We start from the raw sequence: 242,938 nt of genomic DNA, 5'->3' as shown, positions 1-242,938 counted from the left end.
CATTTTTAAATAGTCAATCTATCAAAATTTTCTTCACGGTTTCTGGTTTTGGTGTTAATCTACAAAAGACCTCCTTAGCCCAAAATAACACTAATATTCATCCATATTTTAGCAGTTTTTAACAACATGAGTTATTTAAATCTTTATTTCATCCAGAATTTATTTCAATACAAAATGTGAAGTAGGAATTTAACTTTTCAAAAGGCTATCTGCCATAATAAAATTTGTTAAACAATCTGTGCTTTCCCTACTGATTTCCCAGCATGTATGCCATGTATTAAATTATTACATATACTTGGATCTATTTCCGTTCTTTTTCTTCTATTCATTGATCAGTCAAGTTATTCTGGAACAAAAACCATTCCATTTTTATTGCAGTTTTATAATATATTTCAATGTGTCATAGGGCAAGTCCCTCCTGTTCCTTTATCGGAATTTTCTACCTCTACATGAATATTTATTCTTCCAGATAAAAGCAAAAAAAAAAAAAAAACCCTTTGCATTGAATCGGTTCTGACGCATAGCAACCCTAGGCATAGCAACCCTAGACGACAGAGTAGAACTGCCCCATAGGGTTTCCAAGGGGGTGGCTGGTGTATTTGAACTGCCAGCCTTTTGGTTAGCAGCTCTATAACTTAACCACTGTGCCACCAAGGCTCCATTCTTCCAGATAACTTTAGAAAATTTTTCAATTTCAATTTCACTAAATGTGTCTTATACAATTTTTGCTACTGGAATGGATTATTTCTTTTCCTTTATATTTTCTAAATGGCTAATGCTGCTATATAGGAAAGCAATTGATGTGCTTTGTTAAATTTTTAACTGACTTCCTCACTGAACTTTCTTAATTTTCTTTCAGCTTATTCATTCAGATTTACCTGGCAGACAATTATATTACTTATACATATAATGACCATTTTGCCCCTTTCTTTGCAATACTTATTAGGCCAATAATGAAGTAGCACTTCCAGACTGATGTTAAATAATAGTGTTGATAGCCAACTTTCTTGCCTTATTCCTGACTTTAATAGGAATGCCTTCAGTGGATTTTTTTTGTTAGGTTAAGAAACATGTTCCTATTTTTATTTTACTTACAGCGTGCTTCCATTTGTATTTTACTTAGTGTTTAGCAACATGAATGGTTATTTCATTAAATGCCTTGCCACACGAGTCTCTGGAGGGAAGAAGCTAATAAAGCTAGGTAAGAGTTCTCTAAGGTTCACTACCCTAAGGTTATTGTGAGAGAATTGAAAACTATATAACCTTGTATGTTGGGGAAGGAATTTGAGAAACATAGCTAAATAAAAGTTGTGCAAAACCTGTCCCATCTAAAGCATCTATGTTACTCTGCATCTGTCTATGATTGCAGGACCAGAGCTAGAAAAAGAGATAATTTATTCAGCCATTACACACACACACACACACACACACACACACACACACGGCCTACTCTGAGCTACGTATTGTTATAATCATTGTGGATATAGTGGTAAACCAAGCTGATAAGGTCCCTGTTCTCGTGGAGCCTACTTTATAGTGGGAGAAGACAATTAACAAACAGAAAATATTAACTAATAAAAAATATTATGCAGAAAATTAAACAGCAGTAAAGAAATTGAAAATGCAAGAATAGTTATTTTAGAGGGGATGTCAATGGAGGACTCCCTGAGGAGTTGAGATTTAAGCTGAAAACTGAATAAAAAGAAAGGAACCCGCATGCTAAGATAAAAGAGAAGAACATTCTAGGACTAGGAAATCACAATAGCAAAGGCCCTGAGAGCAGACTTACCTTGGCATATTCAGTAATAAAGGCAACATGGCTGGAGCAGAGTATGCAAGAGGAGAAATCATAGGCAATGTCTTACTGTACATGTTATCTACAACGGAATTATATGTTTATAAATACACAAGCATTTCTTTGAAACACTGAGGAAGAAAAATCCTTAAAGTTTCTAGCAAGCATGGAAAACAAAATGAAAATTTAAAATATGTAAAGGATAATTAAGGAGCCTTGGTTGTGAAGGAAACCCTGGTGGTAATGGTTAATAGCTAGGCTGCTAACCAAAAGTTTGGCAGTTTGAATCCACTAGGCACTCCTCGGAAGCCCTACAGGGCAGTTGTACTCTGTCAGATAGGGTTTCTCTGAGTCAGAATCAACTCAATGGCAAAGGGTTGGTGGTGAAACAAGTGAGCCTTGGTGGTTTAGTGGTTAAAGCGTTCAGCTGCTAGCCAAAAGATCTGCAGTTCAAATCCACCAGCAGCTCTTTGGGAGAAACATGTGGCAGTCTGCTTCTGTAAAGATTTACAGCCTTGGAAACCCTATGGGGCAGTTCTACTGTGTCCTATGGGGTAACTATGAGTCAGAATTGACTCGACAGCAGAGTGTTTAGTTTGGGGCAGCAGTGTGTTCACAGGCAGTTCACCTGTGAACTGAAAGGTTGTTAGTTCAAACACACCAGACCTGGTGACCTGCTCCCATAAAGATTACAGCCTAGAAAATCCTATGGAGCAGTTCTACTCTGTCACATAGGGTCACTATGAGTAGAAATCTACTCTACAGCATTCAACAACAACAAAGGGTCATTGATCTATCCTTCATTTAGTGTTTCTTTTCCCATAACATGTTCAACCCTTTTTTCCCCTGTAAAATCTTAAATTCTTTAACCATTCTCCAACCTCAGGAGATTTCCAGGGCCAAAACTGCCAAGCCAAGCCACTCACAAATTGCTAAGCAACAAAAGCTGTGAGAGACAATGTTTGTCATTGTTTCAAGTCACTAAGTTTTGGGTAATTTGTTAGGCAGCAACAGATCCTTTAATACATGGGGTTGAGAGTACAGGCAGCAGCAGTAGTTTCCTGATCCCTGGAGCAGAGCTAAAGCAGAGTTTTCTGGAAGCCAACCTATGTACATAAATTTGTCAGTTGGAGCATCATAAGATAGTGTCTGATAGATTAGGATAAATTGTCAGCTGAGGGTTAGGAGGAGAAAACCAAAAACCAAACCCGTTGCCGTCAGTAGATTCAGACTCATAGCAACCCTATAGGACAGAGTAGAACTGCCCCGTAGGGTTTCCAGGGAGCACCTGGTGGATTTGAACTGCCAGTCTTTTGTTTAGCAGCTGTAGCTCTTAACCGCTATGCCACTAGGGTTTCCATGAGGAAGAGAGGAGGAATTAAATTGGAGGACTTAGAGGGAGGCCTGGGGTACAGTGGTTAAGTATTTGGCTGCTAACCAAAAGGTTGGCAGTTTGAATCCACCAGCCACTACTTGGAAAACCTATGGAGCTGTCCTACTCTGTCCTATAAGGTCACTATGAGTCAGAATTGACCTGATGACAAAGGGTTTTGGAGTCATGAAAATACGGAAAAACTGTTGAAGGGGATGAAGAGGGGCTGACCAAATATGCTGGGGATCCAGCTGGTCTTTGAGACTATGTCATTTAGTGCTCAACAGCAGGAAACAGAAACCAATCCAACTGTTTTAAGCAGAAAGGAATTTAATACAGAGAATTAAGTGCTTACAAAGTCATTGGAAGGACTGGAGGAGGAATTCACATTAGCCTGGGCGATAAAAAATGCCTCCCGGTACAATGTGACCAGACAGAGCAATAGGAAGATGCTATCTCTGCCTCAATTGGGAAAGTGGTAAAACAGAAAGCTGGAATGTTGGCTTCAAGAACCCTCAGCTTTAGCTGTGATCCAGGGATCAGGAAGCTACTGCTGCTGCCAAAACTCTCAACCCCGTGTATTAACTACCTATTGCTACATAACAAATTACCCAAAACATAGTGGCTCGAAACAACAATAAACATTATCTCTCACTGTCAGTCAGCAATTTGTGAGTGGCTTGGCTAGGCAATTTTGGCTCTGGAAATCTCATGGGGTTTATTCAGATGTCTGCTGGGGCTGCAGTTATCTGAAGGCTTGATTAGCGATAGAGGATCTACTTCTAAGGTTGCTCACTCCATTGACTGACAAGTTGGTCCTGAGGGGAGGCCTCAATTCCCCCCTCCCATAGGATTCTCTATAGGACTATGTACTATATGGTGGCTGGCTTCCCCTAGAGTGAGTGATCCAAGAGACCAAGGAAGAAGCAGCAATATATTTTATGACCTAGTCTCAGAAGTGACATACCTTCACTTCTGCAGCATTCTACTGGTTACACAAATCAGTCCTTATCACTGTGGGAGGGGACTACTCAAGGATGTGAGTTCTGGAGGTGGGAATCACTGGGAGCTATCTTGGGGGCTGGCTACCACATGCCATAACACTAGCGACTGAACTAAGAGAGCTTTTGCAGAAAAATCTAATGCCTCGAAGAATGTGTTAGGCAGCAACTGGCCAAATCAAAGGGGAAGAGCCTCCTGCCCCATTTGTACTTTCCAAATACAGCTGCAAAGGAGTCTGGGAAATAGAGTTTGCCTTTGTATTTCTTTTGTTTCAGCTTTTCAGTTTCTGCAATATAGGAAATCACCTTAAAAGGGAGATTGAAATGAGTGATAAATACCAATCTATCAGATCCTCCCCAAAGACCATGAATTCATGTTACTCCAGCACTAATACCTAAGTTTACTGGGTTTTCTATATCAGAGAATTTGAGCAGAAATGGTAGAGAATGCAGCTGAATCAGGGTCGGGGTTCTGCTAAGTGGATGCAGCAGAAGAACAAATATGCTACAGAGGTGAGAGTGCTCATTTGAATGTAGTTTGCCTCTCCATCAATGAAGTATACTCTGGAAGGGCAGGGAGTGAGACCATGAGGGGATTTTACAACTGGATGAAAACTGAAGAATTAAGGGATTTGCTGTGTTTTAGGAGCCCTGGTGGTGCTGTGGTGAAGAGTTCATCTGCTAACCAAAAGATGGCAGTTCAAATTCACTAGCACTCCTTGGAAAGTCTTTACCAAGCATGATGTCCTTCTCCAGGGACTGATCACCCCTGATAACAGGCCCAAAGTATGTAAGACGTAGTCTCACCATTTTTGCTTCTAATGAGCATTCTAGTTGTACTTCTTCCAAGACAGATTTGTTTATTCTTTTGGCAGTCCATGGTAAATTCAATATTCTTCTCCAAAACCACAATTCAAAGGAGTCAATTCTTCTTCAGTCTTCCTTATTCATTGTTTAGCTTTCTCATGTAGATGATGCAAATGAAAATATCAAGGCTTGGGTCAGGCTCACCTTTGACGTCAGGCCCTGCAGCTATGTGAGTCAGAAGAAGCCTCCAGCCTGACTCACAGACTTAAGACTTTCCAGCTTCTACACATTACTCATTTCCACATTGAAGGTATCTGTTAGAGCAACGGAGCCCTGGTGCCATAGTGGTTAAGAGCTTGGCTGCTAAACAAATGGTTGGCAGTTTGAAGCTACCAGCTGCTCCTTTGAAACCCTATGAGGCAGTTCTACTCTATCCTATAGGGTCACTATGAATCAAAATCAACTCAACGGCAACAGGGTTAGAGCAGTACCCCATTCCAGATACCAATTTTCTGTCTTAGTTATCTAGTGCTGCTATAACAAAAACACCACAAGTCGATGGCTTTAACAAAAAGAAATTTATTTTCTTACAGTTAGGAGGCTAGAAGTCGGAATAGACATCTTTGGTTTTCAACACCATAAAGAGGTCTTTCACAGCAGAATTGCCCAATGCAATTCGTCTTTTGATTTCTTGACTGCTGCTTCCACGGGTGTTGATTGTAGATTCAAGTAAAACGAAATCCGTGACAACTTCAATCTTTTCTCTGTTTATCATGATGTTGCTTATTGGTCCAGTTGTGAGGATTTTTGTTTTCCTTATGTTGAGGGGTAATCCATACTGAAGGCTGTGGTCTTTGATCTTCATCAGTAAGTGCTTGGAAACCCGAAGGGGCAGTTATACTCTGTCCTACAGAGTCGCTATGATTTGGAATAGACTCAATGGCAATGGGCTGGAAACCCTAGCAGCGTAGTATTTAAGTGCTACAGCTGCTAACCAAAAGGTTGGCAATTTGAATCCAGCAGGCTCTTCTTGGAGACTCTGTGGGGCAGTTCTACTTTGTCCTGTAGTGTCGCTATCAGCCAGAAATTGGGTTTGGTTTTGATTTAGGGCACTTTTGGATTATTTTTACAAGCACTGCATATTTGCATGGATTATGTGTAACTCCTAGTGTGCAAGCGTATTTCTATTCCTTTATCTCCCTCTCAAGAAAGCATTTCTCAGTGCAAATAAATGAGAACTGCACTATTATGGACTAATCTGGAATCTGATTTATTTTAAAAGGATCAACATTGTTTACCAACTAAAATAGTAAAAAATTGCTTGTATTTCCACCAACGAATTAAGCCCCACAGTTGCTGCCTCTGAAATTCACAACTGCTGCTTTGGTGGGAGAAGGGAAAGCAGATATAGAGGTTTGGGCATGAGAGCTTTGGAAGGGTAGGAGCAGAGCTTTTCAAGTTCTGATAGCAACAACTCCTCTCAAATGGAGTTGTTTTGTCTCTCTTCCCCAGCACCTCAGGCCAAGAACATGGCTGACATGTTCTTGCTTACCATGGCCAATTCCAAACAGTCTTTCCCCTCTTTCCTTCAAAATCCCCAGCCTTTTTTGGTTTTAAACATAGAAAATTTAAATATTGAGAAATTTCAATCACCCACAGAAGTAGAGACAATAGTATAATGAATCCCTATATACACCCAGATTAAACAATTATCAAGATTTGTCACACTTGTTTTAGCTGATGTGTTTTAAAAGTAAAATCTAGACATCATGTCATTACATTCCTGTTATGGATTGAATTGTGTCCCCTAAAAATAGGTATCAATTGACTAGGCCATGATTCCCAGTAACCTGTGGTTGTCCTCCATTTTGTGATCTGATGTGATTGTTCTATGTGTTGTAAATCCTAACCTCTATGATGCTAATGAGGCAGGACTAGAGGCAGTTATGTTAATGAGGCAAGACTCAATCTACAGGATTAGGTTGCATTTTGAGTCAATCTCTTTTGAGATATAAAAGAATCAAGTGGAGAGAGAGGGTACCTCATTATCACCAAGCAAGAAGAGCCAGGAGTGGAGCACATCCTTTGGATCCGTGGTTCCTGCACTGAGAAGCTCTTAGCCTAGGCGAAGATTGATAACAAGGACATTCCTCCCAAGCAGACAGAGAAAGCATTCACTGGAGTTGGCACCGCAATTTCGACTTCTAGCCTCCTAAACTGTGAGAGAATAAATTTCTTTTTGTTAAAGCCATCCACCTGTGGTATTTTTGTTACAGCAGCACTAGATAACTGAGACAGAGCTGGTATCCAGAACGGGATACTGCTCTAACCCCATTGCCATTGCATTGATTTTGATTCATAGTGACCCTATAGGATAGAGTAGAACTGCCTCATAGGGTTTCAAAGGAGCAGCTGGTAGCTTCAAACTGCAAACCATTTGTTTAGCAGCCAAGCTCTTAACCACTATGGCACCAGGGCTCTGTTGCTCTAACAGATACCTTCAATGTGGAATTGGTTTTGGAATTGAATAACGTGTGGAGGATGGAAAGTCTTAAGTCTGTGAGTCAGGATGGAGGCTTCCCCTGACTCACGTAGCTGCAGGGCCTGACAAACTCAAGATCGCCAGGTAAATTGACAGGGCACTGGCTCACAGGCTACGGGGGCTGATGAATCCCAGATTGGCAGGTAAGCCGCTAGCTGAAGTCCCAAGAATCAGAGGTCAGATAACGAGCCAGATTCCAGAGGAAGCAAAAGCCAGCCAGCTTTGCCAGAAAGTCCACATGTATCTGATGCAGGCCACACCCCCAAGGAAGTTCCCTTTCAACTGGTTGGTGTCTTATAGCAGATCTCATCATGGTGGTGATTACATTATGTCAGACCCCATTATGGAGGAGATTACATCATTACATAGCTGCCAGACTACATCTTAACTGTCAAACCATTGAGAATCACGGCCCAAGCAAGTTGACACAAAACCTTAACCATCATAATCCCTATACCTATCAGTATGCACCTTTAATTATAAGGTCATTTTTTTCTATAACCACAATGCCATGATTGCACCTAATAAAATTATTATGGGTTTCTTGGTGTCATTTAAAATCCAGTCCACATTCAATGGTCTCAAAAATGTCTATCTACACATGGCTTATTTCAGTTAGCATCCAAACAAGCTCTATAAATTCCATTTGGCTGTTATGTCTCATAAATTTCTTTGAATCTAAGCATTCCTCCCCCTTTTCTTCCCCAGTGCCACTGATGTGTTGAAGAAACCAGGTCACTTGTCCTGTTGAATGTTCCATATTCTAGATTTGTCTGTTTGCTTTCTTGTGGTGTCATTTTACTTTTCCCACTAACCCCCATATTTCCTGTAAACCCAAAGTTAGTTCTTATTGCTTAGTTATATTAAGGTTCAACATTTTTAGGAAGAAGAATTCCAGGAGGTGCCTCGATTCGTGCTGTATCACATCAGGAGGCACCTAATGTCTAGCTGTGCTGTTTAGTGATGCTAAGATGGAGCAATGTTTTCAAGTGGTGACAGTCTAATTCCTCCACTGAAAAATTCTCCGTTAACTCTTCTCCCAGTGGTTTATCTAATGATGATGAGAGCCTGGATAAATTATTTCACTTGGGGTTACAAAATGATAATTTTTTTAATTCTCTCATTCCTTTTATTATCCGGAATTTTCCTGTAAAGAATAACTTTATTTCATCACTTAAGGGTCATTTTATTACCCTGAAGTACAAGGAACTGGAAAAGTATGATAAATGTGCAATTAATTCCTTTTGATATCCAATTATAGGAGTAAGGAGTTAATGACCGTTGAGTTTGCTTGTTGTTTTCGCTATTGCCCTTGTTGGGCTTTTTCTTTTTTGGTGCATCATAATGAACTCATAGATTTTAATATATTCAGCATGCTTCACTCAGTTGCAATTATTATTTTTGATACTCAAATTACTCATCCTTGGCTATTCAGAGCTCCTCCAATTTGGCTGTCATATCTTTTGACAGAACTCCCTTAGTCTTTAATAGCTTATTTGCTTTCTCACACAGCTAGATGTATCAGACTCAGCTTGTATAGTTCTTATTCCAGATCTGGGATCAGTCATTTCTTCAAGGAGCCCTTCTTCAGTTTAGTGGAAAATAGTTTTTGGAGATCACAAATAGGGCCTTAGGGATGCTCATTCCTACTGGATTGTCAATACTCTTCAGCCTTTCAGTTGACAAGAGTGAAGAAATACGTATTGTTTTCTAAAAAAAAAAAAAATTATCATGGGTTTGTATTGAGATTTTCAATTCATATTTAGCCTTAAACAATTTTTATTTGACTTTTTAATACCTGCATTTATACACTGAAAATTTTGTTTCTAGCAATATTAACAGGATTCATGTTTTGCTTTACCTCAATATCCAAACAGTTTTAAAATCATGCCAGTATGACAACTAACAATAAAATTAGCAAATGAAATTTACTAAGATTTCTCTGCAGTTCTATGTATCCTTGAAATACATTACATTAAGGATATTTACTTAAAATATTGTTTTCTAAAGTCATTTCGGTAACTTCTTCCTCTGTTTGGTTATGCCAATATAAAATCCAAGCCATGTCCTGGTCATATCTCTCACTCACTGATGATTTTAGCTCTTTGGCTTCCTCCTTACCCTCTCCCTGTTAACATCCTCAGTGACTTTATCATAATCCTATAGTTAACACTGGGTATTGACTTATAGGTATTATCTCAGTTAAAATAGCCACATGAAAGGGACACAATTTTAAATATTCATATGGATAAGAAAATGAGGCACAGAGAGATCAAGTAACTTGTTTAAGGTCACCAGAGAGTCAGGACTTGAACGCAGGCAGTCTGATATCAACATGCTCTCTTACTTCACAAATACCAAGGCCAGTTTGCTGATCTTATGTCTGGATTTCTAAAGGGCATAGTGAAAGGGTTTGGGCAGGGATAGTATGGGGAGAAAAGATATAGTCAGATTAGAAGGCTCAGACTTCTGACAGAGACTGAGATAAATATGAATGTGAGCATAATAGAATTAATTGGGCCAGAGTCTTTATACTAGTGTCTACTGCAACTGCTTATTCTGCAGCCCTGGATGGTGTGGCTGTTGGGAAAGGTGGTTTTCTTACCAGGAATAGAGGTACTGCGAAGGCTTCTGAGCTACTGTGTCCTCATGTTTCTCTCACCTTTACTCTTAGAAATTCTTACACATTCTATAGGCTTTAACTTAAATGCCACTTCTAGAGAAGTTTTCCCTAGCCTTTCCTACACTAGGCTGGGGGACTTCGCCATTTCATCCTGTCAGCATTTTTCTCACACACTAGGAAGTAAATTTAATGAGGATAAGGCTTTTATTTTGTTTGCATTGTATCCCAGCTTTTAGGACAGTGCCTGGCCAATGCTAAGCTCTGTCAGTTTTTCGTACTGTGGGGGCTTGCGTGTTGCTGTGATGCTGGAAGCTGTGCCACCGGTATTCAGATACCAGCAGGGTCACCCATGGGGGACAGGTTTCAGCTGAGCTTCCAGACTAAGACAGACTAAGAAGAAGGACCCGGCAGTCTACTTCTGAAAAGCATTAGCTAGTGAAAACCTTATGAAGAGCAGCGGAACATTGTCTGATATAGTGCTGGAAGATGAACCCCCCAGGTTGGAAGGCACTCAAAAGATGATTCGGGAAGAGCTGCCTCCTCAAAGTCGGGTCAACCTTAATGACGTGGATGTAGTAAAGCTCTTGGGACCTTCATTTGCTGATGTGGCACGACTCAAAATGAGAAGAAACAGCTGCAAACATCCATTAATAATCGGAACCTGGAATGTAGGAAGTATGAATCTAGAAAAATTGGAAATCGTCAAAAATGAAATGGAACGCATAAACATTGATATCCTAGGCATTAGTGAGCTGAAATGGACTGGTATTGGCCATTTTGAATTGGAAAATCATATAGTCTACTATGCTGGGAATGACAACTTGAAGAGGAATGGTGTTGCATTCATCGTCAAAAAGAACATTTCAAGATCTATCCTGAAGTACAACGCTGTCAGTGATAGGATAATATCCATACGCCTACAAGGAAGACCAGTTAATACAACTATTATTCAAAGTTAGGCACCAACCACTAGGGCCAAAGATGAAGAAATAGAAGATTTTTATCAGCTCCTGCAGTCTGAAATTGATCGAACATGCAATCAAGATGCATTGATAATTACTGGCGATTGGAATGCAAAAGTTGGAAACAAAGAAGAAGGATCAGTAGTTGGAAAATATGGCCTTGGTGATAGAAACAATGCCAGAGATCGAATGATAGAATTTTGCAAGACCAACGACTTCTTCATTGCAAATGCCTTCTTTCACCAACATAAATGGTGACTATACACATGGACCTCGCCAGACGGAACACACAGAAATCAAATTGACTACATCTGTGGAAAGAGATGATGGAAAAGCTCAATACCATCAGTCAGAACAAGGCCAGGGGTGACAGTGGAACAGACCATCAATTGCTCATATGCAAGTTCAAGCTGAAACTGAAGAAAATCAGAGCAAGTCCACAAGAGCCAAAATATGACCTTGTGTATACCCCACCTGAATTTAGAGATCATCTCAAGAATAGATTTGACTCATTGAACACTAGTGACAGAAGACCAGACGAGTGTGGAATGACATCAAGGACATCATCCATGAAGAAAGCAAGAGGTCATTGAAAAGACAGGAAAGAAAGAAAAGACCAAGGTGGATGTCAGAGGAGACTCTGAAACTTGCTCTTGAGCGTCGAGCAGCTAAAGCAAAAGGAAGAATTCATGAAGTAAAAGAACTGAACAGAAGATTTCAAAGGGCCTCTCGAGAAGACAAAATATTGTAATGACATGTGCCAAGAGCTGGAGATAGAAAACCAAAAGGGAAGAACGTGCTCAGCGTTTCTCAAGCTGAAAGAACTGAAGAAAAAAATTCAAGCCTCGAGTTGCAATAGTAAAGGATTCCATGGGGAAAATATTAAATGATGCAGGGAGCATTAAAAGAAGATGGAATGAATACACAGAGTCATTATACCAAAAAGAATTAGTCAATATTCAACCATTTCAAGAGGTGGCATATGATCAGGAACCGACGGTACTGAAGGAAGAAGTCCAAGCTGCTCTGAAGGCATTGGCGAAAAACAAGGCTCCAGGAATTGATAGAATATCAATTGGAATGTTTCAACAAACAGATGCAGTGGTGGAGGTGCTCACTCGTCTATGCCAAGAAATATGGAAGACAGCTTCCTGGTCAACTGATTGGAAGAGATCCGTATTTATGCCTATTCCCAAGAAAGGTGATCCAACTGAATGTGGAAATTATAGAACAATATCATTAGTATCACACGCAAGCAAAATTTTGCTGAAGATCATTCAAAAACGGCTGCAGCAGTATATTGACAGGGAACTGCCAGAAATTCAGGCCAGTTTCAGAAGAGGATGTGGAACCAGGGATATCATTGCTGATGTCAGATGGATCGTGGCTGAAAGCAGAGAACACAAGAAGGATGTTCACCTGTGTTTTATTGACTATGCAAAGGCATTCGACTGTGTGGATCATAACAAACTATGGATAACACTGTGAAGAATGGGAATTCCAGAACACTTAATTGTGCTCATGAGGAACCTTTACATAGACCAAGAGGCAGTTATTCGGACAGAACAAGGGGATACTGATTGGTTTAAAGTCGGGAAAGGTGTGCGTCAGGGTTGTATTCTTTCACCATACCTATGTAATCTGTATGCTGAACAAATAATCCGAGAAGCTGGACTATATGAAGAAGAATGGGGCATCAAGATTGGAGGAAGACTCATTAACAACCTGCATTATGCAGATGACACAACCTTGCTTGCTGAAAGTAAAGAGGACTTGAAGCACTTACTAATGAAGATCAAAGACCACAGCCTTCAGTATGGATTACCCCTCAATATAAAGAAAACAAAAATCCTCACAACTGGACCAATGAGCAACATCACGATAAACGGAGAAAAGATAGAAGTTGTCAAGGATTTCGTTTTACTTGGATCCACAATCCACAGCCATGGAAACAGCAGTCCAGAATTCAAAAGACGCATTGCATTGGGCAAATCTGCTGCAAAGGACCTCTTCATAGTGTTGAAGAGCAAAGATGTCACCCTGAAGACTAAGGTGCCCCTGACCCAAGCTACGGTATTTTCAATAACATCATATGCATGTGAAAGCTGGACAACGAATAAGGAAGACCAAAGAAGAGTTGACGCCTTTGAACTGTGGTGTTGGTGAAGAATATTGAATGTACCATGGACTGCCAAAAGAACGAACAAATCTGTCTTAGAAGAAGTACAACCAGAATGCTCCTTAGAAGCAAGGATGGCAAGACTGCTTCTTACATACTTTGGACATGTTGTCGGGAGGGATCAGTCCCTGGAGAAGGGCATCATGCTTGGCAGAGTACAGGGTCAGCGGAAAAGAGGAAGACCCTCAACGAGGTGGACTGACACAGTGGCTGCAACAATGAGCTCAAGCATAACAACGATTATAAGGATGGCGCAGGACCAGGCAGTGCTTCGTTCTGTTGTTCATCGTGTCGCTATGAGTCGGAACCGACTCGACGGCACCTAACAACAACAACAACAATGTTTTTGTTTTGTTCGCATTGTATCCCAGCATTTAGGACAGTGCCTGGCCAATGCTAAGCTCTTAATAAATATTATTTAAATTAATGCAATTAATTCATTTGAATGAATTAATAATTAACAGGGACCAGAATGGCTTGGCTTGCCCTTAATACTACCAACATTTGTCACTTAGTACAAAACCAAAAATCACCACTCAAAGCCTCAAAGCTTGAATGGATGAGAAAACACTTTCTAAAAAATGTAAAAATTAGGTTTCATATCTGAAAACACGCAAGATAAGCTAGCACATGCAAGTCTTTAAATTAGGAGAGAAATATCATCAGAGAACACCCTTCAGGGTCGAAAAAGATGTTATTAGGTGCATGTGGTTGAACATTTGTGAATGCAGCAGCTGCCAGCTAAATAGCCTGACCCAGATTTGTCAGGCCTTATTTGGCTCTAACTGAAATATATCATGCCTACCCAGTTCCTGGAGAAAGAAGAATCTGCAGGCTTTTTGAGTCACATCACTTATTTACACAGAAACCGGGCTTACTGGGAAGACAAACAGGTATGAAGAAGACTCTATTTTTGGTTTTAGTTGTGTTTATCTTTTTGAATAGGTAATATATTGACATAATTCAAAAGTCCAAGTATATATAGTGGTATACATTGTTTCCGTGCCACCCCTGCTCCTATCCCCTACCATCTCATTCCCCACACCCTCTCACCCCACTAATACCCACTTTTATTAGTATTTTTTCCTTTCAGTGTTTGTTTATGCAGATGGGAATAAATATGTTCCTTATTCCTCCCTCCTCTGCCTGCTTACACAAGTGGTAGCATATGACATATATCTCTCTGTACCCTGCTTTTTTTTTTTTCCCACATATATGCTGGAGATATTTCTGTATCAGTACATAAAGACCTCTTTCTTTTGTTTACAGTCGCATTGTATTCCAGCGTGTGTAGGACCCATAGTTCATTTAACCAGTTCCTTATTAATGTTACATAGACTATTTCTAATCTTTTGATATCACAAAAATGCTATAATGGATATCCTTAAACATGAAAGGGAAAATTACTTTAGACTTGTAAAAATGAGAGTGGATCAGAGCATTAAACAGGAAGAGCCTGAAGATGTTTGGTTGAGGTATTTGCATATGACCCAATTTTGGCCCATGAGACTGGAGAATGAGTCTGTTTGGGGGGGTTTTGGAAAAACAGTTTGAGTTGTGGGCCTCTTTTTGAATTCGCATGCCAAGAATTGGTATCTTAAATGTCTGCCCAGTTCTCCTAGTCTTGCCATAGTTGGGAGCAGAGAGCCATCCCTCCTCTGAGCCAGCCACAGCTACTTCATAGCAGGCACCTGAGCACGTAGTCCTTCAAACAATGTTCTTTCAATATTTGTTTAATTTTTATATAGTGGAGATGGGAAGAAACAGATTTTCTATTAATACACTTTGTTTACTAAAACCCTAATTCATTCCCACTAGCTGAAGCAGAGTCAGTATTGTGATAACATCAGCCAAATGGTTCACTTTTCCTGTAGTTCTTGTTCTCTTTTCAACCTCTCCTTCATAATTTTTTTTTTTTAAATCAGACAAATTCTTTAGAGGTAAATTGAGGGGCTTATAATTTAGGTAACACAAAAGATCACACTTATCAGCTAAACAGCACTATTGACAGATTATTTGATTTTAGAATGTTGGTTCTGCTGCCTTTCATTTTAGGGCCACTGCTTGTGGGTATTGCAGAAAAACTCACTGGGGATAGGCCTACTTTGTTGTTTTGTGTGCTGTGTTTTTGCTGTTGTTTTGTTTTTTTAATTTCCCCTCAAGGTCGGTAGTTTGGAGGACCAATTTCCATTTTGTCAGTTTCTTCCAATGATGGTATCACCCGGATCAGTGCCCTACAACAGCTAAATTGGCTGCTGATCTTCCTAATGTGGTTCTGGGTCACAAATTAAATACAAGATAAGCACTGAGAGAGTGGAATACAAAGTGCTGTGGAGCACAGAGGAAAAAACAATGTCGTTTTGTGGTAGTTTGTATAGTGGGAGAAAGCATGAGTTTTAGAGCCAGAAAACAGACCCAGCTATATAACTGGAGAAGACCTGCACAAATAGAATGGGTCCCTGGATGGCACAAATAGTTTGCAATTGCCTCCTAACCTAAAGGTTGGTGGTTCACACCCACCCAGGACACCCCCTCACCCTGAAGAAAAACATGACAGCCGAGAAAACCCTATGGAGCAGTTCTGCTGTGTAACACATGGGCTCACCATGAGTCAGAATTAACTCAACAGTAACAGGTTTTGGGTTTTGCACAAAATGGAAATGCATGGCCCTTGCTAAAAAAAAATTATGAAGAATTTCAAGACAATAACAGCAGTGCATTAAACCAAGTGGGGTCCCTCTACACCTACAGATTTCATACCCATGGATCCCGCCCTGCCAAAGAAGCTTGGGTTCAAATCTTGCCCCTGCCACTCCAAACCTCCATGCCACTGGGCAAGTCACTTATCTCTGACTCTCACTTTTTTCATCTGTAAAAGAGTGGTAACTGAACCTCCCTTGAAGAATTGATATGACGGGGAAATGAAAAGCACTTGACATATCGCCAGCACACAGTCCTCTTATTTCTTGATCTATGTTGTGGACTCTTTTTCTTCAGTTTTTCTTTAGGAGTCTGTCTTTAACCTTCTATCCTTATTACTCAGTTTCCTTTTTGTAATCTTTCAAAAGTGTACACTTTTGAAATTGGTCATACCCATTTGTGACCTATATAATGACAATTTTATGTGGTTGTGAGACAGGGAAGAGATTGGGCTGGCTGAATTAAAAAAAGGCTACTTTTCAAGGCCCTGTATGCTCAACCAGCTGTAATAAAGTCTAAACCTAAGTGCAGACCACCATATAACTTTTACTGCTGGCACCCGAGAACTACTTCTAATTAACAAACTAGGTGCTTAGACAAGATAAGGGGCTACATTTCAAGGCCCTGTGTGCTTGAGCAGCTATAAATTACTGATAATTTTCCTGAGCTGTTTTTCAAGGCCTCATCAGGTGCAGAGCATGTGCAGTAAAGATCAACGTGGCCTATGAATGACCTTCCACATGAGATAAACATGAACAGGGACCCCTCCCGGGAGCTTGAACCAAGATCCAGAGGCATCACTCATGCACAACATCCCAGAATAAGTCCTGTTCAACATCCTGACAGCCTTTGTGACAGACTCCATCTTGGTTCCAGCAACCTCTGCGAGGAAGTCTATCTTGAATTCTAACTGCATGTGCATTTGATTTTCATAATCCCTCCCCTTCTCCTGGAAATCTCCACCCAACTAATAAAGATACCGCCCCCCCCCCCCCAACCTAAGAAATTTTATAAGTCCTAGGAAATCCTTTGTTCAGGGAGATACTAGAGGCTAGCATAAGGGGAAACACCTCTCCCTCTCTCCTTCGCAAGCCTTTTACATTCTTTCTGTCCCTAATACACCTTTGTTCGTGGGGAACCTCTGAGACTGTCCTGGTCATTCTTGGTCAGAAGGAGCTAAGAACCCAGGCAGGGCTTAGTCCTTAGCTGGGAAGCCTTGCCCTGTAACAGTTCAAGCGAACACAAACTCAGCATGGCTTTGAACAGTACCATCCTTAGACCCAGCAACTGGGACCCAGGTTTTAGGGCACAGGTGCCCCTGCCTCCACCTTCTCCACGCCTCCCCCCTCCTCCTGCCGCATCCTTCACCAAACAAGGAGTCTTCGGCCCAAGTCCCGTTCTAGCCCACACACTTGTACCTGGGACTCCAGCATTCCCTTCCCAAACAACCCTCAGCCTGCTTCCAGGACCCTCAGGTCTCTGCCCAGAGGCCTCCTCCCTGCAGCCAGTGCGTAAAACTGGAGCCCCAGGCCCACCACCCTGCAGCTGTTGTGGCAGGTGGGCGCCGGACGGTCAAAACCACGCATGCGCAACTGTCACCGCACAGAGCCGATCTAGGTTAGAACTGAAGTCTGTGGCCCCTGTTTGAGCTCTTGCCCTTCTGCAAATGCAAGGTCTGTCTTTCAAGGCCGATTACACCTCCGGCCTCAGCCTGCTCTTCCGGTTTTTTGTGAAGCCACGCCTCTCCTCGCCTCCCCCAACTACTTGATTTCCCCTAATATTCTGGGCATTAAAAAAAAAAAAAAACTATGCCTTTCTACATTATGCAGTCTCAAACCCTTCTAACTTTTTTCCACTTGATGAATTTCTACTAATTCTTTAAGAACCCATTTATATGTCAATTTCTATACTGTCATCCTTGGCATTCCTCCCCACCATCCCAGTCCTCATCCCCAGGCAGAGTTAGATGCTGTTGTTTCTTTTCCCAAGATCTCATAACACCCACTGAAGACACACCACACTGCATTGTAATTGTTTGTTTGTTTCCCCTAGACTAGGCTGTGTGGAGGCTTTTCCGGGGCAGAAAACGTACTTCTTCATGCTTATTCACAGTGCCTGGCCCAACACCTGGCACCCAGTACAGAATCAATAAATCTTTAAGTGTCATGTTCCCATTGCCATCCAGTTGATTCTGACTTACAGCGACACTATAGGACAGAGTAGAGCTGCACCATAGGGCTTCCAAGAAGCAGTTGGTGGATTCCAACTGCCGACCTTTTGGTTAGCAGTCCACCCCTTAAACCACTGCACCAGCAGGGCTCCTGAGTGTTGTGTAGTCATCAAAATTCCTGCTACCCTAGTGATTAAGTTGGCTTGACCAAGTTACTGAATTTCAGTTTCCTCTTCTTTAAAATAGGAACATTATACCTTCTTGAATAGCCCTAAGGATTAAATAAAACAACCCAACCGAAGCTCTTCAGTGCAATGATATATAGCCTGGGCTCAATAAAGGAGAGCCAGGATTGAACTAGCTGCTATATTCTGATTCTTGGTAACCTGTAAGAGGAAGTATATAGTCCTCTGAAATCAGCAACATGGTTTCTATTTTGATAAGAAAAAATGTAGTATTTAACAGCAAAATCTTAACAGAAATGTGAGAAACTAGACTTAAAAATTGGCTGAAGTTAGATTACACTTGCTTGGAAATCATTTATTAAAAAGGTACCAAGTAATATTTTTTAATAAACTCAAATTATTATGTAACTCTTGGCACCCCTGGACCTAAATGGGTGAAAAAAACACTATATTACAATCTATTTTGAGAGGTATTCATAATAATGTCTATATATCAATAACTAAAAATTGGGAAATAAAGTAGTATAAAGTATATTTTTATAACTACCTCTTTTAGAACATTATATAAATATACAAAAACAACGTGTTTTTATAACTACATATTTAGGTATGCCTAGAAAAATGTAAGTATACATTTTTGTAAGTATACATGTATGTATTCAGCTTATTTTTTAAAAAAGGAAAAAAATAATTGCAAGAAAAATGCCAATAAAAACAGAAAACAATTGCTATGAGCTGCTGGATGGATCTTGCCCAGTCTGCTATAACTTGTCACCCTGAGTTGGAGTCTTTTGTCTATTAGCATATTACACAATATTAAATGAACCTACTGATTATTTACATTATTGCTCATCTAAACCTTGGCTTTATTAAAGAGAAAACCAAGAAAATGGAATGTGAGTTAAACATGCAGGACAAATAAAAATTGGCTGATTTCACTTATTTGAATCTTATTGCTCATATAGAATAACTATAATAAAGTTTGTTTACTTTGGTAAAGGACTAAATGATCGAAAACTTTGTTTATCAACCTGGAAAATAAAATACTTCTGCAAGGCAGCTGAAGCAAGCAATTGTTTAGGCAGTTGCAAAATTACTTATTTCTGCAAAGTATTCCATTTATTATTATGCTGTTATCTGTTATAATATACATTCTCAGCTATGGGACATTATAAACCTACCTACCTTCAAAGGTCAGTTGTACTTTTTTTTTTCCACAACAGTGCATCTCATTGCACATTTAAGATTTACTTAAATCATAGAAGCTACTAATTGAAAATCTTAGAATATATGAGAATATTTGAGGTTGAGAATAAACAAGCTATGGGGACAGGAAGCTACTGACATAAAAGGGAGATTTCAAAGGCACAGAAGGAAATCTGGTAAGTTTTGTGTATTCTAGGTTGTAGAACTGAACATTAGTGTTAGCCTTAAAATAGCAACAATAATCTCATAGTAAGGTAGCTTTTGAGTTGCCTTTTGTGCTTAAAATTATAATAAATGGAATATCATTTTTACTCTTGACATAAGGCTAAGGTGCAAATATTTGCATTCTAAATCAGAGGCCAGAGGAAGCAGAAGCTTTCTTATGGAAAGAGATGGCGGAGTTTGGCGTTGAGCTCTCTCTCCTTGCTTAAAAGATCCAGGCTGTGCTTTTTAAAGGCTTCAGATTGCAGCCTGAGTTCATCATAGGCTTTCTGGATCCCATCCACCCTGCGCTGAAGCTCTCGGACTCTCAAGTTGCTGTCCACGGCCACAGCCTCTTGTTGAAACCGCTCTAGGGCATGCCTCCTGGCCGTATCTGCTATCTCCAGCTTCTCCTCAAGCTGTCGGATCTCTGCCTGTTTGTTCTGAAGCACCTTGCCCCTCTCCATGGACAGCTGCAGCAGCTCCTCTTTCTCACGGGTGACTGTCTGCAGCTTGGTCTGCAGCTCCTGGCTCAGGCTGCTGTGTGCCTCCTCAGCCTTTGCCATCTGCTGCACAGCTTGCTGATACTGCTCCTTGAGGCTCTGCAGCTGGCTGTGCAGCTGCTCTGTCTCTTTGGTGTGGATGCAGGCCTGCTGGCTCTGCAGCTCCAGCAGCTCCTTCTCTCGGGCCTGTGCCTGGCTGGCATCCTGAATACACCTCTGTTTCAGGGTCTCCAGCTCCTTGGCGAGGATCTCGCTTCGGGTGGTGAGTTGCAATACTTTGGCCTCCTGGTCCTTTAAAGCCTGGCTGAAGAGGTTGTTGTTCTCCAGTCTCAGCTTCTCATTCTCCTCCCTCAGCTTGACATTCTGCTGCTTATGCTCGTCCTTGAAGCGGATCATCAACTCGTGGTTGGCTGCCAGAGTCATAAAGCGTTCCTCCAGCTTTCGGGCCTGCTCACTCTGGGCCTTCAGCTTCTCAGCCTCCTCCATCCTCTTCTCCTCCAGCTCTGTGTTGAGCAGCTCCAGGATCTGGCAGCGCTCCAGGGCTTCATCTGACCTCCTCTTCAGGATGCAGATGAGTTGGGACTGCTCTTGGATGCGGGAGCGAAGCATTGCCTTCTCACTCTTCTCTTCCTCCGACAGTCCCCGGAGGTTTGCCAAGGCTTCCTTCAGACCGTCCAGTTCCTTAAACTCCAGCTCCTCTTCCTGGTTTTGCAATTTGTCATCTTTCTTATCTAAGGGTTCTTCAGTGGACTGGAAAGAGGTGTCCATCCTGAGAGCCTGCTCTTCCTGATGAATAGGCACTTTCCTCCACTAATGGCCGACTACACAGTCTTTCTCCCTCAGATTTCAAAAGCTGCAGGGTGTTGCTAGGGACTCCTGGCACTCTCCAGCAGTTGGCTTTTTTCAGTAAGGAGCCTTGTGATTGGTGGACAGGTCTTCAGAATGCTGTGAAGTAACAACAGAGAGACCTGGGTGAGCCCAGAGCCAATCTGGTCAGGCTGTGCTTGGCTTTCTAATCAATCACCGCTCTCAGCTCACAGCCTAGTGTCTGGCCTATATGGTACAGAGAGGCCAACCCCACTCCATTTCCAGCCCGCATCAGGGGAAGAAACTGGGTTCCAGTTAACTTCTGGCAGTAGTAAACAAATCAGACTGGTGGTGACATACTCCTCCTTTCTCGCCCTCCTTCAGTTGTCACGAGAATAACTGTCTGTGGAAATACAGTTGGCTCATCAAAAATGTGTAATCTATGAACACAAAGCAGCAGTGGTGCCCTGAGAGCCAGGAGCCTAAATAGCTGTGAGTCTGCACCTGTGACATTTGGCACAGCTCAGTTTGTTTAGCTCAACTCTATTGTCTCACAGTTCTGGAGGCTAGACACCTGAAATCAAGGTGTCAGCGGGGCCGTGCTCTTTCTGAAGGCTTTAGGGGAAGATTTTCTCTTGCCCCTTCCTAGTTTCTGGGGGTTTATGGGAATCCTTGACGGTCCTTGGCTTGTAGATGCATCGCTCCAATCTGGCACACTCCATTTTGCATTTAAATATTGAAACAGACAGCAAACCAATGAAACATCTTTTGTTTCCCCTAGCATTGTCCCCATCTGAGAATAGTCTGTATTAGATATTTGACAATCCGTTTTTATCCATTAGCAAAATAAGGCTATCCTACAAAGAGGCTTACTGAACAACATAGATGCAGTAAACATTAAAAAAAAATTCAAGAGGCTTACTATATAGTATACCAAAGAAGGACTAAATAGTTGAAGGTAAAGAATAAAATGAAATATAAGTATTAAAAATAAAAACTAGAAGAAAATAAAGGTAAGCATCAAATCTCTGGGCCAAGGACTTATCTTAAAAATATGTATGAGATCAGAAAGGAAAAACTTGAATCAATTTGACTTAACAGGAAATCTAAAGTTACGTATAATTTAAAAAGTTATATGGCCTCTGAGATCTCTCTAGCCTCTTCTCCCTGTGAACCTACCTGGCAATTTACTCCTTAGCCAAACCCAACTGTTGAAGTTCTCCCAACCAAGCAGCTCTCTGGCTCTGTCTATGGATGTTCTCTCTGCTTGGAATGCCTTTTCCCACCTTGTCCCTTGTTACTCTACCAATTTACTCATCTTTTTTTTTTTTTAAATAATTTTTATTGTGCTTTAAGCGAAAGTTTACAAATCAAGTCAGTCTGTCACATATAAGCTTATATACACCTTACTACATACTCCCACTTACTCTCCCCCTAATGAGTCAGCCCGATCCCTCCTTCCAGTCTCTCCTTTCATGACAATTTTGCCAGTTTCTAACCCTCTCTACCCTCCTATCTCCCCTCCAGACAGGAGATGCCAACACAGTCTCAAGCGTCCACCTGATACAAGTAGCTCACTCTTCGTCAGCATCTCTCTCCAACCCATTGTCCAGTCCCTTCCATGTCCGATGAGTTGTCTTCGGAATGGTTCCTGTCCTGGGCCAACAGAAGGTTTGGGGACCATGATCGCCGGGATTCCTCTAGTCTCAGTCAGACCATTAAGTCTGGTCTTTTTATGAGAATTTGGGGTCTGCATCCCACTGATCTCCTGCTCCCTCAGGGGTTCTCTGTTGTGCTCCCTGTCAGGGCAGTCATCGGTTGTGGCCGGGCACCGTCTAGTTCTTCTGGTCTCAGGATGATGGAAGTCTCTGGTTCATGTGGCCCTTTCTGTCTCTTGGGCTCATAGTTACCGTGTGACCTGGGTATTCTTCATTCTCCTTTGATCCAGGTGGGTTGAGACCAATTGATACATTTTAGATGGCCACTTGTTAGCATTTAAGACCCCAGATGCCACATTTCAAAGTGGGATGCAGAATGTTTTCATAATAGAATTATTTTGCCAATTGACTTAGAAGTCCCCTTAAGCCATAGTCCCCAAACCCCCGCCCTTGCTCTGCTGACCTTTGAAGCATTCAGTTTATCCCGGAAACTTCATTGCTTTTGGTCCAGTCCAGTTGACCTTCCGTGTATTGAGTATTGTCCTTCCCTTCACCTAAAGTAGTTCTTATCTACTAACTAATCAGTAAGTAACCCTCTCCCACCTTCCCTCCCTCCCCCCCCAACCACAAAAGTATGTGTTCTTCTCAGTTTATACTATTTCTCAAGATCTTATAATAGTGGTCTTATACAATATTTGTCCTTTTGTCTCTGACTAATTTCACTCAGCATAATGCCTTCCAGGTTCCTCCATGTTATGAAACGTTTCAGAGATTCGTCACTGTTCTTTATCGATGCGTAGTATTCCATTGTGTGAATATACCACAATTTATTTACCCATTCATCCGTTGATGGACACCTTGGTTGCTTCCAGCTTTTTGCTATTGTAAACAGAGCTGCAATAAACATGGGTGTGCATATATCTGTTCGTTTACTCATCTTTTTATACTCAGTTAAGAATCATCTCCTCTGTAAAACCTTTTATGACCCCTATATGTAGAACCCGAAACCCTGGTAGTGCGGTGGTTAAGTGGTATGGCTGCTAACCAAAAGGCCGGCAGTTCAAATCTACCAGGTGCTCCTTGAGAACTCTACGGGGCAGTTCTACTCTGTCCTATAGGGTTGCTATGAGTCAGAATTGACTTGATGGCAACAGGTATGGCTTTTGGTTTTATATGTAGAAGTGACTACTACTTTTAGTTCGTCCAGCATAGCTTATTCATACTTCTAGTGTAGCAAGTGAAAGTTTTATTGCATTCATTTGTTTACCTGGCTGCCTCCCCTTTTATACTATGAGATCATTAAGGGCGGGAACTATGTCTGTTTCATCCTTGATGATTAGACCAATGGTCAGCACATTGGAGAGACTCACATAAATGTGTGTGGACTGAATGCTGAAGGCAAACATCAAACTGAGAAAAATATTCACAATAAATATGACAGACAATGGATTTATATTTTTATAGAGTCCACAGAAATGAAGAAAACACTTAATATCTCAAAACAGAAATGAACAAATACACAAAACAGGGAACAGAAATGACAAAGAATTGAACCTCACCAGTGATTCAATAAATACAAGTTAAAAGAAGATATCCTTTCATGTATTAAATTAGTCAAGGTTTCCCCCCTACCTTCCCCTTTTTAAGACTACCCAGACCTGGTAAAGATATAAGGAATAAGGAGGTCTTTGAACTGATTCCTCCCAGTTCAATCATGGCCAAGTAAGTGACACCAGAAGAGACCCGAATTTTTTTTTTTTTAATAATTTTTATTGTGCTTTAAGTGAAAGTTTACAAATCAAGTCAGCCTCTCACACAAAAACCCATACACACCTTGCTAAAAACAACCTTGCTACACACTCCCAATTACTCTCCCCCTAATGAGACAGCCCACTCTCTCCCTCCACTCTCTTTTCGTGCCCATTCCGCCAGCTTCTAACCCCCTCCACCTTCTCATCTCCCCTCCAGGCAGGAGATGCCAACATAGTCTCAAGTGTCCACCTGATCCAAGAAGCTCACTCCTCACCAGCATCCCTCTCCAACCCATTGTCCGGTCCAATCCATGTCTGAAGAGTTGGCTTCGGGAATGGTTCCTGTCCTGGGCCAACAGAAGGTCTGGGGGCTATGACCACTGGGGTCCTTCTAGTCTCAGTCAGACCATTGAGTCTGGAGGCCCAAATTTTAAAACTTGGGTAAACCGGAACCATAACCACAACAGGAAAAAAAATTCAGGTCAAAGCCCTGCTAGAAACTTAATTTCCCTCTTAGAAAACAAGGGCAGCGTACGTGTTGCATAGCAACCAAATCTCTTGCCGGTTGAATTTTGTGCAGTTGGAAATAGCAGTGCCCTGCTCAAAGTTGCCAATGGCGCGGCTTTGAATGTGTGCCGCCCTGGCAATAATCCAATCTCTTGCATCTGGCTCCTGAAGGGGCTTACTATGCCTCTTCTGAGCGTCCCATTCTAGGGCTTCAGTCTGTAGCTTTTCAGTCTGTAGTTTTTCTCATTTGGGTTACGTTCTAGATCACTCAAATTTAAAAAATTTGGTTCTGTTCCAGTTTTGCTTCATTGGCCGCGACTGAACCAGTTCGAACTGGCTTGAAGCCCTGGACATAGGCAGACAGGCACTCTCTTATACAGTTGGTTAGAGTTACTTGACAGGATATACTGAAAACCTATGTCTTTTGAACTAGTAATTGCCCTCTGTGGGAATCTTTGCTCAGGAAATAATCTGAAAGAAAAAGTTTTGCCCAAAGCTTTTTATTGCAGTGAGGTTTATAAAAAATAAAAGTTGGAAACGTTAATGTCCAAAATAGGGAGAATATTAAGATTATGATATGTCCATATGATAGAATATAAAATTATCATGTCTATAATTTTTAATGGCATGCACACTGTTTCTGTTAGAAAGATAACTGGAAAAGATAACACATAAAATTAAAAATCCAGAATGGCCTTAATGAGCAAGGAGCTGGCTGTGCCTGAGATCACGGTTTCTGGTGGGCAGGCTTTCCTTCTCCCAAGTCATGATGGTAAGGAAAAAGCCTGGGATATCATTACACACTTTGGATGGATTTTCAGTGTTTCAGATTTCACTGGGAGCAGAAGAGATCTGAAAGAAGAGTTTCAGATTTTCCCTAAAGTCTCAAAGACCAGGGTTTCATCTCCCAAATCTTGACTCTATTGCCCATATAGGAAAAAACAAGGCTGAAAACTGGTGAAATTATTTGAACCAAAACTTTAACATTTTCAAAAAAGTTCACTTAAAAGATGGGATATTAAGGTTTTGTGAAAGTGAAATCCAAAGACTTAAAAAATATGAATTAAGCTTATTCTGTAACTTTTCCTCATTTCTCTTCATTTTTCCTTAAACTGCAAGTTTCGGATGGAACTTCTAAAGTCAAGGCAAATGACTAGAGAATTAGAATGGTCCTCTTGATGTAAATAAAAAGGACATACATATATTAAAACTTTTATTTACTGATTACCATATTTCGTTGTCTGCTGTAATAGAGTGAATTCGTAGACTATATTTCCTATGAAAGGAAAAAGACACCAAAAAACACCCAAAATATTAATAGCAGTTGTTTCTTTGTTTATGTAGGTTATATCTATTGATATTTACCATACTAGAAATTAAGACTGAGAAATTTTTGTTTATGTTGTTGTTGCAGAGTGGAACTGTGCAGCAGTTGTTTCTTGAAGATGAGATTATGGATGCTTCCCCTCCCTCCTTTCTTCCTTCCTTTCTAAGTCCTCCTTAGTGTAGAGTGGATACTCAATGATATTTGTTGATCAGATAAAGTGATTTTCCACATTAAAAAAAAGTTTGTACTTCTCTTACATTAAAAATTATTTAAACTAACATTGAATCTATAGATTACTTACCAAGGCTGAGAATTTCACAAAATCCTAAACACAACTCATTAATTACTTTATTCAAATATTTGCAAGATACAGTGCTAGAGGCTAAATACATGCTAACAAATTAGACACCATCACTCTCCTCAAAAAACTTACAGTTTAGTAATCACTTTTGGCTCCTCTCTACCTTTGTCATTTTCTTGGTTCAACCATATTTTTTTCCAGCTACCTTTGATCCTGAAAGTATCCAGTGTATTCTCTTCCTAGCAGTCTAAGGCATACAACCTGGTCATTGTCTTCTCTAGAGGTGACCAATGAGTCCCCTCCACTTTCCTTCGTTCAGTCTTTCAATGCCTCATTTCGTTTATAAGCTATTTACAGAGCCCTGGACAGCAGGAGCAATGATCTGAAACCTGAGCCCACATCCTGACTGAGGTACTGCGTGTGGGAGGAGAGGGAACAGCGTGCTTTTCATAAGGCTGAAGGAGAGCCAGTTCTGTTGGAACAAGTCAACCAAAGAAGTGGGGGAAATGTTCTCTGACTGGGTCAAGTATGTGGAAGCATTTGTTTTCTAAAACAAATTAGTAAAATTAGTGAATAAGCCTGGGAGGGAGTGGGGATAGAGGAGGGGATGAGAGAGTAATCCCAGAGCAAAATGGGAATGAGAATAGAGGAGAAGGCAGGTGGATGATCAGGAGGCTTTTTACTTGCGTCCTAAATATGGATGGCAGGGATGGGTAAAGAAATCCAAGCAAATATCCTGGCAAACACAGCTGAGGAGCAGGGTGCTAGGTCTCTCTGGAAGAAGTTAGCCATGGCTAATAGTAATCATGCTGTTGGTGGACTCCCAGGCCACGTGAGCAGGCCATGCATGGCAATCTACCAGAATCTCACCAGCTACTTAGAAGCAGCACCAGTTATGGTGGATGGGAATGGGGTGGGGTTTAGGCCTCTTTGGAAATATTATTTCATTTTTCAAATAATGGAATTTTGAAAATTTTTCATTTGTGGGAGATACAAGTAGCGTGGCTGCCCAGCTCCTGATTTTTCCAGTATCTATGTCTATAATCAACTTGACGGCACTGGTGGTATGTCTATAAAACACCCCATTCTTCTGATAATGGACCACCTCTCCCTGGCCACAGAGGGGTGCACATAATCCAGGCTGGGTCAATCAGAAGATCTTACCTCACCTATTCATGGTCACATAAATAATGCAAGGGTTGATGTGACCCAAGCTTTGCCAGTTTCACTCAGATTTCTCAAGGTGAAACTAGGAAAGAGAAGTGCTTTAGCTGAGAGCTGCCTGTGGTGTTATATCCTACTCCTCAATGAAGATGAGAGATTTAGGGAATGGTACAGCATTTGAGTTCTTGGTTCCAGTCTACGAATCTCCAGAGTAATCTATGTTCCTACAGCACTTCTTCAACTCTGTGAGACAACTTCCTATATTTCCAATAAATTCCCTTTTTGGCTTATTTCCAGTTGCGTGTCTATCATTGGCAACTGAAAGAAAGTGCTAACACTTACAATTCAAGGAAATGCCTCCAGTTTAAGAAAATATGCTTTTAAATTTTAGCAGGACCTTTGCCTAAAAGTCCCACTGGCTCAAAAACCTGTGAACCTGAGTTCACTAAAGAATTCAGGTTGCCTACATTTTATAATGTGTGATGGTCACACTGAGTTACACCCAGATGAGATTAAATCTACAGTTTGCATTTTCTTTTTCAGCAAAAAATGTGACATATAATCTCCTTGGGCTTTCTGAGGCAGCTTGCTTCACAAGGAATTAGGGCACTTGGGAAGCACTATGGATAACCTTTCTTACAAATGCAGATGCAGGGAGGGTGGTTCTATTGTCCACTGTGTTTTGATGGTGAGGGATCTGAGGATGGAAGGAGGCAGGAAGTCTTCGTTCTGGGTGGAAGATATCAGAACCTATGGCATTAATGCTCCAGAACTGAGAGGATGCTGGGAGGTGGCTGAGCAGGTAGATGACAGTAAGACTTAGAAAGTAGCTTGTACTGTTACCTGGCATGAGCTGGACAGGGTTCAGGCTTCTGCTACTGTGTTCCAGGCCGACCTTGGAGGTGGGCCTCTACTCAGCTGATCTTGCCCCTCCCTGCCGTCAGAGAAGAGAGAACAGAGACAGACTGAACATTCCCTAAGGGACCTTGGGAAACCAGGGCAAGGGCATTGTTCTGGGTTCATCCCTGTTACTGCCAACTGGGTAGGGGGCTCTAGCAGCTCTCTGGGGGAGGAGATAATGCTTTCCATGACATTTATAAGATGCTTGTTGTAAAGATGTGTTCCCCCACCATCCAGGCTTCCCCTAACCTCCATTAAATCAGTGCTTGTTTGGAGAAAGGCAAGCTAGTTAGGACCTAAGAGAAGTGACATTTTATAAGATGAAATAACCTAAAAAATCTCCATGGAAAACCTTTCAGTTTACCTTTCTTTACAGATTTTCAATTACTTCTTAAAAAATTATAATTCTACTCTTAGTAATTTAGCCAAAGCTGTCCTCTAAGGAGAAACGATGTACAGAGTCGTAGTAAAGATTCTCAAGAAATAGCAGTCCAGAGGAATTTCTCCAGGCTTGATAGAGAATTTATATTTTATGATTTCTAACATAAAATAAAAAGGAGCCCTGGTGGCACAGTGGTTAAAGCGCTTGGCTGATAACTAAAAGCTCAGCAGTTCGAACCCACCAGCCACTCCATGGGAGAAAGATGAGGCAGTCTGCTTCAGTAAAGATTTATAGCCTTGGAAACACTACGGGGCATTAAAAATAATGAGTCAGGCAAATTTCTCAATTTAAATCATATAATAATTTATTCTAAGGGTTTTTACAAAATACTTTATGAAAATTATACATACATAAGTACAGTATAATTTAGCGATTTACATTCTAATTAAAACTTCGTGGCAAAGCATGTCTGTGCCTACTCTTACGCTGCTTTCATAAAGTTACAAGAAAAACAATCATATCTGACTTTTTAAAAAACATATTCTATTATAAAATACAGGCTTGAGACCCATTTTAGGGCAGAATTAAGCCAAAACAAGCCAAGAACTGAATTCCATCTGTGGCCAGTAGGTGGCACCAAAGCACACCTGAGACTTGGGAACACTTGGGAATAGGGAAAGCAGTTTTTCAAGGCAGAAATAAATGCAGTAAATTCAGTCTCATAGCCTTAACACAGAATTTAATATCTTAATAGACATTACAGAGTAAATAGTTTTCTTAAGGCCAAACTCTTTACCGTCAGTGATGTTCTGCCTTTTTTTTTTTTTTTTTTCTTAAGACTATCTTCTGTCACTCTTTTCCACAACCTACTTATTTACAAGTCCTGCAAGTGTTTTCAGTGACCCAGTGGTGGGGCCTTCTCACTGTGCACAAGGTTGTGGTGTGAAACACATGGGGACAAATTAGAAAATTTTGCTTGTTAACAACACCCCACATTCAATATTTCTGGCAGCAGAAACAGTCTGATTTTCCTAATTGGATCATATATCTTTAATGTTGGAATTACAAATACGTTACATTTAAATTTGTCATTATTTAAATTCCTTGGGCCTTGTAACCAAAAAAGCACATGCGGGTTGATTTTAACATGCTATGTAATATTCTTTAGTAGGTGGAGGGTATCTCTGCATAGATTTTTAAGACCAGTTTCCACCTGTCTAGATGTTTTCAGTGGAGGAGCCAGTGGACTTTGGGCTCATTTGGAAATCTTGGCAATCAGCAGCATCCTGAGGGGCAGTGTTGCTTCAACCCAAGTATTGGGGGAATCTACCATCTTCTCCCACAGAGCAACTTCCTCTGAAGTAGAGTCCATCCAGTCTACTTCAGTACCGTAGCTTTTACCTGAAAAAAGAAAGTTTTTGCATAGGGGAGGGGGGAGGTATCATCTCAAAGTATAATTGTCAGTGGAAGACAACTAGGCAGAGTTTCTACACCACCAGGAGGGAAACCTGGGACTCAATATAAGAAAGTGGTTCAGAGCTCGGCTGCTAACCAAAAGGTCAGCAGTTCAAATCCACCAGCCGCTCCTTAGAAACCCTATGAGGCAATTCTACTCTGTCCTACAGGGTTGCTATGAGTCCAAATCATCTCAACAGCAACAAGTTTGCTGACAGTGTCCAATAATGGGGAATCTCTTTATTGGGATTACTTTCATTACTCCCAGAGTAACGGCTTCTCCATATTAATGGAAAGGCTAGATGACAATCCATCAGGGCTATGGGAGAGTGATATCTGAGGAAGCACGGTTAAAGATTTAGTGTTTAAAAGACTCAAGTTCTAATCTTGGCTCTGCCACTTACTAACTCTGTTACTTAATTTCTTGGAACACCAGTTTCTCTTCTGTAAAAAACGAATAACATTCATTAGTAACTACCTCATAAAGTGGTGGCGAGGACTGAATGAAATAATGCAAATACAGCACTTAGCACCATGCCTAGAACATAGCAAGTGATCCATAAATTATTATTCAAAGTGCAATTTTAGCCTTGAAGTGCCATAATTTTTTGCGGGGTGTCGGGGGGTTCAGGGAGTAGTGATGAATGGTTTTCCATTTCCCCTCACAATAACATCAGCTCTGTTGGATAAAAAAAAAAAAAAAAGGATAGAACCCTGTTTATCTTCATATCTAAAGTCCTTGGTAGACAGCCTGACGTTCCTTCACTTACTCATTTCATTACATTTAACAGAGATAGGACTTCTGTTCTCATTAGGAAGAAGGAAAGCAACAAACATTACCTGTTCCAAAGCCAATCCGAAGACCTCCCAAAAACTGGTTGGTTAATTTGTAATGATCCCAGACAGTGAGCTCAACACAGGCTTCGGTCAGATCTTCAGGCCTGAACCCATCATACACCATGGTGTGGTTGAAGACAGGATTGGTGGTTTTCCCTACAGCTCTCGTCTTCTGGCGACTTTTCCTACTCGTATCTGGAAGGATGGTACTACAAAAAGAAGCACTGTTGTGAGAGCATTCTAGTGAGACAGTGAACATTTATGCTTTCAATGTACTTCACACAGCTAGTGAGGACTGGCAAAGAGTGTGGACAGAGTGTGGGAGCATCCTGCTGGGAAGACTCTGGGCAGAGAACTGGCCAGACTTGGTTTGAATCCCGATTCTGCCAATCACTGGCTGCATATTCTAGGATGAGTTACTTAACCTCTCAGATACTCAACTTCTTTAACTATAAAGTGGAACGGTGATGTCTACTTCATAAAGTTGATATCAGAATTAAACAACACATGCGAAACACTTAGTTCAGTGCCTGTATTTAGTAAGTGCATCTAGGAAATGGTACCAATTGCTTGAAGATTGCTTTATAATTTGGAAACACAGTCTATTTCTGATTATTTGTGATAGGCTAAGGAATTAGTATTGTGTAGAACTGAAAAAAGAAGAGAAACCTCTCTAATCCATTAGATTTGACTTTGGAATAAATTATATATTTTTTCCAATTATTTACATTTCATTTTTGGTAACTGAATGAACTTTAATCTAGCACCTCTTATAAAGTAAGAAAGTCAGAGAAAAGTGTTAGAATGGGAGGCTGACATGAGCTGAAAAAATCTTACTAGCTGACATCTATGAAGAGTACATATAAGGAAAACCATAAAGAACATAATATATACTTATATAGCTGCAAACAGTCTTCTGGTGGTAGAATCTATATAGATAAAAATAGTCAGAGAGACCTAGGTGAGGACATTCAATTCTATTAGTTACTATTTTACTATGTATCAAACACTTTATATGTATAACAGAAAAAATTGTCATTTAAAAATCCCAACTCTCTTAAGCTCTTATGAGCTAACCCTTCATAGGGGTTTGTTTAGCAAATCATTTGCCAAATATCTGCCAAGTCCCTTTGCAAATGGGCCACAAAAAAGGTCGGGTAAAGATGAGAGGAAAAAAAATCTTCCTACTCCACCAAGGAGGCAAGGGGTATGACATCCCACCATCAGAAATTTGATAAACTCTTTTGTACTGAACATTGTCCTTACCAGCTGATGTACCCCTAGAAGACCTTAGGTAACTGAGTATGAACTTTCTGCTTTCATTCATATATATGTCCTCTTACTTTAATGCTTTTAAAACTAAATTGAGCTTTGGGGGTTCATGTCACGGATCCCTCTAGTTCTTGTCTCCATTGCCTCAAGTAAATTCATTTCAACTACGAGCAATGGGTTTCAGCATCACAGATTTAGGTAACTGAAACCAGCTAGTAAAGACCAGGTTATAGTAGAAGGGAAGGAGGCAGAATTATTAATGCTGTTACCATTTAACAAAAGAATTTAGATGGCTGCCCCTTAGCAGTGGCAGATCAAAGCATTCCTTAACCCAGATGTGTACTTCTCCGGTTGTAGGAAGCTTTTTACCTGTAACAGAAAATGCAGAGAAAATACATTTTACTGCCATCTCCTTCTTGACAATAATGCACCCAAAGATGTCAGTCTAAAAAATGTTTGGCACAATGATACTAGCTAGTGCTTGATAGTATTATCTTAATTGGTTAAATCTATACATTCTTAACCATGTCTTTCATGTTTTAGCTATACTGAGCTCAGAGAGCTTTATGAAAATACTGTATATTGACTGATTCCAAATACAGAGTGAATCATCCATTTACAGTTATATTCAAATTATCTCTATGAAATACATATACTCTTCAAATACTAATAACAATATCAACTGGTACTTATGGGAGGCATTTTAAACATATTTGAGTCTAAAGTAACCAAAAGAGGTACTGGATAAGTTACGACCACTCTGTTAAACGTGGTTACACATTTTACAGGGATACATAACAGGGCATAGGAAATTACTGAGAAGCTGCCTTGGTCTGGAATTGTTGTCTAGGTTAGGTACTGTGTGGGGTCAATGTGTTTTGCATGTGGGAAGCACATGAATTTTTGGAAGTCAAAGGGTAGAATGTTATGGATTGAATTGTGTACCCCCAAAATATGTGTTGTAAATCCTAACCTCTATGCCTGTGGGTGTACACCCACTCCTCACTTATTGATGTGGTTAGGTTCCAAAGACCAGGTTGTTATGTGAAAATCAGTGTTACGTGAAAATGGAAGATGACCACATCAGATCACAAAATGGAGTATGGCTACATCATTACATAACTTCTAAATTACATCATTACATAGCTGCCAAATCACTGAGACTCGTGGCTCAGCCAAGTTGACACATAACCTTAACCATCATAGCTAGTGTTACTCTCACCTCACACCGGCATTTTTTACTACCAGACATACATCATTAATGCACAAAGTACAGAGCAGATTTTTTATTATTGTTGTAAATGCGAAATGTCAGATAGCGTGAAGAGTAGGAGTAATTCCATTTGGGAATGGGTTGTCTTTGTTATGTTAATAAGGCAGGATTAGTATATGTCTTGAGTCAATCTCTTACAAGATACAAAATGAGCAGATCAAGCAAGCGGAGATGGGGAAAGAGAGATGCTAAACCACATGAAGACTGTCCAGAAGCAGAAGCTTAGAAGAAACAAAGACATTCCTCAGAGCTGACAGAGAAAGGCTTCCCCTATAGCCAGCGCCCTGAATGCAAACTTCTAGCCTCCTAAACTGTAAGAAAATTAATTTCTGTTTGTTAAAGCCATCCACTTGTGGTATTTCTGTTACAGCAGTACTAGATAACTAACACAGGTGCACATGGATAGAAGAACACTACCAGATTTTTCTCTGGATGGGTTAGCACAATTAGTCATCCAATCAGTATTTAATGAGCATTTATTCTGTACTCTGCCCTAGGCTAGGAATGTTACTGAATATACAAGGAATACAAGAAATAATATATATCCTTGGGAAACATTAACAGTTAAGCTGGAGAGAGTAATTCAGACAAAACCAATACAACGTAATATGGAATTAAATGCCCACATTATTACCATTATGTTTTAGAAGAAAAAGGTGATCAGTGAGAGCCACTATAATTAGGAAAAGCTTTATGGAGGAGACTGGACTTCAGCTGAGACTTGGATAGGTTGAGAACAGGAAGCCATTTCAGGGAAAAGGAACAAGAGGAGCAAAAAACTCAGAGGAGGTGGAACCTATCACAATGCACAACACAACACACAACTCACCTATCACAACTCTATGCCTAACACCAAGAAAAGACAGTGGGGACAATGAAAAAATGGCTTGGCACAATTTCTATGCCTGTTGATCGTAAGTTGTCGTAGTTGTTAGGTGCTGTTGAGTCAACTTTCCACTCATAGTGACCCCATGTGACAGGGTAGAACTACCCCACAGAGTTTTCTAGGCTGTTATCCTTATGGCAACAGATGGCCAGGTTATTCTCCCATAGAGCCGTGAGGTGGGTTCCAATGGCCAACCTTTAGGTTAGCAGCTAGAGGGCTTAACTGTTTTAACACTTACTCCTTTGATTGTGAGCACTGTCGGTGTTGTGTGCCATCGAGTCAGTTCTGAGTCAGAGTGACCCTATAGGATAGAGTAGAACTGCCTTACAGGGTTTCCAATGCTGAAATCTTTATGGGAGGAGATTGCCAGGTCTTTTCTCCTGCAGACTCACTACTACGTTGAACCGCTGACCTCTCAGTTAGCAGCTGAGCACTTAACCATTGCACCACCAGGGGTACTTTTGATCATAAGTAAAAAAAAAAAAGTAGTGGGATGAAAATTACATGCAAAAGAATCTACTTTTTAGGTGGATCCAAAAGTCACATGATGGTAATCCGGCTGAAAATTTGGCCTAAAGATATATTTTACTTGCCCTCCAATTAGAATGCCTTTCTCTAGTTCAAGGAGTCCTCATGGCACAGTGGTTAAGCACTCAGCAGCTAACCAAAAGGTCAACACTTCAAACCCCACCAGCCTCTCCACAGGAGAAATATGTGGCAGTCTGCTTCCATAAAGATTTACAACCTTGGAAACCCTCTGGGTCAGTTCTACTCTGTCCTATTCGGTCACTATGAGTCGGAATCGACTCGACAACAGTGGGTTCTATGGTTCAGTCACTGCCCTCAACATCCATTATTTCTTCCATCCCACTAGCCTTACTGTCTAGTTCCTGAAAGTATCTGAGTTTGTAATCCCAGATATTAGCCACTGCATTCTTACAAATGTTTAAGAGTAACTTGGAGAACTTGGCTTGGGAAATGAAAGAGGAGCTAGCATTCATTTCTTGCCAGTCTCCTACTCATTGACTGGACTGAAAAGACCAGACACCCTAATGTCCCTAATGTCAAGGATGGAATTAGTAATCCTGAAGAATTAGGCGTTATCTCCTAGTGAGATCCTGAGAATGCAGGACTAATGAGCACTAATTTATTAGGGGCTTTCTATGAATAATTAATTTAAGTCGTCAAGGATTTCATTTTACTTGGATCCACAATCAACACCCATGGAAGCAGCAGTCAAGAACTCAAAAGATACATTGCACTGGGCAAATCCGCTGCAAAAGACTTCTATAAAGTGTTGAAAAGCAAAGATGTCACCCTGAGGACTAAGGTGCACCTGACCCAAGTCAGGGTATTTTCAATCACCTCATATGCATGTGAAAACTGGACAATTAATAAGGAAGACTGAAGAAGAATTAACGCCTTTGAACTCTGTTGTTGTTGAAGAATACTGAATATATCATGTAGTGCCAAAAGAATGAACATATCCATCTTGGAAGAAGTACAACCAGAATGGTCCTTAGAAGTAAGAATGGCGAGACTATGTCTCACATACTTTGGACATGTTATCAGGAAGCTCAGTCTCTAGAGAAAGACATCATGCTTGGTAAAGTAGGGGGGCAAAAAGAGGAAGACCCTCAACAAGGTAGAGTGACACAGTGACTGTAACGATAGGCTCAAGCATAGCAACGACTGTGAGGATGGTCGGCAGTGTTTCATTCTGTTGTACACAGGATCGCTATGAGTTGGAACTGACTCGATGGCACCTAACAACAACAACAATAACATGAATTCTTCTAATTCCCACCTGTGAAAAGGAACAGTCAGGTGCCATTCTCATGACAGCATTATCAAAAGGTCCAAATTCTGAACATAGCAAAGGCCATTCACATTGTGCAGATACAAATTTTTTGGAGAGTGAAGTGAAAGTTAAACTTAAAAATATAGAATTTTCTAGTTTACAACTGTGAATGGACTCATTTGATCTCTACAATTACTAAGTTAGAAGTTTGTTTGGGACTTCATCTTCGGAAATACAATAAAACCTGAGAAAGCTGGGACCTATGTAAAGCAAAAGCCTGTCAGAAAGGGAAAACTCAAATATTTTCCACTAATAATGATAGAAAAGTGGTAAGACTGCACCCTGACAAAGGCAGGAAACTTGAGAGACCTGGAAAAACAAAGCAGTCACAGCAAGTTCCGGCTTTCACAGGTTTCACTGTACAATAGAATCCAGAGAAATCCCTGGAGGAGGGAGAGAGAAGGAAAGGCCATGAATCTGGACAGAAAATCTTTACATACCAGGGCTTGGTTCTGGAACATACTGGAGGGCTAACTTCATTTCACCTCTGTTTTCTGCCTCGACGGCAACTGGTGCAGTCTGAAAAATGAATGAAAGTTAGCAAGTACGAGGTGCTAACTAGTCACCCTCTTGGTACTCTGTTGGAGCGCTCTGGATGAATAGACTGTTGCTGCTTAGATCTGAGAAGGCAATGCTGTGCATCTTGGAAAACCTTGCAGGGTACCCAGAAAACACTGCAAGGTCTTTAGTCTCAAAGCTGATGAAGAAGTCAGAATGGCTTTTTTTGGAGATGGGAGAAGTATCCTGGGATGCTTTAGTCTTTACAAAAACACATATGTTTGGTTAGTCATTCTGTTATCTGGCATGCGAGTACATAAGACAGTTTCTATTACTCACTGGTTTTTAAGCAAGGTTCCGCGTATTTGATTTTTTTCTGCGCTATTCTTGTTTTTGATTTCTGCTTTTATGGCATTGCGATCAGATAAAATGCTTTGTATTATTTCAATGTTTTGGATTTTGTTGAGGCTTGTTTTGTGGCCTAAAATGTGGTCTATTCTGGAAAACATTCAGTGAGTTGGGAAAGAATGTATATTTTGCTGCTGTTGGGTGGAGTGTTTTGTGTATGTCTACGAGGTCAAGTTAGCTGATTGTGGCATTTAGATCTTCTGTATCTTTGTTGAGTTTGTTTCTAGATTTTCTGTCCTTCACCAAAAGTGGTGTGTTAAAGTCCCCTACTATTATTGTGGAACCATCTCTTTTCAATGCTGCTAGAGTTTGTTTTATATATTTTAGAGCCCTGCATATATATTTATTATGGTTATGTCCTCTTAGTATAAAAAAAAAAAATTGACCTTTTAATCATTGTATAGTGTCCTTCCTTATCCTTTATGGGTTCCTTATCCTTTATGACACCTAAAAACAATTTATGTTTATTCTCTCTCTTTGAAGGAGTAAGAATAGTATAGGATGGTATGAAACAAAAAAGTCAAATCTCATATTTTCAAAGCTGTATTAATCTGATTATTTTAGACCAAAGAATAGAATTGTGCAAGAATAAAAGAGCTGAACAGTAATTTTAAAATGTGTATCTGTTATTTCCAAGTATAAGAGAGATGGTTTTATTTTCAAATTCTGGTCCTTTAGGTCCTTATTTCTGAAACATGGTAATGCATAAAAACATATAAGGGGAGCTACTTAAAAACAAGACAGTTCGGCATCTTCAGAGGAATTCATATTCACCAAGTCATGGGTAGGGCTAGAAATAAAGGCCTCAAGTGATTGTGATGCAATGTTGAACCATTTATTTTTAGTGGAAATGTTGATTGTAGATGCTAAATAATAGTTTGAGTTTATTTTTCGTATTTATCACTTTCATCTATAATGGACTAGCTTGGATCACACCAACCTTAACTTCACACTAAGAACAATAACAAAAGACGGATTAAAAAATCTACTTGAGGTGTTAAAGAATTACCAAGACAGACAGAACTTAAATGGACAAGATCCTGGAGCTTGACATTTTGTACTTTTCATTCCAAGGCATTAACGGATTTGTAACTAGTGCCAAACTGAGAGTATGAAAAGCCTAGCAGAAAGAGTCTGAGAAGGTAAGCAGAGCTCTGGCAGTCTCATGGGGCTGGGGAGACAAAAACGAGGCTAGGATCTGTCAAGGAAGACTGGCCTTGGAAAATAACCCTAGACCAGTGGTTTTCAAAGTGTGGTCCCTAAGCCAGCAGCGTCACCATTAACTAAGAATTTGTTAAAAATGCAATTTCTTGGGCCCATACCTTACTGAATCAGAACCTTTGGGGACAGGGCCTAGCAATCTGTGTTTTAACAAATCCTTCAGGTGATCTGGATGTGTACTAAAATTTGAGAACTACTTACCTAGGCTTTCCACTGGAACCCCTGAAAGGCACAGCCTAGGAATATAGGCAAGCAAGAACTAGGCCAGACAACATGAAAATTAAACCCCAGCATTAAATCAGCTCATTCCCAGAGTAGATTAAGGTGGTCTGTCCCTACTCTGTCTGTCAGAAACAAAAGCAAACTTCCTCAAGTGATCCCTAAAACTTTTCATATGTAATGTTCAGTGTACAATAGAAAATGACGATATCAAATGACCAAACTAAGATTAAAAAAAATAGATGAGACACTAACAGGTGTTTAAGATATTGGAGTTTTCAGCTATCCACTTTAAATAACTTTGATTAATACATTCATTAAGATAGTGTTAAGATGGAGGCAGGGTCAAGATGGCAGAATAGATAGACACTTCCAGCAAGCCCTCTTGTAACAAAGACCCGAAAAAACAAGTGAAACGAGTAGATTTATGACAAGCTAGGAGCCCTGAACATCAAGGGCAAGGTGAGAAAATGAACTGAGGGCCAGGGGGAGGAAGAGACGGTTCAGAAGCAGAGAGGAGTTACTGGACCTGAATCACCAGAAGCCATCAGGCACCATTCCTGGGAGTGACTGCGGTGTGCTGACAGGGCTGATACTAGCATTCTACCACAGTTTCCTCAGGGAGAAGCATTCAGACACACAGCCTGCATACCTCCAGAACCAGAGAAGAATGGCGCTCTCAGCAAAAGCTAAGTACTGCATACGCCCACCACTCCCAAGCCGGCTTCAGCAGCTATTGATTTCCCTGGGCCTGAGACAGGCCCTGTTGAGTGCCTACAGCCATCCTTCAGGCCCTAGAGAAGGAAAAAATTCTCAATTGGGGGGAAGAGAATTTGCCAGCTCCACTAACTGGGGGAGGTCAGGACAGAAGTGGCTCCCTATCCAGGCATAAACAGTCCATGGACTTTGAGTACCTTTCCCCTCTGCGTGGACCTGTGTGGGTCTGTTTCAGGAGAATAGGCCCTTGTTGACTGACTACAACTGCTTCAGCTGTGCGGTGGAGAGGTGGGTGTTTGATGTTTGACACCACTTTGCCTATTAAACAGGGGCCTCACCTACCCACATCAGGGGCCTAAGGACTGGTGGCTCCACCCAGGTCACCCAGCCACCTGCAACAGGGGTCCAAGGATAACTGATACCTCTCAGTCCTTACAACCAAAAACACTGGGTACCCATGGGCCGTCTGCAGAACCCACCCACCTGTACGCTCTAGGGAAGAGAGACACGCCTTCCTCAGAGACACTTGGGAGACGATTCTCAGCTCCCTGCCTTGTTCAGAGTGTGACCCCCTGTTGCAACCAGATACTGGTACCTACACCAATCACCCCTGCCCCTCTAAGACTGTAGGACAGAGCCTATACCACACGCTTGATGATCAGCTACCTGTACAAGAAAAGTGAATGGACTCCTAGACTGATATACCTGATAACAACTCTAGACATCTGGGAACAGGACATCAAAGCTCTAAAGGTGAAAATAATCAAGCTAGCTCACTCAAGCAACCCGTTTGGGCATACCAAAACAAAGCAAGAAGCTACGATACAGTAAGCAAACATGAAATAAACTAAAACAATACCTTATAGATGGCTCAGAGACAAGAGTCAATATCAAGTCACATAAAGAAAAAGACCATGATCACCTCAATAAGCTCTCAAAACAAAGAATCAAGGGATCTTCTAGACGAAAGTGCCTTCCTGGACTTACTGGAGGCAGAACACAAAAGATTAATATACAGAACCCTTCAAGACATCAGGAAGGAAACCAGGCAATATGCAGAACAAGCCAAGGAACACACAGATAAATCAGTTGAAGAAATTAAAAAGGTTACTCAGGAACATAATGAAAAATTTAATAGGCTGGAACAAGCCAAAGACAGATAGCAATCAGAAATTCAGAAGATTAACAATAAAATTACAGAATTAGACAACTCAATAGAAAGTCAGAGGAGCAGAATTGAGCAAGTAGAAGGCAGAATTGGTGAACTTGAAAATAAATCACTTAGTACCAATATATTTGAAGAAATTAAGGATGGAATACAGAAATTCATAGAATCAAATGAGAATGAAAACACTTCCTACCAGAACCTTTGAGACACAGCAAAAGCAGTGCTCAGAGGTCAATTTATCCATAAATGCACACATACAAAAAGAAGAAAGGGCCAAAATCAAAGAATTATTCCTACAACTTGAACAAATAGAAAGGGAGCAACAAAAGAAGCCCTCAGGCACCAGAAGAAGGCAAATAATAAAAATTAGAGCAGAACTAAATGAAACAGAAAACGGAAAAACAACTGAAAGAATTAACTAGACCAAAAGCTGATTCTTTGAAAAAAATCAACAAAATTGATAAACCATTGGCCAAACTGACAAAAGAAAAACAGGAGAGGAAGCAAATAACCCAAATAAGAAATGAGATGGACGATATTACAATTGACCCAACTGAAATTAAAAGAATCATAGCAGATTGCTATGAAAAATTGTACTCTAACAAAATTGAAAGCCTAGAAGAAATGGATGAATTCCTAGAAACACACTGCCTACCTAAACTAACACAAACAGAGGTAAAACAACTAAATAGACCCATAACAACAGAAGAGATTGAAAAGGTAATCAAAAAACTCCCCCCACAAAAAAAGCCCTGGCCTGGACGGCTTCACCGCAGAGCTCTACCAGACTTTCAGAGAAGAGTTAACACCACTACTACTAAAGGTATTTCAGAGCGTAGAAAAGGACGGAATACTCCCAAACTCGTTATAAGAAGCCAGCATATCCCTGATACCAAAACCAGGTAAAAAAAAAAAAAAGACACCACAAAAAAAGAAAATTATAGACCTATATCCCTCATGAACTTAGATGCAAAAATCCTCAACAAAATTCTAGCCAATAGAATTCAACAACATATCAAAAAAATCATTCACCATGACCAAGTGGGATTCACACCAGGTGTGCAGAGATGGTTCAACATTAGAAAAACAATTAATGTAATCCATCATACAAATAAAACAAAAGATAAGAATCACATGATATCATCAATTGATGCAGAAAAGGCATTTGACAAAGTTCAACACCCATTCATGATAAAAACTCTCAGCAAAATAGGAATAGAAGGAAAATTCCTCAACATAATCAAGGGCATTTATACAATGCCAATAGCCAACAACATCCTAAAAGGAGAGAGCTTGAAAGCATTCCCATTGAGATCGGTATACCAGACAAGGATGCCCTTTATCATAGCTCTTATTCTACATTCTGCTGGAGGTCTTAGCCAGAGCAATTAGGCTAGATAAAGAAATAAAGGGCATCCAGATTGACAAGGAAGAAGTTAAAGTATCTCTATTTGCAGATGACATGATCTTATACACAGAAAACCCTAAGGAATCCTCAAGAAAACTACTGAAACTAATAGAAAAGTTCAGCAGAGTATCAGGATACAAGATAAACATATAAAAATCAGTTGGATTCCTCTACACCAACAAAAAGAACATCAAAAAGAAAATCACCAAATCAACACCATTTACAGTAGCCCCCAAGAAGATAAAACACTTAGGAATAAATCTTACCAGAGACGTAAAAGACTTATACAAAGAAAACTACAAAACAGTTCTGCAAGAAACCAAAAGAGACTTACATAAGTGGAAAAACATACCTTGCTCATGGATAGGAAGACTTAACATTGTAAAAATGTCTGTTCTACCAAAAGCAATCTATAGATTTAATGCAATTCTGATCCAAATTCCAACGACATTTTTTAATGAGTTGGAGAAACAAATCACCAACTTCATATGGAAGGGAAAGAGGCCCCGGATAAGTAAAAAAAAAAAAAGAAGAACAAAGTGGGAGGCCTCACTCTACCTGATTTTAGAACCTATTATACTGCCACAGTAGTCAAAACAGCCTGGTACTTGTACAACAGATACATAGATCAATGGAACAGAATTGAGAATCCAGACATAAATCCATCCACATATGAGCAGTTAATATTTAACAAAGCTCCAAATCAGTTAAACGGGCAAAAGACAGTCTTGTTAACAAATGGTGCTGGCATAACTGGATATCTATTTGCAAAAAATGAAACAAGACCCATACCTCACACCATGCACAAAAATGAACTCAAAATGGATCAAAGACCTAAATATAAAATCTAAAACGATAAAGATTATGGAAGAAAAAATAGGGACAGGATTAGGAGCCCTAATACCTGGCATAAACAGTATACAAAACATTACTAACAATGCAGAAGAAAAACTAGATAACTGGGAGCTCCTAAAAGTCAAACATCTATGCTCATCCAAAGACTTCACCAAGAGTAAAAAGATTACCTACAGGCTGGGAAAAAGTTTTTAGCTATGACATTTCCAATCAGCGTCTGATCTCTAAAATCTACATGACACTGCAAAAACTCAACTACAAAAAAGACAAAGAACCCAATTAAAAAATGGGCAAAAGATACGAACAGACACATCACTAAAGAAGACATTCAGGTAGCTAACAGATACATGAAGAAATGCTCACAATCATTAGCCATTAGGAAAATGCAAATTAAAACTACAATGAGATTTCATCTCACTCCAACAAGGCTGGCATTAATCCAAAAGACTCAAAATAATAAATGTTGGAGAGGTTGTGGAGAGGCTGGAAAACTTATACACTGCTTGTCAGAATGTAAAATGGTACAGCCACTTTGGAAATGGATTTGGCGCTTCCTTAAAAAGCCAGAAATAGAACTACCATACAATCCAGCAATCCCACTCCTTGGAATATATCCTAGAGAAATAAGAGCCTTTACACGAACAGATATATGCACACCCATGTTTATGGCAGCACTGTTTACAATAGCAAAAATATGGAAGCAACCAAGGTGTCCATCAATGGATGAATGGATAAATAAATTATAGTATATTCACACAATGGAATATTATGCATCGATAAAGAACAGTGATGCATCTGTGAAACATTTCATAACATGGAGGAACCTGGAAGGCATTATGCTGAGTGAAATTAGTCAGTTGCAAAAGGACAAATATTGTATAAGACCACTACTATAAGAACTCAAGAAATAGTTTAAACAGAGAAGAAAACATTCTTTGATGGTTATGAGAGGGGGGAGGGAGGGAAGGAGGGAGGGGGTATTCACTAATTAGATAGTAGATTAAGAACTACTTTAGGTGAAGGGAAAGACAACACACAATACAGGGGAGATCAGCACAACTGGACTTAAACCAAAAGCAATGAAGTTTCCTGAATAAACTGAATGCTTCGAAGGCCCGTGTAGCAGGGGTGGGTGTTGGGGGCCATGGTTTCAGGAGACAACTAAGTCAATTGGCATAATAAAATCTATTAAGAAAACATTCTGCATCCCACTTTGTAGAGGGGTGTCTGGGGTCTTAAACGCTAGCAAGTGGCCGTCTAAGGTGCATCAATTGGTCTCAACCCACCTGGAGAAAAGGAGAATGAAGAACACCAAGGACACAAGGTAATTACAAGCCCAAGAGACAGAAAGGGCCACATAAACCAGAGACTACATCAGCCTGAGACCAGAAGAACTAGATGGAGCCTGGCTACAACTGATGACTGCCCTGACAGGGAACACAACAGAGAACCCCTGAGGGAGCAGGAGAGTAGTGGGATGCAGACTCCAAATTCTCGTAAAAAGACCAGACTTAATGGTCTGAATGAGTCTAGAAGGACCCCGGTGGTCATGGCCTCCAGACCTTCTGTTGGCCCAGGACAGGAACCATTCCTGAAGCCAACTCTTCAGACAGGGATTGGACCAGACAATGGAATAGAAAAAGATGCTGGGGAAGAACAAGCTTCTTGGAGCAAGGAGACACTTGAGACTATGTTGGCATCTCCTATCTGGAAAGGAAATGAGAAGGCAGAGCTGAAGGTATGGACACAAAAACAGAGAGTGGAGGGAAGGAGCGAGCTGTCTCATTATGGGGAGAACAACTAGGAGTATATAAATTTTTGTATGAGAAACTGACTTTACTTGTAAACTTTCACTTAAAGCACAATGAAAATTAAAAAAAGGATAATGTTAAGATGGAAAATTTTAGCAGAGAAATGGAATCTATAAAGAAGATTCAAATGAAAATTGAAATCCAAAAAAAATACAATAATTGAGAACCTGTAAAGAGTTTAGCGGCAGATTAGACAAAACTGATACGAAAATTATTGAAATAAAAGATAGGTTTGTGAGGGAAAAAAAAAAAAGCCAGACTGAAGTATACATAGGTGAAAAAAACCCAGAAAATACAGAATAGAGCATAAGAGACATATAGGACAGGGTGAAAAGGTAGAACATACATATAACTGGAAAGTCCAGGTGAGAAGAGAAAAACAGTGGGGGCAAAAGCAATACTTGAAGAAATAATTGCCAAAGAATTTTCCAAGTTGATTAAACACACCAAGACACAGGTTCAAGAAGCTCCCTGAACCCCAAACAGGATGCGTACTATGAAAAACTAATCAGTCATAGGTTCGTTACTGGAAAAGCTGCTGAAAATTGAAGACCAGAAACAAATTCTAAAATCTGAGAAAAAGTCATATAAACTTCAAAGGCACAAAAATAAGGTAAAAAGTTGACTTACCAACAGAAATAATAAAAATCTGAATATAATAGAACATTTTCAAAATGTTGAAAGAAATAATTGCCAACCTAGCAGCGTAGCAAAAAGTCCTTTAAAAAATGAAGGTTAAAAGAGATGTTATGATACCAAGAAAACCTGAGAAAATTTGTTGCCAGCAGATATGCATGAAAACTAGAGAAAGGCATTCAAGCAGAAGAAATAACTCCATATATATGGGAAATAATTAAGAGCAACAGAAAGATAAATAGGTAGTTAAACCTAAATAAACACTGATTGTATAAAACAGTAATAATGATGTCTTTACTTAAAATATATGTGCAATTAAAATACATTACTAACAATAGCACAAAAGGTGGGAGGAGGGGCAAACGAAGTTAAAATGCTTTGGATTCCTTTTATTGTCTCGGAAGTAGTAAAAGTTCTAATTTATATTACACTTATAAATCAAGGATGCATTTGTAATCTCTAGGGTAATCACTAAAGGAAAAAGAAACTAAAAATGACATATTAATAGAGGGAAAAATGAAATAATAAAGTATCTGATTAATCTCAAGAGATAATTATGAAAATTGGACAAATATTAAGATGGCAGTTTTAAACTCAAATATGTCAATAATTATATTAAATATAAATGGAATAAATAACCCAATGAAAAGACAAGACTGGAAAAAAATCTGAACTGTTACGTACATGAAACATACCTTAACTTTTTAAAAGATTGAATATCAAAGGATAGAAACAAAATTCTAACCAAAAGGAAGCTGATAGAGGTATACTACTAATACAGGCAAAGTAGACTTTAAAGCAAAAAGCATTACTAGAGATAAAAAGGGATGTTTCAAAATGTTAAAATGGTCAATCCATCAGGAAAATATAGCAATTCTAAATTTCTATATACTTAATTACACCCATTGAACCAAACCCATTGCTGTCGAGTCAATTAAGACTCATAATGACCCTATAGGTCAGGGTAGAACTGTCCCATAGAGTTTCCAAGGAGCACCTGGTGGATTTGAACTGCTGACCTTTTGGTTAGCAGCCGTAGCACTTAACCACTACACCGCCAGGGTTTCCATATACTTAATTAGGCAACCTCAAAATAAAAAATAAAGCAAAAATAACAAAACCAAAAGGAGAAAAAGACAAATCCCACAATCATACCTCTTTTAATAAGTATACACAGACATAAAATTAATAAGGATACAGAAGACTTAAGCAAAATTATTCACCAACTTGACTTAGTTGATATAGAACACTGCATCCAACTACCACAAAATACACTTTCTTTTCAAATGACACATGTAACGTTTGTCAAAATATGACCATTTACTGAGCTAAAAGTAAGTCTCAAATTTCAACGTATTTAATCCTTTAAATGATCTTTCTGAGGTCTCTGAAACATCTGCGTTAAATGATGTAATCTCTTTCAGCCTTTCTTTAGTAAATGAATAAGGTAAATAAGTCCAACCCTAGTTAAAAATGATCCCAATCCATGAATCAGCACTCTGAGTTAAAATGCAATCTTATAGTAGCTTTTACACACGAGGCCCCAAAGCAACCATCCAACCAACCAATCACCAGCCAACACACTCAGAGCTTACCTTCCGTCTCAGAGGGTACCACTTCAACTGTTTATTCTGTTTGTTGTCCCAGTCCCAGGCTTCCAAATCAAGTTCCACCTCCCCTAGGAAACTATTGCGTTTAAATGTATCCCGATGCCAAACAGATATGTTCAGTTTCTGTGTCTTTAAGATTTGCTTTTCAATTTTGTACTGCAGTTCAAAGAAGAAAATTAAAATGATGAATACTTTTACTTCATGCCAGAGTTATGACATAGAGATGAAAGAGAAAAATCATCTGTGTAGATCAGATTTTCTCATCTGCTAGGCTTCAAGTCTGAAAAAGACTGCAAAGTCATCTTATTCTGCAAGTACATTGTTTCAAAGAGCTGAAACCCATCTTTCACAAAAGCTGATTTCCTTTCCTTCTCTGGAAAAGCAAACCATAGCTCAAATATCATAGTTGGTAATAGCTCTCTAAAAGCAAAAAACAATTACTCAATTTTTCCTGAATGTTTTCAGTTCTAATTATATATAAAAACAATTAAATTCAGTCTAAAAATACAAGTTTAACCCAATGCTCTGTTTTCAACTTAAGGATAAGTTTCTTTCTCAAAAACCACATACTTGTTTTTCCTGCTTTATATGGTCAAGTGGAAAAGATTTGGCATCCTAACCATTTTTCATCTAAAATGTGGTCAATCCTTGATTATATATAATCATGGAAGGGATAATAGTACTTCTGATCTAAAAATAATCTCTATTTGGCTTTACAGGAGCCCTAGTTGTACAGCGATTAAAGCACACTCAGTTGCTAACCAGTCAGTGGTTCAAACCCACCAGCTGCTCCGTGGGAGAAAGATGTGGCAGTCTGCTTCTGTAAAGATTTACAGCCTTGGAAACCCTATGGGGTAGTTCTACTCTGTCCTACACAGTTGCAATGAGTTGGAATTAACTCAACGTCAATGGGTTTGTTTTTTTTGGTATTTCGCTTTAAAATGTTCTATATGAATGCCCTTTTTGGTTATAGCTGACTTGCCTTTCTCTGAGTTTACCATTTAGCTGGCTTTTCCTAAGTATAGGGTTGAAGTAGCTGACCTAGAAATAGTAGGGTGCTGGGGTATGTAACAGTCAAACTGCGATTCAAAACTTACTACAGAAATTTCACATGATGGTTAATTCATCCATGGATAACAAAGAGCTAATTTAACTGTTTCTTCCTTTCCCAGAGGATAATCAAATACTTGGACAGAATTCTTAGAAAGAGGGAATGAACAGTACTTTTTAATACTGTTAGTTTTGTATGGTATGTTACTTGTGACTAAAGTAGTAGGATGCCATTTGGTGGCAGGTGAGGGGGTTGGGAGGGGAAGAAAATGGGTATTTGAGTCAGGTATAGTTTCCATTCACCTGTCCATCCATTCAACCCTCCAATGAACATTTTGTGAGTACCTATATTTTTATGGGGCAGTTCTACTCTGTCCTTTAGGGTCGCTATGAGTCGGAATCGACTCGACGGCACTGGGTTTTTGGGTTATGATATTTCAGACACTACTAAGAATCAGGATTACAACAATAATAGCTAATAGCCAACACTTATTAAACGTTTAATGTGCGCTAACCACTTCACATATATTAACTCCTTTTATCGTTTAATCAGGTCTGTGTCGTAGTTAAGTCATTTGCTCAAAGCCGCACAGTTTATAAGCAACCCAGAGCTGGTGCCTGCCTTCACGGAATTTACAGTTTAGTGGGAAGGCAGACAATTAAACCAGAACTTTAAAGTGCTGAGTGTTAACAGGGCCTAGTACAAAACAAGGTTATTGAGGCAGCAGATAGCAAGGGAATTTAGGGAATAAGGACAAACTCTCATAGGAAGAGGCATTTAAGGCTGTGTAGGAGGTGCTGTGGGGAAGAATATGCCAACCTAACGGACTAGAAGGTCCTAGTAGTGTGAGAAAATATAATTCCTCCAAAGAACTGAAAGGAATACAGTGTGCCTTGAATACAAGGGAGAAATGAGGCTGAAGCTCAGGTCGTGAAGGGATTGATATGCCTGTTAAGGAGGACAGACTTGATCCTAAGAGTAAGGGAAATTCCAAAAGGTTTTACACAAAGAAATGCGATGAACTGTGCTTTTAGAGGATCATTCTGGTTGCAGTGCTCAACTTGATCATGTGCGCGTCCTTGGGCAAGCTGCCCTAAACTTCACCTGCCTCATCTGTAAGAAGCAGATAATAATGCCTGCCTGGCAGGGTTATTTATGGAGAGAAAATGAGATAATGTGTACAACATACATAGTACATTGCCTCATACAAAGGAGAGTCTCAGAATTTTTTATTACTTTCCTTCTCCTCTCTTGGTAACTGACCTTATCTGTAAAGACACTATCTAAGAACACATGGCTATTTAAATGTATATGTCACCATTTCTGATTTTCCTATACAGAGAATTCATAGATACCCGCAGAATCTCATTATATACAGGATTCAAGGTTTTCTTCACTACGACTGTTTTCTTCTTGCCCATTTTGCCTTTGTCTGGTAACAAATAGGTCTTTACATATCTGAAAAGAGAAGTGAACAGATAAGAAGGTCAGGGGAGATAAAAGTGATGTTTCTACCTCTACTTTAAAAATGCATCAAAAACAATTATTTCATGACACTGAAAAAGGCAGTAAGTAATAAATGTTTCCATCATTTAAAGGGGTTTCAGCAGAGTTGATCATTTGATATTCCTTCAAAGAATTTTAAAAGACATTTTCCAAATTCCTCTTTTCCTTTGGTTTTACCAAATGTGAGTTGGAAACAACTGGACAGCTACCAACAATCAACAGCATACCTAACGTGTGTGTGTGTGCTTGTCTGTGTGTTTGGTGGGGGAGGGGGTGGTTAGGGGAAAGACTTCTAACCTAGCACTTAATTCTGTTGGTTTATTCACTATTACCAAAAGGCTTCGGTGCCTGCAGATTTTTTAATTTTATTTTACATTTTTGTTGCTGTCTTTTGAAAAAAAAAATTAATCTTACCATAATTTTTTATATCTAATCAAGCCATAAAACCGAAACAAACCAAACCCAGTGCCGTCGAGTCGATTCCGACTCATAGCGACCCTATAGGACAGAGTAGCACTGCCCCATAGAGTTTCCAAGGAGCGCCTGGTGGATTCCAACTGCCAATCCTTTGGTTAGTAGCCGTAGCACTTAACCACTATGCCACCAGGGTTTCCATCAAGCCACAGTCAATTAAGCCCAGTTGTATTTATAATAAGAATAACAGAAAAAGGATTGGACTGATCCCAGCAAATAATTAAGAATCAGATTTCCACACGGGCTTCAGTGGGAAATATTATTCAACTTTTGCAAATAGACTGAAATGCAATCGAGCCTATGATTTAAAAGATGAACTAGTAATTCTCCCTAAAAGTCCTCTGTAGGATGTAATTTAAATATAGAAACTACCTCATTCTAGAATCGAAATTATTTCTACAGTACTAAACATTATGACTTATGCCTCCCAAAAGAAAAAAAAAACGAAATCTGTTGCTATCAAGTCAATTCCGACTCATAACACCCCTATAAGACAAAGTAGAATTGCCCCACAGGGGTTTCCAAGGCTGTAATCTTTATGAAAGCCAATTGCCACATCTTTCTCACAGAGTGGCTAGAGAATTCAAACCGCCGACTTTTGGTTAGCAGCCAAATGCTTAACCACTGTGCCACAGGGCTCCTTACTTAAGCTCCATATGTCCCTAATTTTAGAGAAAGTGTGACAGTGTTGCGAAAAGAGACATGGGTTCAAGCCCTCATTCCTCATTCTTCCTCTGATTATGTGAAGTTAGGCAAATAGGCCACTGGCTCTTGTTTCCTTATCTGTAAAACAAAGGAATCTAGACAAGATGACCTCAAGTGTCCTGTCTGACTTGAAACATTCTGTTCTTCTCTGATTTTTATAATAAGTTTGCATATGAATTTATAAAATAAATAAAACAGCATTTCCCCCAACTTTTCTTTTTCAAACATTCCTTTTAACAGTCACACACCTTCCCTTTGATTACTTTCTTCCCTTCCAATTCTTACAAGATTAATAGTTTGAGAACTAAGAGAAAGTACGTGACTCTAAAAGGTACTTACGGATCCGAACGCTGTTTTCTCGCATCCGCTGCTGCTAAATCCTTACACTGGGCCACAAAAACATGCAACTCCTTCAATGAGTCCACATAGTCGATGGCAAACTGAATATTCCCTTTAACTTCCAGATTGCCAAAGTCTCCACTATAAACACTCATCATACTGCCACTCACCTGAAAGCATCAGAAACACACAGAGTTCGTCGCTGTCTCATTCTTGAACCCAACACAAGGATCATGGATAAAATCCTTGCTTGCCATTACTTCTCTACCTTGCATATTAAAGCTATTAATTTAATATGGCATAAAGACATATCCACCAGTTGCTCCTTGGAAACCTTATGGGGCAGTTCTACTTTGTCCTGTAGGGTCCCTATGAGTCGGAATCAACTTGAGGACAACTAACAGCAGGAAACGCGTATCACCCCAAACAACCTGACATGATATACATGACCAGTGTTTAAGAAAAAAAAAAAATTTTTTTTTGCCTTTAGAAGAGATGAAAAGTGAAATGCCAAGTTATTTAGGTGATTTGATGCGAGGTGGCATTCAGATCCTCATTTTTAGGCATGGATTGTATTTCAAAGTCAAAGACAGAGGATGTGAGAAACCCCAGGACCACAGACCACAGTGACACATTGTTCTATCAAACTTCCAAGGCACTAAAAAGGAATTTTACTAAGTTACCCATCCACTGAAAAGGCTTACCGAGCCATGTGCTTTTATAGGTTAGAAAGGGTAGAAAATGGATGATTGATGAAGCAGGTTTAAAGCCTTCCCAAGGGCAGACACTAGATTGTTATCAGCAGAAACTCAGTTTAATTAAAGATTCTAAAACAAATAGTTGGATAAATGCCAAGCCTGTAAGAATTTAAGCACAGCTTTATCATTTGATTAGCATACCTGGTAAGATTAAAAAAAAAAGAAACCAAACTGGATTCCAAGTCACAGCAACCCTATAGGACGGAGTAGAACTCTCCCATTGAGTTTCCAAGGAGCACCTGGTGGATTTGAACTGCGACATGTTGGTTAGCAGCTGTAGCACTTAACCACTACACCACCATGGTTTCCGCAGAGTATGTATTATATGTATTATCCGAGAAATATCTGGATAAGTGTATGTAGGTATATTTACATATGTGTGTATGTATATGTAGGGTCGCTATGATAGAGTCGCTATGAGTCAGAATCGACTCGATGGCACTGGGTTTGGTTTTGGTTTGGTATGTGTATGCATATGTATATACAAACACACTACATGCACACTCAACTACCTTATTTTATGCAAGAAGTTCTATGTAAGTCCAATTTTCTTAAGTCTGAGCAATTATGTTTAGAAAGCTTTCCTTTTAAAACCTTATTCTAAATCCTTCTATAAGGAAAAGAATCATCTCGCCTGTTCTTTTAGGAAAACTGGTATTTTTTATTCATCAGGGTTGCTAAAGAGAGGTACAATTTTATGTGTAAACAGTATATAAAAATATATCTAATATAAGCAGACTTTACTATAAACTGAAACCCGGTGCCATCAAGTCAATTCTGACCCATAGTGACCCAATAGGATAGAGTAGAACTGCCCCATAAGGTTTCCAAGGAGCGGCTGGTAGATTCAAACTGCCAACTGTTTGGTTAGCAGCCAGGCTCTTAACCACTGCACTGCCAGGATTTTACTATAGTTACCCCATTTGTTGCATAGAAAAATTGAGTGGTTCACCTTGTTGGCAGTTTAGGTTTATTTCTGAAATACAGTTAAAAAAAAAACCACACATTTATAATGGATATGACCCCTTCTACACACACACAAAAGAAAAAAAAAAAGAGAAAGAGAGAAGAAGAGAAAAAAGGAAGAGTTAGCTAGCTAGAAGCTAACTGTGGATTAGAGAAGAAGCCCATGCCCTTGGAATCCAGGAAATAGCAGGTCATTTTACAGCGAGCAGGAGCATGGCAGAGCAAGGTTCACAAAAGCAGAGAGAGATTAACACGAAGCGCTTATTTACATACAGAAGACAAGGATGTCATGCCAGAGGAACTGCTAAGATTGGTTAAAGAGCTTGGGCTCTTCTTGTGTCTGCTGAGCTGGTAACTGCTTTCTGATGCTGTATCTGTTTCTCTGTCATCACTCTACAAAACATCACATAATACAGACAGTATTTAAATTCCGAATGAGTCAAGGTCAGAATCTCTGTTTAGGCAAAGATGTTATCTTGGTATCCCACTGATCTCTGATATTTCCCAAGGTCAATGGACACTAGCGATAATTGCCAGCGAATGGGATACAGGATGGGGTGGATGGTGTGCCTTTGCCTCGGACCTGACCTAAGGAGGATAGTGGCTAGCTACCAAAATAACAGCTATTTTTTCACCAAAAGGTGCTACAGATGGCCAGCACTATTGCAAGCCTTCTTATCACTCTCTTAATATTATATCTTTATGTTTCTTGGAAAAATTTCATAACATATATGAGATTAACTTTACTCAGACAATAAAAGGTCTAAGATTCACTGTCAAAAAAGTCATGCCAAATTCCTCTCATTAACATAGCCTTAAAAAAATAGCCTTAACTTCCTTAAAAATCAAATCTTTTCCTTGAGATGCTATTACACAAAAAATTACACTAGGAAAAAGAAATTCTAGTCTGATCTGTTTCAACTAAAGGTTATGTTTTTGTTTATTTTAAGCCACCCCTTAGATATTTCTGTAGTGGTATTGTTCTTATCTTATGTTGTTATGGGAAAGTATATAAAATAATTAAGTAGTCTACCCATGTCAGATTTTCACACATTCCAAAAAAAAAAGCATTAAGATACATATTTTAAATATGTCTCAGGAAATACTTACCTGAGACAAGAAAGGAAGTGGCAATAACAAATTTTATTGTATTTGATCTAAAGTTTATTGGATAGTAGTTTTAAAACATTTATGATTCAGAATGAGCTTCTTTTGGTTTGGAGGGCTTATGGGGTAGTTCGGTGGCTACTGTGGTTAAGGGAACACCTTCATGTAGTAGTTAGTTCATGCCAACATATCCCAGGGCCATGCAATTATGCATCAATACAATGGATGCCGATTCTAACGCAGATTAAGAAAAAGGGTTAAAGAGTAACAAAATTAATCACTTACATGGATGAGAAAATAATCCCCCCTCGAAGATTAAAAAAAGTGTACATTTTTAACGTGTTTCTGTTTCACTCTCTCCCTACATGCTTACAGTCCGTTTTCCTCTATTACAGCATGTACTACATTTTACCTAGTATTATCAGTCTCATTAGTGAACTACTAAAAGAACAGGAACCTGTTTTGTCAACCTGGAATAATGCTTTTCACATAGTTGGCAATCAAGTATAACCAATGCTAAGCTGCGCAGGGACAGTGAACAAAGGAAAAAGGCCTGATTTAATCTCTACTTCCTTTTAATACCCATTTCAACCTTATGTACTTCGAAAGGTAAAACGATATGGCTTAATTTTGACATCTGTGATGCATAAACCCAAACGATCTGGACTCTTATTTTGTGTGGAGCTATGAGACAGTGGGTTAAAACTGAAGGGAGTGGAAAAAAACAAAAACCAGGAACTGCTGTCATTTGCTTCTCAAATTATTGTATGGTTCATTCATATGACCACCCAAATCCTGCTGTATTGGGAGACCAAAGGTGATTTACAAAGGTATAAAACCACAGGAACTCCATGGGGTGCCTGCCACTGCGTTCCTGCTAATGAGTTAGTTTCAAAGGATGAGTGACTCTTTCCACATCAAACTGTAATGTGGGCTCTTAAGCACATGCAAGAGCTGAACGTTTGCAGATACGGCTCATCAATGTCCAAGAATGGACAGAGGGGTGTAACTTATTTGGTGCTCAGGAAGCGGGGGAGCATAACATATTTGCTGTTCACAGCTTTCCTGACATTCTACCTACCAAGAGAATACAGATGAAGCCTTTTACTTCACCACCAGAAATCAGACCAAAACTGCAAATAGTTAACAGCTAACATTTATTGAGTACTCACTATGTGCCAGGCACTGTGCTATAATGCTTTCCCTGCACTATCCCACGGACTCATAACCTTACAAGGTAGGTACTAGGAAACCGGGCTCAGAGAGGTTAAGGACCTTGTCCATGATTACACAGCAAATAAGTAGCACAGTCAGAACTGGGAACGTCTGACTCAAAGTTCAGGCTTCTAACGAACTATCTGACTGCAAGAACATGAGATTAAGTCAAAAGACCTGAGTCCCAGGTCCCCTTTTTAGTAGCTGGCGGATTTGGGGAAAGTTACTTAACCTCTCTCAGGCTCTTTCCTTTTTTATAAAATGGAGAAAACAGTATCTATCATGTTCAGTTAGTGAAGGTTGGATTTTAGAATTAATATTAAGTACCTGGTACACGCTAGATACTCAACAAATAGTAATTAATAGTCATGTTCTTATTCAAGATGTTATAGTGGTAGGGTCTGGAGTCAGATCTGGGTTCCAGACCTAATTCATCTCCTTTCTAGCTAAGTGAGATTACTTCACGTCTCCAAATCCCAGTTTCCACACCTGTCGTATCTGGGGATAATGACAGGGCCTACATCCCAGTGCTGTAGGGGGATTAAATGAGATAACGGATGTAAAGGGCCTAGCACCTAAAAAATATAAATTTTATTTACTAGAGACTATTTCAAGTTTGCTATTGTCATCGCTATTTTTACTAGCTTTTAGCTAGTTTTTTTTAACTAGCTTTTTACAAATCTACTCTAATTACAGAGGAGTAGTTAGTTCGTGCCAACATATTTCTGCCTCCATATTTACTTTGTACTCACTTTGAAACAAAAGTCACATTCCTAAGTCTACGCAATTTGACTTCACTGACCAAAAACAGTGTTTGAGTCAGATGAAACATGCTTGCCTTGTTCCAGGATTAACAATACTACCTCTATTGACTTGGAAGGCAAGGGTCAGTCCTGCTGACTTCTTTGATCTCTGCCACAGTGGAATACAAACACACCAACCTTGGCAAGGCAAATCCACCTGTCTGGCTCCATTTTTCTGAAGATACAAAAGACAAACTTGCCTCATCTTGGAGAAACGCTGGAACAGACTTGCTCATCCTTTTGAGTTTGTCGGGGTGGGAAAACTGATTACCAGGTTGTGAAGGCACTGTGGAAACTAAAGAGCAGCATTTCCATTTCAAAATCATTCTTACAATTGTCAGACATTAGGCATAAGTTGAAAACATTCTTTTCTTTCATCTATGAACAGAGATGTTTTGGTGAAAAGGTTAGAGATACAGTAGTTCACATGCACAAGACCATATGGTAAGCAACATGCAGACAGAGAACTAGCAAGGAGTTGAACCAAATACAAAATAAAAATTAACTGTCTTTAGTTTTTACTGAATTTCAGCTGGACTTAAACTATACAAAAAAAAAAAAAAATACTGTCAATGTAACATATTTTTATCACATCAGAATGTCTAACCACTAGATCTAAGCTGTAATTTATTGGTTCATCTCCTCAAGACACATTATATTTCTAACATGCTGCAGACTGAAAACTATTTCATCTGGACAGTAAGGATCTTTGTACGCAACTTCACAGACAACACAAAAAGTTTCCTAGCTACTGAGTGTCTAAGAGATGGTTTGTTTATTTAGTGTTTATGGGGATGACTTTTCTGATAGTGTTTCACTCAGAATTATGAAAATGGTACAATTCAAAACTAATTTTTTGAAAATAGAAATTATTTAGATACCTGTCAACTCAGAGAATGATCAGTAGAGATATCCCAAGGACAAAGACAAATGATTCAGGTTAGAATACTGTAAGAATTTAACATGAAAGTGTAGTATATGGATTCTTTCTGATACAGTGAGTACCTGTATGGAAGGTGCAATAAAACGATAAGTTCTATTCCTAATCTGCATAGCGCTGGCCAGAAAACTATTTTCCTCTATGTCTAAGAATCATGCCTAAGTTTTTCTTATGGTGAACCATAGCTTTTATATGAAATGAGTTAGTGTTCTTCAAAGTACTTAGAACAGTGCCTAGCACATAGTAGACCCTATATAAGTATTTGTTAAACACTGATACTATTTATCTGATATTAAATTATCTGTTGAACATGATACACATGTATTAGCTTAGCTTTGTCTTTTAAATGGATACTAGTAAAACAGACAAAAATCAAATTGTATTTCTAAATATAACTCAAAGGAAGGAGCCCTGGTGGTGCACTGGTTAAGTGCTTAGCTGTTAAATGAAAGGTCAGTGGTTCGAATCCACTAGCAGCGATTTGGAAGAAAAGACCTGGTGAGATCTACTTCTGTAGAGACTATTGCCTAGGAAACCCTACAGAGCAGTTCTACTCTGTCCTATAGGGTTGCTATGAGTCGGAATCACTTGACCACATACAACAATGTAACTCAAAAGGCTCAAACTGGCCGCTAGGCATTGGCTAAATTAATTTTTAGCTAAAAGAAATCTAATGAAAGAACAACTGAAAATTAGAACTACACATATTAAGTATATGCTTGCTTACACAGTAGTTCTCATTTAGCCTTAGGATCATAAAGGTAAATGTACATCAAAATACATTCACAGTATTTCACAGAATGATGTCTGCTTTAATCACTTCCAATTAAGCAAGAATGTGTGTGCGTATACTGGGACGACTTATACGAGCAGCAGTGTTAGATTAGAGCCCAGGAGGCCAGAGTAGGGCCCACTGAGTACGCAAAAAATTTTTTATTGCAACAGTACTCTCTACTATTTTTCAATTATGTTGTTAGATAATGACATCTAGGCCAAAATCAATTTTATACACTACTCAGATGTAGTTAATTTTTTATTTATGAGCTCTACTTATGTTTTGATCATGTGTTTAATTTTTTGTCTTGGGTAAGAATACACTCTTCACCTAGAGAAAAGGAATAATCTCACTAAGCACTAAGGGTCATTTTGGAAAATATCATAAAATAGGGAAAAATTAATTCACCCAGGGTTCGGCACACAATTATCTCACTTGCCTTGCCCAATAACTAAGCAAATTAGGAGGTCATGAATAAAAATACATATGTACAACTGGTCTCTACTCAACTGGAGTAACAGAAGAAGAAGGAGAGTCAAGAATAGGAAGATATGAAATGTGTGGCTAATTGCCTCCATGAACAACTGTCTCTTTTGCCATGAGACCAGGAGAACTGGATGGTACTTGGCTATTACTGAACATTTTGATCAAAGATTCCATAGAAGAATCCTGATCAAAGGGGAGAAAATGTAGAACAGAATTTCAAATTCTCAAGGACTCTAGGCTCTCTGGAGGGTGGATGAACCCTGAGATAATCTTTAAATCTTAAACTAAAAATAGCCTCTGAAGTCATCTTAAATCCAAACAATAGTTTAGCTTAACTATTAAAAAAGGTCTGCCTTGAGCATTATGCTCTTTCAAGAACTGTCTATATGGGATCAAACTGACAACAGTAACTGGAAAGATCAGAAGGGAACCCTAGAGGACAGTGAGTTTAGGTTAATGAGGGAGGAACAATTCAGAAAAGGAGGGTGAGAATGGTTTCACAACTCAAAGAATTTATCCAATGTCACTAAACTGTTAAAAAAAAGATACATATGTATAGGCATATGTGTCTATATACATTTTGTTTTCACTCCTCAGAATAAATGCTGAATAAAACATAGCAAGATAAAATAAGATGCCCAAACTTCAAACATCTGGCAATCCAAAAGCAACTAACTGGAAAGCCCCCTTACCCAACACCCCTCTATGGGCAGAAGTCTTGCATCCGCTGCAGCAACTAAAGAGAGAGAGGGCATACGTGCAAGGGCCAGAGCCTTGTTTTCTTTCCTAGGCAGTTCTTAGGTATTTGTCAAGTCATGCGTCAAACTTCAGAGAAGGACCTCATGAGCAAAGTTTCAGATCTAATACTAGATGTCACTGACTTCTAGTACCATCAATATATTGTAAAGGCTTCTTCATTTAGCTGCTCTTCTCATTAAGGCCTCTTAGCACATCCAAAGACTGCTGGGAATTGTTATTTAAAATATTGAGTACTTTTGAAAGCAGGCACATATATCATTATCTTCATATTTCCAGTGACTATGTTTTTTTATGTTTAGGAAACTGACTGAAAGTGGGAACCTAAGACAACATACACGCACTCTGATATTGCTTTGCTAGGTTCTACAAACAACTTTTTAATGTGCTATTTGTCCTTATGAGAGTAGTCTTAGCTAAGCAGAGTAATTTTAAGACTGAATAGAAAAGGGAAAACAAAAGATTACCTTTGTCTGGTTGTGGATATTAATTAATTGATAAACGTTTGTCACCACAAGCATACATTTATTTTTTAGATTCAGATCGGTTTTGAGCTTCAGAGTTTAAATCTTGTACACAATAAAATTTGTGTATATAGGCATCTAAAAACATACACAACCAAACCATATATTAATTGTAAAAGTGCGATTCTTTCTCAGGTCTAAATAAGGTCCAAATTGCTTCGTGTCTACAGTCTTGTATAGAAACCATAGGAGATCCAGTACTCAAGACCAACATAAAAGCCAATTAGAAGGTGCCAATTTGATTTAAGCAAAGCCTCAACGAGCAAAGAGACTGCAAAACAGAATAATACTCAGCAATAACATATAAGATATATGTTAAGTAAGATATATGTAATATATAAACATATATATAAATATCTTCTAATATATAACTCTTTCTTGGTGAACCACGAATCAGCATTTTTCAACATAGACAGTAATAAAGCGTTTTTAATAAAACCCCTGTCAGAATGAAATAGTTTTGTAAGCTGCAGGAGTTTAGTACCAATAATAAATGCTGCATTATTTATGAATGAGGTTAGTTATTTCAGTATATTTAACACCATGTAGAGTGGCAAAGTTTAGTCATTTGTGAAAAAGATCCTGCTACTCACTTCCTGGTACGTATTCATTTGTATCTGGTTCCTGATCTGCTTTTTGATCTACTCAGAAGAGCAACATTGAGAATAAATACCATTTTAACAGAAGGAATAATGAGACATGAAAGTAAAGCTCAAATGTCAGTTTCACAACTGAGACTGCAGAATACAGCTGACAGGTTTTCAACTTGCTTTCATCCATTCCCCAGTGTGACTCTTCATTAGCTTCTTTAAGGTCTCCTGTTCAACTAAAAATCCAAGATCCAGATAAGAGATGTTTAGCATCTTTCCTTTAATTAATTCACTAAGCCACGGCATGGAAAATGGGAAAGCGCAATGGACTAGGACTTATGAAGCTGAGATTCCATTCCTGGCCTTCCCACTATCTGCCTACCTATGGAATTTAGACAATGCACCTAATAGCTCTGAGCTTTCCTTATCTGTAAAACGAAGATAAAAATCCCTGCCCCTTAATGAGGATGTTGTAAATATAATATGAAAAAGACAAAATTATTACATAAAAGGAGTTGATTCATGACCTTTGAGAAGCTCTGTTCCATTTTATATGGAAAAGCTCAATGAATATACATTTTCATGGATATAGTGAAGGCAATTTAGCAAAAACAGAAAAAGAAAATGCAAAAAACCCAGCAGTAACAGCATACAAATATGAATTACACATTTGCATAAATGCTGAACTATAAAAATCAGATCTATTTTCATATCTCCCCCCACCAAGGAACAATTATTCTGATCATTTCATAACTGAACAAAGTAATACTTGATTCACTGACAAGCTTGCAGATCTTCTGACTCCTTAATAGTCACAAATAATTTCACCCTGGGTTTATACTTAGTATTTGCTAAGAGCTGAGGCAGGATGCCCACCCTTGTTCTGGGACCCTTTCCTCTGAACTTAAGGGTTTACCAGTTGTGCTCACAGAATCTAATTGCTGAGAATTAAGAACCAAATATAAGAATAACTTAACCCAGGAACTCACTCTACTTTTCTGCCTCTGCAAGGAGTTCTGCAAGTCGGAGTAGCAAGTATCAGCTCATACCCATAGAAATACAATTTTCTATTTATAGAAACCCTTGCTTCCCAAGGGTCTCTGGTGAGATCCTCACAAGCTATCACCAGCAGTAGCCTTAAGAATACAAACAGTATAAAACGCACCAAGTCAGAGCCGTTTTATAATAATAACTTAAGCACCATTCACTACATAGTGGCAAATGACGTCCTATTTATCCAACAGCTGCATCCCGGTGGCTGCCCAAATCACCCCAGAACCTAATACACAGACAGACATGCAAATATATAAAGATATTTACCATCTTCAGCACTACGTACTAATTCTTCTGGCAGATTATCTACTTTTGCTTGATCTGTTCAGGAGAAATTAACAAACGGTTAACACGGCTGACCCTGGGAAAGAAAGAACAATGAGACTGTCCCTGGAAGCCCCCGGAGTTGGAAGCAGTTAGTCAAGATGCAGTAAGGGGTGCAACCAAGATGTCTTCCCCAAAATACTTTCTCTGTAGATTAGCTACTTGAGCCAGTGCCATACATAGCGGGAGCTCCCATTTCAGCTCGATGCAGCTTACATCAGCACACTGCTGCACACTGACTCCCAAGGGTTAGAGGGTTAGCTCAGAGCAAGCAATCGGCCAGCCGGTCGGCAGCAAAAAGCAGCACGGGCTGCAACAGCCTCTCTATTCTTCTGGGAAGGGTAAAACGCTAGCCATGACTAAAACCTTCCCAAACCCTTGGTCTATTAGCAAATATTTGTGTGTGTGCATCATCATTTGCATATGCCTCTGGGAGGCTTGCTTGGGAAGTCAACTGAAGAGATGTAACTGGGGACCAGCTGCTAAGTGGAATCTTGGCAGGCTAGTGTGAGAGTGGGCATCGGTATTTGGAATGGTGCATGCAGGAATACCCATCAGCTGATAGCGATTTTTTTTTTTTAACCCTACACATTCCTGAGTACTTTAATGCTGCACCATGGAAATAGTCCCACGCTTCCCAGGCAAGAGGTTTGCTAAATGGGGCAATTGTTGCTGAGCTTTTTTTTTTTTTTCCTCAGGGCCCATCAACAACACACAGAAGAACAATCAGGGCTGTCCAACAAAGGACTGGACTCGCCTTCTCTGGAAGCATTCAGAAGGATGTGGGGGTTGGCCACCTGTTGAGGAGGCTTTAGAGGGAATTCCTGCATTGGGGGGAGGTTGGAATGGGTGACCTTCAAAGTCCCTTCCAATCCAGAGATTCCTAGATCTTTGGGAGGGTTAGGACTACATTCCAAATCAGGAATACTGTCTTCAGAAACCTAGTTATCTCTGGACTGAAGGAACTGTTCAGTGTGGTGGCCTTTTCTTTTCCTTTTTAAACTCCGACTTTTTAGTCTCAATTGCAGATTCATTTAAAAACATGACATATAACTCCACAACGTCAATTATCCATCACATGAGTTTGACAGAGGTTAACTGTCACTCAATAAATTTTCTCATGATCTTCTCTGTAATCCCAAAGGTACAATATAGTTTAAAAACTGTTAACAATGAAACCCCTAGATGTCATGATTTTTAAGTCCACTTGCCTGGCACACACACACACAAAAAAAACAAGTTCCTATATAATTATGCTTTCTGTTAGTTCTCAAGAAATCCTTCACCAGTTAAAGCAGCAGCCAGTGAGGAACAGTGTGCCAAAAGTGCTCCATATCAGGCAGTATTTGGGCTTATAGTTCCAGGATCCAAAAGAAATGTGTCCATTGGAAAGAAGAGATAAAAGAGAAAAGAAAGTCCTCTGAAGCCAGGGACTAATTCATCTCCATATCCTGCAAAATTCACTGATATTCAACACCGTCATATATAACACTGTCACTTTGCTAATGCTCTTGATAGTAGTCTGTTGTGTGACATTAAGCAAGTTACTTTACCTCTCTGAGTTTCATTTCCTCATCTGTGAGATAGGGTAATAATTCATCTTTCAAAGGGTTCTTGTGAGGATTAAATGAGATAATGTATGTAAGACACTTAGCCAAGTACCTGGCACATATACCTGACACATAAAAAAAAAACATAGTGCTCAATAAATGTTATCTATTACTAGTAGAATTACTAGTCTCACAATCCTTTAAAACTCAGTGGTCTTGAGTAAACACCCAAACTGGGATTCTTTGATTCAAAGAAACCCAGTGTTCCAGTAATCAAATATCGTGTTACTTTAAAATCAAAGTTCCACCCACTTCAGGGCAAGCCTCTTCAGCTTACTTGGGAAAGGTTATTCTCATCTGCTAACCGCCCCGCCACCCCTTTCAGGAGTCTCAGTGCACAACAACAGCACGCAGTGAGGCTACAGAAGAGTAAGCATCTTTAAGCTTAGACGGGCATGAACAGTGGGGCAACTTATATTCTCACTTGATGAATCTGATGAAATGTCTTCTAGACTTTTGGAAGGCATTTTCCTAGCATCACTCCTTTCCATAGTTTTCAAAACAGGACTGGGTTCTTCTTCTGAACCTGTTACAAGACAAAACCGATGAATGCTGCACAATACAAAAAAGAAAACCTCTTAACAGCCAATGGACAGTGAAATTGCAGGTTGAAAGGTGACATCACGCCATAAAACCAAAAAGCCTGTTGCCGTTGAGTTGACTCCAACTCACAGTGACCCTACAGGACAGAGTAGAACTGCCCGTTAGGGTTTCCAAGAAGCAGTTGGTAGATTCAAACTGCTGACCTTTTCGTTAGCAGCCAAGTTCCTAACTACTATGTCGCCAGGGCTATTTTTATCTACCGTAAGAAGTATTTACTTCATAGGAGAAAATAAAATTTCTCCACTATTACTATGTTCTTCAAAAAAAAAAAGAAAAAAGAGAGACTATTTTCCAGGTCAAGAAATATTTGTAAACATGAATCATATAGAAATAAGATTACCACATTAATAGAAATGTGATTTCTTCGATGTCTGTAAGTCTATTTTAAGCACATCATTTCTTCTGTGCCAGACTTAAAATCTTCCCACTTAACATCCTAGCTTTAGAAGACAGCAGTCATGAAACAATTTTAGGGGCATTAAAAAAAATTAGCTGAAAACCATGGAAGAAAAATTCAGATGTTTAACATCTGTGTATAATTGAGTATAGAGGGTTCCCCAGATCAACAGATGTAGTCTTTTTGGGTTTCATGACCTAATAAAATTTCCAACAAATGTGCTGAGAAATGACACGTGGTAGGCCTTTTAAAAAATCTTAAACCAAAATATCCCCTCAAGTCATCTTAAAACTGAGCAATAGTTTAGCTTAAGGAGTAAAAAATGTCTGCTTTGAGCATTATGCTCTTTTAAGAACTATCTATGTGGGATCAAAGTGACAACAGCAACTTGATAGATAGGAACCTTATGGAGCGGTGAATTTATGTCAATGGGGGAGGGGCAACTCAGAAAAGGAGGGTGAGAATAGGTGCACATTTGAAGGATGTAATGAATGTCACTGAATTGTACACGTAGAAACTGTTGAATTTGTGTATGTTTTGCTGTGTATACTCTCAACAATGACAAAATAAAAAAATTTTTTAAAAGAGGAGAAAAATCCTTCATCTACTAATGCCTTTATTTTATCAAAGTAAAGGCATTTTAGAACCAAAAAAAAGGAAGAGGAAGGGAATGCATTTTCTGTGGTCAAGTTTAAGAGATTTCTTACTGCAGACCTTCTCAGAGACCTTAATATGCTAATAAAGGTACATTATCTCCCAGCATTTCCAAAACTAGTGGACCATGGAATCTTTTTTTTTTTTTTTTAAGGAGTTCATTTAGTATTGGCTGGTTAAGAGCTCGGCCACAAGTTAGACATGTCAGCTTGTTCCCCAAAATTATGGTTCCTTCCCTGCCTTTACCCACTCCTCCCCCTTGTTTTAAACTAATACAGGTTAAAAAACACACTGCTGTTTCAGCCAACTCCAACTCACAGGAACCCTATAGGACAGAGGAGAACTGCCCCCTAGGGTTTCCAAGGCTATGATCCTTTATGGAAGCAGGCTGCCACATCCGTCTGCCGCAGAGGGGCTGGTGGGTACAAACTGCCGACCTTCTGGTTATCAGCCAAGCGCTTTAGCTACTGTGCCACCAGGGCAGTTAGAGGATTTAAAAATCATGACTATACCATTTTATACCTCTTACTTGGCTTATAATTTTAAAATCCTTTCTTTGGCTCCATCTGAGTGGTTATTTAGTATTATTTCCTTTTTAGATAGGCTTTTTGTTGTTCAATCAATTATGCTCCTATACTATAAATATGGCCATAGAAAACAGGCAATATTCTCCAAAGTAACTATAAATTTGCAAACCCTCCCCCTCTTATGGGTCAGTTTACTTTAGTAACTCAGGGGGTGGTTAAGAAGAGTCTACCTCAACAAGCTTAACATGCTAGCTTGTACTTTTGGGTAGTCTGATTTCAGAGACGAGAAATGGTATTTCATTTTTCTTACCAGCAACATTTGTTAAAAAAGGTTCAACTTGATTGAGATTAAAGGTTGATACTTTAGTCAGTTTTCAAGAATAAGGCCTAGCAGCTATTTGCAAGGGAACTCAAACCTCAGAAATCAGCCACTCAGTAAAGCATATCTGTTCTCACTGAAACCAAAGGAAGCTAGAAAATGACAAACTCTATTCAACAATAAGGAAGGTGATCAACACTAGTAGTTGCACAACTTTGATTAAAATGTCCTGGTCAGAGAGCATCCTCTATCATTTCATCATTCTAATCAGTTAACTTCTCATTTCTATTTGATCCCGGTTTCTCTAATAAAATGCCCAACTGTTGATCGGAATAGCAAACAGACCGGTTCTGTTTTATAGCCTGGCTGAAACCAGCTCCCCAAGTTCACTTAGGTGAATGTGATGAATCAAATAAGGTCTCCATCAGCCTCGTCAAGGGTGTAGCCAAACACTGGAGCAAGTCAGGCAATGCCCTTAGGTGGAATCAGATGAAGTCATCTGACCAGAGTCATACTGTAGAAGGAAAAGATTCTGCAGATAGCTAAGGGTATGTAATTACTTAAAATGAGAGGGAGGCAATGGCAACAAAAACAACACAGCACAAGATATGAGGAAAAGTTTCAGTCCTCAACTTTGTCCTTAGCATTTAACCATCAATGGTTGCTATGAGTCGGAATTGACTCGATGGCAACAGGTTTGTTTTGTTTTGTTTTGTGGGAAAATATTGCTCCTAAAAGGGAAATTTTTGACCATTTGTAGCACTTTTTTGTGCCACAAATCTTACTGAAGGCTTCTATGTGGGTTGCCAATTAAGAAAGAAATTCTCATTATTTCTAGGAGGAAAACTAGCTTGAATGTTTTAAAAAAGTGCTTTCTAATCCCAAAAAGTCTTTAAAAATATTTTTGAAAATTCTATCAGTAGATTAATAAATAAGGTCAGACTCTAAAACACAGCATTGCAGTAAAGCTGTCTCCGTTACTCATTTGATTAAAGAATACAAAACAAAATGTACTTTTTTTAATCAAGAAAGGCTCAGAAGAAGTGATGTGGTAAGAATTTAGCAACATTAGGGAATGTCAAATCGATCCCAATTTAAAAACGTATTAATCTTTCATTAGCATTCCACAAAGTAGACCCATTAATCAATGGATTAAAAATTTCAAAATGCTCACTGGAGGTATTTCTCCAGCTTTCTGCATTAGAACTGATGTTTCCACCTGAAAAATCAGAGTCAGAGAAAACTTCTTTCTCTTGTCTCTTACATGGTGATGCCAGAAACAGTTCAGCTTTACTTGCTTTTGTAGAGTTTTCTTGGTTCATCAGGAGAGGGATGGGTTGCCTATTTTTTGACACATTAATTGTTTCAGGAGCCTCTTGGAAGCCAGGCTCCTGACAATGTCCTTCTCTCCCTGTAACCTCACTTTCCCTGTCTCCTTCCCCTGGGAAGTATACAGTTTCAAAGGACCCTATTTCATGGTCCATTTTTTATAACATTGTGGGGTTCCAAAGCTCTCAACCCCACTTTCAGGACCACAGAGATCTACTGACAAATCAGTCATGGCTTTATCTCCTCCCAACTCTTTATCACAGTGGTTGACTTTAGATTTCAAAACATTACTCTTAACCTTCATTTCAGAGGCCTCTGAGGCTATCCAGTAAAAATGGGGCACTATATCCAAGAACTTGGCCTCCTCTGCCTGTGAGGGCTCCTTTTCGGGGGTTTCTTCCTTCACTGACATCTGGAAATGATAAGGAGCTTCAGATATTTCCATAATGAGTTTCTCTAAACCAATATCAAAAGCACTCTCAGTTACTGATGGAGCCTCAGATTTTTCTGTTTCTTTTACGTCCTTAGGATGAAATTCAGAAGCAGCTTGCCTGGGCTCCTCAGTACTACCTAATTAATTTTGATGGAGAAAGAGTCCCTGTATTGCTTTCCTATTTTGAGGGGGTGTTTCCAATTATTTCCTCCAGCAGTTTTTCTAAGCCAGCACTGAATTCGAGGAGTTGTGAATTGGGTTGAATAATTGTTTCCCTAACAATTTCTGCTACTTCCTGAGGTGGCTCTTTGCTATACAAAGCCAACAGTGGAACCCGATGAGCTAAGGCTCTCTTCTGATGGAGACATTTGGGCCACTCTGTCTGTTGGCTCATAAGATTCAATTTCATGGGTTTTGTTAGGAACTAAACTGAAGGTATAAAAATCCCTTCTGTCTAGAACTATAGTTGTAGCTGCTGGCGTGATAACTCCTAGAGAAATCTGGGGGCTACCTGCTGCTTGTATTCCTTCAGGAAATTCTACTTTCACTTCTCCAGGGGCTATTTCCCTCCCAGCTGAATAATTCAACTGAGCTTCTCTAAGAGCCTCTGCGATGCAGCATTTATAGTATTCAATGCAGTTTGGGGAGGAGGAATGACTTTTTCTATAGTTTCTGAAATTTCCCTTTGAAAAGGCAGTGCCCTATCCTGGGGAACAAAATGAGCATCCTGGGAAAAAGGCACATCTTGGGGAGAGGTGGCCTCAACACCAAAAGAACCCTTTCTCTGAAGATGGTAAGAAGCTTCCGCAGCCATTTGAAGCAAGTTCTCTGAGTTTAGCTGGCACTCACCGCTTTGAACTTTCTGAGGGACAACTGCTTTTCCCGAAGACTCTTCCTCCTCTGGGAAAGGCGCTATTATCTTTCTCTCGTCTTTTTCAAAAAACCTACTCTCCTCAGGCATAGAGCTGGTTCCGGTGGTATCAGGTTCCAGCTTGGTTTGCAAGGGAGAGAGTGGAATTTCAGATGCTTCCTTCAGGAGTTTGTCTAGACTAGCAATCAAAGTGTTATGTTCAACCTTTGGAGGAACTACTGTTTTATCTACGTGCTCACTAATGATCTCTTTAGGTTGTTTGGCTTCTTCCTCAGCATCGGCCAAATCTGTCTCTTGAGGCCGTGTTCCATTTTCAGAAAAACCTGGTTCAAGCTCTTGTTTTACATGAACTTTTCCACCAGAAGTCTGGATTGCTGGTGACGCAGCTTCTGCAAGCAGCTTCTGTAGGCTGTCATTAAAAGTGTCTTTGTAATCTTTAGACAAAACACTGGTTTTCACTATGGGCTCTTCGATCTCTTGGTCTGAGTCACCTTTTTCTTTCTTGATTACTGGAGTAACAAACCATTCTGTATTCTTTTCCACGTTTTCCTCTGATGACTCACTTCCTGGCAACTGATGAATGGATGTTCCGGGTGGTCTCCATAGACGTGTGGTTTCAGCTGGTGGCACCTGGGGTATGCACTTTGAATTTAATGTCTTCATTTCCTCTTTTCCCGTAACTTTTTTACAGCTTAGAAGTCCCTCTACTTCATGGGTATTTTCCCCAGATGATTTAATGCCATTGGATTCCTTGTGTTTCTGGCTATTAAATGGCAGAGAATTTTTATGGCTTGCTGTGGTACTTTTCTTCTCAACATTAGACTCACTGCTTGAATTAGCTCCCAAGTCCCAAAACTTTCTCAAATTTTCAAATTGAGAGTGATTATAGACTTGTTCTGTGTTGGTTTCATCCATGCTTTCTTTTAGGGACAAAACTTTAAAGTTGGGTTTTGATTCACCAATGAGAAAACTACCATTCTCCAAAGGAGTATGTATTTCATTGCTATCATTTAAGGAATGTTGCGAAGCCAGTAAAGGAATCTCCCTTCCAGACTGCAAACTGTCTGCCACTGGCAATTTTTTTATAGGCTCATTTATGTTGGATGCTCCTGATTTTGGTGACCTGGTCTCTTTAGGTTTATTTGAGGAATAAAAACTGGAAAGATGGGATGCTTGACCATCCTCATCTAGGACCACTTGTTTGGCAGTGACTTGATTATACTCAGTCTGGCTTGTAGATAAATTGTTAGTGGACGCACCTAGTAACTTCCCAAGCTGACAGGCTTTAGCAGAAGATTGTCCCTGGCTGCATGAAGATGAGGGTTCTCTGTAAACTGACTTGGCAGTAGCTTTTTCTCTTTCCCAAAAGGATATTCTGTCACTCACTCTTTTGTATTTCTCTCTTTGTACTTGGTTCTTGGGAAGCTTATTAGCTTCTTGTAGTTCAACCTCAGGATAGTCACTGTTGGCAGTCCCAGGTGGCAACTTGATATTCTCTGTCTCTAAGGAAGCTTTCAGAATGTTGTTATTTCCTTCTTTGCTCTTTCTCTCTGCTTTCATGTTGTCTTTCAAACTTGGTTGTTTGACAATTGCTGAAGAGTTAAAATTCACTTTTGAGTTTCCTCTATTTTTTTCACGGACATAAAGCTTGGGCTCTTCTTCATTCAAGATGCCAACATCCTTAATGTTGCATGGAACTTGGTCTTCTATGCTGGATCCTTTCAGCGCACTGTATGAATAGTTGCTGGTTGGAGGAGATATCCTAGTTCCTTCGCCTGTACTTTTTGAACTTAGGCTATAGTCCATATTTTTACTTCCTTGACTTGTACCATAGCTTTCAAATGGCTGCAATATGCCTAGGCTTTCCTTCGGGGTGCCTTGTTGGGACAAATTGATATTCACATCATCATCTTGGTAATTTCTAGCAGGTAACAGATCTCCCTCTACCTGGGATGTTGAATCAGATCCCACAGGCTTCATTTCAACTTGGGTGGAAGATAGGGCCTTTGAGCCATTTTCTTTAAGACTTGTGTCATCTGTCACCAAAGCAACAGCAGTTTGTGATTTTAAGTCTGTTTTTACTTTGGGCTCTATTCCTTCGGAATGTCTGAGAGATGAACTATTGTCATCTGAATGAGAACTTCGATTAAACCAGTCTAGGACTTTAGATATGGAATCATCAGTTGTCTTCATTATCTCACTGGCATATGGACCAGAGCGTGAGGAAGCCTTAGCTTTCAGGGCAGTGAGAAAAGGAGGCTTACCTTGCTGATGGTCTCTAGAACTGCGATCTGGCACCTGAGATCGCTCAGGCTCAACACAATGAGACAGCTCATCTGCAACATAGAAATGCTTTTCTAAATAAGAAAAGAGAACGCTCAAAGAATTATTATTCGATCGCTCAAATTATCTTTAAAAAAAAGTATATTTTATTTGTACTTTCCGTATCACTAGCTGTTTATATCACCATTTCTCAGCAACGGGTACGGGTAATTAAGGTATTCTACTAAAGGTGCCCTTTCACAGTAAACAACAGTAAATACGGATCTCTGGAAGTGTGGGATGTTGGCCTAAATGAGAAACTGCTTTGAAGTTCGTGGTTTATTTTGAAAATTCATATGAATTTTACATTATGATTCATGTTACATCTTAAAATATTCACTTTAATCTGCTCTCAAATTTCTGAGTAAAACTGACAATTCATGAAGATATACCATGTTGATTTTATGAATTCACCCACCCCTCGGCACATTGTCATAAACCCCAAAGTGGACATATACCCAAATTTGAGAAGCACAGACTTAAGTTATTCAGAAATTGGAAAAATGACTTTCAAGGATGACTAAACAAGGCATTCTCTCCAGAAATCTGAGTGGGGTAGTTAGGATATTTATATTCCTGGGCCTTACTCCTGATATACTAAATCATAATCTATGAAGACAGAGCCCAGGAATCTGGATTATCCCAGTGATTGTTTTGCACACTGGAATTTGAGAACCATGACTTCCATAGGCCCCTCCATCAAACCCCTTCCTTTTCTACAATTCTTAAGTTATAAGTTGTTTCTGTGAGCCAAATTCAAATCAAAATGAGGACTGATAGGTAAGTAATAGCTAACTATTAGCTGTCCCCTAATAGCTAACTAATGGCTAGGAGGCTAGAAAAAGATATTTAAGTTCTTTCTAAGCTATCAAGGAATCAGAGAGAGAGTCCTTTCTGAGCTTTAATCACAGGACACATAATACACCACTCCAGATCAGGGAAGTAAGAGGTATTCCTCTCCTTTAGTTAAGACTCAGGTATTTCAGTATCTCTCTCTCTTCCTTATAAATGCTAAGCTATGCAAGACAGGTACAGAAATATTCCTGAAAACTGTGTGCGCTGAATTTTTATGAAATCAGCCATATTTCAAATGCACTAGGGGACATGTCAGCTAATAAAACTCTATCTTTCATTTTAATCAGCAACTCTGGTTAAATGTGAGAACAGCAAAAGTTTATACAAGGCTTGGCACATAGTACATACCGGTTTCCTTTCTTAACTGCACATTGTACTATTAGATACATACCAACAGTTGTGAAGTACCTTTCAGAAATTTTTAAGAATTTGCATGTTAGTTTATTTAAAGAGGAAACCCTGGTGGCGCAGTGGTTAAGTGCTACGGCTGCTAACCAAGAGGTGAAATCTGCCAGGCGCTCCTTGGAAACTCTATGGAGCAGTTCTACTCTGTCCTATAGGTTCGCTGTGAGTCAGAATTGACTCAACAGCAGTGGGTTTGGTTTGGGTTGGTTTTATTTAAGGAATATGATGGAATAAAATATTTGTGATACACAGTTAGTGAAAAAAGAAGCCTGGGAAGTATAAGCACAATTTAAAAAATAAATTTATGCTTAAAAATTATTGGAAGGCTCTACCACTCAATGTTAGTAATAGTTAATGATGGTGATGACACCACAGATGGTTTTTGGTTTATTCTATGTGTGTTTCTTCCTTTAAAATGTTTTACAATGAAAGTGTATTTTTCTTAAAATAAGAACAATGTTATTTTAAAAATTCACGGCCAGGTAATGTTTTCTTTCCTATGAGGAATTCTTGTCTGTGTGTGTGCAAGTGCACACGAGGCGGGGGTGGAGGGCACTGTTTCCACTCTGATAATGAGTAGGATATTGGCTGTCCTGAAGTTCAGAGCAGAAGTCATACCCGTATGATTCACACATTTATCATGTCTTTGGTTATGGTTTTCCATCTATGTTCCATTGTATAATTGCATATATTTTGTGGCAAGCAGCAAAAAAAGTGGGGCATGAATGAAAAAAGCAAAATTTCATTTATGAACACTCTGAGATAGGTAGGGCTGTCAGTCAATCAGAATGGATTTAGCTAATGCCTACCTCCCAAATTTAATGGTGAGGTTGGGATTTAAAAAACCAAAAAACACAAGTAAGTAGTTAATACAAAATTATAAAGAGGGAAATCAGGTGCAGTTTGAAAAACAGGAAAGGTTTACCAATTTTTTTCTATTGATTAGGGAAAAATATCACCAAAGAAAAACAGTTTTCATCTTTTGAAGAAATGTTTACATAAACATCATCCAATCATTGGCTACCATTTACTCACACTTCAGTAATTTTCTTTAATATGACTTGCTTACTTCTTGAAGAAGAATCTTCTACTTTATTTTAAAAAATGTTTTGTAGGGTTCAAATGATTTAAAATGCCTGGAGGCATGGGGGGTGGTCCAAGATGGCAGACTAGTCAAATGCTTTGTAAAGTTTCTCTAACAACAAAGACCCCCAAAAACAAGTGAATCAGATATATATAACAATTCAGGAACCCTAAGCATCAAAGACAAGGCTGAATAATTGGACTGAGTGATAGGTGGAAGGAGAGACAATTTAAAAACAGCAGAAACAGAGAATTACAGATTGCTGGTGTCCTGCTAGTTGAACCTGCATAGTGTGGACATGTTGAGACAAGCCAGCAGCATTCCCAACCAACACCCACCCCAATTGGTGCAGGTAAGCAAGAACAACTCTGCACGTACCTCCAGAGCAAGCCAGGAGTACTTCTGGCCCTGTGAAAGTTAAATGCCTGCACCCTACCCACCATGTGCACCCCAGCCCCAGGTGCCAGAGCTCCGTGGGCCTAAGGGGCACTCCCACCCTCCTCACCCATCCTCTCTCACCACTTGTCACTCTACTCCAGCAGCCTTCAACACCACCATGCCCCCTAAGCTGGGAGCTCACGCCACATCTGGAAGCATCCATCCCTGCACTCAGCCACTAGTGCTTGGATTCACAGGTTTGCAGCGTCTTCCACCCACTCCGATCACCTATGCCAGCACCTGGCTGGCTGAACCGGCATAGCATGGCCATACTGGGTCAAGACAGGAAGCATTCCCAGCTGAAGCCCACTTCACCTGCTGCAGCTAAGCGGGAGCAACTCTGTACGCAAGACACGGATCAGACAGGAAGGCTTCTAGCCCTGCAAAAGTTAAGTATGGGCACGCCACATACTATGCACACACCAGCCCCCTGTGCCAGAGGTCCAGGCATGGGAGGCACTCCCACCCTCCTTGCACATTGCCTTTCCCCACTCACAGCTGCAGCCCTGTGACATTTGACACCGCCCCACACCCTAAGCCAGGAACTATCTGCCTGGTCTGGAGGCACCCCCCCCTTCACCCAGCCATCGGTGTAAGGGGTCCACAGTCTTGCAGTGCCTTCTGCCCCTTCCTGTTACCTGTACCTGTGCCCTGCTAGCCAAACCTGTACAGTGCACCCACACTGAGCAAGGTAAGTAGCATTCTCAGCTGAAATCCATTTCAGCTAGTGCAGAAAAGCAGGAGTAACTCTATACTAATGGCCAGGTCAGGCAAGAGGACTTCATGCCCTGCAAAAGTTAACTGCACCCACTCCACTCACCAAGCACAACCCACCCCTGTGCCAGAGGGCCTGGCAGGCACTCCAATCTGCTTTACCTATCCCCCCTCCCCGTTCATGACTGCAGCCTGGCAGCATTCATCACTGCCCTGCCCCCGAGATGGGAGCTCAACCACCCAGTCCAGGGGCCTGAGGGCCAGCAGAACTTCCCATTCCATCCAACTGCCTGTGCCAGGGGCCTGAGAACTAGTGGCTCCCACCAGTCCTTCCAGCTAATGACAATGGGAGCCCAAGGACTGGGTATACAACCTCCCTCACAACGCACTCTATCAGACAGGGTCATACCCTCCAACCCAGCACCCAGGGGCAGGAGACATCCCCCCTGCCTTGCTCCCTGCTATGCCCCACCATCCAACCAGAGGCTTATGCCCACTCTGAACACCACTGCGTCCAGACCACCCACTTGGTAGCCAGTGACCCAGGCACCTTCGCCCTGACCAACTGGCAAGTGGCAGAGCTCACACACAACACCTAAACCAATGAACAGGGAGAATACCCCCAGCACCCACGACCAGGTGACCATCAGGACAGATAAATCACCTCACCAAAAATACCACCTAAATCCTCAGCAGCTCCGCAAGACCAGCAAACAGGGACCTGTGCCCACACACCTAGTCACTGCTCCACCCGCCCAGAGACAGGAGCTGAGAGCCTCAAAGTGGATAGATTAGTAACCAGACTAGCACACATGCCCAGCCTACTCAGATACATCTAAACAAAATGAAGCAAAAATTCGGGATGCAGCAAACGTACAATAAATAAATATAATAACTCCTTAATGCCTCGGAGACAACAGACAATACCAAATCACATAAAGAAGCAGGACAAGATGGCTCCAACAAGTGACTAAAATAAAGAACCAGAAAACCTTCCAGAGGAAGATAAGACAATGGAACTACCTGATTAAGAATTCAAAAGCTCTCTAAAAGACCAAGAAAGAGACAGGGAAAACACAGACAAAACCAAAGAACACAGAGACAAAGCAATAGAAGTATCATGGATTGAATTGTGTCCCCTAAAAACAAATGTATCAATTTGGCTGGGCCATGATTCCCAGTATTGTGTGATTGTCCACCATTTTGTCACCTGATATGATTTTCCCATGTGTTATAAATCCTACCTCTAAGATGCTAAGGAGGTGGGATAGGTGGCAGTTATTTTAATGATGCAGGATTGAATCTACAAGATTGGATTGTGTCTTGAGCCAATCTCTTTTGAGATATAAAAGACAGAAGCGAGCAGACAGGGGGGACCTCACGCCACCAAGAAAGCAGCGTTGGGAGCAGAGCGCATTCTTTGCACCCAGAGTTCCTCTGCAGAGAACCTCCTAGTTCAGGGGAAGACTGATGGCAGTGAACTTCTTCCACAGCCAACAGAGAAAGCTTTCCCCTTGAATTGATGCCCTGAATTTGGACTTCTAGCCTACTAGACGGTAAGAGAATAAACTTCTGTTTGGTAAATCCATCCACCTGTGATATTTCTGTTACAGCAGCACTAGATGACTAAGACAAGAAGCATTTAGGAAAACAATACAAAAAAAAAAAATGACAGAATAAATAGACTACTAGAAACCACACAAAAACAGCAACTAGAAATCCAAAAGACTGACAATAAAATTTCAGAATTAGACAACTCAACAGAAAGACACAGGAGCAAAACTGAGACAATGAAAGACAGAGTAAGTGAGATTAGAGACAAATTCCATGACGCCAATTTGTTTGAGAAAAATTCAGAAAAAATAATGAAGAAAACCTAAGAATTATGTGGACAGTATCAAGAGGAAAAACTTAAATGTGATCAGTTTCAGAAAAGGTAGAGGAAGTGGGGAGACAATTGAAAAAAGAGAGAGAATTGTTGAAGATTTGCTGGCAATAAACTTCCCAAATATGAAAGATGAGAAGATATCTATCCAAGAAGTTCAACAAACTCAATAAAGGATAGACCCCCAAAAAAAGTCACCAAGACATATCGTAATCAAACTTGCCAAAACCAAAGACAAAGACAGAATCCTGAGAGCAGCTAGGGAAGACAAAAAGTCATCTACAAAGGAGAACCAGTGAGATTAAATTCTGATTACTCAGTAGCAATCATGCAGGGATGACATATATAAAGCCTTGAAAGAAAAAAAATTGCCAACCAAGAATTAAATAACCAGCAAAACTGTCTCTCAAATACAATGGCAAAATGAGAACATTTTCAGATAAACAGAAATTAAGGGAATTTGTAGAAATTAGACCAAACTTATAATATTAAAGGGAGTCATCAGGTTAGAGAACCAACAACATAAAATAACATTCCAAGATTAGGACACAGGAACAGATCAACTAGATACCAACAGAGATAAGAAATTCTTAAAAAATAAAACAAAATTAAAGACTGAAAATAGGGAACCAGAGAAATCACTATGTAAATGATGAAAAGGTCAAAAAATAAAGAGAGAGAGAACAAACAGTAAAGTTATAGAACTTCCACATGGAGAGGAACTTAAGGTGATATCAAGGAATAAAAAACCGGTTTAAACTTAGGAAAATAAAGGTAAATTTCAAGGTAACCACAAAGTAAGCTAAAAAACCTACTCATCAAAATAAAAAAAAAGAAAAACAAAAAGACACAGTAAACATAAAATCAACTGCAACTAAACAAATGAAAGGAAAATCCATGAACAAAAATAACTCAGCACAGAAAATTAAATGGAACAAAGAAACCGTCAATGCCACAGAAAAAAGTACAATATGACAGCAGTAAACTCATAAAAAAAAAAAAAAACTCGTACCTATCAAGAATTACACTGAATGTAAATGGCTTAAATGCACCAGTAAAGAGACAGAGAGTAGCAGAAAGGTTAAAAAACACAATCCATCTATATGCTGTCTACAAGAGACGTAGTTTAGGCACAAAGAGATAAACAAACAAAACTCAAAGGATGGAAAAAATATATATCAAGAAAACCACCACCAAAAAAGAGCAGGAGCGGCAATAGTAATCTCCGATAAAATAGACTTTAAAGCAAAATTCACCATAAAGGTTAAGTACGGACAGACACTATATAATGATTAAAGGGTCAATACATAGGAGGACATAACCATAATAAATATACACACATCCAATGACAGGGCTCCAAAATACATAAAATAAACTAACAGCTTTGAAAAGAGAAACAGGCAGTTCCATGATAATACTAGGAAACTTCAACACACAACTTTCAGTGAAGGACAGAACATCTAGAAAGAAACCCCATAAAAAGATACAGAAGATCTAAATGCCACGATCAACCAACTTGATGTCATAAACATATGCAGAACACTCCACCCAACAACAACAAAGTATACATTCCTTTCCAAAGCACATGGAACATTCCCTAGCATAGATAACATTTTAGGCCACAAAACAAGCCTCGACAAAATCCAAAACATTGAAATAATACAAACCATCTTCCCTGATCATAATACCATAAAAGTAGAAATCAAAAACAGGAATATCAAAGAAAAAAAAAATCAAACACATGGAAACTGAATAATGCCTTGCTTAAAAAAAAAAAAAAAATTTTTTTTTTTCTTTAAAAACCACTAGGTAATAAATCAGGGGTGGAATAAAAAAATTCTTAGAATGAAATGATAATGAAAACATCTTATAAAAAACCTTTGGGATATGGCAAAAGCAGTGCTTAGAGGTCAATAGCAATATATGTACACATAAAAAAAAAATGACCAAAATAAAAACATTAAACCTCAACTCGAACAAATAGAGAGTAGCAAAAGAAGCTCACAGTCACCAGAAGAAAGGAAATAATAACGATTAGAGCAGAAATAAATGAGAACAAAAAAACAAGAAAAAGAATTAACGAGATCAGAAGTTGGTTCTTTGAAAGGATCAACAAAATAGACAAGCTATTCCACATTGACAAAAGGAAGAGGGAGAAGAAGTAAATAGTCCGAATAAGAAAAAAGACGGGTGATATCAAAATAGAACCAACTGAACAGAATCGTATGAACAACCGTACTGCAAGTTTGAAAACCTACAGAAAATGGACAAATTCCTGGAAACACACCCCTTACGTAAACTAACACAAACTGAGGTAGAAAATCTAGACAGACACATAACAAAAGAAGAGATTGAAGAGGTAATAAAAATATTCCTGACCAAAAAAAAAAAAAAAAGTGCTGGCCTGGAGGGCTTCACTGGAGAATTCTACCAAACATTTAGAGAACAGCTTGCACCAATACTACTCCAACTATTTCAGAGCAAGAAAATAAAGGAATACTCCTGAATTCATACTATGAAGCCAGCATAACCCTGATATCAAAGCCAGTCAGACACCACAAAAAAAAAAGAAAACCACACATCAATATCCCTTACAAATATAGATGCAATAATTCTCAACAAAATTCTAGCCAATAGAATTCAACAGCATATCAAAGAAAGAAAAATCACGACCAAGTGGGATTCACAACCACTATGCACGGATGGCTCAACATTAGAAAATCAATCAACATAATCCACCACATAAATAAAACAAAAGAATCACATGATCATCTGAATTGATGCAGAAAAGGCATTTGACAAAGTCTAACACCCATTTCTGATATAAACTCTCAGCAAAATAGGAATAGAAGGAAAATTTCTTGACATAATAAAGGGCATTTAAACAAAACCAAGAGCCAACATTATTCTCAACAGAGACTGAAAGCATTCCCCTTGAGAACAAGAACCAGACAGGAGTGCCCTTTATCACCACTCTTATTCAACATCATGCTGGAAGTCCTACCTAGAGCAATAAGGCAAGAAAAAGAAATAAAGGGCACCCAAATTGGTAAAGAAGAGGTAAAACTATCCCTATTTGCAGATGATATGATCCTATACATAGAAAACCCCCCAAAATCCATAAGAAAACTATTGGAACGAATAGACAATTTCAGCAATGTTGCTGGATACAAGATTAACATACAACCACCAGTGGGATTCCTCTACATTAACAAAAAGAACTTTGAAAGGGAAATCAGAAAATCAATACCATTCACAATAGCCCCCTAAAAGATAAAATACTTAAGAATAAATCTAACCAGGGACATAAAAGACCTATACAAAGAAAACTACAAAACACTACTGCAAGTATCCAAAAATGACCAACATAAATAGAAAAACATACCATGCTCATGGATAGGAAGACTCAACATTGTGAAAAATCAATACTACCCAAACCGATCTAAGATGTAATGCAATCCTGATCCAAATTCCAAAAGCATTCGTTAATGAGATGGAGAAACTAATCACCAACTTTATATGGAAATGGAAGAGGCCCCAGTTAAGTAAAGCATTATTGAAGAACAACAACAAAATGGGAGGCCTCACACTACCTGATTTTAGAACCTATTACATTGACATGGTAATCAAAACAGCCTGATACTGGCACAACAACTGACACATAGACCAATGGAACACATTTGAGAACCCAGATGTCAATCTAGCCACCTATTGGCAGCTGATATTTGACAAAGGGCCTGTAATGGATTGAACTGTGTCCCTGAAAAATGTGCGCCAACTTGGCTAGGCCATGATCCCCAGTCATGTGTGACTGTCCACCATTTTGTCATCTGATGTGATTTTCCTATGTGTTATAAATCCTATCTCTATGATGTTAATGAGACAGTATTACAGGCAGTTATGTTAATGAGGCAGGACTCAATCTACAAGATTAGGTTGTATCTTAAATCAATCTCTTTTGAGATACAAAAAAGAGAAGAAAGCGGAGAGACAGAGTGACCTCTTGCCACCAAGAAAGCAGAGCTGAGAGCAAGCATGTCCTTTGGGCCAGGGATCCTTGCACTGAGAAGCTCCTAGACCAGAGGAAGACTGATGACAAGGACCTTCCCCCAGAGTTGACAGAGAAAACATTCCCCTGGAGCTGGTACACTGAATTCATACTTCTAGCTTCCTAAAATGTAAAAGAATAAATTTCTCTTTGTTAAGGCCATCCACTTCTGGTATTTCTGTTATAGCAGCACTAGATAATGAAGATGGGGCCAAGGCAGTCTCTTTAACAAATGATGCTGGCATAAATGGATGTCCATCTGCAAAAAAATGAAACAGGACCTATACCCTACACCATACACAAAAACTAACTCAAAATGGATGAGACCTAAATACAAAATTTTAAATGATAAAAATCATGGAAGAAAAAATAGAGACAACATTAGGGGCCCCAATACATGGCATAAATAGTATATAAACCATAACTAACAATGCATGAACACCAGGAGATAAACTTGAAAAATTAAACACCTATACTCATCAAAAGACTTCACCGAAAGAGTAAAAAGAGAACCTGGGAAAATTTTTTTGCTATGATATATCCAAGGGTCTAATCTCTAAAATCTACAAAATACTTCAACATCTCAACAACAAAAGGACAGATAATCCAATTAAAAAATGGGCAAAGGATATCAGCAGACACTTCACCAAAGAAGACATTCAGGTGACTAAGACACATGAGGAAATGGTCACAATCATTAGCCATTAGAGAAATGCAAATCAAAACTACAAATAAGATACCATCTCACCCTGACAATACTGGCACTAATCAAAAGAACAGAAAATAAAAAACACTGAAGAGGTTGCGGAGAGCTTGAAATTCTTAGGTACTGCTGGTGGGAATGTAAAACGGCACAACCACCATGGAAAACCACGGTCTATGCTTCCTTAAAAAGTTAGAAATACCATATGATCCAGCAATACCACCCCAAGGAATTTATCCTAGAGAAACAGGAGCTGTCACACAAATAGACATATGCGCATCCATGTTCACTGCAGCATTATTTACAAGAGCAAAAAGTTGGAAACAACCCAAGTACCCATCAACAGATAAATGGATAAACAAATCATGGTACATACACACAACAGAATACTACACAATGATAACGAACAATGATGAATCTGTGAAACATCTCACAACATGGATGAATCTGGAGGGCATTATGCTGAGTGAAACAAGTCAATCACAAAAGGACAAATATTGTATGAGACCACTATTATAAAAACCCAAGAAAAGGTTTACACACAGAGAAAAAACATTTATGGGTATGAGGGAAGAGACAGATGGGGAGGAGAAATCACTAACTAGATAGTAGACAAGTGTCAGCTTTGGTAAAGAGAAAGACAACACACAATATAGGGAAAGTCAGCAAAACTTGACCAAGGCAACGTCACAGAAGCTTCCTAGACACATCCAAATACCTTGAGTTACTGGGGCTGAGGGCTGGGGACCATGGTCTAGGGGGACATCTAAGTCAATTGGCATAATATAGTTCATAAAGAAAATGTTCTAAATTCTACTTTGGTGAGTAGCATCTGGGGTCTTAAAAGCTTGGATACATCTATTGGTCTCATCCCGTCCAATGCCAGGGAGAATGAAGAAAACTAAAGCTACAAGGAAAATATTAAATCAAAGGACTAAAGGACCACATGAACTACAGCCTCCACCAGCCTGAGCCCAGAAGAACTAGATGGTGCCCGGCTACCACCACCAAATGCTCTGACAGGGATCCCAATAGTGGGTGCTGGACAGAATGGGAGATAAATGTAGAACAAAGTTCAAATTTACAAAAAAAGACCAGACTTACTGATCTGACAGAGACTGAAGGAACCCCCAAGACTATGACCCTTGGACACTCTAACTCAGAAGTGAAGCCACTCCCAAAGCCCACTTTTCGGTCAAAGATTAACAGACCTATAAAACAAACAGTAACATACCGTGAGGAACATCCCTCTTAGTTCAATCAAGTATAGGAGCTCAAATGGGCAACTCCTGCCCATAGGCAAAGACTGCTCTACTAGTGGTTCTCAGAATTGGTCCCTAACCAGTAACATTAGCATCGCCTGAGAACTTGTTAGAAATGCAAATTTTCAGCAGGGGTTTAAACTGGAACAAACCAGTTGGAAGCCCTGTTTTAAACTCTAAGAATAAAAGGCTGGTGGCTCTAGGCAGGCCAAAGTCTGAGGGTTTTTCATAGTAAGTACTTAGTTTCCCTTCTTTCGAGGCTAAGAAAGTGAAGATCCTTCTGAGATTAAAAGAGAAATCAAAGTTTGGTCAAATGATAGTTGATAAATTTTCATTAAGTGAATAATAAGGTATTTACTCCATATAAAGGTATTAGTATTTCTTTAGTTCTTACTCTCTACATCTATCTTGATTTAATTTAAAACATTGTAATTTGTTTAGCTAAATAATTGATACGGTTTTATTTTTTAAGATAAACCATAAATGAGCCAGAAAGTGTTCTATCCTGGTACTTTTAGTTATTGGTAACCAAGGACAATCTTCAAATCCATTAAGTATAATCATTCCCCAGTAACAACTGCCTGAATTCTAAGAATTCCTGAATGCTGGAATGCCTAGCAGGCAAAACTGCGCTTCCACAGGGCTTGCTGGTCTGACCCTTTTCAAGCCCACTGTGTCGTTTTTACAACATAGTAATGACTCTTACCAGCAGGGCTTTTGGACAACTCTGACTTCAGCCCTGGTAATTCTGATGATTTAGCTTTATATTCATTGATGGTGGGCGAATTCTCAAAGGACTGTGGTCTCTCAGTTAAAACTTCTGAGTGAGAAGAGGGCCCATTGATTGGAAGACAAACAGAAGTTGTTGGCAGCTGTGTTTCATTCTTTGATGCACTAGGGCTTGAGGCTGGCTGATAAAATGGCAAAGGCTTTCTGTATCGGGAAGGCTCAGGCTCATTCCGAAGCCCATCTGCGTCCCCTGTGTCTTCTGTTGCATTCTTCAATCTGTCACATTCTAAAACACTAAATTCTCCCACTTCTCGGCCGTGGATTAGCCCAGGACTCTGTGGAAGTTCATCCTTCACTGCAGAGAACCTCACGTGCTTTAATGGCTCCAGTGTGTTTGGGGAGGAGTCATCTCCTAAAGAATGCTCCTTCTCTGAGATTCTCTCATGGATGGTTAGACCTGGTGACACAATTTTGCTTTTGGGTTCAAGATTCTGATTAAAACGCACAGTTTCTGAGTCTGTGCTACTGGAACTGGAGTTGCGCTTCAGGATCCCTCTCGGAGCCCCTTTTGCATTCAGAGAGTCTGTCCTTTGTCTAGGAAAAGATTGGTTATCATCTTGCTTTAAATCGTTTGATTTATAGATCATTTTCCTTGCTTTGGGGATCGGAGCCTTGGTCTGGGAACCATTCAGAGGGCCTGGAAAAGTGGGCTTTGGTTTCTCTAATATTTGGCTTGAAATATCCAGGATAGGTGACTTTTCTTTTGATTCTGACAATTCACCTGAAAATTAAAAACCATTAGGTGGTATATATCAAGCAGAGAGTAGCTTTATAATTTAAAATTTGTTGATGTTAATTGCCATTGAGTAGCCTCCAACTCATAGCGACATTATGTACAGCAGAATGAAATGTTGCTTGGTCCTGCGTCATTGACAGTAACGCATGTAGCATAAGTGCAGACCTCATGTAAAAAACTTTGAAAAATTCATGCATTTATTTCATTGCACTGTACACTGAATATTACTGTGTTTTACATACTTTGTGAATTTTACACTCAAAAAAGTTCTTAAAAAATGATTAAAAGAAAATTTCTCAAAGAAGATTTTAAGGAATAAAAACAAAAGTCACTTTTTAAAAATTCAGAAAAGGGAACCGAATTTTTTGAAAAGAAAATCTCAATACCTACAACAAAAATTTATTTTGTCAAAAAGTTAAAAAGAACAACAGCAACAACAGGTGACATATTCCAGTGATTTTTTTCCTAAAAAATATATTACGTATGACCAATGAGAGGGGAAAAGACAGTAATACTAAAATAGGCTAACAGAAAACCCTACTGCCACTGTTCAGTCCTGAATTTTTCACCCCCTGCCCGATCTTTAATGCTTGTGGAATCATCCTGCAGTTGCTTTTGAAGTGACTGAATTATCTGGTATTTCCTCTTAATGGTAGGTCCAAAAACCTGTTGTCCTTGAGTCGATTCCAACCATGGTGACCTTATAGGACAGATGAGAACTGCCCCACAGGGTTTCCAAGGCTGTAAATCTTTATGGAAGCAAACTGCCACATCTTTCTCCCACGGAGTGGCTGGTGGATTCCAACTGCTGACCTTTTGGTTAACAGATGAGTGCTTTCACCACTGCACCACCAGGACTCCTTAACGGTAGGTAGGAATGGTAATTTTGACTAATACTCCCTAAGAGGCAGATTTAAATCAGTTAAATCACAAATGTGATCAAATGCTCCTGGGAGAGACTGGGCTGATTATTACAGATTAGGGGATCATAACATTGTCACGTGATCTTTTTTCCTTGAGGAAAATCCTTTTCAATTTTAAACAGAGTACAGTGTCCACTCATGGTAGGCATCCAATAAATACCGCTAAAGGAATGACTGAATGCCGCTGGTCAAAAAATTTCCCAATTCACTGATGGCTAAACCCAAGGCATGAATGTCACATAACAAGTGGCAGTGCCAAGGTTGGAATGCATGAATTTCTGGTTTCTAAAATCTCTGCTCCTTCTCTCTCAGGCAGGAAGTCAATAGAAATAGAAGAATTAGAAAACCATCAGGACTTTTCACTTTCTCTTGGAAGTTATTTTAGTGAAAGGAACTCTGAGAATTTCCCTCAGTCTACAGATAACAAAGATAAAAATATTTAGTCCATAAAAATAATATTTACCCTCTTTTGAGGTCTGAAATAAACCAGCACTTCCATTTTTTGACTGTTCATTTTTGGTTTGTTGAGATAAGTGATCTTCTGGCAACTTGGAGCTATTAAATGGATTCTTCCTCTGCTGGGGAAAAAATATTGTTTATTAAACTCATTTCAAATGTCTTAACAGTAACTCAGTGTTAGAAAATGCTTATTATCTCCAATATTTGATAGTTTTATCCAGTAAATTCTATTATCTGGGATGTTTAAAAATGGTTGTTCTGTTAATCTGATTAGCACAGCATTGCCACAGAGGCCATACAAAAATCTAAAATTGTATAAAACATCCTCAATTCCAGAGTATTACAAAGTTAGACCAGAAATAGGCATTCAGACCTAAATGTCACATTATACAGATGAGAAAAGTTGGGCCTGGTCAAGGTCAGGGCAAACCCGAGACTCTAATTAGATCAGATTCCTACCAGAGTTCTTTCTACCATAGCCAACTCTCATCGTACTAGATTAAAGCAGTACCAAGGACAAATGTAATTGACCTTTTCTAGAAGGATTTGGAAGGTATTCAGATACCTTTGCTTCATGGTCATTATCGTGATCATCAATTCTAATGACAGAAAAGGTATCAGTAAATGGATATTTTTTGTTAATATAAGACTGAACATCAATGTTTACTGTCTACGGTTTCATAAACAGACATTCCCTCCTATAAACAGACTTCTAACAGAGACTCAGAAAGCTATGAGTAGGAATAAGGACTGACATAGAACTAACAAATTCCATTCCACATGCTTAAAAGCAGCAGCCTCAAGTAGCTTCAGACCCTGTACTCCCCTAGAGCAAGAAATCCAGGTCTTCAGCAATGCAGTTAAAAGGGTATTCATCAGCTTTTTAGTTTAAGAGTGACTTCTTACACTAAATACTAAAAGTTATCTATATCTGGTACCAAAACCAGAAAACGGTGCTACAGAATCCTCTTTATTCCATGAAGTTTTCATAAAATAAGAAAAATGGCATTCTGACCAAAAAAAATGAGTATCTCAAAGTCTGAGTTCAATCTACCTTAGCTAGAGACGCAGCTGACTTCCTTGTGTGTTCCTGGGACATATCAATCACAGTGGAAGCTGGATTTACCACACTGGAACTGCAAAAGAAACAATAATTCAGAGAATAAAATCTCACCCTTTGAGGAAGCATAAATCATGCCTCTGAAGCCAAAAGCTGTTAAGGCAGAATAGGAGAGGAAGTTTGTGAAATCAAACAGCCAGAAAGGGAGAGGGAGTTGGGGCCTAAAGACAGTCAAGCAGTGAAACAAAGGCAATGGCAGAACAGAAAAGAGGCATGAGACAAGACTAAATCATCCATCAGAAAGCCCTCATGTTTTTATCATAGTACCAGGTACACAGGATTTAAATGTGTGGAAATGAACTCCAGTCTCAAAGACAGAAGGTAAGATTAGATGCAGAGCAGAAAGTGAGGAACTGATCTCAAAGGATTGTTATCAGTAAAATAAAGCCCCCAAAGAGTTTTGGGGCCTGATTCCCTAGGGCAGGGGTGGAATGGTACTGCTTACTATAACTCAGGTAGGAAATAACAAAAAGACTCAGGAAAGGCAAGTATCTCAGCAAAGGAACAAAAGAAACAGCAGATGTAGGAGATGCTACACAGAGAAAGCCAGTGGGTTTAGGCAATTCACTGTGATACTACAACCTTTCAATCCAACCACCAGGGCTGACGAGGTGAATTCATGTTCAAATGCAAGGATGATGCCAAGCAGCACTTCCAGAAGTTGGTGAGAAATTAGAAGCTGGGGGCTGGCTTAGAGAAGTAAGAAGTCTCTAGACCATTATTTCCTATCCAAGAGATAGGAAAGCCCCAGTGTAAGAATACAAAATTCTCAAAGGCAGGTGAGAGTGAATGGGAAAAAGTGAGTTTAGCAGCTCCCCGTCACCTACCAACAACCACGCCCTTGGCTACTGAGTTGCCTCAGACATAAGAGGTGAAGTCACTATTGGCTGAAACTTCGGTGCCCTGTTAAACACCGCCAGTTCTCTTGGTGGCGTCATAGACCCAAGAGGTTGGAGAATACTTCAGAGGGTGCTGGCGTTTCACCACACAGTAAAGGAAAGCAAGGCCTGGGGAGGGGAGAGATTTGCCCCAAGGCCACAGAGCCTTACTCAAGATTATTTTCTCTAAAATTGTGGGCTAGATGTTCCTGAAATTTCACTTCCTTTCCTTGCCTCTGTACTTCAATTGCTATTTTTGTACAGAGTCAGTCCCAGGAAATGACCGAATTCTTGAGGAAGCTATTCTTCTCATTATCCTCCTCATTGTTCTAGACAGACATTACAGCAGATGAGGAAGATGTATATAAAGTACAGTCTGATCACACAGAGATGAATAAAGGGAAAAAAGGGATACAGGGGAGGGGCACGGAACGAACATGGGAACTTACAAGGGAGGCAGAATTAAGGTTAATAGAAACACATTACAGGGAGTCCTGTATTCTTGCAACAGGTGGGTCACAAACTTCCATCAAGTTATCTAGCAGCCAAAGTGAAAAAACAAACCTTGTTTTTTAGACAAGGCATTTAGACAGAATTCAGTGTCTGTAAGATGAAAACAGCCAATAGGAACAGAAAGCAATTTTCCTTGAGTGTCATTTTAAGAAGATAGTGGGTGATGTGAGGAGCAACGTCCTTAAAGCAGCTGTTATGCTCAGTTTCTCACAGTGTTGTGTATCTCCCTTTGTAAATAATTAGAAGACCTGAGATTAAGTGCTGATGGCTGGGGGTCTCATGGAACAACCATATTCTCCTGCCATCTTCCTTTCCTTCCCCTTCCCACTCATCAGAGTCTGTACATTCTCCTCCCTCTGTTCCCTAGAAATCCAATTCCTTTACCTTTAGGTCCCTGGCCTGTGCTGGCCGTCCATTCTGCACATCATGTTGTCCCGCCTTCCTCCTAGGGATAAAACCAGTCTCTCCCTTACTGAAGTCTATCAAGCTGTGTTTTTCATGTCTACTCTGTAACCTCACTCTGTGTATACATATCTCTCATAGTAGAGTGGGAGATCCTTCAAGAGTATCTTCACCATATTTCTATCCCCCACAGTGCCTGGTACACAACTGGTGAATGACTAAATAAATGAAGGCCAACTAAGCTAGAGCCAGAGGATGCAGCAGTAGGTAGATGACCATGTTTCTTTTATCCCTATTGTTTGCCAAGTTACAATAAGGCACATTATTTAGATATTAAACAAAAATGCCTTTGTTTCTGCTATTCGGAAAGTTAGAGAGGAAGAAACAAAGCAGTCAGAACACAGGATAAGACACTAAAATACCAAGAACACACAGTACTTAATGGGTTACCTTGTGATTGGGATAGGGGAAAAATGAAATAAGGGTGGGACACTTGGTTAGTGATAGTTTACAAGTTTGCTTAATTAGGTGCTTAATTAAGAAAAATTAAAACGAGGGTCTTGGTGTCTCAAGCCTTGACTCAGAAAATCCAGCTACTTCCTGCGTCAAACTTGGGCTTTGCGTCTCTCAAAACATTTTTTGCTTCCTGTCTTTTACTGGACAATAATTACTGCAGAAAGCCATTCTCAATTGATCCTTTAACATCCTTATCTAGTATGTATCATTCTCCCCATTTTACTCATGTGGAAACTGATGCTTGGAGAAGTTAAGTAACCCGCTCCGTCTCATAAAGTTAGTGAAAGAACTTGGGATTTGAATCCAGGTGTATCCAACTGCAAAAACAATCATCTTAACCACTAAGCTATCCTGCCTCTGATTTCTTGCATTTTTAAAGCAATGGCTTATAGCAAGAAGAACGGCGTAAATCCAGGTGATTCTTCCTTCTCAGTGACTCCCATACACCTGTCTCTTCCACCTCTACTGACACCTCCTTTATTTCTGTTAACTGCATTCTCCTTACATCTGGCATCCCAATTCCTAGGTTCCAATCCCCTAATCCATTCAGCATTCCACCACTAACTGGAATAGTCTAAAATACAACTTTCATCACATCTTTCTACTCATTACTTTCCTGGCTTCTCAAGGTCTGTGGAATGGAAGTCTGAACTCCTCACCAAGGCACCAGAGAGGTTCTACCATCTGCCCCAATATACCTTCCCACACTCCTTTCTGTTGACCCTTCATGCCAAACAAACTGGTCTATCAACTGACTGTTCCAGAAATTTACCTGACTCTTGGCTGTTTCCACTCAACCTATCCCCCACCACCCCTTCCCTGCAAGTGTTCTCCCTGCTTTCTTTGCCTGCCCAAATATTCCCTATCATCTCCAAGCCCAGTCCAAACCTTACCATCTTTGTGGCACTGTTCCTGTATCAGCCCAGCAAGGAGCAGGTCTCCCATGCCTCAACTTTTATAGGGCATTTTATTGGTACTTTGGGTGACAAATTTGCTCTCTGCCTGATACTTTGTTATCACATGGTCAGATCTTCATATATGGACATATTATTTTTCCTAAGAGAATAATAGTCTCTTTATAGCCAGAGATAGTGGCTTAAAATCCCTCTCAGAGGGTAGTTAACTGTGTCCTGAATATAAAAGATACTCATTAAATTCCACGTGATGAAATTTATTTATTGAACTGTGAAGCAAGCCACATTCCACACCCCATGCTCTGTAACTTTCTTCCCTGGGGCACCCTTCAAAAAGGACCGGTAATATAAGCATCAGCATTTAGACAAAATCAGTTTACCTCATTAAGAAGACGATTATTAAAATATTAGACTATGATTTTGGTATTAGGGTCCTCCTCCTAAAAATGTCTGCTTTTAATACAAGTCTTTGAAGCCCTGAAAGACTTGAAAGAATGATCATGTTAGGTATTGTGCCAGGGCCTCTTGGGGAACAGGGAGAGCTTTATTGCAATCTTAAAATCATACCACATAGGCAGCTTACACCCCATCTGCCTTCTATATGCAGCCACCACTAAGCACATGCCATGACTTTAAAAAGTTTTTGAACCATAACCAGCCATTCTCTCTCAAGCAGTTAAAAATAACAGAGGACATTTTATACCTCCTTCTGAGGCATGTTTCCACTTAAATATCAACAGTTTACAGAACCAGAATAAAATCCTGCAAGTGATTTTCTTTCTACTACTTTCGTGGGGTGGGGGGATTATATGTCCATCTCTTCTGTAGAACTCTGAGGTCCTTGGGGGCAGATGCTGTGTCTTACCCCTAGCACCATCGTGACATATGTTGGCACTCGATAAAGCTTGAACGAATAAGCAAACAAATGAAGAAATGCCTGACTCAGGGATGGTGGGAAGGAAGGAAACTAAGTATGCTATGCCAAGCCCTTCAAGTCAGTACACCTATGTATGTGAGTGTATGTATATATATGTATAAATAAATGTTTCTGAGTAAAAATTACTTCTGGGAATACACAGCTCTCTGGTGCTACTATGCTTCATGTTATAGAATTATCTGCATACATATTCCAATCCAATCATAAGGCACTCTGATGTCACAGTGTGATAGTTAAGGCTGTGTGTCAACTTGGCTGGGCCATTATTCTCCATGGTTTGATAGCTGTACGATGTTGTGATCGCTTCCATGATGGGATCTGCTGTGAGTAGCCAATCAGCTGGAAGGGAGTTTCTTTGGGAATGTGGCCTGCATTGACATTCTGGCAAGGCTTGTGGGCTTTTGCTAGTTCTGGATCCTGCAGCTGGCTCCTGTTCACCTGACCTCTGGTTCTTGGGACTTGAGCTAGCAGCCACCTGTGGTCTTGCCTGCCGATCTTGGGATTCACTGATCTTTGCAGCCTGTGAACAGGAGCCCTACTCTCTGACCTGCCAATCTTGGTTTCGCCAGCCCCTGCGGCTATGTGAATCAGGAGAAGCCTCTATCCTAACCTATGGACTTGGGACGTTCCAGCCTCTACAACCACGTGAGCCATTTCCTTGATGTAAATCTCTCCCTCTATATGTATGTATACGCTTTATTGGTTTCGCTTCTCTAGAGAACCCAGCCTAAGACACACAGGAAACTGTTCCTACCACACTGCCTGGGTAAATCTGAGATTCTACAGGATTAGGAATCTATAGGATTACTAAGGATTCTTCTAAGAGATAAATATAAGTAATTCTGCCAGATAGGTCTCTGAGAAGTGAAATCTTCACATCACTGGATTTGCTATCAATCCAAGGAACAAAGATCAAATGCACTGTCCCATAGATTGTTCATCTCTACCCTGCCTTTGAGAGCAAGCTAGGTTCCTTACACTGATCTTATTACAGGAGATGGCAGCAAGTAGCTAATCCTCCTGGAGGATTCAGACAAAAGCCTTCTAAAAAAAAAAAAAAAGAGCATCAGTGGAAAACAATGCTATTTCAGAGCTAAGCCATGGTTTCAACTGATTCTCAGTCAACAAAAGACAAGAGGGAGATTGGTGTGAGAAGTATCACTGAAGAAGAGGCAATAAAGCTCAAAGACTAGCATTTTTGGTACACTAAGCTGACTTACAGAATAGTCGTTTAATTCTACCAAAAACAAAGTGAAGTGGGGATGCAGTTTTGCCTGCAACGAAACTTAGTTTTCTCTCCATTTTATTGGAAAGTTCCCAGAGGAGAACCTGCTAAACCCATGGGAAGAAACACCACAGTGAAGGCTTTTCTCTGAGCTCATTTTGGAGGCATTCTTTAGGTATGTTTTTGATTAACGGACATTATAAATCTCTGCAGCTGGCCACATTTCTTCCTACCTCCGTGCCTTCTAATTCTCTATCTTGAATGTGCCTCTCTTTTAGCTATCCAAATTTGAGAGTTCCCCTCAAGTGTTCCCCTATCTTTTTAAAATCACCAGTGCTCATGGTGATACTTCTGAAGTGAGGGATGCTCAACAGCCCAAAGCAATGAAATCTGGATGCTTTCAATACTGGTCTTGTCTGAGTTTCTTTTTTTTTTTTTTTCCCTCTCCCTTCTCTTCTTACTTTACACAGTCTTTTGGGGACCCTAGTTCATGCTCATACTTCAGTTAGCTGAGTTTCAAACTACTTCACTCATTGATTTACTCACTCGTTTATTCATTAATCTCCTCACTCACCATTAATTTTTTACGTAGTAATTCATTCTTTTATTTCACTAACTGTTCCCATTTGTTCTTTCAGTCCCTCATTCTCCATCTATTCTTCGTTCATTCATTCATTCAACAAAACATTTGTTGGACACTGTTCTAGGTACTAGTTCACTAGTGTTCTAGAGCAGTGAACAAAACAAAAATACAGTAGTGAACAAAACAAAATCCTTGACCTCATGAGGCAAACAATAAACATATAAAAACAAATATCACATAATCCCAGGTGGTGATAACTGCAACAAAGGGCAATAAGAGAAGATACGGCCATTTCCTTACTCCACAGATCTTTGCTGAGTACCTACTGTGTGCTAGACACATTGTTAGATGTTTGGGACGTGGTGGTGAAGAAAATCCAGGCCCTCAGCCCTGAGAGAGCAATGCAGTGATTCCCATCCCTGGGAATCGAGATTTTTAAATGTTCCTTGGGCAATTCTGACATAGGCCACTGTTGAGAACCCTTAATTAAAAACCCACATATCCTATGCTAATTATTACATATCTCTGCGTATACTACTAACACCTCAGATTCCTTCTAATTGACCTCATCTCTAAAACCGTCTTATATGTTTCTTTTCTTCATTTCCTTGATTAGTTCTCACCAAATCTCACCTAACCTTCTGCTATAATGTCCTAATTGAACTGTGTGCCCCCATCCTCCACACAGTTGCCACAATGATTGTTCTAATAAGTAAATCTGATTAAAAAGTTAGTTATAGGATACTTATGGCTTAGAGGGAGCCCTGGTGGTTCGGTGGTTAAGAGTTTGGTTGCTAACCAAAAAGTTGGCAGTTTGAATCCGCCAGCTGCTCCTTGGAAACTCTCTGGAACAGTTCTACTCTGTCCTATAGGGTTACTGTGAGTCAGAATAGACTTGACGGCAACAGGTTTGATTTTTGTGGCTTAGACGAAAAAGTTCAGCCTCTTGGCCAACATTTAAGGCTCTTCACGATTTGGAGTTCCAGCCTCCTCTTTCAACATAATTGGCCACCACTCATGCAGCACATCAACCATACGCGACCACTTCCAGGTCCCCAACATGCCAAGCCCTACCATACTCCCATGCTATCCCTTCTGCCTGTACTGCTCTCTCCACCATGTCTACCTAACATAATCATTTCATTCTTCAATAACTGCTTCTAATATGACTATCTCCAGAAGCTTCCCTGGCACCTCTTCCCCTCTACCCCAGAAACAATCAATGTTGCTGCTCTGTTTCCATAGCTTTTTAAATACATTTGTCATACTGTATCATAATTTATGATTCTACTTGCCAGCCCCTTCTCCAAACAATGAGTTCCTCAAAGATAGGGACCATATCTTGCCACCTTTGAATTTCTAGTTACCATCTTGTACAATAAATACTCAATAAATGTTGACTGACTTCATAGCCTTAAAAACCCTATGACACACAGTTCTACTCTGCCATGTATGGGGTTACCATAAGTCAGAACTGACTCCATTGCAACTGGCTATCAGTGACTTGATACAAAATTTTAATATCTGTATTTGGTTGCATTTCATTCTGACAGGTACTTACCTAGGTTTTGGGGGCCACTCACCACCTTTTAGGTTCCCAGGTGGCAGAAATGGCTCGCACTCAACTACTAATGTAGAGGCTGGCGGTTTGAACCCACCCAGTTGTACTGTGGAAAAGGCCTGGCGATCTGCCTCCATGAAGGTTACAAGCAGGAAAGAAAACCTATGGAGCAGTTTTACTCTGTCACATGGGGTCACCATGAGTCAGAATTAACTTGAGGGTAAGGGGTTACCACCTTTTGAACACCCTTTCTATGTCTGATGAATTTCTCCTAGTATGAGTCCTGCTTACCCAAGGTCCAAAAAACCCAGTGCCATCGCGTCGATTCCGACTCATAGCGACCCTATAAGACAGAGTAGAACTGCCCCATAGAGTTTCCAAGGAGCGTCTGGTGGATTTGAACTACTGACCCTTTGGTTAGCAGCTTACCCAAGGCAGAAACCCTAAAAGCACTTTCCCAGTTTCTCTTATAGCAAGGGTGCAAATAGGTGAACTAGCATCAACCAATGGGCCTAGTTTGTAGGAGAAACTGTTTTGGAAGAGAACAATGAGAGCAAGTAGGTGCCTCAGAGAATCCACTTTCTGACAAAAATGACAGCGGAGGCTTCCGACTCCACAGTGGTGGAGGTTCTGGCATCCAGTGTCCAGCATTAGCAGCGCTCGCTGTGATGGGGGAACAGCTATGGGATCTTCCTGTTACAGTTGGGGTGGATACAGTGCCTATATACCAAGAATTTTTTTTACAGTAAAAAATAAAGTACAGGTATCTAATGTAATTGTTCATTAGATATATGCACTCCTGAAAATAAAAGGATTTAATCTGGAAAAAAAAAAAAGTGTTGACTGATTGAATGAATGAATGAAAAATGGATAAGTGACTCTACAGAATGAACTACTCTACTGGGTGTCAGCAAGACATTAAATCACTGTTTTTAATCAATTGCATACAAGGACATTTAAACACTTTATTTCCAATGAACAGCCCTGAGCAAATGTAGCCAATCTGTGGACTAACGGTTCCATCCTCACCATTCATGCCTATTTCTCTTCTCTTTGTTTCTCTTTTTACACCTCCTCTCATTCTTACATTGCCTTTCTTCTGGTCTTCCTTTATAACTCTTCTGCCTATGGCTCAGGCCTGCCAACAGTATTCCCTGATACTTGAAACAAAAGCAGTCACTGACTTCATCTTAGGGACTGATGACATTTATTACTACTAGGGCTGGTTCATACGTAGTCAGCATAGGCTGCCAACTTCTTAGTGTGATGTCAGGGCACTGAGAAGCCCACTGCCCCAATATGTAACCCTCTTCCCACCTTAGAACTTGCTTCCTTTGGTTACAGCTGGCAGCCTAAGGGGTAGTGAGAAACCCTAAATTTGTAGCCAGCAAGTCAGAGTGAGGGGGCACCTTGGTTACCTCCAAGCTTGCAGCTGGTATCAGAGGTTCTGGGCAGATTTAGCAGTCTGGAGGACTATGACCTGTGATCAGAGATCTAACCTAGCTCTGGTGGTTAGCATCAGAGGAAGAAATGCTGTATGTATAGCTGACTGGGAGCTGAATTGAATAGATTTGGATTAGAATTGAATTCCTTCAATTTAGCTGGTGTCAGAGAAGTAGAATAGATTGCACTGATTATAGATTAATTGATACCTTTACAGGATTAATCTGTGATGGATTAGAAATTTTTTAAAAACTCAAACGGTCTATCATCACAAACAGCTTGAAAAGCACTGGTCTAGCCAACACTGTTCAGGTAAAAATCAGTAACCACAACTAGAATTGTGAGTATTCGAAGTTTTCCCTCTGCCTCTCTAGAGGGAACCTTGTTCTCTGCTCATCAAACTCCTCTTTGCTTCCTCGTACCACAGGTACAAACAAAGGTGAGCTCAGAAAGAGCGCATGTAGTTATCAATGCTTGAGTACATGCTGGGTACCCACAGTGTTTCGATTCTTTTAATTCTATGGACAGGACCCCAAAGAATTGTGCCCATAGCAGAAAGAAGGGCCTTGACACAGAGCCTATTAGAAAAACTCCTTCAGAATCTGCAGTATCCAGTCATTGCTGGCTCACACTCCCCAACTCCTGACTCCTGGCTAAGAAAATATTGACAGGCATTGAGTCACTCTATTGAAATTCACTTAGCCTAAAAGTACTGGCCTCAAGATATACTTAAAACACCCAGTTCACAAAGGTTAAAGTATAAGTGAGAAGCCCTGTAGGAACTTGATACCAGTAAAGCAGTAGTTTCTGACATGGAAAGGAGGAAGTGAAAAAGCTCTCCTTCTACAGCCCCACAGTTCTAATTATAATGCCACCTGAAAATCGCCAATTTTCTTTTGCCTGAAAAGTGCTAAGTGGTTCCCACACCTCATTTCATTTAATCTCTCAGTATCCTGGCAAGGCAACCCTGTTATGATTTGCAGATGAGACCCAAAAGACTTGTCTGAGGTCACACAGGGAATGCAGAAAACAACATAGATATGAATTGTGGAAGCTATATTATTATTAGGCCCAAACTGAGGAAGAGTGGCAGAGTATCCCACAGCTCACATGGGGTCGGGCTGTGAAGACACTGGAGCTTCTGACCCTCAGGACCTTTGAGGTAGTATGAGTTCCTGGGAGAAGGATGGGGAGTCTGACCCAGATAAAACTGTGTAATGAGTCAAGTTTGTTTCTGATGCCCCTAAATCACCTTCTTTCCCCTTCTTCAGCTGATCAGTGCTCTCGTGCCCCGCAACCTCCTATAAAACCTGACTCTTAGGAGCTACTCTCAGCTTCTTGGTGGTGAATCTAAGTGACTGTGTTCCCTCTCCCAGGGTTTCTAATATTTAAGGTCTCATCTTTCCCTATTTTAGGAAGGCCTTCATCCCATTTGAGGAACTGCAGGCAGCTAGTGAGGTAGGGTGCTTTGCACACCCTTCCATGGACCTCCTGAAATATCTGTGTATATTTAAGAGCCCATGTTCCCATTTACTGAGCACTTACAGGGGAGTTTATGTATTCATTAGCTAATTATATTCTCAATAATTCTGCTAACAACCTATTATTATTCCCATTTTACAGCTGGGAAAATAAAGGCCCAAGAATTTAAGTCATAACTAGCAAAAGGTCACAGTATCAATTGGTGGCTACTGTTAAGGTGTTCTAACCTCTAGCCAACTTGGCTACTACAGACGTAATAGAACATTACAACTAGTGCCAAAGGGGAAACAGCCTACCAGCCATGGGAAACAAAGTAATCTCTTCTCCAATAGGGAAATGGGTACCTTCATAGAGTCAGTATTCCATTATCCATGTGATATAACTCTACTCATACTTGACTCTGAAATGCCTATTGGTACCTATATTATACACCCTTCTCCTCACCTGAAAACTATGTTGGAAACATCCCTGTTCCCCGGTGGCCTCGGCTTTGGACCCTGACTCAGTGGCCATGCCATCAGTAAATTCATTGACTTCACTGCCATCAGAGACTCTGGGGTTAAAAATCTGGTTCCCAAGCTTGAGTTTCTTCCATTGCACTAGACTATGGCAATTTGATCATCATTCATCTCTTCTCAGTAATGACTTACTCCCCTATATTTGTTTTGGAGTACCCTTTCATTCTACTCTAAGGGGAAATCCTTAGTACAAACAAAAAAATACCTGTTGCTGCTACTAGAAGAAATCATTGCTTAACATTTTAATTTTATTTAAAATTCATATTTATTAGAAATCCTGGAAACTAGGAAAGGGTACTACTCAGCTTTTTTCCCCATGAGGGGAAATTTTTTTTGTATACCACCCCCTTCCCGATGCCAGGGAGAAGAGTCTGGCATTTGTACTCATAGCCCGCCATTTTGACCATTCAGCACACCAAGCAATCATTTCTACCTACAGCAGTTTTCCCCACAATCTCCGTCTTACCTTGGACTTGCTGGTGCTGCATCTTCTTCTGGCTCTTCTATAACACCAGCTAGCTCTGGGGGAAGGAAAGCATCTTTGTTGACATTATTCACCCAGCTTTCCTTTGCCCCTTTTGCTCTGTCCTTACTCTGCTCAGCTGAAACAGGAAACAATAAAGACAGGAAGGTTATCTCTCACCTCTGTGACCTACAACTCTCTTATCTTCTCTTATCACTGAAAGCCCAAACCTGAGCCTCAGGCCTGCCCTGAGTGCCAAGGTAATCACTAATGACTTTGAGTACTTGGGATCAGTATTATATCTGCAAGAGAAGTCAGTACATTCCTATGGTGATGTTGTTGTTGTTACCACTGAGTTGATTCTGACTCATGGTGACCCCATACGTGTGGAGCAAAACCACTCCATAAGGTTTTGAGGCTATAATCTTTCGGAAGCAGACCACCAGGCCTGTCTTCTGGGTGGGTTCAAACTGCCAAATTTTTGGCTAGCAGCAGAGTGCTTAACTGTTTGCACCACCAGGGGAACCTCCCATGATGCTGGCCACCCCCAAGCAGAGTCTCCCGAGAGAATGGGTGTCCCTTCAAATGTGCAGATAACCCCAGAAACCACTAAGGCAAAATTACGTTATCAATTTGACCTGAATTGGGATCAGGACCAAATGTGCATGGCTAGTGGCCACTCAGTGTAGGGACACCTCATTGAGATCATCATTAACAAACATTTTCTAAACATCTACGGTGTGTCCAACACAATGCAGGCAGGGTGCTGGGGTACGAAGGTGAACAAAACACTTCGGGTCTGAATGGCCCTCTCCACTGCCTCCTCCTCCATGGAGTCTCTACACATCCAAATCCTACATACTCCTCCATACCCAGCTCAGATGCCAGTGCCCCTATAAAACCTCTGTCCCATCCCTTCAAGAAACAGCCTCTTTTGCCTCTGAATACCCGGGACTCTTTACCTGAACCCCTCAGAAAGTTAACACCAACTGAGTAAAGACTGGGTGCCAGGCACTGTGCTGAGCTCTTTGCATGCATTATCATACGAAAACCAAAAACCAAACTCCTTGCTGTCCAGTAGATTCCGACTCATAGTAACCCTATACGACAGAACAGAACTGCCCCATAGGGTTTCCAAGAAGCACCTGCTGGTGGATTCAAACTGCTGACCTTTTGGTTAGCAGCTACAGCTCTTAACCACTACACCACCAGGGTTTCCATTTTATCATATGAAGTAGGAGCCATTTTCCAAGTTTACAGATTTGGAAATTGAGGATCAAAGAGTTCAAGAAACTTGCCTAAGGCCACACAGCCAGTAAATGCCAGGAATACTTTTCATCAGTGTTAAGAGGATGAAAGAATACTAAACCCATTGCCTTCAAGTTGATTCTGACTCACTGCACCCCTAAAGGACAGAACAGAACTGTCCCACAGGGTTTCCAAGGAGTGCCTAGTGCATTTGAACTGCCAACCTTTTCATTAGCAGCCATAGCTCTTAACCACTATGCCACTCCCACCCCCCCCAAAAAGGGCTCTCAATTTCTAGATACTCACATTCCAGGGTAATGTCCCCCATAAGACTCTTTATGCAAAATCTTAAGTTTCTTCAATGGCAAAATGGAGTTAACAGTCCTAATCTGGACTCCTCAAGATTTCTGAAGGTCTGGATGATTTTGAAAAGCAAAAGGGGTGCAAGCAATGCCACTGTACACACTAAGTAGTCAATTCTTACCTGCACGGGAGTGTGACTCTGAGTCAGAGAAGCTGAAATTCCAGCTCTGCCATTTGCCGACTATATGACCTTAGGCAAGTTACTTAACTTCTCCGAGCTTTATATACCCGATATAAGGATAATAAGAACCATAAAAGGTTGCTGTGACTATTAGAAACAATACAGAGTGAGAGCCTAACATATATTAGATACTCAGAAGATAACTATTTTCCTTATTGACTACAGGCTAGATGATAGAGGCTGTTCACAGAGTAATAGGTTATACTGACTAGTTCAGAGTTTGAAGGTACACAGTAAATGTTAATAAACTCAAAATTATTCTCAACAAGCCTTCAGAATATTGTCTCTAAAGTAACTTAAATTATGTACTTGGTTGACTAAAGAAGTACCAGATGTCAAGGTCATTGAATGGGGAGACTGATCTCTTTCTAAGCCCTTCATCCTATCCAGAAAAAACGGCTCTGAATCTTCAGAGTTAAAAGCCAAAGAAAGAAGAGGTGGCAGGTCCCTTATAAGTCCCAATTATCTATGCTATTCCATCTCATCCATTTCAAGAGGTGGCATATGATCAGGAACCTATGGTACTGAAGGAAGAAGTCCAAGCTGCTCTGAAGGCATTGGCGAAAAACAAGGCTCTAGGAATTGATGGAATATCAATTGAGATATTTCAACAAACAGATGCAGTGCTGGAGGTGCTCACTCCTCTATGCCAAGAACTATGGAAGACAGCTTCCTGGCCAACTGACCAGAAGACATCCATATTTATGCCTATTCCCAAGAAAGATGATCCAACCAAATGTGAAAATTATAGAACAATATCATTAATATCACACGCAAGCAAAATTTTGCTGAAGATCATTCAAAAACGGCTGCAGCAGTATATTGACAGGGAACTGCCAGAAATTCAGGCCGGTTTCAGAAGAGGACATGGAACCAGGGATATCACTGCTGGAGTCAGATGGATCCTGGCTGAAAGCAGAGAATACCACAAGGATGTTCACCTGTTTTTTATTGACTATGCAAAGGCATTCGACTGTGTGGATCATAACAAACTATGGATAACACTGCGAAGAATGGGAATTCCACAACAATTGTGCTCATGAGGAACCTTTACATAAATCAAGAGGCAGTTGTTCAGACAGAACAAGAGGACACTGATTGGTTTAAAGTCGGGAAAGGTGTGCATCAGGGTTGTATTCTTTCACCATAACTATTCAATCTGTATGCTGAACAAATAATCTGAGAAGCTGGACCACATGAAGAAGAACGGGGCATCAGGATTGCAGGAAGACTCATTAACAACCTGCGTTATGCAGATGACACAACCTTGCTTGCTGAAAGTGAAGAGGACTTGAAGCACTTACTAATGAAGATCAAAGACCACAGCCTTCAGTATGGATTACACCTCAATATAAAGAAAACAAAAATCCTCACAACTGGACCAATAAGCAACATCATGATAAACGGAGAAAAGACTGAAGTTGTGGAGGATTTCATTTTACTTGGATCCACAATCAACCGTCATGGAAGCAGTAGTCAAGAAATCAAAAGACGCATTGCATTGGGTAAATCTGCTGCAAAGGACCTCTTCCAAGTGTTGAAGAGCAAAGATGTCACCCTGAAGACTAAGGTGCGCCTGACCCAAGCCATGGTATTTTCAATAACATCATATGCATGTGAAAGCTGGACAATGAATAAGGAAGACTGAAGAAGAGTTGACGCCTTTGAATTGTGGTGTTGGCAAAGAATATTGAATATACCATGGACTGCCAAAAGAACGAACAAATCTGTCTTGGAAGAAGTACAACCAGAATGCTCCTTAGAAGCAAGGATGGCAAGACTGCATCTTACATACTTTGGACATGTTGTCAGGAGGGATCAGTCCCTGGAGAAGGACATCATGCTTGGCAGAGTACAGGGTCAGTGGAAAAGAGGAAGACCCTCAACGAGGTGGACTGACACAGTGGCTGCAACAATGAGCTCAAGCATAACAACAATTGTAAGGATGGCGCAGGACCGGGCAGTGTTTTGTTCTGTTGTGCACAGGGTCGCTATGAGTCAGAACCGACTCGACAGCACCTAACAACAACAACAACATCCCATCGCAACATAGTTCCTACAGCCCTCTACACCACACCGCCATCATCCATCCGAATCCAGGGCAAAAGGAGTTTGAGCAGAGGGCCATGCATCACGCAAGGCATACCTCCATATGATTTCCCTCAGCAGATTTCAGAATATTTCTGACACCCTTCTTTCTCTTGATTCTCCCTTCCCAAACAAATGCTGGCTCAAAATGTACTAGTCAAATCAACTCACCTGCTACCTGGAGCCTCTTCTTTCTCATGGATGCTCTGATAATATCTGCACCGTGGATTTTGTCTCTGTGCCTTTTTGCCTTGGCTTCATAAAACCATTGACCACTCATATTCTTCAGCTGTTGGTCATCCTTAACTTTTTCAGGCAAATGTCTACAAAAGGGAAGAGTATTACTTCACTGAGAACCCACAGTAAATAAATGAGCTCACTGTGACAATGCATTACGAAATCTGTAAACATACAGGTGAAATGAAGCTCTCACTATTTTAGAAGATCCCACAAACCTCTCAGATGACGAATAAATGTATGTTCCCTTTTGACTGAAAGGTTAGTGAAGTCAGGGCCAACACATTTTTTTTAATTCAAAGATGTAGTTCATGATCCCCAGACGATGTCTGAAATTTCTTAGAAGATTCACTTTTTGGCTGCAGTCTTCTGTGTCCACTGTTTTAAATGCAAATACCCCAGAGAAGGATGACATGTGAAGCTTCCCTAAGCCTTGGTTTCTTTATCTGTAAAAAAGGGTGAATAGTAACCTGCCTTTGAGATTGCTATGAAGATTAGTTACTGCATAAAAACAGCCATCTACACTGTATCTGACACCTAATAAACACTCACTGAATAACTGGTGGGTAGTTATCAGCTCATCAATCCTTTCTCCCAATTTAGGTGATGTAAGTTTATCAGAGACTTTCTGAAAGCCAATGGGGGTGGGGGAACAGTGTTAAGGAAAGGACATGATTACCTTGGTGTTTTGGGGAAAAGAAGACAGAAAAGGCAGGCAGGAATCAGGGAAAACCAAATTCAAGGAGGGGCATGTAGGTGGAGGCAAGTTCCATTTGTTCAGATGCTGCTTTTAAGGGTTCCACAATCATTCGTGTTCACTGAAAAGCTAAAACCTAAAGAACAAGCCAAATATTGCCCTCCTAATAACCTCTCTGGAAACCCTGGTGGCGCAGTGGTTAATAGCTATGGCTGCTAACCAAAAAAGGCTGGCAGTTCAAATCCACCAGGCACTCCTTGGGAGCCATATGGGGCAGTTCTACTCTGTCCTATAGGGTTGCTATGAATTGGCATAGGCTCGACAGCAAAAAGTTTGTTTGTTTTTGAACAGCTCCCTGGTGGTACAGTGGTTAAGAGCTTTGGCTGCTAATCAGAGGGTCAGCAGTTTGAATCTACCAGCCGCTCCTTGGAAACCCTATGGGGAGGGGGGTTCTATAGACCTGTCCTATAGGGTTGTTATGAGTTGGAATCGACTTGAAGGCATTGGGTTTATTTTTTTTTTAACACTTCCCTAATTTGTACTGGCTGGGAAAACATTGTTCTAATTGACAAGTCTTTTAACCTCTGCATTTCTATATCTGTCTCAATAAAATGAGAATAGCAATATCTTTCTTTTTTTACTCAGAGATGTACTTAGAATAAAGTGGCATAAAAGCCTTAAGGAGACTTTGAACTCTTGGAAGATAACATGCTACATAAATCCAAGAGGGTTTTAGGGTCGTCATCGAAGCTAACAGGCATATTTCCTAAGTAGCAAGTTTCAGTGTGTTAGCCAGGGACTGTGAGTGGGCCAAGGCGGTAGCAGGGCTGTGTGCGAGGGCTGCACACAGGCATACCTTGGAGTGGGGAAAACAGACATGCAGTTTCCCCGGGTTTAGCAGTGATGTCTCATCTTTCACAAGCATGCCTGGAAAGTGCCTTTCTACCCAGAGTCCAACTCTTTGCTTGAACTTCCTCCCCTCTGCCAAACATGTCTAATCACTACCCTTAACCATGCAGTTGTCACTATAGCCCATCACCAAATCCTGACGGGGACAGCGTTATCACTTCATGGCTCTGAGTCACCAGAGAGGTCATGTTCCTTGTTAAACGTTTCTAATGGTTTCTACCGCCTAAGGCTTTCTTTCAGCGGAGTAAATAATCTCTGCTGGGCTGGTGGGATGGGGGTTTTGCCTTCTCCCAAAAAGCCTGAGTTTGAGTTTAGTTCCAGAAGAGAGGCTTCTTCTACCTCTCTCTGGCTAGACCATGAGCCCCTGGAGGCAGGGTCTGTACTCAATACATCTTTGCATCTCTATTGTTATTAATTGCAGTAAAGTTGGCTCCAACCCACGGCAACCCCATGTACAACAGAATGAAACATTGCTTGGTCCTATGCCATCTTTCTAATCATTGGTATGCTCAAGTCCATTTGTGATGCTGCACATTTTGAGTGCCTTCCAGTCAAGGGGGCTCATCTCCCAGCTCTACATTGGACAATATTCTGTTGAGGCCCACAGGATTTTCACTGGCTAATTTTCAGAAGTAGATTGCCAGGCCTTTCTTTTAAGTCTGGCTTAGTCTGGAAACTCCACTGAAACCTGTCTACCATGGGTGACCCTGCTGGTATTTGAAATACTGATAGAATAGCTTCCAGCATCATAGTAACATGCAAACCATCACAGTATGACAAACTGACAGACAGGTGGTGGTTGCATCTCCAGTGTCTGGAAAACAGCGGGTATTTATTTATTCTGTGATTGCAGAGTGGAAGGAATATCATATGAGACCCCTGACCGCCTGGCTTCAGGCAACCTTTCAGATTCATTTTCCAGCACTTAGCCCTTCCCTGCCACTTGCAAGCACACCAGACTTCTCACTTCTCCAAACTGCTCTTTCATGTCTCCACAAGCCTATAGATGCTAGAAGTAGGAAGGTGTGGCAGCAAGACTATGGACTTTGGAATCTCCCAAAACCGGGTTCAAATCCCAGTTCTGACCTTTCCTAGGTGTGTGCTTTTTGGCAGGAGACTGAATCCCCCTAAGCTTCAGTCTCCCAACTTGCAAAGATGAGGCAAATAAGACCTACTCTACAGGGCTTCTGTGATGATTAAATGAGGTGTTTACCTGAAAGTACCTAATAGTGCTTGGATCTTGTTAAGAGGCCAACAAAAGTGAATCTTTTGGGATGTGTTTCCCACACTTCTCTGTCCAGCACATTGCTCCTCATTCTTCAAAATTCAGCTCAAGCATCACCTCGTCAGTGAAGCCTTCCCTAACTCACAAGGGCGGAGTTCAGCTTGCCCTTCTTCATGATTCCGTAACACTTCCACAGCACTTACCACACTGTATTCCAATGATCTATTTACACATCTGTTTTTCCCACTAATGTGTGAACAATGCAAACTCCTTGAAGGTGACTACGCCTTAGTCACCTTTGTAACTCCAGCACCTAGCACAGAGCCTGGCACAGAGCAGATACCCAATAACTGTTTGTTGAGTGAATAAATCAATGAACAAATAAACACTCAGCAGCCACCCCAATCTGAGTCAGGCAAGAGATAAAAAAGACCCTGTCCCTGCTGGGGTTAAGTGAACAATACCCCACCACGATGGTAGTACTTTTCTCCTCATAAGCCAGGACATACTCATTTATCAAGCCAACAGGAAAAAGTATCATCAAATATGATGCCTGTCATTATCTTATTGGAAAAAACCACAAACCCTCATAGCATAACAATTCTCAATTCCTCTTCATGAGATCATTCATGTATGTATGTAATCAACTGAAAGATACTTTGTAGTGGTCCTTGTGCAACTCTTGATCTGCTCTTGCCTAAATGACTGCCTGCAAGCCCCTGATCACATTAAATTTTCAACGCACACTGAGCACAAAGCACACGTTATGTGAGTCAGACTCACTGAAAAACATGGCCCCTGAAGAGGCTGGTAGCCATTATAGTAAAAAACTGAGGTTGGGCTTCTGGCTTATTTCTTTTACAGCGGCAAAAGAACGAGACATACTTTCAGAATTTAATAAGTACTTCCTGGAAACCCTGGTGGCGTAGTGGTTAAGTGCTATGGCTGTGTCTTAGTCATTTACTAGATGCTATAACAGAAATACCACAAGTGGATGGTTTTAACAAAGAGAAATTTATTTTCTCACAGTCTAGTAGGTTACAAGTCCAAATTCAGGGCGTCGCTCCAGGGGAAGGCTTTCTCTCTTTGTCGGTTCTGGAGGGAGGTCCTTGTTCTCAATCTTCCCCGGGTTAAGGAGCTTCTGAGGCACAGGGACCTTGTGTCCAAAGGACATGCTCTGTTCCTGGTGCTGCTTTCTTGGTGGTAGGAGGTTCCCAACTCTCTGCTTGCTTCACTTTCCTTTTATCTCTTGAGAGATAAAATGCGGTGCAGGCCACATCCAAGGGAAAGGTGACCTGAGTGAGGATGCTGTTACAATCCCACCCTAATCCTCTCAACATAAAATTACAATCACAAAATGGAGGACAACCACACAATATTGGGAATCACGGCCTAACAAAGTTGACATATATGTTGGGGGAGGGGGCGGGACACTATTCAATCCATGGCAGCTGTTAACCTAAAAAGAAGGCAGTTCGAATCCACCAGGTGCTCCTTGAAAACTCTGTGGGGCAGTTCTACTCTGCCCTATAGGGTCACTAAGAGTCGGAATCGACTTAATGGCAATGGGCTTGGGCTTTTTTTTTTTTTTTTTTTTTTTAATGCACTTCCTAACGTGATTATCATTGCTAGGTTTAATAAGTCAAATTATTTTCCTTTTCTTATCTTAGTCATTTGGAATATTTTATAAAAGAATCTATATGGGTGACATCAAAATTCAAGTTTACTAAAGACGTACCCTGAAAAGAAAAATCTCACCATCTGGCTGATGCAGGTGAAATCTTCTCTGTCTACCAGTGCACGTTGATCTCTCATTTTTCCCAAATGCTAATCACATCAACCAAACTACCATTTCATTCTCTAATTGTCATACCATGTAGTTGAAGTGGGACTCACACTTTTTATTCCTTATCACCTTCTCCATTGTGATCAGGAGAAAGCTGAATACAGAGAAAATGCTCAATCAGCACCCATTGGCTGGTGGGCAGAAGTGAAGGCAGAAGAAGAGCTGTCCTGCTGGCCATCCAGGCAGAAGGATGCCGCTCACCGCCCTCCCCCCCAATCCTTCAGCTAATACTTACAAAGCATCTGCTTTGTACTGAGCCACATGCTTGGTATTTAACATGCATCATCTCATTTAATCTTACAATCTTACCATGACGTACAAAGGATTTCATTAACTGCAGATGACGGCCCTCTTGCCTCCTCTAGATGTTAAAAGCCATATCTAACCCCTATGTGGTTATTTGTGCATTCATTAATTCACTAATTCCCTATCACATACTAAGTATATGCTAAGAATTGTGCATAAAAAATTCGATCTATAGCCATAACTGCCAAAATCAACCCCTGTGGTGTAGGGAGACCGTGAGCACTTACTTACAGAGGAAAAGCAGTGTGGCCCTCCATCCTGGCTTCAACACTTTCCCTGGTACCTACCCCCTTTTTCCTCTTGTGCTTATACATGCACTCTCCAGCTTCCAGCTATTCAAGTTATATTAAGTAAAGGTCTAACATCAGAGGCAGGAACTGGTTGTTACTATCTCTTCAGTTTTGGATAAAAAGTATCAACAGGCTGGCCAAGGAGGTTGATTGGTCCAGTCTCCCCATGCTTACTTTATAGATAAAACAATAGAAGCCCAGAGAAGTTAAGTAATTTGCAAAAGGTCACACAGAGCTGGGACTGGAAGTCAGCCTGACTTCTGGCCAGTGCTCTTCCACTACCCCATTCTGTCCCAGAAAGCCAAACACGACTTTGGTTTCTAAGATGGCTATACTTCACTCTTTCTACCAAGTGATTTGACCTTTGGTGGAGAATCTGAAAACCAAGACATGTAAAAATGAAATAAGCTGCAAATGTTCCTTACAGAGGAGACACACATCTCTTACACTGTGGACACAGCATAAATCCCAACAATCTGCTGAGGCAGTGCAGTGTGTGGAAAATACACAGGCTTTGGAGTTTGATAAGCAGAGCTTTTATTCTTGCAAGGCACTTACCCTTTTCAACCTTATTTCCTCATTTGTTCAGTGGGTTCAGCTACACTGTTACAAAGATGAAATGGGGAAAATGTATGTGAAGCTCCATGTACAATGTAGTCATTTAACAAATGTTGGTTCCTTTCCTTTTTACAGAAAACACCACCAAAGGCCCTGGAAAGCAGTTCTTCAATGACAACTGCCTTTATTGAAAAGAAACTAGGTCTTAAGGAAGCAGCTGAGAATCATAAGATGTGGTCACTGTTGAGATGGTATCTACTGCAAGAACACCCATCACTGAAATGTGGCTGTGTGTAGGGGGGTGGGGAGGTGATGGTGGTGTGCAGATGCACATATGCAGCGATTTCCTGCTGGCAGTGTGAAGCCAAACACAGGAAACACCACCTCTAAAGTGTGTCATTTTCAAACCATAAAAGACTAAAATAATACATGTGTAAGTATATGGTAGTGTTTCTTTAAAAAAAAAGAGGGCGAGACAGAATTCACCCTGATGTCTGCTTCACTGCTGGCCTGTGAACTGTCTCCACCTGGTAGGCAGGGAAGCTGGGTAAAGATGTATAATCTTAACTGAGCACAGCACTTGTGGCTATCCGTAGAGAAAGGCATGAAAGACAGCTGTGGAGACAACAGTGACCTAGAGCTGTTATCTTCTCATCCATACCTGAGAGACACCACGGTGGATATTTCCCCGGATTCAAATCCGTTCTACCACCAACAGGTAGAGTAATTTGGGAACTAATCTCTTCCCCTATATAAGACTCATTTTTCTCATCCGTGAAATCACGATGGAGGTAGCAAATAGAGGACATCATCTCCAAAGTGTCTTGAATGAGCCTGGATGTGAACAATTCAGGGCACTGGATATATCAGGAACTGCACACAGATTTCAGTTGGGATGCCAAATCTCATCTGCAGCCATCCTGAAAAGGATTCTCAGGCACTGTCTGGCTTAGTGGGAAACAGTGCTATAAACCATCAGTGATGTCTTCATGGCCATGGGAAGTTTATACTCCAAAGTCCACAAATGTTCTTTTGAAAGGACAGTCTGAATTTTAGTGGTAGGTTTACCTTTCTAATGATGTTTTCCTTTGACTAATATTATAAGTATATAATTTGTATTTCTAAGTCACATGCCAACTAGAAGGACACTGGGGTAGGCAATGTAAAATCATTTTAGGGAAACAAAACTGAGATTTTATATTCACAATCAATAATCCATTCAGTGGATAAAGCGGACTAGGACCATATTTCAGTCATTCCAGAATTCCCTTCACATAACTGTCTGGAACAGTTTCCTGTACTTAATAGGCACTCAGTTAAATTTCACTGCATTAAATAATTGAGAGTTTTAGGAATAATTCCCTCCTTAGGAATCAGACTACTAATCAGAGTGTCTGCTTATGACTACTAGTAACTTGTAGATAGAGGCATAGGTGAGGTGGTAAATAAGGGTCTTTAATTAAAAGGAATCCATCCCCTATTATTTGCCAAGAAAATTAAGTTATTTTACTTAATTCTAATTTTTATTCTTTGAGTTTGGTATTATGGACATTATCCTTCTCTGAATTGAGGCTCAGAGAGGTTCAGTAACTTGCCCAAAGACCCCCAGTACATTAGTGTTGGGGATGGGATTCAAACTCATGTCAGTCTGACTCCAAGGTCTGTAGAGGGGCGTTCTTTCAAACCCTCACTGTTCGTTTCTAAAAGAACAGCAACAGCACGGGGCTGCAGAAAAAGCAATGGACCTATAACATTTCCTATCTTAGCTTTGGCATTGACTAGCTGTGTGACCTTGGGCAAGTTACTTCACCTCTATGGGTCTTGCCTTCTTCATCTGTAAAATAACTCATATAGACCAAAAAAGTCTCCTCTCCAGAGCTATCAGTCTATAACTCAGATGACAGAGTCAAAAACAAACAGTTGTGGAGATGGCAAAGGGGGCGACAAACAAAAACCCATGGAGTAGCATTTTCGGAGACTGGAGACCCAATTCTGGTTCCACCAGCCCAGGAGCAGAACAACCTCAGAACCATCCCCACAAGTCCCTCCTGTCCTAAAGCAAAGAGGGAGTCACAGGAAGACCCCTCTTGTGTAGAGCAGCCCATGGGCTGGGCCTTTGTTAGTGTCCATAGGCTACAGGCCTCAAGCCCTTCTGCCCCCACCCCCCTGCCCCCCACTTGGTTCACGCCATCACTCCTCCCCAGCCCAAGGGTCCTGGAAGTGCTCGTGGCCAAACTGGGATGAAGTACTTGCTGCCTACAAAGTCCTATAGGGAGAGATAGTTGGTGGCAGACAAGGCTCGACTGACCAATTTTTCACCACCCCAAGCCTTCTTCCTATCAGTTCACAAAAGCAGAAAAACAAGGGCAGCAGCAGGAGTACCCTCAGAAAAGGAAGGAGAGTCTGCAAAACCACCACTATGAAGGGACTCTGCATTTTTGCCGCAGCTGTAGACTGGCTGGTGCCAGAGGCTACACACTCACACCCCTTACAGGGCCCAGTTCCAGGCAGGACTTTGCATTTTGAGGATATTTTCATCAACGACTACAAGTGCCTCCATTCTACTTACACAGAATCACAGCAGTACATGGAAGACTTGGCAACCTGGAATGCCAGGGGCTAAGAAAATAGAGGAGCAGGGGTGAGGGAATCATCTTAACTGTACCCTGGGTAGATGAGAGAGAGAATTGCAGATCTTCTGTAACTCCTTGCAAGTGAGAGGAGTCAAAGGCACTGGCAGCTCCCCAGGCTGCATATGTCTTCTTTCACAGTAAAAGACACATCGTCCCCATGTCCTGAGAGAGCAACAGAAATTGAGTGGAATCCCAGCTCCACTGTTTTCCTTCTAAGACTCTCCATCTCCTCTTCTTAGATAAAAGAATTCCTATCTCCCACTACACTTTAAGAGTCAATTAAGGGGGCTGTCTCGTTGGGAGTGGGGAGCAATTGGGAGTATGTAGTGGAGTATATGTTAGTTTTTGTGTGAGAGACTGATTTGATTTGTAAACTTTCACTTAAAGCACAATAAAATTTTTTTAAAAAGTCAATTAGTATTATCTCTGTGCTGCCCCCACCCCCCTTATTTCTAAAATAGGTATTAACGATCCCTGCCTTACCAATTCTCGGGGTTGCTGTGAGGAACCTAAGAGGATAATATTCATGAAACGGTTTCATAAACTGTGAATGGGTAAAGATCAGTGATCCAAGAGATCTGATGGCTGCATTAGTCTAAATCCTTCACCTTGCCTGCCGAAACTGCTCAAGGCATGTTGCTTGCTGAGAGTGGCGACAGGGCCACATCCAGGTGCACGGAGCACTGCAGGTGACCTTCAGGGAAGAACATGATGGGTGAGAAATCCTGTTTTCATTATTTCCAACACCTATAGCCACCATCTGTCACCATCACTGCTCAGTGTCTGTGATGGTTATGGTTGTGTGTCAACTTGGTGGGGCCATGATTCTCAGTGATTTGGCAGTTACGATGTAGTTTGGCAGTCATATGATGCTGTGATCACTTCCATGATGAGATTTGATATAATGTAATCACCTCCATGATGGAATCTGCTGTGAGTAGCCAATCAGTTGAAAGGGAGTTTCCTTGGGTGTGTGGCCTGCATCTAATGTAAGTAGACATTCTGGCAAGCCTTGTGGGCTTTTTCTCACTCTGGATCCTACAGCTTGCTCCCGTTCGTCTGACCTCTGGTTCTCAGGACTTGAGCTAGCAACTTACCTGTGATCTTGCCTGCTGATCGTGGGATTCATTGATCTTTGAAGCCTGTGAGCAAGAGCCTTTCTCTCCGACCTGCTGATCTTGGGTTCATCAGCCCCTGCGGCTACATGAATCAGGAGGAGCCTCTATCCTGACCCACAGATTTTGGATGTTCCAGCCTCTACAACCACGTGAGCCATTTCCTTGATATAAACCTCTCTGTATGTATACTGGAGCCTGGTTGCACAGTAGTTAAGACCTCAGGCTGCTAACCAAAAGGTCAGCAGTTCAAATCCGCCAGCCAATCCTTGGAAACCTTATGGGGTAGTTCTACTCTGTCCCATAGGATTGCTGTGACTTGGAATTGACTCGACAGCAACAAGTTTCGTTTTTTTTTTTTTTTTTGGTCTCTATATATTTATACACTTTACTGGTTTTGCATCTCTAGAGAATCCAGCCTAAGACAGTGTCCTACCTTGCACCAAGACAGCCACATACTTTTCCATGGCCAGGTGCCAGGATGGCCTGTCTGCTGTTGTTTCTCAGGGAGAGGAGGAAGGTTTAGTGAACGAGTACCTGAAGATTTGGGCGAGTCACCTACCCTGTCAAAATCATCAACTTCCTCACACCTCCACCAACCACACAAGAGTATATCAGCTCAGCAGAAATAATGGGAATATAAATAAATTCTTTGAAACTTGTTAAGCACTATCTACGAGTTATTAAATACTATGCAAATAAATTCACTATTCATGATCCATGTATACCAAGAAATAAGAACATGGCTTAAGATTCTTTTTTGTACCTCCTGGGATTAAAAAAAAAAAAAAATTTTTTTTTCTTTTTTTTATAGGGATCACAAAAATAATACAACTAACTTAGATTCAGGAAGTCTTTCACCACCTTCAGAGCCCAAGATCACACAGGTGGTAAATGGCACGGCCTGGTCTTCTGCTTTTTCTACAACGAAGGGAACGGAAAGTGGTGGAATTGTTGACATTGAACATTTCCGAGTAAGAACAATGTGTCAAAGTGCCACTCCTTTTGTGGGACTCAAATCAAAAGAAAAATCGGCTTGCTTCAGAGAGTATTTTTAACTTTGATTTTCAAACCAATTCAAACATTTCTGAAAATATGCAGGTTCAAATATGAGGTGCTTTTCATTTTTTTTTTTCAATTTATTTTCTTTCAAAATGTTCAGCAATGCAAAATATCTCTAATTTGGTTCATGACTCAGTAAAAAAAGTTTATATATGCACATATATAGATATATGTATGTGATTGTGTATATTTCATTTTTAACTCAGTGCTTCAAGAAATTAGTTAGGTTTAGGTTTTTAATCAAGGCCTCATTTCTGGCAGAAGTCCTATGGGATAAATTAAAAGACATCAAGGAGGAAAAGTGCTGTCCAGGAAGTAGACCTAAAATTGGAACCATAAATTCAGGCTCCAAGTCAGAAGTGCCACTTATGGTTTAACAAAAAAAATACCCCATCTTCTTACAGCCCGCCTCCTTCTTCCCTCGTGCACAAGGACCTAACTGGTCCCTTACCTGACTCTCTCTTCTTCCGCTCTCTTCAGGGCAGCATCCCGCTGCAGAACCTTCATGATGGCCTCTTGTTCCTCCTCCGTCAAGAAGCTTAAGTCGATCATTTTGAAAAGTGTCACAAAAGAGTAACGAATCTGGTTTAAAATTCTCAAAGTTTAGCAACTAATACGGCAGACAGGGTGATTAAAAGGTACAAAAACAAAATGAAATATCTTGTTTAGTTCTCCAGCAAGAGTCTTGTTTTGGCTCAGCGCAAGCTTTGGGTGGCTGACAGCAAAATCCAAAGCACCCTTTTCCTGTAAGGAAGTAGTAGTCCAACGGAAGATGTGGAGAAAAAGCTCTCAGAAGGACGCTGCATTCCTTCTCAGTCAGGTCACTTGTTCCTACGGTGGCATTCCCACTCACACTCCTTTTCTGGACCAGTATTAGATCCCATGTATTCTCCCTCTGCCCTTGTGGTCAACTTGATGAGAGGCAGCAGCACCTGGGCATCACCTGCATGGGAAATCAGGAGAGAGCAAACACCAGACAGTGAGGGGCAGTTCCTATAGCCATTGCTCATTGTTACAAGATTTAAAATATGCCCGGGGGAAAAAACGACCATGTGAGATGGTCTCTGAGATCAGGGAAACCAGTTCTGCCAGCTTCCTGAGCAAATGGCAAATGGGTCATGAAACACGCTTCAACCCAATTCCAGACCGCCAAGATGGAGAGCACGTAAAAATGCCTGTCAATGTTTAACGATCCACCTGAGAGGAGGGTGGTTGCAAAAAGAAACTGGTTCTCTCTCTCTGTAATCACCTGGGAACGCTAGGCTAAAAAGCCATGCTAAAGGTCAGTAGGACCAGGGGGACATGATTCCAGTTGTCAAGTGATTGTGGGTTAAGAAACTAGAAATGAAATTTCACAAATGCTCACTTCTTCACAAGTAGGAACGTTCCACTGGAGTATATTTGTGCTCTGTAATGACAGGAGTACTGGTATTAGGTAGAAGGAGTTTGCACAATAGTGGGAATTTTTATTCTCTACCAAATCCCACTTCTAACCTTTGCTGGGCCTGGAGCAACCTACCAAGCTTGTCTTGCTTCATTTCTGAGGAGAAAGAACACTTACTGGTGTGGATATATAAACTAGGGGAAAGGAGGAGAGAATTTTAAAACACCTGCCATCCAATGTGAGCATTTTTAGCAGGATCACAGGTGAAATCCTATTTTCTTTGAGGCATCTTAAACCAATATGCAATGAGGAGGTGAGACCTGAAAACTGCTATAGCCGGAAGGGACTTCAGAGACTTACCTACTCCAGGGGTGGGCCCCTTTAGCAACAAATACACTGCTACACATACAGTAGATACTAAAAAACATGTGTTTAGTAAATTTTAAAGCAGCTCCACTCAAGAAGAATATAAAGTACGTAAACTAGTGAAATTTTAATGAATTATTTCCTTGCTTTTGGTAAGACAGAACTACTGGGAAGTACCTCCTCTACCACTTGCTAACTGTAAGCCCTTAGGCAAGTTATCTATCTCTATGGGACTCAATTTTCTCATTTGTACTTACTTGAAAGTAAGGTTGTGAGGATTAAATGAAATAAAGAATGTGAAACAGCACATATTTTGCATCTTATACCAAAAACAGTCACTAAAAACCATATTCCTTTAGTTTCCAAATCTACCCATCTCTAGCCTCATCCTAGCTTTCTTTCTGAATTCACACTTTTGTTCTATCCAGTTGAGTAAGATTGCACTTCTTTTCTCTTTTGTATTATGCCTCTTTGTGATCTCCCCCATGAAGTTCAGGCTCTGATGACCCTTTTACAATCTTTCAGTAGCTCTCTGCATATTACCCACAGCGAAATCTCAAATAAATATTGCTAAGAATATTACTTCATTCTCTTTTTTAAATTTGCATGCCTTGAAAATGTTATTGCCTGCTTGTTCATCTCAAAAACTATTCATTTTTCAAGACATGTCAGTTACCACCTCCAGAAGGCCTTCCCTAACCGCCTTAAACCAAAAACCAAACCCACTGCTCTTAAGTCAATTCCAACTCACAGTGACCCTATAGGAAGAGTAGAACTTCCCCATAGGGTTTCCAAGATTGTAATTTTAACGGAAGCAGACTATCGTATCTTTCTCTCACAGAGCAGTGGGTGAGTTCAAAACTGCTGACCTTTCAGTTAGCAGCCGAGCATTTAACCACTGTGCCACTTAGGCAAAGTTAAATGCTGTGTGGTAAATTAGATTATTATTCCTAATTCTTTTCTCCTTCCCTGTAATACAACTATGGAAATACAGTAAGCACCAGAATAAGTAAGAATATTGGGCTTGGCCATATAACTTGCTTTGGCCAGAGGGTCCTGAGGTGGGAGTGTCTGCTGTGTTCAAGAAATACCGTGGTACACCAGAGTGTGCCAGGAGGAAAATGAGAGGCCAGGAGATGAGAGAAAACACAGTATTAGACTGTATAAGGCTGTCTGTATAAGTCACTGTGAGGTGTCTGCCTTTTACTCTAAATGAGATGGAACAGCACAAAGGAACCCAACACCAAAGCCATGAGTTGGTACTGACTCATAGCAACCCCATAGGGTTTCCAAGGCTGTAAACCTCTATGGAAACAACTGCCACGTCTTTCTCCCCAGAAGCCACTGGTGGTTTCGAACTGCTGACCTTTCGGTTAGTAGTCCATCAGTTTAACCACTGCACCACCAGGGCTCCTTAGAGAGAGCAGGAAAAAAGAGACATGAATAAACATTTTCTAGGCACCTCCTACATGCCTGGAGCCTTATTTACATCATCTCATAGAATCCTCCCAAAGATACTTTCAGGGAGTTATTTTATTACCTGTGTTTCTCAAATGAGGAGAATGAGGCTCAGGGAGGTTCAAGAACTTGCTCAAACTCTCCAAGCTCATGTGCGACAGTGCTGGCATTTGCCAATAGCTTCATCGGAACAAGCCACCCTTAATGTTGTCATCTCTTTTAATTTTCTTCTCCACACAGATTCCTCAAATCAGGAAAGCAGAAGAAAACTGCCTGTGGACCCTTATTCTCTGCTTAAGCATAAAAGAATTACTGGCCCACAGCTGGCAGTCAGCATGAGGGCCTCAGTGCTAAACTGCGAGGGATGAGTTTTGGGACAGGGATCCCTGAGTGTTCACAGAAGTAGTAGCTTCCTCAGGTGAGCAGAAAGTTTTTGGGTTCATCCCTGCCATGTACCCTCTTCATGTTGCCAACTAATTTTTCTCAAACTCAGATCTTACCAAGCCATATTACTAGGCTTAAAACTGTCCACGGACTTCCTATTTATTGTCCATTGGCTAAAGCTCAAAATCTTTAACATGACCATAAGACTCCACGTGAGCTAGCACTGCTTTCCTCTCCATGCTGTTTCCCTCAGGCTACAGCCATACTGAATTTTTTCAGTTCCTTCTGCCTTCGGGCCTTTGCCTATGCTGTTCCTTCCTCCTGAAACACCCCTTCTTTGAATAATATCTCTTGGGTTTCAAGTGAGATGTCACTTACTGCACAGCAGCCTACCCTAACCATTCACGGCCAGGTTAGATGTCCCTCCTGTACATCCTTGATCACAGTGCTTGTCACACTGTCTTGGGTTCCCTACTTACTCATCTTTGTCCCCCACTGGTCTATGAGCAAGGCCTGGGTCTCAGAGTGCTTTGTATTCCCCAGTGCCTGCCACTGTGCCTGACATCTACTAGGTACTGTATTTTTTTTCTATTGTAATTTTCTTTCTTTATTGTACTTTAGATGAAGGTTTACAAAACTAGTTTCTCTTTAAACAGTTAGTATACATATTGTTTTGTGACACTGGTTAACAGCCCCATGACAAGTCAACACTCTCCCTTTCCAACCTTGGGTTCCCTATTACCAGCTTTTCTCTCCCCTCCTGCCTTCTAGTCCTTACCCCAGGGCTGGTGTGCTCCTTTAGTCTTGTTTTATGGGGCCATGCACTCTTTGGCTGAAGGGTGAACCTCAGGAGTGATTTCATTACTGAGCTAAAAGGGTGTCCGGGGGCCATACTCTCAGGGTCTCTCCAGACTCTGTTAGCCAGAAAGTCTGGTCTTTCTTTTTGCATTAAAATTTTGTTCTGCATTTTTCTCCAACTCTGTCTGGGACCCTCTGTTGTGATCCCTGTCAGAGCAGTCAGTGGTGGTAGCCTGGCACCACCTAGTTGTACTGGACTCAGTCTGGTGGAGACTGTGGTAGATGTGGTCCAACAGTCCTTTGGACTAATATTTCCCTTGTATCTTTAGTTTTCTTCATTCTTCCTTGCTCCTGAAGGGGTGAGACCAGTGGAGTATACTACATAGCCGCTCATAGCCTTTTAAGACCCCAGACGCTACTCACCACAGTAGAGTGTAGAACATTTTCTTTATAAATTATGTTATGCTCGATGTTCCCCGAGATCATGGTCCCCGCAGCTCTCAGCCCAGCAATTTGGTCCCTCAGGTAGTTTGGATCTATCTGTGGAGCTTCCATGGCCTTGCCTTGCACAAGTTGTGCTGGCTTCCCCAGTAATGTTTACTGTCTTACCCTTCACCAAAGTTACCACTTATCTATTGTCTATTTAGTGTTTTTCCATCCCCACCCCTTTCCTCCCTCACAACCATCAAAGATTGTTTATTTTGTGTGAACCTTTCATGAGTTTTTACAGTAGCATTCTCATACAGTATTTGTCCTTTTGCCTCACATGATATTTTCTAAGCCTCTCATGATCTTGGTCATTTTTCTCTGGACTGGAAAAAGAGCAGGTACTGCTAAGTGCTTTATATGTTTGATCTCATTTAATCACTGTGGCAGTCCAGCAAGGCAGGTGTTCTCCATGTCATGCAGATGAGAACAATGTGACTTGAACTCAGGACTGTAAGATTCTAAAGTTACTCGTAACCTTTCATTGTATTACCAGCCCTCTTCTTTTTAGAGATCACGCAGCTAGTTAGGGGCAAAGGTGGGACTAGAACCCAGGTTTCCGACTCCTAGTTCAGTTCTCTTTTCACTCTGCTGCTTCTCCCTCTGTACATTCTACCTTCCTCTCTGTCAGTCCCTATGGACGACATGTTCTGGCCCTCAAACCATGCTCATCTACGCACAACTTATGAAGAACAGGAAAATGACTGGGCCATTCTTTTTTTTTTAATGTGTATACATGGGGAAGAGGCCAAACGTGGAATAAAGGGAGAAAAGAGCACTTGTGTCAATATGTAGGTGTACATACTTCCCCATTATAAGGGCAGCGGTGATTCAGTGGTAGAATTCTCACCTTCCATGCAGGAGACCTATGTCCAATTCCCAGCCAATGCACTTCATGCATAGCTACCCCCCATCTGTCAGTGGAGGCTTGCATGTTGTTGTGATGCTGAACAGGTTTCAGACTAAATGGAGTAGGAAGAAAGGTCTGGTGAGCTACTTCCAGAAATCAGCCAATCAAACCCTACGGATCACAACAGTCTGATCTGCATCTGAACATGATGATGGCACAAGATTAAGCAGCATTTTATTCCACTGTGCATGAGGTCACCTTGAGTTGGGAACTGACTCAATGGCAGCTAACAACAACAGCATACCTGTCCATTAGCTCTTAAAATGGTAGAGGATCCCTAGAGCCGGAAACTATTACTAAAAGGAACTACTTGTATATGTTTAAGCTTAACCAGAACGTTTTGCTATACGCTTACATAGAAATGTGTTTGTGAAAAGCAAACTTTGCCCACAGCACAGCTGAGAAACAAAGCAACATAAATACTTCATTCTTTCTGCATGGTCAGAGCTATCGGCACTCTACTAAAAACCATGTAAATTACTTGACTTAATTTGTTGCCTAAATTGGGCTTTCTGAGAGGAAAGAATAATTAATTGCCATGTACCAGGTTTAAGTGGCCTCTCAAAAGATACTAGTTAAATGAATAAATAAAACGAATGAACCCATGAAGAAGTGAACAAATGAGAGGCTATAGATGGAACCAGAAAGAATAAGTTAGTGTGTTTCCCAACTATAAGTTTCTGTTTTACTGTTCAAAGAGGAAAAGCTGAAAATCAAAACTGACAAGCCACACTTAAGATACAAATATATTTTTTCAAGAATTATTCCAAAGATGTAAGCCATTTTTGTACTTCATTCATCTTCTCCAGCTCTAGACTGATGCAGCTGACAGCTAATGTCTCCCAGAGACCCACTGGGTGATCTCAAAGAATGAAGAATGGGAGAAGGAAGATTATTTCTTTCCTTCTACCCCTTAATCCCCACACCTCTTAATCTCCTATTCAAACCTAATGACACTGATTACATTCTTCAAATTGTGCAGACATTCACACCCTCCTTTTTCAATTTGTTCCTCCCCTACTGACATAAACTCACTTCCCCCTGCACTTCCTATCTAAACTTTTGCGTTGCTGTTATCAATTTGATCCAATATAAATCGTTCTTTAAAAGAGCACAATGCTCAGCACAGGCATTTTTCACTAGTTAAGCTACGCTGTTGTTTGGTTTGAAGAAGACTTCAGGGAATATTTTTGGTTTAAGGTTTTAGGGTTAAAGGTTATTTCAGGGCAATAGTTTCAGGGGGTCATCCAGCCTCCATGGATCCACTAAGTCTAGATTCCATGAGAATTTGGAATTCTGTTCCACATTTCCCCCCCGCCCCCTTTGATCAGGATTCTTCTATAGAATCTTTGATCAAAATGTTCAGCAATGGCGCCAGCACTATCCAATTCTTCTGGTCTCATGGCATGTTCATGGAGGCAATCAGCCAAGCATTCCGTTTCCTCCTTTTTTTTTTGTATTTTTGCTAGTATATTTTTTCCTGTTTTATTTATTTTGTTGTTGAAAACATACACAGCAAAAAATACACCAATTCGACAGTTTCTACATGTACAGTCTAGTGACAGCAATCACATTCTTTGAGTTGTGCCACCATTTTCACCCTCCTTTTCTTAGTTGTTCCTCCCTCATTAACAAAAACTCACTGCCCCCTAAGGTTCCTATCTAATCTTTTGAGTTGCTGCTGTCAATTTGATCCCATATAGATCTTAAAAGAGCATAACACTCAAGGCAGGCCTTTTTTTACAAGTTAAGCTAAACTATTGCTTGGTTTTAAGATGACTTCAGGGGATATTTTTGGATTAAGGTTTAAAGAATATCTCAGGACAATAGTTTTGGGGGTTCATCCACCCTCCATGGCTCCAGAAAGTCTAGAGTCCATGAGAATTTGAAATTCTGTTCTGCATTTCCCCCCTTATGATCAGAATTCTTCTATGGAATCTTTGATCGAAATTTTCAGTAACAGTAGCTGGGCACCATCCAATTCTTCTGGCTTCATGGCAAAAGAAGCAGTTGTTCATGGAGGCAATTAGCCACACAATCTATATCCTCCTCCTATTCCTGATTTGCCTTCTTTCTCTGTTGATCTTCCTTCTATTCTTGACTCTTCTTCTTTTGTTGCTCCAGACAAATAGAGACCAATTGCTGTACCATGGATAGCCACTTGTAAGTTTTTAAGATCCCAGATACTATGCAGGGGAACTACGAGGTAGAATAGAAGGGTGTGCTATCATTTTAATTAAATTCACCATTGATTCAATAAAGCAGTGGTGTCCAAACCTGGATCAGCAGCAGATTCTGGCATTGTTCAAGACCTGCTGAATCAAAATCTTCAAGACTGAGATCCAGGAATCTGTATTTTCTAAATTGTTCCCTACATGGTACAGATATTTGGCCAGGTTTGGGATCCGCAATGATAAAAGATTTTCAATAGGCCATAAATAGCTGATGACTGGCTAAAGAGCACACGAGTTAGTCAAAGTTAAGCATGTTCATTTGCATACCATTTATTTTTCAGCTATGAAAAGAGCAAACACAAAAACTGGTGTTAACAGCTGAAACACAGAGTCATAACTAGTTCTTTGTGCAGATGAGAAAACAGAGATGCAGAGGGGTTAGGCCAATTACTTAAGGTCTGTTATGGATTGAACTGTGTCCTCCCAAAAAGTGTGTGTCAACTTGGCTAGTCCATGACTCCCAGTACTGTGTGACTGTCCACCATTTTGTCATCTGATGTGATTTTCCTAAAAAAACTAGTTTTTTTTAGGTGTTGTAAATCCTACCTCTATGATATTAATGAGGTGGGATCATTGGCAGTTATGTTAACGAGATAGGATTCAATTTACAAGATTAGGCTGTGTTTTAAGTCAATCTCTTTTGAGATATAAAAGAGAGAAGCAAGCGGAGAGATGGGGAGTGGGGGGTGGGCACCTCATACAACCAAAAAAGCAGCACCAGGAGCACCACATGTCCTTTGGACCCAAGGTCCCTGTACTGAGAAGCTCCTAGATTCAGGACAAGGACCTTCCTCCAGAGTCAACAGAGAGAGAAAGCCATCCCCTGGCGCTGACACCCTGAATTTGAACTTCTAGCCTACTAGACTGAGAGAATAAACTTCTGTTTGTCGAAGCCATCCACTTGTGGTATTTCTGTTGTAGCAGCACTAGATGACTAAGACAAGGCCACACACCTACTTAGTGGTGGAGCGAGGACACTCAGAGAAGACCTCCTTTATCTTCCAGGACATATACAACTTCAATGTAAGTAAGGATTTGCAAATGGGCTAATAAATAGATTGGGCTGCATTTCACAGCACCCCCATACCAGCAGGCATTACATGAATTCTAGACTTAATTCTCTTCTAGGTTTCAAATTCAGAGAAAGGGAGTGGAGGAACCAGCTGATGTATTAACTAAATTGAAATTAAACCCAAGATCATAAAGTTAACTGAACTGTAGCAATCATCAGCTCAGTCTTTAAAAGAACCACAAAAAGGCTCATTCTCAATACAATCATGCACATTCCTGGGAGCGAGGGGCTCTTCCCAAATGTACTAACTCAGCGGTTCCCAATCCTGGCTGTACATTAGCCTGACCTGAAAAGCTGTTTAAAAAAATACCAATGCTCGATCCCACCCCACAGAGATTCTGATTTAACTGGCTTGGGATGAGACTCCCACCAGGAATATTTAAAAAATACTGACCAGGTGATTCTGAAGTGCAGTCAGAGTTGAGACCACCGAACTAACTGGTCCTCCTGCCCTCCTGAGCCCTGCTCAAATCCACAGTCAGGACTAGGGTAAGGTAAGCAAAGCACCCACAGCACAAAATACTAAGAGGCAAGGTGGTGTGCTTGTAGCATTGATATCCACAGCACCCTGAGGGCGAGTACCTCCTTAAGGGTGAGGCACTTCAGATAAGGTCAGCACACACATGACCTTGCTGCCATACAATTCTGTAACAGCTAAAACACAGTCGTAACCAGCCCTTTGTGCACATCACTTGCCTCACCCAAGTCCCATACCTGCTCACATCCTCTGACCGAGCCATTAATGATCCCATCAAAAATACATCAAATCCCTACTATGTGCAAGGTCTTTCCTGATCTTCTCTATTCTCTAAAGAGACGCTTATTTTGAAACTGACACAACTGAATAACGTCTACCACATTAATTGACTACACCCCTGACGTAAGAGGCTGCTGTGATGTGGTGGAACATGCTGGCTCTGGAGTCAGAAGATGACTGGAAGAGGACTGATCTTTCACTATTAGCTTTTTGGCAGTTCCCCTAAGGACCTGACCTTAGGTTTGTTTATTTGTCTGTACTATGTGGGCAGCAAAAGCTACCTTTACGGGGTTGATGTGAGGATGAAATTAGGTAGCAAGTAAAAGGGCCTGAGATATAAGAAGTGTTCAATAAAAATCTATTAACCCTAAATCTCCAACATTTTACTAAATCAATCACCTTTCTCTGCCACCTTGAGATTGGAGTACTGCTGCTGCTTTGACTGTCTCCCATATTTTAATCTCCCACCCCATTTTAAGAAGGAGTCAAAGTCTTGGTTTCTGCAAGCACTCCCCTTACTTCCTCACCACCAGAGGCCTTTGAGATTTAAAAAAAAAAATCTTTAAAATTTGGGGTGACTGGTGGTGGCACAGTGGTTAAGTGCTCAGCTACTAACCAAAAGGTCAGCAGTTCAAATTCACCAGCTACTCCTTGGAAACCCTATGGGACACTTGCACTCTGTCCTATAAAGTCACTATGAGTCAAAATTGGCTCAACAGCAATGGGTTTTGGTACCAGAGAGGTTGGGTGGAAGGATCCCACTCTTAAATTACCAAGAATTCTTCTAAATCTTCCCATCTTAGGCCTGGATATCAGCTTGGGAAAATCAAAAGCCAAGAATTTGAGGTATTAGTTTCTTGTTCTAGATTAACAGCCCTCCTCTAAGTTTCCTCCAGTGGAGGGCAGAGATGTGTCCGGGCACTCGTGTCCCTGACACCTACCATGGTATTTGGCATACAGCAGACACATCATTTATTGAATATACGAAGAGAGAAAAAGACAGTAGAGGGGGAAAGCAAGACAATTCAAAGACAGAAAACCAAGAAAGGTGACAAGGGTGGTACACAAATGTTTGACAAGTCATTGTTCATATTCATTAACTGTCTGCAGTAGTCAGACCATGTGTCCCCAAAGATGTCCACGTGCTTTGAAGATGGGCGACAGGGCCATGAGCCAAAGACTGCAGGCTGCCTCTAGGTAGCTGGAAAAGACAAGGAAATGGATTCTCCCCTAGAGCTTCTAGAAATAGCTCTGCTGACACCCTGATTTTAGCCTGTAAGAATCCATCTCAGAATTCTGACCTCCAGAACTTTAAGATAATAAATCTGTATTGTTTTAAGCCACTAACTTGTGTTAATTTGTTAACAGCATCAATAGGAAACTAATACACTCTCTAAGGACAGAGGATGTGCCTTAGTCATCTCTGAATCCCCAGCACGCAGCCTGGAACTCTGTTGACTAAATATATCCTCATAAGCAACACTGAGGTGGCACCTTGGATGCCTGCCTCTCCTACCAGTCAGCAGGTTCAACTGATCAAACCTCTGCAACTTCCAAAAGCATTCCTTAGGAGTCCCTTGGTGACGCAAAGAGTTAAGCGTTGGACTACTAGCTGAAAGGCTGACATTCCGAAAGCACCAAGAGGTGCCTCCAAAGACAGGTCTGACAGTCTGCTTTTGAAAGGTCATAGCCTTGGAAACCCTATGGAGCTGTTCTACTCCGCACACATCTGGTCACCAGGACGGCAACTAATAACAACCAAGGGATTCTTTAAAACACTCACGCTGGAGTAGAAACCTGCTGCTTCTTTTCCCAATCTCATCGACAGTGTTTTCAGGAGAAGACACATGGGACTTAAAGTTACAAGATCTGGTTTGAAATCTGGTCACCCATTTATTAGCTTGGTGGCCATGAACATAGCGCTTACCTAAGCCTCAGTTTTCTCATCTCTAAAATAGGGACTAACTACTGCCCAACTCCCTCACTAGTTACTACAGGGGATCAATGAGACCATGTATGGAAAGACACTTTGTAAACTGCTAGATACTATACGATTATATTTATCCATTTATCTTCTAACACAGTATGACTGGTTCCTAGAGCTACAAGCAGGCACCCATAAGACTGAATAAGAGAAAGGGTTCATAGTGCATTCAAGAGAAATGAAGAATGCTTTCATTTCACCTGCCTTCATACAGTCTCTGAGACAAAGTAGAGGATACTGTTCTAATTGTAGGTGCCAAAAAACCACAGGCAAGCTTACTTCTTGGGGGTCTAAAGGAATATCTGACTTGGTATCTATAAAGTACTCTGAGGTGATATTCCTGAGTGAAAGATATTATTCAGTGTAACTAGCATGTAATTAGTCAGCACCAACTCTGCTCAGGCGTCATGCCAGACTCTTCACACACATATCTGAACCTTCAAAAGCTAACAATCCCTTCAAAGTAGCTGTCATAGTCCAGAAGGACCTTCACTATGTACAACAAGGTGGGAGGGATGACCAGCCACATTTAAACCTATACTTGATACCAATATTTAGCTTCAAAAAGGGTGCAACCACCCCAGCTCCAGTTTAGTTTTCCTCAAACTCCATTTCCCTTACTTATTTCCCAGGCCAGCTTGACTTGGACTCAGTATAATGCATCACAGAGGGGTAAAAGCCCTAATGAGCAAATCTCATGAAAAATTCAGCTAGTCTTCTGGAGAAAAACAGCTGGAGCTGGCCTTAGGAATTCCACTAATTCCCCCTACCACACAGCCCAAAAATAGCCAAAGAGCATCTCTAGCTAGTGATGACCTTTCCTTTAAAGGAAATAATATGCAAAAAAGGCATGCTAGGATCATTAGCCCAAACCTTGCATTCCCCATGATAAATCCTTGGCCAAATGTTCCTATGAGAATCTGCCTTCACAAGGTCAACAATGAGATTTCACTGTAAAGGTTCCCTACTTCTCTCCTCCCCACCCCACTCACCAGACACCACTGGGTCTGTATAAAGACATAAACTATCAGCTACTAACTACATGTGTGGCCATGAGTAAGTCAATTCCCTTCCCTTGGCCTCAGTTTCCACATCTGTAAAACAAAGTGCTGGGCTCTGACCTTTAAGGTCTTCTCTTGGTATAAGACTCCCTGGGAGTTACATTCAATGGCTCCTCATTGCCTTCAGAACAAAATTCAAATCCCTTGATGTTACAAGGCCCTTCCAGATCTGCCTCCCCTGCCACTCCATTTCCCCCATGCCATACCTTGGAGATGTTTAAATTTACTTCTCACACCTCTGTGCCTTTGGAACATGCTGTTCTCTTGGCCTGTAATGCCCTTCCTCAGCTTCTTAAACTCCTAGTTGTCTTTCAAGACTCAGTCCAAGTGTCACCACCTCTGGAAAGACGAGCCTAGCCCCTTCCCCACAAGTTGAGTTACAGTCTTCCCCTCTGTGGTCTCACAGGACTCACTGCATTGTATGGCAATTGTCTGTTTACTTATCTGTCTCCCTTATGAGCTTGAGTGCTTTAGAAGTTAGAGATACCAAGTCCATCTCCTCTGTGTTCTCAGTACCTGGCCCCATGCCTGCCACTCAGTGTTTAGAGATGCTGTACCAAATTTCACCAAAGTGCCACATGCATTTTATAATGTTATTCCAAAAGACCAGGAATTTATGTTTTGTTTGTTGTTTAAAAAGAAATGTTTTCTCTATTCAAAAAATGAAAAAGTAAACTATCCCCAAGCCTTTGCCTTATTAGGAAAAATATATATATATAGCTGTTGAGAATTATGATATAGTCTTTGGAGAGTTGAACGATATACATTACATTTGTCCCTGAGAAACCTCTCTTTAAACCAACTGAACCACAGTTTTTAAGTAGATTCAAATTTGGAGATGACGTTCAACTTGGTGGTTTTTCCTTTTTCCAAGAGAAAAAAAATCTCCAAAAGGGATAAATTATACCCTAAGCTTTCTAAAAATTCTCAGCTAAGCCCTGAAAAATCAGATAAAAAATAGAAAGAATGTGAGCGTGTATAGAAAACAAAATGTCTTATTTATCTAGTATTGCTGTAACAGAAATACCACAAGTGGATGGCTTTAACAAAGATAAGTTTATTCTCTCACAGTCTAGTAGGCTAGAAGTCTGAATTCAGAGTGCGGGCTACAGGGGAAGGCTTTGTCTCTCAGTCAGCTCTGGAGGTCTTCCCTTGGTCTGGGAACATCTCAGTGCAGGAACCCCAGGTCCAAAGGATGTGCTCTGCTCCCAGTGCTGCTTTCTTGGTGGTATGAGGTCCCCATGTCCCTCTAGTTGCTTCTGTCTTTTATATCTCAAAAGAGACCGGCTTAAGACACTATCTAATCTTGTAGATCTCATCAATATAGCTGCCACTAATCCATCTCATTACATTATAGTGACAGTATTTACAGTACGGAGGAAATCACATCATATGACAAAATGGTAGACAATCATACAATACTGGGAATCATGACCTAGCCAAGTTGACAGATATTTTGGGGGGACACAATTCAATCCATGACAACTACTACTAACATTAACAAGTATGTGCATGTATAACAGAAGATAAAAAAAAAAAAAAAACAGCTTAATGCAATGGGAAGGCAGGACGTGATCTTATGGATGGAAGAGTTGGGGAAGAAACTGACATTTTCTCTTCCTTCAATACCTTTTCCTATCTTTACACACATCATCTCTGCGCCATAAGGCAAGCCAGCAAAGTAGGCAGCATCAGCTGCATTTTTACAAGCGATGAAACTGAAGTTCATGAGAGGTCAGGGGACTAACCTAAACTCATATTGCTTCTAAGTAACAGAGTCAGGATTTGAACTCAGGTCTGACTAGTCCAAAGTTATATCCAACACACCAGAAAGGGCAGTGGTAAAGGTAGAGGAAAGGGCCAGGGTGGAGCAAGTCCCCTGTGAAGGAACCCAAAGATGCAAAGAGGAGCTGGGGTTTCCCTCAAGTATCTGCCACCCAAAGTGAGTTTTACAGTATAGAACGATGCTAAACTTGATGTTTAATGCAAGCAGTTACAAAGAGATCTTTATCCTTTATGTGATCCCAATTACTAGCATACATAAATGGACTCCAGAAGCATGGTGAACAAGCAGGCAGGATGATGTTGTGGCATCAGCAAATCTATTTTTCCTAAACCTTCGTGAATACCAAAAATCGTTGTGCTAATCTGGGGGAAAGCTTTGTAGTATTAGTCAATCCTTAAAACACCCCCCAAAGGCAGGCAAAAATGATCATCGGCACTTCATTACTCAGAGTCGGCCTGTGCCTGACCGGAGCATTTGTCAGAAGATCTGATTCTGGACCATATTCTGCCCCTACAAATGAAATCCTCAGTTTCACTGACCCCTCTGGGTGATCTCACCTGTAAAATGAGGCATTTGGGTTCTGATCACTCATGTACCTTGTATCTTTTAATTATATAACTTTTTTTCCTCGTGGGCATAAATTCAAATGACAGAATAAATGCCAATACCACCACCAAGCTAGCTGAGGGAGAAAGAGAGAAGCAGATTATTGCAGGGGAAAAAAAAAAAACAGGCCTTTTTAGAAACTGAGTAATTTCCATAAGATATGGACAGTTATATTGAAGGAGAGAATGATAATTAGGAAAACAGGGTATACTAAACTGACAAGTCTTCCCTCCCTTCTTTCCCTCCCTCCCTCTTTCCTTTCTCTCTTACAGAGAGTGTCCCCTGTTTGGGACTAGACTAAGCACTAGAGATATAACTATTAAGTAGTGTTACCTGGCTCCTGTTGTCAAGGAGACTTTTGCCAACAGCAATACTAACAGCTCCCATTTGGACAATGTTGTGAGTTTTCTTGAGCACATACACTCTCCTTGGGAGGTAGAGAGGACAGGCATGAATAAGTATCACCATCTCTCCAAAAAAACCCAACCAGTTGCCATTAAGTCGATTCTGACTCATGGTGACCCTGTGTGTGTCAGCGTAGAACTGTGCTCCATAGGGTTTTCAGTGGCTGTGATCTTTCGGAAGTAGATCGCTGGGGCTTTCTTCTGAAGCACCCCTGGGCAGATTCGAACTGACAACCTTTTTGTTAGTAGCCATGCACTTAACAATCTGCACTACCCAGGGATTCCAAGTATCATCATAACATGTGAAAACTTAGGTTTATAAAGGTCAAGTGGCTTGTCCAAAGTCACACCGCTGTTGAGCGTCAGAGCTGGGAAGAAAACACATTTGCAAAGAAGGAAAAGGACTAAAGACAATGAAGTATACTTAAGTGTCTACTGTGTAGTAATTAGTGGGGAAGTGAAGAGATCAGGGCAAGAACTGGGAAAAAGTAAGATCAGAGTTAAGCTTTGAAAAATGGAGTAAGACTTAGACATATCACATGCCATAATCATTGAAGTCAATGCAGAAGACAGCACAGTGCTGCTTTAGAGAAGGTGGAGTTCAGAAAAACAAAAGGATGTCCATATTTATATACACACAAAAGTACAATGTCTTTCATTTAAAGAGTAGACATTCTTTAGATGCCATCAGTAATCAGCACGTGTGTGCTCTGAGTTTTTTTTTCCCCAGGAACTGAAATGGGTGACCTGGGCCATACTTTCCCCTTGGCACACACAGTGGGTGTCAAGGAGAGGGCTTGCCTGGGGCTAGGGGTGTATGATTGGTACCACTGAGACAGACAGTTCATAGAAGGTGAAAACTCCTGACCTTGACACCCCTGACATGATATTGTAACTACCTAAGCTCACTGGTCTCTCTGGGGTGTGACTAATCATGGGCCTCTACAGCACGCCTGCCTTCCCAGACTGCACTCATTGCTACCAAGACTCAAGGATGTAATTAATGAGCAACCTAGACCTGCTCCTGAAGTAGGAAGGGAGAGGAGGGGAATGCTGGGAAAGATTTCAAGGTGATGAGAGAGAATCAAAATTACAAAGGGGCTAAATAAAACAATCCCAGGCTCTGTATACCAGACAGAATGGGATTTAAGCCAAAATAAACCAGAAACGGTAGGCTGTGGAATCAGGCTAGAGGTCCCTGAGAGGGAAGATCTCAGACAAAAAAAAAAAAAAAGAGAAAGAGATTCAAGTTAACCACAGACTTGTATTTGGTAGGGAATTTAAGTGACAGGAATCCTAAAGTTTTTTCACAGAATTGTAAGCCTTACTTGTGAGATTTGAGTTAACTTCCCATAATTCTGATTCCAAATTTATTTAATCAGGTAACACTTCAATATCTATTTCATCAAGGTTCTGAGATAAAATTCACAGGTACCATTCATATAATATAGGACATGACAAGATTAACAATTCTCCCTCACCCTGGCAGGCAGTGGGAATAGGGTGGAGTCAGGGACTCTTTTATGGTGTTACCCCAGAAGTGGTTTTTGAGTTTGGACTTTAAGCTGGCTGAAAGTGACTCTTTCCACCAAAGGGAGTTTACACCTTTTCTTCCATCACGTCAGTACTCTTCACTAATGGCAAAGCAAATGCAATGACTAAAGAGAAATAGTGCAAGACCAACGAGTTCTTCATTGCAAATACCTTCTTTCACCAACAAAAACGGCGACTATACACATGGACCTCACCAGATGGAACACACAGAAATCAAACTGACTACATTTGTGGAAAGAGACGATGGAAAAGCTCAATATCATCAGTCAGAGTAAGGCCAGGGGCCGACTGTAGGACAGACCATCAATTGCTCATATGCAAGTTCAAGCTGAAACTGAAGAAAATCAGAGCAAGTCCACAAGAGCCAAAATATGACCTTGAGTATATCCCACCTGAATTGAGAGACCATTTCAAGAATAGATTTGACACATTGAACACTAGTGACCAAAGACCAGACGAGTTGTGGAATGACATCAAGGACATCATCCATGAAGAAAGCAAGAGGTCACTGAAAAGACAGGAAAGAAAGAAAAGACCAAGATGGACGTCAGAGGAGACTCTGAAACTTGCTCTCGAACGTCGAGCAGCTAAAGCAAAAGAAAGAATTGATGAAGTAAAAGAACTGAACAGAAGACTTCAAAGGGTGGCTCGAGAAGACGAAGTAAAGTATTACAATGACATGTGCAAAGAGCTGGAGATGGAAACCCAAAAGGGAAGAACACACTCGGCGTTTCTCAAGCTGAAAGAACTGAAGAAAAAATTCAAGCCTCGAGTTGCAATAGTGAAGGATCCTATGGGGAAAATATTAAACGACGCAGGAAGCATCAAAAGAAGATGGAAGGAATACACACAGTCATTATACCAAAAAGAATTAGTCTATGTTCAACCGTTTCAAGAGGTGGCATATGATCAAGAACCAATGGTACTAAAGGAAGAAGTCCAAGCTGCTCTGAAGGCACTGGCAAAAAACAAGACTCCAGAAATTGATGGAATATCAATTGAGATGTTTCAACAAACAGAAGTGGCACTGGAGGTGCTCACTCGTCTATACCAAGAAATATGGAAGACAGCTTCCTGGCCAACTGACTGGAAGAGATCCATATTTATGCCTATTCCCAAGAAAGGTGATCCAACCAAATGTGGAAATTATAGAAAAATATCATTAATATCACACGCAAGCAAAATTTTGCTGAAGATCATTCAAAAACGGCTGCAGCAGTATATCGACTGGGAACTGCCAGAAATTTAGGCCAGTTTCAGAGGAGGACATGGAACCAGGGATATCGCTGCTGGTGTCAGATGGATCCTGACTGAAAGCAAAGAATACCAGAAGGATGTTTACCTGTGTTTTATTGACTATGCAAAGGCATTTGACTGTGTGGATCATAACAAATTATGGATAACAGTGAGAGGAATGGGAATTCCAGAACACTTAATTGTGCTCACGAGGAACCTTTACATAGATCAAGAGGCAGTTGTTCTGACAGAACAAGGGGATACTGTTTGGTTTAAAGTCAGAAAAGATGTGCATCAGGGTTGTATTCTTTCACCATACCTATTGAATCTGTATGCTGAGCAAATAATACAAGAAGCTGGACTATATGAAGAAGAACGAGGCATCAAGATTGAAGGAAGACTCATTAACAACCTGCATTAGGCAGATGACACAACCTTGCTTGTTGAAAGTGAAGAGGACTTGAAGCACTTACTAAGGAAGATCAAAGACCACAGCCTTCAGTATGGATTACACCTCAACATAAAGAAAACAAAAATCATCACAACTGGACCAATGAGCAACATCACGATAAACGGAGAAAAGACTGAAGTTGTCAATGATTTCATTTTACTTGGATCCACGATCAACAGCCATGGAAGCAGCAATCAAGGAGATTCATTGCATTACGTAAATCTGCCACAAAGGACCTCTTTAAAGCGTTGAAGAGCAAAGGTGTCACCTTGAATACTAAGGTGCGCCTGACCCAAGCCATGGTATTTTCAATTGCATCATATGCATGTGAAAGCTGGACAATGAATAAGGAAGATCGAAGAAGAATTGACGCCTCTGAATTGTGGTGTTGGCAAAGAATATTGAATATACCATGGACTGCCAAAAGAACGAACAAATCTGTCTTGGAAGAAGTACAACCAGAACGCTCCTTAGAGGCAAGGATGGCAAGACTGCGTCTTGCATACTTTGGACATGTTGTCAGGAGGGATCAGTCCCTGGAGAAGGACATCATGCTTGGCAGAGTACAGGGTCAGTGGAAAAGAGGAAGACCCTCAACGAGGTGGATTGGCACAGTGGCTGCGACAATGAGGTCAAGCATAACAACGACTGTAAGGATGGCTCAGGACTGGGCAGTGTTTTGTTCTGTTGTGCATAGGGTCACTATGAGTCGGAACCAACTCGATGGCACCTAACAACAACAACAAAGAGAATCAGAGCTCCCAAATTAGAAAGCAGAACCAGTATAAGCATCTTTCCAGGCTTTCTGACATCTTGAGGAACTGATGAGAAGGCAGCAAAGCCTTCCACAGACATCCACCAACGGAAGACTTGTCCTTGAGCCAAGCGCTAAATAATGATTAAGCTTAGAGAAGAGGAACAGGGGACACACACACACCACCACCATATTTCTTAGTCATTCACAACTGATTTTTGGTCAAGTTTATGAAATCCTGAGAACTCTTCAACCTACTGTTAAACACAGAAAGCTGGGCTGGGTAGTTGCTAAGTGGCCATAAAACCAGGATTCGGTAACCAGGCAGCGGGTAAAACCAGGCATCCCTCTCCCATAGAATGATGTCTTAACAAGGTTTATTTCAGTTCGGATGTAGCCGTTTATTGGTGGGTGTTGGGATTACACGCATAGTTATTGCTGACTGTTGTGTCTATGAAGAGTCACCACACTGAAACATGTACATACGCGATCTCACTGAAGCCTCAGACCAAGACTATATAAGGAAAGCATCACAAGCATTTCCATTTTACAGAAGAGAAACTGGGCTACAAGAAGTGAAGAAACTTCATCCTTGTCTGTCCTCTTAAATAATATGCCATATACAGACATTTGTATATGTGTATAAACCAAAAACCCAAACCCATTGCTGTCAAGTGGATTTTGACTCATAGTAATCCTATAGAAGAGAGTAGAGCTGCTCCATAGGGTTTCCAAGGCTGTAAATTTTTATGGAAGCAGACTGCCACATCTTTCTCCCATGCAGTGGCTGGTAGGTTCAAACCACCGACCTTCTTTGTTAGCCGCCAAGTGCCTAACCACTGTGCTACCATGGCTCCTGTATATGTGCACATATTTCTACAAACTAACATCATGGAATTTAAGTTTTCATTTCAAACACTACAAACATGTGTTGGGCTAATACTCATAAAATCTCCCTTTTTTTTCCCCCAGCAGAGGTAATCTTAAAAAAAAGGTCAAGCTATGATGGAATATTGAAAATACTTAGGTAAAACAATCTCATCCATAAATTCTATTTCAGAGGAAGAAGATAAACACTCGCTTTATAAATTTTTAATCAACCAAAGTCAATCAATACCTCCTAAGGGCATGCTGTTTGAGGCTCATTAGGTGCATCACACTGCAGAGAGGGGCGGTGACTGCAGAAAGCTGTGTGTATAGGAGAAAAAAATAATGTCCTGGAAATTAAGCAAGTTCAATTTTACTCCCAGCTTAATCACTCCCTACTTATGTGAAGTTGAGCAAGTCACTTACCCTCCTGGGGCTTGGTTTCTCACTTACAAAATGAGGGTACTATAAAAAAATGATCCTCTCACTGAGCCCTTCCACAATAAAATGCTCTGACTCTAGCTGGTGAGAAGTCAAAATTCAGGCCACAGCAGAGTTTGACTACAATGCTCCCTCAGCCCCATCATTCAGAAATATGCCTCTCATTTCTTCTCAAAGCCCAGAGTAACACCATCCCAAAGTTTGCAGGAACAAGTTAATACAGCCATTCCTTAGCAGTGCTCAGGCTCTTCTAAAGAGTAGGATATTTTACAACCAAATTAAACATCCATTGTTCTTGATGTTGTTGTTGTTAGTTGCTGTCCAGTCAGCTCCAACTCATGGCAACCTTATGTATAAGAGGAGGAAACGCTGTCCGGTGCTGTGCAATCACCATGATTACTGGTATATTTTAGTCCATCATTGCGGCTATTATTATAATCAAGCACTGTTGTTAATAATAACCATTAGTTAATAACCAATAAGTACTTACATAAAAAAAAAAAAAAAACTTACATAGCACTTACTATATGCCAAGGGCTGTTCTGACCACTTCACATATATTAACTCATTAATTCTCACAACAACATGATGAGGTAAGCATTTTACAGATAAGGAAACTGGCTAAGAGGCAACTAGTTAGTGACAGTGCAGGACTATACCCAGGCCATCCAGCTCCAGCATCCACACCATTGACCTCCACACTGTGCCTCTTGGACAGAAGAGTCACAGCATGCAAAGCCACTCTCTAGATGGCCTGGGTCCTACCTTCATAAATCTTTGGATCTTCTTGTCCTTCTTTCTCTCTGCCCCCTGTGGACTATCTGGCTTGGTTCATTTTCTAGCCTCTGGTTCAGGTTCTATCCACAGCTTACATAAGAATGGGCTTCTCCAACAGTCCAAGGAGAGAAGGTCCCAGAAGGCCTCCAGCCACCTGATAGGCATGACTCAGCCACAGTAACCATGTACCATATACCATGTGCCCCACACTCCACATTAACTACGTGGTATGACCCAAGACAATGTCCTAAAACCAACCTTTATACCAAAACCCATTGCCATTGAGTCAATTCCAACTCATGATGGCCTTATAGGACAACGTAGAACTGCCCCATAGGGTTTCCAAGGAGCAGCTGGTGGGTTCGAACTGCCTATCTTTTGGTTAGCAGCTGAGCTCTTAACCACTGTACCGCCAGGGTTCCAACCTTTATATCTGCTGTCATCGAGTCGATTCCAACTCGTAGTGACCCTATACGACAGAGAAGAACTGCTCCATAGGGTTTCCAGGAAAGATGGTCTCTAAATTCAGGCGGGATATACTCAAGGTCGTACTTTGGCTCTCATCCACTTGTTCTAATTTTCTTCAGTTTCAACTTGAATTTAAATATGAGTAATTGATGGTCTGTTCCACAGTTGGCACCTGGCCTTGTTCTGACTGATTATATTGAGCTGTTCCATCGTCTCTTCCCACAGATGTAGTCGATGTGATTCCCGTGTATTCTATCTGGCAAGGTCCACGTGTATAAAAAAAATAGTCACCACTTATGTTGGTGAAAAAAGGTATTTGCAGTGAAGAAGTCGTTGGTTTACAAAATTTTATCATGCAGTCTCTGGCGTTGTTTCTAACACCAAGGTAGTATTTTCCAACTGCCAAGCCTTCTTTGTTTCCAACTTTCACATTCCAATCTCCAGTAATTATCACTGCATCCTCAGTGCATGTATAATCAATTTCAGACTGCAGAAGTTGGTAAAAATCTTCAGTTTCTTCATCTTTGGTCTCAGTGATTGGTACATAAATTTGGATAACAGTCATATTAACTGGTCTTCCTTGTAGGCATATGGATATTACCCTATCTCTAACAGCGTTGTACTTCAGGATAGATCTTGAAATGTTCTTTTTGATGATGAATGCAACACACATTCCTCTTCAACTTGTTGTTCCCAGCATACTAGACCATATGATTGTCTGATTCAAAATGGCCCCTACCAGTCCATTTCAGCTCACTAATGCCTAGGCTATCGATGTTTATGCATTCCATTTCATTTATGACAACTTCCAATTTTCCTAGATTCATATTTTGTACGTTCCATGTCCTGATTATCAGTGAATGTTTGCAGCTGTTTCTTCTCATTTTGAGTCGTGCCACATCAGCAAATGAAGGTCCCGAAAGCTTGATTCCACCCACTTCTTTAAGCTTGACTCAACTTTGAGGAGGCTGCTCTTCCCCAGACGTCTTTTGAGTGCCTTCCAACATAAGTGGCTCATCTTCCAGCACTATATCAAACAATGTTCTGCTGCTATTCATAAAGTTTTCACTGCCTAAATCTTTTCAGAAGCAGACTGCTGGGTCCTTCCTTCTAGTCTGCCTTAATCTGAAAGCTCAACTGAAACTTCTCCGCCATGGGTGACCCTGCCAGTATCTGAATACACAGCTTCCAGCATCACAGCAACACACAAGCTCCCACAGTATGACAAACTGACAGAATTTAGAGACCAACTCAAGAACAGATTTGACTCACTGAACACTACTGACCAAAGGTCAGACGAGTTGTGGAATGACATCAAAGACATCACACATGAAGAAAGCAAGAGGTCGTTAAAAAGACAGGAAAGAAAGAAAAGACCAAAATCGATGTCAGAAGAGGCTTTGAAACTTGCTCTTGAACGTCGAGTAGCTAAAGTAAAAGGAAGAAATGATGAAGTAAAAGAGCCGAACAGAAGAGTTCAAAGGGCGGCTCAAGAAGACAAAGTAAAGCATTGTGACATGTGCAAAGACCGGGAGATGGAAAACCAAAAGGGAAGAACACGCTCTGCATTCCTCAGGCTGAAAGAACTTAAGAAAAATTCCTGCTCTGAGTTGCAATATTGAAGAATTCTATGGGGAAAATATTAAATGATGCAGGAAACATCCAAAGAAGATGGAAGAAATACACAGAGTCACTATACCAAAAAGAATTGGTTGAAGTTCAACCATTTCAGGACGTACCATATGAGGAGGAACCAACAGTGCTGAAGAAGTCCAAACTGCACTGAAGGCATTAGCAAAAAACAAGGCTCCAGGAATTGACAGAATACTAACTGAGGTGTTTCAACAAATGGATGCAGCACTGGATGTACTCACTATGCCAAAAAATTTGGAAGACAGCTACCTGGCCAGCCGACTGGAAGGGAGCCATATTTATGCCTATTCCCAAGAAAGGTGATCCAATCAAATGTGGAAATTATAGAACAATATCATTAATATCACATGCAAGTAAAATTTTGCTGAAGATCATTCAAAAGTGGCTGCACCAGTATATCAACAGGGAATTGCCAGAACTTCAAGCCGATTCAGAAGAGGACACAGAACCAGGGATATCATTGCTGATGTCAGATGGATCCTGGCTGAAAGCAGAGAATGCCAGAAAGATGTTTACCTGTGTTTTATTGCCTATGCAAAGGCATTCAACTGTGTGGGTCATAACAAATTACGGATAACATTGTGGAGAACGGGAATTCCAGGACACTTAATTGTGCTCATGAGAAACCTGTACACAGATCGAGGCAATCGTTCAAAGAGAACAAGGAGATACTGCATGGTTGAAAGTCAGGAAAGGCGTGCATCAGGGTTGTATCATTTCACCATACCTACTGAATCTGTACGCTAAGCAAATAATCTGAGAAACTGGACTATACGAAGAAGAACGGGGCATCAGGATTGGAGGAAAACTCATTAACAATCTGCATTATGCAGATGACAGAACCTTGCTTGCTGAAAGTGAAGAGGACTTGAAGCACTTACTAATGAAGATCAAAGACCACAGCTTTCAGTGTGGATTACACCTCAACATAAAGAAAACAAAAATCCTCACAACTGGGCCAATAAGCATCGTGATAAACAGAGAGAAGATTGAAGTTGTCAAGGATTTCATTTTACTTGGATCCACAATTGATACCCATGGAAACAGCAGTCAAGAAATCAAAAGATGCATTGCATTGGGTAAACCTGCTGCAAAAGGCCTTTTTAAAGTGTTGAAAATCAAAGGTGTCACCTGGAGGACTCAGGTGTGCCTGATCCAAGCCATGGTGTTTTCAATTGCCTCCTATGCACGTGAAAGCTGGACAATGAATAAGGAAGACTGAAGAAGAATTGACACCTTTGAATTATGGTGTTGGAGAAGAATGTTGAATATACCACGGACTGCCAAAAGAACGAACAAATCTGTCTTGAAGAAGTACAACTGGAATGCTCCTAAGCAAGGATGGCAAGACTATGTCTCGCATACTTTGAACGTTATGAGGAGGGATTAGTCCCTGGAGAAGGACATTGTGCTTGGTAAAGTAGAGGGTCAGGGAAAAGGAGGAAGCCTGTCAATGAGACGGACTGACACAGTGGCTGCAACAATGGGCTTAAGCATAACAACGATTGCAGGGATGGCACCAGACAAGGCAGTATTTCGTTCTGTTGTATATAGGGTCGCTATTAGTCAGAACCAATTTGATGGCACCTAACAACAACAACATAGGGTTTCCAAGGAGCAGCTGCTGGATTCAAACTGCTGACCTCCTCGTTAGCAGCCTGAGCTCTTTATGACTATGCCACCAGGGCTCCAAACCTTTATACAATGAGATGGTTAAGATGTGTATCAACTTGGCTGGGCCATGATTCTCAGTGTTTTGGCAGTTGTATAATGTTGTGATCACTTCCCTATGATGGGATCTGCTGTGAGTAGCCATCAATTGAAAAGAGTTTCCTTGAGTGTGTGGCCTGAATGAGATATAAGTGAATTTTCTGGCAAGGCTCACGGGCTTTTTGCTTGCGCTGGATCCTGCAGCTGCCTCCTGTTCGTCTGACCTCTGGTTCTTTGGACTTGAGCTAGCAGCTTACCTGCAGTCTTGCCTGCCGATCTTGGGATTCATTGATCTGCACAGCCTGTGGGCAAGAGCCCTGCTTTCTGACCAGCCGATCTTGAGTGTGCCAGCCCCTGTGGCTATGTGAATCAGAAGCCTCTATCCTGACCCACAGACCTGGGGACATTTCAGCCTCTACAACTGCATGAGCCATTTCCTTGACATAAATCTCTCTCTATGTATAGGGTCGCTATGAGTTGGAATCGACTTAATGGCACTGGATTTGGTTTTTTGGTTTGGTTATATATATGTATTTATATGCTTTATTGGTTTTGCTTCTCTAGAGAGCCCAGGCTAAGACATACAGTAACTAAAAATTCATCTTTCTTAGACCCAGGGAGAAATCTCACCCTTGCCAAGAGGCCCGGTCAAGAGGGGAAAGAAAAAGTTCTGCAGGAAAAGCATTCAATGAACTCTGATAGATTGAGACTGTACTTTCCACAGTAATGGCAGAGATGGTGCAACACAATGGTCTGAAAACCTGTCTTGAGCTTTAAGAGCTGCTTCACCACTAAACACCTCTTAAATCCTTTCTGCCATATTCTCCCCTTAGGAAAGCCAAAAATCACCAAAAAGAAAAAAGAGACTGAGTGTGGTGAACTTCATGAACGTGTTGCAAAAAGGAATAAGTAAATTAACAGAGGGTGAAGAAAAAATCTTATATAAAAAATTATATTTTCTGCCCCCTTTTTTTTTTCCTTCATCCTAGATGTGAGAGAAGAAAAATAAAATGCAAGACAACACCAAGGAGATAAGGGAGAATTAGTCAGCCTGCAATGCTTTTTCACTTCAAATTCTGAGTCCATAATTATATTATTTCCTAAAATAATTTCTTTTCAAATGCTGCTACTATCTAGATTGAGATGCAAGGGAAATAAATGATAACATCATGGGTTTAACTTTTATTACATGTTCATTTTATTAAATTTACACACATCAGAGGCAGAGAAAATTGCATACACTATGAAAAAAGAATTGTAAAAAAAAATATCATCTGGAATCTAGTTTTCAATTTCTTTCTACAATTCTACACAGCTAGTAAGAAAAAGGAGCCCTGGTGGCACAGTGGTTAAGAGCTCAAGATGCTAATAGAAAAGTTGGCAGTTTGAATCCACAAGCTGCTCCTTGGGAACACTATGGGGCAGTTCTACTCTGTCCTGTAGGGTCGTTGTAAGTTGGAATCGACTTGATGGCAGTGGGTTTTTGTTTCTTTTTTTTTTTTTAAGGGTAAGGAAAACAGATGTTTCTATCATCTGGATTTATAAACTAGTGTGTGTCAGTCCTGGGAATCACTACTCACACTACAGCCTGCAGCTGCCTGTAGCTACACATCAGCATTTGCATGTTTTTAACGCAATCTCTTCTTATTTGGATTTTACTTATCATTTGAACCAATCAGAAGAGGCTTCAAGGTAGGGAGGGAAGAAGTGGGAGGTGAGAAAAGGGCAATTTAAGCCAAGAGAAAACCCACACCACACATTGAAATCACAACCATGTATGGTCCCTGCTGAAGTAAAAAAGCCTTGAGTGTCCCTAAAAGCTGGAAGGCAAAACACCAATGAAGTCTACTCTGTGGAATTCAGTCTCACCTGAGCATAGAGGTTTTTGTAACTCTAAACAAAACTAAAATGAAAAGACATTAATTAAATACCAGAGTGGATAGGACAGAATTTCAATATAGGCTCAAGCAATAACACTACTTGTTTGAGGGCAGCTGGAAACAAAGGAAAAGTGTGATTTTACCCTTTCCCTAACCATTATCTGGCCAAATGTCTAATATCTTCCTAGGAGTAAAAATCCTTATATACTAGTTTTGTAAAAAGAAAAGCAGATCTTTTAATAATTTCTGCATAAATTTCTTCACTTCCTCTGTTTCCTAAATAATTCAAAAGACTAAGTTTTAAAAACTTAATGAGAATTTTAATCATCAAAAAATTCTTAGGAAGTCTGGATTGGTCCGAGAGAGCTAAAGAGAATAAAATCCCCAGTTTCAATTCTTGTGTCCATCAGACTCCACAGGAGCTTAAATGAGGCCCATAGCCTGGCCTTCACATTTGTTCTTCTCCAAAGAAGCTTTATACAGAGAGCGGTAGGTCACCGGAAGGCCAAGAAATCTCTCCTCTGCTACCACCGGCATCACCAACTTGAAAGAGACTATGTGTGTGTGTGTGGTTAACACATAAAACATTTCCTAACCACCTACATAAACCCCTCCTATCTCTAAAGTCTCAGTGTACCAATTGGTTTTGTGTGTGTGTGTGTATTTAAATCACACAATTTAAATCCTGCTCCTACATTAAGGACAAGTATTTCAGAACTTTTATCTCCTTATCTAGGATAAAAGCTCCTAAGACAGGGCCCATGTCTTGTATTTGTTTATGTCCCCTCAGTGTCTAGCACAATGCTGAACCTAGAGTGGGACTGAATAAAAATGTTGTTAATAAATGAATGAGCAAATAAATGAATGAATGTATATATGGAGTCCCTGGGTAGTGTAAATGGTTAAGTACTGGACAATTAACCAAAAATTCAAACCAACTCAGAGGCATCTCAGAACTGATGACCTGCTTCCAAAGGGCGTTAAAAAAAAAAAAAAAAAAGCCAAACCCATTGTTGTTGAGTCGATTCTGACTCACAGCTACCCTACAGGATGAAGTAGAACAGCCCCATAGGGTTTACAAGGAGCATCTGGTGGATTCAACCTTTTGGTTAGCAGCCGAATGCTACCAGGACTCCAAAGGTCATAGCCTTGAAAATCCTATGGTACAGTTCTACTCTGCACACATAGAGTCACCATGAATTGGAATCGACTTGATGGCAACTAACAACAACAGTAGTAGAACTGGATAAACTAGATGGTCACAATCTTTTTGCTCTACTTCCTCAACTTCAAAAGGTCAGGAATAGCTGTGCCCATTTGCCTCACAGGCTTGCTGCAAGGTTAAAGATCATCTCTACCAGAGCCTGCTGTAGTAGCAAGAACATACTTAGCTTTAGTCAGAGAACTGCAGTAATTATTTGCTGTGTGATCTTGTGCCAATTAATTTCTCTGAGCCTCAGTTTTCCAATTTGTAAAATGAGGGGTAATACTTACTTTTGAGAAATTGCTGTGTGGTATACTTTTTTTTTATACATAAAAGGCCTAGGTTACTGCCAACTTCAGGGATGTTAAGTAAATGTTTCCATCTTTCCATAGATATTTCCAGGCACCAACGCTTACTTGAGTTTTAAATGGTAGGCAATTCTTAATAAGTTGCTGTTTTTTCAATAAATATTGTTTTATTCACATAGCACTTTCCTCTAAAGATCAATTTTTCCTGCACTAACAATGGCAAAAGTAATGTGGACAGAGTAAACGGAGGTAGAGGATGGTATAGATGCCGAGAGGCAAGTTCAAGTGGAAGATAATAACGGAATTTATAGGTAGCTGCTAGAACAGTGTACGGCAAGTTCTAAATCACTTTAGAAGAAGGCTTGTCTTGGGCTTGCTCTCTTCCTCCATAGTTTCATGCAGTGGTTCTGTCCAACAGCAATATAGACAATATAGACAGTGGCAGAAGATGGCTGAAAAGCCTGCTGGTGCCTAAGCATGGTGAGCTTGTGGTACTGAAGGTAAGGAGGGAGAGCCTCTGTTTATTTTCCCTGCTAGGGAAGCTATTTGTTTTCAGGGTAAGTCTACTGATTCCTTCTCAGGTCTGGGAGTGCCTCAGTTCATTCTTACCCAAGGGTGGTGACATTTCCCCTAAGCACACAGCTGTCTGAGAACATATTTGCTCTTGATGTGTCACTGGATCATGAGGAGTTTCCTGAAAAATACTTTACACATGGGTGTCTCCAAGCCCAGGCAGTGGAGTTATTTGCTGACCTATAAGATAGGGATGGACAAATACTGGGTATGGTTCTAGGGTTCAGGTTTTAAAAGAATATATGAACTCAGTCAATTGGTCAGTCAACAGCATTTTGAGGCCTGGCTATACGCCCTGGCCTCTGCTAAGAACTAAGGAAAAATCACCCATGACTGTGACAGATAAGGTCCCCTCTCTTCGTGAACCTTGCTGTGTAATTCTGCCTGCTCATCACATTGTTTGCTTTCCTTCTACATGGCATGGCACACAACACAGCACATTCTGTATCAAAGCAAAAGTCTCAAGAACGGATAGCATAATGCTCCAAGCAAATTCCCCATAACAAGTAGAACTAAATAGACTATGAAGATATGTCTGTGCTAGTTAATGAAGGTGTGACATATCCTGCGAATCTCAGAAAAGATGAATGTGCTGTCTGGAAGGATTATACATTTTTAAAGCCTTATGAGTTTTATCCTCTTCCTTATTAATGCAATTAATAATAAAACCCAAACCAAACCCAGTGCCGTTGAGTCGTTTCCGACTCATAGTGGCCCTACAGGACAGAGTAGAACTAACTGCCCCATAGAGTTTCCAAGGAGCACCTGGCAGATTCCAACTGCCGGCCCTTTGGTTAGCAGCACTTAACAACTATGCCACCAGGGTTTCCCAAGTAATAACAGCATATACTTAGTAAGCATTTACTATGTGTCAGTCACTACACCAAGCCTAAAGCATCATCTCCTTTAAGCTTTAAAACAATCCTAAGAGTGACACACATAATATCACATAGTATTATTCCCATTTTATCAATGGGGAAACTTCAGCTCAGAAAGATCAAGGAACCTAGATGTAAATCCAGGATCACCTGATTCAAAACCAGTGTTCTTGAGCTCTACACTAAGCTATATTAATTACACTCACTTTGTTTAGAAAGGTCAAGATTATTATTGCTACTACCGAAATAATGGAGTCCCCGGGTGGCACAAACAGTTAAGAGCTTGGCTACTAGTCAAAAGGCTGCCAGCTCAAACCCACCCAGTTTTGTGTTTTTGTAATGATTATGGACTGGGAGTAGAGGGTTACAGGAAAACATCAAACCGCAGAAAACAGGCCTGGAGATCTGCTTCTGAAAGGTCAAAAAAACCCACACTGAACCTGTTGCCAAACCAGCTCCGACTCATAGCAACCCTATACGACAGAGTCGAACCGCCCCATAGAGTTTCGAAGGAGCAGCTGCTGGACTTGAACTGTCGACCTTTTGGTTAGCAGTCAGCCTTGAAACCCTATGGAGCAGCTCTACTCTGACACACATGGGGTCGCTATGAGTCAGAGATGACTCAATGGCAACCAACAACCCCACTGAAATAATATGTATATAAGAATATATACAATATTAATTCTTTAAAACATATTAGGTTGAATCAGATAAACTTGCCAATATTCAGCCATTCTGATCTACAAAAATAGCAATTTTAGTATCAAGAGACAAAATAACACGAACCTAGCCCCAGCACAGCCTGACTAGCTGTATGATTTTGGGCAAGGCTTCACTTCCTTCATCCTATAAAATGAAGAGGTTGAGCTAAATTTGTCTTTAGGTTCCCTTCCAGTTCCATAATTACAAGGGAAGATGGGGAGGACAGCCAAGATCCATTCATCCAACAATTATTTACTATGTGCCCACTATGTGCCAAGTACTATGCTTTTTTTCTCTATTCTAAATGTATCTGCAGTTCAAGGGCAGCCCCCCAACAGCCTCCTCTGATTTGAGGGCTCCTACATGTTTTTTTTTTACATGTTAGAGATAAAGAACAAGATTGCGGATCCAAGCTTGCCTGCTATTCTAAGGAAGCTGTGATATACCTTACAGTTCTGACAGCTCCTGCCCCATCACAATTCTACAGCAGAAAAGAGAACCAAAGGACCCAGAAACTACATTAGGGACAAGCGATGAAGTATGGCGTGGCAGAAAAAATGGCATGTGTGAACAAGTGTGTTATCTTCCAAAACAAAGAACTCTCAGTAAATATTGTAGCCCACAGTGACTTCTAGAAAATATTCTACTTCTTTCAGGATTTCACTGTCACCTCCCAAGAAGAGAGTTATCCAGCTTTTTCATTAAGAAAAAAAAAAAAGAAAAACGTCCAAACAGGAAGACCCTTCAACTTTGCTGAGTAGAGTTCATGACCATCTAGTCACAACCTTCATAATGATTAAGGATTGAGAGTAGAGGGTTACAGGAAAACAATAAGCTGCAAGTCCAAAGACATTGATTCAACACCTGACTGTGCTGCTTACTAGTATCAATTAATGAACCTGGTCTTATCATTCAGACTGTCTGTGTCTCAACTTCCCCATCCATAAAATGGGGACTGGGAAAGATGATCTCTAAGCACCCTTACTATTCTCTAAAGGTCAACCCATCTGGAATTCTAAGTTTTTACCATGTAATCTGCCATCTGTTCTCTTTTCAACTGTCCACAGTTGTTTTCTAACATGCCTGCAGTAGCTCTTCAAATGCATACTTAAAGACTTATGAGTGCCCACTTCACTCCCTCTCCTCTGGCCTAAATCAAAGTCCCAGATGGAGTGGTTAGTCCTAGATGGAGTAGTTAGCAAGATGTTGGGAGTAACTCATATGGGGTCATCCGTCTAAACTTTGAGCTGATAAGAAAAGCAGCACATGCAGCAAATAACTATTTGCTTTCTCGATTTCTTGAAACTGAAAACACCCATAACTCCCAACCTTATTCTCTGGGAATTCTACCAGATGTTATAGGAATACAAAAGCTGCAAGACAAGGGGATTAATAACCTTGAGGTGCTGTCAATGTGGCTGAGAAGATTAACCCTACATTAAGTAACTGGTGAATTCTACAGGACAGATTGTTAATATGTGCTAAATTTGGGAATGTAGTCAGTAAGAGTCATAAAAATCAGATGATAAAGGTCAGATGAGGGTTATAATCTGCTCCGGGGAGGGCTTGTGGGTACGTAAGAAGTTAGACTCTGAATCACTGAAGTAGCCATAATTCACCAAGGAAACCATGGCATCAACTTGGGCTCTAACGGAGGGATATCTTCAAATCTGCGATGACCCTGGGCCCTGCAATAGAGGTGCCTCAAACCAACCTCTCTGGGATAGTTCAAAATCAACTGTCTGACTGGGTAGTAGAAGCAGCTGACAGCCAAGTGTCCCTTGGGTTTTCTGAGATCTATTCCAAATCAGAGCTGCTCATTTCTCTCTTAACCCATGATTTAACTTTCTAGTCCATTTAACAAAATGGCATTCCTATGAAATGTGTTACTTTAAGGACTCTGAAGTCTCCAAAATGATCTTTTTTTCCTCTTCAATACCCTCTTGAAATAATGACATAAAGAGTAAATATTATTTCATAAATCATAAACTGTTTGTTAATAAGCTCTCCAAATCTTCGTTTCAGAGCTATTAAATTCCTCCTTTATTCCAAAATACAAATACTCACAAGGAAGGAAGGACTTTGAGAATTGTTATGAATCAAATTCTGGGTTTTAGAGACGAGCATTTTTCTTTTTCCTCTTTAGGGGCTTAGAATTATAAAACTTCTCCAAGAGACATACATGGAGAAAAGTTTCACCACCTTCAAATTTGATAGCATCCATGAAATATAAGCTGATGTGTCTCAAAAATGATGTTTTATAAACTTGTCCTTAAAAATCAAGGGCATGCTCTCAAGATTTCTGTCATGGAAATTGTTCCAAAGGGCAAAGCAATGGGCATATCCATGGTTAGGTTTCACAGCTGTCATGTTATTTAGTTCTGCACATGAAAACACGAAAAATCCTGTTACCAAAAAAAGGCTGGAGAATCTGAGGCCGGAATCTGGCAAGCAATTGCATTTCCACACTATTTTAGTCTGTATTTTCCCTCAATGCAAATACGAATCCTGCAAAACAATTAATTAAAAATAACTATGTGGTCTGAAAAATGCAACTGGAAACATGTCAAAACTGAGAAGTCAATGCTTTTCCATCTTTAATTAATGATACTATACAACTCACTAGAGAAAAGAACCACAGTTCTTTAATCCCCATCCTCCAAGGACTCAAAATGCAGATGTGAACTCTAAAGAACAATAGAACAAGCAATAAAACCTCCTACTTCCTCCAGATTACAGAGCAGACATACATCACAAAACTCAAAAGAATCCAAGCTCCCAACTAGACATCATGTCTTGCCTTTAACTGTCCACCAATGAGGGAACTTGAGTTCACAAAATTTTTTCTGCTTGTTTGGGTTTGATTTCTACTATTAACCCGGTATTTGAGGGATAAAAAAATATCACTATACTGGGAGGGAAAGTGGTAAGACTCAAACGTGAATTCTCATTTTTTCCTGACAGGAGTTTAAATAATTATTTGAGATTTACAGAAGTAAAAGAAGAACATGATTTCTAGAAGCTGTTCTGTGGAAAGTGGAACCCGACATCTGTCCTCACCTTCTAATAAATAAAATCAATAAATACCAAAAAATAGATGGCCTTTTAAAATATCTAGGTTCCTGTTTTAGGTTCCTGTTCCCTTATCATATCATTAAGGGACGTTAAGTGGCTGCACTTTGGTATCAACATTTAAGTCTCAGATCTGCCTCTTACTGTGTGACCTTGGGCAAATTACTTAGTCTCTCTGCATTTTGGTTTTCTCATTGAAACCCTGGTGGTGTAATGGTTAAGTGCTATGGCTGCTAACCAAAAGGTCAGCAGTTCAAATCTACCAAGTGCTCCTTGGAAACTCTATGGGGCAGTTCTACTCTGTCCTATAGGGTCACTATGAGTCCAACTTGATGGCAACAGGCTTTTCTTTTCTTTTCTTTTTTTAATTCTCGGTAAAATATCTACTTAAAGGTGTGGCTGTGAGGACTGGATGAGTTCTATGTATAAAGCATTTACACTAGCACAGGTCCATCGTAAACACTACATAAGTGCTAGCTGTTATTATCACCACCGCTGAATCTATTCTCAGGATGCCAAATGAAATTACATACCACCAAGAAGAAATTGTTTGCGTTTCATTCTCTGAAATGATGATGTCCTAGCATGAGGTTCAACATGTGATTAAAAAAAAAAAAAAAATACACCCTCCCTTCCTCCTCAGCCAGGGAGCCCTGGTAGCAAAGTGATTAAGAGCTCAGGCTGCTCACCCAAAGGTCAGCAGTTCGAATCCACCAGCTGCTCCTTGGAAACCCTATGGGGCAGTTTTACTCTGTCCTATAAGGTCACTATGAGTCTGAATCAAATTGATGGCAACGAGTTTGGTTTGGTTTTTTTCCTCAGCCAGAGTGCACTAATGGGAGCTAGGGCCTGAGATGCTCTGTTCCTTGGACAGTGAAGAGAAAAGATACTTATGCCTAGTGGTCTCAACTGCATTCTTTCAAATATTTATTGTGTACCTACTCAGTGCCAGGCACTGCTTCAGGTGCTAAAGCTATTTGCTCTTGGTCAGCACTTTCCACTCCACTCTCTAGAGCCCAAGTCCTTGTTTCCTTATTGAAGTTTGCCGATCATTTAAAAGAAATGTTACATAAAAGCATTTCCCAAGATGAAACTAAGAAGAACAGTGGAGGTCACCCAGAACATCCACCCACTTCTATTTTCTTCTCTAGAGTTCTACAATAACAGTAACAATACAAAAATCCCCACTCTCTAATTTCAAATTTGGTAATGCAGATTATTCCCAGATGAGTTTTTGCCAAATATGTGCCAAGCTGACTCTGACACTGACAAGCTGATGGAACAAACCACCACTGCCTCTCCACCCACCAACCACAGCACAATGCTGGACTATGTGAACACAGCCAGGAAGGCTGCCACGTCGGGAGCTAGGAAAGGCAATACACAGGCACAGAACACTGCACACAAGCTATCGTCACCAAAGAAATATCCTCCTTCTCTAAAACTTCCAGCTAGGTACCAGCATTTAAACTTCTCAAGAGACGAGCCTCAACATTTACTGAGGCTCCAAGAAGATTTAGCCACTTATAAAGCAGCTGAAATAGTGATTATTATTTTATCAAGTTATACGACTATGTTCAGGCAGCAGCCTGCCCATTGCCGTCAAGTCAATTCCAACTCTTAGCGACCCTATAGGACAGAGTAGAACTGCCCCATAGGGTTTCCAAGGAGTGGCTGGTGGATTCAAAATGCTGACCTTTTGGATAGCAGCCAAGCTCTTAACCATTGCACCAACAACACTGACTTGGGAGTCAGGCTTGGGCTTGAATTCCAGGGCTACCACTTACTAGCTGTATGACCCTGGACAAATATTTAACCTCTCTCATTTTCATTACCTATATTATATGACTTAAAAATTCCTACCTTTAAGAGCTTTGTGAGGATTAAACACCTAGCTGATGTATGACACACAGTGGGGACTCAATAAACAGATGCCTTGCCCACCCTTTATTTTCAGGCAAGAAATATATACCAAGGAACTCAATCCCTGGCAGAGGAATAAAGAGAGTGAATCTTAGGCAAATATTGCCCCTAGGTTTCCTAAGAGCCTACTTCTGATAGCTGGTGTGTTTAGGGCTCTAACAATATTTCAGCTGATATGCAAAATCCAACCAAACCTTCTCCAATACCTCTTTCTCACCCCAATCAAGAAAGTTAATCATGAAGGCTTTAGCTCTACCCTTCAGAGTACCATAAGCTCTGGAACTGGAGCTCACATCCCCCCAGCTTCTCTGCCCCTTTCCTTTTCCTTTCAAATCACAAATGCAGCTCCACAGTGTCATCTATGCACAGGGTGGCACAATGAATGAGGGCAGGCAGCTTGCCTTAACTTTTCTTCATTCACTCAATAATATGTCAGGTCCGAAGCTTGACTAATATATACTTTAAAATAAAATTAAAACTTGAATGTATCAGGAAGCTGGGAGACTTTATAGGTCTTAAGTTTCGGGGACCTAGATTTAAAATGAAACTAGTTGACTTTGCATTCTAGTTTTGCGTCAAACCTGAACAAGTCATTCAAATTTTAGTTTAGACTTTTAAGAATTTTGGTTTCCTCATCTGTGAAATAATAATAACACCTACCTCACAGGGTTATTTCAGCGTTAAATGATATAATATGTGTGAAAGCATTTCAAAAACTGTAAAGCTCTGTATAAAATTTTAGTTTCTTTTGTTACCCCTTTTGTCAGCTACAGGAAACCCTGCTAGCATAGTGGTCAAGAGCTGTGGCTGCTAACCAAAAGGGTGGCAGTTTGAATCCACCCGCCGCTCCTTGGAAACCCTATGGGGCAGTTCTACTCCGTCCTATAGGGTCACTATGAGTTGGAATTGACTCCACGGCAATGGGTTTGGCTTCTTTATTTTGTTGGCTACAGCCTATGTGAGCCAATAAAATCTATATATGTAGCTTTCTACCAAGCTACCTGTGCCTACCTATGCACTTGCCTGTCTCACACTCTACCTTAATCTACGCTCATTGATCCCAAATTCTTGCGAACACTCCCATTCCTACTATACCTTCAGACAAATGCATCATCACAGCTTCCGATACTCAAAGTTTAGAATATCTAGCCTGACATTCATTTCCAAAAGGCAGGATCTGATTTGGTTTATAGAATGGCAAAAGCCATGAAACTTTCCTAATCATCCCCTTCGCATCACACGCCCACATACATGCAGTATTAAGAATCAGGTTCCTCTCCTAGGTAAGGAGGAATAACCCCTCCCAGTCTTTAATATCTCCCAAGTCTTGGCTAAAAAAAAAAAAAAAAGATTGGCTCTGCAGCTGTGGGATTTTATGAGAACAAAGAAAAATATATCTAATAACTGTCCACTAACTAAATTCTGATAGTCAAGCAATGTATTGAAATGCTAAATAACACTGTGAGTGTGACTCAGTACCTCAAATATATTCATTCAACACATTTTTAATAGACATCAAGGAAGTAATAAAAAGATCCTTTCGTCCCTGCTCTCTAAGAACTTTCAGACCAATAGAAAAGACAACATGAATACATAAAGAACTATAACACAAGGAGGTCTGTAATGACAGCCATAAAAGAGGGATAAGCCAAAGACTAAGCCAGTCAGAGAAAGAAGACTTCCTGCTGTAGTGAACCCAGAAAACTTTGGTAAGAACTACCATAGAGTTTTAAGGATAGGCAGGGTTTTAAGAGGCAGAAGCAGGGCCAGGAGGAGCTCAACAAGGGAAACTACAGTATCATCCAGGCACAGGGAGCTAAGATGATCAAAACACAGAGGGTACTCAAGGGAAAGGTGACTATGGTTACATCAGAAGACAGGGTCCATCAACAGTAATAAATAGTAGAAGACAAGAATAAAAAAGAGGCCAGGATCACCATAGATCTCAAATGTCAGGCCAGGGAGTTCGTACTTTACGCAGTGGATAGTGGACAGCCCACCATGTGTTGTTTTTTGTTCTCTTTTTAAAAATTTTTTTTTTTTTTTAAATCAGGAAAGCATATGGATCAGAGCTCTATATTCGGATAAATGAAAGAAAGGAATGACTAAGGGCAGGAGTGCCACAGCTTTGGCAGGAGACCTCATAATGCCTAAAGAGGTGACAGAAGAGGTGAAATGTAAGTGTCATTTGGGAACAACACTGGGAAGGAAGCATTAACAAGGTCTGGTGTCTACTTACCCCTGGGGGAGATGCATAAATCAAACAAGACTCAAAGTTCTTCAGGTTAACTGAGAGAACAGTTCAGCCATTACTGAACCAGGAACACCTGGAAGGGCAGCCAAGTAAAAGGTGAAACTAATGGGCTGGCAGAAAATTCATATGGAAATGAGTAATCATGAGAGAGGCTGCAGCTGGAACTATAAATATGGAAGTCAGCAGCTCGAAGGCTCAGTTGCAGGAATGGGGTGGCTGAGCTCAGCAAGGGAAGGAATGTAGTGACAAAGCACAGAGAAGAAAGCAGATGACATGGTATTTGTCAACTGAAAAGGGAAAGGGCAGTTAGTCTGGAAAAGGCAGAGTGTCACAAAGCTGAGAAAAAAGAATTTTAGGAAAGACAGAGCTGTCAACCTAGCCAGATACTGCAAGGAGACTAGGCAGACAAGGATCCAAGAAAAAGGCAAACAATTTCATAACTGGCATGTCATCAGTGACCTTTGACAGACAGGGTGGGGCAGAAAACTCTGTGTGAGTCAAGACTTGATGCACTGAGGAAGAAAGTGAGATGAAGTTCTGGAGACTGAGGGTAGAAAGAGTGTATATGTAACAGGGAGCCCATCCTTCAAAAGAAGGGATGGCTGCAGAGAAGTGGTATCTGAACAACAGTGCCACTGATCGAGGTGCTTGGAGCGGCCACCTGTCCCTTCTTCCCCAGTGGGCAGAGACAGGGAGAAGGCTCAGGGAAAATCAAGGGGCCTTTCCCAATCCAAAAGGACAGTGATGATTGTGCATAATGGCGATACAGCCCCCATTTCCAGAAATGGGTACATGAACTGAAAAAACTTGTCAGAGGCAACTGGTTCATTTTGCTAAAACTAACAATTTGCAGGCCACTGTTGCCCCTCTTGGGGAGAAGAGATCCCCTTCACTGTCAGAGGTTTACCTGCCCATTGTCCACTGGGAGCCACTATATTTTTCTCCAAAAACATGGAACCTATAAGCACTGATAACAGGTATCTTGGAGAAACCAAACTACATGGCAAATCCACAGCTATGGATTTCTTCTGCCTTTAGTCCAAAGAGCTATACACATGAACACACACACAGGACTAAGAAGAGATCTGTAGTCGGACTGCCCAGGTTCAAATTCTGCCGCCACCACTTATTAATTTTATGATCGTAGACAGGTTACCTAAACTCTGTGCCTCTGTTTTCTCATCTGTAAAATGGGCTTAAAGCTAACTATGCTGTGTATATTCTCAACAACAATAAAGAAGAAGATTACAGCCTAGAAAACCCTATGGGACAGTTCTGCTCTGTCACATTGGGTCCCTGTGAGTCAAAAATCAACTCGACAGCACCTAACAACAAGTCTCATAAAAAAAAGTATCTAAGCATATGTATTCTTTGAAATCTTTAAAAGCCTCATAACACAAGAGTGTTCACATACATTCACTGGTTTTAAGGCAACCTGCTAAAGTCACATTTTCTTGGTTTTTTGCATGTAGGCCAATAGTTACTTTTTTTTTAAAGTCAACTGGGAAGGAGACTCCATTGTCTTCATATTTGTTAAGGCAGCTAACAATAACGAGTTCTATCTTGTCTTCAAAAATATTTTGAATAGTCTTGGACCTTTTCACTTCAGTTTTTTAAAACCAGCATATCAAGTTACACAAACAGACACTGGGAATTATATTAGAATTGTACCAAATCTATAAATTAATTGGGGAAGAAATAATACGTTTTATAATATTTACTTCCATTTCAAGCACATGGTATATCTTCCTAATATGCAGAACTCCTTTAAATCCTGTATCTGTCAAGAAAGTATAATAACTTTTCTCAAGAAAACAAAAAATAGTACCTATCTCAAATGGTGAAGATTAAATGAGTTAATTCAAAAAGTGCTTAACTCAAAGTCTGGCATCTGGAATGTGCTCAATAAATATTGGCTATTATTACCTTATGTGAGTCTCACTGCAATGCCATGAGATAAAGCCAGGTAATCATTATCATCTCCATATTACTAAAAACAAAACTGAGGTTTAGAGAGGAATGCCCACATTTCACAGTGTGGGGCACAAGCGAGGACTTGAAGAAAGTCCAGTCCCCTTAATGAGATGCACAAAGCTCTTGATAACAGACCCAGTGCTTACCCCTCTGGCTTCAGCTCCTACTAGCCTTGCCTTGAGCATGAAACTAATCCACCGCACTATTTTCCACTTCCTTGGGGAAGTGTCTCTCCCATCCTCCTTGACTCTCTGATTCTTATTCATTCCTCAAGCCTCCTCTCAAACGCCATCTCTTCCAGGAAGCTGTCACTGGCACCTGATCCCCCTTCTCTTGTCATCCCACCTCCATCTCTTTATGCACTTCCGACCATCTTTTAACATCACACTGTGTGATCACATGAACACCTGTCTTTCCCACTAGATTCTGAGCCTAACAGAGTTTCTGGCACAGAGTAAACACCACAAACATACCTTTCAACACACCTGGCCATTCCCATCCAGAGATAATCTGGATCTTTGTTATTTTAGGTCTGTCAAATAAAGGAGACCAAGCTGAAATCTATCAAAGCACTAATCCTAGGCTTGATTAAAGCAGTGAGAAGGACATGGGGTTTGGCACATGAAGGAGGAAAGGTTCAAAGGTCTAATATTCCAAATGCCCAAGATGGACTGCCAAGAGTTTAAAAAGTACATCTTGCTTCCCGTACACTGAATGTCAGCCCAAGACTTGCTTTCAGTTCCTGGCTGCTCAGGAGTGATCTTGGGGAAAGGTGACCAGAGAAGGGATAAAACAAACACATCCACTCCCTCCTCACTCCCTCAAACACCGAGCAAACAGCTGTGTTGAGTTCTGTAGTAGGGTTACATCTGTCCCCAGTGGAATCTGACAGGTGGCACCACACCTCCTCCACACCCTTGGCTCCCGGCCATCACCTGGTTCATGTGGGGAAGCAGGTGATATTCTCTATATCTAGGCACCTCTAGTTACCAAGGCTAATCTCCTCAGGGCTCTCCCTGAGGAACTCCAGGTATATGTCAGGTTTTCCCCCTTGTCTGCATAAAGCAAGCAACACTCAGGAAAACATAAACACAGGCCTAGAAGCATACACACACCTGTGTACCTGTATCTGCCCCTGACTCTGCTTGGGGTAAGGGGCCTGCTAGTTTCTTGAAATTTGCCCACAGATGATAGTTTTGTAGCCCAAGCCTAAATTAATATAAACTGGAGTTACGATTTTCCAGCACATTATGTTTCTGTAGAAGTCTTGAAGTGAATAGCAGCACCATCTCTAAAAGTATCGTTAACTTTTACAAAAAGCTTTCAAATATGTTTTCTCATCTGGACCCATTAATACAAATAAGTACACTTTCAAGCAATCTCAAATCCATCTTCCAATATTTTGGGCAGTATTACCGTCCTAAGGAGAAATCTAGTTATTTCATTCACAACATTGAGAAACTTCCATTAGTTCCCTGTAGCCTCCAATATAAAGGACAAATTTTTAGCCTGGTTTCATCTGTGTGCTTCAGCCCACCACATCAGGGTTGCCTCCAGCCATAACTTACCTGCCCTACATGCTACCTCAGTGGTCTCTCTCTCCCTGTTAACTTGGTGTTCTGTGCCCTTCCCGCCTCCATGCCTTTGAACTCTGAAATGTCCTTCAATCCATGTCCCTCAATCCAATATGCCCACCTCTCTATCCCATTCCCCTCTCAACCTAGCAAACTCTATTCAGCCATGGCACTAGCTCATCTGTCTCTTCCCAACTCTCCCAGACACTCTCTGCAATCCCACAATAAACTGTACATATTTATATTATTTACCACACTGTATTATTTTACCATTGTCACCCTTAAAAAAACCCATTGCTGTCAAGTCAATCCTGACTCATAGCGACCCCATGTAAAAGAGTAGAACTGTCCCATAGAGTTTCCAAGGCTATAATCTTTATGGAAGCAGACTACCACATCTTTCTCCCATGGAGCGGCTGATGGGTTCAAACCGCCAACCTTTCCGTTAATAGCCAAGTGTTTGACCACTGTGCCATATGGGCATTTTCTTGTTCTTTTTAAAATTTTCAACATCTGGTTGTCAATTTAATGATTAAATGAAACCCAATAAAACAGTAAGACAGATATCATCAAGCCCTGTTTTATATAGGTAGAAACAAACTTAAGCAACTTGATGAAGTATGGTTGAATAGTGGGAATTCTTAAGAGCCAAGAGAGAAAGTGAAGGGAAGGAAACTGGCATTCATTGAACAGCTAGTCTGGCTACTCTGTGCAAGGCACACTGACAGACAAGTGGTAGCTGTACCTGAGGCATAACTACCAAGAATCAAACCTGGGTCTCCCACATGGAAGGTGAGAATTCTACCACTGAACCACCAATGACCTCTTGCCTGAACGCTGCTTAATCAATGTTTGATATCATCATTATCATCACTGTTTACTTGCCTCACAGGGTCAAAAACTTCAGTCTGAAGCAATCAGAGATAACATATTATACAAGCAACAAAACCCATACCAGATCAGGCAAAAATGCTTTTAAATAACTGAGGAAGATGAATCCTATATAATCAATTACTATCTCCAGGTGCTATCCATGCATTGATAAGTTACCTAGAAGATACGGCACATACAAAGTATAGTTAGATCAGAAGTGGCACCAGATAGGTATGAGGTGGTGAGCCCCTGGCTGGTGAGTAATCCTAACCAACCACCCAGCAGCAGCATCTCAATCTATTCTTACTGGTTTTGATTGAATATCTGACCCCATTTAATCCTCAGAACAACTTGGTGAGGCAGGTATCATCATTCTCATTTTATAGATGCACTGAAGAAATGATACATTATGGTAATAGTTGTAGGCTTAGGGATAGCAAAGGTCTCAGGACGCACCCCCTGAACATGTCCCAAGATGTTAAAACCTTAGAAACAATCTTAGAATCAATTGTTCTAAAAACACAGAATTAAACTAAAAACACAGACTGCTTGCGTCTAAAAATCAAACGGCTAGTCTAAAACCCGCAATGGTGAAGAATCTTCCCTAAAGAATCTAACACACACCACAGCTCAGTCTTGCTCCTAACCCAGAGGGCTGGCAGAGGGGCAAGAGTGGTTGAGGCATGGATCTGAAGCAATTCGGCTTGGCTGGGATTCAGCCATTGCCCTCTGCCTCACAGCCCTGTGCTTTAATCAACTGACTCCGGCAGTGGCAAGAGAGGTCAGGCGCCTGTGGCTGTGAGTAATGGTGGTACAAAATGTATCTCTCTAATCAGAAGCTGATGGTGTCAGTTGTCATAACTTAGAGAAAAACAATGCTTCTGCAAGGGAAAAAAGAAATATCTATTCACCCAGAAGTTAAGTGAGGCCTTTCTTTCTTCCTCTTACTCTGAATGCAAATGTTTGAAACAGTTTACTAGGCCTTATACCCCTCCCCTCCCCAATATTTCTTGATGCATTTATGAAAAGAAATCTAGGAATAATAAACCAATTTCCGCCAGTAGCTGCAAAGTGTCTAGAAACTAAGACATTAGGAAATGCTTTCATTTTGGCCTTCTTTCATCTCAATCATCACAAGGGATAATGGATAACAAAGTCCTTTTGTAAGTTATAAGTACTCCACCTGTGTAAAGAACTCACTGCAAGTTTCTGTTAATGGTGGTGAAATAATTTGGAAAAGAATAGTGGTAATGGTTGCACATGATGAAAGTAATCAATGTCACTGAATTGTACATTGTAAAAATTGTTGAGCTGGCAAATGATTTGTTATGTACATTTTTACCATAATTTAAAAAAAAAAGAACTGTAACCATCTGAGGGGCATTGGAACGGATTTCAACAAAGACTTCATTTCAAGAGAGTGATTCACTTGTTCATTTATCAATTCATTAAAACTTCTTATACAAGCTCCCACTGAGTGCCAGGAACTGCTAGGCAATGTGGATGCAGAATTAAACCAGATGGTTACAGTTCAAGTCCTCTGTGGGGCGTGGGAGGACCCCAATCTTTTCCCAAATATTCTGATTGGTCTTTTCATCTCCATCCTATTCCAACCACAGATGAGTCTCTCTCTTTTTCTTTTTCTCTCTCTCTCTGCTCCACCAAGTTTTGAGCCACTCAAGAGAAGGGTGATGTGCTTCTCCCACATTCTACAGAAGTCCTAACACACAGACAAGTACCCAGTGGTACTAAGGAAAAATACTGTATATAATGACTTAAAAGTCAAGTACTTAGTGACAGACATGGCTTTATCACCATTAAGAATTGGCTTTCATTATACTCCTGTCAACTTACCCTCTGAAAAATTGTCTAAAATCAGTGCTCCCCTCCCAAGGAGCTTAGCGGGTTCTAGATTAATAGTAACAAATGAACAGAAACAACTCTCTTCTGATGATCCGTAGAAGGTCTGACATTCCCAAAGTGTTCTGCATGTGACATCAGTCAGCTAGGGAGACCCTCAGAAAATAATGAGGGGGCACTGAAAGTTTGAAGCAACAGGAAGTAAGCATATTTTCTAATACCTGATTCCCCTGGATTCGGTAACTCTCCACCAGACTTCCATTTGGGCAGTTGTGAATGGAAAATAACCCAGAATCAGTTTGTTTTTTGTTTTTGTTTGTTTGTTACTGAATCACAGATTTTTAAGACTGGAAGGAACTTCATCTGGTCCTCACTTTATAAAGAAACCAAGGCTAAGGGAGAGGGCCTTAATAAATCCAGATCCTACAACTTGTCTTTGGCAGACACAAGACTAGAAGTCATGTCACCTGCCTCCCAGTGCAGGGCCCGTTCCTGTCCCCAGAGTTGCCAGGAGCTGGGCATGAGCCTGTGAGGAGCCCTCGACACAGTGGCTGTGGGCACACAGCCATGTCCTCCAGGTCCACTGCCTTTCCAGTTGCTCTTATTTCTTTCTCCTTCCTCCTTCCATGCCTCTGCTTTGCTTCAGGCAACTAGAGATAGCTCTCAGAGTCCTGGGACTCTTCGTGCAAATGAACAGCTCCCTTGCATGGCAAATATGTTTTTATTCTGTAAAATGGGACTACCTTATGCCCTTCTGCTCTGTTCAAGATTGTGATGAAGGTAAGTGACTACTAGTCAGCCCTCCATATCCGCAGGTTCTGCATCCATGGATTCAACCAACCGTAGATCAAAAATATCTGGGGGAAAAAAGTAAGTTCCAAAAAGCAAAACTTGAATTTGCCGTGTTCCAAGCACTACACTGAATCCACGTGAATGAAGTGATGTGCAGGCATACCCTGCTGTAGCCTCCTGCCATTTCATACATCCTCAGTCTCTCTTCAGCACTCGTTGTTTGACTCACATCTCATTTGTTTGCTAGTTGTGTTGTGTGTACCCTTTGTTTCTGTGAAAAAATGGCTCCTAAAAAGCAATCCCTCAAAGGCTAAGTGCGAGGGAGTTGAGGAGAGCAAGAGGAAGGATTTTCAGGCTAGTAGGGAATGGCCGGTTAGCTATGTAATGTGCTATAGCCTCCAGAACTTAAAATTCACAAGTGAATCGGCATCACCTGATGCCCAGGCAGCTTTAGCATTCCCAGAAGAGTTCAAGAAACTCACAGAAGAGAAAGACTACCTTTCAGAGCAAGTCTTCGACTGTGATGAAACAATTATTTACACACCACCTATACTGTATTAGGTATTATAAGTAATCTAGAGGTGATTTCAAGCATATGGGAGGATATGCGTAGGTTATACGCAAATACTACATTATTTTATATAAGGGGCTTGAGCATCTGCTGATTTTGGTATCCTTGCGGGTCCTGAAACCAATCCCCCACAGATACAGAGGGACAACGGTACTAGCCATCAAAGAATTCTACGTTCTTTGAAGAAAACGTTAAGAGTAGGGATCTCTTAGGGGGTACTAAATTTCTGTTAATGGTGGAATAATTTGGAAATGGGTAGTGGTGATAGTTGTACAACATGATGAGTATAATCAATGCCACTGAATTGTACATGCAAAAAATGTTGAGCTAAATGTTTCGTTATATACGTATATTTACCACAATAAAACAATTTAAAAAAACAGTAGGGATCCAAGAGAGCATTTATATCATAATTAAGTCCAGTGAGGCACTGGCAGTTCAGCAGCAGAATTCTCACTCTCTCTCTATATGGGAGAGCCAGGTTCAGCTCCACCCAACGCACCTCATGTATGGCCACTACCCATCTGTCAGTGGTGGACTGTGTTACCATGACGCTGAACAGGTTTCAGTGGCTCTTCCAGACTAAGAAGGACTAGTAACAAAGGGCTAGTGATCTAATTCCAAAAATCAGTCAGTGAAATGCGTATGGATCATAATGGTTCAATCTGAAACCAATTACAGGGATGGTTTCCTTCCACTGTGCCTGGGGTTGCCATGAGTCGGTCCAGGAGCAATCGACAACAACAATGCTAAGCCTAAGAGCTGAATTCCAGCATTTTATAAAGACAGACAATGCTCTTGATCTACGTCTAAATATTTAAAAAAAAAAAAAAATAGCATATACACTTGCATGCAATTCAAGTAACAAAAAATAACACCTGACATTTGGTTCTTGCAGTGACAACTGTAAGAGAAGGTAGAGTAGGTGTCATTATCCCCAATTCACAGAAGAGGAAAATGATTCAGAGAAACTACCCATCTTGCGTAAGGCCACACAGGTAATAAAATGCAGTGCTCTTGTGTAAGGCCACACAGGTAATAAAATGCAGTGCTGGAGCAATGACTTCATCTAAGATCCTCTCCTCTTCACTGTGTGAATTAGTTTTAGAATTTTCTGCTCAAATTTTGCACATCGACAACCCTGAAGAGCTACCTTTTTTGTTGCATTTGAGACATTTAACAACAAGGAACAGAGTTTGACCCTGCAACTTCAGCAACAGTCTCAGGCAGGCACTTCTCCCTGCTGGAAACTCAATGACACAGTCAAATTATGAGAGATGAACTTTGGGGTATACAAATAGAATTAACCTTTCTGATGCTCTTAATTATTCATAATTTACTCTCTACATTCTTTCAAAAACAATCTGAGATGGCTCTTAGCTCTGACAATAATTCATTCAAAAAGTAAGGATTATATTATCTGTTCATTTTGTTTTTTTAATTTACTCAAATAGATTCAGAGAAAAATATTTGGAAGGCTATACCCAAGTTTTAGCCTTTGTTATTTCTGAGTATGGATGTATTGATTCTATTTAGTTTTTTATGATTAATGCTCATGTGTATTTTTTAAGCTTTTTCTGCAATGAATAAGTACAGCTTTGGTAATAAGAAAACAAATAATAAAGGTCATTTTTATTTTTCATACCTATTCTCCATCCTTCAAAATGGAAGAAGAGGTTCCACAGGCGTTTGAGAAGCTCCAACACTATGACTCAAGCAAACGGAAAATGCCAGCGTTGCCCTAAGTCCTCAGAGCAGAATTTTGCTTTGTTTCTCCATCTGGGCACTTGCAGCCCTCAAAAATACCAAGCAGTGTGCCAAGACACCAATTTTATGCAAAGATTGTGAGGGGTGCTTTTTAAAATATATCTAAACTCAATTGGACATATCATAAAATCAAATCAAAAATTTGCATACTATAAAGAAATTTCAAGCTTGTTGGGCCACACTGAACTGTATACCCTAGGACCTCGGAGCAGTTGCTAGTTTTTGCCATTTGGGGGTCTTCTACGGAGAAGTTTGGGAAGCCCTAAGGCAAAGAATACCAACATATTTTTTTCCCTTTTTGAGACAGTGGTAAACTTCATTAATAGTAAGTCACTTTTCCTATTTGTTAAAAACAGCAATTTTTTTTCCATCTACAATATCTTTAAAAATTCTTTATAAAACTAATGGCAGCAAGCCTATCACCAGTGAACGCTGGAAGCCCACAGGGGCACAACCCACATACCTCCCTTGTCCCAGAAGAAGAATTGCCTGGCTCTTCGGATTTTGAGAATAGCGGGGCCCAGGCTGTCCCTGGGCTGAGTCACATTTCTGCAGGGCAGCAGACCACGCTGCACAAGGTGCTAATTCATTCATTCTACAAATGTTTATTGAGTGAAGCCTGAGAAAGGCCTCTTTGGGGACAGTGGGATCATTCACAAGTCAACCGTCGGGTCTAACGGATCAGATGTGGACAGTCAATCTTTTATTAGACCCCAAATCACTCCTTCAACAAAGCAAACAGGGCCCTTGCCTCACTCACTACCAGCTGGGCAGGATCAGGCAGGCATTCTGAAACAGGGCTGCTGCTGAGAGAGGCAAAGGCAGTCACCAATTTCCCCCAGAATCACCAAGATTCCTGCACCATAAATGATATAATACCTCTAAAACAGTTTGAACGGAGTCTGGCATCTAGTGAGAGCTCACTAATTCTAGTCATTTTTGTTCTTATTCCAGCATGCCCTTACTCAAGGAGCACAGAGAAAGCAGAAAGAAAATGAATCTGAACCCCAGCTGTGCCACTTACTAGTTATGTGACTAAGTGACAGCCTCAGTTCCTCAGCTGTAAAATGGGATAAATGATAGTATACCATCCTCATTTGGTTTTGTGAGAATCAGGGACATAGTCTATGTAAAGCTTCTAAATGACTGCCTGGCCCATAATAAGTACCCAATTAAAGATGTCAATATTGTCTTTACCGCTTCACCATACCTTCTCCTGCCCTTCCTGGCCACTCTTGATGAGCCCTAGAGTCTGATTTCACCTGGGTACCACACTAGGTGTGAGGTGGGCTGAAGAATTACAGGGGTGGAAGAGTCAGAGGAAAGGGCTGCTAGAGAGTTCACACAGAATCCCATCAAGGTCCACGGATATTTCCAGCCATCCTGTCTGCTACTCACCCACAGACAGCAGGGGCCACCACCCTAGCCCAGAATGGGTGCCAAGAGAGGTACAGGAAGCTGGACAGCAGTTTGAATTCATCCCACCATCCAGTGTATGTCAGTCAGTCTGCCTGAAGACCCACAAGACTTCCTCCTAACATCCCTGCCAGGCTGCACCCCGTCAGGAAGCTGACTACATGATTCATAGTCTGTTCTTATCTAGGCTTCCATCTCAACCCAGAGGCCAAGGGGAGGGAGGTAGGTTGGTTACCAATCAGCACTAAATGAAAATAAGGACTTTTCATTAAGTCAGGATATGGAGCCCCTCCTAAGACAAAAAGTATTTATAAAGGGAGAAGGGAGGAAAGAGAGGGGAAAGGAGGGAGGATGGATGCTGAGGGAGAGAGCCACTTCCTACAAACTGGAAGAGCCCTATGTCTTAAAAGCTGAAGCACTTGGTTTTCCACTTTGAAAGATGATAAACTCCACTCGTGTGATTTATAGCTCACCACAGGAGGAAGTCTGGGTGTAAGAAGGAAATTCCAAACTAACTCTGTTTATTTTCAAAGTAGAAATCATTAGCCTCCTACCTCTCCTTTCCCAACACCCTACCTAACGCCCTACCTTTCCTCACCTGAGCAACCTGGGGCCTCTTACACTGCAGCCAGGTCCCGCCTGCAGCCAGCCTAAAACCCAGGGTCAGTCCTCGAAAGCCTCAGGAAGCGTGACAGCCCGGCAGAGCCTCCTTCTACCCGGGCACCCCAGTTTCCTGGAGACTGGGTCTCCAGGGAACACAGTTCGCTCTTCAGTAGGTGGAAAACTGAGGAAGGGAACTTTCCGGGCTCCAAAATACAGCTCACACTTTAGGACTAAGACTAAAAAGAACACCATTCTGCACCAACTCCTTCACTTAACAGAAGAGGAAACACAGACCCAGAGAGGGAAAAAAAGTTGAGTTGTTTGAGGTAACACAGCGAGTGGGCAGAGAAGTCGAGACTCCGTGGGCGCTTTTTTGAGTCGCAGCCCCTCGGGAAGCGCGTCTCGCCGCCTCGCGGTCCGCTCACCCCCAGACCCGGACCGGATGATCCAACCCCGGCAGCCCCGGGCAGGGCGCGTTACCTTCCTCCTGGCTAGGCGCTGTGACCTCTTCTACCCCGGCGAGGCGAAGGCTGCCCTGCCCAGTTCGCGCGCTCGCTGGGCTGCCCAGGTGTCGCACGGCCACTATCAGCGACGGAGGCGGGTGCAGGCCCCCCCGGGCGGCGGCGGGAGGCGCGCAGGGGCCGCTCCGGGCCGGGCGGACCAATGGCGCTGCGCCCGCTCCCCGCCCCGCCCAGCCCCGGCTGCCAGGGCTCCGAGCTCGACGTCCGCAAGCTGCTACTCTCTTCCCTTCTACCCCGCCTCCGTGGTTCCTTCTTTCCCCACGTCCCACTCACTTTCGCCTCCTTCTCAAGTGTACCTTACCCCGAAACAACTTTTTTCTGTGCACATAAAGCAAGCAGCACTTATTTTTATTTTTTTACTTTTTCTACCCCTCTGCCTTAGGAGGCCTTGGAACCTGAGAGCATGGAGCACAAACAGCCCCTCCACCCAGAGAGCGAGGTCAGCTTCCGTGCCCTGGAAACCGGGTGCGGAGTGGTATGTGGCCGCTGTTGGAGCACGTTGTTTTAATCCCTGGGGCGGTAGTTCCTCACCTGTAAAATAGAAAATACCTCACAGGTTGTTGAGGAGATTAAATGAGATGATGCTTTAAAGGCATCTGATAAAATAATACCTAGGGCTGGATAAATGGCGAGCGCGGTGTGTGTTGCCTGCACGCCCAATGAGTATGCAAGCGGACTGGTGTGCTGCTGGAAGGGGCTAGCTGGTGAAGAACTCACTGCTGTCCAGTCGGTTCCGACTCGTAGAGACCCTATGAGACAGAGTAGAACTGCTCCATGGGATTTCCAAGGCAGTAAATCTTTACAGAAGCAGACTGCCACATCTTTCTTCTGTGCAGGGATGGTGGCTTACAACCGCCGCCGACCTTTCCGTTAGCAGGGAGCGCTTTAGGCATATAAATACAATATTGTATCTTGTCTTACTGAAAATGTTAATGATGATGGGGCCAGCCCAGGCAAACTTCTGAAGCAGGTGAACCTTAAGGCCTTCCCTTTCCCCATCGTCTCCCTGTTTAATGTTGTCCACCCAACTGAAGAGGATGTGGAACCAGGAATATCATTGCTGATGTCAGATGGATGCTGGCTGAAAGCAGAGAATATCAGAAAGATGTTTACCTGTGTTTTATTGACTATGCTAAGGCATTCTACTGTGTGGATCATAACAAATTATGGATAACATTGCGGAGAATGGGAATCCCGGAACACTTAATTGTGTTCTTGAGGAATCTGTACATGGATCAAGAGGCAGTCATTCAAACAGAACAAGGGGATACTGTGTGGTTTAAAGTCAGGATACTGTGTGTGCCAGGGCTGTATCCTTTCACCGTTCCTGTCCGGTCTGTATGCTGAGCAAATAACCCAGGAAGCTGGAATATATGAAGAAGAACATGTTATCAGGATTGGAGGAAGAGTCATTAACAACCTTGCTTGCTGAAAGTGAAGAGGACTTGAAGCACTTACTGATGCAGATCAAAGACCACAGCCTTCAGTATGAATTACACCGCAACATAAATAAAACAAAAATCCTCACAACTGGACCAGTAAGCCACATCGTGGTAAATGAAGAAGAGATTAAGATTGTCAAGGATTTCATTTTACTTGGATCTACAGTCAACACCCATGGAAGCAGCAGTCAGGAAATCAAAAGACGCGTTGCATTGGGCTAATCGGCTGCAAAAGACCCTTTAAAATGTGGAAAAGCAAAGATGCCACCTTGAAGACTAAGGTGCACTGACCCAAGCCATGGTGTTTTCAGTTACCTCAATTGCATGCAAAAGCTGGACAATGAGCAAGAAGACCCAAGAAGAATTGATGCCTTTGAAGTGTGGTGTTGGCGAAGAATATTGAATATACCATGATCTGCCAAAAGAACGAACAAGCTTGTCTTGGAAGAAATACAACCAGAATGCTCCTTAGAAGCAAGGATGATGAGACTGTGTCTTACATGCTTTGGACATGTTAGCAGGAGGGATCAGTCCCTGGAGAAGGACATCATGCTTATTAGAGGGTTAGCGAAAAAGAGGAAAACTGTCAATGTAATGGATTGACACAGTGGCTGCAACAATGGGCTCAAGCATTGCAACAATTGTGAGAATGGCACAGGACTGGGCAGTGTTTTGTTCTGTTGTGCGTATGATCACTATGAGTGGGACTGACTCGACGGCACCTAACAGCAACAACGCAACTGAGGGTGGACCTGGTATACCTTGGGTTCTTCAAAAAGTCTCCCTGCTCTCACATTTACCAATGCTGATCCACAATGGCCTCATTCAGTGCTGGGTGCAGGGCTGCTAATCTGGTCTAGGTGTCCTTGCACAGTGTTAAAATGTGTCATCTGGCGTTCATCCAACCCTTGAGAGTGTAATGTGTCCCTGTGTTGGGTGAGAAAGAACTAGGGATGCATAAGATTGAATAAGTCACTTATCTGACCTTTGAAGAGACAAATTTGTAAATAATTTCAATTTGGGGTAATGAATGCCGTAATAGGTACAAAGTATTGTAGACCTGGGGGAGGGAGGAAACAAAAGGTTAAATACAGATGTGAGTAAAGTAAGTCTTGAAGGAAGGCTGCGACTTAGGCCAGGTGGAAGGGCGGAGAGAACAGTGGGTGCATACAGTCAGGTGAAGATATGGAGGTGCGCATCCTTTGTCAGGGCTATTGCACAGGGTTTGTAAGAGCAAGGTAGAGATGAAGCCAAAAAGGGAGTAGACAGATGTGAGAGGAGGAGCCGGGCCTGCCATGCTGAGGAAAGTAGGCTCAGGCTGTGTCCTATTGGTGATGGCTGCCAGTGAGCGATTTTAAGCAGAGGAATGGCATGACCACATTTTTTTTTTTAATTGTGGTTGTTGTTGTGTGCCTTCTGGTGGATTCTGACTCATAGTGACCCTATATGATAGAGTAGAACTGCCCCATAGGATTTACTAGGCTGCAGTCTTTATAGGAGCAGATTGCCAGGTCTTTCCTCCTGTGGAGCAGCCAGTAGGTTCCAGCCTTCAACCTTGTGGTTAACAGGCCTTTTGGTTAGCATCTGAGCACTTAAGCGTTGTGCCACAGGGCTCTTTGATTGTGGTAGGTATATATACAGCAAAACCTGTGAAAGCCAGAACCTGTGTAAGGCGGAAACCTGTCAGAGAAGGAAAACTCAAATCAGTGATAGAAAAGTAAGACCAAACACTATCAAAGGTGGAAAACTTGTGAGACCTGAAAAAAACAAGGCAGTCCTGCTGAGTTCCAGCTCTGGCAGATTTATATATACCTCAAAACAAGGATCCCTGGTGGCACAGTGGTTAAGCACACCATTGCTAACCAAAAGGTTGGTGGTTTGAACCCACCAGCTGCTCCGAGGGAGAAGCAGGTGTGGCAGTCTGCTTCGGTAAAGTTTTATAGCCTTGGAAACCCTATGGAGCAGTTCTACTCCGTCCTATAGGGTTGCCATGAGTTGGAATCGACTCAACAGCAACAGGTTTGAGTTGTTTTTTTCTTTAATATATGTCAAAACAGTTGCCATTTCAGCATTTTTCTACATGTTCAATTCAGTGGCATTAATTACATTCATCGCGTTGTGCAACCACCACCACTATGTTTTCACATTTTTCCATCACCCTTAACAGAAGCTCAGTGCCCCCTAAGCAATGACTTCCTCTTTTCCCCTTTCCCCCATCCCTGGTAATGACTAATTAACTTTGGTCTCTATACATTTGCCTATTTTAGCTATTTCAATAAGGACCACATTTGCTTTTAGTACCTGTCTTTCAGCATCGATTGTGCCTGCCTTGGTTAACTCCTTCCTGCCCCCTCCAGCCCAGGAGGGCAGACACTAGGTCTTGCTCTTTTCTGGGTGTCTTGCATCACTTGGTATGGGGCTTTTTAATTTTTTTAATTTTATTGTGCTTTAAGTGAACGTTTACAAATCAAGTCAGTCTCTCATACAAAAATTTATATACACCTTGCTATGTACTCCTAGTTGCTCACCCCCTAATGAGATAGCACACTGCTTCCCTCCACTCTCTTTTTGTGAGCGTTTGGCCAGCTTCTGACCTCCTCTGCCCTCTCATCTTCCCTCCAGACAGGAGCTGCCCACTTAGTTTCATGTGTCTACTTGAGCCAAGAAGCTCACTCCTCACCAGTATCATTTTCTATCTTATAGTACAGTCCAGTCCCTGTCTGAAGAGTTGGCTTTGGGAATGGTTCCAGTCTTGGGCTAACAGAAGGTCTGGGGACCATAACCTTCAGAGTCCTTCTAGTCTCAGTCAGACCATTAAGTCTGGTCTTTTTACAAGAATTTGAAGCCTGCATCCAACTTCTCTCCTGCTCCCTCAGGGATTCTCTGTTGTGTTCCCTGTCAGGGCAGTCCTTGGTTGTAGCTGGGCACCATCTAATTCTTCTGGTCTCAGGCTGATGTAGTCTCTGATTTATGTGGACCTTTCTGTCTCTCAGGCTCATAATTACCCTGTGTCTTCGGTGTTCTTCATTCTTCTTTGCCCCAGCTGGGTTGAGATCAATTGATGCATCTTAAATGGCCACTTGCTAGCATTTAAGACCCCAGATGCCACTCACCAAAGTGGAATGGCATAGGGCTTTGAAAGAATTCAATCAATTCTTGACTCTCTTCCTGCGAAAACAAACGTCAATGCCTGACTGCTAGGGAGAGTCTGAGGATCATTCCTTTGTGCTCTGAGGCAGGTCGGTAGAGGAGAAATTTTAAGGCAGCATCTTATTGGGGCATTCAACTCATCTGAAGAGGCCATATGGCTCAGAAGTGAAAAGCTAAAGCTCTGATGTCAAATGGCCAAGTTTCAAATACTGGACTTTAGGTCAGTTCCTTAACCTCTCTGTGCCTCAGTTTGATCATTTGTTAAAGCAGTGATAATAATGCTTCTCTCTTTGGCCTACTGTGAAGGTTGAAATAAGAAATTACATGTGTTCAGCACAGTGCCTTGCACACAGAGAGTACACAATATGCTTTAGTTAACTTGATCATGTCAAGTCAACAATGTCCTGTTCCACTTAACCTGTAGGAGGTTGCCACTCTTTGAAATGGTTTGCAGATAAATGATGCTTTGCAACATTTCGTTGAATAGTACAGTTCAGGGGCTAAATGTACAGACTTTGGTTAAGTCCTGCCTCTGGCACTGGACTAGCTGGGTGACTTTGGACAAGTCACTTAATGTCTTTAAGCCTCCATTCCTCTTCTGTAAAATGGAAATACTAATAGTGCTGCCCCATACAGGGATTAAAGGAAATAATGCTGTAACACATTTAGCATATTTCCTGGCTCAATGTAAGCTCCCATTAAATGTTCGCTGATATGATAATGGCTGGAGGAGAGTTCTTACAATTTTTGGAAGAGGAACAATAATGTAGCAGTAATGTATTTGAAGATGGAAGTGTAATCTTGGAAAAAACTAAAGTCAATGTAAAGATTGGTGTTAGATTTATGAGAATTGATGGGAAGCTTCAAAGTGAGCTTTGAAACCTTCAGGTGGAGCATGGGCCTGGACTTTTCTCGTACAGCCTGGGTTATTTAAATACTTACATAAAATTCTCACAGGCCTTGGGAATAAAATAAAATGACGTACTGTTTGCATTAGTTGTGAATGACTGCTCTCTGAGCTTCCCTCCTGGAATGAATGTGGTAAGGCTAAAGCTTTCAAATGAGAATGTGGGATTTAACCCTTATTGGCACCCAGCTGTGACTCTAGAATTTTAAGTACATTACCAAGTTTTATCAGCTAGTTAATAGGCAACCATTTGTTTCTGGGATGGGCTAGGTGTGGTTCCTGCAAACTCCAAGTATCTTGCCCTCTATTTTTGACCTAGGAATCCTTCTTGTGCATCCAGGCCCAGGACAAATGCCACCAATTTTTGCCCTCCTACAACTGAACAAATTAATCCTTCCAACCTCTACATTCACACCCTTTCTCAAGCCTTTTCTCGGCAGTGATTTAATTCTGCCCTGTTTTATAGTTGGTTGTCACAGGATTTGCCACTCTCTACTAATTTTAAAGCTCACTGAAGTCAAAGACCCCTTCCTTTTCTTTGTATTTCTTCTCACTGCGAGTATCCTCTCCCTCACCACATCTCTTTCTGTAATGATTTGTATGCCATAAAAAAAAAAAAAAAAAAAATGCCATAGACACTCAATAAATGATTGTTCAATTGCATTGGCAGACAGGTCTCTTACACAGACATGTTACAGAGAATAGCACTGTTGGCCACCATGGAAAACTGAAAAAAAATCTTCCTTTTGAATACACAACTTTGCCTTTAAACTACATATGTGGATTTATAACTCCTTGCCCACCAAAAATTGTAGATATTGCTGAGACATTGTACAATTAAGTCTGGTGTGGTAATGTGGTTAGGTGACTTATAGCAGTAGATATCAAATGTACAGCATTTAAAACACAATTCAGACGTGGTACTGGGTCATCAAAGCAAGAATTTGGTTTTTAAATAATGTGCAAAGCCAACATATGGAATATCTTTGTAACTTCTAGAAGTATAAAACTTTGGCCTTGAATCAAATTGTGTTAGCAACCTCTCCACAGTTTTTAATAATGCCTTATGTTTCTATGTGGCTTTGTATTTTTCAAAGCCCTTTCGCTTTGATTATCTTGTTTGATCTTCACATCAATCATATGATGTAGGAAGGGCTGCTATTAGTATCTGCATTTTACAGATGAAGATAGGAGGGACTTGAGAGGATCAGGCCTTCAAGCCCAGGCAAAATGACAAACTAGCAACAAAGTCAAGGTTGGAACCCAGGGCTCTACTATGCCAGAAAGACTTCTAATACTCACACAGGTTGTGGCATCATTATTTATGACCTTTATGAGCAACAATCATAAGCAGATACACATTTTATTTTCATGTATATATATGTTCATACAGACTTCCTTTAAAAAGCTAAAAAAGAGAAAACTTATGTTCGATCATCTCCCTCAGATATGTATTTGTAATCATTATTTTTTATAACATCAGTACCTTTCATCTGTGTGTTATCAGAGTGCATTTGAATATTAATTACACTTTTAAAAAATCTCTAGATTTACTCTGTTTTATTAGTGTTTTAGAATAATTTTCTCTTTTTGATTTTCAAAGAAAAAAATCTTACTTCAGAAGATAGGAGACCATTTTATTTTATTAGTATGAGATCGTTTTGGTAGAAGAAGGCTAGTTATAATGGTATAACTCATGGCCTTTTTTGTTTGTTTTCTTTTGCTTTTTTTGAAATTTACCTTACCCAAAAGCCCCTCTATACTTGCTACAAATAAGGAGACAGTGATTTAAAGGGAACCTGACTAACCTTTTTATTTTAAACCCAAAATGGGGTTGAGGTTTGTGTGATAAGGTAAGATCCTGGCAGATTATTATACAAAAGAAAAAAAAAAACCCAAACCCATAGCTGTCAAGTCAGTTACGACTCACAGCGACCCTATAGGAGAGAATAGAGCTGCCTTATAGGGTTTCCAAGGAGTGCCTGGTGGATTCGAACTGCCCACCTTTTAGTTAGCAGCCATAGCTCTTAACCATTATGCCACCAGGGCTCCAGTAGATTATTATAGCTACTGTGCTTCCTAACTGCCAGGTACTTTTCTAAATGCTTTTATATCCTTTAATTTGAGGAACCCTGGTGGCACAGTGGCTGAATCTCTCAACTGCTACCCAAAAGGTGGGTGGTTTGAATCCATCAGCCCATGTGTGGGAGAAAGATGTAGCAGATGGCTTCCATAAAGATTACAGGTTTGGAAACCCAATGAGGCAGTTCTACTCTGTCCTGTAGGGTCGCTATGAGTCAGAATTGACTCAAAGGCAATGGGTTTGGTTTTTTGGTTTTCTTTCCTTTAGTAGGTCCCTTGGTGGCACAAATGGTAAAGCACTCAACTACTAGCTAAAAGGTTGGTAGTTGGAACCTACCCAGAGGCACCTTGGAACTCAGGCCTAGTGATCAACTTCTCAGTTCTAATCTCCATACATGGGGTCACTCTGAGTCAGAATCAATTCAGGGCAACTAACAACAACAACAATTTCCTTTCATTGTCCAAGTAGCTCTAAGTGGTTACAGGTGAGAAACTGAATTATATGGTGGTTAAGTTACTTGCTTAAGGCTATACAGCTAAACATCTTCCCAGAAGGATATGGAGACTCTGGGGTTGGCTCTCCCAGAAGGTAATAGGATCTCGCTTCAACCTGAAGTGGCCTGGGTTATGCAGTTGGACTAAACCAAACCAAAACCATTGCTGTCAAGCTGATTCCTACTCACAATGACCCTATACGATAGAGTAGAACTGCCCCATAGGGTTTCCAAGTAGCGGCTGGTAGATTTGAACCACCAGCCTTCTTGGTTAACAGGAGTATCCACTACACCACCAGAGCCCCAGTTGAACTAAAGCAGGGTAATTTCCTCAAATACTCATTAGGATACTACTTCTTTGATGTAATTACTATCACCTTTTCTCAACATAATTGCTGCGTTCTTGAATGGTTCTAGATTTATACTGCCCAAAGTGGTAGGCGCTAGCCACATGTGGTTATTGAGCACTAAAAATGTGCCTAGTCTGAATTAAGACATACTGTAAGCATAAAAGACATAACAGATTTTGAAGACTTAGGAACAAAAAAAACATAAAATCTCATCAGCAATTTTTGTATTAATTACATGTTGGAATAATATTTTGGATATACTAGGTTAAATTTAAAAATTAATTTTAATAATATGTTTCTTTTTACTTTTTAAATGTGGCTACTAGAAATTTTAAAATTAAATGTATGTCTCTCATTATATTTCTGTTGGATAGTGCTGCTCTAGGCTGTCTGGATCACTTTTTCTACTTGTTGCCTGTGGTCTCAGTGGGAACTTCTCCCTTCACATTCCTTTCACTATTGTGCCATGTCCACACAGTACCTTTTGAGTTATTATGTGCGATAGGGAAGACATATTGAAAGAGCTAACCTTTGTGTTAGTTACTGTGTTTTGGAATTAAAAGCACAATAATTATAAAATGTTGTCATTGCTATTGACTGGATTTTTCCTCCCATTCTTTTTCAAGTACAGTGGAATCTTAATCAGATACTTCAAGAATGGAGTGACTAGTAAAGTTGAAACATAATTTTGTTCTATCCCTCGTTGATTTAGTTATTCATTCATGTATTAATTTTATATTACAAATGTTTATTGACTGACCATTATGCACATGGTATATTGCTATGAAGAATTCAGAGATGAACCAGATTAGTGCCTACTACTTAATCTTTTTTGAAAATATAGTAGTTTACTTTCTTGATTTTTAAAATACAACATAGTGAAGAGAATAGGCAGCATGATATAATGAAAAACAACCCTCAACCAATGGTCATAAGGCCCAACCAGAATGTAGTCCTGGTCTTATGAGCTATGTGAAATGAGCAAGTTTTGTTAACTCCAAAGCTCAGTTTTTTCATATGTAAAATTGGAAAGGATAAATAATATCCACTCTGTCTGTTTTATGTACTTGTGAAAATAAAATATAATGAAAATGACAATCTACAAGATACTATCTCTTATTTATCAAAAGACACTGAATTAGAAGTCAGGAGATTTAGCTTCTCTTCTGGACCCTGCTAGAAACGGACTATGGCCTTGGACAAGTCATTTAACCCTTCAGTTTTCAGTGTCCTTACCTCTGAGATTTAAGGTTAGGCTGCATAGATTCCAAGATCTCTTCCAACTCTAAGTCCTAGGTTTTAAGAGTTTATGATTTTAATATAATTATTTTATGAAGATCAGCATTATTTAAGTTTATCAGAATTATAATTATAAATATCAATTCTCTACCTGTACATCTTACAAGACTTAAATGTATGAAACACTAGAACTTTCCCTGAAAATAATGCTTATTTGTTTGCAGAGAAAAACCTCTGTTTCATCTTACAGTGTTTTGACCAAAGCCAAGTGGAAGGGAAAAAATATTAAAGAAATTTAAAACCACTCTTTCACTTACCTATTCATGTGTAACAAACCACTCTAAAACATAGTGGTTAAAGCAACCATCTGTTCCCTCTCACGATTCTGTGGCTAGGGTGATTCTGCTACTCACACTGCTTTGGGGTGTTTTATGTAGCTGCATTCAACTGAGAGCTCAGCTGGGGCAGGAACATCCAAGATGACCGCTCATCCTTTGGGACCTCTCTCCATAAGGCCTCTCTTCATTCAGTAGTCTAGTCCAAGCTCTCTACATGGCAGCTAGATCCCAAAAACTGCAAGAGACAAGCCCCATTGTACAAATGTTTGAGTTACGCTTGCTAATGTTCCTTTGGCTAGAGCAAGTTTCACGGCCAAATTCAGAGCCAGTGTAGGAGCGCCTGAATATGTGGAAGCATGGTTCATCCCGGACCACCAGTGTGACAGTCTATTGCCACAACTTCCATTCAACTGAGTTCTGGTTAATTGAGATCTTACCCCATCTCTCACACTTCTGCATAAATCATCGCATTCCATACATGTATACTCTGTGCATACCTCTGTTTGTGAATATGTCACACTCCACTTTAATCATCAGTTTATATTTTGGTCTTCACCCACCAAAATGGAAACTTCTTGAGTAAAGGAAGGGATGGTGTCTTATTTCTCTCTGAATGTTCAACATCTAGCACAGTGTCTCCACGTAGGAGGTACTTAACCAAACAAAAACTCAAGCCCATTGCCGTAAAGTTGATTATGACTCATAGCAACCCTATAAAATATTAATTAATAACTGAATTGAATTCTTCTGAACTTCACCAAATGCAAAGGGTAGAGCACTCATTTCAAATTGCACCAGGGCAGGGATTCCTAACCTGTATATGAAATTTAGCATTTCTTTCAATTATAAATGTAAGCAACAAACCACAGCAGTATTAACAGTAAGTGTGACTTTATCACCAATAGAAATCCCAAATATCTTCATATCCTGTTGACCTGTTGCAGATATTGGAAATTATTATTTATACTCAATCACTACTTCAAAGTTACAGTAGTAGTTAGACCTGCCCCAAGATTGCATGTGATCAGAGTCTTCCTGTCTGCAGAGGCTTGTGCCTCCCAGTATGCCAACCATGGGGCAACCCTATACTGTGTCTTAGGCTGGGTTCTCTAGAGATGCAAAACCAGTAAAGTGTATAAACACATATATAGAGATTTACATTAAGGAAATGGCTCACACGGTTCTAGAGGCTGGAGCGTCCCAAGTCCGTGAGTCAGGATAGAGGCTTCTCCTGATTCATGTAGCTGCAGAGGCTGGTGAACCCAAGATCAGCAAGTCAGACAGCAGGGCTTTGACTCATAGGCTGCGAAGACTGATGAATCCCAAGATCAGCAGGCAAAACAGCAGGTAAAAGCTGCTAGTTCAAGTCCTAAGAGCCATAAAAAAAAAAAAAAAAAAAAAATAGGTCAGACAAACAAGAGCCAGCTACAGGATCTAAAGTGAGCAAAAGTCCACAAGCCTTGCCAGAAAGTCCACTTATATTGAATGCAGGCCCCACCCTCAAGGAAACTTCCCTTCAACTGATTGACTTCTCACAGCAGATGCCATCATGGAGGTGATCACATCATCATACAACTGCCAAACTACATCATAACTGCCAAACCAATGAGAATCATGATGCAGCCAAGTTGACACACAACCTTAATGATCAGAGTCCACCCCTTGTCAACTTGGCGCCTATACACATCTCCTTAAACCATGCATAATCTCTGAATAAAGACAACTATAAAGTTATACTTACACCTAACATAATACATCTAACACACATACAACTGAATATACACTAGCCCAGCTTACAGCTTATATTTTACAAGTGAAGAAAACAAAAATATCTGATGCACACGTACAAGGCAGAAATACTGATAACAAGTATACTGCTTGTTTCTGCAACTGGCCACATGGTTGTAACTGGTATTTAGAACTACCTTCTTCCACCACCCATTCCGATTCCATTTGCCGTCAGCAAGCACCTCAGCCGGTTGCCTGGTGGGGTGACCAAAACCTTCATTCCTGTAGAGTCTGGGTCATTAGTAGTCATGCCAGAATTGAAATGCTGTAGTTTTCCATTGACTTTAGTCACAGGGCCTATTAGTACTAAGAGATGCCTTCAGGGATCTCCTGCATTCCAGACATACTCTTCTTTACCTCCATTATGTAATATCAACCCAATTTCCTCTTGGTAATCAGGATCAGTCACATCAGCCAATATGTAACTCCCTTCCTTGCCTATTGATCCAGAGGCATAAGCAGCCCAAAGTAGCCAGGTGGCATTTTAACCTCCAGCTCAATGAAATCAGTGATGTGTCTCCAGGCGGGGCATTCCTTCCTTTGGAACTAAGACCTCTAGACTCGCAGAGCATAAGGTCGTGGGGACAGGAAGCAAAAATTTTATGAGTGAGTCACTAGGGGTAATAGTCAATGGTACCACTTGGTTTTCCACACCTTGATTCCTTGACCCATGAATCCTGGCTATGGGAGAAACAGCACCACATATTGGACACTGGTTTAGATCATATTCAACCTCCTGGAGTACATTGTCCCAACCCTGCAAGGTATTGCCACCTAGCTTGCACCATAATTGTGTCTTTAGAAGACCTTCCACTGTTCTATCAAACCAGCTGCTTCAGGATGATAGGAAACATGGTAAGACCAGTGAATTCCATGAGCATGGGCCCATTGCCACACTTCATTTCCTGTGAAGTGAGTCCCTTGATCCAAGGCAATGCTGTGTGGGATACCAAGATGGCGGATAAGGCATTCTCTAAGTCCACAGATGGTAGTTTTGGCAGAAGCATTGCATGCAGGGAAGGCAAATCTATATCCATATTCCAATAGGAACAAAACAATGCCCTTTCCATGATGGAAGCAGTCCAATGTAATCAACCTGCCAATGTGATCACTTTGAGGAATGCTGCCATATGGGGGACTCAGTGTTGGTCTCTGCTGCGGGCAGATTGGGCAGACTGGGCACTTAGCAGTGGCTATAGCCAAGCTGGTCTTGGTGAGTGGAAGTCCATATTGCTGAGCCCATGGATAGTGTCCAAGCCTGCCACCATGGCCACTTTGTTCATGAGCCTATAGAGCAGTGACAGGAGTGGCTGGGGGAAGAGGATGACTAGTTTCCACAGAACATGTCATCCTATCCACTTGATTGTTAAAATCCTCCTCTGCTGAGGTCACCCTTTGGTGAGCATTCACATAAGATACAAATATCTTCACTTCTTTGGCCCATTCAGGGAGGTCTATCCACATACCTCTTCCCCATATGTCCTTGTCTTCAATTTTCCAACCATGTTCCTTCCAAGTCCCTGACCATCTGGCCATCTCTCCGTCCAAGAAAAGTGAACAATCAGGTACACTTCTCGAAGTTCTGCCTATTGGAAGGATTTCCCTTCACCTCTGTCCTTCAGGGAGGTCTCATAAAGGGGCTATAGTGTTGCAACTGTCCACTTTCAAGCAGTGCCTGCATATCACATGGGAACATCTGTAAACCAGACATGAGTTTTCTTCAGTCACCTGATCATAAGGAACTCCCCATGAGGCCATAAGTTCAGACTGAGGGATGGAAGGTAAAGTGGCAGGAGTGGAGACCATGGGCATTTGGGTCACTTCCTTGTGTATACCACTTCCATTTAATGATAGAATGCTGCTGTGCATGTCCAAATTTATGACTTTGTGGGTCAGACAGCACCCAGTTCATGATGCGTAGCTCAGGCTGCATAGTGACTTCTTGGCCCATGCTTAAGCATTCAGTTTCTACTAAGGCCTAGTAACAAGCCAAAGGCTGTTTCTCTAAAGGAGAGGAGTTATCTGCAGAGGATGGCAGGGCTTTACTACAAAATCCTAAGGGTCTGTGCTGTGATTCACCAATGGGGGCCTGCCAAAGACTCGGAACAACATCTCTGTCTGCCACTGGCACACTTCAGGCACCATTGGATCAGCTGGATCATATGGCCCCAGTGGTACAACCACTTGCACAGCAGCCTGAACCTGTTGCTGAGCCTTCTCTTGTCCTGAACCCCACTCAAAACTAGGAGCTTTTCGAGTCACTTGATGAATAGGCCAGAGTAGCACACTCAGATGAGGGATATGTTGCCTCCAAAATCCAAAGAGGCACATTAGGCGCTGTGTCTCCTTTATAGTTGTGGGCGGGGTTAGATACAATAACTTATCTTTCACTTTAGAAGGAATATCTCAAGAAGCCCCACACCAATGAACCCCTAGAAAATTCACTGCAGTGGAAGGCGCCTGAATTTTTGTGGGATTAATTTCTCACCCTCTAGCACACAAATGTTTTTCCCAGTAAGTCCAGAGTCACTGACATTTCTTCCTTACTAGGTCCAATCAGTTTAATGTCATCAATGTAATGGACCAGTGTAACATCTTGTGCAAGGGAAAGGTGATCAAAGCCCCTGCAGACTAAATTATGATGTAGGGCTGGAGAGTTGATATAGCTTTGAGGTAGGACACTGAAGGTGTATTGTTGGCCTTGCCAGCTGAAGGCAGACTGCTTCTGGTGGGTCTTTGAAACAGGTGTGGAGAAAAAGGCATTAGCCACATCAATAGCTGCATACCAGGAGATGTATTACCAGGAGATGTATTAATTTGCACAAGCAATGAAACTACATCTGGAACAGCAGCTGCAATTGGATTCACAACCTGGTTAAGTTTTCAATAATCCAGTGTCATTCTTCAACATCCAACTGTTTTTTGCACAGGCCAAATAGGCGAGTTGAATGGGGATGTGGTGGGAATCACCACCCATGCAATCTTCAAGTCTTTGAGGGTGGCAGTAATCTCTGCAGTTCCCCCAGAAATGAGGTATTGCTTTTGGTTTACTATTTTCCCCTACCCCTAGGGCTTTTCCTACCATAATATTCCTTACACCATTTGTCAGGGATCCAATGTGGAGTTCTCAGTTACTGAGTATATCTACTTCAACTATACATTCTGGAACTGGGGAAATCACTACAGGATGGGTTGGGGGACCCACTGGACCTACTGTGAGATGGACATTAACTAAGACTCCATTAATAACCTGACCTCTATATGCCCCTGCTGTGACTGGTGGGCCACAGTGACATTTTGAGTCTCCTGACATTAGTGTCAGTTCAGGCCCAGCATCCAGTAATACCAGAAAAATCTGATTTTTTCCTTTTCCCCAGTGAACAGTCACTCTCATAAAACGCCATAAATCCCTTTGGGGAAGGCTGGGAGAAAAACTAGCAGTATAAATTTTTGACAGTGCAGCGAGGTCCTTCCTCAAGGGAACCCGGCCTCCCACTCATTCAAGGGGTTGTGGGTCTGTAAACTCACTCAAGTCTGGTAATCGATTGAGGGGCTGTGACTCTCTATTCTGGCAATTAGAGTTAGGCTGCTGTTCATTTGAGCTAGAATCTTCCGCTCATACACATCAAGTAAATATTTAGTATATTTCCTATCTATTTCATTCCTAGGGACACATGACTAAGCAGCCAACGCTGTTCCTAGGGACACCATGACTAAGCAGCCAACACCATAAGTTCATATGAGTCAGACTATTCTGATTACTGCTTTGAGTCATTGTCCATTACTGTAACCACACCCACCTTGTTTTTGTCTATTGAGTGCTGCACACTTGGCCCCTGCCATTGCTAGGTCCAATCAGCCCCATTGTAGTTAGGTGTCTTAATTCAGTTAAGGCAGTTCCCACTGTCAAATCTGACTTACATAAAATAGCAATCACAGCAGACTTCAAGGATGCTGGGGCTTCCTTCACAAATTTGTTCCTAACCAATTTGGTAAAAGGTGTGTCCTCAGGGCACTCCATGTGTGGATCTGTGGGTCTAACCTGATAAATCTGCTCTTACGTGCCAATTTCCCTAAGCCCTTGGACACATTCTTCTACAGTATACCGAGGCAGGTCTGGTAGTTCCTCTCGATTTAGTGTAGGCCACTGCATAATCCATGCTTCAGTGACTCAACTAAATAAATAATTAGATCCTTTCCTGACCTCTTCAGCTGAAACATGGAATGAGGAATCTGTGCTTAGTGGGCCCATATCAATAGCCTCAGACTGATCCATCTTTATGTTCCTTGCACCATTATTCCACACCCTTAATAGCCATTCCCACACGTATTCCCCAGGTTTCTGTTTGTACATATTAGAAAAGCCAAGCAGCTCTTTTGGAGTGTAGCATGCCTTCTCCTGGATCACATTTTGTACCTCACCTTTTGGGGCTTGTTGGGACTTAAGTCTAGGTATAGGTCTAGAAGCCAGAATCTGTGGTGGGGAAGTGTTTTGAAAACATTCAGCACTGTCTTATAAAGCATCTGCCTCAGGTGATGCCCCAGGCAATGACTCAGACAAAGGATCTTTAGACAGGCTGGGTTAATCTCATTAGATGGGGGTGGAGGGGCTAATGGTTTTCCTAGGGAGGGTGGCTGTTTTAGTCATCTAGTGCTTCTATAGCAGAAACACCACAAATGGACGGCTTTAACAAAGAGAAATTTATTCCCTCACGGTAAAGTAGGCTAAAAGTCCAAATTCAGGGAGTCAGCTCTGGGGGAAGGCTTTCTCTCTCTGTGGGCTCTAGAGGAAGGACCTTGTCCTTAATGTTCCCCTGGTCAAGGAAGTTCTCAGGCTCAGGGACCCCAGATCCAAAGAACACGCTCTGCTCCTGGCGCTGCTTTCTTGGTGGTAGGAGGTCCCCAACTCTCTGCTTGCTTCCCTTTCCTTTTATCTCTTGAGAGATAAAAGGTGGTGCAGGCCACACCCCAGGGAAACTCCCTTTACATTGGATCAGGGAGGCGACCTGAGCAAGAGTGTTACATCCCACCGTAATGCTTTTAACCATGGGCAGAGATTATGATTTATAACACACATGAAAATCACAAAATGGAGGACAACCACACATGGCCTAACCAAGTTAGCACATATTTTGGGAGGACACAATTCAATCCATTACAGTGGCTTAGCAGACAAAGATGGAGTAGTCTCTTCAGATGGGAGTGAGAGGGCTGGTTCTGTTGGCAGGAGTGATTCAACGGAATTTAGGGGCTCAGTGTCTCCAGCTTCCTGATTATCTGCCTATACATCCCCATCCCAAATTTCAGGATCCCATTTCTTTCCAATCAATGCCCTCACTTTAGCTTCAGACACCTCTTTAGGTTGGCAATTGAATTAGCATTGTAATTTAGCCACTTTTTATGATAAGACTCTGGGTTTGGTTTTTGGCAATATCAGCTCCTTTACTACAAGAAATAAGGCTTTCTTTCAAGGCACAAGTGGAAATTTTCAGGTCGTTTATGTAGCATTTGAGCTTTGACTCTGAAGCACTGAGCTCATCTCTTTCTTTCACCAGTTTGTCTAGTGAAAGTAGGATCAACCAACCAGCTTTCTTATATTTCTCATTATGACAAAATTGTAGAATGTTATCATACACGCAGCCACCCAGAGCCTTGCATTTCACCAATATCTGATCTATTGGTGGTAATATTTTGTGTATTTGTATTGCCACCTTATGCCATGGATTAACAGTGCCCTCTTTACTACTGGAAGCAGAATCATCAGCATCTTTAAGACCAACAAGACTTGAGAACTAATTTAGAAAATTCATCCTTACAATTTTGTTTCTTTAGAACCATTCTTGGTGTCAAATGGCTTAGGCTGGGTCTTCTACAGAAGCAAAACCAGTAAAGCATATAAATACATACAGAAAGAGATTTATATTATGGATATGGCTTATGTGGTTGTGGAGGCTGGAGCGTCCCAAGTCTGTGGGTCAGGATGGAGGCTTCTCCTGATTCATGTAGCTTTAGGGGTGGCGAACCCAAGATTGGCAAGTCAGACAGCAGGGCTTTTGCTCACAGGCTTCAAAGATCGACAGATCCCAAGATGGGCAAGCAAGATGGCAGGTAAGCTGCTAGCTCAAGTTCTAAAAACCGAAGGTCAGATGAACAGGAGCTACCTGCAGGATCCAGAGTGAGCAAAAGCCTGAAAGCCTTGCCAGAAAGTCTACCTATATTGAATGCAGGCCACAACCCCAAGGAAACGTCCCTTCAACTGATTGTCTACTCACTGCAGATCCTATCATGGAGGTGATCTCATTATATTGAATCTTATCATGGAGGCAATCACATCATCATATAACTGCCAAACTATATCATAACTGCCAAACCACTGGAAATCATGGCCCAGCCAAGCTGACACACAACCTTAAGGATCACAACCTGGTAGTAAATCAGCCATCAGCCAATAAAGTAATGTGTTCCCCCATCAACAGTGACTCACAAACCAATAGGCCTTCCTGTATCTCCTGTGTCTAGTAATTTGTTGATTGATATACATGGAAAGAAGGGAATTAAAGACTACCTCATAGTTTAACATTCTTTTCAAGCTAACTAATAATATCCTTTACACTGATATGTCTTTAAAAAATAAAAATAAACTGAAATCTATTTTAAGTTTTTTGTATTGTTATTTTTGATGTATTAATTAAAAAGCACATACATTAAAGTTTTCTAAATAATTTGAAAACTCTATTTAAATATTTTCTTTGTAATGCCAGATATTTTATCTCATTTAGAAACATTAGTTTGAGAAGGAATACATGACGTTATAGATTGAGTTGTGTCCCCCAAAAATGTGTATCAATTTGGCTAGGCCATGCCTCTCAGTATTATATGGTCGTCCACCACTTGTGATCTGATGTGATTTTCCTATGTGTTGTGAATCCTAACCTCTACAATGTTAGTGAGGCAGGATTAGAAGCAGTTATGTTAATGAGGCAGGACTCAATCTACAGCATTGGTTGTGTCTTGAGTCAGTCTCTTTTTAGGTATAAAAGAAATAATCCAGTAGAGAGGAGAGGGACCTCAGTCCGCCAAGAAAGAAGCAGAGCATATCCTTTTGACCCAGGGTATCTGTGCTGAGAAGCTGCTAGACCAGGGGAAGATTGATGACAAGGACCTTCCCCCAGAACTGACAGAGAGAGAAAGCTTTCCCTGGGAGCTGGCACCCTGAAATTGGACTTCTAACCTCCTAGACTGTGAGAGAATAAATTTCTGTTTGTTAAAGCCATCCACTTGTGGTGTTTCTGTTCTCGCAGCACTAGATAAGTAGTGCTTCACCAAACTGTAGGCTGTCCATGGCAAAGAAAAAGGTGAAGAATTCCTGCCAAAGGCGACTTAGGAAGACATATAATACCCTAGACAAGTCTGCACCCCCATTCCACTAGAGCAGCAGCATCATCACCTGGCAACTGGTTAAAAAAGCGAATTCTCTGGTCCCAGCACAGAGCTGCTGAATCAGAAACTCTGGGAGTGGGGCCCAGCAATCTGGTTCTACAAGTCTTTCAGGTGATTCTGATGTGTGCTAGAGTTTGAGAACCACTGTACTAGGGAAAACAGTAATGAGTTGAAACTGAGTTATGCAGGAGAAGCTGAAGTCCATTTAATCAATCAATAAGTCTTGGTAAATATTGATACATATCTTCTATTTAAGGAGCCCTGGTGGTGCAGTGGTTAAATGCTTGGCTGCTAACTAACAGGTCAGCAGTTGGAACCCACCAGCCACTCTACAGGAGAAACATGTGACAGTCTGCTTCTGTAAAGATTACAGCCTTTGAAACCTATGGCGTAGTTCTACTCTGTCCTATAGTGCCACTATGAATTGCAGTCAACTTGACGGCAACAAGTTTTTGTCTTGTTTTTTGATACCTTCTATTCCTCAGCACTGGGAAAAGTACTAAAGGAAAATGTTCTATATCTTTTTTTTTTTTAATAATTTTTATTATGCTTTAAGTGAAAGTTTACAAATCAAGTCAGTCTCCCACACAAAAACCCATATACACCTTGCTACACACTCCCAATTACTCTCCCCCTAATGAGACAGCCCACTTTCTCCCTCCACTCTCTCTTTTCATGTCCATTTCGCCACCTTCTAACCCCCTCCACCCTCTCATCTCCCCTCCAGGCAGGAGATGCCAACATAGTCTCAAGTGTCCACCTGATCCAAGAAGCTCACTCCTCACCAGCATCCTTCTCCAACCCGTTGTCCAGTCCAACCCATGTCTGAAGAGTTGGCTTCAGGAATGGTTCCTGTCCTGGGCCAACAGAAGGTCTGGGGGCCATGACCACTGGGGTCCTTCTAGTCTCAGTCAGACCATTAAGTCTGGGCTTTTTATGAGAATTTGGGGTCTGCATCCCACTGCTCTCCTGCTCCCTCAGGGGTTCTCTGTTGTGTTCCCTGTCAGGGCAGTCATCAGTTGTAGCCGGGCACCATCTAGTTCTTCTGGTCTCAGGATGATGTAGTCTCTGGTTCATGTGGCCCTTTCTGTCTCTTGGGCTCGTAATCACCTTGTATCCTGGGTGTTCTTCATTCTCCTTTGATCCAGGTGGGTTGAGACCAATTGATGCATCTTAGATGGCCACTTGCTAGCATTTAAGACCCCAGATGCCACTCTTCAAAGTGGGATGCAGAAAGTTTTCTTAATAGATTTTATTATGCCAATTGACTTAGATGTTCCCTGAAACCATGGTCCCCAGACCCCTGCCCCTGCTACAATGGCCTTCGAAGCATTCAGTTTATTCAGGAAACTTCTTGGCTTTTGGTTTAGTCCAATTGTGCTGACTTCCCCTGTATTGTGTGTTGTCTTTCCCTTCACCTAAAGTAGTTCCTATCTACTATCTAATTAGTGAATACCCCTCTCCAACCCTCCCTCCCTTCCCCCTCTCGTAACCACAAAAGAATGTTTTCTTCTCAGTTTAAACTATTTCTCAAGTTCTTATAATAGTGGTTTTATACAATATTTGTCCTTTTGCAACTGACTAATTTCACTCAGCATAATGCCTTCCAGGTTCCTCCATGTTTCTATAGCTTAATTTGAGTGATGATAATGCAGATATATACATATATAAAAAAAGATTATAGGCTCTACACTTAAGATTTGTACACTCGACTGTGTGTATATTTCAATTTTAAAATTATGTATACATAATTGTTTTCAAGTAACTGTCCATTCCATTTAGAAGTCCATTTATCTAATCATTTGCTGAGTGCCACGCAGTGTGCTGGGTGGTTACGAATGCAGTAGTGAATGAGACAGCCGTGATGTCTACCCTCATGAAGTGTACATGCCAGGGGGGGAGTCAGAGAAATAAAGGCAATTATGAAGCCTTGATAATGTTCATTACATATTTACAAACAACATGCACCATTCAATAACAACCATATTTCCTCAATTCTAAGATACACATTTTTTTTTACAACTTAACATTTCTGAAATACGGATGTATCATCCAGTCTATGGTTGTCAGGTATTTCTGATGGTACATTCAATAATGATGCCTCTTCAATTGATGGCATCTTAGATTAGATGAAATTTGATAAATTCTACCATCCGGTATTATAGGAGTTCAGAGAGATATAGATCAATAAAGATTCCAGGAGTAAAGAAGGACTTCACAGGAAAGGTGAGACTCGAGCCTGGTCAAAGAAAGAACAAACCCAAAGCCAAACCCACTGCCATCGAGTCGATTCCGACCCTAAAGGACAGAGTAGAACTGCCCCGCAGAGTTTCCAAGGAGTGCCTGGCGGATTCGAACTGCCAACCTCTTAACCGTAACACTTAACCACTACGCCACCAGGGTTTCCATCAAAGAAAGAGTGGGATTTAAAAAGGAGGAAAACAACAGGGGCAAACTGAAAGAGAAGGCATCTATGAAGGAAGGAGCAAGCTGTGATTGGGGGACACAGGTCTTAGTGGGGCAGAGGAGAGGACGCATTGGAGAACAGAGGGAGATGAGTGGCTAAATAAGTTGAAATCAGATTATTAAAGGCCTAGAAAGTCAAGCAAATGATGCAGTTGAAAATAGGAGCAACTGAAGATTTCTGAGAGCAGAAGAATAAAAGGTTAAGTCCAACTTTGGTATATGGAGTAGACTCAGCAACAGGAGCCATATATATGTCTATTTTCAATTTTTGGTCAACATTTTTTGAGCTTAAAGGAAGTAGATACACTGCCTTATCTCAGGGGATGTATGAGCTCATGGCAGAGCCACCGTAAACCAGGGCTTCAGACTAGTTCATTCCTGTTCAACCTCCTGCTGAGAATTTGCATTTCCACCCCAGATATACTGAATCAGAATCTATATTTTAACAAGATTTCTCTGAGGATTAAGATCCTTGGAATGAACTGGTTCAAAGCCCTCTGGCAAACACAAGAGTACTGTATACGCAAGAGCACTATATACACAAGATCACCATATACACAGAGCACGTGGCAGAGAGAAATGAGCCATCATCAACCACTCCCCAGGATCCAGTGGGAGAACACACCCACTGGATGTTATTGTTCTTAAGCAGCCACACCTGAATGGCTACACTAGCCCCTGCTTTTGACTTCAGAGCTAGCCATGCCAGCATTTGGCCACTGACAATCCCCCACCACTTGGGCCTCATGGGTAGCCCTGATGCTCAAAGACTTGTTTATATGCCTTTCTTTTTGAAAGTCTCGTAGTCATCCAAAATTCATTATTTTAATCCTCACCACACCCTGTAAGGTAGGTAATACCATCCCCATTTTACAGGTAAGGAGACTAAGAATCAGAGAAAAAAAAAAAAAACCCATTGCTGTCAAGTCGATTCCAACTCATAGCAGCCCTATAGGACAGAATAGAACTGCCCCATAGGGTTTCCAAGGAGTGTCTGGTGGATTCATACTGCCGAGCTTTTGGTCAGCAGCCAAATGCTTAACCACTGTGCACCAGGGCCCCAAGTATCAGAGAGGTGACGCTATTTGCCAAGGTCACAGAGCTTAGTAAGTAAAAGTGTTGAGATTCACACCCTAGTCTTCCTCCTCTCAAAGTCTATTCTTTTAACCAGTTTGCTCTATGAGTCTTAGCCCTAACCAGACTATGAGATCAACGGTTTCAGGTGCCTAGGCACTGGAGTCTGGAATAAGTACTGCTAACAACCTAGATTTGATGTGCAGGGGGTGGCTCTGAGCATCCATATGCCCACCAAATTGCAGGCTTGCCCCAACCCCTGCCCTACTTGCCCTATCTATAAGACTGGATCTTGCCTTAAATTCTGTTTTAACTCTGCCAGGACAGAGACCTACCCTGATTCCCTGATATTTTTCCCTTCTCCTGCCAGTTTCCTCCTCCCAAAGTGGTCCTGCTCCAAACCAGATAAACACCTGCATCCCAGCCTGCTACTTCCTGCTTGGATCTGAGTACCACCACTGCCTGGAAACTGCTACTGCTAAGCCTCAGTCCCTGACATCTGATTTCCCCCCTTAGGCAAGGGGGCATCTAAGGCTCCAACCCAGAAACTAGAGCTGGGCTCAGATTGGAGTAGAGCTGACCAATAGCTGTCAGGTGTGGAGCCAAGAAGGGATCCCATCTTCATATACGGATAAAGGCAAAGAGGAAAACCAATAGCCAGGCTAAAGAACTATCAATCCATAGAAGCCTGGCAGAGAGGAGGAACTAGGAGGCAGCAGGAACTTAACTGGAGTCAACATTAAGGAGCAAGTGGATACAGAGGGAAGATGGAAGTGAAATCAGCAGCAGCTTCCCAAGCATTTATATTTGGAGGCAAGGCCTTCTTAAAGGGCTTATGAGTGTGGAAAGAATAGTTACTAAATCGCTTCAGATACATGGAACTGACTTAAGAATCAGTCTAAGCCCTCAGACACTATGGATTGTTGGTTAATCTGACCACGATCAGGTCCAGTCCTAGCCTCCTCCCTCTCCCTACACTCACTCACTTATTTAATTAACAAACATTTGAACCTCCACTAGGCAGAAACGTTATGTGTTTTTTTCGTCATTGAAAGGCTTAAAATCCAGAAAATTTTCTGCTACATATTAAAAACCAAACAAAACCTTTTGCCATCAAGTTGATTCTGACTCATAGTGACCCTATAGGACAGAGTAGAACTGCCCCACTTCCAAGAAGTGGCTGGTAGAATTGAACCGTTGATCTTTTGGTTAGCTCCCAAGCTTTTAACCATTGTGCCACCAGAGCACATAATCGGCACTTGCTATATATTGGTAGAATGAATGAATAAATGAACAAATTGACAAATGTTTCAAAAATGTGTTAAGTCCTAGAGTACCTTCTGAGTTACAACAACCTTAAATAAAGTGTCAAGAGTGTGAAGCCTGCTAATATTCACCAACAATAAAATTAGAGATTTGAAAAGGCTAGTAACCATGAGCTTATGTAGTCTTTAGTCAACCACTTCCTTCTTTAAGATCATTTAACATTTTCTAGAACAAGAAATAACATACGGAGGCAGAGCCAACATGGCACTATAGACAGAAGCACCACACCATCCCTCCACAGCAAAGACCTGAAAAACTAAGTAAAACAGAGACAAACGTCAATCCTGGAAATGTAAGTTTCAAATGAAGGGATAAAGAATTCAACCAAGCACCAAATGGAATAAGAAACTGACAAAGAACAAAGATCTAGGAAAGATAGGAGCGGAGATCCCCTATCAGCTAACTCACCATAGATTCACCATCTTGGACTTCTGTTGGAGACTGGGGGACAGGGAGTATGGGAAAGCAGCTTCATGGAGCTCCCAGCAGTAGCCAGAGCACCCGGTAACCAGTGATACATGCTTTACCAACCCCCTACCCTTCTTCCCTTCGCTCAGCCTCTGCTGCTTCCCAGCGGACCTAGTGACTGAGGCCTGGGAGGTGCTAGCTCCATGCCACTTAGATTCGTCCTGCCTACACTGACCAGCTCCTTCAGTGCCATTTCTTTAAGGCTGATGTTGCTTTTTTCAACTTCTTTTGGTTTCCTCCCTGCTTCTCACCTTCTCCTCCTCCTTTCTCTCCAACACCTGGCTCCGTGTGCCATTTTTGCTTCTTCTTGACAGGCTGTGAAGCATTGCTTTGCTGAGGAACTGTTTCCCGATTGCATTGCCAGGCTGGTTGGATTCCAGGTCTTTTTGTTCCTTTTGTTTGTTTTCTTTTTCTTCTGGTGGCTTGGGAGCCCCTTCTAGCTGGACTGTACTGTGCAGCTTGGGAGCCACTTCCTGGGTCTGTGCAGCTGTGCTGGCAGGATCCCTGGGAGCATTTCTTTTCTTTTTTTTTTTCTTTTTCTCCCTTTTTTTTTCTACCTTTCTCAGTTTCTCATCTCTCATTCTACTTACCTTCTATTCCTGTCTCCTGAAGAACTGGCTCTGTGTGCCATCCTGTCCCACCTAACCAGTCTGCACTGTGAGGCTTGGGAGCCACTTCCTTGGGCTGTGCAGCTGCACTGTGGATCCCTAGGTCCCCTGGGGGCCTCTCTCTGCTTTTCTTCTTTTCCTGTCTCCTCAATAACTGGCACTGTGTGCCATCTCCACCCCCTTTAGAAGGGCTGTGCCCCAAGGCCTGGGAGCCAATTCCCTGATCACCAGTAGGGTTCCTGGGGGCGTTTCTTTTTTTTAATTTTTATTTATTTATTTTCTTTTTTCCTTTCTGTTTCTCTTTATTTATTAGTTTCTCATCTCTCCACTTCAAAAACAAGATCCCTCAGAACTTTTTTATTTTGTTTTGGCTCCTGTTTCTCCTCTCTCTTTTTTTCCCATATCCATCTTAGCTCCACATATCACAACCTCCCCCCTCCCTCATGCCTGCCTGCACTGTGTGCTGAACATCACAACCCCGAGCAGCACAGGCACAGCCTACCAGAACCTGCCCTACACAGACTCTGTCAGCCCCAGTATGTGCCACAAACAACCCACCGCAGCCCCTCCCCTTCAGGTAGACCTGCCCTGCTGCACCACAGCTGAGCAACTGGCCCTGCTCATTGGACAAGGTGAGAAGTATTGTGCCCACAGATGAGGAAGCAACAAAGAATGCACGACCTACTGGCTCAGACATAACCAAGTAGAACAAAAAAGCAGGACAAAACAAACAAATCTACAATCAATAAATGAAGAAAATAACTACCGAATGTCCCAAAGACAGCAGACAATATCAAAACACATTTAAAAAAAAAAAAAAGGACACAATGGTTCCAGTAGGCATCCAAAATAAAACACCAGATGACTCTCTAGTAGCAGAAAAGGCACTAGAACTACCTGATGGGGAATTCGAATTTCTAATATCCAGAGATATCCAAGAGTTGGAGCAAAAAGCAGATAAAAATGAGAAAAAAAAAAGACAGATTCATGGAAAACACAGACAAATAATGGAAGAATTCAGGAAAATAATAAAACAAAGTAACAAAATTAATTCACAGTTAGAAATCATATAAAAACAACAATTAGAAATTCAAAAGATAAACAAGATTTCAGAAATGGACAGTGTCATAGAATGTCTGAGGAGCAAGTTTGAAACAATGGAAGACAGGATCAGCAAAACTAAAGACAAATACTTGGATACCACTTTATTTGAGGAAAAATCAGAAAAAAGAACAATGAAAAATGAAGAAATCTGATAACGATGTGGAATACAATCAAAAGGAAAAATTTGCCAGTGATCAAACTTCCAGAATAGAGGGAGAAAATGGAAAACACAGAGAGGGTCATGAAGAATTGCTTACAGAAAACTTCCCTAATATCATAAAAGATGAAAAGCTGACCATCCAAGAAGCTCAATGATCCCCATATAGGATAGAACCCAAAAGAAAATCACCAAGGCATATCACAATCACACTCACTAAAACCAAAGACAAAGAAATAATCCTGAGAGCAGCTCAAGAAAAATGAAAAGTCACATACAGAGGGGAAACAATAAGACTAAGCTCTGATTACTTGGCAGAAATCATGCAGCAAGAAGGCAATGGGATAACATATTTAAAACATTGAAAGAAAAAAATTGCCAACCAAGAACAATATATCCTGCAAAACTCCCATTCAGATATGATGGTGAAATTAGGACATTTCCAGATAAACAGAAATTAAGGGAATATGTAAAAACCAAACCAAACTTACAGGAATTATTAAAGGGAGTCCTTCAGCTTGAGAACAAACAACATCAGAGGACAGCCTGAATCTAGTATGCAAGATTGCACCAATCAGATACCAACCTAGGAAATGAACTCTCAAGGACTACTCAAAATGAAAAGATTTACAACAGGGAACCAGAAAGGTTAATCTGTAAATGACAACATCAGAACAATAAAAGAGGGAATAAATTGTGTAGGTACAGAACTTTCTAATGGAAAGGAAAGCAAGGCAATAAAAATAATAATAGACTGGTTCAAACCTAGGAATATAAGGGTAAATTTCAAGGTAACCACAAAGAAAGTTAACAAACCTACTCATCAAAATAAAGAAGAAAATCATAAAGTCTCAGTACGAACAAATCTACAAAAACAAAAGAAATGAAAAAGAAATTCACAAAAAAAAGGAATTCAGCACAGGAGAGTAAGAGGAATAGAGAAAACATCAGCACCACACACACACACACACACACAAATGCACCGCAAAATGACAAGAAGAAACTCACACCTACCGATAATTACACTGAATGTAAATGGCCTAAACTCACACACCCATAAAGAGACAGAGAGTGACAAAATGGATAAAAAAAATAAGATCCATCAATATGTTGTCTACAAGAGACACACGTTAGAAACAAAGACATAAGTTTATTAAAAATCAAAGGATGGAAAACAATATATCAAGCAAACAGCTACCAAAAAAGAGCATGAGTGGCAATACTAATCTCAGATAAAATAGGCTTTAAAACAAAGTCCACCATAAAAGAGAAAAAAAGGCACTGTATGATGATTAAGGGACAATCCATCATGAAGACATAACTGTAATAAATATCCATGCACCCAATGACAGGGCTCCAAAATAGATAAAAACAAACCCTAACAGCACTGAAAAGAGAAACTGACAGTTCCACAACAATAGTAGGAGACTTCAACACACCAATCTCCACAAAGGACAGAACATGTATAAAGAAACTCAACAAAGATACAGAAGATCTAAAGGCACAGTCAGCCAACTTGACCTCGTAGATATGTATAGAACACTTCACCCAATAGCTGTAAAATACACATTCTTTTCCAAGGCACATGGAAATTTTTCCAGAATAGACCACATCTTAGGCCACAGAGCAACCCTCAACAAAATCCAAAACAATGAGATAATACAAAGTATCTTCTCTGAGCGCTTGTCATCAACGTAGAAATTAACGACAGGAAGAGCAAGGAAAAAAAATTGATTATGTGGAAACTGAATAACACCCTACTTAAAAACCACAGGGTAATAGAAAAAATCAGAGATGGAATCAAAAAATTCCTAGAATGAAACGAGAATGAAAATACATCATACCAAAACCTTTGGGACATAGCTAAGGCAGTGCTCAGAGGTCAATTTATAGCAATAGATCCACACATCAAAAAAGAAGAAAGGGACAAAATCAAAACATTGGCTGCACAACTCAAACAAATAGAAAGAGAACAGTAAAAGAAGCCCATAGCTACCAGAAGAAAGGAAATAGTAAAGATCAGAGTAGAAATAAATGAAATAGAGAATAGAAAAACAATAGAAAGAATCAACAAAAGAAAAATTGGTTCTTTGAAAAGATCAACAAAATCGATAAACCACTGGCCAAACTGACAAAAGAAAAACAGGAGAGGACAAACATAACCCAAATAAGAAATGAAATGGGGGATATTACAACAGATCCAACTGAAATAAAAAGGATCATAACTGAGTGTTAACAGAGTATTATGAAAACTATACTTGAACAAATTTGAAAACCTAGAGGAAATGGACAAATTTCTAGAAACACACTACCTATCCAAACTAACACAAAATGATCTTGAAAGTCTGAACAGACTCATAACAAGAGAAGATATTGAAAAGGTAATTAAAAAAAAAAAAAAAAAAACTCCCAACAAGAAAAAGCCCTGGTCCAGATGGCTTCACTAGAGAATTCTACTAAACATTCAGAGAAGAGCTTACACCAGTACTACTCAAACTATTTCAGAACACAGAAAATGAAGCAATATTTCTGAATTCCTTCTGTGAAGCCACCATAATCCTGATGCCAAAACCGGGCAAAGATACCACAAAAAAAGAAAATTACAGACCAATATCTCTCACGAATATAGATGCAAAAATTCTCAACAAAATTCTAGCCAATAGAATTCAGCATCATATCAAAAAATAATACACCATGACCAAGTAGGATTCATACAGGTATGCAAAGATGGCTCAACATTAGAAAATCAATCAACATAATCCTCCACATAAATAAAAGAATCACATCATCATCTTAATCAACTCAGAAAAGGCATTTGAAAAAGGCCAAAACCCATTCCTGATAAAAACTTTTAATAAAATAGGTATAGAAGAGAAATTCCTCAACATAATAAAGGGCATCTATACAAACCAATGGCCAACATCATTCTTAATGGGGAGAGGCTGAAGCCATTCCCCTTGAGAACAGGAACAAGACAAGGATGTCCTTTATCACCACTCCTATTTAACACTGTGCTGGAAGTCTTAGCTTGAGCAATAAGGCAAGAAAAAGAAATAAAGGGCATTTGAATTGGTAATGAAGAAGTAAAACTGTCCCTGATACTATACATAGGAAACCAAAAAGACTCCACAAGAAAACTACTGGAACTAATAGATTCAGCAGGGCAGCAGGATACAAGATAAACACACAAAAATCAGTTGGAATCCTATACACCAATAAAGAGAATGATGAAAAGGAAATCATAAAAACAATACCATTTATAATAGCCCCTAAAAAAAATCAAATACTTAGGAATAAATCTAACCAGGGATGTAAAAGACCTATACAAAGAAAACTACAAAACACTACAGCAAGAAACCAAAAGAAATCTACATAAATGGAAAAACATACCATGCTCATGGATAGGTAGACTCAACTTTGTGAAAATGACAATTCTACCCAAAGTGATTTACAAATACAATGCAATCTGGATCCAAATACCAACAACATTCTTTAAAGAGATGGAAAAACTAGTCATTAACTTTATACAGAAAGGGAAGAAGCCCTGGATAAGTAAACCACTATTGAAGAAGAAGGATAAAGTTGGGGAACTCACACTACTTGATCTCGGAACCTACTATACAGCTACAATAGTCAAAACAGCCTTGTACTGGTACAATGGCAGATACACAGACTAATGGAACAATATTGAAAGCCCAGATGTAAATACATCCACCTATGGTCACCTGATCTTTGACAAGGTTCCAAAGTCCATCGAATGGGGAAAAGACAGTCTCTTTAACAAATGGTGCTGGCAAAACTGGATGTCCACCTGCAAAAAAATTCAACAGGACCCATACCTCACACCATACACAAAAACTAATTAAAAATGTATCTAAAGACCTAATTATAATGCCAAAAACTATAAAGATCATAGAAGAAAAAATACTATCAATGTTAGAGGCCCTAATACACAGCATTAGCAGGATACAAACCATAAATAACAACACACAAACTCCAGAAGATACGCTAAGTAACTCGGATCTTCTAAAAATGAAACACTTATGCTCTTCAAAAGGCTTCATCAAAACAGTAAAAAGAGAACCTACAGACTGGAAAAAAAATTTTTGGCTCTTACAAGTATGATGAAGGTCTAATCTCTAAAATCTACAGGAAAATCCAACACCTCTACAACAAAAACACAAATAATCCAACTAAAAAATGGGCAAAGAAAATGAACTGACTTCAGCAAAGAAGACATTCAAGTGGGTAACAGACACACGAGGACATGCCCAAGGTCACTAGCCATTAGAGAAATGCAAATCAAAACCATAGTGAGATACCATCTCACCCTGGCATTACTGGCACAAGTCAATAACAAATGTTGAAGAGGCTGCAGGGAGATTGAAACTCTTATGCACTGCTGGTCAGAATGCAAAATGGTACAACCATTTTAGAAAACAATATGGTGCTTTCTTAAAAAGCTAGAAATAGAAATACCATATGACCCAGCAATCCCATTCCTAGGAATATATCCTAGAGGAATAAAAGTCATCACACAAATAGACATATGCACACCCATGTTCACAGCAGCGTAGTTCACAACAGCAAAAAGACGGAAACAACCTAGACACCCATCAACAGATGACTCAATAAACTAACTGTGGTATGTACACACAATGCACACAACTGTATATACACACGATAAAGAACAATGATGAATCTTTGAAACATCTCATAACATGGAGGAATTTGGAGGGCATTACGCTGAGTGAAATATGTCAGTCACAAAAGGACAAATATTGTATGAGACCACTACTATAAAAATTCATGAAAAGGTTTACCAAAAAAGAGACAAGCTTTGATGGTTACAAGGGAGGGGAGGAGTAGGGATAGAAAAACACTAAATAGACAATAGATAAGCAGTAACTTTGGTGAAGAGTAAAATAGTATACAATACTGGGGAACCTAGCACCGGCTTGTACAAAGGAAGGTTATAGAAGCTCCAAGGACACATCCAAACTTCCTGAGGGACTAAATAGCTGGACTGAGGGCTGTGGGACCACAGTCTCGGGGAACATCAAGCTCAATTAGCATAACATAGTTTATAAAGAAAATGTTCCACATTCTACTTTGGTAATATCTGCGGTCTTAAAAGCCTGTGAGCAGCCATCTAAGATACTCCACTGGTATCGCCTTGTCAGGAGCAAGGGAGAATGAAGAAAACTAAAGATATAATGGAAAGATTAGTCCAAAGGACTAATGGACCACAACTACCACAGCCTCCACCAGACTGAGTCCAGTACAACTAGATGGTGCCCGGCTACCACCACTGACTCTTCTGACAGGGATCACAGTAGAGGGTCCTGGACAGAGCTGGAAAAAAATGTAGAACAAAATTCTAACTCACAAAAAAAGACCAGACTCACTGGCCTGATGGAGACTGGAGAAACCCTGAGAGTGTGGCTCCCGGACACAATTTTAGCTCAGTAATGAAGTCACTTCTGAGGTTCATCCTTCAGTCGAAGATTAGATGTGAAACAAAATGAGACTAAAGGGGCACGCCAACCCGGGGGCAAGTACTAGAAGGCAGGAGGGGATAGGGAAGCTGGTAATAGGGAACCCAAGGTCGAGAAGGAAGAGTGTTAACATGTGGGGTGGTTAACCAGCGTCATAAAACAATTTGCGTACTGTTTAATGAGAAACTAGTTTGTTTTGTAAACCTTCATTTAAAGTTCAATTAAAAAAAAAAAGAAATAGCAAGTGACTTTAGGGAAGGTAAAAATATACTTTAGTTGGTTAACATTTAGAACATTTAAAATTTAGTAATTTATTTTTTCTTTTCATATTTTTAGTTTCAAAACTAACTTGTGGTCAGTATACCAGTGCTGCTAAGAATTTGCTACTGGTTTCAAAGGAATTGGCCACAAAGAGTGCCTGAAAATTGCCAAAAATTGTGCAGTCAACATTGTAGGTCAAAATCATGGAGTTTGACCACAAAATTTTCTAGACTTGAGTGGAGTCCCAAAGGAAAATATTGATGCAAAGCTTTGAAATGTCACTCTGCATTACTTCTTAGGGCACCATGTCAAATAAAACTCAAAAGTTTTCAAGGTGCATGAAGACTCCGTGTGAACCCAAAATCATCTATGCGCTGACTACAGGATGCTATGGTTAATTGGGTTGAAGCTCCATCAGTCACCTTCATGTTCAGAGTAAACAAATAACAATCATGGGACTGGGAAACCATGGAAACCCCAAAGGGGACTTTAACTTTGAATTAAAGGAAACCACAAGCCACCACACTGCTGACCGTGAACATGTTTACATTTTGTGTGATCTGGTATGGGCGCAGAAAACCTGGTGGCCTAATGGTTAAGTGCTACAGCTGCTAACTGAAGGGTCAGCAGTTCGAATCCACCAGGTGCTCCTTGGAAACTATGGGGCAGTTCTATTCTGTCCTGTAGGATCACTATGAGTCAGAATCGACTCGACAGCACTGGTTTTGTTTTTTTTGTTTGGTATGGGTGCAAGAGGAGTTGCCCATGACATGGCTAAAATAGACTAATAGTGTTATTCCTCTGTGGGCTGCTGACCAGGACTTCAGCTAATGGAGAAGGGGAAGAGCCCTGGAAGGAATGGAATTAAAGTATTCAACTGGCACATGGCTAGAAGGTCTGAAGAAGCACGGCAACTTGGGCTTGGGTTGGGCAGGTATTATTATCTGTTAAGTGTACAGGAGGAGGGGCAGAGCACTTAAACAAGTAACAGGTGTCACTCAAAGTGACATAAGGTCTATAGAAGATTACCTAAAGTCTGGCTTATGATTATCTTCCTTGGGAGAACAGAAAGTGAGAGAAAGTACTCATTTGAATATGGGGTTTGGTTTACAGAATTTTAGTAAAGATTTCTCCCTAAACGTCGTACTGAGTGTCTTGGGGCAGAATGGGTTGCTTTGAGTAACAAAGCAGAGAAAACATTGCAATGGTCAGTGATAACTGGCAATGACACATTTCAGTTCCTATTTCTAAATTTTACATTCTAAGTAAGATAAAGCAGATAAGGGAATACTAAATAAACTTCCTCTGCTCTCACTGGGTGTGGGGGTGGGGGGAGTAAATGTTAGTAAATGAGCCAATAGGAAGTAAACTCCTTGCTTACTTGAGAGGCAGGGCCTGCTCAGAGGGGCTCGAAAGAGGGAGCGGAGAACACTTCAAGAGGTCAAAACCATGATCACAGACCAGGGTTGCTATGGTCTGTGTAACACCCATCCTGTGCAGACGACTCTTTCAGATTCTATCCCACCCCTTCTGCTTTCCCCAGAGCCTTGGTAGAGACTGGTACAGCTGAGATAAGGTTTGTGACATGTCACATCTCAAAATCCACTAGCTCCCTCATCCGTCCCAAGGAAAAGAATGCTGGACCATTAGGTACAGTGCCACGGGTTGAGAGATTGGAGAATGAAGGCTGCACTTGCTTCTTTGTTCACTATGGCTAATATATAACCTGTTTACTTTTTCATGTGCCTAATGCTGAATGTGCAGCTCCATAGAACCATGAGGGTGAATTACAGAAGACAAGGGAATATTTCTCTGGATTACCCGATAAGCAAGGTACAGACAGGACCAGTTGTGCCTTCCCATCAATCTGCAGTGTAGTTTCTCCTGTCCCCGCCTCCCCTTCAAAGATATGCTGAAACTCAGGTGAGATTTCTCACCACAGATTGGGAGGTAAATTAACCCCCTGTGTACCTTGCTCAATGCAAGCCCCTGCAAACCATGCTTACTGTTTTAATTGTTCAAACCCACCAGCTGCTCTGTGGGACTAAGATGTGGCAGTCTGCTTCTGCAAAGATTAAAAAAATTACAGACTTGGAAACCCCGTGGGCAGGTCTCTGTCCTATATGGTTGGTATGAGTCAGAATTGATTCAAAGGATATGGATTTGAGATAGCAGGATCCTAACTGGGAGACGGGTGGCTGAGGAGGAATTGGAAAGAGCTGGGCTAGGAGTATGATCTCTAGCCAGTCGGCTGCGGTTTGGAACAGGGTTCAGCTAAAACCAGAAACTAAAATGCTGGGTAAGGAAACTGAGGCACAAGCCCAACTATATGGATTTTGGCAACATAATAAGGTCACGGAAAAGTTGATAAAATATCCTAGAAAGCATGAGGACCCAGAGCCAAACAGATGTGAACTGGAATCCAGGCTGTCATTTCCTGTTAGTGTAACCTTTGACAACTGTCTTAACTTTTCTGAGGCTCTATTTCTTCGTGTATAAAATTAGGGATAATAATAATCTCATACGAATTTTGTGAGAATTAAGAAATGTAAAAGTATATAGGCTCAAAATAAACATTTCTATTAGATTGTAAGCTCCTTGAAAGTACAGCACAGGTCTTAACAGAACAGCAATTGCCACATAGAAAGATAGAGAATGTTTAATAAATGCTTAGTGATAAATGACGAACTAAACTTATTGTAAACCCTAACTCCAGGTGAGGCTGAGGTTGCTAGTCATACATGTTCTCTTTCTTGCTACTCAAAGTCCACAAACCACTGATATCACCTGGGAACTTCTTAGAAATGCAGGATCTTTCGTTCCACCCCAGAGCTAATGAATCAGAATATTCATTTTGGCTAGAACCCAGGTGATTCCTTTGTAAGTTAAACCTTGAGAATAGGGCTTTCAACTGATTTGTTCTGGTTCGAACCCTTGCACAGAATTTGCATTTCTAATAAGTTCCAGGCAATGCTAATGCTGGCGGTTAGGGGCCAATTCTGAGAACCACTAGTACAGCAGTGGCTCTCCAAATTTATTTCACATAAGAATCACCTGGGAATCTTGTTAAACTGTAGATTTGGATTCAGTATATCTGGGGTGGAAATGCAATTCCCAGCAGGGATTCAAACCAGAACAAACTGTGTGAAACCCTAGTTGAGAAGCGTTGCCTACACCAGGATTGACTGGAAGAATAGGGAGGCTTGAGTCTCCTGGTGGGTGACATCAAATGGCTACAGCTGAGAGTGGCTGGGGAAGGCAGGGGCTGACAAGTAGTGTCCAAGCTTATTCCTTAAATTATGACCTCTATCTGTCAGGGCTTAGGCAAATGGCCAGGCTGCTCTGTATCAGAAGAACCAAGATCCTAATCTGGCTGGGCAGGAGGAGTCTTCAGATTCCATGAATGTGAGCAAAACGTTGAACTTCAGAGCAACAACCTAGGGTCAAGATGGTGGGAAGTCAAATCCAGAGGAGTAAGGTGATGGAGAAGATAAAACAGGTTATGCTGGTCTAGACAGCCACAGCCTAGAGAACAGGAGGCTAGGAGAAGCAGAAAGCAGACAATTCTACCAATACATACTGGAAAGGTTGGTCATTCTGTCTCACTCCCTTCAGCGTGTAGGTGGATGTGTCTTTACAGTTATGTGTTTTGTAGCATCAGGACAAACACAAACAGCATTAGGATGCACTTGCTCCTTATAAAGACAAGAAGCAGGCTTGCTGGAAGGTTCCTTTCTCCTGCCAACAGAAAGAGACAACAGTGAAAGTGGGAAAGTGGAAATTTCAGGGGTAATTTTTCAAAGTTCTGTGAAAAACCATACAGAAAGTCCCAGGAGTGTTTGTTCATATCATAACCCTGTGTGTTTTAAGTCTAGAGTAGGCTGCTCCTGAGGACACGATAAGCCACTGGCCCTGGAGACTGGGATGGCATTCTCTGAGAGGAGCAGCATGAAATACAGAAGAGGTCAGAGTTGGAGGGGACCGGGTGGTTTGCAAATATTTTTTAGCGATGGAACCCTGTATTCCAACATTATCTTACTCAGATCCCCAGCATTTGAAATGGACTTTAACAAAGCTGTTCTTGCTAAAGCAGAAACTGGAGCCCAGGACTATTCTCTTCCACCTTCCACTTATTGATGCCCTCTGAGGCCCCTTGGTGGGACCCTCGCGGTTCTGTAGAGTAGTTTGGGGAGCACTACTCTGCACTAGCTCCTTCATTATACAAATGAAGAAGAGGAGGATCATGGCCAACAAGGTCTTCTATGGCCTGGCACCAGCTTACATCATCCCTCAGATGACTGCCTATTCTTGGGCCTTTCTGGACTTCCTTCAGTCCTAGGAATATGCTATGCTCTCTCTTCTGGGCCTATGTGGTATCCTCTCTGCTTGAAACACTCTCTTCTCCCCTTCACACCTCCTTGTCCTCCCACTCCCAGTCCTGCTGGCCTAACTCCTGCATATTCTGTAGCTTTCAGCAGAAGCCATGTCTGTCTTGTTCACTGTGCCCAGCATAGTGCCTGATAAGGAGTAAGTGCTCAATATCCCTTTTGTGAAAGAGTAAATAAGCACACTTACAGGAGCCTTGCTCCAAGGCTGCTTAGCCAGCTTTAAGGTTCAGGAATGCTGATGCGAGTTCTGTGCCCTCTGTCTTAGTTATCTAGTACTGCTCTAATGGAAATACCGCAAGTGGATGGCTTTAACAAAAAGAAATTTATTCTCTCACAGTCTGGCAGGTTACAAGTCCAAATTCAGGGTGCCAGCTCCAGGGGAAGGCTTTCTCTCTCTGTCACCTCTGGAGGAAAGTCCTTGTCATCAGTCTTCCCCTGGTTGAGGAGCTTCTCAGGCGCAGGGACCCCAGGTCCAAAGGACGTGCTCTGCTGCCAGTGCTTCTTTCTTGGTGATATGAGGTCTCCCTGTCTCTCTGCTTGGTCCTCTCTTTTATATCTCAAAAGAGATGGACTAATCTTGTAGATCTCATCAATACAAGTGCCACTAATCCATCTCATTCCATCATAGTGATAGGATTTACAACACATAGGGAAATCACATCAGATCACAAAATGGTAGACAATCATACAATACTGGGAATCATGACCTAGCCAAGTTGACAGATATTTTGGGGGGACGCAATTCAGTCCATGATACCGTCCATTAAAATACTGGAGGGTCTTGAGCAAATCCTTTCCTAGTCCGTGCTGGTTCTTCCTTGGAGAGTTCTGATTGGTATACGTCAGTGGTAGACTGACCATCCAGGTAATGGGAAGAGTGTGTTTAGGAAATACAAAGTCAAACACACTTAGAAAATGTTGGTAGGTCCAGGTAATAGCTGCCTTCAGAGTGGCCATTGGGAGTTACTGGCAAGTATCTGTTTACAATGACAGTTTTAAGACATCATTCTGACCTTCTGCCATCCTGAGAGTTTTGGAATAAATAGGCCCTAACTCTAAATATCTTTTAACTCCAGTAACCATATTTGATATTCTTAGCAGGTATTCTTCCAATAGTTTCATATTCATGACTTCTTCATAACAAAATACACTCATAAACATGCTATTTTGTGTTTCTCAGGCCTCTGTGTGGTAGATGAGTGAATCTCTCTTATAAGACCGATCTCACGGAGAAAAAAAACCAAGTTAATGTGAATTAATGTTGCACTAAAATTTTTCTGAATGTACAAGCAGCTATAAGCTAATTCAACATAGTCCAGAATTGGATTTTCCGGAATCCACTTGATGGCAGTGGGTTTTTTTTTTTTTTTTTTTTAGTAGATGGGCTGTAAGTTGTTAAGAAAAACTAATTATCTCTTTAGATAGTATCATGGATTGAATTTTGTTCCCAAAAAATACATGTCAACATGGCTAGGCCATGATTCCCAGTATTGTATGGTTGTCCTCCATTTTGTGATTTGATGTCATTGTCCTATGTGTTGTAAATCCTAATTTCTGACTGTGGTTAATGAGGCAAGATTAGGTTATGTTAAAGAGGACTAGGGTGGGATGCAACAACTTTACTCAGGTCACAGCCCTGATCTGATGTAAGAGAAGCTTCCCTGGGCTGTGACCTGCATCATCTTTTATTTTATAAGAGACAACAAGAGAGAGAATAGAGCAGAGAAAGGAGGGACCTCCTACCACCAAGTAAGAAGAGCCATCCTTTGGACCCAGGGTCCCTGTGCTGAGAACTTCCTAGACAGGGCAAGATTGATGCCAAGACACATGGAGATCTCCAAAAATGCCTGGCCCACAGATACTGAAGGAGACAAGGACCTTCCCCCAGAGCCAACAGAGAGAGAAGGCCTTCCCCTAGAGTGGGCACCCTGAGTTCAGACTTCTAGCCTCCTAAACAGTGAGAGAATAAATTTTTGTTTGTTAAAGCCACCCACTTGTGGTATTTGTGTTGTAGCAGCACTAGATAACTAAGACAGATAATATTACCCCAAATATTACTTTTACAAGCTTTTACAGTGATTAGACTGGTTAACTCAAGTCTCTGCTTAAGCATCATTTTAGTTAAAGTGACTCATCCTGGTTAACAGGTTTTTTAATTAAAAAGGAAAATTATATTTACATCCTTCAAGGATAAGGGAGAAATTACAGGCTATTTAACTATCTACTCTCTTTGTCTATCTCTATCTTTGGCACCAATTACAAAGGAAAACTACCTGGAAAGATAGTTTCTTCCACAATAATCCCTTTCAATTAAACAGGACTTAAGAATTTTTTTTAAGAATTTATGAAGTATTTTCACATACATGATCTTATTTGATCTTCTCAACAGTCTTTTAAAGCTGGTTTTTTTTTTTTATAACAAGTATTAGAGTTAATTTTATAAGTGAGGCTGCTAAGGCAATAGAGGCTACATGATTTACTCATGTAACCCTGCTAATATGGTCTGGCCAGGCCTTGAAAAAAGAACCCAAGTTTTATGATCTCAGGTCTATTTCAGTGTCGTCATCACCAGGGAAATTGTATCTAAGTCAGCCTGATGTCTTAGATCACATTGCAAAGGGACCTTGGACTTCTAGTACAGTGGTTCTCAAACTATACTTCTTAGAGCCCTAAAGGTCCATAGTAGTGCCTGAAGAACCATTGCACGGGGGATGAGAAGACAAGGTTACTGGGCTACTCTCCCCAACCAAGGAGCTTGCTTTTGTAAGTCTTACATACTGTGGTTTCAAGTAAAATTTCTTTGGATGAAAGTATTTCACTGCTTAAAAAGAAGTTTGAAACACCAATATACTAGTCCAACCTTCTCATTTTACAGAGGGGAAAAGTCCTGTAAAAATCAAGCAATTTGTCCATATTTACACCCAACTAAGTCTAGAACCCCCGACGTGTTGTCAGTTTGCTGTACTGTGGGGGCTTGTGTGTTGCTGTGATGCTGGAAGCTATGCCACCCCTATTCAAATACCAGCAGGGTCACCTATGGAGGACAGGTTTCCGCCGTGCATCCAGACTAAGACAGAGTAGGGGGAAGGACCTGGAAGTCTACTGCTGAAAAGAATTGGCCAGTGAAAACCTTATAAATAACAGCAGAACATTGTCTGATATAATGCCAGAAGATGAGCCCTTCAGGTTGGAAAGCACTCAAAATACAACTGAGGAAGAGCTGCCTCCTCAAAGTAGAGTCAACTTTAATGACATAGATGGAATCAAGCTTCTGCTGATGTGGCACAACTCAAAATAAGAAGAAACAGCTGCGAACATCCATTAATAATTAGACCCTGGAATGTATGAAGTATGAATCCAGGAAAATTGAAAGTTGTCAAAAATGAAATGGAATGCATAAAAATCCATATCCTAGGCATTAGTGAGCTGAAATGGACTGGTATTAGCCGTTTTGAATAGAACAATCTTATGGTCTACTATGCCGGGCATGACAACTGAAGAGGAATGGCATTACATTCATTGTCAAAAAGAACATTTCAAGCCTATCCTGAAGTACAATGCTGTCAGTGATAGGATAACATCCATAAGCCTACAGGGAAGAACAGTTAATATGACTATTATTCAAATTTACACACCAAGCACTAAGGCCAAAGATGAAGAAATTGAAGATTTTTGCCAACTTCTGCAGTCTGAAATTGATTGAACATGTAATCAGGGTGCACTAATAATTACTGGTGATTGGACTTTGAAAGTTGGAAACAAAGAAGAAGGATCAGTAGTTGGAATATATGGCCTTGGTGATAGAAACAATGCCAGAGATTGCATGATGGAATTTTGCAAGATCAACATCCTCTTTATTGCAAATATCTTTTTTCACCAACATAAATGGCAACTATACATGTGGGCCTTGCGAGATGGAATACAGAGGAATCATATCGACTACATCTGTGAAAAGAGATGGTGGAAAAGCTTGATAGCATCAGTCAGAACAAGGCCGGGGCTGACCACGGAACAGATCATCAGTTGCTTATATGCAAGTTCAAGTTGATAGTGAAGAAAATTAGAAAAAGTCCACGAGAGCCAAAGTATGACTGTGAGTATATCTCACCTGAATTTAGAGACCGTCTCAAGAACAGAGTTTATGTCTTGAACACTAATGACCAAAGAACAGATGAGTTGTGGAGTGACATCAAGGAAATCATACATGAAGAAAGCAAGAGGTCATTAAAAAGACAGGAGGGAAAGAAACAACCATTTGGATGTCAGAAGAGACTCTGAAACTTGCTTTTGAATGTCAAGTAGCTGCTAAAGCAAAAGAAAAAATGATGAAGTAAAAGAGCTGAACAGAAGAATTTCAAAGGGTGGCTCAAGAAGACAAAGTAAAGTATTATGAAGACATGTGCAAAGCCCTGTAGATAGAAACCAAAAGGGAAGAATGCTCAGCATTTCTCAAGCTGAAAGAACTGAAGAAAAAATTCAGTCCTCAGGTTACAATACTGAAGGATTCTACAGGAAAAATATTAAATGATGCAAGAAGCATTAAAAGAAGACAGAAGGAATACAGAGTCACTATACCAAAAAGAATTGGTCAACTTTCAACCATTTCAGGAGGTAACATGATCAGGAACTGATGGTACTGAAGGAAGACCTCCAAGCTGCACTAAAGGCACTGGCAAAAAACAAGGCTCTGGGAATGGATGGAATACCACTTGAGATGTTTCAATTAATGGATGCAGCGCTGGTAGTGCTCACTCATCTATGCCAGGAAATTTGGAAGACAGTTACCTGACCAACCAACTGGAAGAAATCCACATTTATGCCTATTCCCAAGAAAGGTGTTCCCACCGAATACGAAAATTATCAAACAATATTATTAGTATTACATGCAAGCAAAATTTTGCTGAAGATCATTCAAAAGTGGCTGCAGCAGTATATTGACAGGGAACTGCCAGAAATTCAATTCAAGCTGGATTTAAAAGAGGATGTGGAACTAGGGATATCATTGCTAATGGCAGATGGATCCTGGCTGAAAGAAGAGAATACCAGAAAGATGTTTACCTGTGTTTTACTGACTATGCTAAGGCATTCGACTGTGTAGATCATAACAAATTATGGAAAACATTGAGGAGAATGGGAATTCCAGAACACTTAATTGTGCTCACGAGGAATCTGTACACGGATCAAAAGGCAGTCATTCAAAGAGAACAAGGGGATACTGTGTGGTTTAAAGTCAAGAAAGGTGTGAATCAGAGTTGTATCCTTTCACCATACCTATTCAATCTGTATGCTGAGCAAATAATCCGAGAAGTGGGAGTATATGAAGAGGAACAGGGCATCAGGATTGGAGGAACACTCATTAACAACTTGTGATATGCAGATGACACAACCTTGCTTGCTTAATGTGAAGAGGACTTGAAGCACTTACTGATGAAAATCAAAGACCACAGCCTTCGGTAAGGATTATACCTCAACATAAAGAAAACAAAAATCCTCACTACTGGACCAATAAACAACATCATGATAAACAGAAAAGCCTGAGGTTGTCAAGGATTTAATTTTACTTGGATCCACAATTGACACCCATGGAAGCAGCAGTCAAGCAATCAAAAGACCAATTGCATGGGGCAAATCAGCTGCAAGAGACCTCTTTAAAGTATTAAAAAGCAAAGATGTCACCTTGAGAACTAAGGTGCACCTGACCCAAGCCATAGTGTTTTCAATCACCTCATATGCAGGCAAAAGCTTGACAATGAATAAGGAATACCGCAGAACTGATGCCTTTGAATTGTGGTGTTGTCGAAGAATATTGAATATACCGTGAACTTCCAAAAGGAAGAACAAATCTGTCTTGGAAGAAGTACAGGCAGAACACTCCTTAGAAGCAAGGATGGCAAGACTTCATCTCATATACTTTGGACAGATTTGTTATCAGGAGGGATCAGCCCCTGGAGAAGGACATCATGCTTGGTAAAGCGGAGGATCATTGAAAAAGAGAAAGACCCCCAACGAGATGGATTGACACAGTGGTTGCATCAATGGGCTCAAGCATAACAACAATTATAAGGATGAGGCAGGACTGGGCAGTGTTTTGTTCTGTTGTGCATAGGGTCTCCATGAATCGGAACCACCTTGGCAGGACCTAGCAACAACAGCAAGGCTAGAAACCAGACAATTGTCTCCATACACTACACTGTGATTGGGATTAAAGTTAAGTTTCTCAGTAGAGTGTTTTGTTCACATTCACAATTCTTAAACTCCAGTGTGCATCAGAATCGCCTGGAGGGCTTGTTAAAACACAGATTACTGAGCCCTATCCCCAGAGTTTCTGGTTCAGTAGCTCTGGAGTGGGGCCCAAGAATTTGCATTCCTGATAAATTCCCATCAAATGGTGCTGCTGCCACTGCTGGACTGGGGCACATTTTGAGAACCACTTGTCTATAGAAAAACCAACAACTGGAAATTCAACTGAATTGCACAGCTAATTGTGTGCTTCATCAACTTGATTGCATTCTGGGAAAATAATTGTGAAGGGCCATTCCTCCTTCAGAATTTATAAACACATTGCTTTGACCATGCCACTACACATTTCTCAACACGAGCATAGACACTCTGTCACATCACAGATTAACGTCAAGTTCCTGAACCCTCCGTGTAGCAGATGCTGTTGATGCCCCAGCCCATATCCGCTTGGCCAACATCTGAGTTTACCTGCAGCTGCAGTGGGCAGTTCACATGCATATCTCAAGGACTGGCATCTATTTGCCTTAACATCCCCACATCCCAGGACAAATAATGAGGACAGGAGTTTATAGATAAATAAACCAGCTTCCTTATCTCTGGTGGGACTGTTGTGAAGCTTGTTCTAATGTCTCTCAGAGGATCCTTTGTGGGATTGAGCCCCAGTTTCCCACAGCACTAACCTATTCTTTAACATACCTTTTATTGGCTTTTCTCCCTTTCCTATCCACTTTCCCCTCTTCTTCATTTGTGCTTCCTGGGATCACTTTTGAAATAAACTATCTGCACTCCAAGTTCTTATCTCAAGGTCTGCTTTGAGGAAAATGCAAACTAGGACATTCTGTCTTAAAGTTCCTCACCAAATTCACAGAAGCAGCACCTACTAGCTGACCCATGTCTGCTCTCATTTGCCTTTCAGCTGATGCCCTAGGGTTTTATCCAGAGGTCCTTGGGTTGGCTAACCCAAGCTAGGGTGTACCCTATGGATGGTAATGAATAGATAATAGTTGTTGCTACCTTAACATTAGCAGAAATACAGGCTATTGAATCATGATTTATCAACTGTGTACTTAAATTTCACTCTTCAGAAAGAGGCCCAAGTTCACCAGTAACAGATCTGTGAAGGATGCCAGCTCAAAGACTTGACATTATGCATATTTTTCAGAACACTACTATAAAAAGCATCTGTCAATTCTGAAATGTAGATAAATTTCCTTTTGTACAGTTAAAGCAAGATTAACCTTCAGCAAACATTTACATTTGAGGAGTGGAGTTTCAGCAGTGATGGCATTGACATTTGTCAAACTGCAGTGCAAATCTCAAAGAAAAAAAGAGAGAACTATCCAAGAAACAAACTGTACTCAACCTGAAGGTAAGTAATGGAGACACATCAATTTGGTTAAAAAAAAAAAAAAGTAAAATTTCCTCCTAAATAATAGAACTAATTCATGTATTCCATCACAGTCATTGTTGGCAGCTTAATTTTTTTCTTTTTTTTAAGTTTTATTGAGGTATAATTGACATACAATAAACCACGTGTATTTACAGTGAGCAAGTTTTCACATATGCATGTGAGACCATGAAACCATAATGATTATTGTTGTTGTTAGGTGCCTTCCAGTCAGTTCTGACTCATAGCAACCCTGTGCTCAACAGAACAAAACTCTGCCCAGTCCTGCACCTTCCTCACAATAGTTGTTATACTTGAGCCCATTGTTACAGCCACTGGGTCAATCCATCTTGTTGAGGGTGTTCCTCTTTTTTGTTGGCCCTTTACTTTACCAAGCATGATGTCCCTCTCCAGGGACTGATCCTTCCTGATAACATGTCCAAAGTATGTGTGATGTTGTCTTGCTACCTTTGCTTCTAAGGAGCGTTCAGGTTGTACTGTTCCAAGACAGAATTGTTCGTTCTTTTGGCCATCCATAGTATATTAAATATTCTTTGCCAACATCACAATTCAAAGCCATCAATTCTTCTGTCTTCCTTATTCCCCGTCCAGCTTTCACATGCATATGAGGCGATTGAAAACACCATGGCTTGGGTCAGGTACACCTTAGTCTTCAAGGTGACATATTTGCTTTTCAACGTTTTATAAGAGGTCTTTTGCAGTAGAATTGCCCAATGCAATGCATCTTTTTATTTCTTGACTGCTGCTTCCATGGGTGTTGATTGTGGATTCAAGTAAAATGAAATCCTTGACAACTTTAGTCTTTTCTCCATTTATCGTGATATTGTTTATTGGTCCAGTAGTGAAGATTTTTGTTTTCTTTATATTAAGGTGTAATCCATACTGAAGGCTGTGGTCTTTGATCTTCATCAGTAAGTGCTTCAAGTCCTCTTCACTTTTAGCAAGCAAGGTTCTGTCATCTGTATGTCATAAGTTGTTAATAAGTCTTCCTCCAATCCTGATGCCCTGTTTGTCTTCATATAGTCCAACTTCTTGAAGTATTTGTTCAGCACACAAATTGAGTAAGTATGGTGAAGGGATACCATTCAGACACACACCATTCCTGACTTTAAACCATGAAGTATCGCCTTGTTCTGTTCGAATGACTGCCTCTTAATCTATGTACAGATTCCTCATGAACACAATTAAGCATTCTGGAATTCCAATTCTCCTCAATGTTATCCATAATTTGTTATGGATATTATTTTTAAAATTATTAAAAATAATTTTACCTAGGTTTAGGTCCATATTTTTTAAATGCCAATTTCTGGAATAATCCATTAATGATCATATTTATGCAGTGATTCATCATGAGCTAAAAGCTCTTTACATTACCTCCTATTTGAAATGGCTATATGAGCATACTCAAAGTAGATATATGCAAAATAATTCACAATTCCCGAGAATTTATAAGGCTTGTCTGTTGAATAATAATAAAAGCTACAGCTATAGAGCATCTATCATTGCCAAACTCCATTATGTAGTTCTTCAGATATATCATTTGTAATTCTCAAAACTAGCCCTGTTGTTATCAGTTGCTGTTGAGTTGATTCCAACTCATGCAACCTTTTGGGACCAGATTGCAGGCCTATCTTCCAAGACACCTCTGGGTGGGTTCTAACTGCCAACCTTTCAGCAAATAGTCTAACACTTAACGGTTTTGTACCACCTAGGGACTCCACAACAAGCCTATGAGGTAAGTATTATTATTTCTGCTTTGCAAAGGAGCAAACTGAGCCCTAGAGGCATTAAATGATTTGCTCAGGTTCCCATAGCTAGATATGACAAAGCTAGGAACTAGATTTGTTCCACTATGGTAATATTTAACAAAATGTTAATTTATTTGTTAAAAAAATATGAAACAGGCCCTGGATTAGATGTTGGAGAAGTATCAGTGAACGTGATGGTTCCCATAAAGTTTACAGCCAGTGATGAAGAAAGTCACTGAAATATAGACACCCCAATAATTGATTACAATTATTATGAACCCTATGAGGAGTACAAGGTGCTATAAGAGCATGGATTGGGGACCTGACTAGTTTGGGGGCAGGAAGGTAGAAAAGACATCTGTGAAGGAGTATGCTTAAGCTGAGACCTGGTAAATGGGTGAGGGTCAATGAAGAGGAAAAAAGTCTTCCCTGAGAATTGATAATTACAAGCTCAGTCCTTAGGCAGATTTGGAACCAGAATCCACATTACTGTGTACACAAGACAACCTCACACCTAAATATTGTTCAAAGTGGTCTGGGCAATGCTCTCAGGCACTTAGTTATCAAAAGCAAACTTCCAGGGGAACAACCTTTAAACTCTGGTTTCAAAAACTTGCCACATGTAAGGTCTCAATGAACATGAACTCACCATCAAAACACCAGGAAACAAGCTACTGTGAGCGAGAATTAGCAGGAACAATAAAATATAGAATCAAAATTACAAAAACTGAAGATACTGGGATTATCAGATTCAGAATATAAACTAAGTTTGTTTTTATATGTTTAAAGAAAGAAAAATATCAAAAGTATGATTGTTGTTGTGTGCCATCGAGTCGATTTCGACTCATAGCAATCCTATACGAGAGAGTAGAACTGCCCCATGGGGTATCCTACACTATGATCTTTACGGGAGCAAATCACCAGGCCTTTGATTATGTATGATTAGGGAACAAAGTATTTTAAAATTGATCAGATATGTTTGAAAAAGAGCCTCAAAACTACTAGAAACTACATATGTAGATAGATAGACACACAGACATATAGAAAGTATTAATCCTTTATCTCTGAAATGTAAATATTTTCTTCCCAATCTGTTATTTCTGTTTAACTTAATTATGGTGATTCTCATCCTCTTAATTTTTTTCTTGTTTGAGGTAAAATCTGCTTATCTTTTTCCTTTATGGCTCTTGTAGTTTGTGTCTTGCTTAGTAAGTTTTTTCCATTCCAAGGTAAAAAAAAAAAAAAAACTCTCATTTTTAAATGTTTATCACTTTCATTAATTTTAATGTGGATTTTATATTAAGATAGAAGTCTAATTGGATTTGTTTTTTAACACATTAGACTTTGAAATTCTATCACTATTTAATAAATTTAGTCATTTTTTTTCCTCACTAATTCGAAATGTCACTTTTAACATAAACTAACTTGATTTCTTGTTTAAAAAAGAAAAAGATTTCTTGTTCTGGTAATAAGAATTCAATTCTACAATTCCTGACCTCACCTACTCCCTTCTTAACCCTCCCAATGTAGTTATATCTCACAATTTTTTGTTAAATGGGTAATCATTGCTTATATAATTAGAAGTCATGTACATTTTGGAAATATATAGCAGTGATAGTTGCACAGTGTTGTTGATGTAATTAATGCCACTGAATTCTATACTCAAAAATGGATAAAATGGCAAAGTTCATGTTTTTTATGTTTTACCACAGTAAACAAGAGAAAAAAAGCATACAACTATTGTGTATTGTTTAGTTAAGAAGTGTACTTTTTTTTTTTCTTGAATGACTTATATTTTCCCAGGAGTTAATAATTGCCTTGTTATTTTCAGTTGCACAATTTCCTATGAATCTGAACATGTCCAGTCATTGGACCCGTCAAGCACCTATTAATGTTATTTTCCAAGCACTCAAATATATCAAATTATCATTCTGTTCCATTTTCTTCCTGATAATCTCCCTTTCAGAATCTTCCAGTTCTCTAGCTATTGTCTGGATTGATTACTTTCTAGGCTTACTGCACAGCTGTCGTACTGGAATATCCTTCACTGCTTTCTTGTGTTGAAGGCTTCAAATGTCAGTGTGCGGAGGCAGTTTCTCTTTAGAGAAGAAGCCTCCAATCTCCTGCCTGGGAGGAGAGGGGACCTGCTTGATGGATAGCTTTCTGGGAGTAGGGTTAAAAAACAAGGCTGGAGGTCTCACTTTCAGTAGTTGAACTTACCCACAATCAAGTTGTTTCAGCTTCCTGCCATACACCCAGCCCCACCTCATCCCTATATGTCTGGTGTCCCTGAATCTGTCTGGGCTCTCTTTGGTTCATTACCTCCAGAGAATATACCTCCTCTTATCCTTTTCTACCATTTCTTCTGGGATCCCTAGGTGCCTTCTTACAAATAGGCCTCTAACATCCCAGGGTTCTCAAGCTGGATATGCAATTTAGGTCTTCATCATGGCCCTTGCTACATATAAGGAAGGGATGCATTGTGTGAGATTTAAGAACTGTGGAGGGTTGGCTGGAGTAGCTGCCTGGCAGCAAGGGACAGGGATGAAGACTTGGCTGTAACAGTTCCATAGAGACTTCAACCAATCCCTGCACCTCACCTGTCTTGCATGATACCTCAAGCTTTGCATCCTCTCTGGGCTCTCATATCGTAGCCTTCTCTGCTTTACTTAAGGCATGTTTCCTCCTCCATTCATTTTCTACTTTCCAAGGAAATGTGTCTAAAATTCTTATTTGCCCCACAATTTTCAGTATACAAGTCTTACACCTCTCTGGTTAAATTTGTTCCTAGGTATTTTACTCTTTTAGATATTATTATAAGTGGAATTGTTTCCTTAATTTCCTTTTCAGATTGCTCATTGTAATGTATAAAAACCCAATTGATTTTTGTGCATTGACATTGTATCCTGCCACTTTGCTGAATTCACTTATTAGCTCTAATAGCTTTCTTGTAGATTCTTTGATGTCTTCTACATACAGGATCATGGTATTCACAAAAAGGGATAGTTGCACTTCTTCGTTTCCTATTTGGATACCTTTTATTATTATTTTTTTTATTGCTCTGTCTAGAACTTGTCTATCAACAGATAAATGGATAAACAAAATATGGAACATACATACAATGGAATATTACTCTGCCATAAAGAGAAACAAAGTTCCGATGTATGCTACAATACGGATGAAACTTGAAAACATGATGCTGGATGGAGTCACTAAAGAACAAATATTGTATGATTCCACTATATGAAATATCTAGAATATGCAAGTGTATACAGACCTAAGTTTATTAGTGGTTACAGGGGCAGGCAGGAAGGAGGGTGTAAAATGACTGGTTGCTTAGGAGACACTGATCTTCTGCTAAGGGTGATGGGAAAACTCAGAAACAGATAATGACAATGGTTGTACAACATGATGAACACAGTGTCACTGAGTTGTACATGTGAAGAATGTTGAAATGACAAAAATTGTGTTGCATATACTGTCATGGATTGAATTGTGTCCCCAAAAATATGTGTATGAATTTGGCTATGCCATGATTCCCAGTATTGTGTGATTGTCCACCATTTTGTTATCTGATATGATTCTCCTACATGTTGTAAATCCTATCACTATGATGTTAATGAGATGGGTTAACAGCAGCTATGTTTATGAGATCTACAAGATTAAATTGTATCTTAAGCCAATCTTTTTCAAGTTATAAAAGAGAGACCTGAACATACCATCAAGAAAGCACTGCCGGGAGCAAAGCGTGTCCTTTGGACCTGGGGTTCCTGTGCCAAGAAGCTCCTAGTCCAGGGGGAGATTGATGAGAAGGTCCTTCCTCCAGAGCCAACAGAGACAGAAAGCCTTCCCCTGGAGTTGGTGCCCTGAATTTGGACTTCTAGGCTACTAGACTGTGAGAGAATAAATTTCTCTTTGATAAAGCCATCCACTTGTACTATTTCTGTTTCGACTTGATTCAGCACTGGGTTTTGTTTTTTTTAGGTAACTAAGACATACGTATTTACAACAATTAAAAAAAATGAATGACCCGAAAAAAAGACCCGAACAACCTAAAAATTATTTTCCATTTGCTGGTATCTCCTTTCCAATTTCCCTGTCTTTGTGCATTTATACTCTTCCCCACCTCCTAATTAGTGAAGCTTCGGTAGGGGGAGGAGATAAACTCATGCAATTAATTGATCATGCTTATTTTTTTTTAATTAGGAGTATCTCAGCCTCGTATTACCATATATATATGTATATATGGCACTATGAGATTTATATCATCGTATATTTTTTTATAATAGGAATAATGGTAATTAATCCTAAATGTCCTCTTTTACCATTTCTTCTGGGATCCCTAGGGACTTTCTTATAAATAGGCCTCTAGCATCCCATAGCCCCTGTAGCATATAGTACAAGGAAGAGGTGAGTTGTATAAGAGGTAAAAAATACTTTAGTAATTCAAATGAAAGAATTATTTCTAGCTAATAAATATGAGATATATCATATATTTAAATGATAATTTTTATTACAAGCCTAGTTATGCATAGCGTATTTTATGCCTCCAAACTGATAAAATGACTTTAGATCTCTTTGGAGATATATATATATGCATACATATCCAAGAATAGATACTCCTCCTCTCCATTTTTTTAACCTTTAAAATGACTTTTTCTCCACCCTACTCCACAGCTTCACTGCTCCAAAAATCACTTACATCTCTTTGGTTTCTACCCCTTGCTCCTTTCTATAATGGCTAAAACTCATTGCCGTCAAGTCGATTTTGACTCATGGCAACCCTAGAGGACAGTGTAGAACTGCCCCATGGAGTTTTCAAAGAGGAGCTGGTGGATTTGAACTGCAGACCTTTTGGTTAGCAGCTGAGCTCTTAACCACTGTACCACCGAGGGTCCGTAATGGCTAGCAGAGAAAATTACAAATTTCTCCTCAAGTGATCCATATGTACCCTTTTCTAAATTTCCATTTAGAAAATCAGGTTCCGAATTCAGGCATCATCATATCCCACGTTTATTTGCAATGCTCCCCCTGTTTTTCTCAATACATTCTTTTTAAGTCAAAATGGTGAAGCAAGGAAACCATATTATGATCATTGCTGATAATAAAATTAAACTCTGGTAACCCAAGAACCAGGGTGTCTGGCTGCTGCTAAAGCTCCAAACCGAATTTCTACCCCAGAGGAGTACACATTAGAATGACCAGTCTCATTTTAGAGAGGAGCCTCTGAGGTTTATAGAAGCACATGAAGAATAAGTGAATGATAATGGAGCACTTTTTTCTTTACTTTCTACTAACCCATAACAATATTCACCCTTCTGTAATAGGCCTTTCTAAGCTAGGGTTTCTCAGCCTCAGCACTACTGACATTTTAGACCGGTAGTTGTTGGGGGTGGGGGGAGCTGTCTTGTGCATTACAGGATGTTTAGCAGCACCTTTGGCCTTATCCACTAAATACCAGTATCACGACTCCCCAACTCATTGCCAAATGTCCCCTTAGGGGGCAAAATCACCCAGGTTGGTAACACTGTTTTAAGCCTTTAGAGGTTCTGGACTATAGTTACTGAAACCTGGCCACCTCTGGCAACCATCTGAGGAAAAAATACATGATGAGGGAAAATAATATTGTATTCCCTCTTCAAATATAGGCATTGGGACAGGAATTTGTGAAGACAGGGAAACTTTATAACACCAGGAAGAAAGATAGATAATAGACAAAGATGGGTGAGAAAATAAGGGGAGGTTTGGGAAATGATATTCTTACGTTTCCGTCTTTTGCTTTGCACAAAGCTATTTACTCTGGATGGAGATATATATGAGAAGTTTTGATATATGTATACACCCATGAAACCAACACCACAACCAAGCTAGTGAACATATCTATCACCGCCAGAAGTTTCCTCATGACCCTATGTAATCCCAGCCTCCTGCCTTATGCCCCTTTAACAACCACCAATCTGCTTTCTGTCACTATGGAATATTTTATATTTTCTATAGTTTTATATAAATGGAATCATACAGTATATATTCTTTTTTGTCTGCATTCACCTGTGTATATATTTTACCTTTATTCTTCAATTTAAAAAAATCAACTTTTTTGAGGCATAATTTACATATAATAAAATTCATCTATTTTAAGCGTAGAATTTGATGAATTTTGACACATGAATTCTGTCATGTAATCACCACTGCAATCAAGATATAGAACATTTGAAAGGGAATTTTGAAAATTTAAACAAAGCTTAAAAGGAAGCATAAAGTTCATTAGTTTCAGAGAAAGCACTATGATGTTCATGTAGGACATTCATGTGTCATCTCACGAATGCACAAAACTAAATGCCACTTTTCCTCTTTTTAAAATTTAAACAGCTTTGGGAACTTGCATTTTTGATTATTTACAGAGGAACCTTTGTGATTGCTCATTGCTTTTCAAGTAAACACCCTTCAGTGCTTTAGGAAATAACTTCAAAGATAAAGTAACAGGAAAGGATTTTGAGGGAGTTAGATGAAAATTTAACTCCCTCAAACTTGATCACTGTTTATGCTTTGATTCATTTATGGCAGTGATTCCATGGTCCCCCCTCCAGTCTAGTGACCCACTACCAAAAGTTTCACAGGGCCTGAAAGTTTCTGCCAGCTGCTTTGTTTCAGGCCTCTTCCTGCCCATCTTGTCTCACAGCCTCTGCTCTCTCTCCATTCCATTCCTGCCGGTGTATCACTACTATTTGATTACTCTTTCTGAAATCTTGCTTTTTGCATGCTCAGAAGCCTTCCATGACCTCTCCAATGTTCATAGGATAAAGTCCAAGCTCCATAACACCACCCTTATGTGCTCCATCTGTTTGTGTTTATGTGGTTAGGCAGCTGGGAGCCATCTCTAGAAGGTCATAGGGCTGAGTCTATTTGTTCTTAGGCAGTGTGGGCTTTTGTGTGTTACAGCTTACCTGACTCAAGCACAGAGTGTGGAGTGGCCTGGGCCTAGGAAAAAAAGACATTAGGACTGTATTGTTGCAAAGGGATACAAATTTACATCCTAAGCTTTAATAGCCCCTGGGTGGCGTGAACAGTTGAGTGCTCAACTACTAGCTGAAAGATTGGCGGTTCAAACTCACCCAGAGGCTCCTTGCAAAACAGGCCTGGTGATTGGCTTTCAAAAGGTTACAGCCTTCGAAACCTTATGGAGCAGTTCTATTCTGAACACAGGGAGTCACCATGAGTCAGAATTGACTCAAAGTCAACTAACATCAGCAACAACAACAACTTTATTTAGAAAGCCTAGCTAGGCTTTTGGGGCCCTGATGATGCAGTAGTTAAGAGCTCAGCTAGTAACCAAAAGGTCGGCAGTTCAAATCCACCAGCCACTCCTTGGAAACTTTATGGGGCAGTTCTACTCTGTCTTATAGGTCCATATGAGTGAGAATCGATGCAAGAGCAATGGGTAACTAGGTCCGTAATTTGCTATTAAGAGAGAGCAAAGCACATTCCAGAGCAGAAAAAAGTATGACAGGAGGCTCATGATTAAAGAGTGAAATGGCAGGAGAGAGGTCAGCAGATACCAGATCTTGGAGGGCCTTGCCAGTCTTGTTAAGAACTCTTTCCTAAGGGCTCTTAGGAAAGCCATTTAAGGTGTAGAAGGAAAGACTCCCTGGCAGAAGCCTGGAGAGTGAATTGGGGGACATAAAACTAGGTTAAGGGTGAATAGGTGGGAAGGTATTGCTTCAACCAAGTTGGGAAACTGTGACCTGTGCGAGGGAGGTGGCAGTGAAGATGTAGCCTGACTCTGTGCCTAGCTCATGTAGCTACTCAGAAAATATTTTTGGATGAAAATTAATAAATTCATTTAATCTACCCGATCTCTGGGTAGTTTAACAGAACTCGAAGATTAATTAAACCTGGAAGGTTAGGAAAAGGAAGGCATCTAAAAGGACTCCCAGGCTTCAGGCTTGAATAGCCAGATGGATACTGGTGCCATTTACTGAATGTAGAAGACAGGAGGAGGGAGGGCAAGTTGAAGGGGCTGGGGGCTAATACGTTTGGGGCATGACATGCCTGTGAACCACCTAATCGTTGTTGAGTAGACAGCTGAATGTGCAGGTTTGGAGTTGGGTCTGGCATGCAGATTCAGGTCCCCTCAAATATAGATGTTAAGTGGAGCAAGCCTCCTCCATCCATAAGGAAAATGTGCCCCAGAAGAACTCCACATTCTTTCTACTTTCTGGCATTCCACATAATATTTTAGAAGGGTTATAAGAGAGAACAAACATTTGTTGAGAGCCTACTATGAGCCAGGAACTGTACCAGGTGTATATCTTCAGAACAGCCCTGAGAGGTATGCAGTATTATCTCCATTTTACAGATGAGGAAATTGAGGTGCAGCAAGGCAAAGTAACTTCTGCAGTTCACACAGCTAGTAAGCAACTTCAGAAGAACTTTGAACTATGTGACTCAAAATTTTACATTCCTAATATGCATCAACAAAGTGTGTCTCTATACTGTATGTCTCTTAGTCTTGCCAGATACCACATTGGGGAGTTCCCAAAGTCAGGTGCAGTCTTTCACTTTCAGGATCCAGAGGCCATTCTCTCTGTAGTGCCATGTTCAGCTACTCACTGCTTCACTTAGCTCTCCCTCCAAGTGGTCCCCCTGCTGGTGACGCTATTGTGTATAATCCTAGCTGAAGTCTCCTTTCATTTTCTGACTCTAGCGGGTTGGGTTAGAATTGCCTTTTCTGGATATCTCATATAAGTGGAATCATATAATATAGCCTTTTGGCAATGGTTTTTTTAGCTAATGTGCTGTAAAAAAGTAAAATATTTAGTATTTCCTCAAAACCATATGATGAGTAGGTAGTAATCCAAAATCTCTTTATTTTCTTTTATTTAAAAATACAGTGTACTACCTTGGATTTGCTAAGATTGGTAGATATTCCTGAAAATATTTCTTTTCTCTTCTGCTAAACAAACACAGCTCTTAAAAATGGATGGTGAAATTTATCCTGCCTCAATCTCCAGATGTGAGTTAGCATATGTTCTTTTAATTTGTTTTGGAGTTGTGGTAACAGTAGAGTTTCATAGACTATTTCCAGGTGAGGGAGTGGGTATCTCACCTGAGTCATAGAAAGCTCTAGAGATTGGGCAATCTAATAACTTGAGCCACAGAGATGAGATCATTCTTTATGCTCGTCACTGTGGTCCTGCAAAGAACAGAGCCTGAGAAATGCTCCTTGAACCAGAAAATGGAGCTGAGTGGGAGGCCCTTAGGCAGATGAAAGATTAGAAGTGTGGACAGTGGAGTTCATCCTGACACTTGTCCCTGCCTTGACCCCTCCCACACTTCACAATGTAGAAAGATTGAACTCCCTTTTACCGTCATAATAGCTCATAAGCCTTAGCATGGTTTAGAGGACCCATCGTGATCCGTCTTTGCTTCTCCAACCTTCTGTCTTGCTCCTCTCTTCTCTCAGGAGCCCTGTTACATAAACATACTAAACTTCTCTCAGCAGCTTTAGAAATTCTTCATTCTTGTTCTTACCTCTAGGTCCTCGTATTTGCTACTCCCTCTGTTCCACCCCTCCCACTCCAACCCTCTAAAATGGCTAATTCCTGCTCATTATCAATTCTTAATCTAGATCTCACTTCCTCTAGGAATTATTACTTAACCCTCAAGACTGGGTTAGGTTTTCCTGTAACACCCTGCTTTTAACCCTATTCTTGGGGTTATCCAAGTGTTTTATAATTGCCTATCAGTGTGTCTGCCTGTTTCTCCCTATATTGAAAACTCCTTCAAGTAGGGACAGAATCTGTCCACCATCTGACTGCAACCTAATGAGATGTCCCAAGCTAAAACTGCCAAATCAAATTGCTCCCAAACTCCTGATTTATAGAAATTGTGAGACATTAAATGATTATTGTTATCTTAAATCACTAAATTTTGGAATAATTTTTTAAGTAGTAAGAGATAATAAACATGCTACCTCAAAACTTAGTGATGTGATGACCTAGATGAAATGGATAAATTCTCTGAAACATACATACCTAAATTGGCACAAGAAGAAATAGAAAACTTCAACAGACCTATAACAAGGGAAGAGATTGAAACAATAATCAAAAATTTCCCAATAAATAAAAGTTCAGGACCAGATAGTTTCACTGGTGAACTTTACCAAACACTTAAAGGAGAATTATCACAATTCTTTTCAAACTCTTCCAAAAAATAGAGGAGGAGAGAACTCATTCTGTGAGACCACCATTAACCTGATATTTAAGCCAGATAAAGATACTACAAGAAAAGAAAGCTACAGACCAATGTCTCTTATGAGGCAAAAAATCCTCAACAAAATATGAGCGAACTGAATCCAAAAACCCATGACCAAGTGGGATTTATCCCAAGAATGCAAGGGTGATCCAACATTAATCAATGTAATACACCACATTAATTGAATGAAGGAAAAAAAAAAGATCATCTCAATTGATGCAGAAATGACATTTTACTTAATCCAATACATTTTCATGATAAAAAGTACTTAGGAAACTAGGAATAGAAAGGTAAATCCTCAGCAGATAAAGAGAATTTATGAAAAATCCACAGCAAACATCATACTAGATGGTAAAAGCTTTCCCCCTAAGATCAGGAACAAGAAAAGGATGCCCACTTTCACCAATGCCATTCAGTGTTGTGTTGGAAGTCCTAGCTAGAGCAATTAGGGAAGAAAAATATATATAAGGCATCCAAATTGGAAAAGAAAAAGTAAAATGACCTCTACTTGCAGGTGATACTATATGTACAGAAAATCCCAAAGAATCACAGGAAAGTTAGTAGAGCTAATAAATGAATTCAGCAAGATTTCAGGGTACACAATTAGCACACAGAAATCAGCTGCGTTTTATAAGTTGATCACAAATGGACAGATATTATATGAGACCACTGCTATAAAAACTCATGAAAGGTTTACACAGAGAAAGAAACAATCATTGATAGTTATGAGGTTGGGGGGGAGTGAAGATGGAAAAATACCAAATAGACAATAGAAAAATGGTAACTTTGGTGAAGGGTAAGACAGTACACAATACTAGGGAAGCCAGTGCAACTTGCACAAGGCAAGGTCATGTAAGCTCCATTAAAAAAAAAAAAAAAGCTCCATAGACACATCCAAATTCCCTGACAGACCGAACTACTAGGCTAAGGGCCATGGGGACCATGGTCTTGGGGAACATCTAACTCAATTGCCATAACATAGATTATAAAGAAAATGTTCTACATTCTACTTTGGTGAGTAGCATATGGGGTCTTAAAAGCTTGTGAGAGCCCATATAAGATACTCCACAGGTCTCACTTCATTGGGAACAAGGGAGAATGAAGAAAACTGAAGACACAAGAGAAAGATTATTCCAAAGGACTAATGGACCACAACTACCACAGCCTCCACCAGACTGAGTCTAGTACAACTGGATGGTGCCCAGCTACCACCACCAACTACTCTGACAGGGATCACAATAGAGGCTCCTGGACAGAGCCAGAGAAAATTGTAGAACAAAATTCTAACTCACGAAAAAAGACTAGACTTACTGTCTTGACAGAGACTGGAGAAACCCTGAGAATATTGCTTCCAGACACCCTTTTAGCTCAGTAATGAAGTCACTCCTGAAGTTCACTTTACAGACAAAGATTAGACAAACCCATAAAACAAAATGAGACTAAAGGGACACACCAGCCCAGGGGCAAGGACTAAAAGTCAGAAGGGGACAGGAAAGCTGGCGATTGGGAACCCAAGGTTGCGAAGGGAGAGTGTTGACATGTCGTAGGGTTGTTAAACAGTGTCACAAAACAATATGTGTACTAACTGTTCAATGAGAAGCTAGTTCTGTAAACCTTCATCTAAAGTACAATAAAAAAAAAAAGAAAAAGAAAAGAAATACTTCTGTTTCTGTACACAAGGAACAAACAAGCTGAAAGGAAATTAAAAAAAAATTCCTTTTACAATATCACATAAAAGAATAAATTACCTTGTAATAAATCTAACCAAGGAAGTTAAAGACTTTTATCTTGTAAACTATAAAACACTGCTGAAATAAGTTAAAGGATATCTAAATAAATTGAAAGACATTCCATGTTCATAGATTTGAATACTTAATATTCCTAAGACATCAATACTACCCAAAGCAATTAAAATTCCAACAGTCTTTTTTCAGAAATGGAAAAGCCAGTCTTCAAATTCATATGGAATTTGAGGTGCCCCAAATAACTGAAACAATTTTTTAAAAAAGAACAAAGTAGTAGGACTCACATTGCCCGATTTTGACATGTATTACAAAGTTACAGTTATTAAAACAGTGTAGTACTGGTATAAGGATAGGCCAATGGAATAGAATTCAGAAATAAAACCATACACCTATGGCCAACTGATTTTCAATAAGAGTGCTGAGTACATTCAGTGAGAGAAAAAAAGTCTTTTCAGCAAAAGGTGCTAGGGCAATTGAATTTCACATGCAAAAGAATGAAGTTGGACCTACATCTCACACCACGTTAAAAAATCAATTCAAAAAAATGAATCAATGAGGAGGCGGGGCTAAGATGGTGGACTAGTCAGATGCTTCTGGTGATCCCTCTTACAACAAAGACCTGAAAAAGCAAGTGAAACAATTATATTTATGACAAGCTAGGAGCCCTGAACATCAAAGGTGAAGTTAGAAAACTGACTGAGTGGCGGGGGAGGGAGAGACTGTTCAGAAGAGGAGAGGAGTTGCCAGACCTGAATCACCAGGAACCCTCAGGCACCATTCCTGGGAGTGAATGCAGCAGGCTGGCGGTAGCTTTCAGCTGCCGTTTCCTCAGGGAGAAACAGCCAGCCACACAGCCTACTCACACCTCCAGAAACAGAGAAGAATGGCCCTCTCAGCAAAAACTAAGTTCTTGCATATGCCTGCATCCCCCATGCTGGCTTCAGTTGGCTGTTGATTTCCCTGGGCCTGAGATAGGCTCTGCTGAGTGTCCTGAGCCATTCTCCCAGCATGGGAGAAGGAATAAATACTCAAGTGGGGAAAAGATAATCTGCCAGCTCCACTAACCTGGGGAGCTCAGGACAGCAGCGGCTCCTGTCCAGGCATAAACAGTCCATGGACTTTGAATACCTTTCCCCGCTGAATGACCTGGGTGGGCCTAATTCAGGAGAATAGGCCCTTGGTGGCAGACTGCAACTGTTTCAGCTCTGCAGTGGAGAGGTGGGTGTTTGATGTTTAACACTGCTTTGCCTATTAAACAGGGTCCTCACCTACCAACGTCGGGGCATAAGGGCTGGTGGCTCCACACACATCACCCAGCCACCCACAAAAGGGGTCCAAGGATAACTGGTACCTCTCAGTCCTCACAACCAAAAGCATTCTGTGCCCATGGTCCATCTGCAGAACCCACTCACCTGTCTGCTGCAGGGAACAGGGACACATTTTCCTCACAGACACTCAGGGGACGGTAGTCAGCCCCTGCCTTGTTCAAAGCATGACCCCCTGCTGCAACCAGATACCTGTACCTACAGCAATCTCCCTTGCCCCTCTAAGACTGTAGGACAGAGCCTGTACCACACACCTGATGACCAACTACCTGGAAACCTGAGCTGAATCCATACAAGAAAAGTGAATGTACCCTTGGCTCATATACCTGATAATAGCTGTAGCCATCTGGTGACAGGACGTTAGAATTTCAAAGGCAAAAATAAGCTAGCTCACTCAAGCAGCCTGTTTGGGCACATCAAAACAAAACAAAACAAGTAGCTAGGATACAGTAAGCAAACATAAGATAAACTAATACAATATAGATTGCTTGGAGACAATAGTCAATATCAAATCACATAAAGAAGCAGACCGTGATTGCTTCAACAAGCTCTCAGAACAAAGAAACAAGGTATTTTCTGGATGAAGGTGCCGACCTGGAATTACCAGATGCAGAATACAAAAGATTAATATACAGAACTCTTCAAGACATCAGGAACGAGATCAGGAAGGAGATCAGACAATACACAGAACAAGCCAAGGAACACATAGATAAAGCAGTTGAAGAAATTAAAAAGGTTATTCAGAACATAATGAAAAATTTAATACGCTGCAAGAATCCATAGAGAGATAAAATAGCTATCAGAAATTCAGAAGATTAGCAATAAAATTACGTAATTAGACAACTCAGTAGAAAGAGGAGCAGAATTGTGGAAGTGGAAGGTAGAATTAGTGAGACTGAAGATAAAACACTTGGCATCAATATGTTTGAAGAAAAATCAGATAAAAGAATTTAAAAAAATGAAGAAGCCCTAAGAATCACATGGAACTCTATCAAAAGAAATAACCTACCAGTGATTGGAGTACCAGAACAGAGAGGGATAACAGAAAATACAGAGAGAAGTGTTGAAGATTTGTTGACAGAAAACTTCCCTGGTATTGTGAAAGATGAGACAATATCTAGCCAAGATGCTCATCAAACTCCACACAAGGTAGATCTTCAAAGAAAGTCACCAAGACATATTATAATCAAACTTGCCAAAAACAAAGATAAAGAGAGAATTTTAAGAGTGGCTATGTGTAAATGAAAAGTCACCTACAAAGGAGAGTCAATAAGAATAAAGTCAGACTGCTCGGCAGAAACTATGCAGGCGAAAAGGCAATGGGATGACTTATATAAAGCATTGAAGGAAAAAAAATGCCAGCCAAGAATCATATATCCAGCAAATCTGTCTCTCAAATATGAAGGCAAAATTAGGACATTTCCATATAAACAGAAGTTTAGGAAATTTGTAAAAACCAAGTCAAAACAAAAAAAAAATACTAACAGGAGTTCTCTGGTTAGAAAATCGATAGTATCGGATGTCAACCCAAGACTAGAACACAGGACAGAGTAACCAGATAACCCCGATAGGGAATTCACGAAAATAAATCAAGATTAAAAAACGCTCAAAACAAGGAAACAGTGATGTCATTATGTAAAAGAAGACAACATTAAAACAATAAAAGTGGGACTAAGAAATGTAGTCATAGGTCTTTCACATGGAGAGGAAGACAAGGCAATATAAAGAAAGAAAAGTTAGATTTAAACTTAGAAAAATAGGGGCAAATATTAAGGAAACCACAAAGGAGACTCATCAAAATAAAATACAAGAAAAAAATAGAGACTTAGCAGAAACAAAATCAACAACAACGAATAAGAGGAAAAGAATATATAAAGATAAACTATTCAGCACAAAAAATTAAGTGGGAAAAAGAAACTGTGAACAACACACAAAAAAAGACATCAAAATGACAGCACTAAACTCTCATACCTATCCATAATTACGCTGAATGTAAACAGACTAAATGCACCAATAAAGACACAGAGAGTGACAGAATGGTTAAAAAAAAAAAAATGCTATATGCTGTCCACAAGAGACACACCTTAGGCTGAGAGACACAAACAAACTAAAACTCAAAGGATGGAAAAAATATATCAAGCAAACAACAATCAAAAAAGAGCAGGAGTGGCAATATTAATTTCTGACAAAATAGACTTTAAAGTTAAATCCACCACAAAGGATAAGGAAGGACACTATACGATGATTAAAGGGACAGTATACCAGGAGGATATAACCATATTAAATATTTATGCACCCAATGACAGGGCTGCAAGATACATAAACTCTAACAGAATTGAAAAGTAAGATATACAGGTCCATGACAACAGAAGGAGACTTCAACACACCACTTTCACTGAAAGACAGATCATTGAGAAAGAAGCTCAGTAAAGATGCAGAAGATCTAAATGCCACAATCAACCCACTTGACCTCATAGACATATACAGAACACTCCACCCAACAGCAGCCAGGTATACTTTCTTTTCTAGTGCACACTTTTCTAGTGAACATTCTCTAGAATAGACCACATGCTAGGTCATAAAGCAGGCCTCAGCAGAATCTAAAACATAGAAATGTTACAAAGCATCTTTTCTGACCATAAGGCCATAAAAGTAGAAATCAGTAACAGAAAAAGCAGAGAAAAGAAATCAAACACTTGGAAAATGAACAATACCCTGCTCATAAATGACTGGGTTATAGAAGACATTAAGGATGGAATTAAAAAATTCACAGAATCCAACGAGAATGAAAACACTTCCTATCAGAACCTTTGGGACACAGCTAAAGCAGTGCTCAGAGGTCATTTTATTTCAATAAACGCACACATCCAAAAAGAAGAAAGGGCCAAAATCAAAGAATTATCAGTACAACTTGAACAAATAGAAAGAGAGCAACAAAAGAAACCCTCAGGCACCAGAAGAAAGCAAATAATAAAAGTTAGGGCAGAATTAAATGAAATAGAGAACAGAAAAACAATTGAAAGAGTTAACAAGACCAAAAGCTGGTTCTTCGAAAAAAAAATTAACAAAATTGATAAACCATTGGCCAAACTGACAAAAGAAAAACAGGAGAGGAAACAAATAGCCCAAGTAAGAAATGAGATGGGCGATGTCACAACAGACCCAACTGAAATTAAAAGAATCATATCAGATTACTACAAAAAATTGTACTCTAACAAATTTGAAAACCTAAAAGAAAATGGATGAATTCCTAGAAACACACTACCTACCTAAACTAACACAGAGGTAGAGCAACTAAATAAACCCATAACAAAAGAAGAGATTGAAAAGATAATCAAAAACTCCCAACAAAAAAAACCCTGGCCAGGAAAGCTTCACTGCAGAGTTCTACCAAACTTTCAGAGAACAGTTAACACCAGTACTACTAAAGGTATTTCAGAGCATAGAAAAAGATGGAATACTCCCAAACTCATTCTATGAAGCCAGCATATCCCTGATACCAAAACCAGGTAAAGACTACACAAAAAACGTAAATTACAGACCTATATCTCTCATGAACTTAGATGCAAAAATCCTCAACAAAATTCTACCAATAGAATTCAACAACATATCAAAAAAAAATTCACCATGACCAAGTGGGATTCATACCAGGTATGCAGGGATGGTTCAACATTAGAAAAACAATTAATGTAATCTATCACATAAATAAAACAAAAGACAAGAACCACATGATCTTACCAATTGATGGAGAAGAGGCATTTGACAAAGTTCAACACCCATTCATGATAAAAACTCTCAGTAAAATAGGATTGGAAGGAAAATTCCTCAACATAATAAAGGACATTTATTCAAAGCCAACAGCCAACGTCACCCTAAACGGAGAGAGTCTAAAAGCATTCCCCTTGAGATTGGGAAACAGAAAAGGATGCCCTTTATCACCACTCTTATTCAACATTCTGCTGGAGGTCGTAGCCAGAGCAATTAGGCTAGATAAAGAAATAAACGGCATACAGATTGGTAAGGGAGAAGTAAAAGTATCTCTATTTGCAGATGACATGACCTTTTACACAGAAAAACCCTAAAGAATCCTCAAGAAAACTACTGAAACTAATAGAAGAGTTCAGCAGAGTATCAGGATACGAGATGAACATACAAAAATCAGTTGGATTCCTCTACACCAACAAAAGAAAATCACCAAATCAATTGGATTCCTCTACACCAACAAAAAGGACATCAAAAAGAAAAAATCAATACCATTTACAGTAGCTCCCAAGAAGATAAAATACTTAGGAATAAATCTTACCGGAGATGTAAAAGACCTATACAAAGAAAACTACAAGACATTACTGCAAGAAACCAAAAGGGACCTACATAAGTGGAAAAAATATACCTTGCTCATGGATAGGAAGACTTAACATTGTAAAAATGTCTGTTCTACCAAAAGTGATCTACAGATACAATGCAATTCCAATCCAAACTCCAAAGACATTTTTTAATGAGATGGAGAAACAAATCACCAGCTTCATATGGAAGGGAAAGAGGCCCCGGATAAGTAAAGCATTGCTGAAAAAGAGCAAAGTGGGAGGCCTCACTCTACCTGATTTTAGAACCTGTTATACTGCCACAGTAGTCAAAACAGCCTGGTACTGGTACAACAACAGATACATGGACCAATGGAACAGAATTGAGAATCCAGACATAAATCCATCCACATATGAGCAGTTGATATTTGACAAAGGCCCCAAAACAGTTAAATGGGGAAAAGACAGTCTTTTTAACTAATGGTGCTGGCATAACTGGATATCCATCTGCAAAAAAATGAAACAAGACCCATACCTCACTCCATGGACAAAAACTAACTCAAAATGGATCAAAGACCTAAATATAAAATGTAAAACAATAAAGATCATGGAAGAAAAAATAGGGACAAAGTTAGGAGCCCTAATAAATGGCATAAACAGTATACAAAACATTATAAAGAATGTAGAAGAAAAACTAGTCAACTGGGAGGTCCTAAAAATCAAACACCCAACAGCAGTGGGGTTTGGAATGCTCATCCAAAGACTTTACCAAAAGAGTAAAAAGACTACCTACAGACTGGGAAAAAGTTTTTAGCTATGACATTTCTGTTCAGGGCCTGATCTCTAAAATCTACATGATACTGCAAAAACTCAACTGCAAAAAGACAAATAACCCAACTAAAAAATGGGCAAAGGATATGAACAAACACTTCACTAAAGAAGACTTTCAAGTAGCTAACAGATGCATGAGGAAATGCTCACAATCACTAGCCATTATAAATAAATAAATAAATAAAAATAAAAAGTACAGTGAGATTCCATGTCACTCCAGCAAGGCTGACATTAATTCAAAAAACACGAAATAATAAATGTTGGAGAGGTTGTGGAGAGACTGGAACACTTACACACTGCCGGTGGGAATGTAAAATGGTACAACCACTTTGGAAATCCATTTGGCGCTTCCTTAAAAAGCTAGAAATAGAACTATCATACAATCCAGCAATCCCACTCCTTGGAATATATCCTAGAGAAAAAAGAGCCTTTACACAAACAGATATATGCACACCCACGTTCATTGCAGCACTGTTTACAATAGCAAAAAGATGGAAGCAAGCAAGATGCCCACCAACAGATGAATGGATAAATATATTATGGTATATTTACATAATGGAATACTACGCATCGATAAAGAAGAATGATGAATCCTTGAAACATTTCATAACATGGAGGAATCTGGAAGGCATTATGCTGAGTGAAATTCTTCAGTTGCAAAAGGACAAATATTGTATAAGACCACTATTATAAGAACTCAAGAGATAGTTTAAACAGAGAAGTAAATATTCTTTGATGATTATGAGAGGGGGGAGGGAGGGAGGGAGAAGGGTATTGGCACTAATTAGATAGTACACAAGAACCATTTTAGGTGAAGGGAAAGACAACACCCAGTACAGGAGAGGTCAGCACAAGTGGACTAAACCAAAAGCAAAGAAGTTTCCTGAATAAAGTGAATGCTTCTAAGGCCAGTATAGCAGGGGCGGGGGCTGGGGGACCATGGTTTCAGGGGACATCTAGGTCAATTGGCATAATAAAATCTATTAAGAAAACATTCTGCATCCCACTTTGGAAAGTGGCTTCTGGGGTCTTAAATGCTAGCAAGCGGCCATCTAAGATGCATCAGTTGGTCTCAACCCACCTGGAGAAAAGGAGGATGAAGAACACCAAAGATACAAGGTAATTATGAGCCCAAGAGACAGAAAGGGTCACAAAAACCAGAGACTACATCAGCCTGAGATCAGAAGAACTAGATGGTACCCGGCTACAACCTTTGACTGCCCTGACAGGGAACACAACAGAGAACCCCTGAGAGAGCAGGAGAGCAGTGGAATGCAGACCTCAAGTTCTTGCAAAAAGACTAGACTTAACAGTCTGACTGAGACTAGATGGACCCCGGAGGTCATTGTCCCCAGACCTTCCGTTAGCCAAGACAGGAACCATTTCCAAGGCCAACTCTTCAGACAGGAATTGGACTGGACTATAGGACAGAAAATGATACTGGTGAGGAGTGATCTTCTTGGATCAAGTAGACACATGAGACTATGTGGGCAGCTCCTGTCTGGAGTGGAGATGAGAGGACAGAGGGGGTCAGAGCTGGCCAATGGACACAAAAATAGAGAGTAGAGAGAGTGTGTGCTGTTTCATTAGGAGGAGAGCAACTAGGAGTATGTAACAACAAAAAAAGTGTATATAAATTTTTGTATGAGAGGCTGACTTGATTTGTAAACTTTCACTTAAAGCACAATAAAAATTTTTGAAAAAATGTATCATTGATCTAAATATAAGAGCTAATACCATAAAACTCTTAAAAGAAAATATAGGTTTCTTAGAAGAAAACATAGGGGTAGTTCTTCAGGACCTTCTTTTAGGCAATGGATTCTTAGATATGACACCAAAAGCATGAGCAACGAGAAAAGAAAAAACAGATAAACTGTACCTCATCAAATGAAAAACTTTTGTATATCAAGGGACATTATCAAGAGAGTGAAAAGACAACCTACAGAATAGAAGAAATCAAGAACTTTTAAAAGTCAACAACAAAAAGACTTGTCAACCCAATTAGAAAATAGGCAAAAGAACTGAATAAGCATTTCTCCAAAGAAGATATACAAAAGGGCAATAAACACATGAAAGGATCCTCAAACTCAGTCGTTAGGGAAACGTAAATCCAAGCCACAATGAGATACTACTTTACACCTATTAGGATGGCTATTATCCAAATAGAAACCCTGGTGGCGTAATGGTTAAGTGCTACGGCTGCTAACCAAAGGGTGGGCAGTTTGTATCCGCCAGGCACTCCTTGGAAACTCTATGAGGCAGTTCTACTCTGTCCTGTAGAGTCGCTATGAGTTGGCATCGACTCGATGGCACTGGGTATTATCCAAATAATGGAAAATAACAAGTGGTAACAAGGATGTAGAGAAATTAGAACACTAGTTAATTTCTGGTGGGAATGGAAAATGGTACAGCTGCTGTGCAAAGCAGTTTACCCAAAAACCAAGCCCGTCGGCCTTGAGTTAATTACTACTGAAAGTTTAGTGGTTCCTAAAAATGTTAAACATCCAATTACCATATGACCCGGTAATTCCCCTCCTAAGTATGTGCCCGAAAGAATTGAGATCAGTGACTCTAATAGACACATGTACACTGACGTTCATTGTAGCATTATGCACAATAGCCAAAAGATGGAAACAACCCAAGTATCTATCAACAGACGAATGGATAAACAAAATGTAGTATATACATTCAATCAAGTTATCATCTGGCCATAAAGAGAAATGAAGTTCTGCAACATAGGTGAACCTTGAAAAGATTATGCTCAGTGTCTTAGTCATCTAGTGCTGCTATAACAGAAATACCACAAGTGGATGGCTTTAACAAGGAGAAATTTATTTCCTCACAGTAAAGTAGGGTAAAAGTCCAAATTCAAGGTGCCAGCTCCAGGGGAAGATTTTCTCCCTCTGTTGGCCTTCTCATCAATCTTTCCTAGACTAGGAGCTTCTCCTTGCAGGAATCTCAGGTCCAAAGGACATGCTCTGTTCCCGGTGCTGATTTCTTGGTAATATGAGGTCCCCCACTCTCTGCTTGCTTCTCTTTCCTTTTATCTAGTATAAGATAAAAGGTGGTGCAGGCCACACTCCAGGAAACTCACTTTACGTTGGATCAAGGATGTGACGTGAGGGTGTTACATCCCACCCTAACCCTCTTTAACCACAGTTAGATATTATGATTTATCACACATAGGAAAATCACAAAATGGAGGACAACCACACAGTACTGTGAATCATGGTATAGCCAAGTCGACGCACATTTTTGGGGGACACAATTCAGTCCGTGACAGTGTCTTAGTTTGGATTTTCTAGAGGCGTAAAACCAGTGAGATGTATACATCTTATTAATTCAAAATGAATTTATCTATTTATACCTATATTTTTTTAGATATGTTGTTGTTGTTGTTGTTAGGTACTGTCAAGTTGGTTCCAACGCATAGTGACCCCACGCACAAACAGAATGAAACATTGCCCTATCCTGTGCTATCCTCACAATTGTTGCTATGTTTGAGACCATTGTTATAGCCACTGTGTCAGTCCATCTTGTTGAGGGTCTTCCTCTTTTTTGCTGACCCTGTGCTTTGCCAAGCATGATGTCCTTCTCCACAGGCTGGTCCCTCTTGGTAATGTATCCAAAGTACGTGAGACAAAGCCTTGCCACCCTCGCTTCTAAGGAGCATTCTGAATGTACTTTTTCTAATACAGATTTGTTTGTTCTTCTGGCAGTCCATGGTATAGTCAACATTCCTTGCCAACACCATAATTCAAATGCATCATTTCTTCTTTGGTTTTCTTTATTCATTGTCCAGCTTTGCCATGCATATGAGGCGATTGAAAATACCATGACTTAGGTCTATATATATTGATTAAATATAGATAGAGGAAGAGAGGGAGAGAAATTTACTTTAAGGAAATGGTTCATGCAATTGTGGGGGTTGGCAAGTCCCAAATATGTAGGGCAGGTGTCAGGCTGGAGACTTCTGCTGGCTCAGGGGATTGTGGGGTGCTGATAAATCCAAAATCTGTGTATCAGGTGGCAGGTCAGAGACTTCTGCAGGCTTACATCCCAAGATTCGTAGGTCAGGTGATGAGAAGAGTGCAAGGTTGAGAGAGAGAGAGAATATAAACATCTGTTTATATTCTGGAGGCAGTTCACATCCCGCAAGGAAACTCCCCTTTCAACTAATTGGTAGATCACATCAAATCACATCATGGAAAGAGATTATATTATATTATGGAACAACAACCAATCCAGTGTCTGGCCAAACCACTGAGAATCATAGCCTAGCTAAATTGACACATGAAATTAACGATCATGCTCAGTAAAATAAGTCAGACAAAAAAACAACTATTGCATGACCCCACTTATGTGAAATATCTAGAATAGGGAAATTAATCAAGACAAAAGAAGATTAGTGACTACCAAATGCTAGGGGGAGGGAGGAATGAAGCGTCAGGGGAAAATACGAACAAAAAAAACTTAGTGGTTTAAAACAATCATTTTGTTATATCTCACAGATTCTGTAGATCAGCAATTGGTGGTGATCTGTTCCTAGTGGCATCAACCGAGATCAACTCAGCAATACTCAGCTGGTGGATGGATTGATTGGAAGAGTCCAAAATGTCTTCACTTACATGCCTGGCACTTTGTAGGCTAGAATATAGGGCTCAGCTGGAATAGTTGGCCAGAGCACTTAACACTTGACCTCTCCAGCTTGGTTGTCCCAAAGTAGAAGGACTTTTTACACGGCAGCTGGCTTCTACACAGTAAGTGTCCCAAAAAAACCAGAAGGAAGCTTTTCATGACATACCCTCAGAAGAAACATAGTGTCATTTCCTCCATATTCTACTGACTGAAGCAGTCATAAGACCACTCAGGTTCAAGGAGAGTGAGAGATCCCACCTCTTGAAGGAAAGGGAGTCAAAGAATTTGCAACTATTTTTAAAAAATCAACTTTAATGAAGTATTTACTAACAACAAAAGGCACCTATTTTAAATGCGTAGTTTAATGAGTTTTAACAAATGCATCCACCGTTTTAACCACCACCATAATCAAGATATTGAACTTTTCCTTCATCCCAAAATATTCCCTTTTGCCCCCTTGCAGTCAATTCCCTCACCCCATTCTTAGCCCTACTCAACCACTGATCTGCTTTTCAGGCTTTTCTAGATTTTCATATAATGGAATGATACAACATGAAGTCTTTCATACCTGGTTTGTTCATTTAAATTCTTTTGAGACTGATCCATGTTGTTGTATGTATCAATAGTTCATTCCTTTTTTATTTCTAAGTAGTATTCTGTTGTATGGATATACCACTTTTTGTTTATGAATTTACCTGTTGATGGACATCTGGATTGTTTCCAGATTTGGATTATTATGAATGAAAGTGCTATGAACATTCATTTTCATTTATGTTGGATAAATATTGAGGAGTGGGATTGCTAAATCATCAGTAGGTATATATTTAACTTTATAAGAGGCTACCAACTCATTTTCCAAAATAGTACCATTTTACTTTTTCATCAACAATGTATAAAAATTTCTATTACTCTAAATCCTTTTCAACACATGGTATTGTCCATTTTTTAATTTCAGCTGTTCTAATGGATGTGTTGGAAACCCTGGGGGCATAGTGGTTAAGAGCTATGGCTGGTAACCAAAAGGTTAGCAGTTCGAACCCATCAGGCACTCCTTGGAAACCGTGTGGGGCAGTTCTACTTTGTCCTATAGGGTCACTATGAGTCAGAATCAATACCATGGATTGTTTTGTTTTGTTTTTTAATGGGTATGTAGTGGTATCTCATTGTGGCTTTAATTTGTATTTCCCTGATGACTAACGATATTGAGCATCTTTTCATGTGCTTATTGGCCATTGATATACCTTCTTTTGTGAAGTGTCTGTTGAAATATTTTGCCTATTTGTAATTGGATTGCTTTATTTTCTTATTATTTAGTTTTAGGAGTTCTTTATAAACTCTAGATACCAGTCTTTTTGTCAAATATATGCATTGCAAATATTTTATTCAGATTGTAGCTTGTGTTTTCATCTTCAAGGTTCTCTCAAAGAGCAGGTATTTTTAATTTTGATGAAGTCCAAATCGCTATTTTTTTCTTTCAGGACTCAAGCTCTTTGTGTCCTATCTTTACCTACCCAAGGTCGCAAAAAATTTCTCCTGTGTTTTAACTCAAAATGAATTGTAGATCTAAACATAAATTTATAGTTTTAGATTTTATGTTTAGATCTACGATTCCTTTTGAGTTAATTTTTCCTATCATATAAGGTAAGGGTCAAGGTTCATTTTTTCCCAAACAGATATCCAATATCCAGCATATAGTAGTTAAAACACCATATCTTGAAAAGATTATCCTTTCCTCAATGAATTACCTTGGAACTTTTGTCTAAAAGCAATTGACCCTATATCTATGTCTATTTCAGGATTTTTTGTGTGTGTTATGTGTCCTGTCCTCCTGATTTACATGTTTATCTTTATGTGACCATATTTAAAAACTGTCCCAGGCATGTAGCAATTCACTGATGCTGAATTGCTCTTGTGACTCCATACACTAAAGCCCTGAGGCACAATATACACCATCTGACCCAGGCTCCTAGGACATGGCACTCTACTTCCAGCCTACCATCCTTGGTTCCTCTTCCCTGAGAGGGAACAAAGAGATCATAAATGTAAAAATTTGTTAGGCAAAGGCAGTCAGGGGAAAAAAAAGAGATGTGATATCTTTTTGCCTGAGTTATGGAAATTCGAGTTAAACTTGATAAACTTGGCTAAAGGAAAAAAAAGGTATTATTTTAAAACAAAATGGGAAACAACCCCATATTGCAACACGGTAGTGGATGTTGAGTCAAAACATAATTCCCTCTGTGAGTTTGTCACCGTGCCTTGTGTAAGTTTTTTTCCACTAAATATAATATTTTACTTCATGACTTTTTGCAAAGTACAAATTTAATTGTTTCAAATTTGGCAGGAACAAAGTTTTTGGAGAAGTTGTTAGCAGAGTTTTTCTCTTTTTCAAAAGCAACTTTGCTGTCAGTAAAACCAGTGACATCATAACGCAGTCATAAAATGGGCGAAGAACTTGAATAGATATTTCACCAAAAGAGGACATTCAAATGGCCACCAAACACATGAAAAGATGTTCAGCATCATTAGCCATCAGAGAGTTGCAAATTGAAACCACAATGATACCATTTTACTCCCACTAAGATGGCTAAGATTAAAAAAAAAAAAAACAGAAAATAACAAATGTTGCCAAGGATGTGGGGAAACTGGAATGCTTATCTATTCCTGGTGGGAATGCAAAATGGTACAGCCATTGTGGAAAACAGTGTGGTGGTTCCTCAAAAAACTAAAAATAGAACTACCATATGATCCAGCAATTCTACTCCTAGGTACATACCCAAAAGACTTGAAAGCAGAGACTCAAAAAAAGACTTGTACACCAATGTTCATTGTAGCACTATTTACCATAGCCAAAAGATGGAAACAACTTAAATGCCCATCAATAGATGAATGGATAAACAAAATGTGATACATACATACAATAGAATACTACTTAGCCAGTAGGAGAAATTTAAGTCTTGATACATGCTAGAGTATGGATGGAGCTTGAAGACATTATGCTGAGCGAAATAAGCAAATCATAAAAGGACAAATATTGCATGACCTCATTTATATAAGAAGACATAAAAAGACAAATACATAGAGACCAAAGTTTATTAGTGGTTACCAGGGGAGGGAGGGGAAAAAAGAGGGTTAATGGTGACTGAAATAGCACACTGATTAAGGGTATTGCACAGCTGATTATTTTAATTGCTGTCATTAAGTTTTACACCTGTAAAAAGTTTAACTGGCAAAGGTTGTGTGATAGATATAGACATACTTTATTTCATTGTGCTTTGCTCTTTATTGCTATAGCTGCCATAGATAGTGATTCCTCTGATGGGTCTGGGAAACTGCAGATGTGGTGTGTATTGTATATTTTACAAATTGAAGATTTGTGCCAACCTTGTGTCAAGCAAGTCTATTGGCACAATTTTTCCAACGGTACGTGCTCACTTCGTGTTTCTGTGTCACACTTTGGTAATTCTCACAATATTTCAAACTTATTATTATTATTATATCTGTTATGGTGATCTGTGATCAGTGACCTTTGACGTTACTATTGTAATTATTTTGGGGCACCACAAACTGCACGCATATAAAACAGCGAACTTAATTGATAAATGTGTGTGTTCTGACTACTCTGCAGACCAGCTGTTCCCCCTTCTCTCTCCCTCTCCTTGGGCCTCCCTATTCCCTATGACATGACAGTATTGAAATTAGGGCCATTTAATAGCCCTACAATGGCCTCTAAGTGTTCAAGTCAAAGGAAGAGTCTCACATCTTTCACTTTAAATCAAAAACTAGAAATTATTATGCTTACTGAGGAAGGCATGTTGAAAGCTGAGATAGGCTGAAAGCTAGGCCTTTTGTGCCAAATAGTTAGCCAAGTTGTGAATGCAAAGGAAAAGTTCTTGAAGGATATTAAAAGTACTGCTCCAGTGAACACACAAATGATAAGAGCAAAACAGCCTTATTGCTGATATGGAGAAAGTTTTCGTGGTCTGAATAGAAGATCAAAGCAACTACAACATTCTCTTAAGCCAAAGCCAAATCCAGAGCAAGCCCTAACACTCTTCAACTCTGTGAAGGCTGAGAGAGGTGAGGAAGCTGCAGAAGAAAAGTTTGAATCTCGCAGAGGCTGGTTCATGAGGTTTAAGGAAAGAAGCCGTCTTCATAACATAAAAGTACAATGTGAAGCAACAATGTAGAACCTGCAGCAAGTTATTCAGAAGATCTAGCTAAGATGATTGATGAAGACGGCTACACAAAACAATAGATTTTCAATGTAGACAGAACAGCCTTGTATTAGAAGATGCTTTCTAGGGCTTTCATAGCTACAGAGAAGTCAATGTCTGGCTTCAAAGCGTCAAAGGACAGACTGACTCTCCTGTTAGGGGTTAATGCAGCTGGTGACGTTAAGTTGAAGCCAATACTCATTGCAAAAATCCTAGGGCCCTTAAGAATCACACTAAATCTACTCTTCCTGTGCTCTATAAATGGTGTTACAAAGCCTGCATGACAGCACGTCTTTTTACACCATGGTTTACTGAATATTTTAAGCCCACTGTTGAGAGCTACTGCTCGGGAAAAAAAAAAAAAAATTCCTTCCAAAATATTACTGCTCATTGACAATGCACCTGGTTGCCCAAGAGCTATGACAGAGATGTACAAGGAGACTAACAGCATCTATTCTGCAGCCTATGAATCAAGGATTAATTTTGACTTTCAAGTCTTTTTATTTAAGAAATACATTTTGTAAAGCTATAGCTGCCATAAATAGTGATTCCTCTGATGGGTCTGGGAAAAGTAAATTGAAAACCTTGTGGAAATGATTCACCATTCTAGGTGCCATTAAGAACATTCATGATTCATGAAAGGAGGCCAGAACACCCACATTAACACGAGTTTGGAAGAAGTTGATTCCAGCCCTCATGGATGACTTCGGGGGGTTCAAGACTTCAGCGGAGGAAGTAACTGCAGATGTGGTGTAAATAGCAAGAGAACTGGGATTAGAAGTGGAGACTGAAGATGCTGCAATCTCATGATAAAACTTTAATGGATGAGGAGTTCCTTCTTACGGGTGAGCAAAGAAAGTGATTTCTTGAGATGGATCTACTCCTGGTGAAGATGTTGTGAATATTGCTGAAATGACAACAACGTATTTATAATATTACATAAACTGAGTTGATAAAGCAGCAGCACAGTTTTAGAGGACTAACTCCCATTTTCAAAGAAGTTCTACAGTGGGTAAAAGGCTATCAAACAGCATCGCATGCTACACAGAAATCTTTCATGAAAGGTAGAGCCAATTGATGCGGCAAGCTTCATTACTATCTTATTTTAAGAAATTGCCACAGCCACCCCAACCTACAGCAACCACCACCCTGATCAGTCAGCAGCCATCAACATCGATGCAAGAGATGCCACCAGCAAAAAGATTACGACTCACTGAAGGCTGAGATGGTGGTTAGCATTTTTTTAACAATAAAGTTTTTTTTTTTAATTAAGATATGTACATTATTTTTTTAGGATAATGTGATTGCATACTTAATAGACTGCAGTATAGTGTAAATATAACTTTTATATATACTGGGAAACCAAAAGTTTTTTTGTGGCTCGCTTTATTGCAATATACCCTTACTGAACCTGCAGTATCTCTGAGGTATGCCTGTATATTAAAAAAAAAAAAAAAAAAAAGAGTGAGAGACAGAGTAGCTGCTGCGGCTGCTTCTGTACAACCAAATACCTCATGGGATTTGGTTTGGAAGTTTAGAGTCATGGTTTCATGGAACATCCTAGTTAGTTGGTCTAACAATGCTTTTAGTGCTTCTTTTCTACCTCTTAGTTCATTTTGTAGTGCCTGCTTAAAAGCTTACAAGCAGCCATCCAAACACAACAATTGGTCTGTATTTACCTAGAGAAACACAAGAAGAAGGAGAGTCAGAAGCAGGAGGTGGGTACGAAATGTGTGGCTAATTGCCTCCGTGAACAACTGCTTCCTTTGCCATGAGACCAGAAGAATTGGATGGTGCCCAGCTACCATTACTGAACATTTTGATCAAGGATTCCATAGAAGAATCCTGGTCAAAAGAAGGAAAATGTAGAACAGAATTTCAAATTCTCACGAACTCTAAACTTCCTGGAGCCATGGAGGGTTGTGAACCCCAAAAACTATTGCCCTGAGATAATCTTTAAACCTTAAATCAAAAATATCCCCTAAAGTCCCTTAAAACTGAGCAACAGTTTAGCTTAACTAGTAAAAAAGATCTACCTCGACCATTATGCTCTTTTAAGAACTATCTATATGGAATCAAACTGCCAACAGCAACTCAAAAGATTAGATAAGAACTTTAGGGGGCAGTAAGTTTATGTTAATGAGAGAGGAACAACTTAGAAAAGGAGGTTGAGAATCGTTGCACAACTTGAGGAACGTAATGGATGTTACTAAACTGTACACATAGAAACTGTTGGTGTATGTTTTGCTGTGTATACCATCAACAACAAAACAAAATTTAGAGAAAACAAAAACCAGTTACATCACTAGCTGGTATAGGGTATAAGGACTGCACCAAGTGACACACTGTCAGAGGGGGTGACACCAAAATGACTGTCTATAAAATTTTGGGGCAGTGTTTCAGCAGAAATTTAGTATTTTTTAAAAGTATCCCTGTAGTTAGTCATAACAACAAAAAACATTTTTCGTAAGCCCAGCTTACATGTATCAATACAAGGCTAAAACTCCATGCTAATTTACTTTTTGAACCTTTTAATGCCCTCTGATCAGAGCTGTCATTATCACCCAATTACAATGATGCCTTAAACCACATTGTTTCGTCTGCATATGTTACAAGCACACGAAATCCTTGCTGCTGCTGGTGGCTTTTGTGTGTGTGTGTGTTAGGTGAAAGTTTACAGTTCAAGTTAGTTTCTCATTCAAAAAATTTGTATAGATATTGCTTTGTGACATTGTTTGCATTTCCCAAAATGTGACAGCACTCTCTCCCTTTCCACCTTATTTGTCCAGTTTTCCTGTCCCTTCCTGCCTTCTCATCTTGCTTTTAGACAGGAATCTTCTATTTTGGTCTCGTGTATTTGATTGAACTAAGAGGCATGTTCCTTACGTGGGTTATTGTTTGTTTCATAAGGCTGCCTAATCTTATCCGAAAAGTGGGCTTTGGAAGTAGTTTCAGTTCTGAGTTAGCAGTGTCCAGAGGCCATCGTCTTGGAGGTTCATCCATTATCTGTCAGACAAGTAAGTCTTGTCTTTTTTCGTGAATTAGAATTTTGCTCTACATTTTTCTCCTGCTCAGTTGGAACTCTCTGTCGTGATCCCTGTTACAGCGTAGGTGGTGGTAGCCAGGCACTGCCTAGTTTTTCTGGGCTCAGGCTGGTAGAGGCTCTGGTCCATGTGATCTTTTAGTCCTTTGTGTTAATATTTTCCTTATATCTTTGGTTTCCTTCATCCTCCTTTGCTCTGGATGGGATGGGACCAATAGATGTATCTTAGATGTCCACTCACAAGCTCTTAAGATCCCAGACGCTATTCACCAAAGTAGGATATAAAACTTTTCTTTAATGAACTGTGTTACGCTAATTGACCTAGATGTCCCCCAAGACTATGGTCTCCAGCTATCAGGTCCAGCAACTTGGTCCCTCAAGCTGTTTGGATGTGTCTAGGAAACTTCTATGGCTTTGTGTTGATCAAGTTGTGCTGACTTCTCCCTATATTGTTGTCTTTCCCTTCACCAAAGTTGACCCATGTCTACTATCTAGTTAGTGATTTCCTCTTCCTCTGCCTCCCCACTCTCATAACCGTCAAAGGTTTTTTTTTTCTGTGTGTAAACCTTTTCTTGAGTTGTTATAATAGTGGTCTCATACAATATTTGTCCTTTTGTGATTGGCTTATTTCATTCAGCATAATGTCCTCCAGACTCATCTATGTTGTGAGATGTTTTGCGGATTCATCATGGTTCTTTATCGTTCATGGTTCTTTATCATTGTGTAGTATTCCATTGTGTGTATGTACCATAATTTGTTTATTCATTCATCTGTTGATGGCACTTAAGTTGTTTCCATCTTTTTGCTGTTGTGAATAGTGCTGCAGTGAACATGGGCATGCATATGTCTATTCATGTGATGTCTCTTTTTTCTCTAGGATATATTCATAGGAGTGGGATTGTTGGATCACATGGTATCTCTATTTCTAGCTTTTTAAGGAAGCACCATATCATTTTCCAAAGTGAGTATACCATTTTACATTCCCACCAGCAGTGCATAAGAGTTCCAATCTCCCTGCAACCTCTCCAACATTTGCTATTTTCTGGTTTTTTTAGTGCCAGTATTGTCAGGGTGAGATGGTATCTCATTGTAGTTTTGATTTGCATTTCTCTAACGACTAATAACGGTGAGCATTTCCTTCTGTGTGTGTTATCCACCAGAATGTCTTCTATGGTGAAGTGTCTGTTCATATCCTTTGCCCATTTTTTAATTGGATTATTTGCATTTTGATTGTTCAGGCATTGAAGTATTTTGTAGATTTTAGAGATTAGACCCTTGTCAGATATGTCATTGCCAAATTTTTTTTCCCAGTCTGTAGTTTCTCTTTTTCTTCTTTTGGTAAATCTTTTGATGAACATCACTGTTTAAGTTTTAGAAGACCCCATTTATCTAACTTATCTCTGGTGTTTGTGTATCATTAATTATGTTTTGTATCCTGTTTATGCCATATATTAGGGCCCCTAGTGTTGACCTGGAAACACTGATGACATAGTGGTTAAGAGCTACGGCTGCTAACCAAAAAGTCGGCAGTTCAAATCCACCAAGCACTCCTTGGAAACTCTATGAGGCAGTTCTACTCTACCCTATAGGGTTGCTATGAGTTGGAGTCAACTCAACGGAAACGAGTTTAATGTTGACCCAATCTTTTCTTCAATGATCTTTATAGTTTTAGGTTTTATATTTCAGTATTCCATCTATTTTGAGTTTGTTTTGTGTATGGTGTGAGGTATGTGTCTGTTTTATTTTTTTAGAGATGGATATCCACTTATACCAGCATCATTTGTTAAAGAGATGATTTTTTTCCCCAATATAATGGACTTTGGCCCTTTGTCAAATATCAACTGCTCATAGATGGATTGATTTACATCTGGATTCTCAATTCCGTTCCATTGGTCTATGTGTCTGTAGTTGTACCAGTACCAGGCTGTTTTGACTTCTGTGGTTGTATAATAGGTTCTGAGATCAGGTAGTGTAAGGCCTCCCACTTTGTTTTTATTCTTCAATAATGCTTTACTTATGCAGGGTCTTTTCCATTTCCATATAAAGTTAATGATTTGTTTCTCCATCTCGTTAAAGAATGTTGTTGGAATTTGGATTGGGATTACATTGTATTTGTAGATCTTTAGATAGTATCAACATTTCCACAATGTTGAGTCTTCCTATCCATGAGCATGGTATGTTTTTCCACTAATGTAGGTCTTTTTGGATTCTTGCAGCAGTGTTTTCTAGTTTTCTTTGTATAGGTCTTTTAGGTCCCTGGTTAGATTTATTCTTAAGTATTTTATCTTCTTGGGGACTATTGTCTGGAGTCCTGGTAGCACAGTGGTTAAGAACTATGGCTGCTAACCAAAAGGTTGGCAGTTCGAATTCACCAGCTGCTCCTTGGAAACCCTATGGGGCAGTTCTATTCTGTCTTATAGGGTCACTATGAGTAGGAATAGACTTGACAGTAATGGGTTGGGGGCTATGGTAAATGGTATTGATTTGTTGATTTCCTTTTTGAAGTTCTCTTCGTTGGTGTAGAGGAATCCAACTGATTTTTGTATGTTAATCTTTATCCTGTTACTTTGCTGAAATGTTCTACTTGTTCCAGTAGCTTACTTGTGGATTCTTTGGGATTTCTTGTGAATAAGATCATCCCTATCTGCGAAAAGGGATAGTTTTACTGTCTCCTTACCAATTTCGATTCTCTTTCTTTTTCTTGCCTTATTGCTCTACCTAGGGCTTACAGCACAATACTGAATAAGACTAGCAATAAAGGGCATCCTTGTCTGGTTCCCATTCTCAGGGGGAATGCTTTCAGTCTCTCTCCATTGAGAATGATGTTGGCCATTGGTTTTGTAGAGATGCCCTTTATTATGTCATGGAATTTCCCTTCTGTTCATATTTTGCTGAGAGTTTTTATCAGGAATGGGTGTTAACCAACCAAACCAACCCATTACCATCAAGTCAATTCCAACTCATAGTGACCCTGTAGGACAGAGTAGAACTGCCCCACAGGGTTTTCAAGGAGTGGCGGGTGGATTCAAACTGCTGACCTTTTGGTTAACAGCCAAACCCTTAACCACTGCACCACCAGGGAATGGGTGTTGCACTTTGTCAAATGCCTTTTCTGCACTGATTGAGATGATCGTGTGATTCTTTTATTTATGTGATTGATTGATTTTCTAATGTTGAACCATCCCTGCATACCTGGTATGAATCCCACTAGGTCATGATGTATTATTTTTTTGATATGCTGTTGAATTCTATTGGCTAGAATTTTAGTGATAATTTTTGCATCTATGTTCATGAAGGATATTGGTCTGCAGTTTTCTCTTTTTGTGTGTGTGCGTCTTTGCCTGGATTTGGTGTCAGTGTTATGCTGGCTTCATAGAATGAATTCGGGAATACTCCTTCCTTTTCTGTGCTCTCAAATAGTTTGAGTAGTATTGGTGTGAGCTCTTCTCTGAAACTTTGGTAGAATTCTCCAGGGAAGCTGTCTGGGCCAGGGTTTTTTGTTGTTGTTGTTGGGAGGTTTTTTTGTTTTTATTACCTCTTCAATCTCTTGTTATAGGTCTGTTTAGTTTTTCTGCCTCTGTTTGTGTTACTTTAGGTAGGTAATACGTTTCTAGAAATCTGTCCATTTCCTCTAGGTTTTCAAATTCGTTAGAGTACCGTTTTTCATAGTATTCTGTTATGATCCTTTTTATATCACTTGAGTCTGTTGTGATATCACCCATGTCATTTCTTGTTTGGGTTGTTTACTTCAGTTCCTGTTTTTCTTTCATTGGTTTGGCCACTGGTCTGTCAATTTTGTTGATCTTTTTCAAAGAACCAACTTTTGGTCTTGTTGATTCTTTTTATTGTTTTTCTGTTCTGTATTTCATTTATTTCTGCTCTAATCTTCCTTATTTCCTTTCTTCTGCTGACTGTGGGCTTCTTTTGCTGCTCTCTTTCCATTTGTTACAGTTGTAGGGTTAATGTTTTGAATTTGGCCTTTTCTTCTTTTATGATGTGTGGGTTTATTGTCATAAATTGACCTCTAAGCACTGCT

The 242,938-nt window shown here is 40.5% G+C and overlaps 2 protein-coding genes across 16 annotated transcripts; both read right to left on the bottom strand.

Moving 5' to 3' along the window:
• Positions 1-19,737: 19,737 nt before the first annotated feature.
• On the bottom strand, positions 19,738-21,119 carry CCDC89 (coiled-coil domain containing 89). Its single transcript, XM_049891100.1, has one exon. It carries the CDS (start codon positions 21,012-21,014, stop codon positions 19,923-19,925), a length of 1,092 nt encoding a protein of 363 aa, XP_049747057.1. The 5' UTR covers positions 21,015-21,119; the 3' UTR covers positions 19,738-19,922.
• An 8,300-nt stretch (positions 21,120-29,419) lies between these two features.
• SYTL2 (synaptotagmin like 2) lies at positions 29,420-162,737 on the bottom strand. Of its 15 annotated transcripts, none has more exons than XM_049891064.1 (20): positions 162,535-162,737; positions 112,681-113,172; positions 101,523-101,674; positions 97,475-97,610; positions 85,971-86,052; positions 84,921-85,035; positions 82,716-83,519; positions 68,272-70,629; positions 63,585-63,686; positions 61,494-61,547; positions 60,177-60,224; positions 56,303-56,397; positions 53,251-53,370; positions 51,254-51,423; positions 49,585-49,687; positions 47,164-47,334; positions 37,068-37,146; positions 32,877-32,976; positions 31,339-31,544; positions 29,420-30,444 (listed from the first exon to the last, which is right to left on the bottom strand). In XM_049891064.1, exons 2-20 carry the CDS (start codon positions 112,779-112,781, stop codon positions 30,299-30,301), a joined length of 5,142 nt encoding a protein of 1,713 aa, XP_049747021.1. In that variant the 5' UTR covers positions 112,782-113,172; positions 162,535-162,737; the 3' UTR covers positions 29,420-30,298. The 15 variants fall into 15 exon arrangements, with proteins under 15 accessions (XP_049747021.1, XP_049747029.1, XP_049747030.1 ...); XM_049891072.1 differs by having other exon boundaries at positions 70,558-70,629; positions 97,475-97,529; positions 162,535-162,733; XM_049891073.1 differs by having other exon boundaries at positions 70,558-70,629; positions 84,921-85,032; positions 97,475-97,529; positions 162,535-162,733.
• Between the last annotated feature and the right edge of the window lie 80,201 nt (positions 162,738-242,938).

This window comes from Elephas maximus, chromosome 7 (genome assembly GCF_024166365.1).
Source record: "Elephas maximus indicus isolate mEleMax1 chromosome 7, mEleMax1 primary haplotype, whole genome shotgun sequence".
Lineage (NCBI taxonomy): Eukaryota > Metazoa > Chordata > Mammalia > Proboscidea > Elephantidae > Elephas > Elephas maximus.
This window is presented reverse-complemented; position numbering and strand designations above follow the sequence as displayed.

Excerpts from the sequence above, each read along its gene's own strand:
- CCDC89 (XM_049891100.1), bottom strand. The coding sequence starts at position 21,014 with ATGGACACCTCTTTCCAGTCCACTGAAGAACCCTTAGATAAGAAAGAT.
- SYTL2 (XM_049891064.1), bottom strand. The coding sequence starts at position 112,781 with ATGATCGACTTAAGCTTCTTGACGGAGGAGGAACAAGAGGCCATCATG. Across the intron at positions 86,053-97,474 it reads GCAGCACCAGCAAGTCCAAG|TTCCAGTGTGGTAAATCCAG; the intron begins GTAAGACGGAGA and ends TTTCTTTTGCAG. Across the intron at positions 70,630-82,715 it reads GTTGTCCAAAAGCCCTGCTG|ATGAGCTGTCTCATTGTGTT; the intron begins GTAAGAGTCATT and ends TCTATGTTGCAG.